The sequence below is a fragment of the Aquarana catesbeiana genome, linkage group LG08 (assembly GCF_042186555.1).
Source record: "Aquarana catesbeiana isolate 2022-GZ linkage group LG08, ASM4218655v1, whole genome shotgun sequence".
Lineage (NCBI taxonomy): Eukaryota > Metazoa > Chordata > Amphibia > Anura > Ranidae > Aquarana > Aquarana catesbeiana.
The window spans coordinates 258522226-258810583 of NC_133331.1; the positions used below are offsets into that span (position 1 = coordinate 258522226).

General features: G+C 43.5%; 4 protein-coding genes and 1 non-coding gene across 6 annotated transcripts; 4 read left to right on the top strand and 1 right to left on the bottom strand.

Moving 5' to 3' along the window:
• Nucleotides 1-544: 544 nt before the first annotated feature.
• ZDHHC5 (zDHHC palmitoyltransferase 5) lies at nt 545-77726 on the top strand. Its single transcript, XM_073597098.1, has 12 exons — nt 545-827; nt 20350-20846; nt 43428-43549; nt 45220-45377; nt 51984-52156; nt 54429-54531; nt 57241-57332; nt 59561-59690; nt 61959-62085; nt 63899-63999; nt 71118-71551; nt 77394-77726. Exons 2-12 carry the CDS (start codon nt 20743-20745, stop codon nt 77530-77532), a joined length of 1683 nt encoding a protein of 560 aa, XP_073453199.1. The 5' UTR covers nt 545-827; nt 20350-20742; the 3' UTR covers nt 77533-77726.
• Nucleotides 77727-90316: 12590 nt separating this feature from the next.
• TMX2 (thioredoxin related transmembrane protein 2) lies at nt 90317-118931 on the bottom strand. The gene is made up of 8 exons (XM_073597099.1): nt 118681-118931; nt 103437-103497; nt 98249-98362; nt 97482-97558; nt 97059-97165; nt 94369-94434; nt 92941-93070; nt 90317-90986 (listed from the first exon to the last, which is right to left on the bottom strand). The coding sequence occupies exons 1-8, from the start codon at nt 118867-118869 to the stop codon at nt 90846-90848; spliced, it is 885 nt and encodes a 294-aa protein (XP_073453200.1). The 5' UTR covers nt 118870-118931; the 3' UTR covers nt 90317-90845.
• A 418-nt stretch (nt 118932-119349) lies between these two features.
• On the top strand, nt 119350-133869 carry MED19 (mediator complex subunit 19). The gene is made up of 6 exons (XM_073597100.1): nt 119350-119660; nt 122910-123032; nt 125957-126090; nt 128094-128187; nt 128270-128367; nt 133724-133869. Exons 1-6 carry the CDS (start codon nt 119414-119416, stop codon nt 133778-133780), a joined length of 753 nt encoding a protein of 250 aa, XP_073453201.1. The 5' UTR covers nt 119350-119413; the 3' UTR covers nt 133781-133869.
• A 5009-nt stretch (nt 133870-138878) lies between these two features.
• Nucleotides 138879-213825, top strand: FTSJ3 (FtsJ RNA 2'-O-methyltransferase 3). Of its 2 annotated transcripts, none has more exons than XM_073597101.1 (22): nt 138879-138984; nt 145658-145770; nt 150273-150378; nt 152155-152201; nt 154190-154269; nt 156753-156852; nt 160085-160279; nt 164606-164721; nt 167166-167264; nt 170722-170822; nt 170908-170994; nt 171482-171619; nt 175002-175137; nt 177197-177399; nt 179679-179799; nt 182026-182110; nt 185943-186123; nt 186215-186300; nt 187304-187406; nt 198305-198488; nt 200257-200351; nt 213420-213825. In XM_073597101.1, the coding sequence occupies exons 2-22, from the start codon at nt 145704-145706 to the stop codon at nt 213598-213600; spliced, it is 2511 nt and encodes an 836-aa protein (XP_073453202.1). In that variant the 5' UTR covers nt 138879-138984; nt 145658-145703; the 3' UTR covers nt 213601-213825. The 2 variants fall into 2 exon arrangements, with proteins under 2 accessions (XP_073453202.1, XP_073453203.1); XM_073597102.1 differs by having other exon boundaries at nt 138910-138980.
• Nucleotides 213826-238608: 24783 nt separating this feature from the next.
• Nucleotides 238609-238793, top strand: LOC141107035 (U2 spliceosomal RNA). The gene has a single exon (XR_012235783.1). It is a non-coding gene; the product is annotated as a U2 spliceosomal RNA (small nuclear RNA).
• Nucleotides 238794-288358: the final 49565 nt, after the last annotated feature.

Here is a 288358-nt window from a genome sequence, read left to right on the forward strand (position 1 = left end):
TTAAGGGGGTGTGGCAGGGGGCGTGTCCTATGCCTGCATACTTTTGCTGATAGGTGTCCCTCATTCCCATCTCTAAAAGTTGGGAGGTATGCCCACAAGTGTTTTTTTTTACCACTACTATTACTTCATATTGGCTTTTGGAATTTACAAATGCAGCAATTTAGAAATCAGATGAAAGGTTTAGCTCTGGAAAACACTTTTTGATAGATAAAAAGTGCATTTTATATACATCTATATAGATCAGACCAAAATGAGGGACACATGAGGAGGAATAAGGGACAGAGGGACATTGCTCCAAATCAGGGACAGTTGGGAGCTATGCGTTTAAAAATATACATAACAAAGGACAACTACTGCCAATAAAAACACATTATAGCCGCTTTGCATTCGCTCCTAATAAAAGAGACAGCAGCCGCCATTTTATCGGAGACCAAGCTAAGGCACACGCGCAGACAAGCTTCATAACCTCCAAATAAGGACATGCCCCATAGAGGAAATCCCTTCGCTCGTACTCCGCCAATCAGCTGCCGACTTGGGACGAGGAAATGATGGTACCGCACACACCTAGACTGCTTAGTACGCAAGCGGGTTAGAAGGCTCTCCGCCAATCGCAGGGCGCGAATGGCGAGCCCGGGGATGACGTCTTTGGGCGCAGCAGCCAATCAGGGCTCACTAGGCCCGAGAGCAGAGCGGAGTGAAGTGTCGGGGAGACGCGAGCAGACGGAAGAATATTCGGGGGGTCCCCGGATTTTCCTGTCCCCGCCGAGGTGGTCGGTGTGAGTGGGAGGAGGCCGGAGAGCGGGGGGGTCCGTCTGCCAGCGGTTCAGGTGAGGTGGGGGGGAAAATGGACCATGGTGGCTTCTTCCAGCGGTGTGTGTCCTCCTCCTCTACAGGTGACCCGGACAGGGGCTCTCCCCGCCATACACAGGCTTCTCCTCCTCACCCATTGGACACACATCACCCAGAGCTGCTGACCTCTTCCTGGGGACACCTTCCATCCTCCCTGCAGGTCATCTCTGTGCTCCTATCCCATAGTATTGGCTGATCATTATACAGGATAATAATCAGGATTTATATGGTGCCAACAGTCTGCAACAACATAAGGGCAGAGCAGTGGCGGCTGGTGCTCAAAAATTTTGGGGGAAAAAAATAAAAAAACATCAATTGCTGCCACTGTGCCCATTAAATGCTGCCAGTGTGCCCATTAAATGCTGCCAGTGTGCCCCCTGCCCGCTCGCCATCTGACTGGCACTTACCCTATATCTGTGGGGCAGCTGGTGATGGCGATGAGCGGGGTCCTCCATGCGTCTCTTGCCTCCTGATAGGCGTCCATGTCGTTTCAGCCAATCAGGTGACAGGTAGCAGACCTGAGCACCCGATTGGCGGAGAGGCAGTTCAGTGTTAGGAAAGCGAATAGGCATTCGCTTTCCTAACACAGCTGAGTGGACTGCGAGCGCCAAGGATGGCGCTCGGAGTTCACCTATTTTGCAAGCCTTGGAGCCATACTTACCAGCTCCGCTCGGCCTGTGCGTTCCACGGAGCTTCTGACGTCACTTCCGGTTTCCCTCTGGCACAGGGAAACCCGGAAGTAACGTCTTAACTCAAAGAACGAAGCACCCGCCCGTAGTGATGCTGTGGGCGGATGTTGCTTAGCGCTTTGGAATGTGTCACAAAGCAGGTAAAAATCCTGCAAATGAAGCGTCTGGTCTGCAATCTACGATTTGGATTGACGTGGCGCTTCCCATAGTGCACTGTGTCTGGTGCCCGAACACAGTGCATTTAAAGGAATTTTTTTTTTCTATTTTTTTTTTTTTTTTGGAAGGGCCTTTTTAAAAATGATTTATTTTACTGGGGGGGGGGCGCCCGTGTGCCCCCGCGCCCCCTATGGACGGGCCACCACTGGCAGACAGTTCAATTATAATACAGTTCCTTACAGGAGGAATCGGAGGGCCCTGATCCTCAGAGCTTACAATCTAATAGGGAAAGTCAAGCGATACAAAAGGTAATACCTGTGTGGGGGATGGGCTGATGGAACCAGTATAAGTACAGTTGCTGGGTGGAGGTGGGATCGTCTTCTCTGAAGGAAAGAGGTTTCAGAGATCACACAAGTGTGGACAGATTGTGGTAGGGATCACATGTAATAGAATGGGATGGACACCGCTCTCCCCTGCCAGCCCATGTCAGATAACGATCAGGAACAGCTTCGGGCTACGCTTTTCTGCAAACCACCCTGCTGACGCGTTTCACTCCTCCCTCCTTTATGACTAAGGCTGGGTTCACACTAGTGCGAATTGGATGTGGGTTTCCCCGCATCCAATTAGAACGTCAGGAGATTGTGCGCTGCTCTCTATGGAGCCGGTTCACAGATCTCCACAGCGGCTCCAGTGCTTTTTGTACAGGGGCCCTGTGCGTCTTTTGGTCTGTGTTAGGTCCGAAATCGGCTCAAAATTCAGGCTGAATCCGGGCCTGAAACGGTGAAGACGCACCGGACTCCTGTGAGCTGGAGCATGTTGCAATGGGAACCCAGCCTAAGCCCTGTTGGATGGGGACGACACACGTGAGGGGGGATGTGATTTGCACGAATAGGGTGAGGCTGTTCCTGATCTTTATCTCACATGGGCTGGTTGGGAGAGCGGTGTCCATTCTATTCTCATTCTTGTGTTTTTTTTTTTTTTTTTCTTGAATATAGCAAGATGCCAGTTTTCTGTCAAAGTGCATCCTGTCGGCTAATACCTCAGACGATCTGTGCATGCGCAGTACGCAATGTCACTCCAGGTGATATGTTGATCACCTGGCGTGACGTCAACCCTGTGCATGCGCAGATCGTTGGAGGCATTATCTGACGGGATGCAAAGGGAGAATGTAATTGTGCAACACACTGAAATCCGCCTGTCAGGTGATCGTTCGATTCTCCCGCATGAGCAGAGAGGCAGGCAGGATCTGACGATTACATTCTCCCTTTGCAGATCGTCAGATAACGCCTCCGATGATCTGCGCACGCGCAGTGTTGACATCACACCAGCTGATCAACATATCAGCTGGAGTGCCATTGCAGCCTGCACATGCGCAGATCGTCGGAGGCGTTATCTGACGAGGATGCACTTTTTCGATAGAACACCGGCACCCCTTTTCTGAAGATCAAAGGAAAGGATTTCCTCATTAGCTTGAGCGGCGCTTCAAGCTTTACACTTCAGTCGCAGATTGTGGTAAGGAGTTCCAGGGGATGGAGAAGGCTTGGGAGGAGGTGATGAGGAATCTAGAGAGCAGGAGATTTTGGGAGGAAGATGGAGAACGATTTCACCTCCTCTCGTGCTCTCCTCCAGGACTTCTCCAGAGCCTCTCCCATCCTCTGGAACTCCCTACCCCAATCTATCCAACTATCTCCTACTCTGCCCACTTTCAGACGATCCCTGAAAATTCATCTCTTCAGAGAAGTCTATCTATCCCCCAACCCATGTGTTTTTTTTTTTTTTCTCCTTCAGCCCATCCCCCAGAGTTATCACCACTTGTATCTTTTGACCCTCCCTCTTAGATTGTAAGTTCTAACAAGCAGGGCTCTCTGATTCCTACAGTATTGAATTGTATTGTAACTGTACTGCCTGCTCTTATGTTGTAAAGCGCTGTATAATAATAATAATGATTGCTCTGTATGGTCTCCTTTAGCTACGTTCACACTAACCTGCGTGGAAAAAGGCAGCATGTTATGGAGGAGACTGGCGGCTCTGTTGGGGAGCATTGCTGTTTTTGTTTTGTTTTTTTTCAACTTTTCTAAAGGATAAGTTCACCTTTATGAAGAAAATAATCAATGTACATATTTGTGCAGAAAAAAATGTGCATTTATTATTCTTCTCACTGGAACCTGGAAAGCATCAGCAGATCACTGATACAATGTGGACTCCTTCAGACGTGTCCTCCTGGCTTTCAGCCTGTACCTCCTGTATGGGCTTTCTGTTTGAAAGCTGGAGGACATGTCAGAGGACTATGAAAGTGCTCATCAGCGCCCCCTGTAGCTCACTGAAATTACAAGTCTGTGTGCCGCTGTGGCAGATGGTACTTGCAATTTATTCATTCACAGGAAACTGAATGATGCGGCTATGGGCGCAACCACTTTTTTTTTTTTTTTTTTTTTTTAAAGAGTTACAGTAGGTGCAGGTAGAAGAACCCCCACCCGCTGTCACGGTGGGAGAGGGGGCATGTGCTGTAAAATGTTACACCAGATACCCTCGCCTCACTGTACTTACCTTGGGGGTTGCTGAGCTGTCAGCACTCTCACAGTCGCTCCATTCCAGCGGTCAGGGATTTAAAATCTCCACTTTTTCCCCCCCTCTTCTGTTTGCAGCTCTTTCAGGATGGACCCGATTGTTTTACTGTGATGGTGCTGACTGTTTGTTAAGAATCGATCTGTTCTGTCTCAGAAGCGATTGCTGTACTTAAAGCAGAATTCCAGCCTAAACCTAACTAATCTTAAAGTGATTGTAAAGTCTTTGTTATTAAAAAAAATAAATAAAAAGTTACACTTCCCTGCTCTGTGTAGTGGATTTGCACAGAGCATCCTGGATCCTCCTCTTCTTGGGTCTCTCTTTGCTGCCCCTGGCCCCTCCCTCCTTTTGAGTGCCCCCACAGAAAGCAGTCTTCTATGGGGGCACCCGAGCCGAGCTGCAGCTCTGTGTGTTCATTCAGACATGAAACTGCGGCTCGGTCCCTCCCCTTCTCTCTCCTGTTTGGCTAACTGACTTTGACAGCAGTGGGAGCCGATGGGACGCCGGCCTTTACATGGACATGAACTTTAATGGCACCCCAGTCTTAGTCCGTAGAGTTCAATATTGAGTTGGCCCACGCTTTGCAGCTATAACACCTTCAACTCTTCTGGGAAGGCTGTCCACAAGGTTTAGGAGTGTGTCTATGAGAATGTTTGACCATTCTTCCAGAAGCACATTTGTGAGGTCAGGCACTGATGTTGGACGAGAAGGTCTGGCTCACAGTCTCCGCTCTAAATCATCTCAAAGGTGTTCTGTCGGGTTGAGGTCAGGACTCTGTGCAGGCCAGTCAAGTTCCTCCACTCCAAACTCGCTCATCCGTCTTTATGGACCTTGCGTTGTGCTCTGGTTCAAATCATTTGGCGGAGGGGGGATTATGGTGTGGCAAGGTGGATAAAAAAAAAAAAAAAAAAAAATATATATATATATATATATATATATATATATATATAGTGTGTGTGTGTATATATGTAAAAATATTTTTATTTATTTCAGGTACGTATATAGCGCCGTCAATTTACGCAGCGCTTTAAAAATATATGTAAAGATCTAAAAAGTTTTCTATTTTAAGATACATTAATAGCTTAAAAATACATTTTTGGCTCATTCAATGAATCCAAGCTCTGCAAGCTGAGATAACATGCACTGTATTGATGTATTCACACAATTTCACAGTAACCATGAGATAAACCAAAGTTCAGGAATATTCCTTTACCCCATTGTTTTGCAAATCTATGTACACTACAAACCGTACACGTGATACTCGGAAAAATTAGAATATCGTGCAAAAGTTCATTTATTTCACTAATGCAACTTAACCACTTAAGGACCAGCCTCGTTTTGGATTTTAGATGTTTGCTAGAAAATTACTTGGAACCCCCAAACATTATATATTGTTTTTTTTTTTCGAACACCCTAGAGAATAAAATGGCGGTCATTGTAATACTTTTTTTCGCACCGTGTTTGCGCAGCGGTCTTATAAGCGCACTTTTTTTTGGAAAAAATTCACTTTTGTGAATAAAAAAATAAGACAACAGTAAAGTTAGCCCAATTTTTATTTTTATAATATGAAAGATAATGTTACGCCAAGTAAATTGATACCCAACATGTCACGCTTCAAAATTGCGCCCGCTCGTGGAATGGCGTAGAACATTTACCCTTAAAAATCTCCATAGGCGACGTTTAAAAAATTCTACAGGTTGCATATTTTGCGTTACAGAGGAGGTCTAGGGCTAGAATTATTGCTCTCGCTCTACCGGTCGCGGCGATACCTCACATGTGTGGTTTGATCACCGCTTTCATATGCGGGCGCTACTCGCGTATGCGTTCACTTCTGCGCGCCAGCTTGTCGGGACAAGGCGCTTTAAAAAATTTTTTTTTTAAATTTATTTTACTTTTATTTAATTTTTTACTGTTTTAAAAAAAAAAAAAAAAAAAAAATTGGATCACTTTTATTCCTATTACAAGGAATGTAAACAGGTCCTCATGACCTCAGATCTCATATTTGGACTTGTATGCAATAATAAAAAAAAAAAATTAATAAAAAATGTCTTTTGAAAAAAGGACATTGAAAAAAATGTGCCTTTTAAGAGGCATGGGCGGAAGTGACGTTATGACGTCGCTTCCGCCCTGCAGTGTCATGGAGACGGGTTGGGGCCATCTTCCCCTCACTCGTCTCCGTGCACAGCCACTGACAGGACGCGATCGCCTCCGGTGCTACAGACTCCAGTAAGCGGTGGAGGGCACCGGATCGCGGCGGGGGCCCTCTCCCGCCACCGATAAAAGTGATCTCGAGGTGAATCCGCCGCAGGGACCGCTTTTATCTTGTAGCCGACCACCGGCCATAACGATATCCGTCCTCAAAGTTAGGACGTACATCGGCGTGCGGCAGTCGGCAAGTGGTTTAAAAAGGTGAAACTAATATATGAGATAGACTCATTACATGCAAAGCAAGATAGTTCAAGCCGTGATTTGTCATAATTGTGATGATTATGGCTTACAGCTCATGAAAACCCCAAATCCACAATCTCAGAAAATGAGAATATTGTGAAAAGGTGCAATATTCTGGGCTCAAAGTGTCCCACTTTAATCAGTTCATTAAGCCATAACACCTGTAAAGGGTTCCTGAGCCTTTAAATGGTCTCTCAGTCGGGTTCAGTAGGAATCCCAATCATGGGAAAGAATGCTGACCTGACGGTTGTGCAGAAAACCATCATTGACACCCTCCATAAGGAGGGAAAGCCTCAAAGGTAATTGCAAAAGACGTTGGATCTTCCCAAAGTGCTGTATCAAAGCACATTAATAGAAAGTTATGTGGAAGAAAAAGGTGTACAAGCAGCAGGGATGACCGCAGCCTGGAGAGGATTGTCAGGGAAAAGGCCATTCCAAAGTGTTGGGGACTTTCACAAGGAGTGGACGACTGAGGCTGGAGTCAGTGCATTAAGAGCCACCACACTCAGACGGATCCTGGACATGGGCTTCAAATGTCGTATTCCTCTTGTTGTCACTCCTGAACCACAAACAACGTCAGAAGCATCTTACCTGGGCTAAAGAAAAACAGAACTGGTCTGTTGCTCAGTGGTCCAAAGTCCTCTTTTCTGATGAGAGCAAATTTTGCATCTCATTTGGAAACCAAGGACCCAGAGTATGGAGGAAGAATGGAGAGTCTCACACTGCAAGATGCTGTGTGAAGTTTCCACAGTCTGTGTTGATTTGGGGAGCCATGTCTTCTGCTGGTGTTGGTCCACTGTGCTTCATTAAGTCCAGGGTCAACGCAGGAGATTTTGGAGCACTTCATGCTTCCCTCCGCAGACAAGCTCTATGGGGATGCTGACTTCATTTTCCAGAAGGACTTGGCACCTGCCCACACTGCCAAAAGCACCAAAACCTGGTTCAATGACCATGGGATTACTGTGCTTGATTGGCCAGCAAACTCACCTGACCTGAACCCCATAGAGAATCTATGGGGCATTGCCAAAAGAAAGAAGAGACATGAGACCGAACAATGCAGAAGAGCTGAAGGCCGCTATTGAAGCATCCTGGTCTTCCATAACACCTCCGCATGATGGCTTCCATGCCACGCTGTATTGAGGCAGTAATTGCTGCAAAAGGGGCCCAAACCAAGTACTGAGTATATATGCATGCTTGTACTTTTCAGAGGTCCGATATTGTTCTATGTACAATCCTTGTTTTATTGATTGCATGTAATATTCTAATTTTCTGAGATTGTGGATTTGGGATTTTCATGAGCTGTAAGCCATAATTATCACAAGTATGACAAATCACGGCTTGAACGATCTTGCTTTGCATGTAATGAGTCTATCTCATATTAGTTTCACCTTTTAAGTTGCTTTAGTGAAATAAATGAACTTTTGCACGATATTCTAATTTTTCGAGTATCACTTGTATGGTTGAAGAGAAATGGATCTGTAGCAGGCTCTAAGTGTGAGGCGGAAGGGCAAGCAGTAAAAATTAAACTTTCTAAGCAGATTATAAACCTTGTATATTTCTGCACATAATTTGAAGTGCTTTTTTCCTCCCTTGAAGAGCAAAATGGCAGCAGGCCGTAAAAAAGACCCAGTTTGGGAATATTTACTAACCTGACAGCTTATTAGTCTAAATAGAATCTTTAATATTTGCAAACAAAAATGAAGGTTTCCTAACTACCAGCAAGAATGAGTCCTTACATTTAAAGAGGACCTATTATTTCAGATCCATCATGGCAGCGCCTGTTAGCGGGCATCCACTCACCTGCTGCTGTCATGTCTCTCACCTTGTCACTGCTGCATTATTCTGCCGGTTCACTCTATAGTGATGTCAGAGTTTGCATGTGATTCGCACTGCCCTTCTGTCCAGATCACATGTGATGTCTGTGCAATGTGAATTCAACCACCACTGAATTTGCATCGCATTCGGACCAAAATCGCGCAGGACCCTTTTTTTTTTTTTTTTTTTTGTCACCAGAATCGGATCGCATGGGGGTATGCAATCCGAATTCTGTCCGAATTGCCAGTTCGCAATGCAATATGCAAACTGATCTGGGGGTGTCATTAACTTTCTATTTACACCTGCATGGGCAGTGTGAACTGCCTGCAAGTTCTAGGCGATGCAGGAACCGGCACTGGAATGGCGCTGGTGTAAATAGTCTGATTCCAGGCGAGGACTCGGACATCACAAAGCCCTTGCCTTTCTTATGCAGGAACAAGCTGAGTACTGCTTGGAGCCCCTTTCAACTTTATATGCCACACACACAAAAAGTTACACTGAGCCTTTAAAAGTAAAAACAAAATAAAAACGTCCTAATGTCTAACAAAGTGAGACTCGGAGATGCCTCAGCCTAGGCTCCCCCTAGTCCATGACATTTCACGCCACCCACAGGGCTTAGTCATAGAGGTTAGGTACCTCTATGACTAAGCCCTGTGGGGGGTGGTGAAACACATCAGGGGGCGTGGCCTGGAAGGAGCCTAGGCCATCTACTGATTCGGTACATAGGTGTCTCCGAGTCACACTTTTAACAGTAGGCTAGAATGGGCAGGTCAGACGCCGGCACCCTCGAGTAGTGGGTCACTGGAGCGGGTCTGGGTCACTTTCAAGAAAGTAAGGCAGCTGCTCCCTTACACACTATAACTTTTCAACAGAACATCAAAAATTAAGGCAGTACCTATAAAACCTGTAAATGTGCTTTTTTAAACATTTTTTATAAGCGATTTCTTAATTTTTGCTTTTATATAAAATGCATGTATATAACACCACCCCAAGAAAATTGTTCCAATTTTACATCATATCCTGAATATTCTCCTTTCACATTAGAGGATTTGTAAAAAAAAAAAGCTACAAACTCCCCTCTGTACTGCATGATCGATGTGATGCTGCAGCTGTCCCACTTCGGCTCTAAGAGCAGGAACTGAGCGATCGCATGACTGCTGATCGCTCAGTTCTGTCTCCTTAGAGCGGAGAACAGTTTCAGTCGCTGCTCTCGGCTCTGCTCTTTGAGTGCACACTGGAGCGCCAGGCAGGTGCAGATAGCTCAGAGTTTCAGCCGAGCAGGTGGAGGCAGCTGCCAATCACCTGAAGAGGCTCTGCCACGTTGGCTGATAGTGGGCAAGAACCTCATATTGGCTGACTGTGGGTTAGGGGGTCGACTGATTATCGATACAGCCAATAGCCTTTTTTCTTTTTTTTTTTTTTTTTAAGAATAGGTATCGATCACAAACTTACCGATATTTATTTATTTATTTATTTATTTATTTATTTATTTTTTATTGCTTCAAGGGGTTGTACTGGAGTGATGCATTCAGCTACAGACATCACCCCAGAACCGTTCTTTAGAGCGGACGGTCAGCTTTCTTGTATTAACAACCAATGTGGATGGGGGGGTTTAAGTTTCCGCCGCTCCGTTCGTGTCCCTAGTCCCACCAGGAGGCCCAAGCGACCAGCCAGAATTGGCTTATTTTAGGTCTCGGATATGGTAACCCGGGAGCAATGTCATCGCTTCCAGATTACTGGCATCCTAAAGGCGGCAGTTTTTAAAAATAGAAAGTATTCAAAAACGCTGATCTTGGTGGTTTTTGAATACTTCCAAGTGCAGAGGAGGGGTTTGGAGTCTTTTAGTCCCCCGATCCCTCTATAAAGAGTAACTGTCACTGCTTATTACTGCCACAAGGGATGTTTACATTCCTTGTGACGGCAATAAAAGTTCATTTTATTTTTAAAAATTTTTAAATTTAAAAAATTTTTTTTTTAATCAAAGGACAGTATCAAAAAACAAACAAACATTAAATCTACAGAATACCGGCACCTTATATCGGCTATCGGCCTGAAAGACAGCCGAAAAATCGGTATTGGTCGATCCCCTATTCTGGGTCCCAGGAAAGAATAAGTCAATGCACTCCTGTTAATCAAAAACAGCTTTGGCCATGCTTATCTTTTAGGGTTCTTGCATATAGACACCTGTGCCTATGTTCCCCCTCCTCAGAAGCCCAGGTACTATGTACAGCCGCCCATAGACAGCTGTACAGCTATTTTTTTTTTTCTTCTCTATATGCCCTTGCGCTATATGGGTGTTCATGTGAGTATTGGTTTATGGCCCTGCATGGTCATTAATGTCTGAGTGACTGTATGCAGCACCTGGGCTTCCTGAGTGGAGAACTGAGCAGCCTTGCCCCATGCATTCCCAACACTTATACAAGACAATTTGCCTGGAGTCTTATGATTTCAGTTCAATGCATCACACAATCTGCTGCGTTGATTATAGATTACTTGTGACATTTCAGTGAATTTGGGGGGGGGGGGGGCTGTAAACCGTCCAATGTGTCATTAACCTCTTCCCGCCAGACACGCGTATATATGCGGCCATTAGATGAGTGGGCTTTAACGGCAAGAGATTGCATATATATGTAAACACACAACTGTGTTAAGAGTGCGCACCCTGCGCTCTTCCAGCACAGTCACCGGCGGGGTGTGGAGAGCTCCTGATGCATACTTGCGATCAGGAGCTTTCTGATCATGTGACCGCCAATCACAGAGGTCTCATGACCGGAATGCCTGCCGCCTTCACCTCCCGGCATTTAGAAGTTTTTAAAAGGTCGGGAGGTGGAGGCAGGAAGGGGTTGATCCTTGCCTGGAGTTGAGCTTCAATTTCAGGTTTAGCTGTAAAGTTACATAGTTAGTTAGTCAGGTTGAAAAAAGACATCCAGCTCAACCATTAAAAAAAAAAAAAAAAAATCGTACAATCCAATATACCCAATTATATACCCACAGTTGATCCAGAGGAAGGCAAAAAACTCCAGCAGAGCATGATCCAATTTGCTACAGCAGGGGAAAAAATTCCTTTCTGATCCCCCGAGAGGCAATCGGATTTTCCCTGGATCAACTTTACCTATAAATGCTAGTACCCAGTTATATTATGTACATTTAGGAAAGTATCCAGGCCTTTCTTAAAGCAATCTACTGAGCTGGCCAGAACCACCTCTAGCGGGAGTCTATTCCACATTTTCACAGCTCTTACTGTGAAGAAACCTTTCCGTATTTGGAGATGAAATATCAATTTCCACTAGGCGTAAAGAGTGCCCCCTTGTCCTCTGTGATGACCTTAAAGTGAATAACTTAACACCAAGTTCACTATATGGACCCCTTTATATATTTGAACATGTTGATCATATCTCCCCCTTATTCTCCTCTTCTCAAGAGAGAATAAATGCAGTTCCTCTAATCTTTCCTCATAGCTGAGCTCCTCCATGCCTCTTATCAATTTGGTTGCCCTTCTCTGCACTTTCTCCAGTTCCCTGATATCCTTTTTGAGAACTGGTGCCCAAAACTGAACTGCATATTCCAGATGAGGTCTTACTAATGATTTGTACAGGGGCAAAATGATATCTCTCTCTCTGGAGTCCATACAAGAAAGGACTTTGCTTGCTTTGGAAACCGCAGCTTGGCATTGCATGTTATTATTGAGCTTATCATCTACCAAAACCCCCAGATCCTTCTCCACTATGGATTTCCCCAGTTGTACTCCCCCTAGTATGTATGATGCATGCATATTCTTGGTCCCTAAGTGCATAACTTTACATTTCTCAACATTAAACCTCATCTGCCACATAGACGCCCAATCAGACAGTGCATTGACGTTGGCTTGTAAGTTGGCTTGTAAGTTGGAGACACCCTGTAAAGAATGTTATTCCACTGCATAGCTTGGTGTCATCTGCAAAGACTGAAATGTTTCTTTTGATCCCAGACCCAATATCATTTATAAAGATAATAAAAAGTAAGGGTCCCAGCACTGAACCTTGGGGTACACCACTGATAACCTTAGACCATTCAGAGTAAGAATCATTAACCACTACTCTCTGAATTCGGTCTTTTAGCCAGTTTTCTATCCATTTACAAACTGATATTTCCAAGCCTGTAGACTTTACACATTAGCCGTGTGTGGGGAACTGTATCGAACGCTTTTGCAAAATCCAAGTATATCACATTCACAGCCACCCCTCTGTCCAAGGTTTTACTTACCTCCTCATAAAAAGAAATCAGGTTTGTCTGACAACTTCTGTCTTTCATGAATCTATATTGTCTGTTGCTTAAAATATTTTTTTTCCAGCAAGAACTCTTCTATGTGGTCTTTTATTAAACTCTCCAGTAACTTCCGACTATAGAAGTTAAACTAACAGGTCTATAGTTACTTGGTAAAGACTTTGATCCCTTTTTAAATATAGACACCACAGTCGCCCTGCGCCAATCCAGTGGTACTATTCCCGTCATTAATGAGTCCCTAAAAATTAGATACAATGGCTTTGAAATGACAGAGCTCTATTCTTTTAGGACCCGTGGATGGATGCCATCAGGTCCAGGTGCTTTATCCACCTTTATTCTGTCTAAATATTTCTGGACCCTATCACTTTTTAGCCATTGTGGATCATTCGGGGCTGTGTCACTACCACCCCCATTATGGACATGAGCTTCCCCATGTTCTTTTGTATACACAGAGCTGAAGAAAGTATTTAATAAATTAGCCTTCTCTTTGTTCCCAGTCACCCACTCTAGATTATTTTGTAAAGGGCCTACATCCTCAGACCTGACCTTTTTTACTATTAATATATTTGAAGAATTTTTTGGGGTTTGTCCTACTATCTTTTGCAATCTGTCATTCATTTTGAATTTTTGCGTCCTTGATTTCCTTTTTATATATTCTGTTAAATTCTTTGTAACATTTAAACAACACTAGTGTTCCTTCATTTTTATCAGTGTCTACATCACTTTTATTTAGAGTATAACTAAAGGCAAAACTTTTTTTTTTTTTTATAGTTTTGGATGGAGTGAAGAGGGATTAGAACACCTGTCAGTTTGTAATGCTGTCTGTGCCCCCGATGGGGAGATTCATCCTCTCTATTTGTCCTGTTTACCATTTTCATTGAAAGTAAAAATCTCAAGTTTTGTATTGTCCCCAGAAAAGTAATAGAGCCGAAATCTTCCAATGGGGACACTAGTTCTGATGGCCTGGATGTCCCCAAGATATTCTCCACAATGGGACATGATGGTGAAAAAAAAAAAAAAAAAATTGACAGCGGTTATAACTAGGGCTGCACTGATACCGATACTAGTATCGATGCCAAGGATTGGCAAATGCTCCGATGCTTGACCCGATACTTGGGCAGCCTCAGGGGTGATCGGTGGGGGGGGAGTTACAAGCACTGATCTCCCTGTATAGCTTTTCTGACAGCTGCTTCTTCTCCTCTCCCTCCCACGGATGTCAGGTAGATCTGTGCTTGTAACATCCCCAGCCCCCCCCCCCCCCCCCCACTGCCACACCGATTGCCCCTGGCTGTCCGCCTCTGTGCTCCTCGTGTCCTCCACCAGGTCCCCCTGTCTCTCCGTGTCCCAATCCGTTTTAACTTTCCGGTTCCTGGCTCTCCGTCTCCTCCTTCGGTCCCCCCCCTGTCCTCCGGGTCCCCCTGCATCCTTCCTGGCTCTCCGGCTCCTCCTTTCGCCCCACCCGTCATACTCCGGGTCCCCCTGTGTCCTCTTCGACTCCCCACCGGTCTCCCCCTGCCCCGGATCTATCAGGATGGAGAGCGGAGGAAGGAGTCACTAAATCTGTCATTTACCGGCTCCTTTCTTTTCCGAATGAACAGAGTCAGTGATTACTGACTGTCCATTCATCATAACTGAAACATCGTAACCTGTGTTTACAATGCTTCAGTTTATAAATGGAGAGGAGCCTCCTGTCTCCTGTTCATTCATTTTCAGTGCAGCTGAGGCTGCAGAGACAGGGACTGGGGAATCTCTATCCTCATGTAATAAATAATTCAAAGTTAAATTGTAAAATAAAAATGAATAAAAAAAACACTGACATCGTCCACTCCCCCACCCCAAAAAAAAAGAGAGCATTGTAAAAAAATAACAGAAAAAATATAAATTGCAAAAATATAATCTATATAAAAATAATTAAAATATAAACGTAAACTGACACATGGACACACATGCCACTGTCACATAACATTAAAAACAAGAATCATTATCGGCGAGTGCTTGAAAAAAAGTATTTGTAGTTTGGTCTTAAAGTGGTATCGATGCAACCCTATGCTCCCCAGGGCACACTGGGTGATTGAGCAACTACAATGCTTGTAGAAAGTTGTGCAATTGGGAGCCAAAATAGTGCGTGAAACAATTTAGTCTGGGGAGGTGAAATTGGGCAATCAAAAACATGGACGGTGATGAGTGTTCTATTTCTGGAATGAATAGTCATACACTGCCAGTCTGCAGCTGTGTCTTGGTCCAACTTTAGATTAAGTAGGTGGTTCAGACCGTATTGGTACCAGTTCACAAGAAAGATGTCCTGGAATTGTTAAGATTACAAGTCCATTGCAGGGGATAGAAGGCTGATCACACTTTAATACTAAATTATATCCTTATTCTCCAAAAATCATCCGTACACATCCACTGTTTAACCACTTCACACAAATCGCCCTAACTGTACGTCGGTACTTTTACACTAAATATCGTTGTTATGGCAGCAGTTAGCCCAGTATTTTCAGCAACGGTGTGCGGCTCTCTTTGATAAAAGTGGTCTCTGCGGCGGATTCCCTGTGAGATAACTTTAAACACTTACTGACCGCCGCACGCCGATTTACGTCGGCAGAATGACCCGGGCAGGCAAAAGGGTGTACCTGTACACGTCCCATTGAATTTGCCGCCTAGTGGGCGCCTATCCACTGTGGATGTGTGCCTACGGGTCCCGCAAACTCGATGTTTGCTGGCGGCCCGCGATTGCGGCGAGGAGAGGCAGAATGGGGAGATGCCCATGTAAACAAAGCATTTCCCTGCTCTGCCTAGCAACATGACGGGGATCTACTGCTTCCTGTCATCGGAAGCGGTAATCTCTGTCATGTTGTAGTGAGCCCATCTCCCCCCTACAGTTAGAACACATCCAGGGAACACACTTAACCCCTTGATCGCTCCCCTAGTGTCGTTTATACAGTAATCAGTGGCTATTTATAGCACTGATCGCTATTTAAATGTCAATGGTCCCAAAATAGTGTCAAAAGTGTCCGATCTGTCCACCATAATGTCACAGTTTCGATTTAAAAATCGCAGATCGCCACCATTACTAGCAAAAAAAAAAAATTCATATTAAAAATGCTATAAATCTATCCCCTATTTTGTAGACGCTTTAACTTTTGCGCAAACCAATCAAATCGCAAAAAATGCTCTGGTCAGGAAGGGGGTAAATCCTTCCGGGGCTGAAGTGGTTGATTTGGGGCAGGAGAGGGCCCCCTCCCGCCTTGCTGCGGTCGTCCCTGACGCTTGCCGGAGCCGTCAGTAGCGGCGGAGACTATCGCGTCTTTTACCCTCGGGCCTGGATGCTGAGTGAGCGAAAGATGGCCCCCACTTGGCTCCATAACATTAGATGGCGGAAGCGACGTCAAACATCACTTCTGCCCAATGGTCTTTTTTTTTAATTTGCATTTTAGTGTAAATATGAGATCTGAGGTCTTTTTGACCCCAGATCTCTAAGAGGTCCTGTCATGCTTTCTTTTTTTTTCTATTACAAGGGATGTTTACATTCCTTGTAATAGGCATAAAACTGACCCAATTTTTTTTTTTTTTTTTAAATAACATTGTAAAAATAAAAGTACAGTGGAACCTCGGATTGCGAGTATTGCAGTTAACGAGCGTTTCGCACTGTATTTTTAAAAATTGGAACTTGGTTTGCGAATGTTGTCTCGCAAAACGAGCACAATTAAGGCCAAAGCGGTGTGCAGTACCGCTTTTGGCCTGAGGTGAGGGGGGCGCCGGAGCCGAGCAGAGCCGAACGTCGCACTCAGAAATGCACAGAAAGGCCCGAGTACAGCACGGCTGACCTCAGCAAATATCGTGTAGGAAGTCCATTCTGAGGTTTGCCGAGGTCCGCTGAAGTGTGCTCGGGCCTTTTCGGCTGTTTCCGTGGCTCTCCGGCGCCCCCCGCCTCTGGCCGCATGCAGTATTGCATCACATTGAAGTCAACGCGGAACAAATTATTTTCCTTTCCATTGACTTCAATGGGAAAACTCGCTTTGATATGTGAGTACTTTCGATTAAGAGCATTCTCCTGGAACGGATTATGCTCGTAATCCAAGGTTCCACTGTAAAATAAATAAGAAAAAAATTATTTAAAAAATTGAAAGCGCCCCATCCCGCCGAGCTCGCGCACAGAAGCGAATGCATATGTAATTTGCTCCTGCATATGAAAACAGTGTTCATACCACACATGTGAGGTATCGCCGCAATCGTTAGACCAAGAGCAATAATTCTAGCACTAGACCTCCTCTGTAACTCAAAACTGGTAACCTTTAGAAATTTTTAAATGTCGCCCATGGAGATTTTTAAGTGCTAAAGTTAAGGGTAAAAGTTTGTCGCCATTCCATGAACTTCCAATTTTGAAGCCTGATATGTTTGGTATCAATTTACTTGGCGTAACATTTATCTTTCACAATCTAGAAGAAAATTGGGCTAAAATTACTGTTGTTTTATTTATTTATTTTAAATTGCACTTGCAAGACTGCTGCGCAAATATGGTGCAACATAAAGTATTGCAATGACCGCCATTTTATTCTCTAAGGTGTCTGGGTGGAAGAAAATATATGTTTGTGGGTTCTAAGTAATTTTTCTAGCAAAAAAAACCAAACTGATTTTAACTTGTAAACCACAAGTCTCAAAGAGGCTCGGGGCTGAAGTGGTAAAAGAAATCCAGGTATGGATATTTATACATGGTTACATTGCTCAAACTTGGACCAGTGTATCTCCACATATACCATAAACCTGACCAGTGCCCCTGGAAGCTAGAAATCGGTAAAGAAGACGCCACTTCTCCAGTGATCTCCACTTGCTTCTGGGTTCTATGCTGAGCAGATGGCCTGGCCACGGGTGTAATTTAGAGAGTGCTTTGTATTTTCTGAATGAATGCAAAGCATTCTCTGATTGGATGAGCTGGAGAAGCAGGAAGGTGATGTTACTCTCCTCCTCCTCATCCAGTCAGAAAACATTGGCATTGATTCTGAAAATGCAAAGCATTCTGGCCCCGGTGCCAAGCGGCACAATGCAGCATGGCAGCCACTTGGCGTGGGACTCGGAACAAGTAGCGATCACTGGAATGGCGGTGTCTACTTCAGTAATTTCCATCTTCCAGGGGCATCGGCCAGTTATGGTATGTGCCTACTTATATTGGACCTCCTGAAGAAGCAACTTTGCTGCGAAACTTGTAGAGGACTGTCGCCAATATGCATCATACCCGGTACCCCACTTTAACACTGGGGTTCATGATCATTTTCTCTACAATCTTTAAGCACTATATACTGCTGTAACTAATTGATTGTAAAATACAATTGTGAACTTGGCTTTCACCTTATTGGCACGGTGCAGCCTCCGAGTCCTTGTTAAAGTGATTGTAAAGGCAGAATTTTTTTTTAATCTTAATGCATTAGTAAAAAGCTTTCTGTGTGCAGCAGCCCCCCTAATACTTAGCTGAGCCCCAAGGAGGGCGGGGCTGGGTCGGGGCTCTGTGTCTGAATGGACACGGGGAGCTATGGCTGGGGTGCCCCCATAGCAAGCTGCTTTCTGTGGGGGCACTGAACAGGAGGGAGAAGCCAGGATCACAGAAGTGGGGCCCAAGAAGAGGAGGATCCAGGCTGCTCTGTGCAAATCTACTGCAACAGAGCAGGTAATTATAACTTGTAAAGTCTAAGTTTTTTTTTTTTTTTTTTTTTTTATCCCCTATAAAAATAATAAACAATCTCTTTCAAAGTGGAGTTCCAGCCGTTTTTGTGTTTTATTAAAAGTCGTATCTGCTGACTTTTAATAAACACACACTCGCCTGTCCCACGGTCCAGCGATGCGGCTTCTCTTCCACGTCTCTCCCCGGCGCTGGCATTGCAAGTGTGGGCACCCGGCTGTGACAGCTTGTGGCTTCACAGCCGGGTGCGCACTGCGCCTCCTCAATGGCTGGGCAATCTTCTGGGACCCGTGACGTGTCCCAGAAGATTGCAGGGAGAGGAGAACTTGTGCTCACGCCGCCTAAGTGGCCTGAGTAGAAGTGGTTGTCCCCCTTCCGCTCGCTGGCGTTTCTCTGGCTTACCGTTCTCACTGCCGTAGTTTTTTGTTTTTTGTTGTTGTTTTTTTTTATTTTTTATAATCTGATGCTTTTAATGGTAGAGATCTGGGGTCTTCTAGACCCCCATTTGTCTCCGCAAAGTGAACCTCATCCCTTATTTCTATCACAAGGAATGTTTACATGTCTTGTGATGGGAATAAAAGTGAGTATAAAAATTAAAGGGACAGTTTTTAAAAATGTAAAAATTTAAAATAATGCAATTTTTTTTAACCCCCCCCCCCCCCAAATCCCTCTATGCTTGCGCACAGAAGTGAACGCATACATAAGTCGCGCATGCATATGTAAACGGTAGGTGTTGGCACCACACACGTGAGGTATCGCTGCGAGCGTTATAGCGAGAACAACAATTCTAGCAAGGAACCTTTGCGCAAATACCATGTGATATAAAAAAATTGCAACACCCACCATTTTATTCTCTAGGGTCTCTGCTGTTTTTTTTTTTTTTTTACTTGTAAACTCCTGGTCCTTAAAGAAGAGCTCCTTTCATTTCTTTGTTTATTTTAAAGTCAGCAGCTACAAAAAACTGTAGCTGCTGACTTTTTTAATAAACACACATTCACCCGTCCCAGGATCCAGCGATGTGCTCACCTGAGCCATCGCTTGTCTGCCTCTTCTCTCCCTGGCACCAGCATTTCAAATGTGGGCACCTGGCTGTGACTGCTGAGTACGCACTGCGCATGCGCGAGTCACGCTGTGTGTCCTGAATGGTCCGGCGGTCATCTGGGACCTGTGACGTGTTCCAGATGACAACAGGTAGGGAGGGGGAGATCCAAGCGGAAGTTGGAATGGGTACCTGTTCCAAAAAAAAATGACATGCCAAAAGTGGAGGGGGAGGAGTACTTAAAGTGGAACTTCCTCTTTTGGGTGGAGCTCCGCTTTAAGTGGATATTCTGTAAGTGAGCACAGGACAGAATGAAACACGAGTGCAGGAACTGACTGTATGCAGTGGAGGGGAGTATAGGGATCAATATTGCTTGATATACTGGCTCTGGATGAAGCAGATTGGCAACTTTTTATACTGTTGTAGACCAAAGATTTCTAGAGTCATAATATCCCATAACAATCCCAAACAGTCAATAAATACTAGAAGTGAAAGGTTAGCCCTGAGAAATGGCTATTAGCGGGGATTTGTCAGTGCACAATAAAATGTGAATGAGCCCTTTGTCTGGTGACTGTTGTCTCCAAGTCAGCAAGTGTTGGCAAATTCAAGATTTTATTGTTGTCGCCCAAACGAAATCTTCCAATAGGGACGCCTGTTCTGATGACTACTGCTTAGGAGGGGATTTTCCCTGTTGTGTCTAAGATTTGTTTCTGTGTCTGCAAGGTCTTTTTTATGTAACCAAGCTCAGTGCTTTCTCTAATATCATGTAGTATCTCTTTTTTTTTTTTTTTGTTTTTTTTGTTTGTATGTTTTTCCACGTTGTGATTGTTCTACTGATTTGTTTTTCACAGGTTGTGAATTAATCCAGGAGTGCAGCTCCAGCCTACGGCCTGAACCCCCGCCCCCCAGTGTCATCAGCCACATGGATTACCAGGGGATTAGCGCAAGGAGGGAGACGGACTAATAAGGGGAGGGGGCAAAGGGTTGCAAGACATTGTACGCTCCCCTCACTCTGGAGATTTGGAGGAGGGGAGGCTTTTTCACCCTCATCAGCCCCCGAATTATTAGCAGCTGCCTGCAAGCCCCTTTTGATTTATCATGTCGGGGCTTATTTAATAGCTTCCGTAGAGCTGCCTGTCCCCCGCATCTCATTTCAGGCTCATTTCAAATACATTTCTCCCATCGCCTACAAGTGCTGCGTGGGGATATGCTGTACACCCTGGTTCCCTCCTCCCATCTCCACGATGCCTGCAGGAACTGTCAAGTCTTTCAAACCCAGCAAGTACATCCCTGTGACCGCAGCAACTGTGTTTCTGGTGGGCTCAACGACGCTCTTCTTCGCTTTTACGTAAGTCTCGGAAGTCACTGACACCTTTTCTTGAAGTGTGTAATTACATTTGCTTTCCTTATTTATATGATTCTTCACTTTGCACAGATATTACTAGTTGCCATGGATGATTAGGACACACTTGGTGCAGAAAAATGAATGCTGACCTTACAGATGTAATAATGGAGACGTAGAGACTGCTATTGCTGGCCGACTTTTGCAAAGCAAATTTTCTGGCTCGCTTGAAGTTCGGTTTTGGTTCACTGACCAATCGGTTATGCAGATCTGATTTAACTTGCTTCACACTTGTTTTGGGTCATTTAATGAGAGAATAATCAAGCTGGATTATTGGATGATAGCCAGTCAGCTAGTATTGTCAGGAGGAGGCTAGAAAAGGCAGCTTTCCTATTTCTTGACTAAGCGCTAACATTTGCGCGAAACGCGTCTACCTCTTTCTCCCCTGCTCCGTCTGTTAACCACCTGTCACATGAAGCTTCAATAAAAAGTATCATTGGAAGTGCAGCCGTCCAGAATCATTTGCTTTATGATATTGTCAGGTGGAGGCTAGAAAATGCAACTTTCATATTTTTTGATGGGTTTCTCTTAAAGTGACCCTGTCAGCACAGTTTCATTTTGTATGGTAAAGCACACCTGAAGTAGAAGAGGAGACATATTTACCATTCCAGGGTTCCTGTCACACTCAGTGGTTCCTCTTTCCAGCTTGTAGTGACACACAAGATCCAGTAGGAGAAACCGCTGTGTGTGACGGGGGGGAAAAGGTATTCAGTCAGTCAAATACTGCCTGCCGCTCTCCTTCCCCGATCTAAGAACTACAGTGGGAGGGGCTGAGATTTCCCTTCTGACGTCAGCTGCGAGGTCACGTGACCGGCAATGTGACATAAGGTATTTGGCTGCATGATTTAAGAAAAACAAAAAAAAAAAAACACTACACAGTATATCTTGTTGTTATTACATGGGGCTGCCATTAGCCGGAGGGGAGGAGATGGCTCACAGACTAGTACCTGACAGAGGGAAAGGGGAGAGACACTAACACAGCGTGATGACGGAGGCATGCAAACTGACCATGGTATCGTGGATCAGCAGCCATGCTTACTGTGGTTGGCACACACGGAGAATAAGGGTTAAAAAAATGCTTTAATGCTTAGCTCCAGGCAGATATAAAAGACACAAATTAATGCAGTTCTGTATTCCTTAATACATCATTTTAAAGTGGTTGTACATTTTAGACTTGAAATATGAGCAAAGCTTTTATAGTGTGTATGTGTCTCAATCCACAGCACTAAGTGTCATTTCTGTCTGCTGCCTCGTTCCTCTGTTATCAGCATGAGTCACTTAAGAGATAAAAAGGTGACGGGAAGGGAGCTCCAGCACACAGCCTGTGATTGACGGCCTCAGCCCTGTTCCTGTGTGAAGGTGGGGGGGGGGGGGGGGGGCTCCAATCGGCTATCATTGAGCTCTGTGGAGTAGAGAAGAGATTGCGGCAGATAAACAGATTCAGAAGATTTGTTTCAACTCCGTGTATCATCTGAGGCCAGTCATTTCACTGGGTATATGGAAGGGTTTACAACCACTTTTAGGCTGGGTTCACACCATCCCCGCATCCGTCTCACAGCAGGGGTCTGGTGCATCCTGGTTCACTCGTCTGATTTCAGCCCAAATTTTGGGCTGAAACAGACCAAAAGATCTGTAAAACGCACTGGACCTGCTGCTGAGATGTGTGAACCGGCTCCATAGAGATCCGGTCAGAATCTCCTGCTATTGCGAACCCAGCCTAAATGTATTTCTCCCTCATCCTTCATGACCACTAACTGAGAGCTTGTTCTTCCCACGTGATTGAGACCAGAAACGGGGAAGATTAAAAGCTCCACCTCACTCTTGCCACCTCAGTGTTTTTCCTCTTCCTGTCAGTATAGGATGTGAGAAGATTATTTTCGTCGGCCCATGGTTTTTTTTTATTTTTATTTTCAGATTCCCTGTAAAGTCACAGTTTCCCTTTCAGGGCCCATAACAATAAAGTGTTCTGTTGTGGTACGCTAATGTGCATTATGACTGCAATTGATTAAAATATATGCATTACTCTTTGGTGTATGTGTTCCTTGTGTCTGACCAGCACTGCTGGTCAGACACAAGGAACAAGGATTTGGATGGCCATGTGGGCACAACTTCCGGTGCTTGGAATGCACAGCAGCTGTCAGTGACATCATTTTTGTCACTCCTGCCGGGTAATAACGATATAGGCTGAAGTTACATCATGGATTATGCACTTTTAGTAATTCTGCGACTCAAACCTGATAGGGAGCTGGGCACTTTTTTCCTCCCAGGTCAATACTGTTAAATAGAAGTTTTCTCAGAGGACCTCTCTGCTCAAGGTCCTAAACCGCTTGGGTGGTGCAATAGCTGCTGATATCCAGATCAGTGTTGGGAAGCCATTATTTACTTGACTTTTTATAAGGAAATATTGCTAATGGATGGAAGTTTTCTGGACGTGTGTGTGTGTGGCCTTAGTCTGATGTGCTAGGACGGGTCACCTAGGATCAAGGAAACAGATTCCAATTGTAACTCCTTGGAAGCCAATATTTGAATTGAATAGTGAAAATTGTGATCAAGCTTCTCCTTCAAAAAGTTTTGACTTTTTGTTCTTGAACAATTTTGCAATGTACAGGTTTTGGTTATGTATGTCATTCTAGTCCTTTGTTTCTACCTTACTACTTGGTTGCGTCTAATACAGGTGTACTGTATTCAGGGCTGCTGTTAGAAATCACGGGGCCCCGTACAGATCTGGTCCCCTCAAACAGCTGTGCAGGGAAGTTGCTGTTACAGATCCCACTTATTCTGGCAGGCTGTCACTGGGCTAAATCTACATGGGAATGACAACTCCCCCCTCTACCTTCCCCTTCAGGCTCTCTTCCGGCACTTTGCAGAGGTTAAAGAAGAACCCTGAGGCAGAGCATCTTATTACTGCTGCTGCTTTTGTGGGCGTCATGAGTACTGCGCCAATCACATGGGATGAATAGAAGAGGGTCAACAGGGATTGGCGCAGTACACATCCCACCCACACAAGCAGCAGCAATAGTAAGATGCTTCATCTCTGGGTTCTTCCTTGGCCCCAGAAAAAAATGAGGTGGGGGGGAATGGGGATGGGAATCATGGGGTAGGGGGGAAGGAGGAAGTGGGAATAAAGTGGGGATGGGGGCTGGGTGGAGAAGAACTGGAGTGAAACTGGGGGATCCTGGTCTGTATAGGGATAAAAAAGGGGCAAATAGATGGGCATCAAGGGGACTGGAGAGGTACGGTCAGGAATGGGCATTGGGATGGAAATTTGGTTGGCTGGCGAGGAATAGCCACAGTATAATAAAAGCAAATGGGCTCTCTGGCAGGGAGAGGGATTAATCACCATTAACTAATAAAAAGACAGTGTGGGGGGGGGTGCCGTGCAAGGTGGGGGATTCCAGTCACCTGTAGTGATTGTGTATGGGGGGGGTGGGATGACACACCTGCATGAAGGTGAAGTGTCTGTAGAGAAGACTGGCTGGGGGGGTTTGGGGAGTGAACTGGAGGGACTAATTGTTGGGAAAGTGTCAGGAAAAAAATTCCGGAAGGCCGGGGAAGAGGCTGTAAGTTATCAGAGCTTCTAGATGTCAGCAAACCATCTGGGAGAAGGCAGGAAGGGATACCAACAACCGGAGAGAGAGGCAGTGTGACAGGCAGAGATAGACCTGTGTGAGGATAGAAGGGAGCAGGTCAGCAGGATGGGATAGTGGCGGCCCCTTTCACACTGGGGTGGTTTGCAGGCGCTATTGCGCTAAAAATAGCGCCAGCAAACCGACCTGAAACTGCTGCTGCTGTTTCTCCAGTGTGAAAGCCCAAGGGCTTTCACACTGGAGCGGTGCGCTGGCAGGAGAGAAAAAACCTCCTGCAAACAGCATCTTTGGAGCGGTGAAGGAGCGGTTTATTCACCGCTCCTGCCCATTGAAATCAATGGGGCAGCGCGGCCATAGCGCCGCTGCAGCGGCGCTTTGCAGGTGGTTTTAACCCTTTTTCGGCTGCTAGCAGGGGTTAAAACCACCCCGCTAGCGGCCGAATACCGCCGCTATAACGACGGTAAAGCGGCGCTAAAAATAGCGCCGTTTTACCGCCGACGCCCTCACTGCCTCAGTTTGAAAGGGGCGGGGAGGAAGATGCCGGGGAGGGAGAGAGCCATGAAGACAGCTGGACACGAGACAGATAACAGAACTGACCTGTAGCAAAACAGCTGGCTAAAGCGAGGGGAACTGTTGCCAGAAAACTGCTGGGGGGAACTTCAAGGGCCCCCCATGCACCTAGGACCCCTGGGCAGTTCCCAAAGGTGCCTGTGCGTTAAGACAGCCCTAGGAAGGAACCTCTGTTCTGGGGGCGTGGAGGTCCTGAACAGGGAGGTGGATCAGTGTGGCTATTACAGAAATGATGCCCTGTGTGTCTCCATCCAGCAGCTGAAAGCCGACAGGAGAGAGAAACCAGCTTTCAGCTGCTGGATGGAGAGGGCATAGTTTCTGTAATTGATGCACCGATCCACCTCCCTATCCAGGCCCCCATGTGTGCTCGGAGGGCCCCCCCCTCAGTGGCCCTGACTGTATACACTTTCTAACTGCGCTGGTTAGCTGCTACAGGCACAGCTTTTGTTTGTGGCAAGTTGGGTTGCACTATTTGATCTTTTTTTTGGGTCTCAGCCTTAATATGCAACCAGTGTTTGTACTTAAGTGGCTTGGGTTTAGAGCTCCTTGGCCCATAAAATAAGCTCCATAATGCTGTTTTTTGTTTTGTTCCCCCCCCCCCCCCCCCCAAAATTCATTGCACTAGAATTGATGGTCGCTATTATGATGTCATAATACACCAAGGCTGTAACTTTTTTTGCATTTTATACTTCATTTGAAGCAGCGCTTTTTGTATTATTGTGGAGGTCAGTGTATACTGTATATGTTGGCTACATGTATAGTATTTATTTGAATCTGTACTCTTCATTATTCATCTAAAACACTTTTATATGTTCAGATCACACATTTTTAAGGCTTAGATCACCTTTCTGACTATGTTTCATCTTACACATATACAGCATTTAGGGTGCAACATGAAAGATGGTCTCATTCCCTGACCCCCCCCCCCCCCCCCTCTAACTGTCCCTTTTTCCCCAACTAACCTGCATCGTCTTGTGGATAATTGAATTTAGCGATACCGTGCATGGCTCCACGCCAGAGAGACTCCGATCGCACTGGTAAAAGTGAGGTGATATCGCTGCATATCTATAAATACATAAGTGGTCCATATAGTGAACTTGGTGCGGAGTTATTCACTTTAAGGTGATTACAAAGGAAAAGGAAGCCCCTCACTTAGGTAGCGCATAGATGAGTGTGTTTGTTTTTATTTTTTTTTTTATTTTTCCATTCAACCAGTGGGTTGAATGAAAAAAAAACTGACTCAATTCCCCCAATCCACACATTCCAGCAGACAGGGAAGTTGTACAGAAGTCAATGGGTAGACAACCTTCCTGCCCACACATGGATGGAAATTTGGATGGTGCCTGCTGGCTGAATTTCAATCCACATATGGCCACCTTTTAGTAAAGGGCTCTTTTCATGTGTCTCTAGGAATGGGACGTTAGGGGAAATCTTCCTGCCGGAATACAGCAAATAACTTGACAGGGGGATTTAAGCCTTCCATACTCTATTCAAAGCAAAAAGTTAGCATTCACTTGAAGTGGTTGTAAACTTCAGTCTTTTACTTTGTACCTATAATAAGGCTTACTTATAGGTACTGTAAATATCTCCTAAACATGTACCGTTTAGGAGATCTTTACTTTATATGCAGCTGATGACGTCATCTGTGCATGCGCCCTGAAGGAACAGCCACCCGGGTCGCTCCTTCAGAATCCTGTGTCGTAAACTACAGCTCCCTCGAGCATGCGTGGCTGTAACGTCATCGCGGCTTCTGGCCAGTCACACAGTCAAGAGTCCGTGGACCCAGAAGTAAGATGGGTGAAGGTGGTAGTGGCCTCCAGTGATGACATCACATCGTTGGAATGCTTTGTTTTCAGGGAAGTTTCACATAATACGAGCACATTATGACTTTATCTTACAGGTTAGGGGAAAAAAAAGGCACCCAGCAGTTTACAAACGCTTTAAGACAGAAAGTTTTTTGCCTTCATGCATTCTCTGCTCTGTAGGTTTTAACATCCAAAAAAATAAAAATAAATAAATCGTTTGCAATCACTTTGAAGGCCCATTCTGCCAGCACTTCTGGTACAGTTATGGTTATAGACTGGTGGGCTGAATTGGCAGCCGACTACTTGTGTGTTTTACGCGGCCCGCTGGCAGTGTGACTTGAGTTTCAGGATACTTTGCACTTCATTGAATTCTGTGTTTTGCCCCATACAGTAGTGGATTCTTACTCTGACCATTTTAGTTTTATAATGTCTAATAATTAAAACGTCAAGAAGAATGAGAGTCCCTTGTAATGGTATGAAAAGCAGAATTATGTGGAGTTCTCAGAGTCTCCAAAGATAAAGCCAATAGGTGATTCTGTAAAAGTGATCTATATTTTTGGTGAGCTGTCTAAAGGTAATCTTTGAGAATAGAAATAAGGTAGTTGCCATTGTTCTCTTCTGTTCCTGAGCTGTCAACTGTCTTCTTTCTTTGCTATAAGCGGAGAGTCATTGGCAATAAACAAGAATGTATATAATTGGGTGTTGTGACTCCTTATTTGCTTTAGTTTATCTCAGGTCAGTGCTGTAGAAAACCCCTTCAAAAAAGGGATAACCATTCACTTCTGTCCTGAAATATTCCTTTTTAAAAGAAGTGTGGCCAAAGCTTTTTTTTGGCCATACTTCTCTTGTGGGTCACATGGGGTGCACTCACTTTTGCTCTCTTGTGACCTGGAGTCAGCTTACAGCAGGCTGTGGCCTCTGCCGCCCCATCTGAAACATCTGATTTTATTGATTTGCAAATTCAATTAAACAAACGGATTAATAGTATAGCACCCTAATACTTTATTTTTGTAGGGAACTCATCCAGAGAGCGTATAACACCCTCAGCAATGAAAACTTAATAGTAATGGTTCACCTGGTCTTCCTGGAAGTTTTGCTTCTTCGAGAGTAAGGTTGAGATGTACAGTCTAAAATAAGACAAAAAAAAAATACATATTACAGTAGATCAATTGTAAATGCACAAATCCCGGTTCTCTCAAGGGAGAGGAAAGGGATCATGTGTTCATACTAAGTATGAACATCAATTGGTCTCCTCTTAGTCCCATCCCTACAGTTAGAACAAACCCAGGGAACACAGTTAACCCCTTGATTGCCCCCTAGTGTTAACCCCTTCCCTGCCAATGAGATTTATACAGTAATCAATTACTATTTTTAGCTCTGATCGCTGTATAAATGTCAATGGTGTCTGATCTGACTGCCGCAATAGCGCAGTCCCAATAAAAATCGCAGATTGCCGCCATTACTAGTAAAAAAATTTAAAAAATAAATCTTACCCCTATTTTGTAGACACTAACTTTTGCGCAAACCAATCAATATACGCTTATTACCATTTTTTTTTTTTTCACCAAAAATATGTAGAAGAATACATATCGGCCTAAACTGAGGAAAAAATTAGTTTAAAAAAAAAAAAAAAATTGGATATTTATCATAGCAAAAACTACAAAATATTTTTTTTTTTTTTTTTTTTTTTTTTTTTTGTGTGTGGTTGTAGCGCACTATAACTGCAGAGGTGATCAAATACCACCAAAAGAAAGCTCTATTTGTGGGGGGAAAAAAGGACATGCATCTTGTTTGGGTTCAATGTCGCACGACCGTGCAATTATCAGTTAAAGCGATGCAGTGCCGAATTGCAAAAAAAATGGCCTGGTCAGGTAGGGGGCAAATCTTTCCAGGGCTGAAGTGGTTAATTTGAAATAAAATCAAATTTTTTTTTTTTTTTTATCTATTCTATCCACCCTGCTAGCCTTGCTATCTAAAGTGCTGCAAAATTCATAGAAGTGTCTAGTTAAATAACCCTCAGGAATTGGCACAAATTGTGTGGATAACAATTATGTAGAGCTGGTTATCACACTGTGCATTCACAACAATGCTCTAATATACTGTACTGTTTATATTGGAAAAACACATCAGACTGGGATGATATAATTCTAGGTCTTTAGAATCAACAGCAAAAAGGTGAACAACAAGAGGCCTTGGATGTGGATGCAGTATGTTGAGGACAAGAATAGTATCACAGGTAGAAGATAAGACAAGGGCAATCTAAAAAGCATAACACCAGGACACATTAACTACCATAATGAGCTGATAAAACAGGTCAAGTATGTGTCACAAAGTCCATAAATGACCTCCAAACATCCCAAAATGCAAGTCGCAGCCTAAAGGGTAAAGCACCCTGTACATAACAGACAATAAACGGAGCGCCATGTATAACTTGTGTGGTTTTGCTTATCTGTAACCTGTGCCGAGAAAATGCATAGGACACCATTGCCAAGTTCTCTCTTTAAAAATACCGTACTTGATAAATGAAAGGTTTCAGTTTTCATTGGAAAAGTTTGTGATTAAATTCCAGTATCTTTATAAAAAAAGATTAAAATGAAGGTTTTATGATTAAAGTGGAACCCTATTATTTAAGGGCCCTGTGTAGTTAGATTTCCCCACCATTCCTTTAGGCCCTCCAGCAAACAACCATCAGATTTGTTGTCCAGATATTATTTAGTTCATGTACCGTCAGTTTTTAGATAAGTAAGACCCCTTTCACACTGAGCTGTTTTTCAGGTGCTAAAAAAAAAAAGGGCATGAAAAAACGCCTCCCCTGCAGCCCGAGTGCTTCACACTGGAGCGGTGTGCTTGCAGGTTGTTAGAAAAAGTCCTGCAAGCAGTGTCTTTGGAGCAGTTTGGGAGCGGTGTATACAAACCGCCCCTGCCCATTGAAATGAATGGGCACTGCTGCCAAAGCGCCTCGGCAGCGGCGCTTTTCAGGCAAATTTAACCCTTCGGCCGCTAGCGGGGGTTAAAACTAGCGGCGCTTTACCGCTAACGCAGCCCACTGCCAATGTGAAAAGGGGTCTAAGGTAGGTATTGCTAGATGTTTGTAATAAGCTGATTTCTGTGGCTGCTTAACTCAGATTGTTCTTGGGTCTGCTGGTTCCTTCAAAATGTGAAAAGTGTCACCAGCACACCAAGGATCTTCAGAACGGGTTCAAAGCTTAGTTCAGCCATCACATTATAGACACAGGTAAAGTTTTAGAGCCAATCAGGACCCCATGTGACGAAACGTGCCTGATGAAGGGGTCCTGCGTTGTCTGTGTCTCTGTGGGGGAGATTCACCCTCTCCTAATTGTCCTGTTTACCATTATCATTGGAAGTGAAAGGAAAATCCCACATTTTGGGTTGTCCCCAAAAAAGTCATAGATGGGAAATGTTCCAATGGGGACACTAGTTCTGGTGATCTGGGGGTCCCCAAGGTATTCCCCCCTCAAGTGTTTTGTAACCATAAAAAAAAAAAAAAAAAAAAAATCCTGTTCCTTTTTAAAGCATGTTATATAGCACAGCGCCTGTGCTGTGTAATTTGGCCCCTTGTAACACCTGAAATTCGTGGCTATGCCCCCCCCCCCCCCCCCCGTAAACTGACTATGGTTTATCATGGCTGCTGAGCCCTGACACTGTGGTTAGTTCACGTGCCTCCATCATCCACTGCTCTCCTCTGTCCTTTTCTCCCCCATCCTCTCCCCCCACCCCTCCCTGCCTGTCAGCTTCTGTGTCTGTAAGATGCTCCGCCCCCCATAAATCTTCTGCCACTATTTGTTATAAAGTAAATATTTAAAAACTGTCACTGCCAGCCCCGCTTTTATGTAGCCATGACACACACTGTAAATATTTTATGCAAAACGAAGCTTCTAAATATTGTTTCTCAGAGCTCTTCAGGCCGGTCACGTGACTCCAGGCTTCGCCTCCACCCCTATCTAAGGGCTACAGCGGGAGGGGCTGAGTGGCCAGCACAGAGGTCACGTGACCTCGGCAGATGTGAGAGGAAGAGCTCAGCCCCTCCCGCTCTAGCCTGTACATCGGAGTAGGAGAGCGGTCGGGGGTCACGTGACCGGCCTGAAGACATCTGAAAAACGGTATTTAGAGGCCTCGATTTACAATGGCTGTTATGGCTACATAAGAGGGGCTGACAGTGAAAGTTTTTATTAGAGTTACAAACCCTTTAATTTGCAGAGATTACCTATCACTTCCTATTTTGCCTTGGGACAGGAAGTAAAGAGAAATCTCCCCAATGGGACAAACATGGCAAACCCTCCCTAATATATATGTATATTTTGCCTGTAGTTCTACTTTAAGCTTTTAGATAACTAAAATAAAATCTGTGGTTTACGATCAACAGCAGGTATACACCTGGACCCCTTTAAAGCGGTATTAAACCAAAAACCAACATTTTATTGTTATTGCACCTTTACCAATCCTTGGATGTGATGTTATTAGTTTTCCTTAGGCCTCTTTCACACGGATGATCCGTATGTCCGTTTTTCATCCATCCGTTTTCGGATGAAAAACGGACATACAGTCATCCCTATGGAGCGTCGGATGTCAGCGGTGACATGTCCGCTGACATCCGACCCGCTCCGATCCGAAAAGTGTAACGGAGGAAAAACCTACTTTTTCCTCCGTTTTCGGATCGGATCGGATGACGACGGACACTACGGACCGTCATCATCCGATCCCCCCATAGGGGAGAGCGGCGCTCTGACAGGTCCGTCGCTGCACAGTGTGCAGCGATGCACCTGTCATCTTCCTGCTCAGCGGGGATCGGCGGAGCTATCCCCGCTGAGCAAGCGGATGTTCACGGGGCGGATCATGACTGATCTGCCCCGTGTGAAAGAGGCCTTAGGCTTTCTTTTTTTCCTTTTACTTTCATGTAGTGATCCAGCCAGTAAGCCTGTTTTTCAAAACAACCTCTCCTGCAAATGTAGTGGTTAGAGGATTGAGACAAGCCATTTACCACTGACGGGGGCTTACAATGATCAGTTTTTATTTATTCATGTAAAAACTTTATCCAATAGAAAAAAACTGTTGCTGTAACTGCAGTTTCAGCTGGAGTTTGGCCTAATTTAGTTGGTGTATCTAAATCTAGTAGTACCTCTAATACTCCCCTCCACACAGACTGACAATGCTGCTGCCCCTGTGCTCCTTCATCCAGAGTGGGGGTGCTCTAATACAGGAGGTGTGTTGCTGGCCAGATCGCCAGGTAAAAACAGAGGGGGTAAAAAAAAGCCTAAAGAAAATTAACGCAGCCACCACATTCAAGCATTGTTAAAAGGTATAAGTCAGGAAAAGGGTACAAAAGAATTTCAAGACAATAGATATACCATGGAACACAGTGAAGACAGTTATCATCAAGTGGAGAAAATATGGCACAACAGTGACATTATCAAGAACTGGGCATCCCTCCAAAATTGATGAAAAGACAAGAAGGAAACTGGTCAGTGAGGCTGCCAAGAGGCCTACAGCAACATTAAAGGAGCTGCAGGAATATCTGGCAAATATTTGGCTGTGTGGTACATATGACAACAATCTCCCATTATTCTTCATATGTCTGGGTTATGGAGTAGAGTGGCAAGAAGGAAGCCTTTTCTTACGGAGAAAAACATCCAAGCCCGGCTAAATTTTGCAAAAACACATCTGAAGTCTCCCAAAACGTGGGAAAATGTGTTGTGGTCTGAAGAAACCAAGGTTGGACTTTTTGCCCATAAGATATGTTTAGCGCAAAAACACTGCACATAACCAAAACACCATACCCACCGTGAAGCATGGTGGTGGCAGCATCATGCTTTGGGGCTGTTTTTCTTCAGGGAATTATGAACAGTTCCAAATACCAGTCAATATTGGCACAAAACCTGAACATGAAGAGGAACTCCATCTTTCAGCACGACAATGACCCAAAGCATACAACCATATCAACAAAGGAATGGCTTCACCCGAAGAAGATTAAAGTTTTGGAATCACCCAGACCTGAATCCCATTGAAAATCTGTGGGGTGATCTGAAGAGGGCTGTGCCCTCGCAATCTGACAGATTTCGTTTGTTCATTTATGTGTGGCTTCATTGGATCCATCCTTTGCTCAACAGTTGTTTGGAGCCGAGATGAACTCCTTCCCTGGCCTGCTCTCAGTGGTGGCCACAGAATTTCTTACCCTTGTAGCCTGAGCGGCACACATTTTCATCAGTTCATGGCGGCATTAGTATTCCCTTGACTATATTTTATTGTTCTTGCCTTTGATTGAAAATCTCTGTCCTAAATAAACATGAGGTCTGCAGGAATATAGGACCTCGGTCTTGCTAACAAACGAACAAAAGAATGTCTTGTTTTCCTAGAAATCCCCCTTAATGGATTGTTTTATTATATTTTTAAAACAATCTTTTTATTGTATTTTTTTGTTTTGTTCTGGGTTCTCCTACCTGTTTCATTCCATGCCTCTTTCTCTTTCTGCCTTCCATTCTGTGTCTGTCTGGCACCCCATCTGTCCTTTTAATTCTGTCCCAGTTTGCGGGATTACTTGGTATATACAAACCATCTAAAGAGATTACAGCAGTCTGAACCTCATGATATATCCTGCTAGTGCTTGACTATTTAGATAAAAAAAAAAAAAAAAAAAAAAGCTTCCCGTACATACTAAGCCTTGTGCCCGTAGCCATGATGACCACTTTTTCAAAGGGGGGGGGAACCTCAGACATCATATGGCTGTTGCGTTAACATTTAAAAGAACTATTCTAATGAAAAATATTTTATTCTCATTACTGTGTTAGCCTAATGCTTGTTATTGTCATATTTAGTACATGACTTCCAATTTTTCATCTCCCAGACTTTTATTTGTTTTCATTGTTTACCTGCAGAGAAAACTGTCCGGCAAAAGTGGCAATTACAGGGACTAACTATATGACAAGAGAGCTTACAACAATCAGCTTTTATTCTTATGGTACAAAGCCTGAATCTGGGCTCCGCTCCTCGCACCTTTACACAGTGAATGCTGTTATCCACGGTACCATGTTATCCATGGAAATGCTTCTTCTTAAGCTGGCCATACATGGATCAAAATTTAGCTGGTTCAGCAGAGACCGGCCCAATTTCAATCCATATATGGGCAATTATGTTGTACAGAAATCAATCTACCGATCGCCTTTTGTACAAACGCCCTATTGGATTTTACCCACTCAATCAGTGCTGCCGGTTATAGCTGCTTAGTGTATTCTGATGGCGGGGAAGCCTCCCTGCTATACAATAGCCCAGCGGGGAGGATTCCCTCATCTGCCCCGAATGTGTGGCTGGGGTAATCAGGTCAGGGTTGTTTTGTGTTTTTTTTTTTTTATAGTGTTTTTTTTTTTTTTTTTTTTTTTTTTTTTTTTTTTTTTTTTTTTTTTTGTGCAACCTTCTGGCTTAATGGGGTAAAAAAACTGATCTATCTATGGGCTGCCTTAGGGAGTGGTCCAATGAGGCACAACATGTAATTTATTCCTGGTTGAGTGATACTGGGTGGCATTCATCCCAGAGGACATGTTTTGGGCAGAGGAGATATTGCCGGGGACAGATGCAGATTGAAAGTGGTGATTATTGCAGCCACTGTTCCTCCCAGTGACACAAACAACGGGACACCTTTCCTCCCACTAACTCCTACAGTGGAGCATCATTCCTTCCACTGAGGCCAACAATGGGTAACCATTCCCACCAATGAGTCAATTGATGGGACATCATTCCTCCCACTCCCATCAATGATAGGGCACCATTCCTTCCACTACTACCACCATCAATGTTGGGGCACAACTCCTTCCACTACCACCACCAATGTTGGGGCACCACTCCTTCCACTACCACCACCACCAATGTTGGGGCACCACTTCTTCCACTACCACCAATGTTGGGGCACCACTCCTTCCACTACTACCACCACCACCAATGTTGGGGCACCACTCCTTCCACTACCACCACCAATGTTGGGGCACCACTACCACCAACAACGATGGGGCACTGTTCCTTCCTTCCACTGACCCCAAAACTCGGTCATTATAACTTCCACTGAGGCCAAAGTTTGAGAACAAGGAGATGGGGTTCTTCTCTCTGACCCCACATATGCCATTCCTCCCACCGGCACCAGTGGTGGGGCACCACCATTCCTCCCACCGGCACCAGTGGTGGGATACCATCATTCCTCTTGCAGAGGAACACGGACGGACACACACACACATGTGCTCCACAGTCTAGCCCCTCAACAGTCTGACAGCCAGTGAACTTAGGGAATTCTGATGTATAAAGTACATTATTTTGAGTACAGTATTTTAGGTCTTGTTGGTAGAGTTGTACTGAAGGTGGGAAATAGGGTAGTTTGGCACAACCTTTTGTACAGCCAGTGCTACTAACCAGGAACCGCAGTGTATGTATGTAATGAGCTAACATAGGTGTACATCCTGTACAAACATAATTACAAGGTGTATGCAGAAACAATGTTTTTAAAACATTGAATCACATTTCTAAGAGTATTTACAAGCTGATCACTTTCAGTTTTGTCTACAAAAAACACACAAAGCTGTTTTTAACCTTTTTAGAGAAAGGTTAATGCTCTAAATTAATACTTTCTCACCTGAAGAATAGTTGCATTCAAATAAGAGATGTAACAAAGAGTGCAACTGCAAAGGCTAAAAGAAAACTAGACTTTGCTCTCCGATATTGGAGCATTGGTCAGTCTGCCAAAGAGATGATTGGTTAGCTCTGCTTAAACCTCACATCACCAAGCCTCTGTGAAGGTCACATTGATGGGTACAATGGCATTTGGCCATATGACCTGCACCAGATGGGAAGGAGATTCTAATTTCGGGAGACAGAACAATGTCAAACTTTTCTCTTTGCTTACCATCACATAGGCCAGGATTATGCGAACAAACTTTTTTTTTTTTTTAAATTTTGGTCTTCTTTGAAGACAACTTGTACAGTAGTAAGAAAATGATTAAGCCACCATTGGCCTTCACGCCTGGGGAAAAATTTTGTGAATTATCATGTCTTTATATATCCATGGTAATGTGCATTATTTATAGAATAGAAACACCTAACCGCATCCCGACCGCCTCACGCAGATATACTGCGGCAGAACGGCACGTACAAGCAGAATCGCGTACCTGTACGTTGCCCTTTAAAAGGCAGCTTGCAGGCATGCGCGCCTGCCGGGAGCTTTGTGAGTGCGATTGCGGGGATACCCGCGATCGTGTCACGGAGAGGAAGAACGGGGAAATGCTGATGTAAACGAGCATTTCCCCGTTCTGCCTAGTGACAGGACACTGATCACAGCTCCCTGTAATCGGGAGCGGTGATCAGTGTCGTGTCACACATAGCCCCCCCCCCACAGTTAGAATCACTCACTAGGACGCACTTAACCCCTACAGCGCCCCCTAGTGGTTAACCCCTTCACTGCCAGTCACATTTACACAGTAATCAATGCATTTTTAATTGCATTGATCGCTGTATAAATGTGAATGGTCCCAAAATCGCGCCAAAGGTGTCCGATCTGTACGCCATAATGACGCAGTCACGATAAAAATAGCTGATCGCTGCCATTACTAATAAAAAAAAAAAAAAAAATAATTAATAAAAATGCCATAAAACTATTCCCTATTTTGTAAACGCTATAACTTTTGCGCAAACCAATCGGTAAACGCTTATTTCAAAATTTTTGGTAAAAAAAAATGTAGAATACATAAAAAAAAAGTTTTTTTTATAGATTTTTTGGGGATGTTTATTATAGCAAAAAGTTTTTTTTCAAAATTGTCGCTATTTTTTTGTTTATAACGCAAAAAATAAAAACCGCAGAGGTGATCAAATACCACCAAAAGAAAGCTCTTTTTGTGGGAAAAAAGGACATCAATTTTGTTTGGGAGACACGTCGCACGACCGCGCAATTGTCAGTTAAAGTGACGCAGTGCCGAATCGCAAAAAGTGCTCTGGTCTTTAGCCAACCATATGGTCTGGTGCTTTAGTGGTTAAAGTGGCAGTAAGACCAAGTTTCATCTTATGTAATAGTCTAATGCCCATTTTGGCATTTCCAAATATATATTTTAATTATTTTGAATAATACTCTTAGGCCAGAGCTAAACGGTTGTGGGGGGGAGAAAGTCAGCCCTCAGTCTGGTAGCAAGTAGGTTATAGCAGAAGAGACTGTATGTCTTCTACTTTAAAAGCCCCTTTCCTGCTTAATGTGTTTTTTTTTTTTTTTTTTTTTTTTTTTTGTTTTTTTCTCTAATTATATACTGCTGCTCAGTATGCAACTGTAATATTCCAGGAGTAAGTGGGACAAAACTCCCATGTTAATTCTTCTGTGACCAGCCAGTGTAGAAGGCTTTCTAAAGACTGAAGGCTCCAGACCCATAAGACTGGGGGAAGATGGAAGCAGTAGTGTAGAGGGAAGGGGGCATGGGTGCCACATCACTGGAGGATACTGGCCCATTATGACAAGGATTTTGGAGACCCACGTCTGAACTAGATGAGTGTCTACTACCAGCCCATAACGTAAATGTAAACCCGAACAATGAACTTCTCCTGTTTGCTTTGTTTTTGCCTGTTTAAATAGACCATTGAATGTCTTTATCTGATAAATGCAAAAACTATTTGTGGATCCTTCCAGAAATGTCAGCTCCCGATGCATACTTGCGATCATGAGCTTTCCTTTCATGCGACCACTGTGGCAGCCAATTACATAGTTCACACGACCCGAATGCCCGCATTCGCCTCACTGGCTTTTAGAACTCCTAAAGGGCTGTGTGGCAGGAAGCGATTAAAAGCGGGCATCGCAAGGTGTCTGAATAGGCCGCAATGGCAGGTAAATCCACTACAAGGAATTCTGAGCATTTTGCAGGCTGGTAAACTGCTTTGAAATGAACAGGTGAGCTGTGAATGATCAGCCAAGGGCAATTTTATTTTTCATGTAAAAGAAATCCACTTGATTTCGTTTTATCTGTGTGTGTGTTGTGTGTTTTTTTTTTTTTTTATGTATAATTTTTATATTAAATAAAAACCCACATGGGCTAACAATTTTCATTTCACGTACATGTCTTCCCTCCTTTTTCATAGCTGCACAACAGTTGTGCGTTACTGCTTCTTCCCACAATGTATGAATCAGCGCACTCACTGAACATAATGCACATCCTGTCCCATTATCTCTAGAGTTGTTGAGAGAGTTTGAATAAATGAGCTGAGCCACTAAGAGCCAATTCTAGTGGCAATTCTACAAATCCTAATGTTTCAAAAAAAAAAAAAAAAGAAAACGTGAGTTACGTAAATGCATTAAAATCCAAAAACGTGCCAGCAAGAAATATGTTATTCCACTAAATAACAACAAAGAAAATGGCGCCCGGCTGCACACAGGATCAGCAGACTGTAAAGCTAAAATAGTAAAAAATTATGAAAGTTAAAGATTAAATCCAGCCTTGCCTTCAGTCTCGCACAGTAGTACAAGCTCCTCTCCTGTAAAAAAAACTTACCTTGATTTCACTGCACAGCTACAAGGACACCCAGCATCATCTGGCCATCCTTTCATAATCTGGGTTCTGAGGAACTCAAGGGTTCCTCCAGAAGTTGCCAAGGGTTTTTTGTGCAATGAGCAATTTCTAACTCTCAGATAAGTAGCCACTATTGGCACTTATGTTGCCTGTCTGTAAAGGAACTTTCTTTCCACTTGCCGCTAAAGTATTGGGGCCTTTTCCTCACCGACCACCAATAAAAGGTGGCCCACTGTTGTGACAACCAATGGGGTACTTCTCCACTGACCACTAATGTAATAGGCCCTACACTTATCTGTATATGAGGTCATTTCTCCACAAAGCACAAATGTGTTGGAACACTGCAGTTTCCTCTCTCTGAGTTTCTTTGCTGGTCATAGTTGTCAATTTTGTTATAATTATTGAAAATCTGACCGAAAAAGGTGTGCCAACCGTCTCCCGCTCAGTCCTCTCAGCTGAGTGCGCTGGCCCGAGTGTTCTGGCGGACGGGCCATCCCTCTGTCAGAACACAATAGCTCAGCAGGGAAGATCGCTGTGCTAACATCAGGTTGAACGAAAAAAAAACGAGTTTGTATGAGGCTTTAGTTGTTGGTTCAGACAGTGGTTAATTGGGTAACTGAGTGTATAATTTCATCAAGTGTGATGACCTATTGTACACTATGTCTAATGGGATTGGTTAGCCAGAGCCAATACCTTTTAAGCAAGATAATGCTCGACGTACCAATTTTAGAATTCTATGTGGAATAGGGGGATGTGGGGGAATCAGGAAGTATTAGGGGGGTTATAGTTAAGCAATCTGGTAAAACCTGATTGGGGGGAGGAGTGGGGGGAAAAAAAGAGGGGGTGAGGGTAGGGGGTTGCTGGCAGGATGGGCTGGACCAGTGGAGTATATTAAAGCGGGAGTCCCACAAATTTTTTTTTAAAGTCAGCAGCTACAAATACTGCAGCTGCTGACTTTTAAAATAAGGACACTTACCTGTCCCAGGGTCCAGCGATGTCGGCACCCGAGGCCGAACCGTCCCTTGGTCCTCAGATGCTGCCGCCGCCATTTTCGGTTAGGGAATTGGGAAATGAAGCCTTGCGGCTTCACTTCCCGGTTCCCTACTGCACATGCGTGATTCGCGCTGCGCAATCCGAATGGTCCCTGCTTTCTCTGGGACCCGTGTGTGTCCCAGCAGACAGCGAGGGGGACAGGAAGTGGGGTAGACTACCGTGGGAGTCTATGCCCGGAAGTGGGTGCAAATACCTGTCTTAGACAGGTATCTGCACCCCCCTCCCCCCTGAAAGGTGCCAAATGTGACACTGGAGGGGGGGGGGGGGGGTTCCGAAAAGCGGAGGTTCAATTTTTGTGTGAACCTCCGCTTTAAGCACCGGGTTCCAGGAGAGCCGTGCCCTCATCAGAATACAGGAACATATTCCAATGAATCCACATGTTGGAATGAGGTTCACGCTGGTCACGTGAAGAGAGGACCAGGTCCTCCATCTGATTTTAGTTCCTCTACCTTCATCAAACACATGGTGACAGAAGGAGGTTTGCAGGTCTTTCCGCCTCAAGGAGATGCATGGATTTTTTGTAGGTTTTGGCTGGCATATCTAAAACATGTAGGAGAAAGAAGGTCAGGTCATTTGGGAAGGTATAGAAAACCAGTAAGGTGAAAAAAAAAAAACTACCCTTACAACCACTTTAATTTGATTTAATTTGATTTTTTTAACTGTACTAGCACAGCTGGGATTACCAAGAGGAACATATATAGTTTGCTTGTTTTTAAACACTTTTTCCTTAGATGCACCCCTACCCATCAAGTTTTATGCTGGGAAGATGATTGCAGCAAACAAAACACAGAGATAAATTTAAGGACTAGCAAATAAATTCTAATTATGCAATAACCATGCTCACAAAAGCTGGTATTGGCTGCTCAAAAACACACATTTCTTTGATGTCCTCTTTCTGTTTAGATATGTGTCACGGCCTTGATGAGCCATCATAAGGTGTTATTTTTCCTTTTAAGATTCATTAAGCCAAAGTACATGTTGAACTGTTTTATAGCAGCTTTCTACTGCATTTATCACAAATCCCCAAAAATGTTTTAAGTAATTTCATAGAAAGAAGACAAGGTCTGAACATGTACAAATTAGAAATTCGGGTTGTTCAAGCAAACCTATTAAATATCTATTTACCTTAGTTTACACAGAGGCCCCACGTTGTACAATATGAAGACTATGTAAACTAATTATCCTAATCCTACAGTACAGAACACAGATTGAGTATTCTAGATCCTAAATTATAGGCTGTTACTTTCAGATGATTACACACTGGCAAACTTTTGAGGATATTGCTGCCCCTTTGCGTCCCTCTTACAGCCCTACTCCACTTTGGAAGTCCTCAGTTTTGGTGTGTTTTTAAGGTGATGGACCTCTTCTCCCTTTACAGAGAAATTACTCATAGCATAACTACTTTATTATTTTCTTTTCGCTATCTTCTAATACAACAAAAGCGGTGCATCCAAAACGGTGCAACCTTGGGACTCATACGCGCACCCCACGCTGTGGGGATGTCCTGCAAAGTTGCTTCAGGCACTGGATCCTGCATGGACACTCACCGTGGCACTTTGTACAGCACATGTAGATAACCACACGGTGCTATAGAGGTTTAGTGTCATGGTACATCTCTGGAACCCAGACCCTCAAAACACTTCCTGGGGGTATGCCCACCATGATGGCTGAAGCCTGGACCCTTTAGAGACCAACAGTGTGAACAAGTAAGGCAAGATCACCCTGTAGCTCTAAAAATGGGATTTGAGTTTGCAATTTACATTACAATGTAAAATTTTAAAACTTGGCACAAAAACTCCACCACTCAGAGGTTAGTCTCAGGTGGATGACCAGATGTACACAGTTTGTGAATTTTACAGCCACTTCTACCTAGAGCCGGTTTAAGCTACTGAGGTGCTTCCTCCTGCCCTTTTGCCATAAAGATTTTGTTACAGGACCATCTTCACCTGGGTTGCTGAGTACTTTTTCTTGGACATGCTTACCTTATTTCAACATCCTACTTCACGAGTACGCCACAGGGGAATACTCTCACTTGTAGCAACAGCAGTAACCAGGCAAAAAAGAGCCACTACAAAAGCTCAGGCAAGCAAAGAGACCTGCTAAATCTAAAAAGTAATTGCCATTTGTGAGCAAATAGAATGGACAATTTAAGACCATTCGATTTTAACCCAGAAAAGATTTTCACCCTTCCGAAAATCATTGCTGAGCTCTATCCAGTGAAAATGAAGTTCACTAAAAAGTGGTCTGTTCTAGTAGCAGACCATGCCATCTCATTCCTAAACGTCTCACTGTACCAAATGAGGATGTTCCTTCGCTCAGGTTTTGCGGATAGACTCTTTATACAGGCAGGCCAAGCTCTGCAACCAGCTATTGCTGCAATTACTGTTTGTCAAACTGCAGATAAATGAGCTAGGGATCTCCAAATTACAGCCCTCCAGCTGTTGCAGAACTACACGTTCCATGAGGCATTGTAAAACTCTGACATTTACAGACATGAGGCTTGATGGGAATTGTAGTTCCTGAACAACTGGAGGGCCATAGTTTGGAGACCCCTGAGGGCAATGAACAACCAACATGATCTCTGCATTCCAAGACCATGCCTTAACTGAGCCATTACAACAATTAGCTTCTGCCAGGCTCTTTTGTATGGATGTCCTAGAACAAGTGATTTCCGCATTTTCAGAATGGCTCTAACTTTCAGTCACAGAATCTTGTGGCTTAAAACCTGGTCAGCTGCAGCTACCTGTAAAAGATGCCGAACACACATGCCCTTTGGAGAAAAAAGTATCTTTTAGTAAGGCACTTGAGAAATTAATGAAAAATGTAATAGCAGTAAAGGTTCTTCTGAAAAAAGCAGAGCACTCAACACTCTACCCCAGCTTCAAATTCAAAACCTTTCCATTCAATGTAAAACTTGGCCCACAAATCCCACTAAGTCTTCCCCCAAAGCTCTCTTCCCACTGAAGGGGTGCCCTTATTCCTAAAGGGGGGGGGGGGGGCATCTCAGACCTGTAGATTCAGTTGGTGGTTTCAAAGGGGTACAAAATAGAGTTCAAAACTCTAACCCCCCTCACCTTCTTTTTTTTTTTTTTTTTTTTTTTTTTTTTTTTTTTTTCTTCTTTCAAATTAGCCTTTCTACCTGGTGGGCGTTCTGTGAATGTAACTTTCGGCTGCAAGCTTCCTACTTCGGCATTCTGAAGTTGGGTTGGTTAACCCCTATAGTTGTTGGACCTGTTTGTCTAGTTATTGCCAACCCTTCTTATTCATTGCTTGGGGATATCCAAGGGTCTGTGAATGAAGGCTGTATCCTGTACTGTACGATTAGGATAAGAGTAATTTTGACCTAAAAAGTCCATATCTTGGACATAAGACGCAGGCCACCCTCTCCTACTCGTGGGGTACTCTACTTTGCTTGTTACAAAACTGAGGACTTAGAGTAGGGTAGGGTTATATAGGGGGGTGCCCAGGGGCAACCTGAGGGTACCAGCCTATAATCCCAGGGTCTATGAATACTTGTACAGTATAACCAAAAGAATTGTGCACCACCACCCAGTGCTCAACAATTTTATCCCTGCGCCCTAGATTCTATCAAACACAGTGCTAATTTCTCTTTTTATCTAGACGGCTGCCACTTTTTAAAGTAATGCCATATAATCCAAATACATGATTTCCTATGTAATGGACAAAATGGCGATGCTAACTTGCATAGATCTGTGTGTGTGTGTGTGTATATATATATATATATATATATATATATATATATATATATATATATATATATATATATATATATATATAATATAGTATGTGTGCATACATACATACGCCAATAAGTCCGCTGTTTGATAGACCTGACAAAATGGATTTAGTAAAATGTTAACACAGTTGCAGGGTTTCCTGGATAGCCTTGTATATGAGTTCACTGATTGGTGGTGCTTTTTAACTGTAGTTCATTTATGTCTACTTTTGTCCCCACAGATGCCCATGGCTCAGTATAGAGGTGTCTCCAGCTCTTCCTGCTTATAACGCTGTCATGTTTCTATTCGTGTTGGCCAATTTTAGCATGGCCACTTTTATGGATCCCGGAATCTTCCCTAGAGGTATGATCCTTTATTCCTGCCTACAAACTGTGATGAAACCTCATGACTGAAAACGTCTGAAGGTTGATCTTTATTTAAAGGCAGAAAGTTTTTTATCTTAATGCATTCTATGCATTAAAGTGGTTGTTAACCCACCAATGTAACTTTACACTATCCTCTCTGGTTATGAATGTAATGTTTCCCTGTGATTGTGCTTAATAAAAATAATAAAAATAATGCAGTACATACCTTGTTTATAGAGCGCTGATCTGACCCGCCTCCTCTCTCGGCCCGACAGCTGCAGCGGGCGTGGCCGTGGATTCCCCGCTGACGTCAGGAGGGGAGAGAGGAGGCTTCGCCCGCTGCATCTGTCATGCAAGAGGGGAGAGAGGCGGTGGGTCAAATCAGCGCTCTGTAAACCAGGTATATACTGCATTATTTTTATAAAACACAATCACAGGGGGACATTACATACATAACCAGAGAGGATAGTGTGAGAAATTAATAGTAATTAGAGCAGCCGGAGGGGGCGGGCACAGACATAAAGGTGACAGGCAGGGAGCACAGAGGACACAGCAGATGATGGAGGCACGTAATCTGACCACAGTGTCAGGGCTCAGCAGCCATATTACACCGTAGTCAGTTTACAGGGGGGAGGGCATAGCCAGGCAGGATCAGCCAGGTATTTCGGGTTTTACAGGGGGGCCAAATTACACAGCACAAGCACTGTGCTGTAGAACATGCTTTTAAGGAACAGGATCTTTATTTTATTTATTTATTTTTAGATAAAAAGCCTTCTGTGTGCAGCAGCCGCCCTAACACTTACCTCAGGTCCCTCTCTGTCCATGAGTGTCTGTCATCCAGATTCTCCTTCCTGATTGGCTGAAACACAGCAGAGGCGCCATTGGCTCCTGCTGCTGTCAGTCAAAGTCAGCTAGCCAATCAGGGGAGAGAGGGGGCGGGTCCAGGTCAGGGCTTAGTGTCTTAATGTTACGCAGGGAGCTGTGACTCATCTTGGGTGCTCCCATAGCAAGCTGCTTGCTATGGGGGCACAACAGGAGGGAGGGGCCAGGATCACAGAAGAGGGACCCGAGAAGAGGAGGATCTAGGCTGCTCTGTGCAAATCCACTGCAACAGAGCAGGTAAGTGTAACATGTTTGTAAGTGATGTATAAAAACAACAATCCCTTTAAGCCCTTAGTACCTTATCAGTTCTTGGGAAAAGTATAACATGTAAGGGAGTAGTTTTATTGTGAATGTGTCGTCACCTCGAAGCAGTTCCTTGCAAAAGAAGTCGTGTTATTCTCACCCCTCTGATGACCTCTGGTGTCTCGGACCTTTACTGTATTGCAATGTTGCAGCTTCCTTAGGTAATCGCCAGTATTTGACATTTCTGGGAATGTTGGATGCCAGTCTAGTGGAGGCTAAAGGATGGATCCAAAGCACGTCACGGAACAAAAGCATCCAACGTTAGGTGAAGTGTTGAATTCTGAAGTTTATGTCGCAAGCCACAGGGCTGCTGGAAAGCTTAAATACTGTATCTTTGCAAGGATCTGCTTCAGGCAAATGTTTAGGGAGATGACAGGGCTGATTTAACCAAAATTAGGGAAAGACGCTCAATTTAAATTATGAGGCTGTCTGTTCTTGAAATTGATCCTTATGAGAATTTTCATCAACTCTGTTCTGCCCCAGCTGAAGAGGATGAAGATAAAGAGGATGACTTCCGGGCTCCCTTATATAAGACGGTGGAAGTGAGGGGCGTCCAGGTTCGCATGAAGTGGTGCTCAACTTGTCGCTTTTACAGACCTCCTCGCTGTTCTCACTGCAGTGTTTGTGACAACTGTGTGGAGGTGAGTTGTAGAGTATAAGTATCGCACTGTGTTTGGATATAAAAAGCTTTGGCTCTTCATTACGTTCGTGACAAATTAAGTCATGATTGCCAGACAAAAGTAGTGTATAGAAGTGTTCTATCTGTTTATAAAGTGACCCTGTCACTACAGAAAAAAAAAAAAAAATAAAGGACACTTCTCCAGCAGGCAGTTGCTTTTGTCTTTGCTCTCGGATTCCATTAGCTGGCCTCTAAATGTCTAAAGGACAGGTAGTGATGTTTGGGCCAGCGAATGGAACCAGACCCTGCAAGAGGGAAAATGGACAACTTTTTTTTTTTTTTTGGCTGTTTGTCCTAATTCTTGCTGTAAACCTAAGGGACAACCCCGTTAGTATATACAGTGCCTTGAAAAAGTATTCATACCCCTTGAAATTTTGTCATGTTACAACCAAAAACATAATTGTATTTTATTGGGATTTTATGTGATGGACCAACAAAGTGGCACATAATTGTGAAGTGCAAGGAAAATGATAAATGGTTTTCAATTTTTTTTTTTAATATGAATAAATACCTGAAAAGTGTGACGTTTATAGGGGAAATGTTAGCATAAGTGCCTTAATGAAATGACACTAGAAAAAAAATGTGTTGACGTGCAAACAAAGTATTTTTTTTTTTTTTTAAACCATAGAGCGTGTGATCACAGCATCACAAAACTTATAATCCACATATGTGTTTGAAATGTATAAAGTGCCTCCGTGCTGATAAAATAAATTTTATATAAAGTGTTTTCGTGCAAACGCCTAAAAATTCATGTATCAAATATAGTGATCCAAATGCATGCAAAAAAATATATATTTAAAGTGATCAAAAGTGCCAAGTGCACACACAATAAGTGTCAACATTTCATATAAATAGTAACATCATTAAATATTTAAAGTCCATTCCAAAAATAGTCACAGCTTGTACTGGTGATAAAGTACCCTGTCAGTGGGGTTATGGTTTATGAATAAAATTATTTTATAAAACGGTATCGCACCATCAAGTCCCTTTTATGTTTTACACAAGTGTGGAAGCAGCAGGACTGAGCAGCCCAGGACTCCATTACTGACACTGAAGCCAGAGGTGGTTCACAAGCGGGTTTTGACTGAACTTAATTGTGAGGTCACACGCTCCAAGTACACACACAAGCGGGGAGCACTTGCGTGAACACGAGTATTATCACCAGTACAAGCTGTGACTATTTTTGGAATGGACTTCAATATTTAATGATGTTACTATTTATATGAAATGTTGACACTTATTGTGTGTGCACTTAGCACCTTTGTTCACTTAATCACTTTAAATATATCTTTTTTTTTCATGTATTTGGATCACTATATTTGATACATGAAGTTTTTGATTTTATTTTGTATGAATTTTTTGGAGTTTGCATGAAAACACTTTACATATTTTACCAGCACGGAGGCACTTTATACATTTCAACACATTTGTGGATTATAAGGTTTGTGATGCTGTGATCACATGCTCTATGGTTAAAAACAATAACAAACCATTGTTTGCACGTCAATGCATTTTTTAAATAGTGTCATTGCATCAAGGTACTTATGCTAACATCCTGATAGCGCAGCATTTCTCCTATAAATTATTGCATTTGCACGGTCGTATGGGATGTGATCAGTGCTAGCAGCTGTCCTGATAGGAGGTGTTGCATATTTACAGATTTTGGGTAGCTCGAAAGATTTCTTGGTTTTAGATCAGAAAAGTGTGGTGTGGATTTTAGCCTAGGTTCGCACTGAATGCAGGTTAAAAAATCAGCTGAACTAACCTGCAATGCAGTCCGACTTCGGGAGTGATTTGACAGACATCTGTGCGGGTTCATGCACAGATGTCTATTCAAATGGCCTCCGAAGTCGCCAAACGTAGTACAGGAACTACTTTTGGGAATTGGTGTGGTGCCGCACTGATTCGGATGATGCTATTGCTGGCAATAATTGCCGATTTGACAAGTCAAATCGCATGCCAAATCAGCCCAATGTGGGCTTACTCTGATACCCCTAATTAAAATCTAGCGGAACCAATTGCCTTCAGAAGTCACCTAATTGGTAAATAGAGTCCACCTGTATGTAATTTTAATCTGAATATAAATGCAGCTGTTCTGTGAAGCCCTCAGAGGTTTGTTGGAGAACCTTAGTGAACAAACGGCATCATGAAGGCCAAGGAACACACCAGACGGGTCAGAAATAAAGTTTTGGAGAAGTTTAAAGCAGGGTTAGGTTATAAAAAAAAAAGCAAACATGTGGAAGAAGGTGCTCTGGTCAGATGAGACCAAAATTGAACTCTTTGGCCTAAAAGCAAAATGCTATGTGTGAGGGAAAAATAACACTGCACATCACCCTGAACACGCCATCCTCACCGTGAAACTTGATAGTGGCAGCATCATGTTGTGGGGATGCTTTTTTTCAGCAGGGACAGGGAAACTGGTCAGAGTTGATGGGAAGATGGATGAAGCCAAATACAGGACAATCTTAGAAGAATACCTGTTAGAGTTTGCAAAAGACATGAGACTGGGGCGGAAGTTCACCTTCCAGCAAGACAACGACCCTAAACATACAGCCAGAGCTACAATGGAATGGTTTAGATCAGGGGTCTCGAAGTACCTGTTACAAACGGCCCGCAACACTTGCCACCTTTAGCAGGCAGGCGCCCTCAAAAGAGAATCGCAGAAGCCGCCACCTGATTCCTCCTACCCTGCTGAGACGGAGCCTGCTGCTGCTAGGTTACTGGTTAGTAATGAGATTGGGCAGGACTCGGGGAGGGGGTGTGGTCAGCCCCCATCAGTGGTGGGAGTGGACCCAGCCCTCTCGGGTGCATGCAAAAGCGAGAGAGCAGCATGGAGAGTAAGTCACCAAGTTAGTGTGTGTGCAGCTGCTGTGCTGTAGATTGCACTCGCTATTGAATCTCCTCAGACGGGACATCTGACAGGCTGACATGATGGAGTTGCATCGCGATTCTGAGAGCTGTTATACAAGTGAAAGTGGGGGGGGGGGGGTTATTTGTATGTATGTGTATATATGTGTGTATGTATGTAATATATATTATAATATAATGCATGCATACATGCCTGTGTGTGTACTTTTCCAGTGGCCCTTAAGCAATTTGAGTTTGAGACCCCCTGGTTTAGATCAAAAAATATTCATGTGTTTAGAATGGCCCAGTCAAAGTCCAGACCTAAATCCAATTGAGAATCTGTGGCAAGACTTGAAAATTGCTGTTCACAGAAGCTCTCCATTCAATCTGACAGAGCTTGAGCTATTTTGCAAAGAAGGATGGGCAAAAATTTCACTCTCTAGATGTGCAAAGCTGGTAGAGACATCCCCAAAAAGACTTGCAGCTGTAATTGCAGTGAAAGGTGGTTCTACAAAGTATTGATTCAGAGGCTGATTACAAATGCACGCCACACTTTTTTCACATATTTATTTGTAAAATATTTTGAAAACATTTATCATTTTTCTTCTACTTCACAATTATGTGCCACTTTGTGTTGGTCTATCACATACAATCCCAATAAAATACATTTACGATTTTGGGTGTAACATGACAAACTGTGGAAAATTTCAAGGGTTGTGAATACGTATTCAAGGTACTGTAAATATGCTTTTCCAACAAGAATGATGCATATACAAACAGGAATTCAATACAAGACACACAGTGCTACAATCATGCATGCATACACACGTGATCTATCAATTTTTTAAGCAAATTAACATTTGCATTTGTTTATATCTAGTGGGCATACACTTGTTCCCTTGGCTCCCGTTACAGCTGGTCCACGTTTTCCTTAGTGAACAGGATTCTCTGAATTAGCGATTGGGGTCTTGATCTTGGCAGTCTCTCTCTTGTAGTGAAGCTAAAATGTTGTCCCATGGTAGTTTCCTTCTTTAGGTGCAAATCTTGTATTTGGAAGTTGGTAGCCTTTCCCACTTGGGTTCCATTTTTAGTTACTATAAATGCCATAGGCTAGCTTTATCAAAAGGTCAGACAATCATTGCTGCTTTTCGACAAAGCTGCTATAAAGCTTGGGTCCAGTATTTGACCAGATCTACCTTTTTTATCCACAAGTGGTTTACAGCAGATAAATTGAACCAATACTATATTATTTTCCTGCTGTTTTAAAGGGCAGCACAATTGGTCTTAACACTTGCTTAATTGAACAATAGCATTTTCCCATAATCAGTTTTATTTTTTGGGCCTGAAATCACAAATCTATGCAGATCACAGAAATATATAGAAATCTTTGCTGATGGCACATCTGACACCTGTTTTTTTTTTTTTTGTTTTGCAGAGAACCTTAAGAGCCCTTGCACACTGGGGCGGGGGGCGGCGTCGGCGGTAAAACGCCGCTATTATTAGCGGCGTTTTACCGTCGGTATGCGGCCGAGAAAGGGTTAAATACCACCGCAAAGCGCCTCTGCAGAGGCGCTTTGCCGGCGGTATAGCCGCGCCGTCCCATTGATTTCAATGGGCAGGAGCGGTAAAGGAGCGGTATACACACCGCTCCTTCACCGCTCCGAAGATGCTGCTGGCAGGACTTTTTTTACCGTCCTGCCAGCGCATCGCTCCAGTGTGCAAGCCCTCGGGGCTTTCACACTGGAATGAAAGCAGCGGCACTTTCGGGGCGGTTTGCAGGCACTATTATTAGCGCAATAGCGCCTACAAACCGCCCCAGTGTGCAAGGGCTCTTACTGAACATTTTCCTTTTGGCGACTGAGTTTCTTTAAAAGTGACTTCCTGTCCTAGGGTGGCAATGTTGCTCCTCCATAGTTATGGTGCAGCGAGTGAGCGTTGTCATCCTAGGACAGTGTCCTAGCAGAGTCGCCAGGTGAAAATAGGTGTGTTTTATGAACTTGTATTTTTAAAAATTTTTTTTTTTATATACACTATATTGATGTAAAAATGTTTACACACGCAAACATTTATTACAAGGTAAATTCATGACACTGGTGTCCCAAAACAGTATGGGGTTGATTCGCTACAGGCAAATCTACTGTAAATTTGCTTCAGAGCTTGATAAATGAGGTAAAGCTTCACTTTTTGCAAAGAATACCCAATCACATGCGAGAAAAATAAAACACATTTTTGCTTATACATGATTGGGTGATAGAAATCAGCAGAGCTTCCCCTCAGATCTAGAGCAACTGCACTTGCAGTGCATAGTATATTTGTCTTTAGTAAACCAACCTCCCCAGGTCTTCTGGAGAAGTGACCAAAGCAAAAACCGCTTGCCTTCATGCTTGGATTATCTCTAATTCAATCGCCCACTGTATTTTTGGATGTTGTTCTCTGCTGCGACGCTCCCATCCTGGCTCACCTGTTGCAGCCTATATAAAATATTAGTCTGGATTCTGCATTTACTTTACATAAAGCGGTAGTAAAGCCTGCTTTGAGATATAGATATAATATCTATCTATCTATCTATCTATCTATCTATCTATCTATCTATCTATCTATCTATCTATCTATCTATCTCTATATTTTTACCTACAGGTAAGCTTATAATAAGGCTTACCTGTAGGTAAAATATCTCCTAAACATTCATCGTTGAGTAGATATTCACCCTGGATGCAGCCAGTTACTTCACTGGCACATGTGCTCTGAAGGTCCGGCATACTTTGCCGAACCTTCAGAGCTTCGTGCCAGAACTGAGGGCTCCCGCGCATATGTGCAGGAGTGACCTCATCGTGGCTCCCGCCAATCACGCAGCTGGAGAGCATGAATCTGGAAGAATTACCTGGGGAAGTTGTCAGCCCTCTAAGCGGTGACGGCACATCGCTGGAGCGCTTCGCTCCAAGGTAAATATTTCATAATGTGCTAGTATGCAATGCATACTAGCACATTATGCAATTGCCTTACAGATGTTGTTTTGTTTTTGTTTTTTGTTTTTTTTTAACAACGGAGGTTTACTACCACTTTCATGGTGAATGCAGAAGATAGAATGAGATATATTTTGTTTTTGTGCTGTAGAGTCCCTCGGAACTCTCCTCTCAGGCTTTCACCCAAGCATTTTTTTATGTTTTTTTTTTTTTTTTTCCCCTCAAAGTCTTCTAGACAGATGACACACTGGAGGGGGATTTACTAATACTGGAGAGCGCAAAATCTGGTGCAGCTGTGCATAGAAACCAATCGGCTTCCAGGTTTTATTGTCAAAGCTTAATTGAACAAGCTGAAGTTAGAAGCGGGTTGGCTACCATGCACAGCTACATTGGATTTTGAGTGCTTGAGTTTTAGTAAATCTCCCCCTCTGGGTCTTCTTTTGTTTTTTGTTTTTTCTTAGTAGTAAATGGTCTATTGTGCGACTAATGTGATGAAATCAGCACCATGTTCTCCATCATTACACTATGAGCGCTGAGTGCTGTGAAAAGGGGGCAGGGCTATAATGCCCTGAACTCAGTTTTTCTTTTGTGTTCCAGATTGAGAGCTGCTTTGTGACCTAGAAAGGGATATAAGAAGTCAATGAATGATTCAGTCTTAAAGCAAAAATATTTTTTGGTAGCCAGACCTTATTATTTTTATTGCTATTTCACTGTGCCTGTTCTTTTCTAATTACCTTCTTTATTGTTTATCCTTATAGGAGTTTGATCACCACTGTCCATGGGTCAATAACTGCATTGGACGCAGGAACTATCGCTACTTCTTCCTATTCCTTGTGTCCCTCACGCTGCACATAATGAGCGTCTTCATCTGTGGCCTTTTCTACACATTGGGGCATTCAGACCATCTCAGAGACATCCCAGCAATTGTGACGTATCCTTTATAATGGTCTGCTCAGTATCTGTGTTGTTGTAGAAAATCCCCATACACTCTATGGGGTTAATTTACTACAACTGGAGAGTGCAAAATCTGGTGCAGCTGTACATGGTAGCCAATGAGCTTCTAACATCAGCTTGTTCTAATTAAGCTTTGACAAAAAAAATAAAGTAGCAGAAAACATATTGGCCTAAATTGATGAAGTTTAGATTAAAAAAAAAAAATCATTGGATATGTTTTATAAAAAAAAAAAAATAGTGCAAATCGCAGTGGTGATCAAATACCACCAAAAGAAAGCTCTGTGTGGGGAAAAAAATAACTTTTATTTGGGCACAGTGTCACTCGCCCGCGCAATTGTCAGTTAAAGTAACACACTGCTGTAAATCTTCTGGTGGTCAAGTTGTTAAAGAGATAATAATCTAGTTAGATTTAACCCCTAGTAATCTAGAACAAAGTGGCTGAATCTCTGGAGTTAAGCTTTAAAGCCAGCAAGATATCTCTCAGTCAAAGAGGTCCTTGATGGCATTGTAATAAAATTTTAGGTAGCTGTAAGCCTTTGACCTTACTGGTTACCTATCCCTGGGAATTATGCAATCCCATATTAGTTTTAAAGAGGAAGTAAACTCTCCCACTCTGATGCTTCTTTTCATTCAGTCCATTATAATAAGTAATTATCTATAGCCACTGTAATCCAGCCCAAATCGCATATTACTTACAGTATAACTTTAAAAAACTTGTTTCCAGGGGTAAGGCAGCGCCTTCTTAAGTGTTGTGCTTGGAGTGCACAGTAGAGTGTATTTCCGTCCTTACATTGAGCACTTCCTGTACTGTTAACCAAGCCTCCTTCTCAATCCAACGTTTCTATGGCAGCCCTGCTCATAGCTGACTTGTTTTATTTCATAGTATTTACTTGTGCCGATTATCTAGTGTTTGCCTATGTCAGTCTTATCAGCTTCAGCTGATAAGACTGCAGTAATGCTGTCTGATGCCCAGGTTTTTCACTCCATGTGATGTCACATGGGGTGTAGTAGGAAGCTCTGAGTGATTATGCAGTCTCGTGGGATTTCAGTGTTGTGCTGTAGGAAGTCCTGATAATAGACAGACAACCACACAGAGTGTGCCGTAAATCATGGGAGATATGGGCATGCTCAGTGACGTCATTCTAAAGAACAAAAAGGATTACAACAATACTAAGCAAGTAAGGAGATATCTACAAGCAGTGTTCATTAGGGTTTTTTCTGCTGATTTACATGGGACAAAGTTGTGGGGGAGAGTTTACAACCGCTTTAAAGAAAGCATCTTATTGGTTGCAACTTGACTCCTGTTTTAGGCAAGAGGTAAATTGTTTGTCAGGTCACTTAGCCAAACTTATATCTATCCCCGCTAGCTGAATTCCAAGCACGCAACCACCCTGGGGTGGTTCAAGGTCTTGTGCTGTCCATAAACTTCTTTTTTTTTGTGGGGGGGGGAATTGAGGTGGATGGAGGAATTCCCCTCCAAGGAGACATTGTGTTGGAACACTGGGACTCGTCGGTGACCACCAAAAAATATTCCAACATGTCACAGGTACGGCCACACACTGAGCCTACTGAATTGTTTAAATTTCAGTCAGTGTATGGCCAGCTTTAGACTACGTGCACATGGCCCCAAAAGGCTGTATAGAATACAATACGGCCATATTTTCTATGTGACAGATGCAATATATAGATGAGTGGCTGCATGTGTACAGAGCTGTTTTTCGCCTCCCCAAATTCAGAGTCTTCATCTGCTATTGATCTGTACTGGCTGCTGCTGTGCACTGCATCTGTCACTCTGGGCACAGAAAATACTGCTGTTTTGTACACTATACAGCAATTTTCAGCCATGTGCATAAAGGCTTAAGCTCACGATACAGTTGACAGTCTCGCTGCTCAGTCTTTGTACAGTTTATGTAATATGAGGACCTAAACTGTCTAAGCAATCTATATGCAGGCAAGCTGGCACCTGCACCATATAGCTGTTTGGAAGACCTAAAGGAGATTGTACTGTCAGCTGTTTATCAAGCAGCTGCAGCTTTGAGTTGAAAAGCCTGTTTCCTGTCTGCATGCTGCAGAGAAGGACCCTTGCTCTGTGTGGAAGCAGTGGGCTCTAAGCCCCCCGCTGAGTCAAGATCTAAAGCCGTCCAATCAACAAAGCTCATGCTCCCTGCTGATTGAAGGGTTGGGCTTTAAACTCTAGTATGATGGCATTTCTTCTATTCATCAGTTTATGTACCTTAACTAGAGCACAGTATTTCAGTGATGTGTGTGGCTGGCTTGTTTTTCTTCCCGGTTGCAGGACTTACAGGATTTCACATTGTCCTGGTGTCCCGAGGTCGCACTACTAACGAGCAGGTGCAGTGCTTTCTAATTTATATTGCTGTACTTTCCAGCACTACATTCCTCTTATTCATGCAGTGCCAACATTCACTATAATACTTTTATAATGGAGAACATAGGCCACAAGTACATAGCATATACAGAATATAAAAATATATGGACCACCTAGGAGGCACACAAATACGTATATATATATGTGTGTGTGTGTATATACTCTTGCAGTGTAACATCTTTCACATTCTACAAAAAAATTGGCCTAACTTTACTGTTTAGTTTTTTTTTTTTTTTTTTTTAATTCATTGAAGTACCGTATTTTTCGCTCCATAAGACGCACCTAGGTTTTAGAGGAGGAAAACAAGAAAAAAAATATTCTGAACCAAGTGCTGATTTGGAGCACAGGAGAGGATGCCCACATCCCCAATTTAATATACTATTATTTGTAACTTGCACAACCATTTAAAGCTGATGCCTAAAAATAGGCATCTATCAAGTGTGCCAGATAGCTTCCAGGCAGCAAACAAATATTGCCCTGTCACCAAGTTGTCTATATATAATTCATAGGAAATATCACCATCTTATAACAAATTCACCATACAGGGTGTGAGCACGGCACTGCATAAAGAAAGACCTGAGAATGACTAGGTTACCTGTCGCCATGTACACACATCGCATGGTCACTCCAGCAGATAAAACACTGGAGATGCTGGGCTCTTCTATCCCCCGCTCGATCGGCATCTGACGTCACTGATCGAGCAGGGCCATAAAATTGTCACTGCGCATGTGCCAGTGACATGGACCCTAGCCAGCCTACAGGACCCAGAAGGCATAGTGGGGAAAGGAGAGGGGTGGTGCCTGATATTGTTACATGGTGGCGGCTGGTCAGTATTCGCTCCATAAGACGCACAGGCATTTCACCTCCTTTTTTTGGGGGGAAAAAAGTGCGTCTTATGGAGCGAAAAATACAGTATATTTTTTCTTTTAAAAAAAATTTATTTTGAAAGACCGCTGTGCAAATAACATGTGACATAAAATATTGCAACGATCTCCATTTTATTCTCTAGGTTCTCTAATTTTATTTATATATATATATATATATATATATATATTAATATTATATATCATGCACTACTCTGCACTTGTTTATCATGAATCGGGGAAATGCTGTATTAAGATTGTGAGGGGGGTTGAATCGTGATAACGATTTTTTAATGATCGTATATATATATATATATATATATATATATATATATATATATATATATATATATATATATATATATATATATATATATATATATATATATATATATATAATTTTCTATTTGAGGGTTCCAAGTAATTTTCTAGCAAAAAATACAGATTTGAACTTGTAAGCCACAAGTGTCAGAAAAAGGTCCAGTCCTTAAGTGGTTAAACTGACTCATGAAGGGAACGTTCACACTGGGGCGGGGGGGCGTTGGCGGTAAATTGCCGCTATTTTTAGCGGCGCTTTTCGGCTGCTAGCGGGGGGTTTTAACCCCCCTGCTATCGGCCGAAAAAGGGTTAAAAACGTCCGCGAAGTGCTTTGCGGGCGCTTCGCCAGTGCTAGCCATTGATTTTGATGGCAGGAGAGTTTAGGGAGCAGTGTGTTCACCACTCCTGCAACGCTCCAAAGATGCTGCTTGCAGGACTTTTTTTTTCCCGTCCTGCAAGCGCACCGCTTCAGCGTGAAAGCACTCGGGATTTCACACTGGGGTGGCAGGGGAGGCATTTTTCAGGCGCTTTACAGGCGCAATTTTTAGCCCTTTAGTGCCTGAAGATCGCCTCGTGTGAAAATAGCCTTACAGACCGAAGTTCATTCCTTTGATCTAAAAGAACCGAGAGATACAGTGGGGTTGATTTACTAAAGGCAAATCCACTCTGCACTGCAAGTGCACTCGAAAGCGCACTTGGAAGTGCAGTCGCTGTAAATCTGAGGGGAAGATTTGAAATCAGGGGAAGCTCTGCTGATTTTATCACCAATCATGTAGAAGCAAAAATGCTATTTTTTATTTTCCTTGCATGTTCCCATCGGATCTACAGCGACTGCACTTCCAAGTTCACTTGTAGTGCAAAGTGGATTTACCTTTAGTAAATAAACCCCATTGTTTCTCTTTTCGATGTTGATTAACATTTGCTAGCTGAGTTTTTTTTTTTTTTTTTTCCAACAGCTCTGAGCAGAGAAGGCTCTGCACTTGTTTATCATGAATCGGGGAAATGCTGTATTAAGATCGTGAGGGGGGTTGAATCGTGATCAACGATTTTTTAATGATTAATCATGCATATATATATTCTAGAACACACGTGCTGAATGTTGGGAGGCATCGGCCGGTTCAATAAAAACAGCCTACTTTTGGTCTGTGTGTATGTCAGCCAGTCCGATGGAAGCTGGCCTTTTGGCCAGCTTCTGTCGGACAAGCATGCTGGAAAACCAGCAGCCAACCGGATCCCGATCATTGTTCTCAGTCAATAGCTGAGAGCGCTGACCCGAGTGCCAGCAGGGGAGATCACTGTACTAACGTCGGATTGTTAGTACAGTGGCTCCGACTGGAGCTGTCAGTCAACTATTAGTCCAGTAAACTTTGGACTCAGTGATTCCATGTCCATCCATTCGCTATTGTCTGTTTTTTGGATAGGATTATTTTACACATGATAAGTTTCTTTTTGTTGTCACTTTATTATTTTTTTTTTTTCCTCTCTTATAAGGTCACTGGGAAGTTCCGTGGTGGAGTGAATCCATTTAGTAATGGGTGCTGTCAAAATGTTGGCCATGTTTTGTGTAGCTCGTCCCCACCCAGGTATGTTGTTGTTTATTTATGTGTACCAGTACAGGCAGTCGGTATATACTGTATGGATTATTAAAGGTTGAGAATTGTACCAATACAGGTGCTTACAGCCTAATGTAGGGTTTACCCCATTGTTGTATACTGTACTGTTTACCCCTGTGTGTGACTTATACCTGTACTGGTGGTTGCAGTATACTGTAGGATTTACCTTTCTGTGGAACATGGACCAATACATGTGATTGCAGCATGTTATGGCGTTTACCACATTTGTTGTAGGAGGCCATTTTCACTCTAATTGACCAGCAGGGCACCTTAGTGGGCTGGAGGGATAATTACCTTGGAATCTATTTATATGCTGGAAAAGAGGTACTGCAGGTGACAGGCCTCGATTTAAAGGTGAGTATTAAGTTTTTTTTTTTTTTTTTTTTCTTTTTTAGAACAAAAATTCTGACTGGGGGATGTTTCAAATCTCTGATTAAATACAGTTCAGAATATTATGAAAATGTTAGTGGTAGTCAACTCTGTTTTACCACTTCTACCTAAAGGTAAGCCTATAATAGGGCTTAGCTGTAGGTACTGTGGATAGCTACTAAACTTGCCCAGTTTAGGAGATATTCAGAGTGCATGCAGTCGGTGACGTCACCGGCGCATGCGCTCTGAAGGTCTGGTGCTTCGTCAGATTAGGCGACCCGTTAAATTTTGTAATGGAAGTGATGTTCTGGCATGGCCATCTTGGTACACCCGCACTCGTCCACAGCCTACAGTCAGAAGGCTGCAGCGGACATCTTTTTACACCCACCGAAGTCTTGCATTTCACACTTATTTTTACCAGTAAACTCAGCTTATATAGTGAAATACAGTATTAAGAAATCCATCAGACTGTTTTGATGTTGAATTGTAAAAGCAGAGGTGTTTTGTCAGATCAGTAAACCTGTGAGATCAGCAGGCTTACCACTGCTTTTAAAATTCAACATGAAAACAGTCTGACGGATTTCTAAACACTGTATTCCACTATATAAGCTCAGTTTACTGGTAAAAATAAGTGCGAAATGTAAGGCCCCCGGTGGGTGTAAAAAAAAAATGTCTGCTGCAGCTTTCTGACTGTTGGCTTACTGTGGACGAGTGCGGGTGTACCAAGATGGCCGTGACAGAATGTCACTGCCGTTAAAAAATCCAACAGGTCACCTAATCTGACGAAACACCGGCCTTCAGAGCCCGTGCCATAAACAGCGGCTCCCGTGTGCTCGCACGGGAGTGACGTCATCGCGTCCCTCGGCCACTCATATAGCCGGAACAGAAGCTCGGGTGAAGATGGGAGCCCTCTCAGCGGTGACAGCATGCCACTGGAGGCTTAATTTTTAAGGCAAGTCACTCATAATGTATGTGGTGATTTTTTTTTTTTTCTTTTCACTAATGTACTTTCGCTACAGTATAAGTAGTTCCAGTCCTTGTCACGCAGTCTCCAATCCAAGTACTAACCAGGTCCAATCCTGCCTTGATTCCAAGATCAGGTGGGACTGGGCACTTTCAGGGTATTGGTGGATAATATACAGCAGCTGTAGGTTGGATAGCACACCTGAGTGCAGGAAAGTACTATGCATTTATTACTACAGCATCCACCACATAAAGAAAATCTGTTTTTGGTGCGATTACCTATTAGGGCCCATTCACATAGGCATTCAGCCCTATACAGTGTGAAAAACCATTTGTTACTTTTCTGTCCGAACGCTGAGCTGTATGCAGGCAGCCTATATTGGTGAATTGATAGTCATCAACAGTACAGACTCATCCACACAACCAAGTTTGATAGGATCACCAATGGGTGGATGTGCAGGCACTGCATCAGCGTCCATGCACCCATCCCTGTGTATCTGTTGAACTGCGCGTCCATTCACTGTTATGGGCTGCCTGCATGCCGCTCTGTGCTAAAACAGTAACGTAAACATTGGGCTCTTCAATCTGTATGGGGATGTGCGCCTGTGTGAATGAGCCCATAAATGTAATCTGGCTGACAATGACCACTTGGCCTCATTACATGTAGGCGTTGTTTTAATATGGTAGAATAAATAGTAAATTCCTGTAAATTCTGATGAACCAACCATATTAAAAAAAAATAAATATGGAAGATCTTTTCTGTTTATGTGCTATAATTTTATTACTCTGTGCTTGATGAAATAAGCTTTATTCTGTGATTGATATGGTCATGAATATTAACCCTTATTTTTTGTAAATTTTTTCAGATACCTAAAACGTCATAATCCATCAGTTCTCTCGATAACTCCCCCATTTTTACGCCCTGAGATTTCAGAAAGTCAGATTGGCCTTAAAATACTAGACAATGGTATACAGAGTCCTCTTCAACACTACCAGGTACATTGTTTTAAAGGGCACATTACACAAACATCTCAGCTGGAGGCTGTGTGTGGGAGTATTTTGGCTGGTCACTGGGCTTAATGATATGTATAAATGTAATATATAGTTATGTATTGCTTAGTTTGCTTTCATCCCCCCCAAAAAAAGAGACATTTATGAAAGCAAAGCAGTAGAAAATAGGGAGCCCAGTTGTTTTATATTACACAGAACCTATCACACCCCACAAAGGCTTCATCAAAATGGTTGTATACCTACCCCAGATTGTACAGGATGTGGGCACTTCCCAGAGGATCTTCTGCATATGATGTGAAGATGACAAAACATTTTCATTATTGGACAGATATATTAACCATAAGTAAAAGCTTTCCATACTACAGTTACCTTAGACCAGCCTTTCTCAACCTTGTTATTCCAGAGGAACCCTTGAAATTATTTTTGGGTCTCAGGGAACCCCTGGTAAGATTAGTTCATTGGTGGTTATTGGGGAAAATGCCGCTTACAGTGGTGGTGTTAGGTGGGAAGAATTGCCCCTCTTACCGGTTGGCCAGAATGATATCCTTGCAGATATGCTCCTGGCTCTGTCAAGTAGTGTTGGACCTGGAACTATGCAGGCACCATCAGATGGGAGGTCAGTTAGCCGGAACTCAAGGCACAGTTAGCCACGTGTTTACCTGTTCGAACAGCGAACAATATACAGCGTTCGCGGCAAATTCGAAATCCGCGGAACGCCGTTAAAGTCTATGGGACACTAGCATGAAAAACCAAAAGTGCTAATTTTAAAGGCTTATATGCAAGTTATTGTCATAAAAAGTGTTTGGGGTCCCAGGTCCTGCCCCAGGGGACATGTATCAATGCAAAAATAAGTTTTAAAAACCTACTATTTTTTCGGGAGCAGTGATTTTAATAATGCTTAAAGTGAAACAATAAAAAAGAAATATTCCTTTAAATATCGTGCCGTGGGGGTGTCCTTAGTATGCCTGTAAAGTAGCGCATTTTACTCGTCATTTAAAACTACTCGTGGCTGTAATGTATTGTTGGGTCCTGGCAATATAGATAAAAATCATGGAAAAAATGGCACGGGTTCCCCCTCCCAGTCCATTACCAGGCCCTTTGGGTCTGGTATAGATATTAAGGGGAACCCTACGCCAAAATAAAAAAAATGGCGTAGGGGTCTCCCCCAAAATCCATACCAGACCCTTATCCAAACATGCAACCTGGCAGGCCGCAGGAAAGGGGGGGGGGGAGATAGCGACCCCCCCCCCCCCGAACCGTACCAGGCCACATTCCCTCAACATGGGGAGGATGCTTTGGGGTCCCCCCAAAACACCTTGTCCCTGTGTTGATGGGGACAAGGGCCTCATAACAACAACCCTTACCCGGTGGTTGTGTGGGTCTTCGGGTGGGGGGCTTATTGGAATCTGGAAGCCCCCTTTAACAAGGGAATCCCCAGATCCTGCCCCCCCCCCCCCCCCCCCATGTGAATGGGTATCGAGTACATTGTACCCCTACACGTTCACCAAAAAAGTGTCAACATTTTCAAAATGACAGACAGTTTGGGACAAGTCCCAAAAAAATAAACTGTCCCGTGATGTCCATTCAGCTTCGATCACAGCGTCCGACGACCCCTCCTTCTTGGGGCATGACGAAGGGGTCCTGCGTGGCTCCGAAACGTTGCACTTATCCTGTTGTGATGTGATCTTCCTGCAATAAAAGTTTTGGACTGCAATTCAAGATCCATGGTGTGCTGGCGAACATGTGTATTTATCTGTGCTATATCCAGTGTCCAGCTGGTGATCACTGCAGCACCCACTACAGAGGAGCCTTTAATCCAGGAACATGTGCGCTGGTAATATATAAACAAGCCTTTAAAAAAAAAAATGGCGTGGGGGGCCCCCCCAAAATCCATACCAGACTCTAATCCGATCATGCAGCCTGGCAGGCCAGGAAAGGGGATGGGTCGGATGAGTGGTTTAGCCCCACCTCCTCTCTCTTTTCATTGGCTCAGTGGATGTGATTGACGGCAGCTATCTCAGCTAATGAAGAGGGAGAGTCTCTGAAGAGCCGAGGCCCTCGTGCACATCGCTGGATCGCGATGGGGCTCTGGTAAGTATTAGGGGGGGCTGCTGCACACAGAAGGTTTTTACCTTCATGCATAGATTGCATAAAGGTAAAAAACATTAGAACCACTTTAACTTGGACCAGTTTACTAGACTATAAAAATTTTCTGTAATATCTTACATCCTGTGGGCTTTTTTTCTTTTGCAGTCTCGAAGCAGTTTAGAACTCACAGAGTCTCAATCAGCAGATGCAGAACCACCACCACCACCAAAGCCTGACCTGAGCCGCTACCCAGGGTTGAGAGGTCATCCGATAAGCCTCGGGGAGAGGGAAGGTATGAAACACAGACACGCATGTCAAACATTAAATTGCTTATTCATGGAAAACTTTTATTACTGTTTTAATAAAATGGTGGCTGTGATTTTTTTTTTTTTTTTTGATTTTTTTTTTTTTATTGGTAGCTCTAGGCCAAATTACAAGCCCATTTTATATATTCATCACCAGGTGGAATACATAATAAAATCTTCTAGTAAAGGTAGTTTGTGCTGGACTCTCTAGCTCAGTCATTAGTCCTGGTTGGGTAATAATGTGGGCGGGTAGAGAGAGTTCTTCCGGTAGGTTATGCTCAATGTTGGATAATTTCAGTGGAACTTTTTGGGGTGTGGCCTGCTGTTGGTCTCGCCTTTTATGGTCATTCCCATATATAGACTAGGAAAAATAGGAAGGAAGGAGCGCCCGCCCGGTGTCCAAAGGAATAAAAGTTTGATGGTGGATTAATAGGTATTTATTGACAGTAATGAAAGTGTATAAAGACATTGCGTTTTCGGGGTAAAGGATACCTGTTCTTCAGGGTTATCAAACAAAACATATTAAATAAAGTAAAAAATAAAAATTGCAAAATGATCATATGAAAATTGTAAATTTTATGATACTATAAAAAAAAAACAACTCTAAAAATAATTTACTCTTCTTTCTTCTGTCTTTTCTCACTTTTTCTGCTCTCTTGACCCTCCCTTCTCCCTCCTAGAAAATTGGGTGTCCAATTTGAGCTTGTAATATAATCGGTAACAGACAGTACTGGAACTTGGAGACGTCCTTCTCTCCTACGACCAGTGTGGCTTATAGCCGTTTCTATGGTTACTCTCCTCACCGTTGGGTTAGTTCTTTTCATTAGCTGGTCCTTTTCATATTCAAAAAACGTTTCCCTTACTAGTATACATTAATTGACACTCATTTAGTATTTTCCATTATTACTTTTTGCATTTTTGCAGTTTTCCCTTTTATGCCTTGTTCTTCTTCTGTGTCTGTTCTTTGCATATTTTTCATGTTTGTTTGATAGCCCTGAAGAAGGGGGAGTCCTTCCCCTGAAAAGTATTGGCTTGATGTACTGTACTTGTTGTTACTGTCAAACAACTTTTAATCTACAATCAAACTTGTATTCCTTTGGGCACCAGGCGCTCCTTCTTTCCTATTATAGCAAATCTAGGGATGGCTACAGAGTCTTGGCTGTTGTAAAAGCAAATAGGGACTCTGCGTATTATGATTTAGGGGTGTGTTATGTAACTGGAGGCAGTTGTATTCAAAGAAGGATATAGTAAAGGTATAAAGGTCGTCCAAATCATCAGATTCTGTTCCAAGAGTTGGCTTGACTGGTTGAAGTCTAGTGAAATAGCAGTGACCACCAGCCTGAAAGTAAGTACATGTGGTTTCCAAATGCTTTAGGGCCAATTCACACTGACGTGCTAAAATGCATGTACATTTCCATCCATTTTATTTGCATTTTAACGTGCACTGGCGTCCATTGACGTACATTTCGACATCCGTTGACATGCATGCGCAGCGTTATAGTGTGAGAAGGACACATTGGAAACTATTGTTTTTCAGATGTCCTTCCATTGCTCTGTGTTTTTACAGCTGCGCTTAAATTCCAATCAATGGACTGGTATGAAATGGCCCTTACTGTGACCATTGCTCTTTGTACCAATCCAGCCAGGACAGGAATGAAGTGTATGTAAACTCTGCACAAATGTACTTGATGACATTATACTATTTTGAGTGAATATATTTTACCTTTTGGTTTGAGTTGTAATGGGCTTGTCTTTCTCTACTTTGGTTTTGTTGACGTCTGACATAATGTTTATTCCCAGACAATTCCCTGTTGAATACAGAGAGTCCTCCCACTCCAACGATGTACAGATATCGGCCCGGGTTCAGCAGTGGAAGTGGTGGGCCTCCACCCTGTTCCAAGGTAAGTTGGTTATCTACTTTAAGCTCAACTTGGGCAAATGTATTTTTGCAAATTAAAACAGTCCCCTGGCAACAGCTTATTATAAAAAATTGCACAGGCTCCAATAACCGCCTTCAATCTGCAACTGTCCCATACTGTACTTCTATGTTGAATGAGGCTCAACTCATTCATTCTGGAAGAGTCATGACATACTGTGAATGCAGAGATTCATGGGGCCATTTTCAGAGGGGATGTCACCATCATGCCCTTCATTCACAGTGTATTGATGCAAAGAGCAGCTCCGATGTTTTCTGGTCAGAGCTGCTGTCTGCATCATCAGGGCTCACTGCCAATAAAAGACCAAAGAGGACCCTGTGTGTCATGTGACCAGTCTGAAGACTTCTAAAAAATAAATAAAAGCAAAACATATAGCTGGCACAGTAAGTATTAACTGGGTTTGAAAGGCATTTGGGTGAACACCATGTGGATTTCTATCCTTTGTGGGTATTAATTAAAGTGGATGTACACCCTCACATATACTCAGTGAACAGCCTCAGATGATACACAGAGATGTAACAAATCTCCCTACATAAGTTTTACATGTATATCTGCTGTCTTCAGCTTTATAATTTCTTTAGAAAGTTCAGATCGTGTTAGAGATTTTCTCTTCCTGGTTAGCACTGCAATGAAGCCTGGGCAGACAGCCGAGATAGCTGATTGGAGGAAAGGCACACACTCCCTCTCCTCATAGGTAGAGACTTTAAGATCTGTTCATTAAATAGTTCAGGGCTCTGCTAATCTATTTATAGCATCCTCCACAACACAAAACTCTGGCTGCTTTTATCTCCTGTGTCGGAGAGCTTGTCAGAAGTTCTCATGCTGATAACAGAAGAACAGAGCAGGAGAAAGCTACGGGACATATTGCTGTTGAGAGATAAGAGATAACACTAGACTTGCACTGAAGTTTTGGTGGCCGACAATTATCAGCTGAAAACTTTTCATTTGGCAGAAAGAAAAAAAAACAGCCGACACTAAAAGGGGGCGGTGTCTGCCTTGGTTGCCACTCATTGCGGGAGTGTCACCCTGACGCGCCCAGTCCTCCCCTTCCTCCTCCTCCCCTTCCTCCTCCTCTCCTTGCTGCGATCTCCGTGTGTGACGGAGCTAAATTGTCCGGGTCGTAGTAACAATGTCCTGCCTCCTGTGATAGACGGCACACTAATCCAATGCTGGGACATTGAATCAGTGTGACGTGATCACAGGAGGCGGGACATGGTTACTGCGGCCCGGGAAATTCAAATCCAGCTCCGTGACACGCGGAGATCGCCGCTCTGATCCGGGCACAGGCAGGCTGCATATGACGGCACTAGTTGGGCTGCTGGGCACAGGTCGGCTGCATATGACGGGCACTGATTAGGCTTTTGGGCATTCGTGAGACTGCTGGGCACAGGCAGGCTGCATATGACGGGCACTGGTTAGGCTGCTGGGCACTGGTAGGCTACATATGATGGGCACTGGTGAGGCTGCATATGACTGGCACTGGTGAGGCTGCTGGGCATTGGTTGGCTGCATATGATAGGCACTGGTGAGGCTGCTGGGCACTGGTTGGCTGCATATGATAGGCACTGGTGAGGCTGCTGGGCACTGGTAGGCTGCATTTGATGGACACTGGTGAGGCTGCATTGATCTCTTGTATCATGTCTGCAGTCTCTGACCATCTCTTGTATCATGTCTGCAGTCTCTGACCATCTCTTGTATCATGTCTGCAGTCTCTGACCATCTCTTGTATCATGTCTGCAGTCTCTGACCATCTCTTGTATCATGTCTGCAGTCTCTGACCATCTCTTGTATAAATGTCTGCAGTCTCTGACCATCTCTTGTATCATGTCTGCAGTCTCTGACCATCTCTTGTATCATGTCTGCAGTCTCTGATCATCTCCTGTTTCATATCTGCTAGAGGTGCACCAAATGGATATTTTGCTAATACTATTAGCAGTGTGTTTAAGTAAGAGATTGCAGACATGATACAAGAGATGGTCAGAGACTGCAGACTGCATTTTTCTTGACCTTTCTTGCACTAAAGATGCCAATAATGGCCAACAATAAATTCATATTAATTTAAATTGATGATATTGATAAGTTGAATATAATACAATTTTATATATAAAAATATAAATATTTAAAAGAAAAACTGTCGCTTTCGGTATCCGTTTCGGTTTTCGGCCTAGTGCATCCTTCATTTTCGGTTTCGGCACCAAAATTTTCATTCGGTGCACCCCTAGAAAACGCTGCAGATATATGTGCCCTGCTCAAATTTCATGAATCAGGTTTACATCCACTTTTAATATATTTAAATGAACATCTGGTTAAGATCTCAGAATCTCAAATTTAAAGCTCCACATTAGTGCCCTGTCCTATTTTACATTGGCATGCATCACCCATTTACCTGTATTTTCTCAAATTGTAGCAGTAGTATGGGTTCATGGCAAAAAAATTTGACAGACTTTTTTTTTTTTTTTTCTTTCGTTAATGTAAAACCAATAAATAGTGATTAAATACTGAAAGTAAGAATAAAAGCAAACAAGAAAAACATAGAAGTACAGCCGTTACAGGTACCCAAAGTATTAATAAAAGCACTATATTTGGATGAGAAACCCTCATAGCCACAAGGAAGACACTGAAAAAACGAGTTCCATGCTGGATAGAGACCCCAAACTGCTGGTCACTCATAAAAATGAGTGACGCCCCACTCAAAATTGAGTCTATCGGGAATGCAGGTCTGGAGATGGAAATCCAATAGACCTCCCTCCTGCATGGAAGACAAAAAACCTCCCCACCCCTCTTGGGAGTACACAATAACTTGGGCACTGCAAGAATGTCGCCCGCATGGCAGTCATTAAAATGTCGGGGCACATTTGTGGAGCGTCGCTTCTCAATATTGTCTTGTATTGTAAGTGAGTACAGATTTATCTCTTAATCATCTGATAGTTCTTCCCATGTACTGAATCTGGCACAATCTTCAAGTCATGTTATAAATGAAGGCTGAAATATGTTTTTATTATATGATTTATAAGCGTAACAGAAGGAAGGTTCACGGTACAACTAAAACAAGCTTGTAACACAATTCCAAGGGAGATGGGTTCATATATCCAGATCCTGAATCATTCGGAGCAGAGAGTGAATATAATAACATAACCAGCTAATAAAAAGATGGTGTAACTTGTAAACTGTATGATATGACATATTGGGAAATGCTGAATTGGACCCTCTTCATAAAGAAGACCAAAAACAATTAAGAAGGAAAAGCAAGAACAATTGCCCCTGGTATGGACATATGAAGAAAATGTGAACCATGCAAGGAAGAAAAAGTGATCACATAAATTTACATAGCGAGCATTGCAATCAAAAGATTAGCCAATCTTAAAATGTTTTCCGTTTGTGGTAGATTGTTTAATATTGCCCCCCAATATATGGTAACAACCAGAGCTGCCACAACAATAATTGCCTTCCCTGCCAGATAGGGCTATGCTGTGTGGCAAAACTATGTACATTTCTAAAGTGGATGGCCAGAAATACAAAACAGCTCTTCTATGTAATTTATCTGCATATTTGCTGTTTGCCTTGAGTTTGCTTTAATACTCTCCCGCCCTGACCTATTTTAATATGACTGCTGAGTGGGAGCCCTGTTATCCTGGGAGGACATCATATTATGTCCTCCCGGGATCGCGCCTGATTAAATCACTGTACTGTCTCCCTGCCGGTACCATGCGGTTACTGTGGCAGATCACATGACAATTGTACACAATGAAAGGCTTTGATTCATGCCTTTTTTATTGTGTACTATTGTGATGAGCTCTGTGATTGGTCACAGTGATCACATAGTACAGACGAGGCCAATCACAACCCATTTTTATCATATGATTAGCTGTGGCCAGTCGCAGCTAATCACAATAGTAAAACCTTGAATGAATAGTCTTCATTCAGAACAAAATTGGTTGCTAACTGTAAAATTCACAGGTATAAGCAATTCTGGCGTGGAAAAAAAAATCCCGATCACCTCCCCAGAGTAGTACAGTGTTTACTATGGTAACACAGTATGTAGAATAAAAAAATAAAATGTAATTGAAAAAAAGGTTTTTTTTTTGTTTTGTTTTTTTCATACTGTCCGTGTCCCTGATCACTGCTGCACCATTCACATGATGGTGCTGTACTGCACTGGTGACTATGTAAAAAACTTTTATGAATTGTGAAAAAAAAAACTTTTTATTTCCTCACTTTTCAAAAAATTGTGACAAAAAATTACAACTTCAAAAAACTTGCCATGCCTCTTCCTAAATGACTTAAACTGTGTACTTTCCAAAAAGGGGTAATTTGGGGGATTTTGTCCTGGCATTTTCAGGCCTAAAGAAATTAGATGAGGTCGTCAGTACATCAGGATTGATCAATTTTCAGATATACAGTATCTCATAAAAGTGAGTACACCTCTCACATTTTTGTAAATATTTTATTCTATCTTTTCATGTGCAACACTGAAGAAATGACACTTTGCTACAATATAAAGTAGTGAGTGTACAGCTTGTATAACAGTGTAAATTTGCTGTCCCCTCAAAATAACTCAACACACAGCCATTAATGTCTAAACTGCTGGCAACAAAAGAGTACAGTAAAAATGTCCAAATTGGGCCCAAAATGTCAATATTTTGTGTGACCACCATTATTTTTCAACACTGCCTTAACCCTCTTGGGCATGAAGTTCACCAGAGCTTCACAGGTTTTCACTGGAGTCCTCTTCCACTCCTCCATGACGACATCACGGAGCTGGTTTATGTTGGGGACCTTGCGCTCCTCCACCTTCTGTTTTAAGGATGCCCCAAAGATGCTCAATAGGGTTTAGGTCTGGAAACATGCTTGGCCAGTCCATCACCTTTACCTTCAGCAAGGCAGTGGTTGTCTTGGAGGTGTGTTTAGTGTCGTCATAATGTTGGAATACTGCCCCAGTCTCTGAAGAGAGGGGATCATGCACTGCTTCAGTATGTCACAGTACATGTTGGCATTCAGGGTTCCCTCAATGGACTGTAGCTCCCCAGTGCCGGCAGCACTCATGCAGCCCCAGACCATGACACCCCCACCACCATGCTTGACTGTGGGCAAGACACACTTGTCTTTGTACTCCTCACCTGGTTGCCACCACACACGCTTGACACCATCTGAACCAAATAAGTTTATCTTGGTCTCATCAGACCACAGGACATGGTTCCAGTAATTCTTGCCCTTAGTCAGCTTGTCTTCAGCAAACTGTTTGCGGGCTTTCTTGTGCATCATCTTTAGAAGAGGCTTCCTTCGGGGGAAAACAGCCATGCAGACCAATTTGATGCAGCGTATGCTCTGAGCACTGACATGCTGACCCCCCCCCCCCCCCCTTCAACCTCTGCAGCAATGTCGGCAGCACTCATACGTCTATTTCCCAAAGACAACCTCTGGATATGACGCTGAGCGCATGCACTCAACTTCTTTGGTCGACCATGGCGAGGCCTGTTCTGAGTGGAACCTGTCCTGTTCAACCGCTGTATGGTCTTGGCCACCATGCTACAGCTCAGTTTCAGGGTCTTGGCAATCTTCTTATACATCTTTATGTAGAGCAAGAATTCTTTTTTTCAGATCCTCAGAGCTCTTTGCCATGAGGTTCCACATTGAACTTCCAGTGACCAGTATGTGAGAGTGATAACACCAAATTTAACACACCTGCTCCCCATTCACACCTGAGACCTTGTAACACTAACGAGTCACATGACACCGGGGAGGAAAAATGGCTAATTGGACCCAATTTGGACATTTTCACTTAGGGGTGTACTCTTGCTGCCAACGGTTTAAACATGAATGGCTGTGTGTTGAATTATTTTGAGGGGACAGCAAATTTACACTGTTATACAAGCTGTACACTCACTACTTTACATTGTAGCAAAGTGTCATTTCTTCAGTGTTGTCACATGAAAAGATATAATAAAATATTTACAAAAATGTGAGAGGTGTACTCACTTTTGTGAGATACTGTGTGTGTATATGTATTTGTGTGTGTGTGTGTGTATGTATATATATATATATATAATTTATTATAAAAATTTGCAGACTCCCTACAGACTAAATAATATACACGGATTTGGTTTATTTTCACCAAGGAAATTTAGCAGAATACGAAGATGGACGTGGTGTGTGTGGTCTTTTTTTTTTTTTTTTTTTTTTTTTTGTTTTTTTTGTTTTTAAGATTTTCAGACTTTTTTGTTTAGCAAAAAATAGAAAACCCAGTGGTGACTACCACCAAAGGAAATGTCTATTTGTGTGAAAAAAAAATGATAAAAATTTCATATGGGTACAGTGTTGCATGACCACGCAATTGTCATTTAAAGTGTGACAGCACTGAAAATTGGCCTGGGCAGGAAGGGGGTGAAAGTGTCCAGTATTGAAGTGGTTAAAGTGTGTATCTTAAATTCAATTAGTATGCATGAAAAGGTTAAAATCTTTCTTGACCACCCAAGGTAAAACATTGAGCAGGGCTACGACAGTGAAATAGTTATGACAGATGCACTTAAAAATGCTCTTAAACCCACAACAGAAAAATCAGTCCGTATATGTAGTAAAGCATGCTTGTTATACTCACTGTGGAACCTAAGGGGTTAATTCTCTGCATTGTGTGTAAAGGTGTTTTGATCCTGTCTTCTCTGATCCTCCCCTTCCCCAATCCATCTCCTGATGGAACAGAGCATTGGGGGCACTCTACACATGCTCAGTCTATGGTGTGTATTGCTAGAGTTTTTTTTTTTTTCCTTGGGAAGGTGCATGTGATCAGCACGGGGCTAATCAGCACTGTCTAGACAAGAGGGTCAGGGGTCCTGCAGCCTCAAAGGACAGTCCGAGAAGAATGAAAACTCCTTCTACAAGCTTTTACCAGACTCCTAAGACTGCTATATACTGCTGATGAGAATTTACAAAAAAATTGCATTTCCATGTACTCCGGGAGACCAGATATAGTGAATGCTGCAGGCTCCTGGGTTTAGTAACACTGTGAAAAAAAGTTGCTGTATTTCTGTGCTTCATTTGCTGTGTAACATTCCCTCATTGATTTTCCTTTGTCCTTTGTCACACAGCTTTCTCGTGTGGACAGTCTCCAGGATTCACCAATGCCCACCTCTGACTTATCTCGTCCTCCCAGTTCTCGCTCAGAGCCCAGCCTAGAGCCGGATTCCTGTCACGCACCACCAGCTCGGTCCTCCAGTTTGCGCTCTGCCACTGGTACCACCGCACAACTTCCCTCTCTTCCATCAGAAGGAACAACATCCACCTCATACAAAAGTTTAAATCAGACACAGAATGGAAGTCTTTCTTACCAGAGCCTACTGAGCCCTTCGGATGAGACAGAACCAGAAACCGCTGGGTACTCTTCTCCATACCTGTCGGCTCGAGAGCGCCTCCGACCAGCCTGTCCTCCTCCAATCGCTCCTCGTTACGGAAAGCCGCGAATTTCACATCACCGGGTAGGAGGTGATTCAGATGCAGCAGCTTTACCCTTGTTGACATTAAAGTAAGTTTAACTTCTTAAAGGCTATGAGGACGCAGACTTTGCCTGACTAGGATATAGTTAGGAGCTCAGCTTAACTCCATGACTACTATGACTTAATATAGTTTGTTTGGACCAAGCTTGTCCAAACAAACTATTTCTTTTCCTAATCGATGTAGTGGCTGTGAGTGCTGTATAAACCTATGTAACATGAGCTACATATTGTATATAGAGCTGTGTTCCAGCAGCAGTGCAGGGACATCCCATTCCGTTCCTGGAACAAAATAATCAGGCTGAGCGCTGCGCAGCCATTGACCAGGAACTCTTGTATTTTCATGATTGCATACAAGGTTTCCACTGATTGGCAGAGGTAGAGAGATCGTTACATCATCTGCCTTCCTGTCCACCTCAGCCGATCAGAGGAAGTCTTATATTCACGTATAAAAATACAAGGCTTCCTATGAATGGTTGAGAAGTGCTCAACCTGACTCGATTTTGTTCCGGTAACAGGATGGAATATCCCCCTACTGCTGCTAGAACACAGCACTGTATACTGTATGAAGCTGATGCTACATATAGTTTATCCAGCTCTTACAGCTGCTGCATTGATTAGTAAAAGAAATCGTTTAGGCCAGCTTGGTCAAAGCTAACAATTGAAAGTCAAAGTATTCCTGAAGTTAGGCTTTTATAGAGGACATGTCAAATGTCATGGCAATCAATGAGTTTAAACCGTATGGAAAGCAAAGAGGAATTTTTGTGGAATAAACATCGAAGCGCTTGGCTCTGAGTACTTCTGGGGGTCCTTTTTTTTTTTTTTTTAACACAGACCTATGAATCTGGAAGTCAGTGTTCCTCAGTAGCTAGTTGTAGCAGCCTAACTTTGTTTCTACCAAAAAAAAGGTGGGGTGCTTGCCTTGGCAGTTGGTGCAATGCTTTGTTCACTGTAGGGTGCTAAAGAGTTCCAGGGCTGTAGTCCATCACAATGGAACCCAGTCCCTGAAGAGCCCTTCAAAGGTATGCCCACAGTGACAGGCAAAACCTGGACCCTATAAATAGTCCAGCATCGTGAACGGGTAAGACAGGGTCACTCTGTATATTTGACTGTTACAGTGTAATATGGGGCTATGTTTTTAATTCATGCACCTTAAAGTGTACATTTTTCAAACTTGGCACTACAGTTCATATTCTCAGAGCCCAGTCTCAGGTTGATGACCGGGTATTAAGTCACACCACTGGTCACATACTTTAAGGCCACTTACATCTATAGCCCTTGTAAAGTACTCAGATGCTCCCTCCCACCCTTTCACCATGAGGATTTGTTACAGGACTGTCTACATCTGGGTCATTGCATACCCCTACTGGACACGCTTAACCTATCTCCCACACACTACTCTACACATTACACAACAGGGGAATACCCTTAGTTGTATCTATGGTGGAGACCAGATTAAAGGGAGACAACTTTAAATGGCAGGTGGGGCATTTACTCTGCCTGCACAACGCGCAGCCTCAGTGTGACCAGCTTTATTTCTAACTTTATTTCAGGCACAAATCAAGTGGCCAGTTTGACAAAAGCAGAATTTTTTGCATCTTTTTCACGGGCAAATTACAACCCTAATTCCTCCCTCTTTGACCAGAGCTCAGATGCACCCTGCTTCTTCTACTCCCGTTTCTCAACCCCAGTTGGACTCTGATATGTTGATTTAGAGGGAAATAAAAAGGACGGGGAAGCTGAAGAAAATCTCTCTTCCCCACATTGTCGCTAGGAAGGAGGCTTCACGCAGTATGCTTGCTGATGTTTGAAAAGCTCATTGCCTCTGTCTGAAAAAGCCTTGGCATTGTACAGATGGACTCCTTCTCGCCACACCCTTTTAGGCACAAAGAGACCCACTAAAGCCCTGCAAAACATTCCTAGTTCATGAACAAATAGAATGTGCAGTCTATGATTGGGCCACTCCTGAAATGATTTTTACTCCCCCAAAGATCTTTTCTAAACTCTATCCATTTTTAAAGGCTCTCTTTACCCTGAAAGCCCTGCAACCAGCTTAGGTTGCTATTTGAGTATGTGAAACCTCAATTACCTGAATCAAGACAATGACCAACCAACATGACCCTGATTTTCAGTATCGGACATTTTGAAGAATAATTACAACTACTTCATTTTTTTCGTCCTCCATCCTATTACAACAACTACTTCCTTCTTCTTTTTTTCTGTGTTGATGCCCCCGGAACATGTCATGAAACAAATATCGAGAATTGCTCTTTTCTCTATTCATATGCACATGATTCTCTGGTTAACACCTTGGACAGCAGAACTGACTTATAAGGGACGCCTCACATATATACCCTTTCAAGGAAGACACCTATTCGGTGAGGCACTTGATCAATTCATTAAAGAAATCACAGGTGGTAAAAGTTTTTCTTCCTCCGAGAAAGGTAATGCAACCCTCCTTCAGGTTATCTTAGCTCCTCCAACTGCAGAGCACCTCCTTGCTCTGTCTAGGCTTCAGCCCTTCCTTTTGACACATGGCTTGGCTCATGAAAATGAATAGGCACCCTCACTCCTAAGAGTGGGGGGGGCGTCTATTAGAGTTTGCAACCCAGATGTTCCAGACTTGTGGGTTCAATTGGTGGTTTCCAGAGGTTAGAGCTTAAAACTCTTACCTCCTTGTCACTTTCTTCTGTCAAATCAACCGGAAACTGTCCAAGGGCAGTCAGATTTCCAAAAGCCTCTGAACCACCTGTTGTACCAGTACTGCCACAGGGCAGGTTCAGGGAATTTTACATAAATCTGTTCACGTGACCAAAATCCAACAGAAATATCCATCCTATCCTGGACTTAAAATCTCCTGAAGGATACAGGCCCTTCACAACTTCAGTAAATGTCCAAAACACGATTCAACTGCTTCAGGCCTTTGGCTATGTGGCCAACTTAAATAAAATCTGCTCTCCATGTCTAATTCAAGACATTTTTCAGGCAAGGGTCTTTCTGTAAGAGCTCATTCTGGACAACGGCGATTGAAAAGAAATCCCACAGTGAGATTTGTGAGCCTAATGGTTGCCTCCTTTTGAGACAGTAACCTTCACCCAATTCCATTCAAGAGCTGTCCAACTAAACATTCTACTAGCATTGAAAAAGCAGTTTCCTGGATCTACCCATGCTTCTGTTTCCCAAACAACAAATACCTGGTCTTGGTAGACCACCACTTCAACTCAGACAGGGGAAAAATCCTTCCTTCTCCAACTGCAAATTTCTTACAGCAGATAGAAGTTTGTCAGGGTGGGGAGGAGTCGTGCAATCCTTGACAGTTCAGGGAATATGGTCAAGGTAGGGAGCCAAAAGCATTGGACCCCCCTTGTAAAAGCACACCCAATTTGGGTGTAGACAGAAAATGGAACCAGAGTAGCTTATATCATCCATCAAGGGGTCAGAAGCCTGGCTGCCTTGAAGGAAGTAAACCAGAATCTCTCATGGACAAAAACTCGCTGTACAGCGATTCATGCAATCCACATCCCAGGAGTGGACAATTGGCAGGTGGATTATCTCAGCTAACACTACCTGGACAAAGGGGAACAGTCACTTTAATCCAGATGTATTCAGTCTGATATGCCAAAAATGGAGGACTCCTAAAGTGTACATCCTAGCCTTCAGATGCAACAAGAAGTTGCCTGTGTACGCAGAACCAGGGATCCTCTGGCATCAGATTCTCTAGTTATCCCCTGGTCTCAGTTTAGGCTAATGTATGCCTTGCCTCCACTGAACATTCTACCTCACCTGCTCCACAAAATTAAGTGGGAGAGGAAGACAGTTCAGTGATTATTCTGAAACCAAACTAGCCCAGAAGAACCTGGTACACAGCTCAGAGTTCTTGACGACCCCTGGCTTTTTCCCAACAGACTGTATCTGCTATCTCAAGGCCCTCTATTCCACCCTGCTTTACAGTCATTGGCTATAACGGCATGACTCAGGATAGCAGGGTTTTTGAGTTTCAGTCCTACCTTGCTGAAGGCAAAAAATGACACATCCAGGAATATTTATTATCGTACCTGGAAGTCTCACTTCATCTGATGTGAGCACAGTCAATTCAGTCCCAGGGATTTCTCTATACCCTGCATTCTGGCCCTCGTACAATCGGGTCTTGTCCAAAATCTAGCTCAACATCCTTAAAGGGCAAGTTTTGGCCTTCGCCATCCATTTCCGGAGGCCTCTAGCTTAATGTTTCCTCATAAAAATCTTTATTCAAGTTGCTTCTCATATTAGGCCCTCCAATTACAGCACCCAGGGGCCTTAGCTCTTTCTACCTTGCAAAAAAAAAAAACAAAACACACAATTAGAACCCATCAGGTCCTGATGGGGTCTTTACTAGCAAACCAGCCTTTCTGGTGGCTATCCTGTCTGTTAGACATATCTCAGAACTAGTGACTCTTTCCTGCAAAGAACCCTCCCCTCATACTTGACATCCTTCTAAAGGTGGTCTCAGCATTCCATCTCAGTGAGGACATTATTCTGACAACCTTATGAATCCTGCTCCTAAGCATCCAAAGGTAGTCTCTCTACACTGCCTGGATGTTGTCAGAGCCATTAGAGTGTATGCATCTAAAAGCAACTTCTTCCATTCAACAGATTCCCTGTTTGTCCTCTCCTTGGTTCCTCACAAGGGACACCCCACCTTTTTTTAAATCCACAATTTTCTAGGTGAATAAGGAATTTGATCACTAGAGCTTATGCTCTAAAACAAACACTTCCTCTGCTTTTATATCTTGGAGTACAGTAGAGGACACAGACCAACCTCTCTAAACTCACCTTGTTACTCTGCATTGCCTGCTACAAAACTGAAGACTCACGGAGTCGGATAGGGTTATAGTGGAAGTAGTTATAAACCAGGCCAAGGATAAAGACAAGGAAAAAAAACAAGCTTAACTTACCGACCAACCCGCAGACAACCAGATAAACCTGTCCAACAGTATGCATTAAAAGCAGGGTTTAGTCTGTACACATTTGCAAATGCATGCGTAAGCCACAGAGCCTCATCAAGGCCCCCTGTTATCTGTGGTACCTAACACTAACTTATAAGTGTCCCCACAATGGAGGCACATGCATTCTGATGGGTAGGTGGGAGCAGGTGGACTGAAGGGGAGCCACCCCTTCTTAAAGGTACAGGGGCACACCTGACACCCAGCATATAGCACAATGGCTACAAAGGTGTCAATGTATTGCCTGACCATAAAACACAACAGTGATACAAAAAAGGGTACGTCACTTGGCCCCAGCTATAGCTGGCTATCACAGTAAGAAGCATTGGAAGGCTAACGGTTATAAACAAGGCCAAGGATAAATCCAAGGAAATAGTGGAAGTACCCGGGGGGGACGTGTCCTCAAAAAAGCTTGCCCCTTTCCAATCGCCTAAGTACAGAGCTATAACCCATGGTGTATGACTAGGTTACTGGCATCCGGTACTGTACTTCAAGGTATGGAATTTACAGACAAGTCAATACTTGCTTTCACAGGGATGTTCAATTCCTATATTCTGACGCCCAGGACAGTCAGTTTCAGGCGCTGGGAGGGAAGTTTTTTTGCTTTGTTTTCTTAACATTTAGCCCTGCTGCCTGCAAGCGGCAGTGTTTAGAGCCATTGGTCAGCTCTCTTGTTTAAGCAATCCGAGTGGCTAACTAGCCACTGGATCACTTTTACAAGCAGCTGGAAGAGACGTTGCTGCATAAAAACCACCCCCCCCCCCGTGCCAGCCACCTTACATGGGCTATTTTTTCCTACTTGGATTTGTTTGTTTCATTTTAGTAAACATGTCAGCTTGTTATCTTACAGAGTTTTCCTCATGAATTTTTTTTTTTTTTTGTGTCCTCCTAGGGATGAGTCTCCTGCAAAGTCGGTGCACTCCCGCAGCAACGGCCAAGCTTCTGTCTCCCCACCAGTCAGCCCTTCACGCCCAGGAGGTGTAAAAACTGTGTCAGGTGTGGGCGGAACCACATATGAGATCTCTGTATGAAAAAAAAAATAAAAATACGAGAACATTTCAGACACAAGGACGGTCCAAGCGACCCATCATCGTGTCAGAATCTCCGACTGCCAATCCAGGAGCCCTCCTGTGTCCTCCAGTCCCCCGCCCTTTGGGGTTTTGTTTCACTATAAATATATATAAATATTATATTTTATTTTAATTTTTTAATTTTTTTTTTTTTTTTTTTAAAAACCACACCCGCTCATCTTTTTAAAGTGTCACATACGGTTTTATGAGAAAGGACTCAAAAACATTCAATTAGTGTTTATACTGAGCGCCATCCAACTTTTATCACGGTTGCTCCGAATGCCATTTTTTGACTATTCTTTTGCCACCAGACAGCCAATGATGTTCTATATTCTCTATAAAGGTTCCAGGGAATATTACCTACCCTTTTATTTACAGCTGGTGATTGGTTTTCAATCCGAAATGATTTTTCGTTTTCTTATGCGTGGAAGTTGGGGTGCAGCTTTTTTTTTTTTTTTTTTTTTTTTTAATGTTTTGTATAATTTTTTTTTTATTTTCTGTTCTTGGAGAAGAAAAGTGATCTGCACAAGTTTATAAATACAGATAAAATATATATGATATTATTTTACAGCTGGGGAGCAGGCAATAAGTACCCCTCCACCTTCCACACAGGGAAGATACGGGGAAGGGTGCCTTCATTTTTATTATTTCATTAAAAAAGAAAAGAAAAAAAATGAAATAAAAGAAAAAAAAAATTGTCAGTTGTGAAGTGGTTGTGTGAAAGATGCTTGAAATGTTTTCTGTACTATGTTTATTTTGGTATGTCTGCTCATCTGTTTATCCATATAGCATCTAATTTCTGCGTGTGCCATCTTTTTATGCCATTTTATTATTTTGAACTAGTGTGTTTCCATTTGCGAGCAGGATTTGTGGATGATGTGCATAACTTAAGAAAGAGAAGAAAATTATAGATATAAATGCAGGATGTTAGGAGGGATGCAGGTAGTGAATGCAGTGCAAAAAAATAAAAAATTACAAATGTGCAGCGCTTCTAGCTGTGAACATAAATGATCCCATATAATGTGATTAGATACAGTGCCTTGAAAGAAAAGAAAGAAGGGCGCCAAGCTGACCATAGTGTAGTACGCAAAAGTAAGTTTCACTCCTCGAGAAATGCATTTCCTGAGGGCTCTTGTGACTACACCTGACCTAGCAGTGTGAGTACATCATGCAGTTGTGTCTTCTGGTCTTCTATCTCTACAGATGTCTGGACTGCACACTGATTAGGAGACACGGTTTTATCTATTATTTGTGAGTGCAACTTACTTTTTTTTTTTTTTTTTTTTTAATCACTAAAATAAATTTGCTTACTACACTATGGTCTGCTTGGCGCCCCTGTTTTCTGTTCACAGCTTTGGGGTGACAGAGGAGGCAGCCTAGCTCAGCCTCTAGTCAGTTTATCACTGAGGCTCCTTTCACATTTGTACGACTTCAAAATCGTGCAATTTCCATTGCGATTCAACAGTACAAAGTTGCTCACAGCCTCCAGATTTAATCCTTTTACAACCTGTCATTTGTATAGCTATCTATTGTATTTTGTTTCTTTATTTTGTATTTGTTATGTATCTACGAATAGATGCTCTGCTTCCAGCCACAGCAACTCTCGGGAGCAGCTTTTCTGCTCTGGTTGTTTTATTTCAGTTTGTCTGCTGTTTTTATTTTTTTTATTTCCCTGTGTGATGAGCACCTGACATTCATTCCTTTTTTTTCTTGTATATATTACTGGAAATGCCACTTTTAGCATTATTTTTTTTTTTAACCGCTTCAGCCCCGGAAGATATTACACCCTTCCTGACCGGAGCACTTTTTGCGATTCGGCACTGCGTCACTTTAACTGACAATTGCGCGGTCGTGCGCCGTTGCACCCAAACAAAATTGAAGTCCTTTTTTCCCCCCACAAATAGAGCTTTGTTTTGGTGGTATTTGATCACCTGTGTGATTTTTTTTTTTTTTTTTTTTTTTTTTTTTTTTTTTTTTTTTTTTTGCGCTATAAACCAAAAAAGCGACAATTTTGAAAAAAAAAAAAAAAACACTTTTTTTACTTTTTGCTATAATAAATATCCCCTAAAAAATATTTTTTTTTCCTCAGTTTAGGCCGATATGTATTCTTCTACATATTTTTGGTAAAAAAAAAAATCGCAATAAGCGTATATTGATTGGTTTGCGCAAAAGTTGCGTCTACAAAATAGGCACTATAGTTTTATGGCTTGCTTTTTTTTTTTTATAATCACTAATGGCGGCGATCTGCGCTTTTTATATAATATAAAAAAAAATACACACACACACACACACACACACACACACACACACACACACACACACACACACACACACACACACACACACACACACACACACACACACAACCATTGTCATTAAATGGTCACTGTAAATGGCAGTGAAGGGGTTAACCGCTAGGGGGCGATGAAGGGGTTAAGTGTGTCCTAGGGAGTCATTCTAACGCGGGGGGGGCAATGGGCTACTAGTTACATGACAGCGATCACTGCTCCCAATGACAGGGAGCAGTGGTCTCTGTCATGTCAGTAGGCAGAACGGGGAAGTGCCTTGTTTACATGGGCACTTCCCCGTTCTGAGGCTCCGTGACATGAGCACCGGGAGACTGGCGGACATTGAGTCCGCTGGTCTTGCGGGCAGGCGCGCCTGCTATCCCTGGCTCTTAAAGGGGACATACTGGTACGCCCATTTGCCCACCGCTGCCATTGTGCTGACGTATATCGGCGTGCGGTGGTTGGCAAGTGGTTAAACCGCTTCATGTATCTGGCTGAACCAGGTGCCAGTCCAGGCATCCGGGTGGATCTTTCCTAAGCCTGGACTGGCTAAGTGACGTCAATTGACAGCTGGGCTTTAGTCCGCTGTTGGCTGAAAATGGGTCCCAGGAGTGCAGAACAACCTGCACTCTGGTAATTCATAGGATAAGTATGGCCATACTACTTTTATATATGAATGCTTTAGAAACCTAAATTCATCCCTTTTTCCCTTTTGCACTAGGTCTTTATCCATGCATTCAGTTCTCTTAAGCTCCTGCTGCCTTTCCTGTATTGTGCCATGAAACAGGTAATATTCCAGATAAAATAAGCGTGGCGGTCTTTCAACATGCAGCCTAGTTCTTGAAATTGATTTTATGAACAGCCTCTCCCAATAATTTGTCTACACCTAACCACCACATGTGGAACCCTGGCGCTAGGAACATAGCAAACCATTTGGTAGAGAGGATCTTTGTGACAAATGTTTCAGTGCTTATGATAGAATCCCCAATTACCACCAACTGTCTAGGCCATCCAGAATTGCCCTCACCACCCCTACTATTTCCTGGCCATTAGAGGTAGCGGAGACATCTAGGGATGTCACCTGAGTTTGCCACCCACACACCATCAAACTTGGCACATTTGGACTGGCCTTCCTTTTCTGTGAACCCTCTACCCCAACTAACCCATCTTCCTGACTTGATCATCCTAACTAACCAGTGTAGTGAGGACTTTTGACATGCAGAGTGATGTGCTGTGCAGACTTTTTAAATCCAGTGCGGATGTTAAAAATCCACACTGGATTTGAAACATTTAGTAATAAATTATTACCTATAAATGTTCATATCCAGTTATATTTTGTGCATGTAGGAATGCATCCATGACCTTCTTTGAAACAATGCATGGAGCCGGACAAAAACAAGTTCTTTAGGAAATGTATAAACACTAGTGCCAATATTTAACCACTTCAGCCCCGGAGGATTTAACCCCCTTCCTGACCAGAGCACTTTTTGTGATTCGGCACTGCGTCGCTTTAAATGATAATTGCGCGGTCGTGCGATGTTGTACCCAAACAAAATTGACGTCCTTTTTTTCCCACAAATAGTGCTTTCTTTTGGTGGTATTTGATCGCCTCTGCGGTTTTTATTTTTTGCGCTATAAACAAAAAAATAGCGACAATTTTGAAAAAAAGGCAATATTTTTTACTTTTTGCTATAATAAATATCCCCCAAAAATATATAAATATATTAAAAAAAAAACAATTTTTTTTTCCCTCAGTTTAGGCTGATATATATTCTTCTTCACATTTCTGGTAAAAAAAAAAATCGCAATAAACGTATATTGATTGGTTTGCGCAAAATATATAGCATCTACAAAATGGGGAATAGTTTTATGGCATTTTAATTTTTTTATTAGTAATGGCGATCTGCAATTTTTTTTTTTTTTTTTATTGATTTATTTTTTTTTCTCCCCCCGGGACTGTGACATGGTGGTCACATCGGACATTTTTGACACAATTTTGGGACCATTATCATTTATACAGCGATCGATGCTATAAAAATGCATTGATTACTGTGTAAATGGCAGTGAAGGGGTTAAGTGTGTCCTAGGGAGTGATTCTAACTGTTAGAGGGCTGGGCTTCAACACACAGGACAGTGATCACCGCTCTCCATGAGAGAGAGAGCTGTGATCACTGTCCTGTCACTAGGCAGAACGGGAAAATGTTTTGTTTACAAAAGCATCTCCCCGTTCTTCCTCTCCGTGACACAATCGCGGGACCCCCGAGGTCTTGCGCCCACGACACCGCTTCTTAAAGGGGATGTACCTGTACGCCCTTTTGCCTACCAGCGCCATTCTGCCGACGTACATTGGCGTGCGCTGGTCGGCAAGCGGTTAAGTACTATATAGTGAGGGGGAAAATGTATTTGATCCCCTGCTGATTTTGTACGTTTGCCCACTGACAAAATAAAATAAACCTACCATTAAAATTATAGACTGATCATTTAATAGGGAGAGACAGAATAACAACAAAAATATCCAGAAAAACGCATTTCAAGAAAGTTATAAAGATGATTTGCATTTTAATGAGTGAAGTAAGTATTTGATCCCTTATTATGCTGCAAGATTTCTGGCTCCCAGGTGTCTTCTATACAAGTAACGAGCTAAGATTAGGAGCACTCCCTTTAAGAATGCTCCTAATCTCGGCTTGTTACCTGTATAAAAGACACCAGTCCACCGAATTAATCAGATTCCAATCTCTCCACCATGACCAAAGAGCTGTCCAAGGATGTCGGGGTCAAGATTGTAGACCAAGAGGAGACTGGACATTGGTCCTGTGTGTAAGACAGCCGCTCTGACAGAATCTAATGTCTAGGAGCGCTGACGAGAGTGTTTTCGGCGGGGGGCCGTCCCCCTGTCAGAATACAAAAGAACAGGTGAGAAAAGAACTGACAGCTCCGGTTGGATCCACTTTACTAACGATCTGACATTAGTACAGCAGCTCTGACCAGAGCCGTCTGTTTTTTGTTTTTTTTCCTTCAACCTATCACAAATAATATCACATGGGGGACTTTTTGTCCTCAAGGACAGGGTTGAGAACCACTGACAAAGTACCCCCAACAGACCATGTTTGCAGGTTCTCCTTTTATCTAGCACAGATGCTTTAGATCCAAATCAATGGCTTGATATTTTGGACAGCTCTTTTATCTAAGAGAAGTTCCCAAAACATGGCCTGTTGGGGGTACTTGAGGGCAGGGCTGAGAAGCACTGCTCTATGTGATATTAATACATTTTCAGTAAAAAATAAAGCGTGGATTTTTTTTAAACCCAGTGTGCTCTGCACAGGTCCAGAAGCTGGGTCTGTTGTCACAGTTCTGTCTGCCTAGTTATTGCCCATCCTTCTCATTCATGGCTTGGAGATATCCCAGTGTCTATGAATACTCAGCCTGTGTACTGTACAGTTGAAGTGGATGTAAACCCAATGTCATCCTTTCTAAACTACTGCCAATAGGGGTTATCTATAAGGATATACATGCCTCCTGTATGTATCTTTACCTGTCAAATGTCTCCCCTCTGTCTGTTATGAGGCCTGAAAAACTGCACATTCTGTGGGCGGGTCTGTTGTCTGGAGCTCGGTGGGTGGAGTTGTGATGTCAGTAGACTCCCCGCCCACCTCTACACTCCCCTTGTCAATATGCATTTTCTCCTGTGTATTTCTTACACTGAACTTCTGCTATGATCTCTAACATCCAGTGAAAAGACAGGAAAGTAACCACATGACTTCAGCATGCCAAATCATGCTGAGGTGTGGAACAGCCAATCCTTGCAAAGCTGCTGAAGAAAGGAGTGGGGGTGGGAATAATGCATGTCTCTTAGGCTGGTGACCGAGATATATAAATCACCTGTCACTCACAGCAAGGGGGAGGATTTGACAAAGTTTTTCTGTTTGTCAAGATTTATCTCACTGAACAATAAGAGGATTGCTCGGAGCTGGATTAAGTCTTTGTGGCAAGACTGGGCTCAAATGATAGGAAATCTTATACTCTACATTATGACATAAAAAAAAAAAAAAAAAAATTGAGGGTACATCCACTTTAAGATAAGAGGAATTTGAATGTAAATTCCATATCTTGGAGCACAGTACAGGACCCCCCCCCCATTCCTGGGTTACTCTGCATTGCTTGCTATAAAACTGAGACTGGAGTGGGGTAGGCTAATAGGGAGGTGCCCGGGGGGGCATGTCCTCAAAAATGTCAATGATCCATGAGCAGGCAGTCCCATTCATGTATACGCCCACACAGCTGTCAAACTGGGACCTGAAGCAGTGTCTGTGCAGCTGCTGCATCCCACCATCCACGAATGGGACTTCCTGGCCATAGGTGCAGCAGTCACAAGTATATAGCTTTTCACTTAAGATTTTATTAATTTAGGTGTGGTGTTCTCCCTTAAAGCAGACCTTGCGAGGCAAGGTCTGCTCAATTAAGGCTTCCTGATATAAAATTTCCAAAAGATTACACTAAAAATAAAAACCTTGGGGAGGGGGGGAAAGGAAATTATACTTATTTCCAGCCTATGGCTCCTAGGGGAGGGTGACATCACAATCCTTCCCGTGAGATAATAAAAACAATGGGAATCCCAAATCTCACCAGAAGACACTGCACTATGTTCCTTCAATGAAGTCACTTGGACAGAACGCGTAGGGTAGTGCGCTGGGAGGCATTCAAGTCTTCAGAGTAGAGCCTGATGTACACTTTGTTTCTGGAGCTGTTTGATGCAGTGAGCCATCCCGCTCTGACAATTCATGCCTTTTATTATGTTTAGAATATAAGTGCAGTTTTAACACTAAAGGTTTTATTTTTAGCGCATCATATTGCAAGATTTGGCATGCTTGAAGTTCCCAGGATCTCACCCGACTCACACACTGTTGCGCAGGATTTAGGCAAGAATATTTTCTATCTTTCCCATCAGGTAACAATGTCAAAGGAGTGGACCTGGCCTTGTAGTGCAGGGTCTATCTTAAGTAGAACCAAACACATTTTAAATTCAGATTTATTATTTACTAGATTAACTAAAAACACAAATAGCAGAATTGTTTTTTTTTCTGTTGTACAATAAATTGACAAAATTACAAATCGGATTATCCTAAACAAGTAAATGATTAATTAGAAACAAAAAAACTGTACCTTACAGAAGTGTTGGTTTAATATAAGCAAGATGAAAGAACATTCTTTGTTTTAAAGATGTTAAGTAGATATGAACCCAAACGTGAAATCCCATATAAGCTTTAACATGCTAACTTTTGAAATGACATTATCTGCACCTTTTGTTAAAAGACTCCTTGGTGATCCTGCCCTAAAGGTTATTGTTCAGGCAATTCCTGTTATGGGGTAACCACTGTCTCCCAATTGTCATCCCTGTCACATTTCTCATAGGGACTACAAGCAGCCATTCTGACACATTGTACAGTCATGGTAAACCATTGGCACCATCAGGAATCTGCTACAGATCAGTGATGTCCAGCTGACACTTGAAGGAGTGCATGGAAAATGTTTAGCTTACACAATGCTTTATCAAAGTATAGTTAATCCTTTTTCGGTATACTACTCTACTTTAACCACTTCAGCTCCAGAAGGTTCTACCCCCTTCCTGATCAGACCATTTTTTGCAATACTGCACTGCGAAGCATTAACTGACAATTGCGCGGTCGTGCAATGCTGTACCCAAATAAAATTGATGCCTTTTTTTCCCCCCCACAAATAGAACTTTCTTGTGGTGGTATTTGATCACCTCTGCATTTTTTATTTTTTGGGTTAAAACAACAACAAAAAAACCCCCAAATTATTTTTTACTTTCCGCTAGAATACATATCCCCAAAAAAAGTAAAAAAAAAAAAAAAAAATTTCTACCAGTTTAGTCCAATATGTATTCTTCTACATATTTTTGGTAAATATAAAAATCCCAAGAAGTGTATATTGATTGGTTTGCACAAAAGATATAGCGTCTACAAACTACGGGATAGATTTAGGGACTTTTATTTATTTTTACTGGTAATGGCGGCGATCTGCGATTTTTAGCGGGATTGTGGCGGACAAATCTGACACTTTTTGGGGACCAGTGACACAAATACAGTGATCAGTGCTAAAAATTAGATATACTACTGTATAAATGGCACTTGCAGGGAAGGTGTTAACACCAGGGACTATCAAAGGGTTAAAAGGTTCCCTGGGGGGGGGTGCTTACTAACTGTGGGGCTCTGTCACACTAAAGGAAAAGAGAGAGCTGTAATTCAGCTTAGCTGAATTACAAGATCTTTCCCTTCCTGACAGATCCACAGTTTGCCTTGTTTACACAGGCAGACGGCTGATCCGTCTCTCCTGTGACCGATCGGCGGGTCGCAGCAGCCATTGCCCCCGTTATGTCCAATCACAGCGGGAATGGCGCACCCCCCTAAACCGCGTGCACGAAATCATGTATAGGTACATTATTTTGCACAGCCGGGCCACCCTGCCGCAGTATATGTACGTGGGCTGGTCCAGAAGCGGTTAATGTATCCACAGTCCTAAAACAGAGCTTGGAAGATCTGAGTGCCACACATTTAGTGCCAGTGTTCTATCGGATAGTGCCCACTATCGAGAAGTGCCCAGGATGTACCGCGCATGGAATAGCACAACAGCTGATTTTACGATCCTGCGCATTTTAACATTTTTAAATAGATGGGCAATGCTACAATGATGGGGGTGGATTTTGCAAAGATGGCCAGTGCAGCAAAACAAATTTTATTCTGCTATTTTTCCTGGACGCCTGTGAGGCGTGCCCATCTTTTAATAATCCGCATCCAACATGTACAAATCCGCCCCTCACCGACATAAGCACGCCATGGCAGCACGAGGCACGATCTGACAAACATTTCTTCCATCGGCTATTATGCACAGGTGCCGTCTCAACAGCTGATCGTAAAATCAGCTGTTGTGCTGTTCCGTACGGCTTATGCACAGTACATCCCGAGCACTTCTCGATAGTGGGCACTATGTGTCAGAACACATCGCATAGGACTCGCCGGCAGTTCAGACTGCCCTATGCGAACTGCTGCGGATGTCAATAGAAAGTTAATGACACCCCCAGCTCCGTTCACAGATAGCAATGCGAACTGTCAAATGGTGCAGGAAAATGAGATCGCATTGGTGTGAATACCCATGCGATCCGATTCCAGTGCGGACCAAAAAAGGGTCCTGCACCATTTTGGTGCAAATGCAATGCAAATTCAGCCATACAATACGTATGGCTGAACTTGCATTAAACAGACATTGCATGTGATGTGCACAGCAGTGCGGTGTGAATTATGTCTAACATCGCAGCAGTGTGAACCCAGCCTTATTCTGTAGAATGATTGCACCTTGTACGTTCACAAAAGCCATCAACCAAGTGTAGGTACAATATTTTAGACGTGAGATTGAATTTCGATTTATAATGAAATTCGACTAAATTTTTTGTTATCTGGATGTATCCGAATCACAACGGTCATGAATTTCAACTGATCCAAAATAAATAACAAAACAAAATGATCCCCAATTTGAAATGGAAACATATCGCAATAAATAAAGTAAGGTATAAAAAGTGAAATAGGAGGATTACTACTTCAGCTGCTTTATAGAATAAAACAAAATAGAAAATAAAGGAATAGAAAAGAATAAAATAGAACAAATATAGCCGTCTTTCAAATCAATTTTAAAATAACGAATATATGAAACACAACCAATTTCAAAAACAAATCATTCTAACATAAAAAATATGACTAAACAAATGTATTAACTTAAACTAATCTGAAAATGCATTTTCCCCATCTTTACAGTATTTGTGCTGTCCATTTACTGCCTTTAAATAAAACCTGCTGGAAGAAAAATACAAAGACCTAACTTCTGTCATGCTCATCCTCAGTTTCAGTGTTTAGCCATTGACCTAAATCAAGATCGGAGACTGGAAATTCTGATGTCAATTGTTGCAAATTTGCACCAGGTTTGTGACTCAGGAAAACCAGAGACTGCTAGAAATTTGTAATTTTCAGTGACGGCAGACTCACATTTTTCATGATAGGTGTTCCTCATCTCCTAATAGTAGTAATTGAGAAGGAAATTGAACCAGTGTTAAGAATTCTTCCCTGGGATTGGATAGTACAAGAGTGATTGGATGTTAGAGGCAAACCATAGTCAATACATCTGTTATTGGCTGGATTGGAAGACATTTATATGGATATCAATTTTCTACATGCAGGGTATACCCATGAATTTTAGTGTTGTGTGAGATGCCAGTTTCTCTACTCAGACTGACTTACCAGTCACTGCACCTCTAAAAAAAAAAAAGAAAATTTGGGGGGGTTTCAGGTGTGATATGATTAGATCATGCCGGCTCTTTTGCTTAAAGCCCAACTTCAGCATATTTCTTGTTAACATCCCCTAGGGCAGTGATGGCGAACCTTGGCACCCCAGATGTTTTGAAACTACATTTCCCATGATGCTCAACTACACTGCAGAGTGCCAGAGCATCATGGGAAATTTAGTTCCAAAACATCTGGGGTGCCAAGGTTTGCCATCACTGCCCTAGGAGGTTTTAACAAGTCAAAACATCTGTCAAGCTGGAGCTTTCCTGCAGAGGAGAACCAGTACATCATGTGAACCACCAGAAGACATAAAATGACTGCTGAGGAGCATAAGGGGGAAGGGAGTCATCTGGGGTGAAGCTGAGGGTTATGTTTTATGTGGAACTTTAGCGAATAGGTGCCCCCAGAGCTCTTGCACATTACAGCGGACTTACAGTACTACCTAGAGTGCACTTCTCCAGCAATACAACGTCCTTGATCCCCTTCATCTACCATCTTCTCCTGGTCTTTCCTTCTGGGTCTGGTGTCCTGTCTTTAGCCAGTCTTCTCTACTGGTCAGCCCATGATGACATAAAACTTAGAGTTAACACTGGCCAGGTACCCAGACATTTCTTATGCTGGGAATGTACACTGAGCCATATAAATTAGGAAAAAGGTTAGCAGGTGCGGAAAAAGCTTTTATAGAAGAAAAGACAAAAAGTCTGTTCCACCACAAAAATCTAGGCGCTTTAACTTTTGCCTGAAAAAGTGGAGCAGGTACAAGAGCATTATCCATGCAACACAAGCACATTTACTATGTTTCGTTCATTTAAAGACCATGCACGGACAAAAAAAAAAAAAAAAAATAGATGTTGATCTGCAAGGAAATGGCAGTCAGCTCCCAAGTCCTGTTGTGAGCTGACAACACAGATTTTCTGTGGATGGAGTGGTGTCAGCTCTGCCCAAGAGACAGATGAATAGACCAGAAACTGTGCACACAAGATCAGCAGGCATGGTCCATTAAAGTGAAACTCCAGCTAAATTCATTTACTTTATACCTGTCAAAGGATTTCTGATTTTGGTCAGTCATTCTTTCTTGTGTTAATCAAATCTCAATCCTATACTCCCATTTTAAACAGTAAAGTGGAGCTAAAATGTCGTTTACCAAAAAATTGTTAGGTTAGCTATTTATTGCAGAAGACACAGTCTCTTCAGCCATTAAAAATAATTGCCGTCATGTACACGGAGCTGCACATGCGCAGCTTAGTGAATTTACAGCCCCAATCTATGACGCTGCGATGTGACATCATAATGACCCGGCCAATCAAGTGGCTGAAGGCCCGCAAAGGAAGACTGGGTGAAGATGGAAGTGCCTGTGACCCACAAGTCGTTTGAAGCGCAGAGCTCAGTTTGACAGGTCTGTTTAATGTATAGCATAACCCACCTTGGGGGGCCCCCAAAAAAGAGAAATGACAGCAGACCCTTTAAAGGATCCTTTCACACAGGCAGTCCGCTTTGCTAAGTGGGGGAATCGCTCCGCTAATACCCGCTGAGCAGGTGGATGACAGGTCCGTGTCCGCTCACTGTGCAGAGTCCTGCTCCCCCCTATGGGGAAAACAGGGTGCCTGTCTGTTCTCACCCGATCTGCCAGACCGATGTGAAATAGGGTTTCCATCCGTCTGGATTTGGCAGACAGGACTGTACCGGACAGGTCACTGCTGACATCCGCCGCTCCATAGGGGTGAATGGAGGGTCCGATCGGACCGCCCTTGTAAAAGGACCCTAAAGCTTCTGCCTGGTTTGCTAGCAACTTTCTTCTGTTTGAAAAATCAACTGGGAAGGGATTCTACATCTACACTAAGGAATGGCAGCATGGACCCCCCCCCCCCCCCCCCCCCCCGGGGGAGCTTCCTTACCTTGCCCCTCAATCACAGTATGCAGTGATGTCAGCACCTCTCTTCATCAAGGACCACCCATTTGCCAGGAGAAGATCCTCAAAGGAAGGGGGAAATCAGTGTGTCATGTGACCAACCTTGTGGATCCCCCTCCCCTTCAATGCGGGATCATTCATTTTATTATGTATAAAATACACATGGTTTTTAAAATGATAAAAATACATCATCTAGATCTATTTTATATGCGATTTATTGATAAAACGCTAACTTGTCATGATGTATTTTCTAACAGGGATACCCCATAAGTACAATTAGCAGTGATGTTAATGCAGGACATCAAACATATTAACATGGACAATGTCCTGTAGTGCAAACTACCCACATATGTCATTCCATCTAATACAAAGGAAGGCCATTAACAAAAAGTGGGTCTTCTGTATTGAAATATCTTAATGAAAACTCATTACCCTTCACCAAATCTTTCTGTGAAAGACATAGTAATGAATGAGGCTACAGTAGAGGGGTACTCAGGACAATTTCCATATCAGGGCCTTTAAAAGGGAAGAAAAAAAAAAGAAAAAGAAGGATCATTGGAGTAGAATTGTATCCTAAGATGGGGACAGCTGCAGGCAGATGTTAATGAAGGTGTCCAGTATTTTGGATAGGATGAGACAGCTTGCAGAAGGCAATACTGATGGAGTGTCAGTTTGTATCCTATTTACATCTCCCTCTGCGAAAGCTCCATGACATTCCCAGGGAGGTTATTGGTCCTTCTTGCTTTCTTTTGGAGCATTGTCTATTTCAGCTATCTCCGACTCTTGCTGAGGCTCTTCTTGATTCTTTCCAAACTTCTTTGATTTCTGGTAAAGTTCATTTAGATTGAACTCTCGGATGACATTTTCCTAGAAGGAAAAATGCAATAGAACTAAGCTGAAGACAAGGAAAGTGGGATCTGTGCTGATCTTTTAGAAAAAAAAAAAAAAAAAAAAAACCTGAAGCAAAACCAGCAACTACTATGTAGAACAGTGGTTCTCAACCTGGGGGTCGAATGATGATTTGCCAGGGGTCACCGAATCCTGGGCTAATTGTGAAGCCCGCACCACTCTCCCACCCTTTTTGCAGCCACCCAGCAGGGCTGTCCCTGGAGCCCACAGCTGCCCACTCAGCCTCTTCGCAGCTGCCTTTTTAGTTCACGGCATGGCTGGGGGGCAGAGAATAGCAGTCAGCTGACTGGTGAGGAATGTGAAGTGGGAGGGGCTGGAGGAGACCCCATCTCCTGCTTTCGGCATAGGTGTCACTGCTACGAGACACCACAAAGTCTGAGACACAGTGAGTAACACTACCTGTGATTATAGTTGCCATTAAAAGTCCCCACTACAGTTCTCAGATCAGCAGATGACCTTGATCAAGAGCACCTAAGTTGGATGATCAGAACTGCCCCCAGCACTGCCACTGATCTCAACTCCACGCCAGCACTGCCACTCATCCCATTCCCCCCCACCAAGGAGTAAGAGAAGGAATAAAAAATAGAGAATACATGGAACGGAGAGGAAAAGAGCGGGAGGAACAAAGAAAAAAGGAGAGAAAGAATAAGATAAAGAAGAAAAACAGCTAGAGAGAGGGATGGGGGGTACAGGAGATTAGGATAGTGAGAGATAAAAGGGAAAGAAAGGAGAGCAAAGAAAGAGTGGCGCATCCTAAAATGTACCATAAGGGATTTTAATACTGTATGAGTGGAAGGGATTCAGGGAGCGCTAAATGTCCGTAGGTTAGGGGCGAAAATTACTTGTCTTGCCTTGGGTGCCGACAAGCCACGCTACGAAACTAATTTTACTGTTAGGGGTCCCCACAACTTGGGAAATTTTATCAAGGGGTCACGGCACTAGAAAGGTTGAGAACCACTGATCTAGAACATCTCTTTTTGGGCTCCATTCACACTATGAAAATGAGATAAAAAATTTTGTAATTGTATGTATGTATGTATGTATGTATGTATGTATGTATGTATGTATGTATGTATATATATATATATATATATATATATATATATATATATATATATATATATATATATATATATATATATATATATATATATTTTTTTTTTTTACACTCCCTGGCCACTTTATTAGGTACACCTTGCTAGTACTGGATTGAACCCCTTTTCCCTTCAGAACTGCCTTAACTCTTCATGGCATAGATTCCACAAGATGTTCCTCAGAGATTTTGGTCCATACTGACATGATAGCATCACGCAGTTGGTTATCAATTTGTGTTACCAAGCAATTGAACAGGTGTACCTAATAAAGTGGCTGGTGAGTGTTCATACCCACATCCCATGCAGTTTGGGGAACCTTCAGGAATGGGGAAGGTACAGAATTCCAAAATTCTGAGTTGGACATTAAAGCTCCCTCTTTAGCCGCCACCCTCCTTCCCCAGGATGGTAATGTTCCGATGCTACTTTAAAACTAGAGGGCAAAAAGTTAAGGAAAATGATTTCTCTTACTCCTTGCCCCCCAAAGGCTTCCTTCCCATCACATAACCGGCCCCATGGCTGTCACATTGTGAATGTCATCTCATACAATGCAGGAGCAGCGACCCTACACTGTATAAGGGCCTGTGAAATAAAGCATGTATTCTTTGCGACCATGTTCCCCTAACCCAGTGATGGTGAACCTTGGCACCCCAGATGTTTTGGAACTATATTTCCCATGATCCTTATGCACTCTGCAGTGTAGTTGAGCATCATGGGAAACAAAGTTCCAAAACATCTGGGGTGCCAAGGTTCGCCATCACTGCCCTAAGCTAAACAAGTTCAGTTTTAAGGATAAAGTTTACAAAAATTTGTCTGGTTACCTGAGTGAAACTCCAAGATACGGCACGCCCCTTTTTATCAACCTGTGGTCGACGCAATACCTCCTTCCCACCTTGAAAGAGGATGAGTGTAGGGAGCTGCTTGGAAAGCGGTGAGGTACTAACACCATACCTAAAACATAAAAAAAAAAAAAAAAAAAAAAAAACTAAGATGCACAATTTATACAGCTATAAAAAAAAAAAAATTCAATGTATAGTTAAATAAATGTGGGAAACAAAAAAAAAAAAACAAACAAAAAACAAACAAACAATCACTCACTCATCTAGGTGGATGCTGCATTTGATCCCTGCCGTCCCTAAGCCTGAGAACTGATCGATCAAAGACCGCTGGTCACTCAGCTCTCGATTTTCAGCTCTCTGCTCTGCCTCTCCAGCACTAACTGGAGGATTGGGCTGTGCAGGGGGCGAGAGTGGCACGCTCAGTCTCCCATAGGTTCGCAGAGAGGCCAAGCCAGCTGCCAGTCAGGCATCAGGGTGGATCCTGACAATAATAACGGCTTGCCATTGTATGAACGTCTGTGTTACTGTTATTTGATCTATGGAAATCTTTGTAACCGTCATTGTTGGGGAGAAGATAGACAGAAGCGGAAGCCAAGATATTTACTTGCAGGCTCAACAGGTAATAAAAACAGTCAATAGAATTAGCAGCAGTTGGAGTCCCATTCTAAACACACTGCATTATATAAGCAATATTTTTTATTTTATTAATTATCTATTAAACTTAGAGTGGAACTTTATTTAGAAAATTAGGTCCCGCTAGATCACTTCAGGCTGGCAGCTTTTGCAGGTATAGCTATGTAAAAAATTAAAAATAAGAGCCTATTTTGTTTAAAATCCAGTAATACACTGTCGCACCCTGCTCTGCACATGCTCAGTTGCTCTCCATTTTTCGGGACTGTGCCGAAACTTTAGAAGCAGATCTGCTGACAGCCTTAAAGCAGAATTAAACCCTCTTATCCTTAAGACCCCTTTCACACTGCCGGCGCCAGGGCGTCAGCGGTAAAGCGGTGCTATTTTTAGAGCCGCTATTCGGCCGCTAGCACGGGGGGCTTAACGGGGGGGCTAGCAGCCGTAAAGGGGTTAAATCCGCCCGCAAAACGCTGCCGGAGTGGCGTTTTGCCGGCGGTATCACAGCGCAGCAGTGGAGGAGCGGTGAGTTCATGATAGACACCGGTGATAGCTTCCTGAAGGCCACATCAGAAACACACCCGATCTCAGCCCTATTTACCACTGTAGTAATGCATTTTCATTCCATTGTGTATGAATGCACCTAGATATGTGCCTATGACTTAAATATATCCTCAAAGTCCTACAATATCTTTTAAGAAGAGTTTAGTGCTCATTGTACATTACACACATATATCCACCAAAACATGTACACTGCAAGAAACCTTGTGGAATGATCCTTACTTTGTGCTGACATCAGGATACCGGCCTACGTCAACCTTCCCAAATTTCAGACCAGCACAGTTGTACCTATGAAACACGGCAAGATACAAGAATTAATAAATGAAACTCAACCATACATCCCCCACCGCCCCCCCAAAGATGGATCTGTCATAGCAATAACATATACTGACCCCTATGCAGTGTGATGACCTACCTGCTAAAATGCACAGACTCCTGGCACAGGACAAGCCATGCATGCAGCACAATGGGGGGTAGCGTTGGGGTTAGATTCCGGGGATAGGTTCCTGTTAGGCTAACTTTAGGAGATACATTAAATCTGGACTCCAGCCTCATCTTCAGTCTTGGCACAGCTGTACAGGTTCCCATCTTGTACTGAAAATTCTCACTGCACACTTAGCTTCTCACAGCGTGCATTAGAAGCTATGGCAAGTCAGATAAAGCCCGCCTCATTTCTTGCATGGAGGACATCCAGCTTCATCTAGCCATTTCCTACCCCTAGCCCCGACTGTCCCTGGCCCGCCCCTTTTTCATTGGATTTCAGTTTTTTTTAAATCATCGAGGGTTAATATCACATGTAGGCGTTACCTAAGGGGGTCTGCATGCAAATACACTACTTCGGAACGGCCACTCCTCAAGATCGACATCCACTCATCAATATAAAAGTTTATATAACTCCTCCCAAGAGTCTGCCGACTGTTTGCATCAAGGCTGAGAGCTCTTGAGAGGAGCACGAAGGTTAACGTCACACTTGTGCGAGTGATTGCTGCTGTGGGATCGCACCTGTTCCTGCAGCCGCCGGAAAAAAGATAAGTGGCGGTGCCATTAATCCTAAGGCCACCCTCATGCACTGGAAATCGCACTGCTCTTGCAGTTTCTGTGATAGCTAAATTTTCAGAAAAGGTGCAGGGACCTTTGTCCAGCACTTTCAGGGGGCACAGCAGCTTGTTCAAACGAATGGGCTGCTGTGCACACACAAAACACGGCTGGCAGAGCCGCACAAGTGTGTACCTAGCCGTAGGCAGGGTGCTGTGATGTTGTCAGGAAGCCATGTACAAAACCCTGCCCGCTCCTCCCGCTATCCATAAACCTGCTACCCAGGCCAATTCTGGCACTTCGCTCCTACGTGTAAAAATCTTTTTTTTTTTGCTAGAAAATTACTCAGAACCCCCAAACATTATATATGTATTTTTTGTTGTTTTTTTAGCAGAGACCCTAGGGCAGTAATGGCGAACCTTGGCACCCCAGATGTTTTGGAACTACATTTCCCATGAGGCTCAGCTACACTGCAGAGTGCATGAGGATCATGGGAAATGTAGTTCCAAAACATCTGGGGTGCCAAGGTTCGCCATCACTGCCCTAAGGAATAAAATGGTGGTCATTGCAACTTTTTGCGCATTAATTTTTCAAAGTTTAAGTTTCATGCAAAAAAACAAAAAGAAAAAAAAGTAACATTAGACCAATTTTTTTAGATACCCAACATGTCATGCTTTAAATTAAAATTGCGCACACTCGTGGAATGGCACCAAACTTCAGTACTTAAAAATATACCCATAGGTGACGCTTTAAATTTTTTTTTACAGGTTACACGTTTATAGTTACAGAGGACGTTTAGCGCTAGAATTATTGGTCTCACTCCAATGTTCACAGCGATGCCTCGCATGTGTGGTTTAAAAGTAGTTCACACATGTGGGCGTGACCTATGTTTGCATTAGCTTCTGCGCACGAGTACGTGGAGACGGGGGTGCTTTAAATATTTTTTGTTATTGTTTGTTTTACTTTTATTTTTCTATTTTCACATTTCTTTCCTTTTTTTTTTTTTTTAAATACTTTTATTACTATAACAAGTAATAAACAGATCTGTCTGCATACACACAGTCACGGATTTGATTTCTCACTCCTCCTTTCTGCCTTCTCTCCCTCATCTCAGCCTGAATTGCTGGTATTCGTACTGCTTGCTTGAACTGAAAATCTGCACATTCATTACAGGTCTGTTCCCTGCAGTACCATTTATTGGCCACAAGATGTCCTCCATCTTCTCAGCTGAATGACACCCAGCATCTTTTAACTTGGAAGATGGAGGGCCTAATGTGAGTACAGGACACCATGAACTTACCTCCCCTCCCCCCCCGGGACATCACCATGGTGCCCTGAATTTACTGCGCACTAAATGTAGAGAGCTATGCGGAGGTCATCCCTGCTCTCACAAATCAGTAAGGGCTGCCCAGCCAGGCAAAGTAGTAGAGGATCGTGCAGAGTCATGTGATCGGCCTGGAGACCTCAAAAAAGGTAAGTGTTAAACATAAAAAGTATTAAATACGGCCAGTGAGGGGAACAAGTTGGAGTTTAAACCTGCCATTTCCAATCAATATAGGAAAACTTCAAACTGCAGGGATCATATAAAGCCAGGATATGCAATTAGCAGACCTCCAGCTGTTGTAGAACTACAAGTCCCATGAGGCATAGCAAGACTCTGACAGCCACAAGCATGACACCCAGAGGCAGAGGCATGATGGGACTTGTAGTTTTGCAACAGCTGGAGGTCCGCTAATTGCATATCCCTGATATAATGGATTGGACCGCTGGTGTTTTGCAGTGCTTTTTTTGAAAAGCCAATCAGTAAATTACAGGACTGAACAAACCGATATGAAATTAAGATATAAAAAAAAAAACCAAAAAAAAAAAACACATACTTCAAAGACAGCTCGGCATAGATGGGTGCAAAGGACTGGCACTCGGATGACCAGTTAGCAAAGAACTCCACCAGCCACGTGACCCGACGATCGGATTGTATCTCCTCCTGAGGATATGAAAGGCAGTAAAGGATAAGTGAAGTGATGTAAAGACTCTGTTTTGTACACATCTCCAATGTCTCTTAAGACAGGGGTAGGCAACCTCGGCACTCCAGCTGTGGTGAAACTACAAATCCCATGATGCCTCAGCATCTAGGAGTCATGCCTGTGATTGTCAGGGTCTTGCAATGTCTCATGGGACTTGTAGTTTCAAAACAGCTGGAGGGCCGAGGTTGCCTAGACCCGTCTTAAGTAATATTTTCACTTTTGCAGCTAAATTGGAATAACATCTACTTTAAATATAACAATTTAAATCAAGTTTACCTCTATTGTTTTGTCATTAAAATACTTGATATGTTCAGGACCCATATACAGCGGAGGCTTACATGTCATGAGAAAAACTACAAAAAGGAAGAGAGAAAAAAAACGAATAAGGAACATTCATACTGTATGGTTTCATTTATGTATTGTAGAGGTTAAAGTGTTACTAAACCCTCAACAGTAAAATCAGTCTGTATATGCAGTAAAGCATGCTTGTTCTACTCACTGTGGAACCTAAGGGGTTAATCCTCCCCTTCTACTGTCCTCAATCCATCTCCTGATAGTACAGAGCCGTTGGAGGCACTCTGCACATGCTCAGTATTGCTAGAGTTTTTTTTTTTTGGGAGGGTGCATGTGATCCGCACAGGGCCAATCAGCATTGTCCAGACAGAAGGTCAGGGGTCCTGCAGCCTCATAGGACAGTCAGAGGAGAATGAAAACTCCTCCTACAAGCTTTAACCAGACACTGAAAGTCATAAGACTACTCCAACTGCTGATAAAAAGGTATTTAGCCGATTATATATACTAAAATAATTGTGTTCTGTGGGAGACCAGATCTAGTGAATGCAGGGTCCTGCGTTTAATAACACTTTAATAATAACAGTAGACTGCTAGATTCTGCGCTTATTTCACATTACATTGTACTGAGCAAGAAACGTGTAAGATGGAGAGAAAGCTGCAATTTCAGAGGGCCAACCCCAGAGGTGCCGGATTTCACATCCAGCTTACATAAATGGAATCCCCTCCACCCCAAAGTACAAAGCACTCACCTAGGCACAGTGTGACGTACAGCAAGCCCATACGCAGGTCCAAGCGGAAGAACAAAATCGTATTGGCAACCTTACTGAACATGAAGATGTTCCCAACATGCTGTTCAATTGTAACTGAAATCAGAACGGCGGAGAAATAAAGTCATTAGAGCAATATCTGCAAACAACAAGAGGCTGCAGTACCTAAAAAGTCTACCTAACCCCGAGAACAAAACCTGCAGCTTATCGCTCCTTAGATGTGGTGGCCTCGTTATTTTTCAGACTTTCTTCTCGATTAGAACTTAAAAACTCTGCCAGTAACACACTTGGGCTTAGTTTACACCTGCACTGCTCTCTGAAAAGCAAGGGGTGTAGGGCCGAAACTACTAATTGATTAAATCGACAACTAATGGACTATGAAATTAATCGATTACCATTTTCATGATCGATTAATCGGCCAATAACATAATGGGGTTATAAAAAAAAAAAAAAAAACTAAAAAATTAGCCCGTTCTAGTACAAAAGAACAAATAAATCGCTACTGTAAATATTACTTTCACTGTTCCACAGTATAAAAAATTAACCCCTTACAGTAGTGATTTGCTCTTTTTGTACTATAAAAGGGTTAATTTGAGTTTTTTTTAACCCCATTATGTTACTAAACGTCTTAGGCCTGGGTTCACATCTATGTGTTTTTTTGGTGCTTTTTGTAGAAACGCACTACAGTTCATTTACATGGTTTCCTATGGGACACGTTCGCATCCTATGCTTTTTTTCAGCCGCTGTGTATTTGGAAAGGGTCAGGGACTTTTTTCCAACGCAAACCAGTGCTTTTTTGGTTCAATATATTTTAATGGAGAAGCTGCAGAAAAAGCATGTAGTGCGTTTTTGCAGCAATTTGTCTTTTTTTTAATCTGCCCAACAACAATTTGGCCAAAAAAAAGATTAAATAAAAATGCAAATCGCAGCAAAATCACGTTTGCTAAAATCAAAACGCACAGCAAAAAGCACTGCAGAAACAGATGAAAAGCAAACTGAATAGGTGTGTACCGAGCCTTATGCTGGCCACACCGATCAATTTTCAGATGAGAATATTCAGACGAAAAATCTTTGTACATTCGCTGAATGAAAGAATGTTGTTTGAAAATTTCACTTGTTTTTAGCATTCTGTAATAAAATGAATGTCATTTTTGAACGAAAAACCACATCCACTGTCTGACCAAAAAGTTTTCTATTAGTTCTAAATTTTCCCATCACTGTGGTTGAAAACGTCGATTTGACCCCACTAACGATTAGAAAATCAAGCCAATGTTTTTAAAATTACATTTTTTTTTGAAGGAAGACATTGTTCTTGTATGGCCAGCATATAATATATTACAGTTCTGTTTGAAAATCTGCAAAACAGTCTTTACATTTTTTTTTTTTTTTGATCCGAGTCTGATGACATTTCCCAGATTCAACCTCTAATAGTATATACAGTATATATCTCCTCTAATATTATATACCTCCTCTAACAGTATATACAGTACATCTCCTCTAATAGAAAATACAGTATATATCTCCTCTAATATTATATACCTCCTCTAACAGTATATACAGTACATCTCCTCTAATAGTATATACACAGTATATCTCTTCTAATAGTATATACAGTATATCTCTTCTGTCTGTTATTCTCAGAGTAGATTAGAGATTTTGCTCCCTAACCATATACCGTATATACTCGAGTATAAGCCGACCCGAATATAAGCCGAGGCACCTAATTTTACCACAAAAAACTAGGAAAACTTATTGACTCGAGTATAAGACGAGGGTGAGAAATGTGCAGCTACTGTAAGTGCAAAAGAGGGTCAACAATTCCCATTTGCAGCCTCACTGTGCCCATTTGCAGCCATAGGTCCCCCGAACTTCAAACTCAGTAGTTAAGGGTTCCTAGATGCCCCCTATCTGCAGCCAAAATTTGGGGTCTCTGAACCCAAAGGGTCCCGAAATGACATTGCTGCAGATGGTCACAGTTGACCGACTTAAGGGCCCCGTATCTCAGGCCCACTTGGTGCTAGGAACCCCAAATTTGGTGTGCAAACCCAGTGGAACTAGCACTACAACATATCCAAGCACCAAGTGGCCCCAAGATACGGGGCCCCAAAGTCGGTTCGGAAAAATGTCAAGCACTTTTCTGCAGCAGAGAATGACATTTTCCGAACCGACTTTGGGGCCCCATATATTGGGGGTGCTAGGAACCCCAGCTTTAGATATGTTGTAGTGTTAAAATCGGTTCGGAAAATGTCATTCTCTGCTGCAGAAAAGCGCTTGACTTGAGTATAAGCTGAGGAGGGCATTTTCAGCACAAAAAAAAAAAAAAAAAAATGTGCTGAAAAACTCGGCTTATACTCGAGTATATACGGTTATATAGTTGGTCATTTATATTTTACCACTGCATAGAGATATTTAAGAATATTTAAGAATAAATTGCCTTTTTTTAACTTTACATATTAATTAAATTATACACCACACTTTTTGTAAGGTTATTAACCGATTATTCGAAACAATAATCGGCCAACTAATTGATTATGAAAATAATCGTTGGTTGCAGCCCTAGAGGGGTGCAGGTGCAGCTGACAGGCAGTCAGGAGGTGATACTGAATTCCTTTTTTTCGGGGTTTTTTTTGAGAGCCGAACTGAGTTTTTCAACAGGAATATCATGGCACAACCTCGGGACTAGCATTTGTCTCTCAGTTGTGGCACAGCCCCGTTCACTTGAATAGGTTGTGTCTGTTGACAGTGCTGCCCACTGATTGTGTCGGGGGGCATCATTTTTGCCTCTGGTTGTCTTGGAACCCAAAAGACTGGGGACATCTTGTGGAGAAAAAGATGTACTGTGGGGGACAACGGTCCGTGCCCCATCAGAGACATTCACCTTCTCTAAATGTCCATCAAAAGTCATCAGGAATGAAAGGTTGGGTAAACCCAAAAATGTTAAGTTGCCACCAGAGGTGAAAAATAAAAAATTATGCGTTTTTTTCAAAATTGTCGCCATTTTTTTGTTTATAGCGCAAGAAATAAAAATCCGCAGAGGCGATCAAATACCACCAAAAGAAAGCTCTATTTGTGGGAAAAAAAGGACGTCAATTTTGTTTGGGAGCAACGTCGCACGACACCGCAATTGTCGGTTAAAGCGACGCAGTGCCGAATTGCAAGTCGTGCTCTGGTCTTTGGCCAGCCAAATGGTCCGGGGCTTAAGTGGTTAAGTGGACCTTCACCCTCCTGAGGACAACCCAGCCTCTCCAACCCTCCTCTGCAGGAATAGTCCTCCCTATGGCCTTAGGCAAATGATGTGCACACTCTGCCCGCTGTGCCTCCCAGGATATGTACGTCACATATCCCAGGAGGCAAAGCCTTTCATTTAAAGGGGTTGTAAACCCTCGTGTTTTTTCACCTTAATGCATCCTATGCATTAAGGTAAAAAAACTTCTGGCAGTGACCGGCCCCCCCCTTTTTACTTACCTGAGCCATTCATTCCCTCGGCGGAGATGCGCTCACCCTCTCTGCACGGGGTTCCAGCTCCCGCTGCTGTCAATCAAATTCAATGGTGCGGGCACTGAGGGGCGGGGCTGGGTTCGGCATTCGTGTCTATGGACGCAAATACTGGACTCGGGAGTGCGACCGCACGGTAACCCCCTGGGAGAACGCTTCTCCTAGGGGGTCATCGTATTCGAGGAGCCGCCGAGGGACCCCAGAAGAGGAGGATCGGGGCCACTCTGTGCAAAATGAGCTGCACAGTGGAGGCAAGTATGACATGTTTGTTATTTAAAAAAAATAAAACACAAAGGTTTACAATCACTTTAAAGGAAAGGAGGAGGGGGCGGGACTATCGTGCATCATCGAAAGGCCTGCCCACTGAACACGGAAGAGCCAGCGGGCCTCTTGAGGATGTCTGAGAGAACATGGTGGCACAGGATGGAGCTGCGGCCGGGATGAGAGGATCTCAGCGGGACAAAGCTGGATCCACTGGATGGGCAAGTAGCTGAAATGTGCAGACACCACCTTCAGGTAAGCGGGGCCAAAAAAAAAAAAAAAAAAAAAAAGGGGGGCAGGTTGGCTGGAGTTTGGCTTTGAGGGTCCCAGGGGGTATAAAAGAAATAAATTATAAATTCAAGATTAATCACTGCGCTAACATTAATAAAGCAGCTGGCATAAATTGTATGGTAACAATAAAAAGCATAAAAGATGAATATATGCAGCGCTAAAAACATACAATTATAAAGTAAGAGTCCATAGTTTTAAAACAGTCCTTGTTCAAGGAAACAGCTGGAACCACCCACGGTGTAGACAGAGAAACAATAAGGTGAGCATGAAATTATCCTCCACCGAACATCAACACACCGGCCTCTTACCAAAGAAAAATGGACCACTGAGTTACAGGTGGTCAAACAAGTGTGATATATCCACAGCGCCACTTCAATTGGATCATAGATGGCTGGATCTTGTAGTATTTCATTAGATAAAAGCAGGCATGTCAGAAGCTACAATCTGTCATGGATATCAAATTGTTTCCAACCACAAAGATGGTTGTGGTTGGCACGTTACAGCGTCATGACGTCAGAGCTCCACCCTCGCCCCCGCCGACGAGGGTGTTCCTCGCCCCCGCTGACGTTCCTATTGGACGAAACGTTGCGTAGGGTGGAGCTCTGACATCATGACGCTGTAACGTGCCAACCGCGGCCATCTTTCTGGTTGGAAATAATTGATATCCATGACAGATTGTAGCTTCTGACATGCCTGCTTTTATCTAACAAAATACTACAAGATCCAGCCATCTGTGATCCAATTGAAGTTGCGCTGTGGACATATCACGCTTGTTTGACCGCCTGTAACTCAGTAATCCATTTTCTTTGATAAAAGGCCCGGTGTGTTGATATTCGGTGGAGGATAATTTCATGCTCACCTTATTGTGTGTCTGTCTACACCGTGGGTGGTTCCAGCTGTTTCCCTGAGCAAGGACTCCGTTTTAACACTATGGACTCTTACTTTATAATTTAATGTTTTTAGCGCTGCATACATTCATCCTTTATAAAAGAAAAGTTCTTAACAGTAGAGACAGGGCCATAAGACCATAATATGTAATGGGTGGTGCTGGGGGTTGCAGAATGAGCTCCAGCAAGGCATTCTGTGATAAGGACATACTACCTTACATATGACACATACTTACTGCTTCGTCTGTTCTTCATCATAACAATGGCGCTGAGGAACATCAATATCTCTACTTCTCTCTGGCAAAAAAAATAAAGTCAGAACATGAGAGATCCTTCTTTAAATGTGTACAGCAAAATGTATAATGAATAAAAAAAAAAAAAAAAAAAAAAGGCCGTTTATGCTCTTGTGCAAGGGTGTTCAACCTGTGGCCCTCAATCTCAAACCAGGGAAGCAAATGCTCATGCTCTGGGATGATGGATTGGCCAGCCCAAATTGCAATTAACGGGTTGCCACTGCCATCCCAAAGCATCAGTGTATTGACCCGGCGCTGGCAGTGGAGGAAGCAGGCAGCCATGGTGGGAGCAGGAGCCGTGTAAGCTGATGCTTCCAGATGGAGTGATACCAACTGCACTTCACCTGGGATCTTTCTAGCAGCCTGGAGAGCGATATCAAGAGGAGGAGATATCAGGAGGAGATGAAAGAGTAAAAGGTCATTGTATTAAACATCACATACACTGCACTTTTATAATGAGCAAATTAGACCGCTTACACTCTGATCCCTGGGTGCAGTACGGTGTACCCACTGCTTTCCTGCAGGTTAGCTGCACTGAGCCATAGACTTCTATTAAAACTTGCAGGTTTGGTGCTCTTTCTGAAATGGCACTAAACCTCCTGAACGCAGGAGTTTCGGTGGCCTTTCAGAAAGCATACCAAACCTGCAGCATAAGATAGAAAGCAAAGTGCAGCTTACCCACAAGTGCACTCAGCTGCACCCGTGGTTTGGTTAAACGGACGTGCATCGGTGCAAAAGCAGTCTTAGGCTGAGTTCACACTGGCAATAAGAGCAGGCGTTTGACACGCGTTTCGTCATATCCTGACTTCAACAGACGCCCTCTGTTGAAGTCAGGATATGACGAAACGCGTCAGAACGTGACCTACACGACGCGTGCGCTCCACCACAGTTGGATCCGGAACAAGGAAGTGATTGCCATCGCTCCTTGGGATACAGACGGAACCAGCTGATCTCCATACGGTGAAGTGCACAGTGTATACACTTCTATTGCTCTTTTGACTGCTGTGTTTTGTACGTATATATGGAGGGTGGTTTTGTGATGTGATGGGTAGTTATTTAATAAACAAGATTATGCTATGTGCACTTCTCTTCTGTCTATGATCCTTTTTTGGAGCCCGTATCATCTGTCAAATCTCCTGGAACGTGTTGATAGCAGTCTTGGCTCAGAGGTTTTCTTCCCTTGGAGGCTTATCTTTTAGCTCTGGCGAGTTTAACCCCCTGAGGGGAGTGTGTTCTCACATGATGGAATTGGACTGAACGGTGGAAGGTGCACACTGAGACTTTCTGTAGGATCACCTATTAATACTCTCTGAACCACTGCTTTATTATTAATATTCTTCACTGCTCCTAAGGACTTTCTTGTGAAGTTGGCCACATGTTCGTTTATTTTATTTTGCTCAACACCAGCGCTGTTTTTAGTATATTATTATCACAGTTCAGCAATTGACTGTTTATATGTTTTTATACTACTTCTTCAGTTTACTTATCTATTTTTTAAATGGCTGCTTAGTTAGATCTCCACTTTTTTTGTGTAAACAAATTGGGTGTTTGTTGAATTTTTATGCAAGTTGTGCTGTTGTCAATTGTGGTCACTCTTGAACAGTAATTTTTTCTTTGGTGCTGAGCGGTGTATTATAGGCCTGCAATATACACCTGTATATATATATATAACCACACACACAGTGAGGACGGAGAGTTTTCAGACCCCCTTAAATTTTTCACTCTTTGTTATATTGCAGCCATTTGATAAAATCATTTATTTTCCTCATTAATGTACACACAGCACCCCATATTGACAGAAAAACACAGAATTGTTGACATTTTTGCAGATTTATTAAAAAAGAAAAACTGAAATATCACATGGTCCTAAGTATTCAGACCCTTTGCTGTGACACTCATATATTTAACTCAGGTGCTGTCCATTTCTTCTGATCATCCTTGAGATGGTTCTACACCTTCATTTGAGTCCAGCTGTGTTTGATTATACTGATTGGACTTGATTAGGAAAGCCACACACCTGTCTATATAAGACCTTACAGCTCACAGTGCATGTCAGAGCAAATGAGAATCATGAGGTCAAAGGAACTGCCTGAAGAGCTCAGAGACAGAATTGTGGCAAGGCACAGATCTGGCCAAGGTTACAAAAAATTTCTGCTGCACTTAAGGTTCCTAAGAGCATAGTGGCCTCCATAATCCTTAAATGGAAGACGTTTGGGACGTCCAGAACCCTTCCTAGAGCTGGCCGTCCGGCCAAACTGAGCTATCGGAGGAGAAGAGCCTTGGTCAGAGAGGTAAAGAAGAACCCAAAGATCACTGTGGCTGAGCTCCAGAGATGCAGTTGGGAGAAAGTTGTAGAAAGTCAACCATTACTGCAGCCCTCCACCAGTCGGGGCTTTATGGCAAAGTGGCCCGACGGAAGCCTCTCCTCAGTGCAAGACACATGAAAGCCTGCATGGAGTTTGCTAAAAAAACACCTGAAGGACTCCAAGATGGTGAGAAATAAGATTCTCTGGTCTGATGAACATTTTGGCCGTAATTCTAAGCGGTATGTGTGGAGAAAACCAGGCACTGCTCATCACCTGTCCAATACGGTCCCAACAGTGAAGCATGGTGGTGGCAGCATCATGCTATGGGGGTGTTTTTCAGCTGCAGGGACAGGACGACTGGTTGCAATCGAGGGAAAGATGAATGCGGCCAAGTACAGGGATATCCTGGATGAAAACCTTTTCCAGAGTGCTCAGGACCTCAGACTGGGCCGAAGGTTTATCTCCCAACAAGACAATGACCCTAAGCACACAGCTAAAATAACAAAGGAGTGGCTTCACAACAACTCCGTGACTGTTCTTGAATGGCCCAGCCAGAGCCCTGACTTAAACCCAATTGAGCATCTCTGGAGAGACCTAAAAACGGCTGTCCACCAACGTTTACCATCCAACCTGACAGAACTGGAGAGGATCTGCAAGGAGGAATGGCAGAGGATCCCCAAATCCAGGTGTGAAAAACTTGTTGCATCTTTCCCAAAAAGACTCATGGCTGTATTAGATCAAAAGGGTGCTTCTACTAAATACTGAGCAAAGGGTCTGAATACTTAGGACCATGTGATATTTAAGTGTTTCTTTTTTAATAAATGTCAACAATTCTGTGTTTTTCTGTCAATATGGGGTGCTGTGTATACATTAATGAGGAAAAAAAAATGAACTTAAATGATTTTAGCAAATGGCTGCAATATAACAAAGAGTGAAAAATTTAAGGGGGTCTGAATACTTTCCGTCCCCACTGTGTGTGTGTATATTATATTATATATATTATCTCAAGTTTAGCTTTTTATAAATTAACTTGATATAAATTTTTCTTATGTTAAAAAAAAAAAAAAAAAAAAAAAATAATAAAAAAGCAAAACTTGATACTATCTTGATAAAATAAAGGTGCCTTTTAAATGCATATCTAAGAAGCATTGGTGCAGTGTAGGGGGATGGAGGCTTCACTTTCTCCCCCTTACAGCTGCCAGCAGACGAGTCTTTATATAGAGTAAACCTGGCCATACATTGCTCAGATTTCGGCTGACTCAGACAAAACTCAAGCAGTGTATGGCTCTGCCGCCTTTGAAGAGTCCATTGTATATTTTATCCCTCCCGACCATGCATTGTAGTTTTACTGCTACAGTGCATGCCGAATAATATAATTGTGGAATCTATGCCATGAAGAATTAAGGCAGTTCTGAAGGGAAAAGGGGTTCAACCCAGTACTAGCAAGGTGTACCTAATAAAGTGGCCGGTGAGTGTAATTAATATATTTTTCTAAAAGATCAGCACAGATCCCGCTTTCCTTGTCTTCAGCTTAGTTCTACACCTGCCTCTAAATGACAGGAGCTAATAAATTATATATATCACCACCGGTCCCCAGTAGGGATCGGCCGATATCTTTTTATTTTTTTTTCAGGGCCGATTCGATACCGATATTTCGGCCACCTCTCAGGCCGATATTGTCTGCCGATATTTAGTACATTTAAAATAAATAAAAATGTTTTACACTTTTTTTTCACGGGTTATTGCTGTCACAAGGAATGTGTAAACATCCCTTGTGACAGTAATAGGCAGTGACAGGTACTCTGGGGGGGGGTCTATAAGACTCCAAACCCCTCCTCTGCACTTAAAAGTATTCAAAGCGTCAAGATCGGCGTTTAATACTTTATATTTTTTAAAACTGCCGTGATATCATGATATGGCTTCCAGGTTACTAGATCCAAGACCTGAATGAAGCATCGACTTTGTTGGGGTCTTCGGCCAGCCGGCGGGCGTGGCGGCTGGTAGCTCGAGCCTCAGGTTGGGACGGGTGAGGGGTGGCGGGAGGGGGGAATGTCCAATCCCACTGCTTGTAATAACAGCCGAGCTGCTGCAGAGCCACATCAGTTGTTATTACAATAAAGCCGCCTGTCTGCTCTAAGACCCCCTTTCACACTGGGGCGCTTTGCAGGCGCTACAGCGCTAAAAATAGCGCCTGCAAAGTGCCCTGAAAGTGCCGCTGCTGTGTCTCCAGTGTGAAAGCCCCGAGGGCCTTCACACTGGAGCGGTGCGCTGGCAGGACGGGAAAAAAAAAAAAGTCCTGCTAGCAGCATCTTTGGAGCGGTGTGTATACCGCTCCTTCACATTGAAAACAATGGGGCAGCGCAGCTATACTGCAGAGGCGCTTTGCAGTGGTTTTTAACCCTTTAAACTGCCCCACTGGTAAAACTGCCCCAGTAGCGGCTGAATACCGCCGCTAAAACCACTGTAAAGCGCCACTAAAAATAGCGGCGCTTTACCGCCGACGCACCTCCTGCCCCGGTGTGAAAAGGGCCTAAAGAACAGTACCGGGGTGATAAGCCTGCAGCTCCCCCGGTAAAACTCCTTGAAGCAATATCAGTAATATCAGGCACGTTTGTGCCCGATACGATAAGTCAAAAAAAGTGAATATCGCCCGCTGATAATCGGTCGATCCCTACTTCCCAGCCAGTGATTAATGGCCGGGACCCGCCAAGCGTTGGAGCAAGTGACAGGAGAGACTTTTGTCCATGTAAACACAAAGCTCTCTTCTAAAAGCTGCGACATGCTGGTTTTTATTTCCATGCAAAGCAGGGAATAAAAACCAGCACTGGTTAGTAAAATCAGCACACAAACACATTGTAAACATAGTTAGGCACACATTTAACCCTTTAATTTCCCCAGATGTTAACCCCTTCCCAGCCAGTGTATATTATTAGCACTGATCATTGTATTAGTGTCACTGGTAATGTCAGTTCCCACAAAGTGTCAGATTGGCCGCAGTCCCTCCATAAGTCGCTGAGCACCACCATTACTAGTATTATATATAAATTTAAAAAAAAAAAAAAAAAAAAAAAAGTTGATAGAGATATAAAAACTCACGCAAATCAATATACAAATTTTTGGGGATTTTTTTTTTTCTTACATCGTGCAGAATCCATCCCATACATAACACTTCTTCCATTGATATTGGAAGGACTTTCTATACCTATAACTACAAAGTTGTGAACACTATAAGAGACACGCGTGGCTGACTCTACCGGTTCAATCAGGAATTAAACCAGAAACCCGGATCCTGATGGCAGTGTGGAACACGTGAGATGAAGGCGGCCGCAGTCTGGGAACTCTACAGCCGCGCTCTCAGTCATTCTTCATAAATAGAATGTGTTTTGTGTATTTGTAATGCTTTAAGTGTAAGTTCTCCTTTACAGAAAAAAAAATGTTAAAGGTGAACAAACACAGACATCTGGCATTTAGGGGGTTAAAGAAAACGTAAACCCAACACTTCAGATTCCTGATATATACCTGCTGTACCATGTATGAGAAAGTTTCCTGTTCTGTGTATTGCTTCCTTTATGTGAAATCCCCGGTGTTCCTGCCAGTCCCTCTACATTCATTTTAAAAACTGACCCCTCTAGGCATGGAAGTAAAAAGCATCGTCAGTTCTCCACCTGGGCTGGGAACACAGCCTGCTCTCCTCCAATGATCACACTTGTCCTGACATGCCCCCTCTGCACAGCCATTCACTGGGAAGATCAGTGTCCTGCTGTTCTCCTTCCCCCAGCTCTATGAGCTCCTTATGCAGCTGAGAACAAAGGGTATGTGATCACTTATAAAAAACAAAACAAAAAAAAACATAAATAAAGTTTTTATAGGATACACAAATGTTTTAATCTTTCTTTTATATTTTAAACTGATTGGGATGTTTTACAAGGTGAGGGGTTACATATACCTTAATGCAGGCAGTAAGGAGGAGATACAATGCCTCCTCACCACCTGGCCAATACTCTCTGAAGAGCGATCAGAATGCGGATTGTTTAAATGAGACCATAATCACTGAGTATGTAGCTTCTTCAATTTTTTTTAATCTTTGCCTGTGTTCCTGTTTAATCACTTGCTTACTGGGCACTTAAACCCCCCCTCCTGTCCAGACCAATTTTGAGCTTTCAGCGCTGTCGCATTTTGAATGACAATTGCGCGGTCATACAACGCTGTACACAAATGAAATTTTTATCATTTTTTTTCCCACAAATAGAGCTTTCTTTTGGTGGTATTTAATCACAGCTGGGGTTTTTATTTTTTGCTAAACAAACAAAAAAATTTGGAAATTTTTGAAAAAAAAAAAAAAAAATCATGTTTAATAGTTTGTTATAAAATTTTGCAAACAGGTAATTTTTCTCCTTCATTGATATGCACTGATGAAGCGGCACTGGTGGGCACTGATAGGCGGCACAGTTAAGGCGGCACTGATGGGCAGTTAAGGCGGCACTGATGGGCACAGATAAGGCGGCACTGATGGGCACAGATAAGGCGGCACTGATGGGCACAGATAAGGCGGCACTGATGGGCACAGATAAGGCGGCACTGATGGGGACAGATAAGGCGGCACTGATGGGCGCCGATGGGTGGCACGGATGGGGGGCACGGATGGGCACTGGTAGGTGGCACTTATGTGCAGCACTGTTGCACTGATGTGGGCACTGATGGGTGACACTGTGGGCACTGATGGGTACTGATGGGCGGTACTGCTGCCTATGCTGTGTCACTGGCAGGGGGCAGATGATTGTCGTGATCGGGACTGATGTCCTGATCACGGCCGCCGGTGATCGGGTTTTTTTTTCCTCCTTACGCTGTCAGCGCGAGGAGGAAAAATAGCCAATTACCGGCTCTGTTTACATCACATGATCAGCTGTCATTTGGCTGACATCTGATCATGTGGTAAGGGGTCGGGACCGACCCCTTACTCTGATCTGTGATCAAGCGAGTCTCATAGACTCGCTGATCACCGAGCGCGCCGCGCGCGCCCTGCAGGGGGCACGCAGGCCGCTTGTGCACAGGATGCCGTCAATAGACGTAGTCCCGGTGTTCCGCCGAGAAAATTCCGCTCGGCGGATAAGGACCCCCCTCTACTGGCGGAAATAGCCGAAGATGAATAGGGGAAAATCAGCTGTACACGGCGCCCGTAAGAGGGCCCCTTGCGGGCTTACTTCGCTGGGCACGGCCTCGCTTCGCTCGGCACTTTTTTATTCCCCCTCTAGGTCCACTTGGATGGTGGGGAAGGAACCTGGACCCAGGGCGCAGGCGCCGTGTACAGCTGATTGTAGATTTTGTGCTTTGGCTATCTCCGGCGGCTGATAGTAGTTCGTACTGCACAGGTGCTGCGCCTGCGCAGTACAGAGGGGGGGGACGACTTATCCGCCGAGGGAACTTTCTCGGCAAGACACCGGCAATGTAGATCCGCGCTGTTGCCGTCATTTGGCAATGGCCGGATCTGAAGTGGTTAAAGAGGAACTGCAGTCTGCTCACATAATTTGTAATAAAAACATATTTGCCATTCTGAAGCTTCCCTCCAACCACTTTGCATATTATTTTATATATATTGTGATTCTGTACTTGCCAAATATGCTGCAGAAATCTCCCTCCACTAAGTCTGGCCGGAAACATTTTAACTGTGGGTAGCTGAAGCTGCTGCCTGCAGCTCCCCTCCCTGGAAAACTCTCTCTCTATCTATCTATATGTGCATGATGTCATAAGCCTAGGATAATGACCAGACAAGAAACAGAAAGTGGGCTGTATAAAGGTATTTACTGGCAGAAAAAAAAAAAGTTTTACTATCCAAACTTAAGACAAGGGCAGAAGTTACGCTTTAAAGAGTATCTGCACCATTGTACCTTGGTAAAAAAAAAAAGTAGGACACTTCACGAGAAAGGAGACACTGTGATACAGGAGACCAGTGGCGTCGTTAAGGGGTGGCTATTAAGGCTGGAGCCCCGAGTCCAGGGCCAGCCCTACCATGAGAGTGTCCTGGGATGCCTGACACAGTGCTGTTTGCTGTTTGCACTCCGTGCTTCACTGACATCCAGAGAAGGGAGACGAGTGTGAGAACGAGTCTCCTCCTTGCTCCGCCCATATCATAGAGTCGGGAGGAAGTTTCTCACACAGAGCTCCTGAGCAGGTGAGTGCAGACCATGGGGGGAGAACTCTGTATACACCCAGCCTCTCTTCTATATACCCTAGCCTCTCTGTATGTAACAATCCACATCTGGTGGCAGGTGACGTGATAAGCTCTCTGGGGGCCCTGATCTAAGGGGGGGGGGGGCTCTCTGGGGGCCCTGATCTAAGGGAGGGGGGGGGAGGGACTCTCTGGGGGCCCTGATCTAAGGGAGGGGGGAAGGCTCTCTGGGGGCCCTGATCTAAGGGAGGGGGGGGGGCTCTCTGGGGGCCCTGATCTAAGGGAGGGGGGGGGGAGGGACTCTCTGGGGGCCCTGATCTAAGGGAGGGGGGAAGGCTCTCTGGGGGCCCTGATCTAAGGGAGGGGGGGAGGCTCTCTGGGGGCCCTGATCTAAGGGAGGGGGGGGAGGCTCTCTGGGGGCCCTGATCTAAGGGGGGGGGGGGCTCTCTGGGGGCCCTGATCTAAGGGAGGGGAGGCTTTCTGGGGGCCCTGATCTAAGGGAGGGGAGACTTTCTGGGGACCCTGATCTAAGGGGGGGGGGCTTTCTGGGGACCCTGATCTAAGGGGGGGAGGCTCTCTGGGGAACCTGATCTAAGGGGGGGGAGGCTCTCTGGGGACCCTGATGTAATTAGATAGATAGATAGATAGATAGATAGATAGATAGATCTTTTGTAGACCTAGCAACGCCCCTGCAGGAGACCCAGGCCAGTGGTTATGGCAGCAGCCTAAAAAGGCATCTCCATCTTTGTAATACTTCTTTCTTAAAGTGGAACTACACCAAAAACACTATTTAATTCATTTTTAATATTCAAAGCAAACGCCCCCACCCATCCATGTCCATGCTTTATTTTATTAAGAAATCACTTTGAAAAACACCCCCCTAGCATTACTGGCTGTGGTCATCTCGAGTAAGGGCAAATGATTCCTGTAGCATTTACTTCATGGAATCCATCTGCCCTTAGCTCAGGCATGCAAGCAAGAGAGGGCGTGCTTAGCTGAGAAAACCCCCTTGTTTCCTGAAAACTCCTGGGATATATGACATTGTTTAACTAGGCCTGGAAACCAGGAAATAACTGAAGAAATGTTTAACCTCTCTGCGCCAAGCGTATACAAACATGCGGCCCCTCGGCACCAAGCGGTCCCATATTTGCATGCATTAGCACCTACAGTGCTGTGCGAAGAGCTCCTAGCACAGCAACCAGCGGCTCACGGAAAGTTTTCTGATCATATGACCGCCGTGACAGGCAATCACGTGGTCATAAGCCCCACCTCCCGGCATAGCAAACCCCTTAAAGGGCTGACGGCGACCAGCGCCAAGGGGATAACAAACAAATATAATATATGTTCCTATCCATTTACTAATGCTAAGGATTAAAAAAAAAAATCAATGTCGAGTGAGTGAGTGAAGTTCCCCTTTAACAACTTCCTGCTCCTCCTTTCCCCTCCGCACTTATTCTGTTTGTTTTCAATCCTCCGCCGCCCACAATGGCCGCTGTCCTGATCCGAACACTGGAGAACTCCATAGGAGGCCCTGGAAGTATAATCTGCACCACAGCTCTTGGTTATTCCTTAGCACAGTCATGTGACTACACTGGCCAATGAGAGACTCTTCTTACTTCCGGGACAAAAGAAGACCACCCTATTGGCCAGTGCCGTCACATGACCGCACAGAACAATAACAGAGCCGTGGCACAGATTATCCTTCTGCACAGCTTCCGAGGCCGCCTATGGAGCTTCCAAGTGTACAGATCTGTACAGAGACAACCATGGGGGCAGCGGGGGAAAGGAAACAAATACAGAGAATTGTGGAGGGGAGGCTGTCAGGAGGCCCCAGAAGTTTTACCCCCCCTTCATGATCAGGCCATTTTTTGCATTATGGCACTGCGTTATTTTAACCTCTTAATATGATGTCCTTGACTTTGTGGGGATATCTGAATGATGGGTGCAGCTACAAGCATCAATCAGATATTGCGTTTTTAAGCCGGCGATTCCTTTCATGGCTGTTCCGCCGCTTGATCGTTCTTACGGGCGGCGAGAGGGGACCGGCCTCTGCATTCAAATGAATGGCGCCGCCTCGGCTGGGAAGCCAAGATCGTTTCATTATTTTTTTTTCTTTTTTATTTCAGGCTTCCCAGCCTAGAGGTTAGATGTGGGGACCAATCATGCCATATTCCTATTACAAGGGATGTTTAGGAATAAAAGTGATTAAAAAAAAAAAGTTTTGAAGTGTCCAACTGAAAAAAGCAAAGTAAAATTAACAATAAAAAAAAAAAAAAAAATATTTTGAAGCGTTGCCTATGGAGATTTTTAAGTGCCGAACTTCGGTGCCATTCCACGGGCATGTGCAATTTTGAAGCGTGACGTGTTAGATATCTATTTACTCGACGTAACTTCATCTTTGACAATATGCAAAAAAAATTGTGCTAACCTTACTGTGTTGTTTTTTTTTTCCCCTTTTTAAAGCATCAAAAAAAAAAAAAAAAAAAAGAAGAAGAAGTGTTCAAAAAATTGCTGCGCAAATACCGTGCGAGATAAAAAGTTGCAACTACCGCCATTGTATTCTCTAGGGTCTCTGCTAAAAAAAACAAATAATGTTTGGGGTTTCTATGTAATATTCTAGCAAAAAAAATTATGAATTTTACATGTAGGAGAGAAATGTCAGAATTGGCCTGCATGGGAGTGGTTAACTGACAATTGCGCAGTTGTGCGACGTACCCAAATAAAATTGATGTCCTTTTTTTCCCCCACAAATAGAGCTTTCTTTTGGTGGTATTTGATCACCTCTCTGGTTTTTATTTTTTGTGCTAAAAAAACAAAAAAAGGGGAACGATTTTGAAAAAAAAAAAAAAAAAAAAAAAAAAAAAAAAATTACACACACACACACACACACACACACACACACACACAGAATTGTGGCAAGGCACAGATCTGGCCAAGGTTACAAAAACATTTCTGCTGCAATTAAGGTTCCTAAGAGCACAGTGGCCTCCATAATCCTTAAATGGAAGACGTTTGGGATGACCAGAACCCTTCCTAGAGCTGGCCGTCCGGTCAAACTGAGCTATCCGGGGAGAAGAGCCTTGGTGAGAGAGGTAAAGAAGAACCCAAAGATCACTGTGGCTGAGCTCCAGAGATGCAGTTGGGAGATGGGAGAAAGTGGTAGAAAGTCAACCATCACTGCAGCCCTCCACCAGTCGGGGCTTTATGGCAGAGTGGAACGACGGAAGCCTCTCCTCAGTGCAAGACACATGAAAGCACGCATGGAGTTTACTAAAAAACACCTGAAGGACTCCAAGATGGTGAGAAATAAGATTCTCTGGTCTGATGAGACCAAGATAGAACTTTTTGGCCTTAATTCTAAGCGGTATGTGTGGAGAAAACCAGGCACTGCTCATCACCTGTCCAATACAGTCCCAACAGTGAAGCATGGTGGTGGCAGCATCATGCTGTGGGGATGTTTTTCAGCTGCAGGGACAGGATGACTGGTTGCAATCGATGGAAAGATGAATGCGGCCAAGTACAGGGATATCCTGGATGAAAACCTTCTCCAGAGTGCTCAGGACCTCAGACTGGGCCGAAGGTTTTACCTTCCAACAAGACAATGACCCTAAGCACACAGCTAAAATAATTAAGGAGTGGCTTCACAACAACTCCGTGACTGTTCTTGAATGGTCCAGCCAGAGCCCTGACTTAAACCCAATTGAGCATCTCTGGAGAGACCTAAAAATGGCTGTTCACCAACGTTTACCAACCAACCTGACAGAACTGGAGAGGATCTGCAAGGAGGAATGGCAGAGGATCCCCAAATCCAGGTGTGAAAAACTTGTTGCATCTTTCCCAAAAAGACTTATGGCTGTATTAGATCAAAAGGGTACTTCTACTAAATACTGAGCAAAGGGTCTGAATACTTAGGACCATGTGATATTTCAGTTTTTCTTTTTTAATAAATCTGCAAAAATGTCAACAATTCTGTGTTTTTCTGTCAATATGGGGTGCTGTGTGTACATTAATGAGGACAAAAATGAACTTAAATGATTTTAGCAAATGGCTGCAATATAACAAAGAGTGAAAAATTTAAGGGGGTCTGAATACTTTCCATCCCCAGTGTGTGTGTGTATATATAGTCAGATTGGCCGCAGTCCCGCCATAAGTCGCTGATCCCCACTATATATATATATATATATATATATATATATATATATATATATATATATATATATATATATGTGGCGCTAATGGGTAGTGGGACTCCTGTCGCTAAAACAGGTAGAAAAAGTGGTTAGGAGAGAGTGAAAACTCCTTTAGTGTAAAAGTGTTTGTAAGGTATACATAAAAATATATATTGGGTAATAAACACAGTACAAGTGAAAACCCAGTATGTGTTAAAGAATATAAAAAACTCAGTAAAAAAGAAAATTTAAAAGAAACTAGTTAAGAAACAATCAAAAATATATGGTACAGCAAATACATATCAATGCAAGGTGAGCTGAGTGTGTTAATCCACAGAATTGGAGTTCAATGGAGGTGGTAGATCAGAAAAAGAGCACCGGTATCCCTAAGGGGAAAAAATACAAAAAATATATATACAGAGGAACTCAAAAGTCTTTTAAATGGCAAGATGGGATAGTCTCATTCAATCCCACAGGTAATTAGATGTGAACTGTCTTCTCAAGAGGTAACCTGAGGGTTATTGGGAAAGGACCCGACCAATGTGTTGGATCTTGGCTCAAATGGATAATTCCCACCAGGAGACAGGAAGAAGCAAAAAGCAAAAGAATGCCCTTACCAGATCCGGTGGACTCACGGGCCGTAGCGGTGAGTCAAACGAGCCTGTACCGTTAAACGGTGTGGGGTAAAGGTGTGTGGGAGAACTTGTAAACCATCTTGTCAGCAGTCCTCATACGAAGCACCGATTTGGAGTCCGGGATCCCCAGGGTATGGTTCCGATCAGCAGATCACCGTTTCCTCGTCTGCTGCCTCTTCCAGCAACTTCTCCTCTCTACTTCCCGGGAAGTTGCTTCTTCCTGTCTCCTGGTGGGAATTATCCATTTGAGCCAAGATCCAACACATTGGTCGGGTCCTTTCCCAATAACCCTCAGGTTACCTCTTGAGAAGACAGTTCACATCTAATTACCTGTGGGATTGAATGAGACTATCCCATCTTGCCATTTAAAAGACTTTTGAGTTCCTCTGTATATATATTTTTTGTATTTTTTCCCCTTAGGGATACCGGTGCTCTTTTTCTGATCTACCACCTCCATTGAACTCCAATTCTGTGGATTAACACACTCAGCTCACCTTGCATTGATATGTATTTGCTGTACCATATATTTTTGATTGTTTCTTAACTAGTTTCTTTTAAATTTTCTTTTTTACTGAGTTTTTTATATTCTTTAACACATACTGGGTTTTCACTTGTACTGTGTTTATTACCCAATATATATTTTTATGTATACCTTACAAACACTTTTACACTAAAGGAGTTTTCACTCTCTCCTAACCACTTTTTCTACCTGTTTTAGCGACAGGAGTCCCACTACCCATTAGCGCCACACTTCTTCACTCCAACTTTCACTTTGCAACGGTCATATTGCTGTGTTGGCTGCTTCACTTCCATCCAAGAGCTGGCGCAACTTTTACATTTTTTCCTTACACATATATATATATATATATATATATATATATATATATATACATATATACATACATACATACATACACTTTTCTTCTTTCTTGCTCTAAAATCTTCCCCCCAAAAAATGTATTCATCAATTGAAGCCAATATATATTCTGCTACATGTTTTTGGTAAAAAAAAATAAATAAGAAAAAAATAAAATAAAAAATCAATAAGCGCATTTTGATTGGTTTGCGCAGAAGTGATCACATCTACAAAACAGGGGATAGATTTATGGACTTTTAATTTGTTTCCTAGTAATGGCGGCAAACAGCGATTTTTAGTGGGATTGCGGTGAACAAATCACACACCTAACTGACACTTTTGAGGGACCAGTGACACCAATAAAGTGGTCAGTGCTAAAAACATGCACTATCACTGTATAAATGACACTGGTTACAAAGGGGTTAACATCGAAGGCAACCAAAGGGTTAAGTGTGTCCCTAGGGGGTGCTTTCTAAGTGTGGGGGATGGTCTGACTGGGGAAAATACAGAGATCCATGTTCCTGCTTAGCAGAAACACAAGATCTCCATTTTCCTCTCTGGCAGAACGGTGATCTTCCTTGTTTACATAGTTCTGCCTCTGTTGGGAACGATGGGTGGGTCCTGCTGCGGTCCAATCACAGAGGGTCATTGGCGGAACGTGCGTCCCAGACCCCGTGTACGAAATCACATGATACAGGTACGTGATTTGGCACAGGAGGGGCGCTCTGCCACGGTATATATATATATATATATATATGTGTGTGTGTGTGGGGGGGACGGTCTTCCAGTGGTTAATACGACTTTAAATAGGGCAAAGGCCTGCAGAGCTCCATATTCCCTGGACTGCTCACATTTTGGGCCGTCTGATCAACAAACTTTATTGACAACCTTCTGAGGGTGTACAATGTGACCTTGTATGGTGAGAGGTGGAGGTGTGAGATGATGTCAGAGGGGGCGGAGCCGCTTTTCTCGCTCGCACGCTGTAAGTGCGGAACAGCCCCACCTACTCCCCAAAGGACCGCCCCCGCGCTCCCTCCCCTCGTATCCCCTCTCACCCAATCAAAGTCACAGGGGTTGCCGTCCTCCCTCTGGCTGGGCAGCGCCGTGCACACCGGAGGGATCTTCCTGACCATGACGAAGGAGGCGGAGAGCAGCGCCGACAGGAGGTAGTACGGCTGGGACACCCATCGCCACAGGCCGGGCGCCCCATAGATGAGAGCCAGGAGAGGAGCGATCACCGCCATGGTCAGTTCTTCACTGAATGAGAGACCGTACAACCCCCTCCCCGACCAATCATTGATGCCGTACTCCACCCAATCAGAGCGAGTAGACCACACAGCCACGCCCCTTGTCATCCACACTGTCCAATATAGATCATGGCTGGCAAATTCGTCACCGCCAACCAGGGTCATCAGAGGGCAACACTTAGATCCGCCCCTTTCTCCGGCATCGAGACGTCCAATCCCTCAGACCAAACAGGGTTCAGGGGACAACCAATAACTGGGCTGAAGCTGCAGACTTCTGCTGTGATTGGGCAGCTTTTTTAGACGTCCCGCCTCCATAGCACTGTAAACAAATCAGTGACGGATGCTATGTTAGGAGGTGTGTCTTCAGCCTCACGTTCCTATTGGTGGGTAGTAGGAACCACGTGAGGTGCCCCATATTATCTTCCCGATGAGCCAATCATTGGCAGCTACTCTGGAAGAGGGCTGGTTTTAGCCATGCGTTCCCATTGGGTGGTGAGAGGAAGGAGGAGATATGTGATTGGTTGGTTAGTCGGGCGAGATCATGGAGCCGTTCTCGTCGCTCTTCGTCCCCTCAGAGCCGCCGCCTTCCCTCCCCTCCGGTCCTCCGGGGGCCCCGCCGGTGGTTCCGGGCGGCTTCGGACCGGGGAAGCCTCTGTCAGTGTCCGGACCTCCCAACTCATCCGTCCCTCCCCTACCTCCTCCACCCACCCTCTCCTCCGCTGTGCCCGGGGGGGAAGAGGCGGCCAGGAGGAGCTCCGGACCCTTCTATCTCATCAAAGAGCCGCCCGGTGAGTGCTGAGAGAGAGAGAGACCTCCAATGTATGGACTATAGAGAGAGAGAGACCTCCAATGTACGGACTATGGGGGGGAGAGACCTCCAATGTACGGACTATGGGGGGGAGAGACCTCCAATGTACGGACTATGGGGGGGAGAGACCTCCAATGTACGGACTATGGGGGGGAGAGACCTCCAATGTACGGACTATGGGGGGGAGAGACCTCCAATGTACGGAGTATAGAGAGAGAGAGACCTCCAATGTACGGAGTATAGAGAGAGAGAGACCTCCAATGTACGGAGTATAGAGAGAGAGAGAGACCTCCAATGTACGGAGTATAGAGAGAGAGAGACCTCCAATGTACGGAGTATAGAGAGAGAGAGACCTCCAATGTACGGAGTATAGAGAGAGAGAGACCTCCAATGTACGGAGTATAGAGAGAGAGAGAGACCTCCAATGTACGGAGTATAGAGAGAGAGAGACCTCCAATGTACGGACTATAGAGAGAGAGAGACCTCCAATGTACGGACTATAGAGAGAGAGAGACCTCCAATGTACGGACTATAGAGAGAGAGAGACCTCCAATGTACGGACTATGGGGGGGAGAGACCTCCAATGTACGGAGTATAGAGAGAGAGAGACCTCCAATGTACGGAGTATAGAGAGAGAGAGACCTCCAGTGTCCGGAGTATAGAGAGAGAGAGACCTCCAATGTACGGAGTATAGAGAGAGAGAGACCTCCAATGTACGGAGTATAGAGAGAGAGAGACCTCCAATGTACGGAGTATAGAGAGAGAGAGACCTCCAATGTACGGAGTATAGAGAGAGAGAGAGACCTCCAATGTACGGAGTATAGAGAGAGAGAGACCTCCAATGTACGGAGTATAGAGAGAGAGAGACCTCCAATGTACGGACTATAGAGAGAGAGAGACCTCCAATGTACGGACTATAGAGAGAGAGAGACCTCCAATGTACGGACTATGGGGGGGAGAGACCTCCAATGTACGGAGTATAGAGAGAGAGAGACCTCCAATGTACGGAGTATAGAGAGAGAGAGAGACCTCCAATGTACGGAGTATAGAGAGAGAGAGACCTCCAATGTACGGAGTATAGAGAGAGAGAGACCTCCAATGTACGGAGTATAGAGAGAGAGAGACCTCCAATGTACGGAGTATAGAGAGAGAGAGAGACCTCCAATGTACGGAGTATAGAGAGAGAGAGACCTCCAATGTACGGACTATAGAGAGAGAGAGACCTCCAATGTACGGACTATAGAGAGAGAGAGACCTCCAATGTACGGACTATAGAGAGAGAGAGACCTCCAATGTACGGACTATGGGGGGGAGAGACCTCCAATGTACGGAGTATAGAGAGAGAGAGACCTCCAATGTACGGAGTATAGAGAGAGAGAGACCTCCAATGTACGGACTATAGAGAGAGAGAGACCTCCAATGTACGGAGTATAGAGAGAGAGAGACCTCCAATGTACGGAGTATAGAGAGAGAGAGACCTCCAATGTACGGAGTATTGAGAGAGAGAGACCTCCAATGTACGGAGTATAGAGAGAGAGAGACCTCCAATGTACGGAGTATAGAGAGAGAGAGACCTCCAATGTACGGAGTATAGAGAGAGAGAGACCTCCAATGTACGGACTATGGGGGGCAGAGACCTCCAATGTACGGAGTATAGAGCGAGAGAGACCTCCAGTGTACGGACTATAGAGAGAGAGAGACCTCCAATGTACGGAGTATAGAGAGAGAGAGACCTCCAATGTACGGAGTATAGAGAGAGAGAGACCTCCAATGTACGGAGTATAGAGAGAGAGAGACCTCCAATGTACGGAGTATTGAGAGAGAGAGACCTCCAATGTACGGAGTATAGAGAGAGAGAGACCTCCAATGTACGGAGTATAGAGAGAGAGAGAGACCTCCAATGTACGGAGTATAGAGAGAGAGAGAGACCTCCAATGTACGGAGTATAGAGAGAGAGAGAGACCTCCAATGTACGGAGTATAGAGAGAGAGAGAGACCTCCAATGTACGGAGTATAGAGAGAGAGAGACCTCCAATGTACGGAGTATAGAGAGAGAGAGACCTCCAATGTACGGAGTATAGAGAGAGAGAGACCTCCAATGTACGGAGTATGGGGGGGGGGAGACCTCCAATGTACGGACTATAGAGAGAGAGAGACCTCCAATGTACGGAGTATGGGGGGGAGAGACCTCCAATGTACGGACTATAGAGAGAGAGACCTCCAATGTACGGACTATAGAGAGAGAGACCTCCAGTGTACGGACTATAGAGAGAGAGACCTCCAGTGTACGGACTATAGAGAGAGAGACCTCCAGTGTACGGACTATGGGGGGGGGGAGACCTCCAATGTCCGGACTATGGGGGGGGGGGGAGACCTCCAATGTCCGGACTATGGGGGGGGGGGGAGACCTCCAATGTCCGGACTATGGGGGGGGGGGGAGACCTCCAATGTCCGGACTATGGGGGGGGGGGGAGACCTCCAATGTCCGGACTATGGGGGGGGGGGGAGACCTCCAATGTCCGGACTATGGGGGGGGGGAGACCTCCAATGTCCGGACTATGGGGGGGGGGGGGGGGGGAGACCTCCAATGTCCGGACTATGGGGGGGGGGGAGACCTCCAATGTCCGGACTATGGGGGGGGGGAGGGGGGGGATACTGCAGTAAAAAAAATCCAGTCAGATATTTGTCCGTAGCCAGCGGTTATCAGCAGGCCATAGTCTGAGGGTCGCTCTGTGATGTACTCTGTGAAGTATGATGTGCTCTGTGAAGTATGATGTGCTCTGTGAAGTATGATGTGCTCTGTGAAGTATGATGTGCTCTGTGAAGTATGATGTGCTCTGTGAAGTATGATGTGCTCTGTGAAGTATGATGTGCTCTGTGAAGTATGATGTGCTCTGTGAAGTATGATGTGCTCTGTGAAGTATGATGTGCTCTGTGAAGTATGATGTGCTCTGTGAAGTATGATGTGCTCTGTGAAGTATGATGTGCTCTGTGAAGTATGATGTGCTCTGTGAAGTATGATGTGCTCTGTGAAGTATGATGTGCTCTGTGAAGTATGATGTACTCTGTGAAGTATGATGTGCTCTGTGAAGTATGATGTGCTCTGTGAAGTATGATGTGCTCTGTGAAGTATGATGTGCTCTGTGAAGTATGATGTGCTCTGTGACGCTCGTGTTGTATTTGGTTTCTTTACACGTCTATTTACTTTTTTTTTCTCTTCCTCCTCCAGGGCTCTCTGACCTCACAGGCAGTGTCAATCTTATATTACATTACAATTTAGAACATGCGTTCAGTAAATTCTGCGGTAAAAAAGTAAAAGAAAAGCTCAGTAATTTCCTTCCAGATCTTCCAGGTAATAAAATGAATGTGTTCTCAGAATAATAAAGTTTTGTGATTTTGTACAATAAGATAAAGAACACAAGACGTCTCCTGCAGCACAAAGTGAGTGAGGCCAATAAATGATTACATGAAGAGTGATTTTCTATTGGTTACAAATGATCTGTGGGAGGGTCCCTGAGGTGTCAGAATCAGGAGCTACATTACAATCTGTGCAATCTAACAAAACGTTTGTAGTGCAATGGCCTGCCTGATTATGTAGGTCATTATATTATAAAGATTTGATTGATGGAATGTTTATTGTACAGCTACATTGTAATAGAAGTGCTGAGCCTTATGCCGCGTACACACGGTCGGACTTTTCAGCTACAAAAGTCCAACGGACGCGGACGGACTAAAGCTGGCTGGTAATCCGATCGTGTGTGGGCTTCTCCGGACTTTCAACGTACTTTTTTAGCCTCAAATCCGACGTACTTTAGATTTGAAGCATGCTTCAAATCTTTACGTCGTAACTACGACGGACCCCGAAGTCCGCTCGTCTGTATGCTAGTCCTACGGACAAAAACCCACGCTAGGGCAGCTACTGGCTATGAACTTCCTTATTTTAGTCCGGTGTACGTCATCACGTACAAATCCGTCGGACTTTTGTGTGGTCGTGTGTAGGCAAGTCTGTTCGTTAGAAAGTCCGCCGCAAGTCCGCCGAAAGTCTGTCGGACAGGCTGTCGGACTTTTGTAGATGAAAAGTCCGACCGTGTGTACGCGGCATTAGAATGACTATTACAGTGAAACTCAACCAGGAATAGCAAATGACAGCTTCAGTTCAGATCAGGGATCTTCATGATTGTTGGCATGTCACAGCCAATCATATCTGAATCTGTGGTAAGGCCTCCATACACATGATTAGATTTTCTGCAGATTTTTGTCTTCAGATTTACCAAAACCATGTAGTGTAAGGGCCTGCCTGATTGTATACAGATTGAAACTCTTAAGGTTTGACCTCCTATTATATGGTTTTGGTAAATCTGAAGACAAAAATCTGCAGAAAATCTAATAGTGTGTATGGGGTCTAAGACAGAACTCTTAAGTCTAATCTGTGAAGAGTACTGGTTCTTCTGTGTGTCAAAGAGCTGCAGCACTATGCTGATATATGAAAAGGAAAATGCTGTAGTGCAAGATAAATTGGACATCATCCTTTATATTGGACTAATATGTCTCATTTGGGCATCAGATTACTACATGGCTGTTAAGCCTTTTAATTTAAAGGGGTTATAAAGTCTTAAAGTGGTGTTCCGGCCGAAATTATACTTTTTAAATAAAAATACCCCTATAATACACAAGCTTAATGTATTCTAGTAAGGTTAGTCTGTAAACTAAGGTCTGTTTTGTTCGTTTATAGCAGTAGTTTGTTATTTTATAAACTTACAGCAGGCCGTGGCCATCTTAAGTGTGGGCATCTGAAGCCAGACTGTATTTCTTCCAGGATCTCATCCTTGCAGATCTCGCACATGCTCAGTGCAGCACAAGCAGTGTAATAGGTTTCAGGTCAGGTTTCCGTAGCGACGGCAGTTTCAGAGGAAATTGCCGCCCCTTCCCAGAAGGCATTGCAAACAGGAAATGATGCGATGGGCCGCGGCCAGGGAGGAGGAAGTGAAAAATGAATACAGCAGATATACAGTAGGTGCTGAGAAAAAAAATAAAAAAATATCCAATTAGTTTACAGTGCACAGTTTAGTGAGAGATGCTGAAGAGTTGTAAAAGTGGGTGGAACTCCACTTTATGCCTTTTAATTTAAAGGGGGTATAAAGTATTAAGGTTTTTCACCTTAATGCATTAAGGTGAAAATCCTTCTGTGCTGCATCTCCCCTCCCCCTTTCTTACCTTGGCCCAATCCGATCCAACGATGTGCTACTGCTCCAGGCACTGTCGCTCCTTGTTGAGCAGATTGATTGCAGCAGTGGGACTCGAGAGCAAGACTGCACAGGTGCCCCCATGAAAAGCAGCTTTCTGTGGGGGCAGTCGATGAAGAAGAGGGGCTTGGATTGCTGGCAGGGGACCCTAGAAGAAGAGGATCAGGGTTTTTTTGCATAGAGCAGGTAAGTATTGGCGTTTTTTGGTTTTTTTTTTTTTTTTTTTTTTTTTTTTTAATCAAGGGTTTACAAAACCTTAAAGTGGTTGTAAATCTCAAACCTTAAATATGGATAAAGCATAGCCCTCTATATGCAATTAGCGGACCTCCAGCTGTTGTGGGACTTGTAGTTTTGCAACAGCTGGAGGTCCACTAATTGCATATCCCTGCTCTATAGTGTGCACTTGTCTCAATCCATGAGTCACTTCTGATAAGTTTTCCTGACACCAAGAGATAAATGGTGACAGGGGAGGGACCTCCAGCAGATTGACAGCCTCAGCTCTGTTCCTGTGAGCTGTGTGAAGGGGGGTGTGTCCCTTCCGTCCAATCATCTCTCAGAGCTGAGCTCTGCAGAGAGTAACTTCAGCTCTCTGACTCCTTTTGTCTGAATTCTCAGACAAGCTTATTAATTCAGCACTTTGGATGTAGAGAAGACTGCAGATAAACAGGTACAGCGTATGTAAGAGGATTTGTTTAATCTCTGTATATCACCTGAGGCCAGTCACTTCACTTGGTGTATAGAAGGGTTTACAACCTCTTAAGAAATTCCCTACGCTTGACATCTTAAAAATAGGTTAAAATATGCTGTATCTTGTAAATCTTATGAACTTGAAGCCCAATTCTAGGCTCAGCTCTGTTTCCCCAATCAACTTTGCAGATGAAATGTAAATCAGGTTTTCTCTGGGTGACTGTAAAGCATGCAGCCATGAATCTACAGTACATGACAAGTACATCCTTATGTTGGGAAGTGTATTTGGAATTCTTATAATGAGTGGGTGCAATAGACCTTCTAATGGTTTACCTGTCTTTGTTAGGTATGATCGACACTCCCGGTGCTCAGGACAATAGCAGTCTTCGCTCTCTAATTGAAAAGCCTCCAATTTGTGGAAATTCCTTCACACCTTTAACTGGAGCACTACTGACTGGATTCAGACTTCACGCTGGCCCGGTAAGACTTGTGTGTGTGTGTACTTCAAGGCTCGTTAGAAGAAGGCCTTGTACATATTGGCAGCCTTCATGACCCTGCCTGATTTCATGGTGGTGCTTGCTCCATCCCTCCTCTCCTGTACATTTCTTAGGCAAAAGTAAATTGGGTTTTGAAGGTTGGATGTGGGAAGCTCTGCAGCAATTGTGTTGTATTAAAGTATCTAAACCCAAAACCAAAAATGTAATAAATTGCGGCTTACCAGCCCTTAGATGTGGTTGCTGCATTGTTTTTAAGCTTTCTTTCTTCTTTCTTCTTTCTTCTTTCTTCTTTCTTCTTTCTTCTTTCTTCTTTCTTCTTTCTTCTTTCTTCTTTCTCTCTCCACACTCCCTGCCCTAGGGTGATAACCATGGCTTTTTAGAATAGGTGCATGAACTCCCCTTTTCCACCTCCCAGCATTGCCCCTTTTAGAGAATACAGAAACCAGTATCATTTTGTGGTGCTAGGTAATTTGACTGGAATTTGGCAATAACAATATTGCCCCGCCAGCAACTATTGATTCCCTAACAACAATGGACCGCCCACAACAATAGACTCTCGGCAGCAACAACAGATCTCCTTGCAGCCAGCATCTATAGACTCTCTGGCAGCCACCAACACTACTTTCCTCCCTCAACAGTTGATCTCTCCTGACACCCCCACAATATAAGACCCACCCCCAGCAACAGTAGGAACCCCCCCCCCCCCCACTAGCAGCAACAGACTTCTTCAGCAACAATATAACCCTTCCCTACAAAAATAAATCCCCCAGCATCCATATACCCTGCAGCGCACCCCTTGCCATTACATACAGTCAGTGCTGGAGGTCCGGTATTTTATTATTTGTAAACCTTATTTACAAGGTTTTTATTTATTTTTATTTTTTTCTGGTAAGTTGCAACATATTACATTTTTTATTCTTGTGTTTAAGGCCCGTACATACGGGCCGAATGCCAGGCCGGTTTAATAAAAAATGGCCAGCATTCGGCGCGTGTGTATGGCAGCTGGTCCAACAGAAGATGGCCGAGCATACTGGAAAACCAACAGCCGACTGGCTCCCCATCAGGGCTCTCAGCCAATGGCTGGAAACTCTGATCGGCATGTCCTGGCTGGGGGGGGGGCGTCCCCCTGTCAGAACTCAACAGCTCAGCGGGGAAGATTGCTGTACTAAAGTCAGATCGTAAGTACAGCGGCTCCGGCCAGATCTGACTTTGTTATATTTCGTTCGACCCACTGGGTTGAATAGAAAAAATTCCTATTGTGTACCAGGCTTTAGATTTACTTTTAGTGGAATATCTAAGGCTATATCAAGATGTAGAGAGATAAACAAGGATGATGGGTAAACAGTGGAGGACCAGAATAGAAAAGTATTTTGATTATTGGATGGGGACGTGAGGGGTGGGGTGAGGTATTGCTCCCAGGTTCCGGAGGGGTGCTGGGCCACTACACCATTCACAGTGGCGATCAGAATGTTAGTGTTTATCCTATGCCGCAAGGGATAGCAACAAAAAGTGTGAAAACTATTCCACATTTCTATTGGCCACTAAGGCAGTCCATCATAGTGACAGGCCAATAAGGACATTGGCTCAGGATTTGGCTGTAATAGTAGTGTCTCTGCAGATGCTGAAGTTTTGTGAGGCTTGAAAAAGAGAGAGAGAGAAATTTGCCTTTGTGTGATGTTAGTGAAAGCTTAGGTAGTTCTTATAAATTGCTATTTTGTTTAACTGCTTCCTGCCTGGCCTATTGTAAAACGACTGAGCCGGAGCTCTCCCATCCTGGGTGGACGTCATATGGTGTCCTGCACCCGTCACCACCCCTGCTTTTATGCAAGCTTAAATAGAATTGTGGGATGGGCTGGGTGCAGTGTTTTTTTTACAGGATTTCCAATATTGGGCTGCATATTACTTCAGCAAAGGAAAGAGGTGGTCAAATATGTTAAACATCCTTCCATTGTATTAGAATTTATTCTTTTGTATTTTCATTTATAGCTTCCAGAGCAGTGTCGACTAATGCACATACAACCGCCAAAAAAGAAAAACAAAAAGCACAAACAGAGCAGAACACAAGAGCCAGCTCCCCCAGGTCAGTATAGAGCATGGATTAGGGGGATCCACAGGACTGTACAAGTCATGTCACTGACAGGTTGTCTCTCTCCATGTTCTAGAAACACCGTCAGACTCTGATCACAGAAAAAAGAAGAAGAAACAGAGGGAAGACGACCCAGAAAGAAGGCGAAAGAAGAAAGACAAAAAGAAAAAGAAGGTGACTGAGCAATGCCTAAGTTGTTAACTCTGGACTCTAGGCAAATAGAAAAAGCACAATTCTATACCTCTGTACCATTAATAATTTGTCATGAATAAGTGTACCTAGGGTACAGGAAGGCCAGCCGACACAACATGGTATTGCTGCCCATTGTTCTTCATCCAAAAAAATCAGCCCGCTGGCAGAATGTCACAAGAACCCCAAGTTTCCAGTCCTGACACAGGTAATAGCTGTAAAAACTGCCACGGCTACCTCTAGTTAGGCTTGTGGCAAGTAGCTTATTGAGGTGAGGACCTTGTTGGGTGTAGAAGGGAATGAGCGCAGAATTTGCCCTGGAAAGGTATAGCCAACTGTTATATACTTGTCATAGCCTGCAATACCCCAAGCCACCACTGGTGGAAGACTTCACCCAAATCTCACTGGCTGTGCACACACTGGCAGATACACATTTTATATGAAAACTGGTGTACTGTAAGTTTGGGTGCAGTCTACCAATTGGTACACACTGCTGGGATTCCTCAAGCTATCTTTGCAAGCTAAAACCTTTGTTAATCACGTTTCCCAGTGCCCATGCACACCAGACACTACTTACAATAGCTTGCCAGCACCTAGGTGGTTTGTCTGCTATGCAACCATACACATGCGTGCACAGATCTCTGTCTGACAGATCTGCTACTTTACACTCTTATGCTTAATCTGCAAGCAATCTGTCGCACACAACAGTTGTTTACAGATTAACAATGAGCTTAGACCGAGCATACAGACCTGGTAAAACAATGCAACAATCTCTTTGTGCATACGCCTTAGCTTGGTACACAGAAGCCACTTATTAATTTTTTTTATGATTTATTAACCCAAAGGTGAGCAGTGTATAGAAATATATGTACAAAGATGACAATTGTAAAAATACAAAAGGAACAGAGACTTTGGCTATTCACTATGAAATGGGGCGAAAAGTCAGAAATAAACTTTTGGTGGTATTTTATCCGCTGGTGGGAGCATGTCGACGTCCAGCAATTTGTCTTGTTTAGAACAGGCTCTGTACAAATCACCCCATTCATATCTCATGCTTCTCATTTTATGGAGGTGTGGGTTGGATTCTAACCCCTTGACCAATCAACTCTGGAGGCGGCACCTCACATGCTGGGAGGAGAGGTTCTGTCTTCTGAAGTGGCCTTAGATTATATGAACCCGTCTGTTCTGATGACTGGGTTGGAGATCGGATTTTTGACACTAGCGCATCCGTTTGAGCGCAACAAGTCCAATCACCACATGGCTGTTGCGAGAAGATACCATACAACACTTTTCTGGATCTTTACCACCAACATATACCAAATGAGAAACTAATATTTCTCTGCAACTAATGTTTTGGAATTTTTGAGAGCGAAAATATATTCCTCTGACCTTTTTGACATGATGGCAATTGTTGGTGTATAGTGTATAGGCCTTTTACTCTGAGCTTATAGCTAATACATTTATAGATTACCTTTTGAGGCTTAGAAAGGTTATTGTTTGTCCATATCTATAGCTATAAGGACATCCAAATGTTTTTTGGCATCTTGGTGTTGCTTCTGCTGTTTTTTATTTTGACCATTTGCCTAGTAATGAATTCTGTATCCATAATACCACTGAATTAAAATAATATATTTGCGGTCATACAAATTTTTACAGGTTATGTCACATTTTAATTTTTTTTTTTTATTGCAAGCACTCAAATTTTCTTTCCTGTAAACTAAGGGGGACACAGTCCTATATTCAATTATGGTGCCATCTACAGGAGGATTGTACACTGGCAAACCAAAAAAAATTGTAGGCCAACCCAGAATATATTGGCAGTATGCCTAACAACGCTTTTTTTTTTTTTTTCCCTTCAATATAGATTTAGTGCCACATCTTTGCTTGGGCTGGTTTCTACATTGCAGCTCTCTGGGTCAGCCTTTGCTCAGTTTGACTTTTTAAAGTGCCTTACCTGGACCCTTCTGGTCGTTGTCTTCGGGCACAGTGTTCGACTTGTGGCACTTTTGCAGACATCAAGTCTAGCTTTCCAGGTCCAGAGTTGTGGCATTGCTTCAGAGTGTACCTGGTCTTTACAGACTCGCTTTTATGGAGTAGGCTGTTTGGGAAGATCATCGGGAGCCTACCGTGTTATTTTGGCCCGCTGAGTGCTGTTACGTTTCACTCTACTTTGAAACGTGAGAATCGCCTGTAGCCTCACCAAATGCTGCCCCTGGTCTATAATTCTTTAGAGCTCCTAAGACCCTTCTGGTGCACCTGCTGTTTTCCATCTTCCTTAATGGAGACTGGCAACACCCTGACAAGATGTTTGTACCTTCCAAGCGCCTATTAGTTCTGTACGCGTTTGGGGAAGACTTTGTTAAAAAAAAATAGGCTGCCCGTTCTGTGGCTATAGCAGTATCCCATCTTATAGCTTCCACCATCCCAATGTAAAATGCACCTGTTTTTAGGACCCCACCGATAAGCAACTGGAGGCCCTTTCTAGAGCTCTGTTCCCCATGGCTGTTCACCAAAAGTGGTGGCCTCCCAGTACTAGCCTTATTGCAGCTCAGGGTATTCCCATTGTGGAGCTAAGAGGTCTTGACCACTTCATAGTGGGGGAGGAAGTTCCGGACAGGATTTGGCAGGCAGTGTAGCCCTGACCTTTAGGTTTGGATGTATCCCGAACCTTCAGAAAGTTTGCACTGGAACAGACTTGCAATATTTTAGGTCTAGTCCTAAAAACAGCCAAAGATTTTCTGCCTCAGATACTTCACTTCCAGACTCATACCTGATTCTTTGCTTCTGCATGAGAGTCCTGGGGCTGATGGTAGCCCTCTCCGAGGCAATCCCAGTCTCAGTTTTACTCCAGACCTTAAAGGGGTTGTAAATGCTCTGGGTTTTTCAACGTAATGCTTTTTTGCATTAAGGTGAAAAACCATCTGTAGTGCCCCAGAGCCCCCCTTTTACTTGCCTGAACCCGATCGTATGGATTCTGTCCAGGGCAGATCTTTACATTCCAGCCTTCTTTGCCTTTTACGTCCCAGACGTGGAGAATTGGCAAGCAGACTTGGCTGGCAGTGCCTAAACCCAAAGGAGTGTCACAGGTGGGGGATGTTAGATGTGAACCTCCCAGGATCAACAGCTTTGTTTTTAGATACAGAGATCCTCAAGTAGAAGCGGTGAATGCTTTGGTGGCTCCGTTGGATCAGTAAACAATAATCTACCTTTCCTTCCCATGAAACCCCTTCCTTGTCTGCCTGGACAGGCATTCCGGTAATCCTCATAGCTTCAGATTGGTCCAGGCTGAGTCTGAGGATGAGGTTCTTTGACCTGATGTGACTCCTGTCGGGTGCTCATTGGGCTCTTCCAGATATTATGATTTGCTATCTTGCTTCACTGTCGCTGGTTTAAAGGCATTGTAGTTGATTTATTGATAAGCACAGAGCACATTTGCATTCATGGACTTTGATATATGATTTTTTTTTTTTTTTATGGGTTGTCACAGATATTGAGCACTTTTTGACAGTGTATGTACACACGCATTTTAAATGGTAGCGGCACATTTACTTGGAGCCCATAATCTGAGGGGCAGACATCCCTGAATTGGGTATTCCCATAATTTTAGAAACTAGTCTGCTTCTCACAAGATTTATTACTGTAGGTGGAAAGTATACTTTGGTGTGAGGCGAGAGGCTTACACCCTAGAATGTTCTCCATGGGACAAATACATGCCTTTTTTTTTTTTTTTTTTTTTTTTTAAAAATGGATCTGGACAAGCAATTAGCCGTAAGCACCATTTAAGGGTCAAGTATTTGCTTTTGCAATCTTGTCCAGCTTCCTTCAGAAAGATCTTCTCTGCTGGTCATTCCTGATGATCCCTGTGAATCCACTTCTCATTCGACAATTTCTCAGTAGCTCAGACTATTATTCAGTCTCAAGGATCAGGTGCCACCCTAACATGTTAAGGGACACTCCTTTTTAGAGCTAAAAGTTCCTCTTGGTCTCTTTGGCATCAAGCTACTTTTTAATAATTTGCAGTTGCTTTGCCCATGGGGGAGACATGTGTGACTATGTGAGGAGTTTGGGATGTCCTGGATACCTGAAGGCAGTGGTGGAGGGAACCCAGGGTGCCCACACGACTGTGGAAGTAAGAGTGAGGACGTAAGAACCTTTAAAAGTGCAGAGACGCAGTCTAAGGCACTGTTTTGTCTTCACTAGAGCGCTTGATGGTGGAGACGGGTTTGGTTGCAGGTGATGTCTGGGTTGTGTCCCTCCAACTTACCTGAGCAGGCAACTGCTGAAAACAGTTGGTGTGTTGGAGAGAGCCCTTAGCAATGCTGAAGCGCAGAACTTGCCCATCAGTGGGTAATGCTAACACACAGGGAATGAGTGGAGGTGTATGAAATCACAGGGGTCATTGGAAACGGAAGCAGGCAAGGGTACGTAGGTTTGCTGAAGCAGGAAACAGACCGGGGGGACACAGGAGCAGGGGTCACAGGATGTACACAAGACTAAATGCAAACTGAAATAACCAAAGACGCCCACGCTGGTCCTATAAGATTTGCTGGAAGCCGGTAGCTGCACACAGGGGTAAAGATCTGGCGCTGAATCGTGGAACAGGCCCCAGTTCTTTTTTTTTTTTTTTTTTTTTTTTTTTTTTGTATCGCTCAATGGACAAGGACAAAATATTTTCATATTTTATTGTGAAATCCTTTTTTTGGAGTCCATTGAGGGACACCGGTCCCATTCCTCCATTTTTATGATCAAGCTCTTGGTATTGCTTTACCATAAAACTGAGGCATAATGGGTTATCCTGGACTGGCCTACAATATTTTTGTCCCAGTGTCCAAATCAACCTGTAGACAGCATAATCACATGATACTATAGGACTTTGTATCCCCAATGGACTCCCAAGAATTTTACAGCGACAAAAAAAAAATCCTATGTTGACTTGATTTCAAAAGATTCTTGCAGTCCCTGTATAGCAGAGCTCAGTGGGAGAGGAAGAAGCAGCACAAGGATCTAGTTTTGTTCACTTGCTGAGCAGGAGTATACTAATAGAAGGAGAAAGTAGAATGACAAACAGATGCCAGGGCTCAGAGAAAGTGGATTGAATAATTCTGGACATCAGTCAGCCTGAAAAGCTGAAAGTGTAACTAAGGGCTTTCATTTTGGACAGAGTAAGAGCGGGTTATACCCCGTCAGTCAGTTGTGTCACATTGAGAGACCGAGAATAGGGTACTTTTTCATACAAGTACATGGTACAGCAGGTATATATCAGGAATAGGAAATGTTGGGTTTACATACAACATCTTTTATTATTGTTAATCCTTATTAATTTTTTTTTTTTGTTTTCTAGAGCCGACACAGTCCTGAGCACCCAAGTGCAGGAAGCTCACAAAGTGGATTGCGCTGAGTGTTCGCCTTTATTTGTACATATTGTCTACCGTCACTTTTATAGCGTTTAGTTCTTTTTAATAAAGCTCCTTCCTTTCCCAACTTAAAGATCTGTGTATTTTACTTCAATTATTAATCATGTTTGAGCTGTTGAGGCATAAAAATGTTTTGTTCAAAAAAATGTTTTTAAGTAGAACTTTGGTCAAACTATAAAATCACAAATGGTATATGATGAGTGCCAGTAAGACTAGACCCTCTCCTTCACCTTTTACCATCTGGAACATTTTGGAAATTCCCGTTACAGCCAGTAGTACCATTGGATACAACCTTCCTATGATAGGGTGTGTGACGAACTAGGAGCACAGAGAGAGCGCACACGGAGGCGAATCACAAGGATCCATATGTGTGGGCCATAATTGGGGAAATTGACTGTACAGGGAGGGTGGCAGTAGGACACAACACAGAGAAATGACCCCCCCGAGCAACAATGTATCACAGCACTGAAAAAGAGCCTACAGAACGGCAATAGGGCACAGCGACAGGGAAATGGTTCACAGGAGGACCAAAAGGTACAGCAAGGGAGAACAATCCTCAGGATGGCAATATGGAACAGCCAAGGGGAAATAGTCCACGGTCAATCCAGCCCTTGACAGAGTGTTGTCTTTCGTGGCTTGGTGGCTTAGGAATGTAGCTTTGGAGTCAAGTCCTTTCCTCCTGACTTCTGGAAGATCCTCGCAATAGATGCCAGCTTGTTTGGTTGGGAAGGAGTCTTGGGCCCCCTGTGGGTACAGGGGACTTGGACATCAGAAGAATCTCATCTCCCAAACAAACATTTTGGAACAAGGGGTGATGTGGTTATATTAGCAATGCTGGATCTCCAAGCTGGAGGGTCATCTACCCTCCAGTGGTCATCAACCCTGTCCTCAGGGCCCACTAACAGGCCAGGTTTGCAAGATAACTGAAATACATCACAGGTGATATCATTTGCTGCTCAGTGATTTGCAGTATTCTAGTCTGCATCTCCCCAAGGTAATACATAAAACCTGGCCTGTTAGTGGGTCCTGAGGACAGGGTTGATGACCACTGCTCTAATCTAAATTCAGTTGACCAGAACAGTGGCATACATTTGCTATCAAGGAGGAGCCAGATCCTCATGATCCTTAAGATGCCAATATGGGACAGCAAAGGGGAAATTGGTCCACAAGATGACCAGAATGCACAGCAAGGGTTAGATCCAGCAGACCATGCAGAGATCTGAGCAGGGTTTGGCACAGCAAAGAATAATTGTCCATGGAGAGGAAGTATAACACAGCAAGAGGGAAACTGTTCACAGGGCAACAATAGGCATGGCGTGGGACAGGAGATGAGACAGCACAAGGGAAACTGGTAGCAATATGAGCACTTGGCATAGGGTGGACTGTAACAGTCACAGCAAGGGTTAAGGGACTCGCCAGCCAACAGTGGCTGCAGCTGAGGAAGTCCAGGCCGTGTGGGAGGGAAAAGGAGGTACGGCGGGCAGAGGTCATTCATGGGTGCAGTGTCCAGACCACATATACAGTAGTTGCGGGAAGAGCAGAGTCCCAATGTCCAGGAAGCTGCACAGCCCATCCAGGACCATCTGTCTCAGCAGTTCTAAGCGTCTTCTAACCGTCTCGTACTGAGACATGCAGCCATCAGCTCCTCTGTGTTCATCACGGGAGTAAACTTTTAAGGTCTGACCCTTTATTGGCAGCATAGGGCTATTATATAGTTCTTTGAATTCAGCCAAGACCTAAGCATCCAAGGGTGGGCCTTGAAGTATCTAGCTTTATCCAGGTACAGGAGACAATGCTGTCTGCACTACCTACTGAGATCTGCCTCATCTACTACTCCCTGCGGGGGTTACAGGAACTCCCATATTAATTATGCAGATACACTGACTACACACTTTTCGGGGTAGTTGATTTCGCAAAAAAAAATGTTTCTGCCTTCTGTTACAGGGTGACAATGCTCTTCCATCTACAGTGAAATCCCTGCAGCGTTGTCACCCTTGCTGCTATAGTAGTTGCTCAGATGTTTGCACCAGGGATGCTTCTATCAGTAAAAAAACTAAGTCTGGCTCTACTCGCACCACTTTAGAGTGTCGGCACATTGGCAATCAGCACAGAAGCTTAGACAAATGATAAGGAAAAGCCTTGCTCAATCCCTTCTACCGACTGCAGTACTGCCTAGCAGGGTACAGGAAAAATATGGCTTCCCAGCTGTATTTACCATAAAAAGAGGTAAATACATTTTATTAATCATTTGTTGCAAGACACATTGACTTTCTATCCATAACTACTGGGTTATGCTGCCACCTTCATGTGAATTGGCTTTATCCAGATTGGTAGCAGTACCCAGAATGAATATGCAAGACTGAGGACAGCCTGGAATGCTGCCAGTCAGTGCGGGATGCTGTGGGCAGCGATCTCCAGGGTACAGTGTACTAAGTGAACTTGCTGGCAGGGTGCTCTACAGGTCCAGGGCAGTAATTCCCCAGAGGGAAAGTCAATCCCTAAAGGCCCAGTGGGGCGCACCCTCTGTTATGGGTTACAATTGGGCCTACTATAATTACGTTAGTAATTCTGCTTCAAAAATGAGTGTGCGCTCTAAATTGCCTCCAGCATTGCTCCTGATTCTTCTTGTCGGAGGTTGCCATTTTGCTGAAGCCCAAAGCAACAGCAGTAAATCATAAAGCGGAACTAAACCCTTCGATTTACCCATTTCAAAAAACATACATTCCTGGAATGCTGGAAATGCAAACTGTCACATTTGATTGTGTCCTCAACCAAACTATCAAACGTCTGGTGTCATAACTGATCACATGTGTGGCAGTTGCAGATCAAACAGAAGCAGTTTCCTTGGCTGTAAAGGATAGGAGGGTTTCATTCTGCTTTAAGGCTTTCAGCAGTGCCTAAAAATAGAGAGCAACTGGGCATGTGCAGAGCGGGGTGAGACAGTATTACTGTATTTTACACAGTATAGGGACTTATTTTTAATGTTACCCATAGCTATACATGCAAAAGGGGACAGCCTGAAGTGATCTAGCAGGACTTAATTTTTTTACTAAAGTTCCACTTTAGGAGGGAATATAATTTAAATAACTATCATTGGGAGAAATCTATTTAATCTTGGATCTCTAAAGAAGACACATGTCCACACAATGAAGCTGAATACTGTTCAAATTTAAACTGTGTAAGGAGTTATTTACTGTCAGAGTGATAATGACGTGGAACTCCCTTTCACAGTTGGTGGTGTCAGTGGAGAATGTAATTACATGCTAAAACACCTTTTAGATGTGTGTGTAGTGATGTGGAAAACACACACACACATTACACACACACAGAGGTTGAACTGGATGGACAGGGGTCATTATTCAACTCAGGCATCCCAAGTCTCCCGTGAGGTGTGGGAGTCTCCCGCATTTGACTGCGGCTCTCGGACACCCGGGAGTGCAGGGAGATATCCCGGCTGAGCCTGTCACTCATCCACAGACAGAAGACAGGGCAGGATAAATTACAGATCACTGCTCCAGGTAGGTCATATAATCCACCAGAAAGGAAGGGCTGGGTGCTAGCTCCGGCTCGCAAATGTGAACATGTAGGCCAAGTGAGAAAAATTAGCTGCACATCAACATCCGTCCAACAGGTTTATTGAAAGACTTCCACCAGGACTAAAACAGACCAAGGAGTAACAAATAGAGTACAGCCACCATGGTGGCCAGCGGATGTGATGACGTCCTCGCCAGGGAAGACCATTCTGTGTGAAGAGGAGGACTGTAACAATGTCCCGCCTCCTAGATAGACGGAACACCAATGGTGGGACATTGAATCAGTGTGACGTGTATCATAGGAGGCCGGACATTGTTACAGTGGCCATCGGGATATTCAAATCAAAGTTCCGTGACAGAGCTCTGTGTGATCAGGCTGCATTTCATTGGAACTGGTAAAGCTGAATTTCATTGGCACTGGTAAGACTGCATTTCATTGGCACTGGTAAGACTGCATTTCATTGGCACTGGTAAGGCTGCATTTCATTGGCACTGGTAAGGCTGCATTTCATTGGCATTGGAAAGGCTGCATTTCATTGGCACTGGTAAGGCTGCATTTCATTGGCACTGGTAAGGCTGCATTTCATTGGCATTGGAAAGGCTGCATTTCATTGGCACTGGTAAGACTGCATTTAATTGGCACTGGTAAGGCTGCATTTCATTGGCACTGGTAAGACTGCATTTCATTGGAACTGGTAAGGCTGAATTTTATTAGCACTGATCAGGCTGCATTTCATTGGCACTTGTAAGACTGCATTTCATTGGAACTGGTAAGGCTGCATTTCATTGGCACTGATCAGGCTGAATTTTATTGGCGCTGGTAAGGCTGCATATCATGGGCACCGATCAGGCTGCATTTCATTGGCACTGATAAGGCTGCATTGCACTGACACTGATCAGGTTGAATTTCATTGGTACTGGTAAGGCTGCATTTCATTGGCACTGGTAAAGCTGCATTTCATTGGCACTGATCAGGTTGAATTTCATTGGTATTGGTAAGGCTGCATTTCATGGGCACTGATCAGGCTGCATTTCATTGGCACTGGTAAGGCTGCATTTCACATACTGACTCCTACCAGAATGACCACTTCAAATCCCTTAAGTGGTCATGGTGGTTGGAGTGTTCCTATAATATCTCTGAGAAGTAAGCCCCTGTATACTGAGGATTCGATCGTCCTCTAGTTGTGTTGAGTTGGATGGTTGGTCTGCGCCATCTCTCTGAAATGAGTTTTTGCAGGTTGGGATGTCTGTTCAGCCTCACCAAGTATATCCATTGTTTCTCATTCAGCTTCATAGGAACATGTAATATAAATCTAGACTTGGATTGTGAATTGCACATTCATTTCTAGAAGTCTGTACATCAGATCAATGAATGGAGACAACTCAGGAACAAAAGAGAACAGTTGGGAGAGATTCCAATCCAGTTCTTAGCTGTGCAGCTTCTACATAGACTGCAATGTATGGAATCACAACACACTGCCTCTGTATATTTATCATCCACTACAATTCGCACAATTCAGCAGACAGTCACCATACTTCTCCTGTCTGAATCCACCACAACCAACACGGCCGCGGGGATTGACGTCATCACCCGGCGACTCCCGGAAGTGAGCGGTGGCGAGTTCTACACGTGAGCCGTGTGCTGTATATGGTGGGTGAGTAGATGATCGGTGGTGGAGGAGGATGTGTGTGGAATATATGTTGGGGGACACCAGGGAGTTCTCTGATGAATACAGGAGGGTTTTACTTTCGTATGGGAGTGCTGGGAGTGCTCGGCCTGTCTGTTCAGGATTTGTCCCTGAGCCCCAGCCATAGTGTCTAATTCTGAACACGATCTTCAGTAGCAGTGTGTGTGTGACTTCTATACAGGCTGCTAAGTAAAAAAATACAATCACAAGTTCGCTTTTGATTGTCTTTAACCTGTTGCTGCCCATATAACGCACATGTGCGGCCGCAGAAGGGTGGGCTTTAACCTCTTGCTTACCGGGCACCAAAACCCCCTCGTGCCCAGACCAATTTTCAGCTTTCAGCGCTCTCACACTTTGAATGACAATTACGCGGTCATACAACACTGTACACAAATGAAATTTGTGTCATTTTCCCCCACAAATAGAGATTTCTTTTGGTGGTATTTAATCACAGCTCGGGTTTTTATTTTTTGCTAAACAAACAAAAAAGATGGAAAATTTTGAAAAAAAAAAAAAAAAATCATGTTAGATAGTTTGTTATAAAATTTTGCAAACAGGTATTTTTTCTCCTTCATTGATAGGCACTGATGGCCACTGATAAGATGACACTGTAGGGCACTGATAGGTACCACTGATAGATGGCACTGATGGTCGGCACTGTGGGCACTGCTAGGTGACACTGATGGGCAGCACTGTCGTCACGAATACTGACGGTAAAGCGACGCTTTACCGCCGACGCCGCCCCCGCTCCAGTGTGAAAGGGGCCTTAGTGTCTGATTGTGCAATATTGCAGTCCTGCTACGGTATGTCACTGATCAGTACTAGTATATAGAAAAAAAAATAAAAAATTCCATAAATATATACCATAGTTTGTAGACGCTATAAAGTTTGCATAAACCAATCAATATACACTGTTTTATGGCAGAAAGTAAAAAATATTGTTTTGTTTTCTTTGAAATTATCTTTTTTTGTTTAGAGCGCAAAAAATAAAAACCCCCAGAGGGGATCAAATACCACCAAAAAAAGCTCTATTTGTGGGACAAATAAGGACATCAATTTTATCTGGGTACAGCGTCACATGACCACACAATTGTCAGTTAAATTAACGCAGTGCCTTATTGCACAAATGGCCTGGTCATGATGGGGAGTAAATCTTCCAGAGGTCAAGTGGTTAAAGGGACGCAGGGGCTTGGCCCAGAAGGGGTTAAAAAGAAGTCCAGCCTGAGCTCGTATAGCTGGGCTTCTCCTATGGGTCACAGGAATGCAATTAGTTATATGTATATAGGTGATTCTGCACCTCCGTCTACAGGGGGCGTGCACGTGCTCCACCATCGGGCTGCTTCTGCTGTGATTAATCACAGCAGAAGCCGATCTGCGGATGCCGGCCACTGGATGTCCGCCAGTGCCCGCCGATCGGGCAGAGATTCAGAATGGAGCTCTGCCTATGTAAACAAAGCAAATCTCCATTCTGACAGGGGGGAAGGGATGGATTTTGTGTCTCTGAAAAGCAGGTAATAAAATCCATCGCTTCCTCCAGGAAAAGCAGCACACATAGTACACAAAAACACTGGCTAGGCACACAGTAAGGCTGGGTGGACACCATTGTGAATTGGATGTGGGTTCTCTGCATCCAATTCGCAATAGCAGGAGATTTTGACCGGTTCTCTATGGAGCCGGTTCACTTATCTCCGATGCGAATCTGCACAGGGGGTCCTGCACTCCTATTCTGAACGTGATTCTTTCATGTTCAGGAGAGGGAGGTTGAAGCTCATTGAACCGCAGCAGCTCATAGACTCTGGGAAAGCCTATGTGTACATGGGCACACAGGCTTTTATGGAGTTGAGTTTAGGAACTTTGGCAAAAAAATGCCAAAAGCTCCTAAACACAAGTTTAAGCTGCTAGTGTACATGAAGCCTTACCCTTTGATCACCCTAGATGTTTAACCCCTTCCCAGCCAGTATCAGAACAGTGACAGTGTATATTTTTAGCACTGATCATGGTATTCGTGTCACTGATTCCCACAAACTGTCAAAAGCGTAAGTAAGGGCCCTTTCACACTGGGGCGGTTTGCAGGTGCTATTGCGGTAATAATAGCGCCTGCAAACCGACCCGAAACAGCCGCTGCAGTCTCTCCAGTGTGAAAGCCCCGAGGGATTTCACACCGGAGCGGTGCGCTAGCAGGACGGGAAAAAAAGTCCTGCTAGCAGCATCTTCGGAGCAGGGTATACACCACTCCTTCACCGCTCCTGCCCATTGAAATCAATGGGACAGCGCGGCTATACCGCCGGCAGAGGCGCTTTGCGGTGTTTTTTAACCCTTTCTCGGCCGCTAGCGGGGGTAAAACCGCCCCGCTAGTGGCCGAATACTGACAGTAAAGCGCCGCTTACAATAGCGGCGCTTTACCACCGACCCCGCCCCAGTGTGAAAGGGGTCTTAGTGTCTGATTGTGCAATATTGCAGTCCCGCTATAAGTCACTGATCAGTACTAGTATATAGAAAAAAAAAAAAAAATTCCATAAATATATACCATAGTTTGCAGACGCTATAACGTTTGCGTAAACCAATCAATATACACTGTTTTATGGCAGAAAGTAAAAAATATTGTTTTGTTTTCTTTGAAATTATCTTTTTTTATTTAGAGCGCAAAAAATAAAAACCCCCAGAGGGGATCAAATACCACCAAAAAAAGCTCTATTTGTGGGACAAATAAGGACATCAATTTTATCTGGGTACAACGTCACATGACCACACAATTGTCAGTTAAATTAACGCAGTGCCTTATTGCACAAATGGCCTGGTCATGATGGGGAGTAAATCTTCCAGAGGTCAAGTGGTTAAAGGGATGCAGGGGCTTGGCCCAGAAGGGGTTAAAAAGAAGTCCAGCCTGAGCTCGTATAGCTGGGCTTCTCCTATGGGTCACAGGAATGCAATTCGTTTTACAGTCCTGTGACCCGTTTTCAGCAGAAAGTGGACTGAAGTCGGCCGCTCCGCCGCCCCTCCACAGCTCAGTGCTCCAGGGAGCATGGAGGGGGGGGGCAAAGCAAAGAGCTGTGACTGACAGTCAGCAGCTCTCTGCTCGGGCGATCTGTGAGATCTGAGCCATCAGCGATGTTCGATCGCTCGGCTCTCACTGTAGAGGTGCCGGGGGACAGATGCTGCATCCCCTAGGTAAGTATAAAACTGAAGAAAAAAAAAAAAAAACCCTTCTCTTTTAAAGCAAAACTGCAACCTAAGCATGGGTGTATTTATTTTCTGTATGAAACGCAGGGTATCATTGGCAGAAGATCCTGCGTAAAATATGTGCCCAGTATATTCACATTTAGACGTGCTAGCTGCCATAACCCCGGTATTTTAGGAACGACGTGCGTTTCTCTTTAGGATAAAAGTGGTCTCTGCGGTGGATTCGCTGCAAGATCACTTTTATTGGTGGTGGGAGAGGGCACCCCCTCTCGCCGTGCTCCGGTCCTCTCCACCGCTTACCGGAGCCATCGGTAGCAGCGCAGACGATCGTGTCCGTTCCCCTCACTGCCTGGATGCTGAGTGAGGTAAAGATGGCCCCCGCTCGGCTCCATAGCATTGGCGTGCGGAAGCGATATCAAACATCACTTCCGCCCAATGCTATTAAAGGGGAATTTTTTTTTTTTTTAATGACATTTTATTTTTTTTATTGCATTTTAGTGTAAATATGAGATCTGAGGTCTGTTTGACCCCAGATCTCACATTTAGGAGGTCCTGTCGTGCTTTTTTTCTATTACAAGGGACATTTACAGTCCTTGTATTAGAAATAAAAGTAACCCAAACATTTTTTTAAAAGGTAAAATAAATAAGAAAAAATATTTTTTTAAGCGCCCCGTCCCGCCGAGCTCACGCGCAGAAGCGAACGTTTACGTAAGTCGCGCCTGCATATGAAAAATGGTGTTCAAACCACACATGTGAGGTATCGCCACATTCGTTAGAGCGAGAGCAATAATTCCTTCTCTGTAACTCAAAACTGGTAATCTGTAGAAATGTTTAAACGTCGCCTGTGGAGATTTTTAAGGGACAAAGTTTGTCGCCATTCCACGAGCGGGCACAATTTTAAAGCGTGACATGTTGGGTATCAATTTACTCGGCGTAACATTTTCTTTCACAGTAGTTAATAGCTAGTTGGGCTAACTTTACTGTTGTCTAATTTTTTAACTCAAAAAAGTGTATTTTTTCTCAAAAAATTGCGCTTGTAAGACCGCTGCGCAAATACGGTGTGACATAAAGTATTGCAATGACCGCCATTTTATTCTCTAGGGTGTCTGAAAAATATATATATATTGTAAACAACAAATCTCAAAACGAGGCTCGGGGCTGAAGAGGTTAAAAAAAATTGACTCCTAACTTTTTTAGCTGGCTCCTAGATTGTATGAGACTGGGCCCTAAAAGTTCCTGAAGTATGAACATCTTGAATGAGCCCTTGAGCAAAAAAAAAAAGGACAACATTTTAAAGTGGACCTGTCAGGTAATTCCTGATACAGCTACAGTAGCATTTTTCAGAAAAGCTCCACTTTTTATTTTCACAAAGCCACCCTTGAGCTGCAGTCAATTCCTTATTCTAGGCAGAGATTATATCACTACGCTGCAGGCAAAAGGAAGCATTTCCTCAACCTCCAAAAAAAAAGGTAGTACAGTTTTAGCTTTTGGATAGAGATTGATTGGAGGATGACCAATCCCATCTCTGATCAGAACAGACCCACACCTCCCATTTAGGAGATATTATCAAATTATAGCACTGATTATGCAGCAAAGGGCACATCCTTGCCTTGTGCTTATTTTTCCTTTCTTCCATCTTTTTGAAACAAATTTAGTAATATATTGCTTGCATTAAGGGGGATGTCTTATTCGCACTTGACCATTTTGAAGCTTCACCAGAAGTGCTATAAGGCTTGACACCAGGATTTCTGTTATTATCAATCCAAAATAGCATAAAAAAGTAAAAGCGAACACCACTGTACAAAAATATGTATATAAATGAAATAACAAATGTCAAATATATAAATAAATCTCCTAAAAATACCTCATGCTGTCACATATATATAATCCCCATACAAATGCATAATAATTATGCCACAACATAATGAAAAAGTAATATGCTAAACACACACAGTTAAATAAAAAAGTCAGTTTAAGTAGAAATGTCATGCATCAGTAATGCATGAGTAACATATAGTATCCGACGTGCCTGTAAAGGAAATTTGTAAGTTCTGTATATAACTCTGCCCTCACTGTGCACACGGCACTAATAATGTTTTCAGTACATGTTTGCATTCTTTCGAGTCCCGATTAGAATAAGCCTGCCTATGTTACGCCCCTTGTTACCATAAATGTACAATTGTAATATTAATGTGATACCTACGTAATTATGTGTATAAAAACCTTCAATTGCGTTATGAGGCTGGATTCACACCTATGCATTTTTAGTGCTTTTTGCATTTTGCAGATTTGCACTACAGTCCATTTACCATGGTTTCCTATGCAATACGTTCTATAGTGCAAATCTGCAAAATGCAAAAAGCACTAAAATTGCATAGGTGTGAATCAAGCCTAATAAAGCAGAACAGTTATTTGGTAAGATGCTGAGCGTATCTTTTGTGTCAGTTCCCTACTGCAGTAGTTATTATTAATTTGGAACCACTAATCAATATGAGGATAGGAGTTGCCTATCTATAAATTCCTATGTCAGTGCCCAAATTCAAATCTTGTGCACAATGATATAACGTGCAACCGTGCTCCACCACTGTGTGTCCACCACCCATCTCCCTTGCCACTTACCTCAACAATCGACCTACACACAGGTATAGTCAAAACAAGCTGTCCCTGACACCTGTGTATATGTGATTGCAGCAATCCTCCAAGGAGCAGGTATCCAAAACAATGCTTTTGGCTGTGTGTCACTCAGCAATGGTAATGAAACAGAAGACTTCCCATAGTGTAATAAGTTCATATAAAATCATTTATTGAATAGAGATGAAAAGATATTCACAAATAAATGCACTGAGTACCGTGCGCAAGGTAACTAGCACAAATACACAGTAACAAACAGTTCCACCTTTAGCATGGACATCCGGAGAGGATATGTAAAAATGGCCGCTGCACAGCTGCAGGCATTATGATGTCACGTGGTGGCCCACTGACGCGTTTCTTCACTTAATCTGTGACTTTCTCACAGGTTAAACAAGACCTGATGTCTGAAAAGCCTTCATATACCCACCTATCATTTACCTCGCTGTATATAAAGGGCACTGGACTGGAGGCATGTTGAATAGGATAAACTAATGTGAAATATTGCATTTTGATCATTTTCTGCTTTATATCAAAACTACGAGAGTTGGCATTGCTGAAGTTTTAAACATGTATGTTCTGGGGATATCATCCTAATCCATTCTTCAGTACTAAGCCGATCAGTGACTCAGAGGAGACCACATCCCATACCTAGTGTCCTGCCTGATATGTACATGATCCTTCTATGTCAGGGAGTCACAGAGCAGGGAGGGAAGGAAGAAGACAGCCTGCATGGTATAGTCGGTCACATCTGCTAACATAGTCTGACGGTCTTTTACAGGAATACAAATGGACTGCAGACTTATTTTCCTTTTTGTTTTTTCTTCTCTAGACATTGACAAGATAAAGGAAATTAGAACAGACTTCCACCTCTCACAATGGGCAAAAAAGGGAAAGTAGGAAAAGGTCGAAAGGATAAATTCTATCATTTGGCTAAAGAGACAGGTAAGCAGAACTGCAGACTCTTTATGGAGTCACAGGACCTGGTTTTAAGTTGTTGCCTACATATAATATTAAGCCAGTATCAGAAGTTTAAAATGTGATTAAAGACCAGAGATGTGTGCTTCACTCTTTGGTGGTTTTCTTTTTATATTGCAGTAAAATCACAGGGAGGCCTAAAGTGTTTGTGTGGCCGAAAAATGTTGTTTTCGTTTTGGATGGAGTAGTAAAGGGTTAAACCTCTTGTGGTATATTTTTGTTGGGAAGATTTTCCTGCACTTCCTATCCTGCAGATGGAACAGGAAATGAAAGGAAATCCCCCAAAGTGAGGATAATTCTCTTCTTGGGACATTGTACCCATTTCACCTCCTTAATGGCTCCAGCAACCCCTCTCGGAATTATCACATATTCCACATATTCAGGATCACAATAATCCACATATCCCAGGAGGTTACAGCAATGGCCGGGTTTCCTAAACCTAGAAGAGGCCCGAGATGGCAGTGCAGGACAGAGGTTCTGACACCTGAGCAGTGGATTGCTGCAGGACAACGTGGGATCCACTGGGTAGGTATGTTATTTTTGGGAACCCAGCAAAAACAGGTGAGGGGGGTAGGCAGGGGGGCTTTAAAGTGGAACTAAAGGCATTTTTTTTTCCCTTGCCAACGGGCAGACTCGTTATTGCAGAAGAGACCTGCAAAGGCTTACCTGCCTGCTCACAGCAGTCCTCTGCAGAATGTTAATGAAGCTGCGCATGCGCACTTTTCCTAAATAGTGCCGGAAGTGACTCCCACGTATGTGCAGGAGTGACATCATCCTGCCCTAGCCAATCAAGAGGGCAGAAGACTGGGACACAGAAATAGCTGGGTAGAAGATGCAGATACGAGCATCAGACAATTGGAACTAAAGTAGGTTTTGCTGCCTTTAGTTCCACTTTAATTTCTGCTTGAAGAGGGTTTTTTTGATATGAAGTGGAGATGGATGCAGTCCATTTATAAGCATTCAGCATCTGCACACTGCCATCTCTCCTTCTGTTCATTTATTTTCACTTGCATTTTGTCACAGTATACTGCAAGTGCATTATTTTATAAAGAACCATTGTTCTCTACCCTGCCTGTTCTTTTATCAATTATTACATTTTTGTTTTTAAAAAGCATAATAGAGAGAGGTACCAAGCTTTCAAATGTGCCTGTTGCTGGACTCCATCCAGATACCATTTATAAAGAGTTCTATTGTATTTTGAGGTTTTGCCTTGACTATACCCCATAAGGTGGCATCTGTAGTTAGAATATGTGTTATCTGTAAAATGTGTTATTAAGAAAGACAGGTGCACTCACCTACTAAATCAACCATATGAATAAATACAAATCAAGAAAAAACATCAACATGATATAAACATGACTCAAAAAAGTAAAAAAATATATAACATGCAAAAGAGTTCTAAATATATATATATATATATATATATATAACAAAGGCCCAAACAACGCAAATAAATACCGTATTTATCGGCGTATAACACGCACTTTTTTCCCCTTTAAATCAGGGGAAAATAGTGGGTGTGTTTTATACGCCGATCCCCGCTATTTTGTGATCTATCGGAGCGATCGCCGCCGACATTCACATAGCGTGTAGTTTTAAACATGGCGCCGCGGAGTTCGGAGGGACTCGGCGGCGCTGAACAAGCGCCGCCGAGAACACAGTGACTGGGCGGAGCCGAGATACACATAGCCGAGGGTTCTCGGCTCTTCTCGGCGCCGTTCACAGTCACGCCCAGTCCCGCCATTGGACCTGTGTTATGTCCATCATAGGGACTGGGCGTGACTGTGAACGGCGCCGAGAAGAGCCGAGAACCCTCGGCTATGTGTATCTCGGCTCCGCCCAGTCACTGGGTTCTCGGTGGCGCTCGTTCAGCTCCGCCGAGTCCCTCCGAACTCCGCGGCGCCATATTTAAAACTACACACTAAACTTGTGTATGTCGGCGGCGATCATGTAATGTACACTGGGGGCAAGGCTGCACTGACCACTGGGGCAAGGCTGCACTGACAAGGCTGCACTGGACACTGGGGCAAGGCTGCACTGACAAGGCTGCAGATGGACACGATAACGCTGCATTGATAGGCATTTAAATGTAAGTTTTTTTTCCTTAAACTTCCCTCCTAAAAGTTTTTTTCCTTAAAATTCCCTCCTAAACTTGGGGTACGTGTTATACGCTGATAAATACGGTATATATAACAAAATGTTCAATAAATAAAAGTGCAGAAAGTATGTAACTCAATCATAAAAATAATCAAAAAATGAATAATCTTGTATGTAACATAGTCCCACAAAATGAAGTTAAAGTGTTACTAAACCCACAACAGTAAAATCTGTCTGTATATGCAGAATAGCATGCTTGCTATACTCACTGTGGAACTCAAGGGGTTAATCCTCTGTACAGTAAAACCTTGGTTTGAGAGTAACTTGGTTTGAGAGCGTTTTGCAAGACGAGCTAAATGTTTAAATAAATTTTGACTTGATATACAAGCGATGTCTTGATATACAAGTAGCGTCATATCACAACTGAGTATAAAAGAGAAGAGAGGCGCCTCTAAGTGTAGCAATATGGTTACATTTAATGAAGGTACAACATTTAGCAACTCACATGGTTGATGATTAAAACAGGCACATCTAAGTATGCAGGCATCCGGGGTAAAGCTGTTCACATAGACCATCCTCCACACCGCCATCGGCGTCGTCCCTTCCACACTGCGCTCCACCAGCAGTTCAATCGCTCTACTGCAGGGTAGTCTTCCCGGTCACGATTGCAGACTGACAGCGGTAAGAGCCGGCGGTGAGGAGGATGGTCTATGTGGACAGCTTTACCCCGGGTGCCTGCATACTTAGATGTGCCTATTTTAATCACCAACCATGTGAGTTGCTAAATGTTTTACCTTCATTAAATGTAACCATATTGCTACACTTAGAGGCGCCTCTCTTCTCTTTTATACTCTGTAGCTCATGCTGGATTTTGCTTCTAATCCCCTTGTGGAGGCTGCCATAAGCCATTATAGCAATGTGACCAGGTTGTGTAACCATAAAATGTCCATCATTTTATGGTTACACAACCTGGTCACATTGCTATAATCTTTAACCTAATGGACTTATGAATAAATGGTTGTGAAATGAATCATTTACGTTTCCATTATTTCTTATGGGGAAATTCGCTTTGATATACAAGTGCTTTGGATTACAAGCATGTTTCTGGAACTAATTATGCTCGCAATCCAAGGTTTTACTGTATTGTGTAAAAAGGCTCTTTAATCCTGTATGGACAGATCCTCCCCCTCCTGCAGGGTCTCTCTTGGCAAGGCCAGATAAGACACAGTCAGAGTAGTAAAGCTGCAAATGCTCAGTTTGGTCTCTGTTGCTGGAGAGAACATTTCCTTGTTGAGCTGAGCTTTCCAGGTCACATGATATTGACATCACACATGTGGGTGTGTATACAGATCCTAAATGACAGCTCAGTCCCTCCCTCCTCCTCCATGGCCAGTAGACAATAACACAGTGGGTGGGATGTCACATCTTGATTGATGGATGATCCGCCTCCCATAACAGAATGAGGACACAGGCTATAGTGTAAATCTCCTCCTACCTGAACACTCAGCACTCGGGTGGACCCTGCAGTTTATCACTTGACCATTGTATACAGATCAGCCAAAAGGGTATATAGTGGCAGTATTTTAATGTAAAAAGATTTATAAGCTGTGGATACAGGGGGGGGGGGGGAACTATTTTCATATTACTGGGTTTAGTAACACTTTAATGAAGAATAAAAAGTCCCAATTATTAATCAATAAAATCCAGTGATGAAAAATGTTCACAGTGCCAAAAGAATATTCCAATAAAGTACTCCAGTGCTTGAGTGAAACCAGACGGCTCACCAAATATAATAGATCTCAGTACTGGAGATGCACTAAATGTGCACATGAGAAAGGTAACACTCCGTCCATCCAGAATGGATCATCAGTGCAGACTGTCATGTGTAGTAAAACCACTCTGCTCAAAGGATCATCCACCCAGCATGGATCATCAAAAGACCAGATTGAATGGTATTCACAGCCACAGTATCCACATATATAAAAGAAAATGAGTAGCCTCATGGTGCAATAAGCTTTAAAACATGTTTAATAATGGGATAATGCACTTAGAATAGCAGCAGTAAAGTACACAACGTATAATCCAACTCATCCAAGCACAACCATGAATCAAGGCAGCAGGTGTGTGCAGTGACGTCACTCAATCGGCCTCCACCTGACATGTTTCACCCAAAAGGGCTTTCTCAAAGACAGGAGGCTGTAAAATGTGTTGGCTGTGGTGGGATGGGGACTGTTTTTGTGTTGCTAAATAGAGACATCTCAAATAACAAGTTCTACATTTTGTCTATATAGACATTTCTTTTAGCCTTTAGCTAACAATCCTCTCCAGCCCCGAGGGTTTCTTTTAAAGCGTTTTTTTACGTTCTTTTTTAGGGTATCGTTCCCGTTCGGCCTTTAAGCTTATTCAGCTGAACAGAAAATTTCAGTTCCTGCAGAGAGCTCGAGCGCTTGTTGATCTGTGTGCTGCCCCTGGGGGATGGTAAGTGAGAGTTTTTATGTGTCAGGATGGAAGGAAACAGAATGATTGGCTTTACATTACGTGTTGTGTAGCAGTTCTGATATTGTGTGACTACTGTGATTGGCTGTGACAGTGGTCACATGATCAGGAGCCGGTACCTATCTTTAGTCCGGGCTGAGAGCTCTCTTTGACAGCTCAGTCTCTGTGCTGGGAGCGTGCAGTGAGCATGCTCTCAGCACAGAAACATTGGCTGCCTTGTAATGCATATGTGCAGTTAAAGCCCACCCTTTTGCCGCTGCACATACCCTGTTTCCCCCAAAATAAGACCTAGCGTGAGTGTCAGTGATGGCTGTAATATAAGCCCTACCCCCCAAATAAGCCCTACCCTGTTTCCCCGAAAATAAGCCCTACCCTGAAAATAAGACCTACAAGGACTTTAACTAGGGCTTATTTGGGGGGTAGGGCTTATATTGCAGCCATCACCGACAATCACGCTAGGTCTTATTTTTGGGGAAACAGTGTATGTGTTATGCAGATGACAGCAGATTATTAAAGCCCAGTTGTACCCTCCTGAAAAAAAATGAACTGTGTAATTCAGGGTTCTGAAAGTAATTAGAATGTCTATAAACTGCTACTGTGGCCTGTCAGCTGCTTCAGAGCTGGACCACTGTACTGTGTACAAGTCTTGCTGTAGCGATCCAACATAGCACCTTGCCCCTGCTGTCAAAGCTAGAGCTTTCCAATAGGCAGGCTGTGCAAGCCTTGCCTGCCATGCTTGCTTCTTCAGATGGCCATTGAACTGCTTATCAATTCTGATCATCCCTTCTGCAGACCTGATAGGCAGCCCAACTGCAGAAGTACACACAGCAGGCTTTGACAAAGCTGTTGAGAGGCAGAGGCTTAGCATTGACAGCCTTCAACAGGAAGTACTTCTATTGGGAGGATCTCAAAGTAGGAAACTTTGTAGCAGAAAACTTTATAGTATGATGCTGAACATGCGTAAAAATAGATTTAGCTTTACATACATTTTTTATTCTTTATTTTTGCGACATCTGGGTGCGAGTGGTTCACAGAATCTTCTTTTGTGAAGGTAAACCAGGTCCAATAAAACCATGTCTTACGGAAGCTGGATTCCTGTCTTCTCAGAGAAGAGCTGAGGTCCTCCATTCGCATTATGTAATTTAAAGATTTTATCCACCATTGCACCATGGGTGGCACTGGGGATTTCCAAAGCACTGATGTGCACGCCCTGGCCGCATTGATAAGGTGTCTCATTGAGGAATTTTTGTACCACCTTTTGGACAAAGGGCTGAGATGTAGGAGGCATGCCACTGGATTCTGGTCAAAAGACAGGCCAGTAAGGTCATAGATCGGAGAACACACATCATGGCAAAAGGACTGGATCCGCAGATATGACCAGAAGATGTGGACCAGCGAGCCCCTGACCATACCACATCTTCAACAAATAGGACTGAAGGTGGGGTACAACCCTTGTAACATCACTGGAACTCTATACCATCACATTCAAACACCCACAATTTAATAGAGAATTTGTTTCTGGACATACAAAAAGGCTGTTAACTCACAATCCCTATGCTGCCCGACAGAGCGTGAGCAGTTTTGCAAATAGGAATGGGGAAACCTTGTAATGCCAAAATGCAAAAAGCTGAGAGACACCTGTCCACACAGACTCATAAGAGAATCTATAACATCTTATTAAGTAGTGTCATTTTGCTTATTTTGTTAATAGTGACTCTTCAAGAATCCAGTTTCTGTTAATTTCTCTTCATCTTTTAGGCTCCAGGTTGCTTCAAAGTTTATGCCAGTATCCAGTCTTATCATAGGTGAGTAAAACAAGTGTGTTCCTTCTATTTCTTTAAATAAGTTACAGTTAGGTGGTGCAAGGTTCTATAGATCTACCAAGAACTATGTAGTGAAAGGGCCAGCTTGACTGGATAACGATTGATTGTATATTTCTTATGTAAAGTATGTCCGGCTAGGGGTAGAAGACCCAAATAATTGGCACCTCATCCCAAATAGTTAATTAATGGAGTGAAGAGAGGGAAGAGGGATTGTTGCGGTGCTTACAAATAATAATGAAAACCATTGATTTAAAAATATATATAATAATTTTAATGAGATTATAGTTCAAACACAACAGGGCCACTTTGTTCACAAATAATCAACAATTCATAGTGAAGGTGGTCATTTGGTGGATATTCAGCTTTGACAGGAGTTGCTTTTTCATATATTAACCTGACATGTTTTGCATTAGCTTCATCAGGGGATATACGAATCAAAAAAGCGTAAAAACTGTACAAAATAGGAAAGTGAAATAAGTACAAAATATACAAAACATAAGTATCATAGAATATAAAGATATATATACACCTCCTGCCAATGCCCGCCCCTAAGGAAGGTGAACCTACCGTGCCAGACCTAGAGGCGGCCACCGCCACAGAGAACCAGTTGACCCAAATGAAAGGGGCCCTGTGCAGCCACAGAAGACACACAGTGTGACCAGGCTGCGAGTGCGTCAAAGAAAAAGAAAGAAAATTAAATGTTTGAAATATAAGTATATTTGTAGAGTTAACCATATAGAAAAATATAATGGCAACTAAATAGCAGTAAAATGCCAAGGTGATAAAGCAAAAAAAGGAAAATATAAGGAAAAGGAAAATGGATAATAAAAAAAAAGGAGTACTCACTTAAAATAAATAAATTCAGAGCATGGGGTGGAGGGAGTCTGAGATATAGAAGGAATTTAGGATCCAATGGGGATATGCTAATTAACTCTAGAAAGAAAAAAGAAGGATGAATAGTGATGGGAGAGTAGAAAAAGGGAAGAAAACAAATTATATATATATACATACATACATACATACAAGAAAGAGAGCTGAATATATAAATAAATAAAAAAAATGATATATATATATATATATATATATATATATATATATATATATATACAAGAAAGAGCTGAATAAGTGAAAACCGCAATATACAACAAGAATGAATTGGGTATCTCATAGTCGTATGAATTAGTTACTTACTTAGGTTTTAAAATCGAAATAAAAAAAATAGGAAAAAAAGGGGAGATTTTTAATTAATATGATAGGAATCAATAATAAAGAACTATCAGCAACATGATCAAAAAATCCATCCAAAAATACAAGGATGCAAGGGACAAATGTCTCAATACGATCAGAAGAGATTTAAAATGATAAAGGTATAAATGAAAAAAGTAAAACAAGATTGTATAGTTTGGGTAGGTCCTCATATTACAGTACATTGTACAAGATTGTACAGTCAGATTGCAACATGTATAGTGGGCGTTAGGCTTCATTCATATTCAGGCCAGTGCAAATTGTTGCAGTAGGAATCCAGTTCTTGCTGTGGCTGTGAGCGCCTAGGTGCTGCCGCCAGCCCCATTCACTATTTCACTATAATGAGGGGTCATCAGTGGCCACAGCTATTTGCTGCTGTCCAAACAAACAGTGGCCAACAGTGATCACCGCAGGTAATTGCTGGCTGCGCAGAGAACCGCACCAGAAATTTCTGATTCCTGCCGCTGCAATTTGAACCGACCTAAATCGCAGATGTGAACGTAGCCTTAAAGTATGTATGGAGAAGCATGAGATTCACTCCATGTGACATCACTTTGCCATAAGTCCATAGCCCTCTGTGAGACTCCAGTCACTCATAGCTTACCCATAAATAGCCCTTTACTATCGGCAGCTGAACAGATTGGCATGGTTGCTAAAGGAAGGGAAGTATAAACTACTCATATCTCTATTTAAATGGGTTATTTTTTTCTTTTTCTTTTATTAAGGAGTTGACCTTGTGCCTATTAAACCCATTCCTAATGTTGTGACTGTACAGGACGACATCACTAGCGAGTCCTGCCGACAGGTAAATGAACTGGGAGAGCATGACAAACCTTCATCCTACATTGGTGACAGATAACAAGGTCTAATTTGTTGCATTTGTCCACACTGAACCTCTGCCAGCAATGCAGTGATCAGCAGTGTGATAACCAGGGAGGCTGCAGCTATTTTTTTAAAGAACGATCTCAAACGATAACGGCCTTTCCTGGAATGTGACAGCATAGGCAAACAATAGATTTTATTTATAATTTAACATTTTAAAGAACTGGTAGGCCTAAAAAAGATTAAAGGAGAAGTCCAGCCTGAGCTCATTTGGCAGGACTTCTCCTATGGATCACAGGAATGCAATTAGTTTTGCACTCCTGTGACTCGTTTTCAGCCGAGAGCGGGCTCAAGTCCGCTCTCTGCCGACGTCATCCCGACAATGGGAGTCTGGATCCGCCAGCTGCCTGGACTGACACCTGTTTCAACCAGAGGCTGAGACGGCCGCTCCCCGACATCCACAGCTCAGTGCTCCAGTGAGCGAAGAGGAAGAAGAGCGGAGAGCTGTGACTGACAGTCTACAGCTCTCTGCTAGGGGAGATGTGAGAACTGAGCCATCGGCGGTGTTCAATCGCTCAGTTCTCAGTGTAGAGGCGCCGGGAGATAGATGCAGCATTGGACCGATGCTGCATCCACCTAGATAAATATGATTCTGGAAAAAATCTCGTACTTTCTCTTTTAAAGTCCCAGAGCACTCAAAACCTTTGTCATAAGACCAGTTTATGAAGATCTGATATGCTCCGGTTTACTCCACATTAGCCTTTAACTAGCTGGGCATACCAAAACTATTTTAAACTGTTTTTGTAGCACATATGGGGCCTTCATTTGGCTGTTTAAAAAAAAAAAAATACCCTGAATATACTTTATTTGCATTTCTGTTTATTATAAAGTTAAAGGCTAAGTTCACCTTTTTTTTTTTGTTGGCTAAATTCCAGCTCTCTTATGCACCAATATAGTATTCATGTACTTTTTTTGCAAAAATATCAAAGCTTTCCATAAAATCTACACACGCGTACCTTACTGTCCTCCATCCATGATTCCAAACGTATCTATTGCTTCTGTCTTACTTCCTTACAAACTATAGGTTATGACACAGGAAGGAGTTGACCAGCTGACCTCATTAGCACATACCCTGCATCATCTACCCACCCACTCCCAGCTGCACGTTTTTTAAATGAAATGCAATCAATTAGTGATCACCCTTCTCACTAAATATACAATCAGATTGCATAGTGTAAGTCCATCTTTATACAAGTACATAGAAGGGGGTGGACAGAAACACTTGCATCTCTGCATTAGGTGAACTCGTATTCCCACATGTGTATTTTTTTATTTATTTTTTTTAGCGAGGGGGGACACGTTTTGGAGCATTTTTACTCATCACACATAGGGAAGCCCATCCACCTGAATGGGCCGCCCTACACACAGCAATCACCCCAAAGAAGCTTCAGAACTCTTTTTTAGAGCTCAGCTTGGTGCGTTTTTTACTGCGTTTTTTGGTGCAGCGCATTTCTGAAATGCAAGGAAACGCACAGATGTGAATGGAACCTCATTGTTCTTGTGTTACCGCACCAATTTCACTTTCAGGCCCCATTCACATCTAGCATAGTGGGACTGAACATTTTGTTGCTTGTTTTCCTATGACACGCATAGGGCAGCCTGTTGATTTCAATTGTCTGTGCTATATGTGGCTTATGGGACGTGATGGCGTTTTGTGGGTTGCGTGTTTTTTTTACTGTGCGTTTTGCAGCATTTGCCACTCGTTTTTTCACATGGTAAAATGTGTGTTTGTTTCTGTGTTTGGTGTGCCGTTACCAATTAATGGTACTGAAAGCGCAACTAGTAATTTTAGGTGTATAAATGTGGCCATACACTATACAATCTGATTGTATATTTAGTGAGAAGGGTGATCACTGATTGCATTTCATTTAAAAACTGCACCTGGGAATGGGAGGGTGGAGGATTCAGGGTGTGTGCTAATGAGGTCAGCTGGTCAACTCCTTCCTGTGTCATGACCTACAGTCTGTAAGGGAATAAGACAGAAGCAGTAGATACGTTTGGAATCCTGGATGGAGGACAGTAAGGTACGTGTAGATTTTATGGAAAGCTTTGATATTTTTGCAAAAAAAAAAAGTATATGAATGCTATATTGGTGCATAGGGGAGCTGGAATTTAGAAAAAAAAAAAAGTGAACTTAGCCTTTAAGTTTGAGTTTGTCTAATGAGCAGCATATTTTATTTGATTACAACTACTACATCCCAGGTATTTCTATCCTGATTTTGACAGCGTGCATTGTCTGCTTAGCTCTCACCTTCTCTCCACCTGTGTCCTCTAGAATTCTGTCACATTTCACGGCTGCTGTAAAAAATACAAACAACGAATGTTACCGGATTTTTATCTGTTATAAAAGGTAAATTAGGCTATACTATAAATGATAATAAATATTCTCATTTCCTACCTTAAAAGGTGATAAAGAAGCAACTTCAGACATGGAAAGCTGATGTGGTATTAAATGACGGAGCACCGAACGTGGGAGCAAACTGGACCCATGATGCATTCACACAAGGTTTGTCTTGTTTTGGCTCATACAGCTTGCAGGTGGGGTGGTAAAAACACTCTGAACTGTGTTTCTAGGGCCCCCTTTCTCTTAGGCTACAGACAGGTGTTCACATGTCACAATGCCTTGCTTCATGCCAGCGTCAAAAACTTGTTGTGTTCAGTAGGTAGTACTGCTGCCGAACACCAAGCAAATGGGGACACTTTGCAAATGCATGAAATGCACCCAGTTTCAATGTGTTGGTGCTGCATTTGTGGGATAAAACGTGGTGAGGAAGCACCATATCGTCACCGCTCATGAAACGCTTCTGAAAAGTGCAGCAACTAAGCCACATGTACAAGATTAGCCTTAAAGAAGACCTTTACTTTGGAAGCTGTGCCCCAAAAAAGGCAGACAGAGAGCAAAAGTGTAGTCACCAGTATAACCCGTGGTCTCCCTGCAGCTGATCTATCCCCATTAATGACTTACTGGGTTTTCTTTACTAGAGCTGAATAGTGCAAAATCGGGCTCACTTCTGCATAGAAACCAATCCGCTTCTAACCTCCGCATCAATTATCCATATACCCCCTCCCCTTCATGACCAGGGCATTTTTTTTTTTTGCGTTACTTTAACTGACAATTGCGCAGTCATGCAACGCTGTACCCAAAAAAATGTATGTCCTCTTTTCCACAAATAGAGTTTTCTTTTGGTGGTATGTGATCACCACTGGGTTTTTTATTTTTTGCGCTATAAACAAAATAAAAAAACGACAATTTTGAAAAAAAAAAACCAATATATTTTACTTTATGCTCTAAACATATCCAATAAACAAATTAAATAAATCAAATTTCTTCATAAATTTAGGCCAATATGTAGAGGTAAGTAAAACCTTGGACAGAGGGGTGGCTGTGGACGTGGTATATTTGGATTTTGCAAAAGCGTTCGATACAGTTCCCCACACACGGCTAATGTGTAAGGTAAAGTCTACAGGCTTGGAAATATTAGTTTGTAAATGGATAGAAAATTGACTAGAAGACAGAATTCAGAGAGTAGTGGTTAATGATTCTTACTCTGAATGGTTTAAGGTTATCAGTGGTGTACCCCAAGGTTCAATGTCGGGACCCTTACTTTTTATTATCTTTATAAATGATATTGGGTCTGGAATTAAAAGTACCATTTCAGTCTTTGCAGATGACACCAAGCTATGAAGTGGAATAACGTCCTTACAGGATGTCTCCAGTTTACAAGCCGACCTCAATGCTCTGTCTGATTGGGCGACTATGTGGCAGATGAGGTTTAATGTTGATAAATGTAAAGTTATGCAGTTGAGGGCTAAGAATATGCATGCATCATACATACTGGGGGAATCCATAGTGGAGAAGGTTCTGGGGGTTTTTGTAGATCATAAGCTCAATAATAACATGCAATGCCAAGCCGCGGTTTCCAAAGCGAGCAAAGTCCTTTCTTGTATTAAGAGAGGTATGGACTCCAGAGACAGAATCATTTTGCCCCTGTACAAATTATTAGGAAGACATCATATGCAGTTCAGTTTTGGGCACCAGTTCTCAAAAAGGATATCGGGGAACTGGAGAAAGTGCAGAGAAGGGCAACCAAACTGATAAGAGGCATGGAGGAGCTCAGCTATGAGGAAAGATTAGAGGAACTGAATTTTTTCACTCTTGAGAAGAGGAGAATAAGGGGGAGATATGATCAACATGTACAAATATATAAGGGGTCCATATAGTGAACTTGGTGTTGAGTTATTTACTTCAAGCTCATCACAGAGGACAAGGGGGCACTCTTTACGCCTAGAGGAAAAGAGATTTCATCTCGAAACATAAAAAGGTTTCTTCAAAGTAAGAGCTGAGAAAATGTGGAATAGACTCCCTCCAGAGGTGGTTCTGGCCAGCTCAGTAGATTGCTTTAAGAAAGGCCTGTATTATTTCCTAAATGTACAGAAAATAATTGGGTACTGACATTTGTAGGTAAAGTTGAGCCAGGGAAAATCTGCTTCTCTCTCAGGGAATTTTTTTTTCCCTGCTGTAGCAAATTGGATCATGCTTTGCTGTTTTTTTTTTGCCTATGGGTATAGGATTTTGTATATGGGATTGTATGATATTATTTTTTTTGGTTGAACTAGATGGACTTGTGTCTTTTTTTAAACCTGACTAACTATGTATTCTGCTTCATGATTTTGGTAAAAAAAAAAAAATCGTATATTGATTGCGAACGTAATAGTGTCTACAAACTATGGGATATATTTATGCCATGTTTTTTTATGTAGCTTACATAGGCAGATCTCAGTTCTGTGTTTATTAACAACGGTCACCAAGTTGTCGGCGGACATTCAGTGCCCCGCACCCTCAGATCGGCTTATGCTGTGAATAATCACAGAAGCGGCCTGCCGGTGGCGCGCGCGCATCCCCTGCAGGCGGAATTGCAGAATTGCGTATATATATATATATATATATATATATATATATATATATATATATATATATATATATATATATATATATATATATTGGGGTGGACTTAAAATGGTTAAGCTTTGGCAATAAAACCTAGAAGCTGTTTGGTTTCTATGCAGAAGTGAGCCTGATTCTCCAGCTTTAGTAAATAAACCCCACTATGTCTTATTCTGCACTTTGTTTCTGTGTGGAGGCAGCCATCTTGGTAGAGGCAGGGCTTTGCTTCCTTATGTCGGAGCCTCCAGCAAGAAGAACAGTGAGAAGCACAGTTGTGACATCACCAAATCTCACTCCCGGTCAACTGAGACCAGCAGATCTCTATGAGGCTGTAGACACAGGAGTGCCTAGGTACACATGCCAGGAAGTACACTGCTATTTTTCAGGAGAAATTCAAAACAAAAGGTACATTTCCAGGTACTGTTTAGGCACAATAAACATTCTTAAATGTACTCTATAGCATAGCAAATCTATACTTTTTGAGTTTAGGCCCACGTTAATAAAAATCACTGTAGGCCTAATGACAGAAAATGTCTCAGAAATGCTCCCTTTTTCATGTCTAGTACATGATTTGGAAATCTCATTGTGACCGTCACCATACAGTGCTTTGATGTCGTCCTAAGACCTTCTGTTTCAGACATGTTTTAAAAAAGTTTACCTAAATAATTCTGTTTGGGATGTATCAGGATTATGGATCTTTATGAATTGGGAGCACAGACAGTTCAAAAGGTTGTCCTATAGTGAACATTCCTTCTTTTTTTTTTTTTCTTATACACTTTTGTCTGTATTTCAGTGCATCTGTCTCTTATGGCTCTTCGGTTGGCCTGTGACTGCCTCTCTAAAGGAGGCTGGTTCGTCACAAAGATTTTCCGTTCTTCCGATTATCAATCCCTTCTGTGGATCCTCAAGAACTTTTTCAAGAAGGTGACTTCCACAAAGCCCCAGGCATCTCGAAGTGAGAGTGCTGAAATCTTTGTTGTGTGTCAAGGTGAGTGAAGAACCTATAAGAAAATACAATAGATCGTTTCCCTTTTCATCTTTCCTTCAAGAGAAATTATAGTGTGTATCCTGTGAGTTCTTGTCTTTGATAATATTGTAAAATTTGAAGTGGAACTCCAGGAATGACATTAGTTTAAACCAGCCATTTTCAGCCAGGGTTCCATGGAACCTTTATAGTTTCTCCAGAGGTTGCAAGGGGTTCCTGGAGCTGTGGCTGATTGACCTCCCATCTGATGATGCTGCATAGTTCCAGGGCCAATGCTATTTGGCAGAACCAGTTGCATGACAACAGTGATCTTATTAGCTGTCTGTAAGGGTGACATTCTGACCATCACTGTAAGGGGTATTCCTACTAGCCACTAATGGAAGGGGCAATATGCCCACTGACTGCCAATTAATTGGTTATAGCTGAAATAAATTATTTCAAGGGTTTTTTCAGGGCAAAAAGGTTGAGAAAGGCTGGTTTAAACACCTACTTTGGGCCAGAATTTGTTTCAAGTCTGTGTATCACCTGAGGCCAGTCACTTAAAGTGGTTGTTAAGCAATCTGACCTGTTTATACTATCCTCACTGTCTCCTAATGACAGGTGACCCTGTGTGTGTCATTTATAAAAAAATAATGCCGTATGGTACCAGATTTCAGAGTGCCAATCGGCACTCACGTGACCGGCCGTTCTTTCCTCTCCCCATCTGACAGCTAGAGCAGGTGGGCCGAGGATCCCCTGCTGACATCAGTCGGAAGGGGAGGAGAAGAGAGCCGTCCGGTCACGTGAGCGCTGATCGGCACTCTGAAATCTAGTGTATACTGCATTTTTTTTTTATAATACTCCTTTCACACTGAGGCAGTTTTCAGGCGTTTTAGCACTAGAAATAGCGCCTGAAAACTGCCTCCCATTCATTTGCATGAGTGCTTTCACACTGGGCAGTGCGCTTGCAGGATGTTAGCAAAAGTCCTGCAAGCAGCATCTTTGGGGTGCTGTAAAAAGCGCTCCAAAAACGCCCCTGCCTATTAAAATGAATGGGTAGCACTTCCGAAGCACCTTAAAAGCGCTTTGAAAGTGCCACAAAACGAGGGTGTTTTTTTATTTATTTGTAGTCACATTAAGGGAAAAAAAAATGGAGCAAGATGGATAGATTCTTCCATGCGTTCATATATATAGTTGGAAAGGGATGGGCTTCACTGCTGCCATTATACATGTACCAAAAGCACTGTTTATCTTCTCAAATGTGAGTTTTTAACTTTAATAAATATCCAATATTTTTTATGGAATCACGCTATGTGACATTTTGTTGTACTCTCCAACTATATACAGTATATGAATGCATGGGAGAATCTATCCATCTTGCTCCATGACTACCTACCTTGGAGGTTACTACCCTTGAGAGCCATTTGAAGACTTGTGGGATTACCTGATTCATTTATCAAAGGTCACCAGATTTGAATACTTTATCTTTGGTGTACACAACTACAAGCCTGTTTGACTCACTGGGCATACGCCCTTTTGCGTTCAAACATTCTGGTAAGCCTTCATCTGACTAGTGATGGACTATCTACTTGTAAACTTTCGTCACGAGTTGTTTTCACTCTTAAAGTCAAGAGGATGTTATGAACATTTGGCTTCTATTCATTTAACTTTTGGACTTGCTACGCATTGGGCTTTTACAACCTATGGATTTCATGTTTATTTCTTTATTCTCTAGGGTGTCTGAAAAAAAAAAATAATATAATGTTTGGGGGTTCTAAGTCATTTTCTAGCAAAAAATAATCATTTTAACTTGTAAACAACAAATCTCAAAAAGAGGCTTGGTCCTTAAGTGGTTAAAGGGACAGGATCCATATTATTTATTTTGTTTTATTTTTTTTTAAAGGTTAACAAACGCTTTAACTCAGTGTATGTAAGGGTTTACAACCACTTTTTAACCGCTTCAGCCCCGGAAGGATTTACCCCCTTCCTAACCAGAGCACTTTTCACTAGGCAGAACGGGGAGATGCTGTTTACATCAGCATCTCCCCATTCGTCCTCTCCGTGAGGTGATCGCGGGTATCCCCGCGGCGATCGAGTCCGCGGGACCCGCGACCCGACTCACGGAGCTCCCGGCGCGCACGCATTGGCACGGCGGGGAATTCAAATGGACATACAGGTACGTCGATTTGCCCAGCCGTGCCATTCTGCCGACGTATATCGTCGGGAGCCGGTCGGGAAGCGTTTAAGTAGGATCATTTTATAGTGAACTATTATACATTTTTTTTCTTTTTTTTATTTCAATCATTTTTATTGCAGATTTTTAAACACTGTATAAAATACATACAGTATTGGAAAAATTGTCAACAAGAGGATGCGCTCTCTGAAGTGATCAATGGCATTATTGTATTGTAACCAGAATATATGTAGGGTAATAAGGTCAGGCCTAATATACAGGTTCTATCCAATATAACAACCTTATGACTAGGGCAATGAGGCCTGTGGTATCAGCCACCTTTTATAAAACTTCAGGAAATGGAAGGATTTATGAAGCTTTGTTAAGATAAGCTGTGAATCCACATATCTCGATAACGTGGAGATTTAGGGAAACATTACTAGTCGAGGGTTATTTCAGTGCCTTCTAACACAATGCCTCAAGCTCCTAGAGCGACTAACATTAAAGAGGCTTCATCCTCTCTCATCAGCATCCATTTGAAAATTTAAGTAACATAACAAAAACAGAAGAGAAGAAAGAAAGTTAGAAGAGACTTGAGTTGGTCCCCTCAGTCCGAGCCTCAGTCCACAAGGTGCCCCAGCGCCTAGGGAGCTTGGAGATATCTAGTCCAGGGGTTCCACACTTTATCAAACCTAGCTTGTTTATCGTTATGGATACTGGTCAATATTTCATTGATCATAATCCCAACATATTTTGTGTTTCACCCATGGGACATTAAGCACGGGGGATTTGCATGCTCTAGCAATAGTTATTTTGGCCGCTAGCAAGATAAAAAAGATAAGAGTTCGAAGGTGTCTGGGGGAACTCCTCCGACATGTCGGCAAACAATGCAGTTTTGGGGTCTAACCCATCACTGAGTGGCTAAAATTGAACATTCTAATCCAGAAAGGTCTTACCTTCAGGCAGGACCACCAGACATGAAACCTGTCACCCTCTTGCCCGCATCCCCTAAAGCAAAGGGGTGAGGTACCAGGATATATTTTTGCCAGCCTAGTCAGAACGAGATACCAGCAAGATGGCACCTTATAATTTGCCTCAACTAGGGAAGTATTGAGAATACCCTTGTGCACCATGGTCGCCCATTTTGTCCACACCTCCTCCTCAACAGTCTCCCCCAGATCCGATTCCCAGGCTGTCTTGTTGGAGGGTTTATTACCTTGGCTATTAAATATGGCGTATAGCTCAGTAATTCCCAACCGTGAGATGGGGCCTCATATACATTTATTTTCAAATAAAGTCCTGGTGGTTATGTCAGTTTGGTCCTTGTGCAGGGTCTGCAGAAAATGTGTAATTTGACACAGCTGGTAGGTCTCCATGGGAGGCATCTAGTGTTTCCCTAAAATAAGAAGACTGTCTAATCCCTTTGTGATCGATAAAGTGCACTATTCTGGAAAGGCCATTGTCAGTCCACAATGTAAACTTGAATTTGCTGCCCTGGGGGAAGTGGGTATTATTAAAGAGGGGGGGGGCACCGGGGAATGGTGGGATTTTAAAGGGTGTAGCTTGCATGCCACATCCCAGAGGCGCAAGGAGTGCGACAAGGAGGGACTCAAAATCGCCCGGCGCTCCCTTGAAGGAAGCAACATCAAAAGATCTAGGGGAAGCGTCGGACTAGCCTGGGCCTCCACCCGAACCCAGTCAGGCTGATATGTCGTAGCAAAAATTTGGTATAGCTGGACCAACTGGGCGGCTCTATAATACCGCAAGGAGTGAGGGACTCCAAGTCCTGCTCTCCCCTTGGGTAAGTATAAAGTAGAACGGGCCACTCGACATCCCCCGTTACTCCATATAAATTTATAGATCATAGACTGCAATTTCTGGAAAAAGACTGATGAGTATTGAAGGAAGAACCGTCATCTTGACGGCCTCTATTCTACCCATTCAAGAAAGTGCCTGTGCTTGCCAGTTCTTTAGGTCACGTTGGATGGAACCATAGAGGGGAGTACAGTTAACCAGATACAGGTTTGCAATGTCAGAGGTGAGTTTGATACCAAGATATGGGAGCAACTGAGTGCTCCATTTAAAGGAAAACGAAGTCTGAATCGTGCCTAGGTCCAAGTCCGAAAGGTTCACGTGTAACGCTTCCGAGCTATTATACATTTTTTTTTTTCTTTTAGGATACTTGGCTCCTGATAAAATCGACAGTCGTTTCTTTGATCCTAAGTTTGCCTTTAAGAATGTGGATACTCCTGTGCAAACTGTCTCTCAGCTGGTATCCCATAAGAAGCCCAAGGTGAGTTCCTTTTCCGGGTGTATCTGCTACTACTCTATCTTCCTTTTAACTTTTGTTGGACTATGCTTTTTGGTACTAGATGGTGGAGCCATTAAGTTTTTTTGCTTATATGATTTAGACTAGACTTACTAATTCCAGCACATAAGAAACAGTCACAGAATTGGAGTCCAGATTGGGCAATCTAATTTTTTTCCCTATGTTGGTAGAATTAACTGCAATAGAAAAACAGTGATGTTGACAAGCGGTCACCTCCCTGCCTCTCTACCTCACCTAATGAATGTTTTGCATTCATTGAGAAAATGCAAAATGTTATTGGAATGGTACCTGTGCCAAGTGAGGGACTTCCTGTGTTCACAAAGCAGCAGGGCATCAATCGGGACTGGACCCAGAAGCCAGCGGCAATCACTGCCTACTACAATGATTTCCAGCTTCTATGGGGATTGGCCAGGTATAGCACATACGTACTTGCATTTCATTGGTGCACGCTGGACCAATGTAACTATGCAAAAATACTCATACCTAAACTGCAGATTTAATGTGTAGGTAAACCCGAACAATGAATTTCTCTTATTAAAGCGGACCTTCAGTAATTTTTTCAACTTTCCATCTATTAAATCTTCTGCCCTTGTTGTTTTAACTTTGGATAGATTTTTTTTCTGCCAGTAAATACCTTATACAGTCCACTTCCTGTTTCTTGTCTGGCCATTAGTCTATGCTTATGACATCATGCACAGCTCTCTCTCTAACTCTGGTGAGAGTTTGCCAGGAAGGGAGGGGGATGAGTCATAAGAGGGCCAATGAGAGCTGCAGGGCTTGAGGTGTGCCTCTGTGTGTCTTTGGAAATCCAGGAAGTGAACAGGCAGTAGCTTCAGCTGCTCACAGTTAAAATGGTCGCAGCCAGACTTAGTGGAGGGAGAATTCAGCAATATATTTGGCAAGTACAGAATCCCAATATATATATAAAATAATATGCAAAGTGGTCGGAGGGACGCTTTAGAATGGCAAAGATGTTTTTATTACAAATTATGTGAACAGACTGCAGTTCCTCTTTAATATACAACTAAAAGCATTTTGTTATATTTGTTTGATAAGTGAAAAAATAAAAATACCCGTTGCTTCTTGCCAGATATCTTGCCGGCAACCTCCGGTGCTGCAGTTTTATCAGTTAACATTATGATCCCTTATTTTTGAGGCCCCTGGAACATTTGGTAAATACCTATTGATCCTGGTAGAGGAACCATTGGACAGACACTACCTTGATAGGGAGGCAATGCTTTTCTTTCTACAGTGAAATTGTGGCAGCGTTGTCACCCTTGCTGATGCTTAGAGGCTGGCACTGGTGAGAGAATGGCCATGCCTAGCTCTGCACACTGTACTTTAGTGATAATAAAGGGCTGGGGCTGAACAAGGTGTCACCGCTGTCAATACAGCATATTTCTCTATCTGCAGGAGCTCAGGAGGAAAAATTTAAAATCTGGTTCTGTAGAGGCCTTGGCAGAAACCAGCTGTGAGCTCATTTTAACCACTTGCCGACCGGGCCATTGCCGAAAGACGGTAACAGCGCGGTCGGCTAGTTCTGGGTGGACGTCCATGGACGTCATTCCAGAATGTTGCTCCCGCTTGCCCCCTGGGGTGCGCACCCGGGAACATCCGTGACCGCCGGGTCACAGATCATGGTAAATAGCCGCTGATCACGGCCGTTTACCACGTGATCGTTCCGTCAAATGATGTTCACGTCATGACCCCGGTTCCTCCCTCCCCTCTCTGTACCGATTGGTACAGTGCGAGGGGAGAGGGGGAGAGATGGCAACGCTGTGGGCTGGATGTTTAGTGCCCACAGCGCTGCTCAATATAAATAATGGCAATACTCTGCAACACTGCAATACTCTGCAATACTGCAATACTGTGCTATACTCTGCAACACTGTGCTATACTCTGCAACACTGTGCTATACTCTGCAACACTGTGCTATACTCTGCAACACTGTGCTATACTCTGCAACACTGTGCTATACTCTGCAACACTGTGCTATACTCTGCAACACCGTGCAATACTCTGCAACACCGTGCAATACTCTGCAACACCGTGCAATACTCTGCAACACCGTGCAATACTCTGCAACACTGCAAAACTCTGCCAATACTCTGCCAATACTCTGCAATAAATTTTAACAGAATCAAAGAATTTTTTTTTTTTTTATTCGAATTTTCAGTCTTTTTTGATCTATAGCACAAAAAATAAAAAACCCAGTGGTGATTAAATATCACCAAAAGAAAGCTCTGTTTGTGTGAAAAAAAGGACATAAATTTCATATGGGTACAGTATTGCATGACTGAGTAATTGTCATTCAAAGTGTGAGAGCACCGAAAGCTGAAAATTGGTCTGGTTAGGAAGGGGGTTTAAGTGCCCAGTTGTCAAGTGGTTAATTTTCTTTCTCCCCACAGGCAGAAGGATATGAAGAAGGAACACTTTACCAAAAAGCACCTCTCGTGGACTTCCTCAAATCTCCCAATCCTGTAGACTTTCTTGCCAGGATCGGCGAGGTATGAATTTAATCATTGTGAACTCAAATCTAGGTATTATGCATATGGGTATGTCCAATTGTTTGGATGCAATTTAATATTGTGAAAGTTATTAATGTTAAGGGGGCAGGTATGATGGCTGTGCTGTTCCACGGGGCTAAATGGACAAAGAGAGCTCCAAGGGAGTACTGGGAATCCACATAGAGGGACAGGAATAGAGCAAAGGCCTTCACTTTTTTCTGCTCCAATAAGGATGTTGAAGGGATTTAAGTTGAGACTTAGCATTTTATGTCACAGGAGATGGTGTCAGCCACTCTAAAGATTGTACAACCCCTGGCAAAAATTATGGAATCACCAGTCCCTGAGGATGTTCCTTCAGTTGTTTATTGTTGTAGAAAAAAAGCAGATCACAGACATGGCCAAAAACTAAAGGCATTTCAAATGGCAACTTTCTGGCTTTAAGAAACACTAAAAGAAATCAAGAAAAATAATTGTGGTGGTCAGTAACAGATTTATAGAACAAGCACAGGGAATAAATTATGGAATCACTCAATTCTGAGGAAAAAATTATGGAATCGCCCTGTAAATTTTCATTACAAACACTAACACCTGCATCAGATTAAATCTGCTTGTTAGTATGTAGGTAAAAAGGAGGGATCACACCTTGGAGAGCTGTTGCAACAAGTGGACTGACATGAAGCATGGCTCCAACACCAGAGATGTCAATTGAAAAAAAGGAGAGGATTATCAAACTCCTTAAAGAGGGTAAATCATCACGCAGTGTTGCACAAGATGTTGGTTGTTCACAGTCGGCTGTGTCTAAAACATGGACCAAATACAAACAACACGGGAAGGTGGTTAAAGGCAAGCATACTGGTAGACCAAGGAAGACATCAAAGCGTCAAGACAGAAATCCAATCATCCACAGTCCACGATTGCCTTTCCTTAGCCCATTGTAACCTTGTTTTTTTGTGTTTAGGTGTTAGAGATGGCTTTCTTTTAGCTTTTCTGTATGTAAATCCCATTTCCTTTAGGCGGTTTCTTACAGTTCGGTCACAGATGTTGACTCCAGTTTCCTCCCATTTGTTCCTCATTTGTTTTGTTGTACATTTTCTGTTTTCAAGGCTTATTGCTTTAAGTTTTCTGTCTTGACGCTTTGATGTCTTCCTTGGTCTACCAGTATGCTTGCCTTTAACCACCTTCCCATGTTGTTTGTATTTGGTCCATGTTTTAGACACAGCCGACTGTGAACAACCAACATCTTGTGCAACACTGCGTGATGATTTACCCTCTTTAAGGAGTTTGATAATCCTCTCCTTTTTTTCAATTGACATCTCTGGCGTTGGAGCCATGCTTCATGTCAGTCCACTTGTTGCAACAGCTCTCCAAGGTGTGATCACTCCTTTTTACCTACATACTAACAAGCAGATTTAATCTGATGCAGGTGTTAGTGTTTGTAATGAAATTTTACAGGGTAATTCCATAATTTTTTCCTCAGAGTTGAGTGATTCCATAATTTATTACCTGTGCCTGTGCTTTAAATCTAACTGTTACTGGCCACCACAATTATTTTTCTTGATTTCTTTTAGTGTTTCTTAAAGCCAGAAAGTTGCCATTTGAAATGCCTTTAGTTTTGGCCATGTCTGTGATCTGCTTTTTTTCTACAACAATAAACAACTGAAGGAACATCCTCAGGGACTGGTGATTCCATAATTTTTGCCCGGGGTTGTAAAACCAACTAGCAGGAGTGAATGGTGAGATATAGCAGGGATCAAGCCAAGTTTTCTTGGAGATACGAGATACTGCATGTGATTTGTAAGTAGCTAGATGGCATGAACATACTGTATGTAGAACAGTAAAAATGAGTCATTCTGGGCCCAAACTGCTTTTATGCCCTTTACATTGCTTGACCATTCGCTCACCGCGGCTGCAGACAATATATGCTAGCTAAGATCCTTACTCCTTGCTAGTTAAGACTTACCTACCCATACGCCAGAGACAAGCTGTTGCCAAGATTCCCAGGTGGACAATATGATTCTAATGTGTGATCTTGATCCAAGGACATATCTGCATCAATTACATTGTGAGCCTCTCAAGGGCCACCACTATATTAGAGATGGCCTTCCTTTATTGTGTGTAGTAACTTTGTTATGTTGTAGGATCTTATGTGTCTGTGAGAATTTTAGACCTGTGTCCTTAGGAGCCTTGTGTTACTACTATTTACAACTTCAAATATACAGCAGATGAAAACGTAATTCCAGCTCAGGAGATAGGAGCTGGATGCATTCCTAAATGCAAAAAAATATATAACTGGATACTAACAGGGAATATACGATTGCCTTCCAGAGATCCAGAAGGATTGTTTTCTTTCTTTTTTTTTCCCCTCACTGGAGCAGATTTGACCATGCTTTATAGGTGTTTTTTTGCCTTCCTCTGGATAAGCTGTGGGTATATAGTTCTGTATTTGGATGTTTACTTTTTTTTTGCCTACTGGTTGAACTAGATGGTATTGCATCTTTTTTTTTAACCTAACTATGTAAAGCTTTGTGCAAAATGTATTTATAAAGCTGAAACCTAAGAAGAACTGAAGAAAACTTTAATGGAACTTCCCTGGAAAAGTGTGTTGTGGGTGTTTGTAGATGAGTGCTTGGTGTTGGATGATCCTGGAGAAAGTCCTGTATGTGGTGTTCATATGGGAGAGCCTTCTAGCTGAGGAACTCATACTGATCCCTCTAGAAAAAGGCCTGAGGTGGATTTGGTGCTGGTCACTTGTACGATCTGGCCAAACTTGGCCTAAAATGACAATCTGAAATTATCTTCTAAACTCGCCATGGTCGAGTTAAACCTGAGCTCCGGGCAAAAAGTTTTTTGTTCCCATGTAGTGGGACTGAGCCCGCACTGCATGGGTTAAATGCTAGTGTTTTTTTTTCCTTTGTTCCAAAAATATTCTGTTAAGGAATAGGGATAAGGAACAAAGGTGTCCAATACACAGCCAATAATGGGAAAATGACAATCCTAAGATTCGCTACAGATCGTGTACTGCTCGTTTTTGTCTAGGAGTCCAGAGAGCCGACATATACTCACCTAATTCTCTGATACTCCCAGCGCAAGACCGGTCCCTTCGGCTCCTGCCCCCTTTACAAGCCGTTTTGTGTGGTGGACTGTTCCGGACATCAGCATGCCCATAGACTGGCTGTGGATGTGAAGACGTCTGGAAAAGTACACTGCTGGATGTAGGGGGAGTACCTTTTTCCAGGGTATCGAAGGATCAGGGGAGTATAGGCTCTGTGTATAGGCTCTCCTAGAGAAAACAATGGGAAAAACATTTATTTGTCTGAAGTTGAACTTTAAAGAATGAGAATCTGTTGTGCTGGGCATGGTTGTCAAAGTTTGGTGGACATAGAAGAGTTTTTAGGAAACAAGCAAGCAATAATCATGTGAATGAAAACCAACTGTTGTAGTCCTTTTTCTGCTTCAGATCGTAATAGATGACAAAGATCTTGAGAACCATGCATTAACCACCGCTGATATCAAAGAATGCTGTAAGGATATCAAAGTCCTTGGGCGCAAGGAGCTCAGGTATTATTTGGCCTGATTTACTTCTCTTCCCTTTTTTGTCCCTTTGCTTGAATCTACTTGTGAACTATACCCTTTGTCCATGCAGGTCACTCCTGAGTTGGAGGTCTAAGTTGCGTAGACATCTTGCCAAGAAGCTAAAAGAACAATCTAAAGATTCTATGGAGGAGGTGAAGTGAGTACTTGACTTCTATCGATTTAATGTTTGCGTTGCTTTTATCCACATTAAGTTAAAACTTATTCTCGCTTCTGAATTATTCTTCTTACATGGTGGGCAAGAAGTTGGAGAGCGTGATGACACCTCCCCACCTAGTCCAGTCTGAGAACTCTTTGCATTCATTGAGAAGATCAGAATGGTGACCTCCTGTGTTCACAATGCAGCAGGGCAGCCGCTCAGCAATGGGACCCACACGCTAGTGGAGATCACTGGAGTAGTTGTGTTTTGTAGAGTGATTTCCAGCTTTTAGAGGGATACCACATAGATGCAATGGTCCAAGCTGGATCTATGCAACTATGGAAAATAATATTCATACCTGGAATCCTTTTAAAGAAAAAGAATTTAGCCTGGAGTTGGGCTTTAATTTGCTTGTAGGGCAATGCAGACAGGTCTCCTTTCAGATAATAAATAAAGCAGATTGTCTAACCATACTTCTTGTTTTCAGTCTCAGCTCTGGTGAAGAGGAAGAAGGCGGCTTAGAAGCTGAGGACAAAGAAGAGGACAAAGAAGAGGAGGATGAGAATCAGCAGCTGGACAGGAAGTTGGCTGAACTAAAAGCTGAAGAGCTGGCAACACTCAAAAGGTTAAAAGAAAGTTTAATTGTTGACTGGGGAACAATGCTTGAAAAATAATTTTAGGTCTGAAGATGACATAACCCCCCAAAACATTATATATTTTCTGAAAGCAGAAACCCTAGAGAATAAAATTGTGGTTGTTACAATTTTTCATATAACATGATATGACCGCAAAGGCTTAGGGAACTTTTACTAAGAACATGTAACGTGTATTGCAATCGGCGTCTTCACGCATAGGCGCCCTGATGTGTGTGCTTATGTTCATAAGTGTGTATATGGGTGGTGCACCGCAAACGTTTTTTGGGAGAGTGGATTTTATGTGGTTGGGTGAAACTTACATTTTTTTACAATTTGAATTTTTTTTTTTTTTACTTTATTTTTTTTTCATTACATAGGGGACAAGAAGTCCCTTGCGTGATGATTTTCTGGTGACAGGTTCTCTTTAATGAGACATCCAGGGTCTAAAAGATCACAGATGACGTCCCTGTGCTCCACTGCATATAATGCAATGCAGATTGCATTACATTAAATTATTTCCCGGCAATGCTGGACAGGGACACCGAGAGGCGGACCTGGAAGTGAGGTCATAGACGTTGCTTTCCAGGTTAGCAACAAGGAGGGAAGAAGAGCGGACGTGTGTCTGCTCTGCTCCCTCCCCTCTACCTGGCGGCACCCGATATGTCAGTAACAGGCCTTTAGAGGGGCAAGCGGAGCCTTGATACATAGCGGGGGGCACACAGGGGCACCATTACCAGGGGTGTGTGGAAGCAGTTGGGGGTAGCACAGCTGCTTGAATGCTTTCATTTATGGTTATAGCCACCAGGAATGTGTGTAAACACCCCCCCCCCCCCCCCCCCCCCCGTCAGGTCCTTACGGCGCATGGAGCTGGCAGCGAAAGGGTTAATGCTTTGTCCATTCTGGCCATCCTTAGCCTGGCTTTGCTATTTTGTCTTCCATTGATCCGAAACAAGTATTCAGCCATGGACATCAAAGTTCCTATCCTGCATATTTGTTCCACATCAGAACTTGGTAATGAAGCCAGTCAATGGAAGATGGCTCCGGGCTGCCATCTTTAATTCCCTTGAATTTTCCATCTCTTTAACCACTTCAGCTCCGGAAGGATTTACCCCCTTCATGACCAGGCCATTTTTTGCAATGCGACACTGACAATTGTGCGGTTCGTGTGACGCTGTACCAAAATAAAAATGATGTCCCCCCCCCCAAAAAAATAGAGCTTTCTTTTGGTGGTATTCGGTCACCTCTGCGGATTTTATTTTTTGCGCTATAAACAAAAAAAGACCATCAATTTTGAAAAAAAAAAACAATATTTTTTATTTTCTGCTATAAAACATATCCAATACATTTTTTTTGTAAATCGAATTTCTTCATCAGTTTAGGCCAATATGTATTCTGCTACATATTTTTGGGTAAAAAAAAACCCATTAAGCGTATATTGATTGATTTGCGCAAAACTTATAGTGTCTACAAAATAGGGGATAGGTTTATGGCATTTTTATTATTATATTTTTTATTTTTTTTTACTAGTAATGGAGGTGATCAGCGGGACTGCGACATTGCAGCGGACAGATCGGACACCTAACTGACTTTTTTGACACTTATTTTGAGAAACGGTGACATTATTACAGTAATCGGTGCTAAAAATATGCACCAAGATTGTACTAATGACACTGGCAGGGAAGGGGTTAAATCAGGGGCGATCAAGAGGTTAACTGTGTTCCCTGGGAGTGTTTACTAACTGTATGGGGGATGGGCTGCCTGGGATAACACAGAGATCCGTCTTCCTGCATAGCAGGACGGAACGGAGATCTGCCTTGTTTACTTTTGCAGATCCCCGATCTGTCTCTGCGGGGAGCGATCGTGAGCGGCCGGCGGACATTGAGTCCGCCGGACCCACTGATTGGCTCCCCCGTCGGCCAATCGGCACGCATGTGTGCCCACAGAAGCTACTGCATGAAGCACCGCACTACTAGTACGGCGATTCGCGCAGCCGAGCCACTCTGCTGCAGTATAACTGTGGCGTGTGATCGGCAATCTTATCAGGTTTTCACCCTCTCTCTTTTTTTCATGTTTACTATTATTGGCTTTCTACAGAACAGTAATAGAAGGGAAATCTTTCAAATGACACTAGTTCTGGTGACAACCAAGGATTTCTTCACTTTGGAAGGATTTCCTTTCACTTCCTGCTTTGGCTTAGGACAGGAAGTCAAGGGAAATCTCCCCAATATAACCCTTCCCCTATATTTAACCCTCCTACACCCTATCCAAAATGAAATAAAAAAGTTTTGACTTTAGTTTTAAATATACCTTTGAATGTCATTTGTTATCACTTTAATAAGAGCTAATGAATACCTGTTGATCCTGCCAAAAATCTTGTGAGCTGTTCAATGCTTGTGCTCTCTGTTTCTGCTAACTTTTTACCTGTAACATTGCTCATCGTTATCTCTGAGGACAACACCACCCTCTACTCTGTTATTGAGAGGGGAAAATGTTTTGAACTCCTGTCCTGGGGTGACAGTTATGCTTTTCCTTAGAATACAGAAGGTAAGCGTTGTCACCCTAGGACAGGAAGTGCGTAACTGGCAGGATTACCAGGTGAAAATAAATGGAAACTTTTTTTTCTTGGGTTTAAAGTGATTGTAAACGATCACCTTGTAAAACAAGGTTAAAAACATTATAAACATAAAAAAGGTATTTATAATAAGTGACCACATTCCCTCTGTTCTCAGGTGCATAAGAGCTAGGGGGAGGAGAAGCAGCAGCAGCACACTGAGCTTCCCAGTGAATGGCTGGGCAGCGGAGGCGTGTAAGGACAAGTCTGATCATTGGAGGAGAGCAGGCTGAGTTCCCAGCATAGCTAGAGAACTGACCACACTGTGCTCTCCTGCTTAGTGTGGTCAGTTTTTAATAGAAAAGCAAGGGGACTCACAGGGATTTCCCACAAAGGAAGCAATACAAAGAGAACAGGATACTTTCTCATACAAGTACATGGTACAGCAGACACATATCGGGAATATGAAATGTTGGTAACAAACACTTTGAAGAAAAGCAGTTGTATGAAATATTAAAGCTGAATTTCTCCAAGTATTGGTTTGCTTTAGTGCTGTGAAGGTGGAGGCAGAGACGGCAGACATTGACTGATATCACCTACTTTTAGCACCTCTTTCTTTCTTTTTGTTTCCCCCTCTCTGTGATTTCTTCTTTTCTTCTGTTTCAGTTCCCCAGATCTTCAGCACTATTGATATCTGCTATAACTATACCTCTTATGTATTCCACAGCAAGCTGGGTACAGGGAGGATGAAGGGGGGTGTTTTCCTAATGTAACGTATATTGTCAAAGTTTTTTTTTTCTTACTTTTTTTTTTCTTTTTAGGAAGAAGAAGCAGTTACTGAAAGTGCAGCGCAAGCAAAGAGTTCGAATGGAACTCAAAATGGATCTTCCAGGTGTTTCCATAGCCGATGATGGGGATACTGGGATGTTCTCCCTTAAAACAATTGGGAAAAGAGAGGTGAGCACAAATCAAATGCTCGAAGCTCAACTCCGAAGCTAATTTATTCAATCCAGAGCTGCCACCCCCTGTGCCCAGTGATCTCCTATTGTCACGAGATGTCCCCAGTCTTCTGGGTTGAATGACACCAGCATTGGGCATGAGTTCCGGCATGTTTGGATACTAGTCTGGACCCGCCTGAGTTATCCTGCTGGGAAGCTGTCAGTGTGGACCGCCAATCATAAACAGCTGAGGCATTCCCCTCCCTAAGTCCATGCATTTGTACGGCTGCAGGGTGTGGAATGCCTTGGCTGATTATAAATGGTGGGATAGTACTGGCAAACATTGGACCCAGTATCCGAACACTCCTGAGCTCATCCATAGCCAGCATGCTCTTTATAGCTCTGGAATCATGAAACCATCTTTGTCTGTATAACTGAAAAGTCTTTGCATATAAATCAGATCATATGGGCTACTATTTAGTTTTATCATCTGACACTAAAGGCAAAGGTTACTCAAAAGGACATCAACATTCAGTTGCATTTAAAATCGGCCCTGGCTGGTGATGGTGAAATGGTGTGATGCTTTGGAGGCTGAATGGATCAAAATCCTCCCAAAAAAAAATGTCATGACTTTTTGTTGAGCCTTTGGATTTGATTTACTAAAGGTATATAGACTGTGCAATAATTTTGCAAGTGCAGATGCACCCAGTTTCCCCAGAGCTTCACGAATGTTGTAAAGCTCTGTTGATTTCCATCATCCAATCATATGCAAGCAAAAATGCAATTTTTTTTATTTTCCTTGCACCTGATTGGGTATTCTTTACAAAGTGAAGCTTTACCCCATTTACTAAGCTCTGTTGAAAATGAGTGCAACTGCACTTGCAAGAGTGCACAGTCTATTTCAATTTTGTAAATCAACCCCAATATGTAGAACGCAAGTTGTCCTGAAGGTAAAATGGATTTTCCCCAGCACTAGATAGGCTTACCTAAAAACAACAAAAAAAAACAGCCATTCTGTGTACAGTGGAACCTTGGTTTATGAGTAACGCGGGTAACGAGCGTTTTGAAAAACGAGCAACTTTTTTTTTTTTAATTCTGACTTATTTTGCAAGTGTTGTCTCGCAAAACGAGCAGAATTCAAGCTAATGGGCGGTGCAGTACCGCATTTGGCCAGAGGTGCGGGGGCGCCGGGGACACGCAGAACTCCGTTTCTGAGCTGTCCCCGAGTATTTCCGAGGCTCTGCGGCGCCCCCTTCCCCCACCTCTGGCCACATGCGGTGTTGCATGTAATAGAAGTCAATGCAGAACCAATTACGGTATCTTTGTTTCCATTGACTTCTATGGGGAAACTCGCTTTGATATGTGAGTGCTTTAGATTACAAGCAGTCTCCTGGAATGGATTATGCTCGTAATTCAAGGTTCCACTGTATAGGGTTCATGCATTGTGGTCATTTTTTGCATATCATTTTTGAATATAGGAGCCACAAGGGATATAGTGTGCTGTAAAGGAAAAAAAAAAGACAAATGAGCAGCTTACTGCACATAGTAAATGTATTGTACACTGCAAGCAGTGTGAGAACCTGAATTTGACTTGGTAATAGCCTTTTGCAGTCTACTGAAACAACAGAGCTTATAGTTAGGGAGAAAGAAGCAGCACAGGGAGCCAGTCAATTGTATTGCTGGGCAAGGAGCATGCTCCTAAGAGGAGTGATCAGAATGTGGAGGGATGAACTTGTCAGTCTGCTCCTTCTTTCACTGCCCAGTCACATAGTGTAAGTGAAAGGGAAACTGCCGCAGAGAAAAATCAGATCCCTTCCGCAGCTAAACAGCTCTAATGCTGTATGGCAGAGATGTGAATAGAAATAGAATATAAAAACATCCTTTTGGCATGTACCACTGCTCCCATATATATGTATTTTATCTGTATATTAAGCTGTTTGCCTGGCCTTCAGCTTTCATTTTTGTTATATTGTTGCAGTCATTTGGGAATGCTAATTGGTATGTATTAATGCACTTTGAATACACCTTTGCTTATTGGATAAGAGTCCTAGCATATATGCCCTCTCCTTTTTTTTTAGCTTTTGCAGACGTTGTCACACGGAGACATGTCTGCTGCAGACGCCCTTGTGTCAGACTCCGCCTATGACGACGGAGATGTTGTTTTGTCAGACGATGAGAACCTGGAGGATGATGAGATATCCCTTGCCAGCGATCTGGATGAGGATGATGTGGAGGAAGTGAGAAAGCATGAGAAAAATCTGCAGAATAAACAGGGGAAAAGGTAAGATGTGCCTCCTTCATTTTTATATACATAATATTTCTCCTAATTAAAACACATAAATGTAGTATATTTGACCAAAGTTAGTTTAGCATATCTGCATATTTATTTATTTTTAGCGATATTAAGTTATTTGGCATGTTTATGATATAGCGCTAAACAAATTGCTTGCTTACATTTCAATCTTCCCTTTAGTGCAAGTTAGGCTCCATTCACATATCTCTGTATAGCGGGAACTGGCATTCCTGCATGCATTTTTTGGTGCATGTTTCACGCGTTATTGCGCATAGGGCGGCCCATTCACTTGAATGAACTGCCCTACGGATGACAAACGCACCAAAGAAGCTCCTGTACTTTTTTTTGGAGCGGAGTATGGCATGTTTTTTTTTTTTTTTTACCCCGCTTTTTGGGACATTTGCAGCGCGTTTGCCACATGACAAGATACACACCTGCTACCGACGCTTGGGGTGCCACTAACATTCAATGGCAACTCAAGCACGATGTGCGTTTGCTGTGTGATTTGCTGCACAATTGGAAACGCAAAGATGAAATAGGGGCCTTAAAGAGAGTACTCCCTCTCTTTTTTTTTTTTTTTCCCATTGTATTGTTAAGCTCTCTTCAAAACACATACCTGCCCAGTGAATCCAGCGTTTTTGCACCTGCTTGTACACGGGATTCTAACACTGCGACGGAGGCAGGACTGGCAGGGAGGAAGGTGCGTGCCGTTAGACCAACTAATCGATAATGAAAATCGTTGACAACGATTTTCATTATCGATTATTATCGATTAATCATTTCAGCCCTACTGTGCGTTGCCCCCTTTAGCATCAATGACAGCGTGCAGTCTTTTGTAATAGTTGTCTATGAGGCTCCAAATTCTTGCAGGTGGTAGAGCTGCCCATTCGTCTTGGCAAAATGTCTCCAGGTCATGCAAAGTCTTAGGTCTTCTTGCATAAACTGCACGTTTGAGAATTTCCCAGAATGTCTTGATGATTTTAATGTCAGGAGACTGTGATGGCCACTCCAGAATCTTCACCTTCTTTTGCTGTAACCACTGGAGGGTCAACTTGGCCTTCTGCTTAGGGTCATTGTTGTGCTGGAAAGTCCAAGAGCATCCCATAAGCAGCTTTTTGGGCCAAATTGTCTACCAGTATTTTCTGATAACATGCTGCATTCATCTTGCCATCAATTTTTAACAAGATTCCCTGTGCCTTTAGAGCTCAACTCCCCCCTCCCCAAAACATCAGTGAGCCACCACCATGCTTCACAGTTGGGGGTGGCATTCTTGTCGCTGTTGACTCCTGTCCACACATAGCGCTTATGGCTGTGACCATAAAGCTCTATTTTGCTCTCGTCAGATTACAGTATGCCAGAAGCTGTGAGGCGTGTCAAGGTGTTGTTGGACATATTGTAACCTGTATTTTTTACATTGGCTCAGTAAAAGTTTCTTTTTGCTAACTCGACAATACAGCTCATTTTTGTTCCAGTATTTTTGTATTGTGCTCTCTTGAAACAACCAAATTCTTTTTCCATGGCAGCCTGTATTTCTCCTGAGGTTTTTTTTTTTTTTTTTTATCCCGAACAGTTCTTCTAGCAGTTGTGGCTGCAATCTTTTTTGGTCTACCTGACCTTGACTTGGTATCAAGAGATCCCTGAATTTTCCACTTCTTAATTAGTGATTGAACAGTACTGACTGGCATATTCAAGACTTTGGATATCTTTTTATATCCTTTGCTCTCTTTATAAAGATCCATTACCTTGTTACGCAGATCTTATGACAGTTCTTTTTTGCTCCCAATGGCTCAGTTTCTAGCCTGCTTAGTGCATCTACGTGAGCGCTAACAAACTATTTATACACGGACACTACTTGCAATTTAAAAAGCCACAGATGTGGGAAGATCATTTTTAATTGCCATTTTAACCTGTGTGCGTGTCTGTACCAAAGGCCAAACATTCCAGGGGATGGAAACTTTTGATCAGGGCCATTTGGGCGATTTCTGTGAGTGATGATAATGTGATAATAAATGGCTTTATGTGATCACTATCCTTAAATATGAGTTTTTGGCATGATCAGTCATATTTTCAATATCATTGCCAAAATGCCACCATTTCTGCCAGGGTGTGCATGGATCAAATTTGGCTGGTCCCTGCTGAACAGGCTGAATTTCAATCCATGGCCAGCAGGTTTATTTAGGCTTTAAAGGTTTTATTTTACTGATATTTGCACTGATACATGCTGGTAGATAGAATTACAGGATCAACAATCCTTTCTCTGTTCTCAGGGTTCCAAGAGCAGATCAGCAAACACACGAGGAGGATGAAGAAACAACAAATCCTCTGCTGCTGTCCCTAGAGGATAAATCTGAGCGTGAACAAAGAGATACAAATTTGTGGTTTGGAAAGGTGAGTCAGAAGTCTTCCATAAAACTCTATGTTTGGCTACTTGAAAGATTCCTTAAATGGAACTCTATAGAAACTAAACGGATTATTGCCTCCCCAAACCCCGAGGATAAAAAGAAGTCTATAAGTACCAGTTTTCCTATGTATCATGCAGTGGTATGACGTTCTCTTGTTTCCCTTGCTGTCATCTGCCAGGGTACAGTGGCGCTCAGCATGCGCATGTTGGTGAGCCAGACTATCAAACAGGGAATACATGTCCCAAACTAACCCTCCTTGTGTACAGAGAGCACAGGAAGTCACAAAATCTCTAAATCCTTTTCAATGGTATATTTACCAGACCAAAAGGCAGCGAATCAGAGAAGTCTGTCGTTAGTGTTTGCCTAAAATTTAAGGCAGGGGTCTCTAAACGTTTCAGTTCAAGCGCCACACCGAATATGTTACAAATATTTGGCGCCCCCCCCCCCCCCCAAAAAGAAAAACAGATTTATAATCAAATTTGTAAATATGTTTTAGTTGGGGCTCTTTTGTAATCAGCATGATATGACTCAGAACAAAGAGAATTTCAGTAAAATAAAGCAAAAAACTTAAAAAACTTGAGCCCATCAGATTCCCCCTTACATCAGGGTCCCCATCAGAGCAACCCACCTTACAGTCCACATCGGAGTCCCCCCTTATATCAGAGTCCCTTTTACATCAAGGTCCCCATGAAAGCCCCCCTTCCCCCACATCATAAAAAAACAAAAGATTTCCCAGCACACTTACCAGCCAGCATGCAAAACAACTGAATTGATCCTGTCCAACGGTTTACATAAAAAACAGAGGGTTTTGTTTGCCCACTTTTGCAAATATATGTGTAAGCTGCAGTGTCCACTACAAGGGACCTGTGTATATTCTGTGGTCCTAACTCTAAAATTTCCAGAGTCTCCATAGTAGGAGCACATATAAGAATGGATAGATTAAAGTGTTACTAAACCTACAACAGTGAAATCAGTCTGTATATGCAGTAAAGCATGCTTGTTATACTCACTGTGGAACCCAAGGGGTTAATGTTCTGCATTGTGTAAAAAGTCTACTTGATCCTGTATGCACAGATCCTCCTCTTCCACTGACTCCAGAACATGTCCGGATAAGACAGATTCTATGGTGTCAGGCTGCACATGCTCAGTTTCATGTGTACTGCAAGAGAGTTTATTTTCTTGGGACTGGTCCTGTGCTGATCACATGTACTATCAACACTGTCCAGACAGAGGGTCAAGGGCCCTTGATCCTGATAGGACAGCTCAGTGCAGTATGGAAACTCCTCCTACAAGCTTTAAACAGACACTGATGGAAGTCACAAGACTGCTATATACTGCTGATGAGAAAAGGTATTTAGCAGTTTATATTTACAAAAACTATTGCATTTCCATGTTCTGTGTACTGTGGGAGACCAGATATAGTGAATGCAGGGTCCTGGGTTTATTAACACTTTCAGGGCAGGTACTCCTGAAGGGAGCCCACTCCTCCTTAACGGCACAGAGACCAACATGAAACCCAGCAAAAGAACAATGGCAGCGAAGGCATCCATTGCCTCCCTGCACCCAATTCAACCAACTGTATTGAAAAAATGGCAACCACCCCAACCTATAACTGGCCTTTGCAGCAAGGTGCACATGGAAGGGCAACGCACATGGCAAACCAACAAAAGATTTCCCCCTTACATCTGGGCCCCAATCAGAGACTCCCCCCCTACATTAGGGTCCCAATTGGAGCCCTCTCTTACATCAAAGTTCCCATCAGAGTCCTCCCTTGCATCATGGAGTCGCCCCTTTCATCAGGGTCCTTATCGGAGCCCCCACCCCCCCACATCAGGGTCCTTATCGGAGTGGTCCCCCCCCTTTACATCAGGGTCCTTATCAGAGTCATTGCCCCCCCCCCCCCCTACATCAGGGTCCTTATCGGAGTGGTCCCCCCTTTACATCAGGGTCCTTATCGGAGTGGTCCCCCCTTTACATCAGGGTCCTTATTGGAGTCGCCTTCTTTAAATCAGGCTCCTTATCCTTATTGGAAACCCCCCTTACATCAGAGTTATTGAAATCCATTCTTAAATCGGGGTCCCCATCAGAGTCCCTCCTGACATCAAGGTCGTTGTTTACCTTCAGGAATAATTGACTCCACAGATTTACCAGCTGTTCATATTTTGTTTTGATCATGTTATGTTTAGTGGCTTTTTTTTTTTTTTTTTTTCAGGGAATTTTCTCATCTGTACTACAATCTGATGCTGATGAGGAGATGGAACTTAAGCAGGCAAAAATTTTACAGGATACCAAAAAAGGTAGAGTACTGGAAACTAGGCTCATAACAGCATTGTATTTTATCAAAGAGATCCTACAGACCAACTCAACCAATAATAGTCGGGGACTTGGTGATTATGTACAGACATCACATCTGCTAGTCTTCCTACAGAGACATTTTCTGCTTTTCTCTGTGAGAATAACCCAACGGACAACACAACCACAAAATTAAGAACAGTTAATTGGCTGCAACTGTTAAATGGCAATTGGTCATTCTTCATTCACAGTTTGTTCTTTATTGGCCACTAGAAATGTCCTATACATACTTAAAGGAGAACTGCTGTCAAAAATATTAAAAAGTAATGAATGGCTCATCAAAAGATCAAAAAGAAAAACTTGCTGGAAAAACAAGTCCTATTCATGGAGGCCCCACCTCACAAGTTACAGGACTTAAAGGATCTTCTACTGAGGACTTGGTGTCAGATACCACAGCATGGCTTCAGAGGTCTAGTGGTGTCCATGCCTCGATGGATCAGAACTGTTATGGAGGAAAAGGGGGACCTACTTAATATTAGGTGGGTTATGGCTCATCAGTGTACATTGTTTGCTATAAAATATACATGTAATAATAAATACAGACCTGCATTAACCACTTGTCCGCCCGTCCACAGTACATTTACTGCAGGTTGGCAGTAGCTACAGGCTAAGAGATGTACCCCTGCCTTGCCTAGCACATGTGCACTAGCGTGCCCCTTGGGGAGCACATTGGTGCGAGTTCACGGTGCTTGGTACCTGGCCACTGTGAGTGCCAGGGGTATCATGTGTTTGATATGATTAACCATAGCGATCACATGGTATTATGTAAACAATTTAAGAAGGTGCTCCTAATGACAGCTCATTATGTGTATAAAAGACACCTGTCCACAGAATCTTTCTTCCATTAAAACCCGCCATCATGGGCAAGACCAAAGAGCTGTCAAAGGATGTCATGGACAAGATTATAGACCTGCACAAGGCTGGAATGGGCTACAAGACCATCAGCAAGAAGCTTGGTGAGGAAGAGACAACTGTTGCAGCAATTATTTGCAAATGGAAGAAATACAAAATAACTATCAATCGCCCTCGGTCTGGAACTCAATGCAAGATTTCACCTCATGGGGTAAGGAGGTGTTAGAGCTGGGCTCAGCCCTCCCTTTCTCAGAGCTCAGGCTGCTCAGCTGTCGGTTAAGTGCCAGTACTCATCATTCCACAGTGACTCACCTGTTGATCATATCCTGCTCGTTATAAAGCCCTGCTGGATATTTAAGCTGCCTGGATTAGACTTCTGTGTCTTCGCCTTGGTCAACATATCTAGAGACTCTGCTGTGTTCCTGTTGAAGACTTGCCTGGCTGACGTCCCTTGTGGTCCTGATCCTATCTGCTGCTTTGACTACTCTGATCTCTAGCTCCCTGATTTCCTGGCTTGTTCTGACTACCCGATTTGGTTACCGAACCCTGGCTATGTTTCAACTACGTTTACTATATGTAACATTTTTACCACTATATTAAATGGTGTGATTTTTACTGCATTTTTTGTCTCTGTCTGATTCATGGTTCCTGACTTGAGGATCGTGATAAAAGTGAGGGATCAGCCCAGAACTACACAGGAGGAGCTTGTGAATGATCTCAAAGCATTTGGGACCACAGTCGCCAAACAAACCATTGTTAACACAATACCCCCAATGGATTCAAATCCTACAGCGCCCGGAAGATCCCCCTCCTCAAGAAGGCACATGTACAGGCCCGTCTGACGTTTGTCAATGAACATCTAAATTATTCAAAGAAGGATTGAGAGAAAGTGGTGTGTTCAGATGAGACCAGAATTGAGCTCTTTGACATTAACTTGACTCGCCGTGTTTAGAAGAAGAAAAATGCTGACTATGACCCTAAGAACACAATCCCTACAGTCAAGCACAGAGGTGGAAACATTATGCTTTCGGGCTGTTTCTCTGCTAAAGGTACAGGGTCGACTTTGCCGCACAGAGGGGCCAATGAAATGGGCCATGTATTGGAAAAATGGTGGATGAATACCTCTTCCCTCAGCCAGAACACTGAAGATGGTCATGGATGGGTCTTTCAACATGACAATGACCCAAAACATACTGCTATGGCAACAAAGGAGTGGCTGAAGAAGAACATTAAGGTCATGGAGTGGCCTAGTCAGTCTCCAGACCTTAATCCTATAGAAAATGTATAGAGGGAGCAGAAACTTTGAGTTGCCAAGCGACAGCCAAGAAACCTTAGGCCACTTTCACACTGGGGTGGTGAGAGTAATGGCGGTAAAGCGCCGCTAGTGTTAGCGGTGCTTTACCGTTGTTTTAGCTGCGCTTTTCGCTGCTAGTGGGGCGCTTTTAACCCCTGCTAGCGCCCGAAAACGGGGTTAATTACTCCCGTGTAGCGCCGCTGACGAATCGCTTTGCAGGTGCTTTGGCACCGCTGCCCATTCATTTCAATGGGCAGGGCGGTTTAGGAGCGTTGTATACAGCGCTCCAAAACGGTCCCAAAGACGCTGCTTGCAGGACTTTTTCTAGCGTCCTGCAAGCGCACTGCTCCAGTGTGAAAGCACTCGGCTTTTACACTGAAGTGACAGGAGAAGGCGCTGTTTTTAGCGCTAAAACGCCTGCAAAGCGCCTTAGTGTGAAAGTGGCCTTAAAGATATAGAGAAGATCTGTAAAGAAGAGTGGACCAAAATCCCTCCTGAGATGTGTGCAAATCTGGTCACCAACTACAAGTCATGTTTTGCTTGGGGATCAAATACTTTTTTACTCACTGAACTGCAACTCAATTTGTATCATGTGTTTCTTCTGGTTTTCTGGTTGATATTCTGTCTCTATCATTTAAAATACACCTATGATTAAAAATTATAGACCCTTCATTTCTTTGTAAGCGGGCAAACTTACAAAATCTGCAGGGGATCAAATACCGTATTTATCGGCGTATAACACACCCTTTCCCCCCCTGAAAATAGGGGGGAAATCGCGGGTGCGTGTTATACGCCGACAGCGTACCTCGGAGGGGGACGAGTGCCACCGGAATTCACTGAGCCATCATCTCATCTCCAATCGGCTCCAACGCGACTCTCACATGACACACACAGTCCCGCCTCCACCTCCGGCATTGGACCAGTGTTCTGTCTATCACAGGAGCTGGTCCAATGCAGATGGTGGAGGCGGGACTGTGTATGTGACTGCCGACTGAGAGTCGAGTAAACGGGAGATGACGGCTCAGCGGTTTCCTATGAGAGATGGTGAGCTGCATTGATGGGGGAGGTGGGTGCAGATCAGGCTGCACTGAAGCTGCAGATGGGCACAGATTAGGCTGCATTGAGGCTGTAGATGGGCACTAATCAGGCTGCATTGATGCTCACTGACCATTATTTTGCATCAAAGTGGTTTAATTAAAAAAATAGTTTTTTTTTCCTGAAACTTCCCTAGGGTGCGTGTTATACGCCGATAAATATGGTAATTATTTTCCCCACTGTAGTTTATGTAGAAAAAAATAAAAAGCCTAGTGGTGATTAAGCACTTCCTGCCCATATGACGTCATATGATGTCCTCAGGTTGAAGTGGTTATTTCAGGATGGTGCCTCTGCACCTGCAGGCATCATCTTGGTATGAAAATTTTCAACTGTCAATTCCTTCTTTACCAGTAGTGATTTGAGTGGCTGAAGGGCACAAGGCAGTGGACAGAAATGACACTTAGTGCTCTTAATTGAGACAAGTACACACTATAGAGGGATATGCTTTGTTCATATTTCATGTCTGAGGTTAAAAATCACATTAAGACCTCATGAATTAGTCATTACTTTAGTAACACCCAATTGTCAATGTATAGAAACAAAGTCACAAGAAAAGAAGAAAGACAGAAAGAAAAAACGCCAATCTGAGGAAACCACAACAGAGGTCAACACAGAAACACAGTCCAGAGGTCCTGAAACATCTGCGGAGGTGTCTAATCAGACTGCAGCTACTGAGGACTCCAGTGACTCTGATAGCGATAGTAGTGATGACGAAGGGTAAGATGGTGCGATAGGTCCGCTTCGAGTTATGTTTGTTACACAAGACAGTTTGTACCTATAATGTCTTCTCCATGTGTATGTCATGTAGGCATATAAAGACTTTAAAGAAGAATCTTGGAAAAAGAACAAACGAGGAGACAGATGACTTTGAAGTGGTTCCAGTAGAACGTCCAGGTCCGTATCTTAAAATTGGGTTCTAGTTTATATCATACTAAACACACAAGCTAGGAGAGGTTTGGGACTTTAGATGAGACGCATGAGAACATGCGCCTCCATCTCTAGTTTTGTGTTGGGACTTTTAAAGAGGCATATATATCAAGGCTAATAGTAGGTGTGTTTGAAAAACGTATATTTATTTCTCCTGTAACTGTCCGTATCCAGGTGTATTACAGGAAGTACATACATAAAATATCAAACATGAAAATAACATGCTGCAAACCATCAATGTAGCACAAATAACATGATATGGGAGGCTATCCTCCATGTCAAAAAATCCCTTTAAAGAACAAGATGGTCTGATAAAAGGTCTAGAATATAACATATTAAAATGTATGTAGAACCATCTGTAGGACGTGGTGCATCTGTGTAAGCCCAACGTGTTTCGTGGGATAATACCGACTCTTCAGGGGCGGATGCAACAGCACTATAAAAATGTAAATATAAATGACCAAATCTATTAGTATACCCAAATAATGGGGAGAGGTTGTAAAGTAAAAGGGACCAAAATGACAACGCTGGAAATACTCACGTCAACTGTATATGAGACCAGAGGACAAGGACTGTAAGGAATGTCTGCCACGGGAGCTGTGGAGGAGGCATGTGGAAGAAGCCGGGGAGCACATGTGAAATCTCCAAAAGGAATTGTAGCTAAATAGTGATCAATGGGCTCAACTTTTGCAAATATAAGTACATTTTGTAGTAGATATATGCTAGTGTCAAAAGTGAAAAAAGTCAGAGGAGCCCATAACCAGATGAGACAAGGATAAAGGCGTGAATGTGTCGAAAGGTGACATATAGACCAAAAACCGTGAGTAGAATAGGGAAAGTGAAACCATTATTAGTTTCACTTTCTCCTTTCCCTATTCTAGCCATGGGAATCTTTTGGAGAACGTACATTTTTACACAAAGCTTTTTTCTGAAGATAGTTGTTGCTCACCTCAGGTTTTTTTTTTTGCAGTAAAACGATCTCGTGTCCTGGATCCAGAAGGTCTGGCCATTGGAACTATTATTGCCACATCTAAGAAAGCCTCCAGAGACCTGATAGACCACTCATTTAACAAGTCAGTACTTCTTTGTGTTTGACCCGTCTGGTATATATTCCTATATGGTCAATAGCAACTCACTGTAAAACACTCTGCATAATAGCTAAACCACGGTCCATTGTTGTCGCCAACCTAAAAATTGCAGATAAAAGCACAGACAAATCAAATATTTTATATACTTTCTGGCAGGATTTTTCCTTTCCGTAAATTATTTTTATTCATTTACAATGTGCCTTTGAATTGCCTTGCACAGCCCCCCTGCTCCACGCTCCTGCTGCACATCATAGTCCTCTCCTCTTCTGGGAGTTTCTAATTATCGTCCATGCTTCTCCAGCTGCTGTGCCTATCCCCACATCTCCCTAGATAACCTTGATTTTAGCTGCCAGGGGAGCAGGGATAGGCAACCTTGGCACTCTAGCTGTGGTACGCCTACCCCTATAATGTAATACTTGGGTGACAGTCCTGAGTCTACTGGTGCAGGAATGCCTACGACTGCAATTTACAGGAAATCACTAAAACACGAGGAATATTCACCTCTTTTATAGTTGTTACTGCAGCAGATATCCCCATAGAGAACTTTCACCTCTCGCTCCTGTGACAAGAGTACATTTTTACATTTCCTATGAATTGCTGTCTGCTGATAAAAGTCATCTGGGCAAACAGAGGAATAAAGCAATTCCTAAATCTCATACATGCTTTCATGTAAAGTCGTTTTCAATGTTTTTAAATCATACCTGTTGTTTCTGCCAAGCTGTTGTTCAGACACTTCCTATTAGAGGATGACAATTCTATGTCTCCAAATTGTGCTCCTGTATTGTCACCATGTCACACAGGCTTCCAGTGGAGACTACATGTGGCTGTTTCAACACTCATTGTGCAGGCACTGTTCACTCTTGTCCCTATAAGGATGATTGCCCTGAAAAAAGGCATGCAGTCATCACTGGAGTGCATGTAGGCAGAAAGGGGCTTCAAAGATGCTGGAGATCTGCAACACTGTGATGCAGTAAAGCAGTGGTCTCCAAACTGCAGCCCTCTGCTTGCTTTTATACAGCCCTTGGGGCACTATTTCATCCACTGATACCAACAATGGGGCATAATTTCCCCCTCCACTAACGGCAGTGAAGGGGCACAATTCCTCCCACTGACACCAACATTGGGGTACAATTCCTCCCACTGACACCAGCAATGGGGCACAATTCCTCCCACTGGAACCAACGGTGGGGCACAATTTCTCCCACTGGTACCAATGATGGGGCACAATTTCTCCCACTGACACCAGCGATGGGGCACAGTTCCTCCCACTGACACCAGCGATGGGGCACAATTCCTCCCACTGACACCAGCGATGGGGCACAATTCCTCCCACTGACACCAGCGATGGGGCACAGTTCCTCCCACTGACACCAGCGATGGGGCACAGTTCCTCCCACTGACACCAGCGATGGGGCACAGTTCCTCCCACTGACACCAGCGATGGGGCACAGTTCCTCCCACTGACACCAGCGATGGGGCACAGTTCCTCCCACTGACACCAGCGATGGGGCACAGTTCCTCCCACTGACACCAGCGATGGGGCACAGTTCCTCCCACTGACACCAGCGATGGGGCACAGTTCCTCCCACTGACACCAGCGATGGGGCACAGTTCCTCCCACTGACACCAGCGATGGGGCACAGTTCCTCCCACTGACACCAGCGATGGGGCACAGTTCCTCCCACTGACACCAGCGATGGGGCACAGTTCCTCCCACTGACACCAGCGATGGGGCACAGTTCCTCCCACTGACACCAGCGATGGGGCACAGTTCCTCCCACTGACACCAGCGATGGGGCACAGTTCCTCCCACTGACACCAGCGATGGGGCACAGTTCCTCCCACTGACACCAGCGATGGGGCACAGTTCCTCCCACTGACACCAGCGATGGGGCACAGTTCCTCCCACTGACACCAGCGATGGGGCACAGTTCCTCCCACTGACACCAGCGATGGGGCACAGTTCCTCCCACTGACACCAGCGATGGGGCACAGTTCCTCCCACTGACACCAGCGATGGGGCACAGTTCCTCCCACTGACACCAGCGATGGGGCACAGTTCCTCCCACTGACACCAGCGATGGGGCACAGTTCCTCCCACTGACACCAGCGATGGGGCACAGTTCCTCCCACTGACACCAGCGATGGGGCACAGTTCCTCCCACTGACACCAGCGATGGGGCACATTTCCTCCCACTGACACCAGCGATGGGGCACAATTCCTCCCACTGGCACCAGCGATGGGGCACAATTCCTCCCACTGGCACCAGCGATGGGGCACAATTCCTCCCACTGACACCAGCGATGGGGCACAATTCCTCCCACTGACACCAGCGATGGGGCACAATTCCTCCCACTGACACCAGCGATGGGGCACAATTCCTCCCACTGACACCAGCGATGGGGCACAATTCCTCCCACTGACACCAGCGATGGGGCACAATTCCTCCCACTGACACCAGCGATGGGGCACAATTCCTCCCACTGACACCAGCGATGGGGCACAATTCCTCCCACTGACACCAGCGATGGGGCACAGTTCCTCCCACTGACACCAGCGATGGGGCACAGTTCCTCCCACTGACACCAGCGATGGGGCACAGTTCCTCCCACTGACACAAAAGATGGGGCATTGTTTTTTCCCCGCTGACGTCTGGACTTTTTCTACTCCCAATGGCCACAGTTTGGCCCCCCTAAAGTCTGAAGAACAGTAAACTGGCCCCTTGTTTATAAAGTTTTGGGACCCCTGCAATAAAGGATGAAAAATAGGTTAACACAAGTATTGTGCAGTTAAACCCAACAGCTATACAAAAAAGATAGCAACCATCCCAATTTATAACTAGCCTTTGCAGTAAGGTGCACATCACAAACAAACAAACAAACGATTTCCTAGCACACTTGCCAGCTAACCTGCAAACTAATCAAATTGACTAACAATTCACACTAAAACAGAGGGTTTTGTTGCACACATTTGCAAATATATTTGGAAGCTGTAATGCCCACGCCACTGCCCCACACTAGTAAAGTGTGCTGGGAATTTTTCATTTGTGATGTGCGTTGTCCTTCCATGTGCACCTTGCTGCAAAGACTAGTTATAAAATGGGACGGTTGCCATCTTTTTTTATAGCTTGTTAGCAGATTTGGCATGGGGACACATTGGATGACTTCAGCTGCCATAGTGCTCTTGCTGAGCAGTGTGTCCCTGTGCCTTTAAGAAGGGGCGGGCTCCCTCCAGGCAAACCTGCCCTTAATTTATCCATTCTTATATTTGTGCTCCAACTTGGAGACTCAGAAATATAGAGTTAGGACTCCAGTGTACAGAAGAGCCTTGGTGTGGGCACTGCAGCTTCCACATGTATTTGCAAATGTGTGCAATGAAACCCTCTGTTTTTAATGCGAATTGTTAGACAGGGGCCAATTTGGTTTGTTTGCAGGCTGCTTGGTAAGTGTGCTGAGAAATGTGTTTGTGATGCAGTTACACTTTTCTTATATCTTGGTCTAAACCCCCCTGCACGTTTTATACTAACCTGTCCCTAATCACATGAAGCTTCAGAGTCGCATAGAATATCGCATTTCATAGACCACAAGGGCTTTAGACTGCCCTCCTATTTTCTTCAGACCCTGGTGATGCCCCCCTTGGAAACATTCCATTTTTGCCAAATCGCCCAATACTTGCAGGCGCTTAGTTGGGACACGGCGAACATAGCTTAGAGAAGCCTTTATAAGAACAAATGCTTGAGGGGTCCATGAATAGTGGGGGGCATCTCATAACTGTATTCCCTATTTTCCCATTCCGTTAGTAAGTTCTATCAGATAACCTTGGAGACAGACCTGGGGAGGAGGAGTGGACCCGCTGATTGACTATGGTGCACAAGGGGATTCTTAATACTACATTGATGGAGGCGAACTATAAAGTGTTGTCCCGGTGGTACCTTGTCCTGGCAAGGCTAGTCAGAATCTACCCCGATGCCTCCCCCCTCTGTTTCGCGGGCAGGAAGGAAATATGTTTCATATCTGGTGGTCCTATCCGAAGGTCCAAAGATTTTGGACCAAGATATTTAATCTTCTTTACTCGTTTACTGGGGCTAATATACCTGGACAAGTTAAGACAGCGCTATTTACCGACCTCTCGGAAGAGATTTCCAGACATTTGAGAGTCCTTGCCTTTTATATTGTACCCAAAAAGCACTATAGCGAAAATCCCCAACGGTTAACCTTGTGTTGGCCGAACACAAAATATCTTGGATTATGCTTCATGAAAATTTGTCAGGTATGTTGCGGGATAAACAACTAGTTTTGAAAAAGTTTGGAACCCCTGGATTAAATATCTTCAATGTCCCGGGTTACTTGTGGTGCCCTAGGGGACGGCTGGCTGGGTCTGGGGGGATCTGCTCTCCTTTTTTCTCTTTGTTTCCCTGCTTCTTTCCTCTTTCTTCTTTTCGCCATCTTTTCTCATGCTGATCAGGTGCAGGCCTTTGAACCTGGTCCCCAACTCTCTGGAACTCAGAGCACAGCATTGCATTATCATACTTGACTTTCTCCAACCCTTTTGGAATAGAAAACACAGTGTAGACTTAATGTCCAGTACTGTGATAACCTGACATCATATTGTTTTATGTGTTTGGGTTACTTTTGTGATGTTTTGTTTTACTGTGGATCTATATACATATACTGTCTACGCTTTGCATGACCAAGACTTGCTCAGTTTATGGCATTATTTGCCACTGCACCGTTCTAATAATACTCATTTCTTTCTCGAACATCACGGGACACAGAGCAACAGTAATTACTGATGGGTTATATAGGTATCACTGGTGATTGGACACTGGCACACCCTATCAGGAAGTTCAACCCCCTATATAATCCCTCCCCCTTGCAGGGATACCTCAGTTTTTACGCCAGTGTCTTAGGTGATGGACGTGTAAAGATGTCCTGTGCTGAGCTTCAAAGGGAATATCCTAAGATCCTATACTGGGGAAAGCCAGGCGAACCGGATCCATTCAAAGTGTCTTTTCATGGCCGAATTGAATGGTACCCGGGCCTCGTGTCCGAAGAAACAAGGTTTTACCCGTAATGCTTCTCTTTTTAGAGAGCTGGACCCCGCAGATCAGAAAATGGCTTTAAACTTCCTAATTTCTGGCGAGGTGCTTTACGGTCCCAGAACTGTTGGATCCCCCTACTGATGGGGGCTCCAGTCTCTGATGGTTTTTTCAAACGGAGCCCACCGTGAGAGGTGAAGATTGGGTCTGTGTAAACAGCACCCTGCGGCTGGATAAGGTAAGAGGAGATTCCACAGAATTTTTGAATTCTAGTGGCTTTTCTCCTTTAAGGTAAATGCATGCTATGCCTATTGTGACCACCGGGGGCTGCCAAGAGCACAAACCTACACATGCTGACTCTGTCTCAGGTGTTGTAATCGCTGTTTATGTCCCAGCGTCAAGCAGGCTGCAAACAGGTAAGGTGGAAAGGGGGATTTCTCATGTTTGAATGTTCCCCCCCGGCTAGAGAGGGGCCACAGGGGTCTAGAAAGTGGTTATACCACCCGGGCTCTGCGGCCTAATGGCCACCATCTCTCAAGATAGCCGTTCAGGCAGATCTTGTTACCAGCCTCCCTCCCTCCCCCCCCCCATCCCCAGCCTTTCTCCGGAAGCATGACAGGAGAGTCGGCAGCGCGGGAAGCGCTCGTTTTTTTCAAAACTCGAGGGGGGGGGGCGGTAGAGGAGGGGGCGGGACGTCAGCACAGGTGCTTAGACTCCCACTCAGGCCAGCTGCAGGCTATTAAAGGCACTCTGTACAGGTGCACTCAGCCTTCTGAGAGACACAGAGCTGACGGTCGCATGTAAGGTGGGACACAGGCATTCTCCTAGGCAGCATTTACTGAAGTAACACCAGACTGAGCATTGGGTAGCAAGGCTTTTAGCCAGACTACATCGCTCAGCGGGCAGTGTTCATTTGTATACCTCACACCTTGTTGCTTTGCACTATGGGTAGAAGAGGTTCAAGCACCCCAGGAACCAGAGACACTAGGGGATCTCGTTCAGGTTCTGAGGGCCCCCTGTCGGCAGCATCCTCCCCCCCTAAAGATGGGCCAGGGACGGCTAGCCAGGGAGAGCCATCGGGGTCAGGGGCTACACCTGCTTCTGGCACTTCAGCCCCTGTATATATTACACAAGAGGTTTTTTCCTCAACCATTAATGGTCTAGAGGAAAGATTAATGGCCGTGATTACGTCTTCACTCAGTGGAAGAAAACGCACTAGGCTTTCCTCTGTTCCCCAAGACCCTCAGACAGAGGAGCTCTGGGATAAAGGAGATGAATCCCTTTCAGAGGATCGGGATGGGACGGATGATTCCTCTTCCGAGGATTCAGGTGGAGAGGGACCCTCTGCGACTTCCCAAGAGGAGAAAGTCTTAGTGCAGATCCTCACTGGATTGGTCCGCTCCACATTTAAGTTGCCCATACCTGAAACTGCTAAAGAATCCTCTTCTGCTTTGGGGTCACTGAAACCTTTCCAAGCAGCACATGCTTTTCCTGTTCATACTTTACTTGAAAAGCTTATTTATTCTGAGTGGGATCACCCAGACAAACGTTTTTTTCCGCCGAGAAAGTTTTCAACACTTTATCTGATGGAAGAAAAGTTTATTAAAATGTGGGGAGTACCGGCTATTGATGCCGCCATTTCCTCCGTAAATAATAGCCTGACTTGTCCTGTAGACAATGCTCAGATGCTCAGGGATCCTGTAGATAAAAGGATGGAATCCCTATTGAAGGATGTTTTCTCCTTAGCAGGATCAGTGGCCCAACCTGCAGTAGCAGCGATTGGAGTCTGTCAATACTTAAGAGACCATGTTAAGCAGGTCATCAAAGTATTACCTGAACAGCAGGCCCAGGGGTTTGCTAACCTTCCAGGGGCCTTATGCTTTGTGGTTGACGCCATTAGAGATTCTATCGTGCAAACCTCCCGTCTTTCACTGGGGTTGGTGCATATATGTAGAATCCTATGGTTGAAAAATTGGTCAGCCGAAGCACCATGTAAGAAGCTACTGGCTGGGTTTCCATTTCGTGGTGCAAGGTTGTTTGGAGAGGACTTGGATAACTATATCAAGAGAATCTCTTGTGGGAAAAGCACTCTCTTACCTGTCAAGAAGAAGAGTAAGCGTCCCTCTTTCAAACGGACTCTTTCCCCAGCGCCGGGGGCTTCAGCCTCCAGGCAGTCTCGACGGCCGCCTCCATCGGGGTCCAGAGACAAGAGTCAACCCCAGGGACAAAAGAAGTCCTGGGGAAAGAAGCCTACTAGGCAAAACACTAAGACCTCTGCATGAGGGGGCGCCCCCGCTCACTCGAGTGGGGGGAAGACTGCGACAGTTCTCAGAGCTCTGGCAGGAGGACTTCCAGGACAGATGGGTAATCTCCACGGTAACCTTAGGGTAAAAGCTGGAGTTTCAGGAATTCCCCTCTCCTCGGTTCCTCAGATCAAATGTTCCCAGAGACCCAGAGAAGAAGCAGTCGCTCCTTCTAGCGTTAGAGCGACTTTTGTCGCAGGAGGTCATTATGATAGTTCCCGCAAAGGACCAGGGATTGGGCTTCTATTCCAACCTTTTTACGGTCCAAAAGCCAAATGGGGATGTCAGGCCCATTCTGGACTTAAGGGATCTGAACCGATTCCTAAGGATTCAATCCTTCCGCATGGAATCAATTCGAACAGTAGTTCCCACCCTGCAGGGAGGAGAATTTCTGGCATCAATAGACATCAGAGATGCATATCTGCATGTGCCCATTTTTCCTGCTCATCAGAAGTTTCTGCGCTTCGAGGTAGGAGGGCGCCATTTCCAGTTTGTGGCTCTGCCTTTCGGGATAGCCACTGCACCTCGAGTGTTCACAAAGATCTTGGCTCCTCCTCTGGCCAGATTAAGGGCTCAGGGTATAGCTGTCATAGCATACCTAGACGACCTGCTCTTGATAGACCGGTCGGTAGCCTCTTTGAAGGGAAACTTGAGGACCACGGTCAGGTATCTAGAACACCTGGGTTGGATCCTCAACTTAGAAAAGTCTTTCCTAAAACCAGTAAGAAGACTGGAGTATTTAGGTCTGATTATAGATACAAGCCAGGAGAAGATATTTCTACCCCAGGCAAAGATCACTGCTTTGAGAGAGCTGATTCTGACAGTAAGGACCAAGAAGGGTCCCTCAGTCCGCCTTTGTATGAGGCTACTAGGGAAGATGGTGTCTTCATTCGAAGCAGTTCCCTATGCTCAGTTTCACTCAAGAATGCTGCAACACAGTATTCTGTCGACCTGGAACAAGAAGGTTCAGGCATTAGACTTTCCGATGCACCTGTCGCATGCGGTGCGTCAGAGCCTCAATTGGTGGCTCATACCCGAAAACCTGCAGAAGGGGAAATCCTTTCTACCGGTTACCTGGACGGTGGTAACAACAGATGCCAGTCTGTCAGGTTGGGGAGCAGTTCTGGAACAGGCTGCGGTCCAAGAGGTATGGTCCAAGACAGAGAGGACCTTACCCATCAACATTCTGGAGATCCGGGCGATACATCTAGCTCTAAAAGCCTGGACTATCAGGCTACAGGGTTGTCCGGTCAGGATCCAGTCCGACAATGCCACAGCAGTGGCTTATGTCAATCATCAGGGAGGCACCCGGAGCCGAGCTGCTCAAAAAGAGGTGAACCAGATCTTAGTCTGGGCAGAGATGCATGTGCCATGCATATCGGCAGTTTTCATCCCGGGAATAGAAAATTGGCAGGCGGACTATCTAAGTCGCCAGCAGTTACTTCCAGGGGAATGGTCTCTGCATCCCGACGTCTTTTGGGCCATATGCCAAAGATGGGGGGTTCCAGATGTAGATCTCTTTGCATCCCGATTCAACAAAAAGATAGATTTGTGGCAAGGACAAAAGATCCTCTTGCATGCGGGACAGATGCGTTGGTGATTCCGTGGCATCGGTTCTCACTGATTTACGCATTCCCGCCTATTCTGCTACTGCCACGACTCCTTCGCAGGATCATGCAGGAAAGCAAGACGGTACTTCTGGTTGCCCCCGCTTGGCCCAGAAGGACTTGGTATGCAGAAATAGTAAGGATGACGGTGGGTTCCCCGTGGACCCTACCGGTACGCCCAGACCTGTTATCTCAAGGTCCAGTGTTCCATCCTGCCTTACAAACGCTAAATTTGACGGTTTGGCTATTGAGACCCACGTTCTGAAGAGTCGTGGGCTCTCAGGTCCTGTGATATCTACCTTGATTAATGCAAGGAAGCCAGCTTCCAGGATGATTTATCATAGAGTCTGGAAAGGCTTATATAACCTGGTGTGAATCCAGAGGTTGGCATCCCAGGAAATATGTCATAGGTAGAATCCTTGATTTTCTACAGATGGGATTAGAGATGAAGTTGGCCTTGAGTACCATCAAGGGCCAGGTCTCTGCTTTATTAGTATTATTTCAGCGGCCACTTGCTTCGCATTCTTTGGTCCGAAACTTTATGCAGGGGGTGATGCGTCTTAATCCTCCGGTTAAAGCGCCCCTAAACCCCTGGGACTTGAATTTGGTTCTGGCTGTGTTACAGAAACAGCCTTTTGAACCAATAAGTCAGATTCCTTTGGTCTTGTTGACAAGGAAATTAATTTTTCTGGTGGCCATCTCTTCTGCTAGAAGAGTATCAGAATTAGCAGCTCTTTCCTGTAAGGAGCCTTATTTGATTATACACAAGGATAGAGTGGTACTACGCCCTCATCCTAGTTTTTTACCGAAGGTGGTTTCTGATTTTCATTTAAACCAAGACATTGTTCTACCTTCCTTTTTTCCAGATCCCTGTTCTCCGGAAGAGAGATCTCTACATTCGTTGGATGTAGTAAGAGCAGTTAAGGCCTATCTAGGGGCAACTACTCAGATCCGCAAGACGGATGTTTTGTTTGTGCTGCCAGAGGGTCCCAATAGAGGACAGGCAGCGTCAAAAGCTACCATTTCTAAATGGATTTGACAGTTGATCATTTAAGCTTACGGTTTGAAACAGAAGATTCCTCCGTTTCAGATCAGGGCACATTCCACAAGGGCTATTGGTGCTTCTTGGGCAGTGCATCACCAGGCCTCTATGGCTCAAATCTGCAAGGCCGCAACCTGGTCTTCAGTTCATACATTCACCAGATTCTATCAGGTGGATGTGAGAAGGCATGACGATATCGCCTTTGGGCGTAGTGTGCTGCAGGCAGCGGTACAGGGTCCTCAGGTCTGATTGCACCCTACTTGGTCGTGGTTCCCCCCCCTCAGGTAGCATTGCTCTGGGACATTTCTTATCAGTAATTACTGTGGCTCTGTGTCCCGTGATGTTCGATAAAGAAAATAGGACTTTTTAAAACAGCTTACCTGTAAAATCCTTTTCTTTCGATGGACATCACAGGACACAGAGGTCCCGCCCCTCTTCTAATACACTATATTGCTTGGCTACAAAACTGAGGTATCCCTGCAAGGGGGAGGGATTATATAGGGGGTTGAACTTCCTGATAGGGTGTGCCAGTGTCCAATCACCAGTGATACCTATATAACCCATCAGTAATTACTGTGGCTCTGTGTCCCGTGATGTCCTTCGAAAGAAAAGGATTTTACAGGTAAGCTGTTTTAAAAAATCCTATTTTTTGCCTTTTTGTACTCTGAAATACTTTCAATAAAAACTATTGGAAAAGAAACTTGAGTCACTTGTCAAAATCTCTGAATGTTCAATCCTATAGAGAGTTTTCCAGATTACGGAGTATGAATTGAATGGAGAGTTTAACCCCTTTCCCACTTTATCGCGTAATAAAAAGATAGAAATTGTGACTTTGTATTTTATCCTCATTTTAGTTACATTCTCCTCATCTTCGTTTTCCACCTCTCCACAGGCGTGCTTTTAATGATGATGAAGACGAACTCCCAGACTGGTTTATTTCTGAGGAACGCAAGCATCGCAATGTCCAGGTTCCTGTGGACCGTCAGACAATGGAGGAATACCGCCAAAGGCAACGAGAGCTGAACGCTCGACCAATCAAGAAAGTGGCTGAAGCAAAAGCCAGGAAGCGAAGAAGGGTGAGATGTCTTGTAATTATGATTGGAATGACAGGTGGCCTCGGGCCAAGCTGACAGTGAAACAACAATTCACCCAGTCCAGTTAGCTGGCATTAAATATACATTTGAAATACTACATTAAAGAAAAATAATCTGTAAGGTGCACTTACACAGGACCCCCTCCTAACCCCCATCAACCTTCTTCTCCCCCCCTCGGTCCTGCTAACCTGGGCTGCGGGCGATCTCCCGTTCTTAGCCCCGATATGTCCATGTCAGGAGTCCAGGGCTTAGAAATCCCCTCAGCTGAATGTCCAAAATGTACCTCGTCAGATGGGACATTTCGGAACATTCTAATTGGTCAGCACCGTCACATGGGCGGAGACGACCAATCAGAAGCTGCATAGCCCATCCTGTCAACTGGGAAGAAACCATGTGGATGCCAAGGGGATTTCTAAGCCCCAGATTTCTGACGTGGATATACCGGGGATCAGAACGGTAGTTTCCTGCGGTCTAGGTCAGTGGGACCTGGGGGGGTTGGGTGAGGAGGGGTCCTGTTAAAGTTCACCTTACAGATTTTTCTGTGAAGGTGAACTTACCCTTTAATAACTTGAAATCTGTACAGCAAAGATATGGCTTGGAATGATAGTGCTAGCACTGTTATCCACCCAGGCTCTATTGCATTGTACAGTGCTATCCATCTAGCATGTTTTTGGGGTCTGGAGGGGATGGTCTTGGAAGAAAGATTCCGGGCAGGATCTCAGTAGTGTGACGATCAATAAAGTGTCAGCAGAAAAGGATTATGGAGCGCTACACTGTGTATAAGCCTAAAATAGAATATATATCTCCTTATATCATATACACCATGTTTCAAGGGCTTTTACATACCTCTTCATCAAAAAGTTTACATTTTTTTAAAAGAATAAATATAAAAATGTGCATCTAGTATAAAATATACACATCTATTTTAAAAATGTATTTTTTTTATTAGCCATGTTGAAGGGGAGCATGTGAAAGCCTCTGAAACACATTGGCATATACAGTGCTGTGAAAAAGTATTTGCCCCCTTCCTGATTTTGTTTTTATTTTTTTTGCAGATTTGTTGCACTGAAATGATTCAGATCATTAAAACACATTTTAATATTACACAAAGATAACTTGAGTAAATACAGAATCCTTGTTTGATGATCTGAATCATTTAAGTGTGACAAATATGAAAATAAATAAAAAAAAACAAAAACAGGAAGGGTGCAAATACTTTTTTCACAGCACTGTATAAGGACATATACTATTGGGGACTCATAACCGTGTGGTCCATTCTTCTTCTCTTCTGTGGATTTGTTCCCAGGCACCCGTTGTGACTTTTTCCTGTATTTAGAGCAACCTTTTTGGGGATAATTTACCCCCCCCCAGACATAGATTCTCCAAGACTGATCACACTGGCTGAACAGAATCTTTTGATGTTTATGTGTAGTAAGACTTTACATTTAGTGGATTACCTGGAATTTATCTGCAGCGCTGCCACCTCTTATTATGTCTTACTGTTGCAGCAAGTTCCAACCCTTCAGATTGTGTCCAGATTTGACAACATATATTACTGGGATGCAGATTCTGATTCTCTGTGCTGTTTTCCCAGTGATTATACTAACACAATGCCACTGATGCATAGTGAATACCTTATCACCGTGCTCATTGGCAGGATCAGCTCTGCCTGTGGCCTTGAGTTGCTGGGAAATAAAAGGATTACGTGCATAAGTAACATTTTTATTTTTTTTTAATGTTTATTCTGTAGATGCTAAAAAAGATGGAGCAAGCCAAGAAAAAAGCAGAAGCAGTGGTTAACACCGTAGACATTTCAGAGAGAGAAAAAGCATCTCATCTTCGCAGGTGGGTGACTTTCTTGGGGAATTGTTTAAAGGAGAAGTATGGGAATTGAAAACAAACCTTTATACTCATCGCAGCTGTCCCACATCAGCTCTGAGATGGAGTACTGTGCATGAAAGAGCTGCTAGTCACAGCTCTCCACTCTGCCCCTCCAGTGCTCACTGGCGTGCTGGGCTGGAGAAGGGATGGACACAGCTGGCTTCGGGTCTCAGCTGCACACTGAGAACCAGCTGTCAATCAGGCAGCTTGGTGGACCTCGACAATATAAAAGGGGAACACATGGACGACCCTCTGTGTTCCCCTTTGATATTGCAGAGTCTTTGCTTTACTCTAAGGGTGCTGCCACTGGTGCTTGACATAGCGAATCCACAACTATGGACTTTTGAAATATGGACATTATTTGCGTATTGTTTTACTGTGTTCATTATCATATGGTTTGATCATTTAATACCCCTTTAGCGCCGCCGTTGTCTTGTTGACCTCGACAATATGGTTGGGCTCCTTTCAGAACCTGAACAGCGAGCTATAGCCCACTAAAAGCTGACTCTAGGTTACAGAAGCACAACATTAAGTTTACTCATAACCAACAAAAGAATATACCACAAGAAGATTTGCGTTGCGCTTGATTAAATATCATACGGGGAAATATCCAAAATCACTTGTGAAAGTAATGTCACTGCTCACATATAATGTGCATAATTGTGCAAAAAATATATATATAAAAAAGGTTTGCGTTGTGCTTGATTATATATCATACGGGTTAATATCAAATTCTATTGTAAAATTAAAATAATTTATATCACTCACATGCAATATGCATACAATATATATATAAACCTGTGAACAGTTAAAATATGAAGTGCACACATGCACCTTGAATGGTGTTAAAATATAATTGTGCGTAAATTATATATCAAATGTAGTGACAAAACTTGAAAAAACATGCAATGCTCTTATAACGTGCAACATGCAAATATCTATTGAAATATTAAACATAAAACGCACACTGCGTTTGTAGAGATGCAATCAACAATTCTCATATTAGTGTCCCAAAATAAAAAGTGCTTCCATATCCATAAGAATCAAAAAACTTCCAAATCCTCCAATGTGCTGAATTCCAGTGCCATAAACAACCGTGATGTGCCTCTGTGCCCCCCCACAGTGGTTGCGCTCACCTTGGAGCGTGTGACACAGTGTTTAAATTGTGTCAAAACACGCTGTGTAGCCACCCCCTGGGCTATGTATGGTTAGCTAGATCGATCTCCACTCTGGGTCAGTTTGGCTCCATAGACATCATTCATAAAAACGAAAAGAGACTATATAGTGTAATCCAATTTAAAGTATTTATTCGAACGACAATTTTCCCACAAAAGGGTTACTCACATTTCCTTGGTGCTATTGCGCACCAAACAATCCAAAGCTCTGAAGGGTATATCGAATGGTCTGCCGCGGGGTATGCGCTTCTCCCGGCTCAGCTGCTCACTGCTCAGCTGTTCGCTGCTCACTCCGTCCTGGCCCCTCCCCTACGCGTGTTCGACGCGGGATCCCCCTGATGAAGACACGTGACTCCCTGTGTCGAACACGCGTAGGGGAGGGGCCAGGACGGAGTGAGCAGCGAACAGCTGAGCAGTGAGCAGCTGAGCCGGGAGAAGCGCATACCCCGCGGCAGACCATTCGGTATACCCTTCAGAGCTTTGGATTGTTTGGTGCGCAATAGCACCAAGGAAATGTGAGTAACCCTTTTGTGGGAAAATTGTCGTTCGAATAAATACTTTAAATTGGATTACACTATATAGTCTCTTTTCGTTTTTATGAATGATGTCTATGGAGCCAAACTGACCCAGAGTGGAGATCGATCTAGCTAACCATACATAGCCCAGGGGGTGGCTACACAGCGTGTTTTGACACAATTTAAACACTGTGTCACACGCTCCAAGGTGAGCGCAACCACTGTGGGGGGGCACAGAGGCACATCACGGTTGTTTATGGCACTGGAATTCAGCACATTGGAGGATTTGGAAGTTTTTTGATTCTTATGGATATGGAAGCACTTTTTATTTTGGGACACTAATATGAGAATTGTTGATTGCATCTCTACAAACGCAGTGTGCGTTTTATGTTTAATATTTCAATAGATATTTGCATGTTGCACGTTATAAGAGCATTGCATGTTTTTTCAAGTTTTGTCACTACATTTGATATATAATTTACGCACAATTATATTTTAGCACCATTCAAGGTGCATGTGTGCACTTCATATTTTAACTGTTCACAGGTTTATATATATATTGTATGCATATTGCATGTGAGTGATATAAATTATTTTAATTTTACAATAGAATTTGATATTAACCCGTATGATATATAATCAAGCACAACGCAAACCTTTTTTATATATATATTTTTTGCACAATTATGCACATTATATGTGAGCAGTGACATTATTTTCACAAGTGATTTTGGATATTTCCCCGTATGATATTTAATCAAGCGCAACGCAAATCTTCTTATGGTATATTCTCTGCACGGTTATAAGTACGTGGACTGCGTCTGCTGCTAGATATTTATCTTTGATATATTCTCGGTATATAACAACTTGTTACTGCTTGTATACTGAGCATAGGATTATTGTGGCTCGCAAGACTTTTATCTTTTGTAACCAACAAAGGAAGTTTGGCCAAAAAAAAAATTGGCCACACTTCTCATTTAAAGAGAAACTGCAGTCTGCTCACATAATTTGTAATAAAAACATATTTGCCATTCTGAAGCTTCCCTCCGACTACATTGCATATTATTTTATATACTGTATTCATTGGCGTATAACACACACTTTTTGACCCTGAAAATCGGGTGCAAATAGTGTGTGCGTGTTATACGCCGATGCTGCAATTTGGGCTGCCTAGGAGGGAACGGGGAGGGGGGCGAGACAAGCGCCATCAGATTACATACAGTGAGAATCTCCTGTTTACTCAGTGGCCTCTGTAAAAGGAAGTCCCGTCTCCTGGGCCGGCATTGGACCAGTGTTCTATCTATCATAGAAGCCGGTCCAGAAGGCGGGACTTTGTATTAAAGAGGCCGCCGAGTAAACAGGTCGCTGTATGTATTCTGACAGCGCTTGTCCCGCCCCCCTCCCTGTCCGCTCTAAGGCAGCAGGAATCTGAATTGAGGCTGCAGATGGGCACTGATCAGGCTGCATTCATGGCAATGGTGAGGCTGCAGATGGGCATTGATCAAGCTGCATTGATGGGCAATTGTGAGGCTGCATTGATGGGCAATGGTGAGGCTGCAGATGGGCAGTGATCAAGCTGCATTGATGGGCAATTGTGAGGCTGCAGATGGCATTGATCAGGCTGCAAATGGGCAATGGTGAGGCTGCATTGATGGGCACTGACCCTTTTTTTGCTTCAAAGTTCGTTATTTAAAATGTAAGTTTTTTTTCTGAAACTTCCCTCCTAAAATGAAGGTATGTGTTATACGCCTCTACGTGTTATATGCCGATAAATACGGGTTTTGCTGCATCCTTTTTAACTGTGGGCAGCTGAAGCTGCTGCCTGTTCACTTCCTGGTTTTACACAGAGGCACACCTCCAGCTCTGCAGCTCTTATTGGCCCTCTTATGACTCATCCCCCTCCCTTCCTGGCAAACTCTCAGGAGAGTGAGAGAGAGAGCTGTGCATGATGTCATAAGCCTAGGCTAATGACCAGATAAGAAACAGGAAGTGGGCTGTATAAGGTATTTAGTGGCAGAAAAAAAATGTTTTACTATCCAAAGGTAAAACAACAAGGGCAGAAGATTTAATAGATGGAAAGATTAAAAAAAATTTGTTAGTTCCGCTTTAATATAAAAAAATATACTATACTAATGCCCCGTACACACGGTCGGATTTTCCGATGGAAAATGTCCGATCGGAGCGTGTTGTCGGAAATTCCGACCGTGTGTGGGCTTCATCGGACATTTTCCATCGGATTTTCCGACACACAAAGTTTGAGAGCATGCTATAAAATTTTCTGACAACAAAATCCGTTGTCGGAAATTCCGATCGTGTGTACACAAATCCGACGGACAAAGTGCCACGCATGCTCAGAATAAATAAAGAGATGAAAGCTATTGGCCACTGCCCCGTTTATAGTCCCGACGTACGTGTTTTACGTCACCGCGTTCAGAACGATCGGATTTTCCCACAACTTTGTGTGACCGTGTGTATGCAAGACAAGTTTGAGCCAACATCCGTCAGAAAAAATCCTAGGATTTTGTTGTCGGAATGTCCGAACAAAGTCCGACCGTGTGTATGCCCTATAAGACTGGGCAGGGCTTCCCTTTACTCTGAAATCTTCGTGGCATGGATCACACATTTCATAAACATTTCTTGAAGATTCTGGTCCTTGATGACATGATTTCATTTCATTGCTGAAGATTTGTCAGCTGTACATTCATGCGAAGAATCTCCTACTTATCACATCCCAAAGATTTTCTATTGAATTCAGATCTGGTGATTGGCCTACCATCAATATTCCTCAGCAGGAACTGAGATCCATCAGACCAAGGCTACATTTTTCTAGTTTGGGTGACCCTGCGTCCTTCAGCCTCATCTTTCTGCTCTTGGGTGTTGTAGCTCATCCTCCCCGTGGTTCCATGTGTTGTCCATTCTGAGATGCTTTTCTATTCACCACGGTCATAAAGAGTGGTTAGCTGAATTACTGTAGCTTTTCCATCATCTCCTGCCAATCCGGCCATTTACCTCCGACCTCTTCAGAATGGCCTTTCCGTCCGCAGAACTGCTGCTTGCTGAATGATTTGTTCTCTGTACCATTCTCCATAAACTCTAGAGGATGTTTTGTGTGAATATCCCAGGAGATCAGCAGCTAAAGAAATACACCAGCCTGTCTGGCACCAGCAATCATGTCACATTCAAAATGAAAGAGATCACATTCTTCCCCATTAGGGTGTTTGATGTGAACATTAGTCGAAGCTCCTGGCCTGTATCTGAACGATTTTATATATTGCGCTGCTGCCTTGATTGGCTGATTAGAGAATTGTGTGAATAAGCAGGTATACAGGTGTTCCCAATAAATCACATGGGTGAGAGTGTATTTATATATGTTAATAATTAAAAAATTGGGGGAGATTTACTAAAACTGGAGAGTGCAGAATCTGGTGCAGATGTGCATGGCAACCAATCGGCATCAAGGTTTTATTGTTAAAGCTTAAGGTGGTTGTAAAACTACTTTGTGTTCTTTCTAAAATCCCATGTGTATGTGCTTTATAAAAAATATGTGACTTTATACCTTATTTCAGAGCACCGCTCGGCGCTCACGTGACCACCCACTGCTTTCCTCCCCCCGATCTGAGAACTACAGTGGGAGGGGCTGAGAATCCCCCCGCTGACGTCAGCTGGGAGGAGGGGAGGAGAGCAGCGTGCGGTCCCGTGAGCGCCACTCTGAAATAAGGTATAAAGCGGCATATTTTTTTATAAAGAACATACACTGGGGGCAAATAACTTAATCTAACACTGGGAATTCTAGTAAGAAAACAAAGTTTTTTTATCAGCAAGAGGGGAGGGGTGGGGAGCAAATCTACAGAGACTAGCTGACCGGCAGGAAGGGAGGGGGAAAGAGGAGAGACAGCGGGATGACGAAGGCACGTAAACTGACCATGGTATCATTGATCCGCAACATGATAAACGTGGTCAGTTTACAGAGGGGTGGGCAGGATCAGCCAGGTATTTTAGATGATAGAAAGGGACAAGTTACATATGTACAAATTACACTGTAGATATACAGTGGCAAAGTGGCTCTTCTGCATACGTGGTATGTGATCCTGCACCTCCGGGTTTGGGGCACACGCCGGTCGGCGGCCCGCTCCTGCTGTAATTATACACAGCGGGAGCTGATTGGCGGGTAGGCTTGAATGGAGGAGAAGATTTGGATGCCGCACACTGGATGTAGTCAAAAAACTTCACTTTATTGAAAAAATGGGATCATCAAAACAACAAGACTGTCATGCAGAAAGTACAGGTAAGCTGACGCGTTTCGCACTCAGGACTGAGTGCTTACTCATAGCTCATTGGCGGGTACAGCGGACTTTATGTCCACCGGCACCCACCCATGCTTCAGTATACAGGCAGAACAGCGGTCTGCCTACGTAAACAAGGCAGATCGCCATTCTGTCACTACAGAAGACATGGATCCTGTGTTTCTGCTAAGCAGGGGCACTGATCTATGCCTTCTTCTAGTAGAAGCACCTCCCCCACAGTAGTAACACACATGTCTGGCACGCATTTAACCCTTTGATCGTCCCTGATGTTAACCCCTTGCCTGCCAGTGTCATTGGTACAGTGACAGTCAAACTAGAGTAAGCAGGGTCATTTATCTGTTGCTTCAATCTATATGAGCGTTAATTACTCGTAATAAAAAGTTGGTATAACTAGCAGTCACTATATTATTACAATACATCATAAGCCATAAAGTTCATTCTAAAAAGTCTAAAAAGGCAAAGCATGTGCTTTAAAACGATATGTTAGATGACAATAGTGAAAAAACACCAAGTGAGACAAATCCGGTCTAAGTGCTTGGAGGACAGTTCATGGGAAATCGTCAGGGGTATGGAGAATCCACCTTCACCGCACCACGTGATTCCACTCCCCTAGGGATTGCACTTACCAGAATTATGTCAAATCACGCTTTGGATATGTTATGCCCAGACAATAATATCAAGGGTTTATCTTCCAGGATATCTCAAATAATTCACCAAGACAATGGATGGGTGCTCTCCAATTCATATTATTCCCACTCCTATGGTCATGAGCAGTTCCATGGGCTTTTGCTGCTGTAGGTCTGCTGGCACCTGTGGTTCCACAAGCTTGCACTCTGCTCTTGCTGCACTGACTTGCTGCTATGGGTCTTGGGTATTGATCCATAGCTGCAAGTCAGTGCAGCAAGAGTAAAAAAATAAATAAATAAAAATACCTCATAGTTTGTAGACACGATAAGTTTTGCGCAAACCAATCAATATACACTTATTGGCATTTTACTTTACCAAAAATATGTAGCAGACTAGATATTGGCCTAAATTGATGAAGCAATTAGATTTAAAAAAAAAAAAAATATATATATATATATATATATATATATATATATATATATATATATATATATATATATATATATATATATATATATATATATATATTGGATGTGTTTTATAGCAGAAAGTAAAAAATATTGTTTTTTTTTTTTTTTTAAAAAAAGTTTGTTTATAGCACAAAAAATAAAAACCGCAGAGGTGGTCAAATACCACCAAAAAAGGGACATAAATTTTGTTTAGGTACAGTGTTACACGACCGCGCAAATGTCAGTTAAAGTAACGCAGTGCCATGTCACAAAAAATGGCCTGGTCAGGAAGGGGGGTAAACCTTCCGGAGCTGAAGTGATTAAAGGAACAGGATAATTTTTTTTTTTTTTAGGGTTACAGCCGCTTTAATTCAACAAGCTGAAGTTAGAAACTGGCAACAATGCACAGCTGCTTGTGATTCTGAGTGCCCCAGTTTTAGTAAATCTCCCCACTTGTGACCATACAGTTGTAATAGTAATGCATTGTTGCTGGGTTCCTTCTGAGTTAATACCTTGACCACTTAGTAGCTGTGCTTTCTTCATTTTCAGAGATGCCATCTATTCTTATTTTTCTTCTCTTTGCTCTAAGTCCTGAAACCTTCTACTTCTTTAGTTGCTGATGGTTTGGAGTTCATTACAGAATGCATAATGGTTTTATTGTACCCCCAATAATGGGTGATTTAAAATCTACATAATAAACCCAAATCTTTTTTTTTTTTTTTAATTTTATTGATTAACCACTTGACAACTGGGCACTTAAACCCCCTTCCTAACCAGACCAATTTTCAGCTTTCGATGCTCTCACACTTTGAATGACAATTACTCAGTCATACAACACTTTACCCATATGAAATTTTTGTCCTTTTTTCACACAAATAGAGCTTTCTTTTGGCAGTATTTAATCACCGTTGGGTTTTTTATTTTTTGCGCTATAAAAGAAAAAAGACTGAAAATTTGGTAAAAAAATGCATTTTTCTTCGTTTCTATTATAAAATTTAGCAAATTAGTAATTTTTCTTCGTAAATTTTGGCCAAAATTTATACTGCTACATACCTTTGGTAAAAATAAGTACAAATCGGTGGATATTATTTGGTCTTTGTGAAAGTTATAGAGTCCAAATGCTATGGTGCCAATATCTGAAAATTGATCACACCTGAAGTACTTGATGGCCTATCTCATTTCTTGAGACCCTAACATGCCAGAAAAGTACAAATACCCCCCAAATGACCCCTTTTTGGAAAGAAGACATTCCAAAGTATTTAGAAAGATGCATGGTGAGTTTTTTTGAAATTGTCATCTTTTCCCACAATTCTTTGCAAAATCAAGATTTTTTTTTTTCACAAAATTGTCATATTAGAAGGTTATTTCTCACACACCGCATATGCATACCACAAATTACACCCCAAAACACATTCTGCTATTACTCCCGAGTACGACGATACCACATGTGTGAGACTTTTACACAGCGTGGCCACATACAGAGGCCCAACATGCAGGGAGCACCTTCAGGCGTTCTGGAGCACCCAGGCCAATTCTTATATTTCTCTCCTACATGTAAAAATAATAATTGATTTGCTAGAAAATTACATAGAACCCCAAAACATTATATATATATATATATATATTTTTTTTTTTTTTGGCAAAGACCCTAGAGAATACAATGGCGGTTGTTGCAACTTTTTATCTTGCACGGTATTTGCGCAGCAATTTTTCGAAGGCGTTTTTTTGGGAAAAAAAACAGTTTTGTGCTTTAAAAAAAACAAAACAGTAAAGTTAGCCCAATGTTTTTGCATAATGTGAAAGATGAAGTTACGCCGAGTAAATAGATACCCAACATGTCACCTTTCAAAATTGCACACTCTCGTGGAATGGTGCCAAACGTCGCTACTTAAAAATCTCCATAGGTGACGCTTTAAAATATTTTACTGGTTACATGTTTTGAGTTACAGAGGAGGTCTAGGGCCAAAATTATTGCTCTCGCTCCAACGTTCGCAGTGATACCTCACATGTGGTTTGAACACCGTTTTCATATGTGGGCGGGACTTACGTATGCGTTCGCTTCTGCATGCGAGCTCACAGACATGGGCGCTTTAAACATTTTTTTTTTTAATTGTTTATTTTACTTTATTTATTTTAGTTTGACACTTTTTCCCCCCAAAAAAAATTTTTGATCACTTTTATTTCTATTACAAGGAATGTAAACATCCTTGTAATAGGAATATGGCATGACAGGTCCTCTTTACAGTGAGATATGGGGTCAATAAGACCCCACATCTCACCTCTAGGCTGGGAAGCCTGAAATAATATAAAAAAAAAACGATCTTGGCTTCGATCGTAGCGGTGAGTCGGTAGAAGCACCGGAGGGTGGCGGGAAGGGGGGGGGGCGTCCCCTCTCGCCTCCCATAAGAACGATCAAGCAGTGGAACAGCCGCTATGATCATTCTTATGGTGTAGGAAATGTCCGGCTGAAAAAGCTGATATCTGAATGATGCCTGTAGCTGCACCCATCATTCAGATATCCCCGCTCAAAGTCAAGGACGTCATATGACTGTGGGCGGGAGCTGGTTAAAAATTGCGGAGTATTGCAGAGTAGTGCAGGGTATATTGCAGAGTATTGCTGGGCATATTGCAGAGTAGTGCCGGGTATATTGCAGAGTAGTGCCGGGTATAATGCAGAGTAGTGCCGGGTATAATGCAGAGTATTGCGGGGTATTATGCAGAGTATTGCGGGGTATAATGCAGAGTATTGCGGGGTATTATGCAGAGTATTGCAGGGTATAATGCAGAGTATTGCGGGGTATTATGCAGAATATTGCAGGGTATAATGCAGAGTATTGCGGGGTATTATGCAGAGTATTGCAGGGTATAATGCAGAGTATTGCAGGGTATAATGCAGAGTATTGCGGGGTATTATGCAGAATATTGCAGGGTATAATGCAGAGTATTATGCAGGGTATTATGCAGAGTATTGCAGGGTATAATGCAGAGTATTGCAGGGTATAATGCCGAGTATTGCAGGGTATAATGCAGAGTATTGCAGGGTATAATGCCGAGTATTGCAGGGTATTATGCAGAGTATTGCAGGGTATTATGCAGGGTATTATGCAGGGTGTAATGCAGAGCATTGCAGCGTATAATGCAGAGTATTGCAGGGTATTATGCAGGGTATTATGCAGGGTGTAATGCAGAGCATTGCAGGGTATAATGCAGAGTATTGCAGGGTATTATGCAGAGTATTGCAGGGTATTATGCAGAGTATTGCAGGGTATTATGCAGAGTATTGCAGGGTATATTGCAGGGATGGCTGAGCATGGAGGGATGGATGGATGTGACTGCAATTGTCACTGAGCACCGCTGTGGGCACTACACATGCAGCCCACAGCGGTGCTGCCATCCGATCCCTCCCCCTCTCCCCTCGCACTGTACTGATCGGTACAGAGAGGGGAGGGAGGAACCGGCGTCATGACATGACGCCGGTCTGTTGACATGTGATCGCTCCGTCATTTGACGGAGCGATCACATGGTAAACGCCCGCGATCAGCGGCCGTTTACCGTGATCCGTGATGCGCCGGGTCCTCTGGACCCGGCGGTCACGGAAGTTCTCGGGGGCGCGCCCCAGGGGGCACGCGAGAGCAGTATTCTGGGAGGACGTCCATGGACGTCCACCCGGAACTAGCTGACCGCGCTGCAGCCGTCTTTCGGCTATGGCCCGGTCGGCAAGTGGTTAATTTAGATAAGATAGGGAAGGTTTTGCATTTACAAGTCCCACTCACAATATTTGTGAACACAAATAGTGGGGGGGAATCACCCCAGCAGGGACACAACAATAAAAAACTGCCAATGGTGCTAACCCTTCACCATTAAACAGATATGCAGTAATACCTCGGATTGCGAGTAATGCAGTTAACAAGCATTTTGAAATACGAGCTATTATTTTTAAAAAATCCTGACTCGGTTTGCGAGTGTTGTTTTGCAAAAAGAGCAAGATTCAAACCTTTGCAGTGTGCAGTACCGCATTTTGCCAGAGGTGTGGGGGCGCCGGTGACACTCGGAGCCCCTTGGAAATACTCAGGAGTGTTTCCGAGGCTTTTCGAGTGCATCTGAGCGGCTCCGAATGGTCTCCGTGCATTTCCGAATCTCTCCGGCCCCCCCACCTCTGGCCACATGCGGTATTGCATACAATAGAAGTCACTGTGGAACAAATTATCTTCGTTTCCATTGACTTTTATGGGGAAACTCGCTTTAATATGCGAGTGCTTTGGATTACAAGCATTTTCCTGGAACGGATTATGCTCGTAATCCAAGGTTCCATTGTTTTTTTTTTTTTTTTTTATATATACACCTAAATTATCCTACCCCAATTTAATTTACTATATATTGATAGTGCAGCACAAATCGGCTTCAAGAGAGAAACTGCATGTAGGGAATGCCAAAGAACTTTCCTTCTTTTAACTTATATTGTTGCCGTGGCGGGCAGAAAATGCACATTTTAATGCACGTGCTGCATGTCATTTCCTCCGACCCCAACACTCCACCAATGCACCTGCGTTACAGCGCACCACAACACACAATACATTGCTACAAAATAGGGAGATCTGATTATCAGTTTGTTGGCAACCATTTTCAAATCATTGAGCAGTTTTCATGCAACATGTTAATGCACCACAGTGCTGTGGATATAGTCTCTGTGAGCTAAATCTGGAAATACTTACCCAGGAAGGGTCTGGGGTTCGTGAGGTCCCTTGCCAGTGCGAGTATCTTCTCCCCAGCTTCTTTGGTTGTCCTGATTGGCCAGCGCAGGATCACGTAACGCTAATTACGTAAGTGCAGGAGTTCAGACATCCCAGCACACGGGCACCATGCTGGAAATGTAAACTGAGCTGCACATGAACTAGGAGGGGTTATGCCTGGGTGGGGAATTCCTGCCTTCTTTTGGCCAACTGATCTGTGGTGACATAATCCAAGTAGTCATGTATATGAAGAGCCCTGTAGTGAGCACCAAGAAAAATGTTTTACAGGTAAAATAAAAATCCTAATTTTGTTTTAGGAGATTCAATTTTTATGATTTGTGAAAAATTAGAAAAACAAATCTGGTGGTAAAAAGGTTAAAGCGGTAGTAAAGTCTGCTGTGGGTTATGCAATAATGTACTAGTATGCACGGCATATTATGCCACTTACCTATTAAACCGAGCCCCCCAGTGCTGTGATCCATCCGGCGGGTCCCGGGCGCTTACATCTTCGCCTGGTCTTCCTTTTGGGTTTTGTGCCTTCGGCCTTTTGAATGGCCGGGCCAAGATGGCGTCTCATCGCAGCAGCACAGATCGGGGCCGTAAATGTTCGCTGAGCTGTGCATCACGGCTGACAGGTAGGAGGAAGCATTTGAGACCGATAGGGTCTCTTCTGTCATACGTACCCTGCCTGTCAGCAACTTTTTACAATGCTGACATTACTACTACTTTAATGTTAATTTGGACAATTCCAAACATGTTCTCTGTGGACATTAAGACCCCTTTCACACCGAGGGCGTTTTGCAGGCGCTATAGCGTTAAAAATAGCGCCTGCAATCCGCCCTCAAACAGCTGCAGCATTGTCTCCAGTGTGAAAGCCCGAGGGTTTTCACACCGGATCGCTGCGCTGGCAGGACGGGAAAAAAAGTCCTGCCAGCAGCTTCTTTGGAGCGGTGTGTTTACCGCTCCTTCACCGCTGCTCCCCATTGAAATCAATGGGGCAGCGCTGGGATACCGCCGGCAAAACGCCTCTATTGCGGCGCATTGCAGGCGGTTTTAACCCTTTCTGCGCCGCTAATACGACGGTAAAACGCCGCTAAGAATAACGGCGTTTTACCGCTGACGCTATGGGCGGCCCGGTGTGAAAGGGCTCTAAGACTACAGTGCACCTGTCTTTTATCAGTTGATATTTCTGTAATGGTTTACTTATTACTTCTTGCTGTTTACATTTGCAGTATATACAAGAAAGCAGGCCTTGGGAAGGAGAAGCGCCAAGTGACATATGTGGTATCCAAGAAAGGTGTTGGAAAGAAGGTGCGCCGCCCTCCCGGAATCAAGGGGCAGTTTAAGGTTGTGGATGGGAGAATGAAGAAGGACATGAGGGGAGAGCAGAGACAACAGAGGAAGAGGAAGTAGTCATCACATGGGGAATTTTAAGTGCCTGCATGGGTCATGTGACTACTCTATAGATATTATATATCTTGTATGAACAGATCTCTGTAGTCTACTACCAGTTACTGGTTTACCGTATGCCACAATGAAGGGCATCTGTACCCCTTTGTTTGAAACTGAAGCTCATTTCTGTTGGTGACAATTTGTGGGCTCCATGTTGGTGCCAGTAAATAAATGAAACACAAAGTTTGTATGTGCGCTTGGTATCTTGCATTGTAAGGGCAACTGTACCACGATTATAAGCTATCCTTTAGTAAATCCTCCACTCCCACCCCCCCCCCTTAATGCGCATGCAAGCTGCTGCCCCATTCATTCCTATGGGAAAGACTGACTCATGGCGGCCTCCAGCGGAATACAGATCTCCCATAGGAATGAGTGGGACTGCGGCACTTAGAGGAAATGTGTTACGCCGTTAGGGATGCCCAGTGAGAAATGTTGGAATCGAGAGGAAGACAAGTATTATATGAGGTGGGCTATACTTATGGGGGAGAGAGAATTCTTTATAGGATACATTGTTCCAAAGGCACAGGCGTTCTTCAACATCAACCTCAGAAGTCTCTTGTGGATCACTAGCTATTTACAATCTACGCCATGTGCAGGGGTTCCTTACTGGGTCAAATTCCAGTTATTAAGCACACTGTCTAGATTCATTTTTGGAAGAAGTTGGGGTCATTGAGAGCTTTTTTAAAAGCTACTGCAGTGCATTATATTGGCAAATAAAGCATTCGCACCAGAATTAGCAAAAAAGCTGAATGGATGTACAAGATGATATTACAATGGATATCTTGAGATGATACACAGAGATCTACTTTCAGTCTTCAGGCCCTCTAAGCCTCATATTTCCTTCTAGCTGCCAAACATGTTTAGAACTGCTGTGAACAAATACGTTGGAATACAGACCTTTATAGCAAACTGGATGCTGAAAGTATGCATCAACAGTTCCTTGTACTAAAACTATATGTAAAAAATGAAATAAAGTTGTTATCCTATTTGAACAGGCAAAAGCCGTAAACCCTTTTTTAAAAAACCGTGCCTACAGATAAAGATGTTATACATGGGTAATAACGAGAACATTTTCCTTTTTCAAATATTCAACAAAATATCAATGCTGTAATGATGTACTGTATATGTACGTAAGTACATCCTTGGCGTCAAAAGGTGGTATTACCCCCTATGGCAGAATTGACTTTTTGTAGACATTTTGCAAAACTGCCCTCCCGTCGCTGCCGTAGACTTGTGAAAGTTTTGACCACTTCTTAATAAAAAATTCCTTCAGTTACAAGACGTTTGTGAGTTTCCTTGCACAAAGTGCTCATTTCAAAATACCCTACAAAATGTAAATGGGAATCAAATCAGGGCCTTGATTAGGACAGGCCACAGCTCTCTATTCATCGTTGAGACAAATAGTCTCAGGTTCTCATCAAACACACTTTGATATGATACAGAATGTATAGTTAATTCAATATAAAGATTATCCATGTTTTTGCGTTTTCTTCCACCTGTGTTACAATGAAAATTTTAGCTCTGAAAATTAAATAAAGCCTCCCAATATTATGAATTTTTTGAGGCCTTTGAGAATAAAACATTGGTAGTTGCAATTTTTTATGTAACAAGATATTAGGACAACTCTTGAAAAGAGTAAAAAAATAACCCATATAATACACAATTACACCACTTGTAGATTATTTTATTTACAGTGCAATAATTGATTTCAAATAATATGGTGACCTTTTAAAAATGATTTGCCAGACTCCTAGGTAGCCGCCTCTGAGAGCTCTATCTTTATCTATGATAGCTCTATCTCGATGTATCTCTATCTATGATCTTGGCATGACACCGCACATCTCATTAGCAAAAGAGAACAAGTGTATAACCACTTGCTGGCCAGCCACAGAACATATACTGCAGCAGGTCGGTACTTTCAGGATAAATCACATGTATATGTAAATAATTTTTCCTGCTTGGGCTGCGTGCGTCCCCCCCCCCCCCCAGGACCGCTGTGCCTGCTGAGCACAGCAGATTGCAAATCCTGGTAATCGGGGCCCAGTAATCATGTAATCACTATGTCAACACAGCTGGTATGAATGAATGAATTCATAACAGCTGTGTTGACTATGCTGTGATTGGCCCACAGTTATCACATGGTACCTGGGTCAATCAGGGCACCCTGTACCTTGTGATTAGCTGTAGCCAATCACAGATAACTAGAGATCACAACAAGCATGAATGTAACCCATTCATGACAGTTGAAAACTTGTTAAAATGATCTTCATTGTAACACCAAAGTGTAAAAAAAAAAAAAAAACCCTGATCACCCCCCAGAGTAGTACAGTGGTACTATGGTGACACCAAACTACTAGTGACTACTACTAATACTACTACTATGAAAGTATGTAAAAAAAAATTGTGTCAAATGAAACAAAGTTAAAAAAATTGAGTACAAAATTATTTAGAATTTTTTTTTTTCTTATAACTTTTTTTTTTTTATAAATGCTGTCACCAGTCAGTGTCCCTGATCACTGCCACACTAGTCATATGATGATGCTGTACTGCACTGGTGACATTATGTAAAAAAACAAATTTTATTCAATTTCTTTATTTTTTAAAAAAAATTGTGACAAAAAATTACAACTTCAAAAAAATTGCCATGCCTCTTACTAAATGCCTCAGACTGTCTACTTTCCAAAAAGGGGCCATTCGGGGGGGGGAATTTGTACTGTTCTGGCATTTTGGGGCCTCGAGATATGACAGGCCGTCAGTATATCAAAATTGATACATTTTCATGTATATATCCCACAGTTTGTAAACACTAACTTTCACACCAATTAATATACACTTATTGGGATTTTTTTTTAGCAAAGACATAAAGCAGAATACATTTTGTCCTACATTTATGATAAAATTTGATTTTATTGGATATGTTTTATGACAGAAAATAGAAAATATTTTTTCATTTATATATCACAAAAAAAACCCAGTGATGATCAAATACCAGCAAAATAAAGGTCTATTTGTGTGAAAAAAAAATGATAAAAATGTTATTTGTGTACAGTGTTGCATAATTGCGCAATTGCCAGTTAAAATAGAACAGTGCTGAATAGCAAAAAATGGCCTGGTTATGAGGGTGGTAAAACCTTTTGGAGCTGAAATGGTTAAATAAGATAAGTTCCACCTACGTGCTTCCTAAGGAGGTTCTAATCAAACAGCTTTTCATTTCACATATTTGTAGTAGTAGTAGATGTAGGGGGTATGTACTTTTCCAACATGACAACTCTGCATATTTCTTTTAATTTAGATCATGAAAAGGATGCACTTTGTCATTTGTTCAAGTATGTCACATTTACTTGTAGCACTATTTGACTTGAGATCTGTTTGCCTGTTGAGATATGTTTAAAAATGCAACAATTTTCATGCAGTGCACTTACTTTTTCACATAACTGTATATACAAGGTCCTTAGTGATGCATTTGGAGTTCTGTTTTAATCATGTAAAATCTTGGACTTACAAAAGGTATGTAAAAATATGTATTTTCTATTTTAGATTTGTTGTATGTCATACACGGACATAGCTTCAATTTGTGAATAAATTACAGCTATTCTGGGACCTTTATCAATGCTGCATTTCTTTCTCATTTGTTGATATTGGACCTTGTGAAACTCCACTTTTGTTGAGAAAAATATACTCTGTAGGTCACATAAGCATCAAAAGATTTTTATTAAAGTGGTTGTAAACCCTCCCATATACCCAGTGAAATGAATAGCCTCAGATTGTATTTAACAAATCCTCCTACATACGTTTTACTTGTTAATCTGCAGTCTTCTCTTTTGTACATCCCTTCAAAAGGGCTGGTTTTAGATAAAATCCTAGATAAAAGCACAGAGGAGGGGGCATTGAGCTGCAGTTACAGTGTGTATAAGATGATTAGAGGAAAGGGACACACCCCCCTCCACACACAGCATAGAAACTGTATTGTGAATAGACAAACTGTGTGCTGAGCTCTCCTCCCCGACACAAATTTTATCTCATGTGTTTGGAAAACTTGCCAGAAGTGACTCATGCTGATAACAGAGGCAGGAAGCACCAGAGAGAAACAACACTTTGCTTTGGCTTAGCTTTGGAGATAGAATAGTAAACGCTACAGATATACAGGTGCATCTCAAAAAATTAGAATATCTTTATCGTACATCACGGGACACAGAGCAGCCATAAAAACTAACTGGGTTATACGCCACCTATAGGTGAATGGACACTGGCAAACCAAAAGGACAGGAAGTCCTCCCCTATATAACCTCTTCTACACAGGAAGTACCTCAGTTTTTTCGCCAGTGTCTTGTAAGGTGATGGTCATGGTTGGTGAAGCTCTCCATGGTCTAGCAAAAAGAATGATCCTGGAACAGATCTTGAAGGATTTAAAGGGCTATATAATCGGATCCATCCGGACTGTGATACACTAAAATGGATGGTACCCAAACCTCGTTTACACAAGAAGATTACGAGGTATTGCCTGTAATGTGACCCTTCGGGTGCTGGACCCTGGTATCCGGACCCTCGGTAAGAAAAAGGATCCCAAAGTTGTTTCGGCAGGGTGCTTTACAGGTCCAAGGGAGTGGCCCCATATTCAGGGGGTCGAAGTGCATAAAGTGGGGTTTTTTATTACCTCAAGTTTTTGTCTCAGGCATGATTTCTGGAAGAAGAATGGGTGCAAAAGCACCACCATCAGTATTGGAGGATGCTAGCCTTACATCTGCTATGTTTAACTCGCCTGAAAGACCTAAGGCAACTGGCCAGTCTGAGCCATTATGGTTGTCAGGCATTGTAGCAACAGCTAATGCTTCTGCCTCAACCTACATCACAAAGGAAGATTTAGAATCAGCTTTAGCTGGGCTGGAGGGAAAAATAGCAGGTATAATTGCTTCAGTTTCCCAAGGTGGAAGGAAATGGGATAGAACCCCTTCACCTGAGCCCCCACCTGCATTGGAACAGGATTGGGCAGAAGAGGTGGAAGAAGTGGTAGTAAATGACCGGGAAGAAGGTCAGGCCACAGACTCCACTTCCGAGGAGTCAGGTTCTGAAGAACTGTTATCAGCCTCTCAATCCCAGAGATGGCTAATCCAGCCCCTCACGGGGATGGTCCGATCAGGATTTAAATTGCCGCCTGTAGAGGTCCCTGAGGTTTCCTTTTCTTTAGGATCTCTGCGGCCTCCACAGACTTCACAGTCGTTTCAATTGCATCCCTTGCTAGAGCAGATTGTGTATGCTGACTGGGATCACCCTGATAAACTTTTTATCCCTCCTAAAAGGTTTGCACTTTTGTACCCTATGGAGGAAAAGTTTATAAGAAAATGGAGTATGCCATCTGTGGACGCTGCCATTTCCTCTGTGAATATGAGTCTTACCTGTCCTGTAGATAATGCCCAGGTGTTTAAAGATCCATCAGATAAGAAATGGGAGTCTTTATTAAAGACTTAATTTGCTATTGCCGGGTCTGCTGCACAACTGGCAGTGGCAGCTATTGGTATCTGTCAGTCTTTTAAGGACCAGGTGAAGCGGGTAGCTAAGATTGTTCACGATCAAAGAGTATCAGCGGAGGATTTGGCAGAATTGCCTTGGGCCTTATGTTTCGCAGTAGATGCCCTTAAGGATTCCATGCAACAGGTGTCCCGGTTGGTCCTGCTGTCAGTACACATGCGCAGGATTCTTTGGTTAAAAAACTGGTTTGCGGAACTACCCTGCAAAAGACTATTAGCTGGCTTCCCCTTTCAGGGGGAGTGGCTATTTGGAGAGGACCTGGATAAGTATATTATATAGACCTTCCTTTAAGGTGTCTAGTGCTTCAGTACCCAGCACTTCTAATTTCAGGCAGTATCGACATCCTCAGCCGTCCAGGTCTAGGGGAAAGCCCCAAGGCCAGGGGCAGAAAAAGCCCTGGGCCGAGAGACCCCCTAAAGTCAGTGCCAAGCCCTCCTTATGAAGAGGCGCCCCCACTCACGTGGGTGGGGCTGGGGCCATTAGAGTTCTCAAACGCCTGGAAAGAAGTGATCCGAGACAGGTGGGTTGTTTCTACCGTCTCTCAGGGGTACAAAATAGAATTCCAGGAGCTATCCCCCCCTCGGTTCTTTAAGTCCAACGTCCCCACAGACCCGGTAAAAAAGAGGTCTTTTCTTCAAGCAATAGATTAGCTAAGGTTGCAAGGAGTGATTTCAGAGGTTGTGTTTTTACTCAAATTCATCATCAAGCATCGATGGCTCAGATTTGCAAGGCTGCTACCTGGTCTTTTGTGCATATATTCACTAGGTTTTATCAAGTGAATGTTAGGACTCAGGAGGATGTTGCATTTGGACGCAGTGTACTGCAGGCAGCAATATACAGTAGATCCTGTTGTTCTGATGGTGTTTCTTTAGTCATAATGGGTTCCCTCCCCTCAAAAAGCATTGCTAGGGGACGTCCCAGTTAGTTATTATGGCTGTTCTGTGTCCAGTGATGTACGATAAATTAATTAGGATTTTTTCTACAGCTTACCTGTAAAATCCCTTTCTTGGAGTACATCACAGGACACAGAGATCCCTCCCTTCTTGTCTGGGAAGTTTATTGCTTGCTACAAAACTGAGGTACTTCCTGTGTAGGAGGGGTTATATAGGGGAGGACTTCCTGTCTTTTTGGTTTGCCAGTGTCAATTCACCTGGCGTATAACCCAGTTAGTTATTATGGCTGCTCTCTGTCCCAGTAAGTACTCCAAGAAAAGGATTTTACAGGTAAGCTGTAGAAAAAATCCTAATATCATCAAAAAGTTAATTTATTTCAGTAATTCAATTCAAAAAATGAAACGTGTATATAATATAAATTCATTACACATAGCATGATATATTTCAAGAATTTTTTTCTTTTTATTTTGATGATAATGGCTTACAGCTAGTGAAAACCAAAAATTCTGTATCTCAGAAAATTAGAATATTGTGAAAAGTTCAATATTGTAGAATCATGGCGTCACACTCTAATCAGCTAATCAACTCAAAACACCTGTAAATGTTTCCTGAGCTTTTAAGTGGTCTCTTAATCTGGTTCAGTAGGTTACACATGCATGGGGAAGACTGCTGACTTGACAGTTGTCCAGAAGATAGTCATTGACACCCTCCACAAAAGGTCATTGTTAACCACCTCAATACAGTGCACTTACACCGCCTTCCTGCCCAGACCAATCTTCAGCTTTCAGCGCTCTCACACTTTAAATGACAATTGCTCAGTCAGGCAACACTGTACTCATATGAAATTTGCGTCCTTTTTTTCACACAAATAGAGCTTTCTTTTGATGGTATTTATTCACTAGTGGATTTTTTATTTTTTGTTCTATAAATAAAAAAACGTAAATTTTGTGCCTTTTTCTTTGTTGCTGTCATAAAATTTTGCAAATTAGTAATTTTTCTTCATACATTTTGGTCAAAATTTACACTGCTATATAGCTTTGGTAAAAATAACCCAAATTAGTGGATATTATTTGGTCTTTGTGAAAGTTATAGAGTCTACAATCTATTGTGCCAATCACTGAAAATGAATCACATCTGATCAGGCCTTCACTACATCAGGTGTATCTCATTTCTTGAGACACTAACAAGTACAAATACCCCCCAAATTACCCCTTTTTAGAAAGTAGACATTCTAAGGTACAGTATTAAGTAGCATGGTGAGTTTTTTTTTAGTTGTAATTTTTTCCCACAATTCTTTGCAAAATGAAGATTTTTTTTTCTTACAAAATTGTCATATTATCAGGTTATTTCTCACACACAACATATGCATACAACAAATTACACCCCAAAATACATTCTGCTACTTATCCCGAGCATGGTGATACCACATGTGAGACTTTTACACAGCCTGACAAACAAGATATTTGGGGGGCACACCCTAAAAAATGCATTAAAGATGGATGCATTAAAGATGGTGCAGCCATAAGACCATACAACAGAACAAAATATTACAGCGTATACATGCAAAAAAGACATTTACCTCCAGCAAGGCTAATTTGAAACACCTAGACATTTTCAAAAAAACATTATCAAAAAATATGGGGATTTGGTCACACCATATTGCTATATGGTGCTTAAGCCCACTTACTGCAACAAAGTACCCCATGATTAGTGGGTCCTACACTATCCATACTATCCATATGGGAGAAATACACTCCTCTATATGGGAGAACTTGAGGTCTCCACCCATGACACAGGTGGACACTAATGAGAGGTACACAATAAGGGAGTGGGGTGCTCCGCACCCAAAAGGATTTCTGACCAAATCTTTTTGGGTGCAGAGCACCCCACTCCCTCACTGTGTACCTCTCATTAGTGTCAACCTGTGTCATGGGTGGAGACTTCAAGTTCTCCCATATAGAGGAGTGTATTTCTCCCATGGTTCAGAGAAGCAGGATCTCCCAATCTATGGATAGTGTAGGACCCTCTAATCATGGGGTACTTTGTCGCAGTAAGTGGGCTTAAGCACCATATAGCAATATGGTGTGACCAAATCCCCATATTTTTTGATAATGTTTTTTGAAAATGTCTAGGTGTTTTAAATTAGCCTTGCTGGAGGTAAATGTCTTTTTTGCATGTGTGCGCTGTAATATTTTGTTCTTTTACACAGCCTACCCACATACAAAGGCCCAAACATTGAAGTAGCACCTTCAGGCGTTCTACGAAGATAAATTACACATCTTATTTCTCAGCCACCTGTTACACTTTTGAAGTCCCTGGAGCACCAGGACAATGGAATTGCCCACAAAATGATCCCATTTTGGAAAGCAAACACCCCAACGTATAATCTATGAGGCATAATGAGTCTTTTGAACGGTTCATTTTTTCCAGAAGTTTTTGAAAAATGTGTAAACAAAAATAAAACCGCAATTTTTTTTTTTACACAAAGTTGCCAATTTATAAGATATTTCTAACACATAGCATGTATATAGCAAAATTACACCCCAAAATACATTCTGCTACTCTTCCCGAGTATGGCGATACCACATGTATGAGACTTTTACACAGCCTGGCCACATACAGAGGCCCAACATTGAAGTAGTACCTTCAGGCGTTCTAGGAGCATAAATTATCTCATTTCATTCCTACCTATCACACTTTTGAAGGTTCTTGAGCACCAGGACAGTGGAATTAGCCACAAAATGACCCCATTTTGGAAAGCAAACACCCCAATGTATATTCTATGAGGCATGGGCTGCAGATAGGTACTCGGGTACTCTGATGGGCTGCAGATGGGTACTCAGGTACTCGGATGGACTATGACAGCAAAAATCAAGATTGTATTCGTCAAATCCAATCCAGTGAAGTGCTTCTAATCTTATACAGTGCCCTCCATGCTGTGTGTTACAAATTCATATATATCCACATATACAGTGCCTCAAGGTTAACAAAGCTATTTAATGTGGCACTTTGCTTTTATTTAGCTGACTATCTTAATGAGAGTAAATATAGCTAGATAATAGTGGATCCGTTTCACAGAAATAATATTGTGTATATCTTCTCAAAACCAAAAAATGGGATAGATACTATTCAACTCAAATCATATAAGGTACTTCCAATTTTTAAAGTGCTCATAGTGCTATCTAATATCAATTCATATACATTCTTATTATAATTTTATAAATTCATATATAAATAGAAGGGTATAGTGCATCTATACATTAATAGTGCTTTAAAGTGGTTGTAAACCCTGTACAACCACTTTTCCCTACAGGTAAGCCTATAATAAGGCTTAACTGTAGGTACTGGAAATCTCTCTTAAATCTGTATGGTTTAGGAGATATTTGCCATATACGCTTGCGCCGACATCATCGGCGCATATGCACTGAAGAAAGGACCGTTTCTGTAGTGTCTGTGCTGTGACCGTCAGCTCCCGCGAGTATGTGTGGCAGTGACGTCACGCGACTCCGGCCAGTAACAGAGCTGGAGTCCACGGCCCCGGAAAGAAGAGGGGTTGAAGATGGACGCGTGGGACAGCAGTGACATTGTGACATACTAACCCATTATGCTTTTACTTTGCAGGGAACAAAGAGGAAGTAAAACCCACCAGGGTTTACTTCCTCTTTAAGTGTTTGATTGCCAAGCAAACTCCATGCAACTATTAAATTAACTTCATATACATAACATATATAAAGGTGTAAAAAATCCAAGAAATAAAATGTCCAAAATGGCGCTTCTGTTGTAGAAATTCAATAGTGACTATAGAATTCCAAAAACAAAATCCTCAGACCAAAAAAATAATTTAGCATGGTGTTTCCTTTGCCTCTTTAGATTACTGTATCTGACACTAGTGATATCCACCACATGCAGTGATTTAATTGTGAAGGTGGCCGCCTTCACAATTGGTCCACTGTGCTTTATCAAGTCCAAAGTCAGTGCAGCCCTGTACCAGAAAATTCTAAAGCACTTCATGCTTCCCTCTGCTGACCAGCTTTATGGAGATGTTGATTTTATTTTCCAGCAGGACTTGGCACCTCCCCACACTACCAAAAGTACCAATATCTGGTTTAATGATCAGGGTATCAAAGTGCTTGATTGGTCAGAAAACTCACCTGACCTAAACCCCCATAGAGAATCTGTGGGGCATTGTCAAGAGGAAGATGACAGACACCAGACCCAACAATGCAGACAAGCTGAAGGTCGCTATCAAAGCAACCTAGGCTTCCATAACACCTCAGCAGGCTGATCGCCTCCATGCCACGCCGCATTGATGCAGTAATTCATGCAAAAGGAGCTCCGACCAAGTATTGAGTGCATACTATACTGTACATGGACATACTTTTCAGTAAGTCATCATTTCTGTAGCTGTAAGTCATAATCATCAAAATTAAATGAAAGAAAAGCTTGTAATTTATCACTCTGTGTGTAACACCTCTGTATAAAATATATGAGTTTCACTTTTTTGAATTGAATTACTGAAATAAATTAACTTTTTGATATTCACATTTTCTGAGATGCACCTGTATGTGTGCTTTGTTTAGGTTCCATTTGTGAGGTTTACAACCAATTTAACTTTATTGCAGATTGTTACCTCTCTTCTGTATTGTAGCTACTGAGACAGCTCATGATACATTAGTGTGATGGTTATTGGGAAGAGTTCTCCCCTTACAGATAGCTAAAAAGATCGATGGTGTCAGTGGGAACTTATCTGAGAGGCAGAAATTGCTCATCGCTCAAGCAACTCCTAGCAACCTCTGGAGGAACCCTAGTTGAGAAGTTCTTGACGTGTCATAAAATGCATGTCAGGGCAAACAGCATATTTACTACATCTCTGCACAATTCCCTATGTTTTCTCTCTTAAAAAACGATGGCAAATACAGAAATTTACCTGTTGATCCTTCCACAGTACCTACCTAACCAGTACAATAAGGAATAATAATGGTAAACACTGCTTTCACAGATACAGAGCAACACAACAACTTGCTGCAGAGAAGTTTGTGAGTCTGGCAGTTGCACAGGAAGGAGGTCCGTCATCCAAATGAAACAAGATATTTTTACATGTGCTTGTAGTTCAGATCACACTTGAAGAGATGATGCTTTTAGGGCTTTTTCATTTCGGCAGCTACATGCTGCACCCAAACCAATTTTAATTTGGGGTACAGAGTTTGACAGACGGCACCAGACTCGCCCGTTAAGATCAATGTGACTGCACTGCAACTGCGAGCCAAACTCAGTTGCAGCATGGTTCCACAATGTAAAATCGCCTTTCAGCAATTTAACCACTTCAGCCCTGGAAGATTTTCCCCCTTAATGACCAGCCCATTTTTTGCAATACGGAACTGTCGCTTTAGCTGACATTTGCGTGGTTGTGCGACGCTGTACCCAAACAAAATTGACGTCCTTTTATTCCCACAAAAAGAGATTTCTTTTGGTGGTATTTGATCGCTGCCTCTGTCTGAACCCCCCCCACCACTGCTGCCTCTGTCTGAACCCCCCCACCACCGCTGCCTCTGTCTGAACCTCCCCACCACCGCTGCCTCTGTCTGAACCCCCCCACCACCACCGCTGCCTCTGTCTGAACCCCACCACCACCGCTGCCTCTGTCTGAACCCCCTCCACCACCGCTGCCTCTGTCTGAACCCCCTCCACCACCGCTGCCTCTGTCTGAACCCCACCACCATTGCTGCCTCTGTCTGAACCCCCTCCACCACCGCTGCCTCTGTCTGAACCCCACCACCACTGCTGCCTCTGTCTGAACCCCACCACCACCGCTGCCTCTGACTGAACCTCCCCACCACTGCTGCCTCTGTCTGAACCCCCCCACCACCGCTGCCTCTGTCTGAACCCCCCACCACCGCTGCCTCTGACTGAACCCCCCCACCACCGCAGCCTCTGTCTGAACCCCACCACCACCGCTGCCTCTGTCTGAACCCCACCACCACCGCTGCCTCTGTCTGAACCCCACCACCACCGCTGCCTCTGTCTGAACCCCACCACCACTGCTGCCTCTGACTGAACCTCCCCACCACTGCTGCCTCTGTCTGAACCCCCACCACCACCGCTGCCTCTGACTGAACCCCCCCACCACCGCTGCCTCTGTCTGAACCCCACCACCACTGCTGCCTCTGACTGAACCCCCACCACCACTGCCTCTGACTGAACCCCCCACCACCACCGCTGCCTCTGACTGAACCCCCCCACCACCGTTGCCTCTGTCTGAACCCCACCACCACTGCTGCCTCTGACTGAACCCCCCACCACCACCGCTGCCTCTGACTAAACCACCATTGCCTCTGACTGAACCCCCCCCTCCCCATCACCACTGCTTCTGACTGAACCCCCCACCACCACCATCATCACCACTGCCTCTGTATGAACCCCCCCACCTACCACCACCATCACTGCTACCTCTGACTAAACCCCCCCACCACCACCATCACCACTGCCACTGACTGAACCCCCCCACCACCACATCTGCCTCTGACTGAACCCCCTCTCCCCATCACCACTGCCTCTGACTGAACCCCCTCCTTCCCATCACCACTGCCTCTGACTGAACACCATTGCCCCTGTCTGAACCCCCCCACCTACCACCACCATCACTGCTACTTCTGACTGAACCCCCCCACCACCACATCTGCCTCTGACTGAACCCTCCTCCCCATCACCACTGCCTCTGACTGAACCCCAATGCCTCTGTCTGAACCCCCCCACCTACCACCACCATCACTGCTGCCTCTGACCGAACCCCCCCACCACCACATCTGCCTCTGGCTGAACCCCACCACCACCACATCTGCCTCTGACTGAACCCTCCTCCCCATCACCACTGCCTCTGACTGAACCCCCCTCCCCATCACCACTGCCTCTGACTGAACCCCACCACCATCACCACTGCCTCTGTCTGGAACTGTCGCTTTAGCTGACATTTGCGTGGTTGTGCGACGCTGTACCCAAACAAAATTGACGTCCTTTTTTTCCCACAAAAAGAGATTTCTTTTGGTGGTATTTGATCGCTGCCTCTGTCTGAACCCCCCCACCACTGCTGCCTCTGTCTGAACCCCCACCACCACCGCTGCCTCTGACTGAACCCCCCCACCACCGCTGCCTCTGTCTGAACCCCCCCCCCACCACCGCTGCCTCTGTCTGAACCCCCCCCCCACCACCGCTGCCTCTGTCTGAACCCCACCACCACCGCTGCCTCTGTCTGAACCCCCTCCACCACCGCTGCCTCTGACTGAACCTCCCCACCACTGCTGCCTCTGTCTGAACCCCACCACCACCGCTGCCTCTGTCTGAACCCCACCACCACCGCTGCCTCTGTCTGAACCCCACCACCACTGCTGCCTCTGTCTGAACCCCACCGCCACTGCTGCCTCTGACTGAACCTCCCCACCACCGCTGCCTCTGTCTGAACCCCACCACCACCGCTGCCTCTGTCTGAACCCCACCGCCACTGCTGCCTCTGTCTGAACTCCACCACCACCGCTGCCTCTGTCTGAACCCCCCACCACTGCTGCCTCTGTCTGAACCCCACCACCACTGCTGCCTCTGACTGAACCCCACCACCACTGCTGCCTCTGACTGAACCCCCCACCACCACCGCTGCCTCTGACTGAACCCCCCACCACCACCGCTGCCTCTGACTGAACCCCCCCACCACCGCTGCCTCTGTCTGAACCCCCCACCACTGCTGCCTCTGACTAAACCCCCCACCACCACCGCTGCCTCTGACTAAACCACCATTGCCTCTGACTGAACCCCCCCCTCCCCATCACCACTGCTTCTGACTGAACCCCCCACCACCACCATCATCACCACTGCCTCTGTATGAACCCCCCCACCTACCACCACCATCACTGCTACCTCTGACTAAACCCCCCCCCACCACCATCACCACTGCCACTGACTGAACCCCCCCACCACCACATCTGCCTCTGACTGAACCCCCTCTCCCCATCACCACTGCCTCTGACTGAACCCCCTCCTTCCCATCACCACTGCCTCTGACTGAACGCCATTGCCCCTATCTGAACCCCCCCACCTACCACCACCATCACTGCTGCCTCTGACTGAACCCCCCCCACCACCACATCTGCCTCTGACTGAACCCTCCTCCCCATCACCACTGCCTCTGACTGAACCCCAATGCCTCTGTCTGAACCCCCCCACCTACCACCACCATCACTGCTGCCTCTGACCGAACCCCCCCACCACCACATCTGCCTCTGGCTGAACCCCACCACCACCACATCTGCCTCTGACTGAACCCTCCTTCCCATCACCACTGCCTCTGACTGAACCCCCCCTCCCCATCACCACTGCCTCTGACTGAACCCCACCACCATCACCACTGCCTCTGTCTGGAACTGTCGCTTTAGCTGACATTTGCGTGGTTGTGCGACGCTGTACCCAAACAAAATTGACGTCCTTTTTTTCCCACAAAAAGAGATTTCTTTTGGTGGTATTTGATCGCTGCCTCTGTCTGAACCCCACCACCACCGCTGCCTCTGACTGAACCCCCCCACCACCGCTGCCTCTGTCTGAACCCCCCCCACCACCGCTGCCTCTGTCTGAACCCCACCACCACCGCTGCCTCTGTCTGAACCCCCTCCACCACCGCTGCCCCTGACTGAACCTCCCCACAACTGCTGCCTCTGACTGAACCCCACCACCACCGCTGCCTCTGACTGAACCTCCCCACCACTGCTGCCTCTGACTAAACCCCACCACCACCGCTGCCTCTGACTGATCCTCCCCACCACCGCTGCCTCTGTCTGAACCCCACCACCACCGCTGCCTCTGTCTGAACCCCACCACCACTGCTGCCTCTGTCTGAACCCCACCACCACCGCTGCCTCTGACTGAACCTCCCCAGCACTGCTGCCTCTGACTGAACCCCACCACCACCGCTGCCTCTGACTGATCCTCCCCACCACCGCTGCCTCTGTCTGAACCCCACCACCACCGCTGCCTCTGTCTGAACCCCACCACCACTGCTGCCTCTGTCTGAACCCCACCACCACCGCTGCCTCTGTCTGAACCCCCTCCACCACCGCTGCCTCTGACTGAACCCCCCCACCACCGCGGCCTCTGTCTGAACCCCACCACCACCGCTGCCTCTGTCTGAACCCCACCACCACCGCTGCCTCTGTCTGAACCCCCTCCACCACCGCTGCCTCTGACTGAACCCCCCACCACCGCTGCCTCTGTCTGAACCCCCCCCACCACCACTGCCTCTGTCTGAACCCCACCACCACTGCTGCCTCTGTCTGAACCCCACCACCACCGCTGCCTCTGTCTGAACCCCCTCCACCACCGCTGCCTCTGACTGAACCTCCCCACCACTGCTGCCTCTGTCTGAACCCCACCACCACCGCTGCCTCTGACTGAACCCCCCACCACCGCTGCCTCTGTCTGAACCCCACCACCACCGCTGCCTCTGACCGAACCCCCACCACCACCGCTGCCTCTGACTGAACCCCACCACCACCGCTGCCTCTGACTGAACCCCGCACCACCACTGCTGCCTCTGACTGAACCCCCCCACCCATCACCACTGCTTCTGACTGAACCCCCCACCACCACCATCATCACCACTGCCTCTGTATGAACCCCCACACCTACCACCACCATCACTGCTACCTCTGACTAAACCCCCCCCACCACCACCATCACCACTGCCACTGACTGAACCCCCCCACCACCACCACATCTGCCTCTGACTGAACCCCCTCTCCCCATCACCACTGCCTCTGACTGAACCCCCTCCTTCCCATCACCACTGCCTCTGACTGAACGCCATTGCCCCTGTCTGAACCCCCCCACCTACCACCACTATCACTGCTGCCTCTGACCGAACACCCCACCACCACATCTGCCTCTGGCTGAACCCCCCCACCACCACATCTGCCTCTGACTGAACCCTCCTCCCCATCACCACTGCCTCTGACTGAACCCCACCACCATCACCACTGCCTCTGTCTGGACCCCCCCCGACCATCACCACCACCATTACTGCTGCCTCTGACTGAACCCCCCCACCATCACCATTGCCTCTGACTGAACCCCCCACCACCACCGCTTCCCCAGACTGAACCCTCCACCACCACCACCGCTGCATTGGAGACAGAACCCCCCCACCACCACCACCACAGTTACATGTAAATCTAACTCCCTGATACATTTAATTTTAGTTTTAATTGTCATGATATAAAATAATGGATGTGGGGGCCTTTTGGTGGGTGTGATTGTTTTTTGGGGGGGGCAGAAATTAATTCTTGGGCTCAGGCAGCACAATGTCTTTGGCCAGCCCTGCTACCAGGCACACTAAAATACCAGGAAGGACAGACTGCAGCTGGACTGCTCTTGTGCAAAAGCCCTTAGACCCCTTTCAACACTGGGGCGGTTGGCAGGCGTTATTGCGCTAAAAATACCGCCTGCAAACCGCCCCAAAACAGCCTCCGCCGTTTGTTCAGTGTGAAAGCCCGAGGGCTTTCACACTGAAGCGGTGCGCTGGCAGGAGAAGAAAAAATCTCCTGCCAGCCGCATCTTTGGAGCGGTGAAGGAGCGGTGTATTCACCGCTCCTAAACTGCTCCTGCCCATTGAAATCAATGGGACAGCGCGGCGCTATACGAGTGGTTTTAACCCTTTTTCGGCCGCCAGCGGGGGGTTAAAACCGCACTGCTAGCAGCCGAATACCGCGGTAAAACTGCACTAAAAATAGCGCTGTTTTACCGCCGATGCCCCCTACCTCCCCAGTGTGAAAGCAGCCTAACAGTCCTCCAGCTGCCATGCTAGTCCAATAAACTCACTCTATTGTTAGTAACTGGCCTGAAACAAGTATGTGTATTAGGTGAGTCTTGAATTCACTTTACCATATCTACAGTGTATATGCTTTTTCCAACCAAGCTTTTCTTTAAGCCATGAACAAGCAGCTAGAATTTTCAGAAAGAAGCCTGCAACACCAGCACTTTCTCTAAGCAGAGGTCTCCATTAATACAAAGTCTCATATCTTCATTTTCTGTTTAAATATGAAACCTTTATTGTCAATACCATTACTGTCACCTTTCATAAAGCAACCTATATTTTAAACCGAAGGTCTCTAATTGCAGTTAGTTATGATCTTGTTGAAGAAAACAAAGTTATGATCAATGTTTCAAGATGAAGCCAGCTTTGTCTCTTTTGCTGGAAGCTATAACTTAATCAGGCCTGTCAATGGAAGATTAATGGAACTTATTACAAAGTGTGACTGCAAGTGGCAGCCCAAAGATAGATGAGACATCGCCAAGTGCAGGATAGTAAAGCACCTGCCCTGAGTGTACGTTCCATGCCGCTTTTGGGACTCCTGGGGACGGTCCCATCAGCAGTACCTCGATCTTCTACTCTCACATATGTGCAGGTGCTGAGTGTGGCTTTGTCACCAGGACAATAATCTCATTATGAGCTATTGATTGAGTCCAGGACATCTTCCTGCTGAACCTTTCTGGCATTCCTAAAAGGCCTGCTCAGACCTTGTCATGTAGACATCAGTTGTCACAGCAGGGGAGCCCATGTAGTGAGAGAAAAAGGTGGGGGAGACTTAGAGCACTTTGGGAAGGGATAGTGGAGAGATCTGGATCAGAGAGACCATAAGAAACTGCAATAGAAAGCGGATAAAGTCCAGGGCACTGGTGGTATTCTTAAAGATACAGAGCAAGAGCGAGGATGCATCGCTCTCATTCAACGGGTAAGAACTAATTTTTTTTTTCTTTATGTGCAGAAAATCTATTATACTTTAAAAAGTTTTACAAAGATTCAGAACACTTAGGTAACCATATCGTTATCTTCCGTTGAAAGAGTTGACATTCTACAGCACTGCAAACATGGCGATGTTTCTGTAATACTGTTTTTTTTTTAATCTGTGTACCACTAATGTCCCACTAGAGCACTACGCTAAAAAAAAAAAACACTTATTTTTGACTAGTATATTTTTTTGCATACTGGGCATTGGGAGGCTTTATATGCAAAAATAAATAAATAAAGATATATATATCTTTATTTTTTATTTTTTTATACAATGCTTGCCAATATTCTGTATACAGCTAATCAAAAATAAGTGGCTCTCTATGACCCTATTGGGACTTTAGTGGGACTGAATTAAATATGCATTACTAGAGGCATCCCCAGTCGGAAGAAGAAGGTCCGGATTCCTTTTTATAGTTCTTTAATTAGATCTAATTTAAAATACTGTATCCAGTTCTGGAGATCTCTTTAACAAAAATATATTGATAAGAGTGAAGAGACGGGAAACAAAAATGGAAAAACTTCAGGAACTTCATATGTATAGTTTGGAGGAAAGAAGGGAAAGGGGAGACATGAGTGAAACCTCTAAATACATCAAGGGGATGCATAAGGTTCAGGAGGGCAGTATTTTCAATATGAAGCCAAGATCAAGAACACGGGGACATGACCTCAAAACAGCAGGTGGAAAGTTTAAAATTAATCTTAGTCTTATTATTTTGCCAAAAGAGTAATTGATGCTTGGAATAGACTTCCAGTATAGGTAGTGAGTCAATCAACAGTAAGTGGATTCAAACATGCTTGGGACAAACATTAATCTATACTCAGACAAAAAAAATGTGGCATACTTATTGGATCACTTGGTCCATTGCCATCACTCTTCTATGTTTCTCCATATGTGTAATTAAAATGAATTAATTCTCTTATAGTAGTAAAAAAATATATAATTTTTTTTTTATTTCTATACAAAATTAGAGGTAGTAAATAGAATATATAAAACACATTATACATGTGAATTATAAAAAAAAAAAAAAGAAGTAATTCCAAGCACAGAATTTGCATTGTTATAGATTTTTATTTCTTGCCCCTAAACCTGCTGGACCCACCAACAGACATAAAAGTTTTTGTTATTACACCGGTATTCTGCTCCATACATTATATTCAGCTTTTGCCATAGATATACAGGGCAATACTTTGGGTATCTCTGCATTATTTGCAGATCAACAGTGTGCTTCTTCAAGAGAGTTAAAGGAAATGTAATATATTTTATAATAGTCTATAAACTGATAGCGGTATGGGGTTTATCAGAACAAAAGTATTTTAAAACTAGAATAATATTTTTCAACAGGGAGCTGACTATCCAGAAACCGCATAGAGACATTCTGATGCTTTTTTTTGTGTCTAATATGGCAGCACACATAAGGTGGAATGTTTAATTCTGTAATGGTATGAGGACTTAGTCCATACTAATGATTGTTTTTAGTATCTATGTTACATAAATGTTGGTAGCTTGTTTGTCATATTTGTAGTAACCCTTTAATGTATATGTAAAGCCAAAGTCTTTTTTTCTAGTTTTGGATAGAGCGATGAAGGGTTAGAACCCTTATTTATGTTTTCACTGCTATTTGTGTCCTTATTAGGAACATCTATTCACTTTATTTGTCCTGATGACTGTTGTTAGTGGGACTAAAATTGATGGAGAATCCATTATTTTAAATTTATCACTTGAACAGAAATTTCCCAATGTGGACACTTGTCCTGGTGAGAAATCTTCCAATGTGAACACTTGTTCCAGTGAGAAATCTCTCACTGAGGCACTTTTGGTGGGAAATCTCCCAATGTAGACACTTGTTCCGATGAGAAATCTCCCACTGTGGGCACTTTTGGTGGGAAGTCTTCCAATGTGGACATTTGTTTAGATGGGAAATCTCTCAATGTGGGCATTTGTTCCAGTGAGGAATCTTCCACTGTAGGCACTATTAGTGGGAAATCTCCAAATGTGGACACTTCTTCCAGTGAGAAATCTCCCACTGTGGGCACTTTTGGTGGGAAATCTCCCACTGTGGGCATTTGTTCCGGTGAGGAATTTCCCACCGTGGACACTTGTTCCTGTGAGGAATCTCCCACTGTGGGCACTTTTGGTGGGAAATGTCCCATTGTGGACAATTGTTCCGGTTAGAAACCTCCCACCGTGGACACTATTGGTGGGTAATCTTCCAATGTGAACACTTGTTCAGATGGGGTATCTCCCAATGTGGGCACTCGTTCCAGTGAAAAATTTACCAAAGTGGATATTTGTTGCAGTGAGAAATCTCTCACTGTAGACACGTTCCAATGAACAATCTCCCAAGTGGGCAGTTGATCCATTGCTAAATATCCTTATGTGGACACTTGTTCCAGTGGAAAATCAACCAATGTGGAAATTCTCTGTAGGAAATCTTGTGGACACTTGTGCTGTTGGGAAATCTCCCAATGTGTACGCTTATTACAGTGGGAAATGCCCCAATGTGGACACTTGTTCATATGGGAAATTTCTCAAAGTGGGCACTTGTTCCGGTAGGAAATCTACCAATGTGGACACTTGTTCAGATTAAAAATCTCACATAGCGGGCACTTGTTCAGATGGAAAATCTCCCAATTTGGGCACTTGTTCTGGTGAGGAATCTCCCACTGTGGGCACTTTTAGTGGGAAATCTCCCAATGTGAACACTTGTTCAGATGGGATATCTCCCAAAATGTGGGTACTTGCTCCAGTGAAAAATCAACCAATGTGGACATTGGGAACAATTAGGACTGTAGGAAATCTTTCTTTGTGGACACTTGTTCTGATGGGAAATCTCCCAATGTGGACACTTATTACGGTGGGAAATCCCCCAATGTGAATGTTCAATGTGGTGAATAATCTTCCAATATGAATGCTTTTTTCTTCTAACAACTGTCTAAAAGGGGGGTTTCCTTTACTGGGAGATATTTCCTCTTAGCTACTGTTGTGTCAACAGGACAGGAAGTGAGGGGGTAATCTACGCCAATGGAAAACAGACAGCAAAAACAGACTAGCATATAACTTAAACCATACTTCACCTTTATTTTAATCACACATAGGATTCTATTGACTCGTCGTCCTTTATTGGTGACTAAAGGCTTTCAAAACCATCCACTGCCCTTATTTATATCCCACTTCCGGTCTACTGTCACAGCACCCTCTACCTGTGGCACAACCAATTACCTACAATCTGGCTCATTACCATTTATTGGTTTATGGACTCAGAATCCTACTTGTTAAATAGATCAAGAGCCAAACTGGAGAATTATCACAGCTAAAGCATCTCACCAGTCTGAGGCTGGGTTCACACTTTTGATTCGCCCCTGAAATGGAGAAGAGGGATGCACCTGACCCCTGTTCCGAGCCGCTGCCGCAGCTAGTGTGAACCCGGCCTAACACACCATCTACTTCAATAAAACAATGATATATATTATTTTAAAGTGGATTTGCACTCATAAAACCACTTACAAAATAATATATATCACCTACATCCTAGTCCTAACATCATAATTGGTAGGGGCATGACCGGATGTGATCTGGGCAAGACGTGTCTCTTCTAAGCTCCGTCTTTCCTTCTAAAAATTACCCCTTTGGAGCCCTTCAAACCGACCCTTGCCCGGATAACTGCACAGATTCAGGTAGTGGGGACTGCGGAGCGCATAAAATGCCATCCTCAACCTCAAAAAAACACAAGGAGACCCGTCCGCCGCCGCCATGGGATCAAAGGCAGCTTCGCTCCCAGTGTGATGGAGACGTTGGCCCCGCCCTCGTGTCATCCTCACAGCACGCCAGGCAGCAGAGCGTGAGCATGGAGCAGGGATCAAGCGCGGGTATTGCATACTGTGCACCGGAGCTATCACCGGGTTCAAAACAAAGGCTCGGTCAAATTCTTTGACACTCCGCAAGATGCATGTGATTGGCTGGATGGTAACCCCTAACGCCACCTGGGTGCCCAATTCTCCTCGGATGAGGCCTGTTCTATCTCCATGTTTTTCTGCTACACATGGGAGGTTTTTCACTATCACGTTTGCATCACCACCATTTGCGGTGCTGGCTGGCACTGTATGTTGCTGATAAGCGCTCTTTTCTCAGTGATGACACTCTAACCTACAGTTTGAAGGATGTACCGCTCTTATAATTGGTTAGCAGGTAGTTCTGCGTGGAGATGCAAGATTTTATATAGCAATGCCGAACTTTTGACACCAGCGGTTGAACCTTTTCAGTTTTTTTGGTTTTCGGGAGCAAGCTGCATACTGGACAATTTTTGTTCTCTATTTTTTGTTTGCAAGTTTCTGATATAACAGCAGGGGTGTTTTTTATCATTCAGCATGTTCCTTTTTTATTTTTTTTTATGTTTCGCACCAATTATTGCTTTAGTTCAGAAATTACACAGGATCTGGATAGCAACAAGTATATGTGTGATTTCCTTTCCCTTGAATTCTAGTGGTGGACAGCAGACTCAAGGTAGTGTTTTGGAATGTAAGGGGTTTGAACAGTAAATTTAAAAGAGAGCTGCTTTTCAGTATCTTAACCACTTACCGACCGGCTCCTGTACATATACGTCGGCACTTTGAAGATGGATATCTCGGTAAAGGCAGCAGCTGCTGCCACAACCGAGGTATTCATCTTTACAGGAGCCGGTTCTGTGTATGATAATGGTGGTCTCTGCAGCAGGTTCGCCGCAAGATCACCGTTATCAGCGGCGGGAGAGGTGCCACCCCCCTCCCGCCGCTCTCCCGCGCCCAACGATCGGGACCTTTCAGTGCCTGGGTATGGAGATGAGTGAGGCTAAGATGGCCGCCACCCGTCTCCATACCATTGGACGGCTGAAGCGACGTCATTACGTCAGCTCCGCCCACTTTTCTTAAAGGCATCTTAGTCCAAATATGAGATCTGATGACTTTTTGACCCCAGATCTCATATTTAAGAGGACCTGTCATGCTTTTTTCTATTACAAGGGATGTTTACATTCCTTGTAATAGGAATAAAAGTGACACCATTTTTTTTTTTTAACTGTGTAAAAATAAATAAAATATTGTAAAATAAATAATAAAAATAAAAAATGTTTTTTTTAAAACCCCCTCGTCCCGACGAGCTCGCACGCAGAAGCGAACGCATACGCGAGTAGCGCCCGCATATGAAAACGGTGGTCAAACCACACATGTAAGGTACCGGTAGAGCGATAGCAATAATTCTAGCCCTAGACCTCCTCTGTAGCACAAAACATGCAACCTGTAGAATTTTTTAAACGTCGCCTATGGAGATTTTGAAGGGTAAAAGTTTGACGCCATTCCACGAGCGGGCGCAATTTTGAAGCGTGACATGTTGGGTATGAATTTACTTGGTGTAACATTATATTTCACAATATAAAAAAAATTAGGCTAACTTTACTGTTGTCTTATTTTTTTATTCAAAAAAGTGATTTTTTTCTAACACCCTAGATACTTTTTTTTGCACCGTATTTGCGCAGCGGTCTTATAAGCGTTCTTTTTTTGGAAAAAAAACAATATATAATGTTTGGGGGTTCTAAGTAATTTTCTAGCAAAAAAACCTGTTTTAAACATGTAAACACCTAAAATCCAAAACGAGGCTGGTCCTTAAGTGGTTAAACAAATAAAGCCACATGTCGTCCTCCTGCAGGAGACCCACCTGGAGGGAAGTAAAATCCTATCCCTGCGCAAATCCTGGATTCAAAGGCATTACACTCTACATACTCCACTTACGCAAGAGGGGTTTCCATCTTAATTAGCAAGGCTGTCCCTTGCACTATTCAGCAGGTTTTCTCTGACCCAGGGGTCAATATGTGGCTGTGGTGCTGGATATATACCACCAGAAAATGTTGATTGTGAATATATACTTGCCCCCTCCTATTCAGATGCAAGTGCTTTATGATCTTTTTTTTTTTTGTCCCTTCTCAATTTCACATCATTGTGGCATCTTTATAAAAAGGAAGAATTTATTTATGTTTATGCAAAGAACTACAATTTTTTTTCCGTTCTACCCCACCCACCCCCTTTCTCACCATTAAATTATTTCTTTCTTTCCCAATATTTTCCTGTCTTAAAGCCCTATACCTTCCAACATCTTCTGCCAATTATTGTCCGAGGTTTTATATTTTCCCCACCCGCCCCAGATAGTATTGAATTTATCTAATTGCCCTTTGTCCTTACAACCTAATAGTTCCATTTTGCTATAGTAATCCACTTGTTTGAACCATTCTGTTAAGTCTGGTCTTTCACTATTTAACCAATTTTTTGGGATCAATTCCTTTGTAGCATTTAATAGTTTTGGCGTTACTTTTTTCATATATTGCTTTTTAGGAGTGTTAGAGTCGTGAAACAAACAAGTCAATATGTTATTATCTATCTTCTCGCTCGTTATTTCCTTTATACAACTGATTATTTCCTGCCAGAATACTCTTATTTTCAGGCAGTCCCATCATATGTGTAGCATTGTGGCTTTTTGTCCACAGTTTCTCCAACACAATGGTGATCCATCTTGGTTAATTTTATGGAGTCTCTCCGAGGTCATGTACCACTTGACCAGGAATTTATAATTCATCTCGATGGTGTTCATGTCCCATGCTTGATTGTATCCTGCTTCAATCATTCTATCGACTTGTTGATCTTCTAAGTTTATTTCCAACTCTTTTTCCACTTTTCTATAAAGGAGGGCCTATTTTGTCCATCGCTTCTCGGCCTTTTGGCTAAGATCAAGTGTAGTATCTGTTCTTCTCAGTTTAATATCTGATACGTCTCCTATCTGGGGACCATATATTAAATGGATTTTTAGAACAGGGAGATGGAAGAAGAGCAAGTGCTTTATGATCTAATGGTAAAACTAGCTCCCTTTATTAGCCTGCCTACCCTATTCATGGGGGATTTCAATGCCATTATAGACCCAACACTGGACTCTTCCAATACCAATAGGCCTGCCTCTGCTGACTTATGCTCTTGGATGTCTGTGACTTGTCTCGCTGAGTTATGGCGCTGGTAACACCTCAATGTCAAATCCTATTCACACTTACTGTATCTACTAATCATAGATCCTCTGCCAGAATTGATTTGGCGTTTGGCAATCAATCCTCTACTGCTAATGTATGTTCATGACCCTGAATACTTGGCTGGGGGAACGTCAGACCACTGCCCACTTTCGGTCACCCTGACTCTCCTGGTTGGGGGAAGGCTGGAGGTTGTCACCAGACTGGTTGCAGGAGGATCAAGTGGCTTCCCAGATACAGGGCTCCATTGCAGCTTACTGGTCAACCAATGTTGATACGGCTGAACCGACCTTGGTATGGGATGCATTTAAAGCTGTGGCGAGGGGGGAATGAATGTATCTCTGCGATAAAAGATCACAATGCACAGGGAGAGCTTCTCCTAGCTAATGAACGAGAATGTGTGAGTGCTCACGCCGACTCTCCATCAGAGACCAATTATACATCTCTGCTAGAGACACAGCGACTTTTGTCAGTGCACTTCTCTGAACTGGGCTGCACTAAAATAGGGAAGAGGGCAGAATCAATATTTGCTCAAAGGGACAAAAATGGCAAGCTTTTGGCCCTCTTGGCGGAAGATCAAACAATACCTGTCAGTATCCCTGTTATTAAAACCGCTGGGGGGAAACATGGTCACTGACCCTTCCGGTATCGTGGAAGAATTTGTGCGGTATTATACTACGCTTTACTCCCCTATACCAGCATTTGACACCGGTGAGCTAGATGGGTTAGAGCTAGAACTCTCTCTCCCAATATTGTCAGACTCAGACGTTACCCTTCTGGATGCTGATATTTCAGCTGTGGAAACAGAAGCGGCAATACTAGCTTTTCCGCCTCATAAATCCCCGGGTCCAGATGGCTTCTATAAACAATATATGGCACAACTAGCCCCAAGACTCAGTGTCCTTTTTGGCCACTGCCTTAAAAGTGGAGTCCTTCCACCTTCAATGATGGAAGCATACATGGTTCTCCTATTGAAACCGGGTAAGGACCCACAGGAGTGTTCGCCCCACTGCCCAATAGCATTACTGAATGCGGATCTAAAGATCCTAACCAAGGCGTTGGCATCACGACTGGCCAAGGTCATTCCTTCACTGGTAGACATTGACCAGACGGGATTTATGCCCAGGAAATCCGTGGACACTAACCTACGGAGATTATTCACTCAATTACAATTAGACACTACAGAAGTCCCAGAAAAAGTTATAGTATCTATCGACATTGAAAAAGCCTTTGATTCAGTTGACTGGCTTTATATGCATAGAATATTGGAGAGTATGGGATTTGGGGCTAATTTCCAGCGATGGGTCACTTTACTACACAGCGACCCTCGGACAGCAATTCGGTTGGGGATTTCAACCTCTGATACTTTTGTTATTGGAAGTGGCACTAGACAGGGATGCCCTCTTTCCCCTTTCCTCTTTGCCCCTAATGATGGAGCCTATGGCGAGAGCGTTACGTCAATCCAATGAGGTGGGTGCAATCCAGGTAGGATGCTGATGAGCTGCTCCTGTTCCTCAGAGACCTGGAACCATCCCTTCAGGTGGCATACTAAATAAGTTTGCCTCTTTTTTGGGTCTTCGGGTGAATTGGGGCAAGTCATCGATATTGCCGTTAGGTCCAGGGGTATAGAGAGCAGAGGATGACAATCTTCTGCTGCAATTACTTTCCGCTATAACTTACTTATGGGTAAAAGTTACAGCTAACATTCGGGATTATATATCACTGAACTTTTTGCCATTAGTCTCCCAACTTAACCAAAAAACACAGGTGTGGAAACGGTTGTCCCTGTCCCTACTAGGACGTATAAATCTCCTAAAAATGAAGTCGTTGCCAGTAATTTTGTATTTATTAAGGCACTCTCCAATGTGGGTTCCCAAGTAATTTTTCCACAAAATGAACAGTATTATCGGATGCTTTCTGTGGTCTCCCCAATCACACCACATAGACATCATGGTACTCCAAGAACCATGGGGGCAGGGGGGGTTAGCACTACCAGATTGGCAGAAGTACTATCTGGTTGGCAAAATGGTTTTTGCATGACGCTGGCTGTTGGCTGATGATGGAGACTCTGCCACAGTCCTTGAGGCAGCTCAGTTAGGCTCCTATGAGAGTTTAGGACTACCGCTGTATAGAGGCCCAAAATCCAATCTACCTTTGACTGTGTCAATGAAAGCAACCATAAAAGCCTGGGAAGTCGCTACAAATCTAACGTCCCCCAGTTACATCGGAACTACGCCCTCTGCTCCCCTATGGTGAATCCTAACCTGCCTAATTTCTACTCCCTACCAGACCCCATGGTGTGGGCTTGTAGGGGTGTTAAGGTACTAGGAGACATTACAAGGGAGGGAGAACTCATAACGTTTGACCAATTGAAAACACAACATAACCTACCTAATCCATACTTTTTCCGGTATTTACAACTGCGCCAATGCGTTTCAGACACCATTCTCCACCCGGAGGGTAGAGGTGCTACCCTCTGTCCTTGAGAATCTTTTAACGGATGAAGAATTGTCCAAACCTCTATCAGCTACGTACAAATCCTTCTTCAAAAAAACCCCACTGGCAGTAACTAGATGTCGGGAGCGGTGGGTGGCGGAAATCCCTGAAATCCAAGGAGAGGACTGGGAAGATATGTGGAACCACCCTTTTAAACAAGGGACCGCCTTATACAGTTTACGTTTTTACATAGGATTTATTACACTCTGGCCAGACACACATTTATCCCTCTGCTACGGATGAATGCTGGAGGTGTTCCTCCTCGCCTGCAAATGCAGAACATATTTTCTGGAGCTGTTCGCAGATCCGGAACTTCTGGTCTGCAATCACTTCCTGCTTGTCAGAGGTTCTTAGTATTCCAATCCCCACGACACAAAGAGTATGTCCCATAGGTTTGGTGGAAGAGGTTGTTTCTTCTCTAGCTCATCGCACCTTACTCAATATAGGGTTGTTCTATGGTAGGAAGGTCATCTTAATGCATTGGAAAAAGCCAAATGCTCCTACAATATTATACTGGAAGGGTCTGATAAACTCTGTAATCCATTTCTACAAAGCCACATATACCTCCAGGGGCTGAAAAAAAAAGTCTGGCAGCCATGGCTGGACTCTTCTGCAACAGTGGGCTGATTTACCCCTTTTCACACACTGGACTGTATAGTCTTATGGGATAGGAGATAAGCACTATGAATTTTTGCCACTGATGTAAATAGATTACTCTACATGTATACACAATCATCCTGAAAATTCTACCCCGAATCCAGACGGACAAGTGACATAACCAAATTTTGATTGTAAGTTACTGGTGCTGTATATCTCCTGGACTGGTGTTGATGGTTGAGTTTACGGGGGGTTGGGGGGGGGGACATTGAGTTTTTTGATTAGTTGAACTATGTTAGTTTTAATTTTTGGCCCTGCGAGACCAAGGGGAGAGTGGGTATGTTGCCTTCTCTGTCCCTTGTGTTTTGAATGTATAATGTGTGAAAAAAATGAATAAAAATAATTTTTAATAATAATAATAAAAAAAAAAACATAATTGGTACCTCATCAGACCAGAGATTACCAACCCTTAAATCAAATAGAAAATTGTGTCAGCCATGCACAATGGCAAAAAGGTGAAACCCTCATTTATAACCTTTGGCTGCTTTTGATCCTAACTGGAATATCCATTTGGCTTCTGCTCTCTTTCAGGCATCCAGGTTTGCCTCCATGCTTTGCCCACACATGTCTAGCAACTGGTCTATCTTTCTTGAGGGTCACATCATTGACATGATCCAACCATTGTATGAATTGTTGAATAGTCTTTCCAACATATAATTGGGGGCATGGGCAGCATGACCCATACAGTAGATTACTCTGGTAATGCAGTTGTAGAACAACCTCATTTCTATGTTTTCTCCTGTCTTGGGATTTCTGAATTCCTTCACTGTTGGCACAAATGAACAGGCTTTGCAGTGCTCACAATGGTGGGAACCTTTTGGTTTTTCTGGTAGCCAGGTTCATTCATGTTCCCTTACTTGGAAAATATCGAAATGGCTATGCACTAAAATATCTTGTAGATTTATTCCCCGTCGGAATGTAGTCAATGGGCTAATGGCCAATATTGTCTTATTAAGTTGTAGATGTCACATGATTGATGTGAATGTGTGCCAATTATGCATGTTTGACCCCCCACTTTCAACTTTTATTTACCTACTCAATACCAAGTCATGTGATTTTTTTTTCCCTTTACCTTAATAACCACTTCACATCCGTAGGCTGTTTATAAAGAGCCTCAGATTGAAGTGGTTGTACCAGGACTATGACTACAGCTGCAGTCATGATCCTGGTAAGAATCTTTGCAGCCAGCAATTCTCTACAATGTAAAAGTAATCCTAGCTGCTATAAAGTTAACAGGATTACTTTTACAGGGGGCAGAACGGGGTCCCCCCTTCCCGCCACCAACTTTACCAGGCTCTCCTGCCCATGAAGAAGCCCAGCAAGGATGCGACCAGCGGGCATCTGCTTCTTGGGACACAGTGCGAGGAACTGATGTTGTTACCCCCACTATGCAATATCAGAAACCAGAAGCGACAAGCATTTCATCACTTCCAGCTTCGGTCTAATTAATGGCTTGTAAAAGCATCTGATCAAACGGACCTCAGTGTGATCAGATTCTGTGGAGACCAGAAAAGAGATCTGGGGTCTCATAGACATCATCATAAAGAGGACCTGTCACAGCCCATGTTATCACAATGGATGTTGTTCATCCCTTGTAATAGCAATAAAACTGATGAAAAAAAAAAATTAAAGGTACAGTGTACAAAAAAAATGTAAATAAAATAAATAGTAACTTTTTTTTTTAAAGCCCCCGTGTTCCCCTGTGCCAGACATCCCGAGTCTCCTGCATTTCAGCTGAAGCTCCCTGACACCCGCAAGTGCTGCGTGATATCCCGGCTGCAGGGCCGATCTTGGGCCGGTGATCCAAAGAGGGAGGGCGCTGAAGTGCCTGTTATGTCAGCTGGGTAGAGGCTGGAGCAAGGTGCGGGCATCTACCCCCACATGGTAAGTGGGCAGCCCTGCAGAAGGAGGCTGTACCCGCGTGAAAGGTGAACACCAATGGCAACTGGGAGCCCAGGAGAGAGAAGAGCTTCACAGGCTCCTTGACCCCTGAAGTGGCGTGTAGAAGCATCCCTGGAGTCTCAAAGCCTGGACTCTGTTTCCTCCAACCTCCTCTCTGCTCCAGCATTAGCAGTGAGGCCTGGAAGACAAGGACGAGCGGGAGGCGCAAGCTGCCAGGGAGCTGCTGTAAGCAGTAGAGCACCTCCCAGATCAAGAAGATACTGGGCATCATACACTGACACAGATCTACCTGCAGATACAGACTGGGATGGGGGGCAGAGTAGGGACTGCGGATAGGGACAGGAGTCCCTCTCTCATCTCCCCCCTCTCTCTGTCAGCCCCCCTCTCTCTCATCTCCCCCTGTCTGTCAGCCCCCCCTTTCTTTGTCAGTCCCCCCTCTCTCTCAGCCCCTCTCTCTGAGCCTCTCTCTTTCAACCACCCTCTCCCAGCCTCCCGCTCTCCCAGCCCCCTCCTTCTCTCTCTCTCTCAGCCACCCTCTCTGTCAGCCCTCCTCTCTCTCAACCCACCCTCTTTCTCTCAGTCCCCCTCTCTCTGAGCCCCACACTCTCTCAGCCTCCCATCTCTCTCTCAGCTCCCCTCTCAACCCCTCGTTCTTTCCCAGCACCACTTTTCTCTCTCTGCCCCCTCTCTTTGAGCCTGCTCTCTCTCTCAGCCTCCCTTTCTCTGTCAGTCCCCCCTTTCTCTCTCTTAACCACCCTCTCTCAGCCCCCCTCCCTCTTTCTCTCAGCCACCCTCTCTGTCAGCCCCTCTCTCTCTCACCCCCCTTCTCTGTTCACCACCCTCTCTCTGAGCCCCTCTTTCCCTCAGCCCCCCATCTCTCTGTCAGTTGCCCCCCTCTCTCTCAGCCCCCCCCTACCTGTTTCAAGCAGAAACACAGCACATACTGACTCCTACCACCATGTCCACTTAAAATCACTGAAGTGGTCATGGTGGTTAGTGTTCCTTTAATATCAGAAAAAGTAAACCTTTGTATAATGATTCCATTTCAATTGATCGTCCTCTAGTTGTGTTAAATTGGTGGGGTGGGGGCACGGAGCGCCACCTCCCTGAAATGAGTTTTCCACTGCCCTAAAATGAGTTTTTGCAGGTTGGGTTGTCTGCCCTGTGCTCACGTGCAAAGGCGAATGTGCATATGTGTATGGCGATCGTATTACACTTGTGAGGTATTGCTGTGAACGTCAAAGTCAAATAATTCTGGTGACAGACCTGTGGAACTCTAATCTGTAACGGTTTTAAAGGGTTCCCTGTGGAGATTTTTAGGTACCGTAGTTTGACTTTGTTCCACGGGCGTATGTATTTTTAAAGTGTGACATGTTAGGTATCTATTTACGCAGCATAACATCATCTTTTATGTTTTACCAAAAAATTGTGTATTATATTGTGTTTGTGTTCACTAAAGCTTCATGTACATGGGACGTTGTTTAACCTCTCCTGAACTATTTAGGTACACTGCAGTTGGTAACGTTTAGGAGCAGTTGGGAGTTTTTTTTAACTGCCCCTGAACTCTCCTCTATGTTATTTTATCTGTCCATCTACACAGGGTCGTTTAGGCTTCATGTACACGGGACATTTTTACATCCTCTCCTCTACGCTTTAACTTGACAGATAGTAACTGATGTTTAAAGCGTCTGTTTTGCTGCGTTTACATGCCACGTTTAGCGGCATTTTGCCATTTTGCGTTTAGAAACGCTTAAAAAAAAAAGAAAAACGCCTGTAAACGAAACGCGGCTAAGCGCGAGTTACCGTATTTAGCCGTGTTTGGAGCTTGAAATGCTTGTAAACTCAGCTTCTGAACGCATTTTTTGCATTGCAAAAAATGCCTCTAGACTCAACTGCCTAGAGACGAATGTAAGGCCCCATGTACACTGCTGCTTGTGAACGGACGTTTAGGAGCAGTTGGGCATTTTTTTCAGCTGCCCCTGAACTCTCCTCTGTTATCTTATCAGTACATGTACACAGGGTCGTTTATAGTCGTTTCTAGGCAGGTGTGTTTAGAAGCCTTTTTTTGGAAAAAATGGGTTCAGACGGATGTTCAGAGGCATTTGAAACTCCAAATGCCTGTAACAGCTTGTAAACACTGCTAAACGCGTTAACTTGCGTTTAACAGCGTTTCATTTACAGTAGTTTTTCATTTTAACAGCTTGCTGACCAGCCGCCGCAGTTTTACTGCAGCAGAATGGCACGGCTGGGCAAAACGACGTTACCTTACGCTGCTTTGCCTTTTGGCCACTAGGGGCACGCGCCCGCAGCATGTTCCCGGAGCCGATGCGAGTGCCCGGCGGGCTCAATGACCGCCGGGCTCCCGCGATTGCTTGTGACAGATAGAGAACCGGGATCTGTAAACACACAAATCCCGGTTCTTTCAGGGGAGTATATATATACATACATATATATATATATATATATATATATACACATATATAATTTTTGTATGTAGTTTTCTGAGTGCATATCCACTTCAAAATATTATATATATATATATATATATATATATATATATATATATATATATATATATATAAATTATATATATATATATATATATATATATATATATATATATATATATATATATATATATATATATATATATATAATATATTATATATAATATATATTATATACATATATATATTTATAATATATTATATATAATATACATATATATATTTATATTATGTTTATTTGTTTTCTTGAAGTGGATTGTGTGTTATGCCCCGTACACACGGTCGGACATTGATCGGACATTCCGACAACAAAATCCTAGGATTTTTTCCGACGGATGTTGGCTCAAACTTGTCTTGCATACACACGGTCACGCAAAGTTGTCGAAAAATCTGATCGTTCTGAACGCGGTGACATAAAACACGTACGTCGGGACTATAAACGGGGCAGTAGCCAAAAGCTTTAGTCTCTTAATTTATTCTGAGCATGCGTGGCACTTTGTGCGTTGGATTTGTATACACACGATCGGAATTTCCGACAACGGATTTTGTTGTCGGAAAAATTTATAGCCTGCTCTCAAACTTTGTGTGTCGGAAATTCCGATGGAAAATGTGTGATGGAGCCCACACACAGTCGGAATTTTCGACAACAAGGTCCTATCACACATTTTCCATCGGAAAATCCGACCGTTTGTACGGGGCATAAGAGTGGTGAGATGCTTTAGTTGTGATCATTCCTCAGTTTGGGTCTTGATCTATTTAGCAATTTAGATTTGGGGCCATACACCTATAAATGTAAATTGGGTAGACCAGATTGCATGTAATTTGTCAGGCCATAGATAGAGGGTGCTGTGGCAGTAGAGGCCTAAGTGGGATAGAAAAAAGGGCAGTTTATGGTTTAGACAGCCTTCAGTCACCAATCGAGGATTATGAATCAGTAGTATTCCTATGTGTGAATACAGTAAAGGGTGAGGCATGGTTTAATTTATATGCTAGTGGCTGACTCACCAGCAGAGGGTGCTGTATTAATGATGTCATCATGCACATAGGAAACTCTATAAATATGGGGAAAAACACAGCAAGCACCATTTTGCTATCTCATTGCTTTATCCTAAATGTGCTTTTCACAAATATTATTCCCCTGGCAAAGCCATCATTTAAGAGGATGAAATATGTTGGGGTTTTTTACTTTGTTTTTGTTCTTGTCACTTTTGGGCACTTTAAAAAAAATTTTTTTTTGAGAATGGGAGCATATGATTTGAGACTTAAATCCCTTTTATTTGGAGACATATAACAGTACTTATGAGAGCAATCTATCTGTGGGATTTGCAGAGACAGCAGCTTAATGGGAAAATATATGTTTATACACAGAGGAGTGCTGGGGAGGCTGTGTTGGTAATGTTTTCTATAGTATACAATGCATCCGGAAAGTATTCACAACGCTTGACTTTTTCCACATTCTGTTATGTTACAGACTTATTCCAAAATGGACTCAATTCATTATTTTCCTCAAAATTCTACAAACAATACCCCATAATGACAATGTGAAAGAAGTTAGTTTGAAAACTGCCAATTTATTAAAATGGAAAAAAAATCACATGTACATAAATACGGTATTTACAGCCTTTGCTCAATACTTTGTTGAAGCACCTTTGGCACCAATTACACCCTCAAGTCTTTTTGAGTATGATGCTACAAGCTTGGCACACCTATTTTTGGGCAGCTTCTTTCATTCTTCTTTGCAGGATCTCTCAAGCTCCATCAGGTTGGATGGGGAGCGTCGGTGTACAGCCATTTTCAGATCTCTCCAGAGATGTTCAATCAAGTTCAAGTCTGGGCTCTGGCTGGGCCACTCAGGGACATTCACAGAGTTGTCCTGTAGCAACTCCTTTGTTATCTTGGCTATGTGCTTAGGGTCGTTGTCCTATTGGAAGATGAACCTTCATTCAGTCTGAGGTCCAGAGCGCTCTGGAGCAGGTTTTCATCAATGATGTCCCTGTACATTGCCGCATTGATCTTTCCCTCGATCCTGACTAGTCTCCTGGTTTCTGCAGCTGAAAAACATTCTCACAGCATTATGCTGCCACCACCATGCATCACTGTAGGGATGGTGTTGGCCAGATCATGAGCACTCCCTGGTTTCCTCCAGACATGACGTTTACCATTCAGGCCAAAGCGTTCAATCTTTGTTTCATCAGACCAGAGAATTTTGTTTCTCATGGTCTGAGAGTCCCTCAGGTGCCTTTTGGCAAACTCCAGGCGGGCTTTAATGTGCTTTTACTGAGAAGGGGCTTCCGTCTAGCCACTCTATCATACAGGCCTGATTGGTGAAGTGCTGCAGAGATGGTAATTCTTCTGCAAGGTTCCCCTCTCTGCAGAGGAACGTTGGAGCTCTGTCAGATTGACAATCAGGTTCTTGGTGACCTCCTGGACTAAAGCCCTTCTCCCCCATTCGCTCAGTTTGTCCTGGGCCGCCTGCTCTAGGAAGAGTCCTGGTCGTTCCAAACGTCTTCCATTTACGGATGATGGAGACCACTGTGATCATGGGGAAATTCAATGCAGCAGAAATTTTTCTGTACCCTTCACCAGATCTGTGCCTCGATACAATCCTGTCTCTGACAATACCAGATCATACGATTTTCGTTTAACTACTGAAGGACCAGCCTCCGTCGTTATACGACGCTAATTTGAAGTTAAATACCGTTGTTATGGGAGCAGCTAGCTGCCATAACCCTTGTATTTTTAAAAATGGCGAACTGTCCTCTTTTCAGATAAAAGTGGTCTCAGCAGCGCAATCACTGCAAGATCACTTTTATCGGTGGCGGGAGAGGGGCCCCGCCACACTTCGGAGCTGATTGGTTTCTCTCCCCTCACTGCCTGGATGGCGAGTGAGGGAAAGATGGCCCCACTTGGCTCCATAGCATTGGAGGGCGGAAGCAAAGTCAAATGTCACTTCCGCCCAATGATCTTAAAGGGGACTTTTTTTTTTTTTCAAATTACATTTAATTTTTTTTTTTTTTTTTTTATTGGATTTAAGTGTAAATATGAGATCTGAGGTCTTTTTGACCCCAGATCTCATATTTAAGAGGTCCTGCCATGCTTTTTTTCTATTACAAGGGATGTTTACATTCCTTGTAATAGGAATAAAAGTGACCAAACAATTTTTTTTTTTTTAAAAGGACAGTGTCAAAAAAAAAAAAAAGTTAAATTAAAAAGAAAAAAAAAACTTAAAATGCACCGCCCCGCCGAGCTCACACGCAGAAGCGAACACATATGTAAGTCGCATCTGCATATGAAAATGGTGTTCAAACCACACATGTGAGGTATTGCCACGATCGTTAGAGTGAGAACAATAATTCTAGCCTGAGACTTCCTCTGTAACTTAAAACTGGTAACCTGTACAAATTAAACATCGCCTATGAAGATTTTTATGCGTAAAAGTTTGTCGCCATTCCACGAGTGGGCGCAATTTTGAAGCGTGACATGTTGGGTATCAATTTACTCAGCGTAACATTATCTCTCACACTATAAAAAAAATTGGGCTAACTTTACTGCTGTCTTAATTTTTAAATAAAAAAAAGTGTATTTTTTCCAAAAAAAGTGCACTTGTAAGACAGCTGCGCAAATACGGTGTGACATAAAGTATTGCAACGACCACCATTTTACTCTCTAGGGTGTCTGAAAAGAAAAAATGTTTGGGGGTTCTAAGTAATTTTCTAGCAAAAATTTTCTCGCTATAAACAAAAAAAAGAGCTACAATTTAAAAAAAACAAACATATTTTTTACTTTTTGCTGTAATAAATATCCAAAAAAACCCCACAAATTTCTTCATCAGTTTAGGCCAATATACATTCTTCTACATATTTTTGGTAAAAAAAACATAAGCGTATTTTGATTGGATTGCGCAAAAGTTAAAGCGTCTACAAAATAGGGAATAGATTTATGGCATTTTTATTTTATTTTTTTATGTTTACTAGTAATGGCAGTGATCAGCGATTTTTAGCAGGACTGTGACATTGCGGCCGACAGATCGGAAACATTTGACACGAAAAAAAAACACTAGGGGCGATCAAGGGGTTAAATGTGTTCCCTCATGTGTGTTCTAACTGTGGGGGGGATGGGACTGCCTGGAGGAGGAGACCGATCGCTTGTAGTGATATGATGTATAGTGGGTAGATAATTAATTAGTAGTTATTATAATGATGATGTAAGTACTCTTCCGCAGCAACCTAATTCTTCCAGAGAGATGCACTTTATTGACTTCCAACACAGAACAAAGTCCAAAGTCCACAGATGACAAAAATCCAACAGAGTATATAATTCAGAGTCCCATTTTTCCTAGATCTGCGCCTTCATAGTCATACACAGAAAAGACTGACTGCTAGCTTGAATAGTCCCCCCTGAAATATTAGTACACTAGGAGGGAGTTTCTGCTAGGTCAACCCAAAATACTCTTTGATCTTATTGTTACCCCCTCAAGTCTAATTACCATCAATAAATACTTCTTCTGTGGTCCTTTAAACAATGTACCCTTTGAAATGTTCAATTAGGTAAACAGGCCATACCTCACACACCTAGGTAGACTTGCATAAGATCAACATATCAAAGGGTCATCAGCTGTCCCTTTGATATGTTAAAATTGAGTTTGCTCGGACAACTCAACCATTGTCAACTGAATTTTGGCCTGGTCAATGTTGTACTGTATGTGTACATATATATAATAATAATATAAAATCCCACATAAATCTACCAACATATTACAACATCGCTGAGGGCACGTGCGCCCCCTATAGCTCTTTGAGCGGCCATCTTACCATGACGGCGATTCGCCCAGGGGAGCCAATTCGCCGCAGTGTAACTGCGGCTGCTGGTCCTTAAGTGGTTAAAAGATAAGTTCACCTTTGGGAACATGTTATACGTTCCACCTGTTTTTACGGTAGAACATGTAAAATGTTCCCAATGCTGCAGCCGCTGCCCGATTCCCCCGCTCCCTGTGACAGCAGTATGGGAAGAAGTTCCCCGTAGCTAGCTGTCAATTTTTTAAATCAGCACGGCCCTGGTAATCGCTGTTGCGGTGCTTTACAGGCTCAAAAAAAAAAAAAAATAGAAATGAATGCACACTTTTATTTTAGACTGCAAAAAAATGTGTGTTTATTATTTTTTTTTATAAAACGTGAACTTATCCTTTAAAGAGGAAGCTTCCCTCCAACCACTTTGCATATTATTTTATATATACTGTGATTTTGTACTTGCCAAATATGCTGCAGAAATCTCCCTTCACTGAGTCTGGCTGCAACCATCTTAACTGTGGGCAGCTGAAGCTGCTGCCTTTTCACTTCCAGAATTTACACAGACAAAAAGAGGCACACCTCCAGCTCCGCAGCTCTCATTGACCCTCTTATGACTCATCCCCCTTCCCTTCCTGGCAAACTCTCAGGAGAGTGAGAGAGAGAGCTGTGCATGATGTCATACGCCTAGGCTTTTTACCAGACAAGAAATAGAAAGTGGGCTGTATGAGGTATTTACTGGCAGAAAAAAAAATGTTTAACTATCCAAATTAAAACAACAAGGGCAGAAGATTTAATGGAGGGAAAGTTGAAAAAATGACTGAAGGTTTATGGGGGCAGCACAGTGGCTAAGTGGTTCTGTCCTTTCATCTAGCAGCACTAGGGTTGTTGGTTCAAATCCCAATTATGGCACTACCTGCCTGGAGTGTCCATGTTCTCCCTGTGCCCGCATGGGTTTCCTCTGGACTGATGTGAATGTATAATATATTTGTAAATTGACAGCACTATATATAGTAAGTACCTATAATAAATAAATTATATTTTCTGCAGGTATAGATGCTGATTCTGATAGACATCTTATATCCTTGTAACTTCTCGTGTACTGTACTGGTAAACAATGTTTATCTTCTTTAAACTACACCCCCCTCCTAACTATGTAATAGAGAAGAGAGGGGGAGGTGTTTGTAGTTCTAGGATCCTAAGACACTTCTTGTTCTAGGGTGACAACACTGCTTATCTATAGATACAGTGCAGTTAGTGAATGTTGTCAGCCTAGGACAGGAAGGTCAACAGATACCCAATATTGCAAAGCGTGGAGGCATGGATCCTTTCAAAAGGTAAATATAGATCCATAAATCACACAGAAAAACGATGTACTGTATATGTATCAATAAGTTGGGTCCATGATCTTCTTCATGCTAGCTTGTCGAAACAGTATAGAGGAAATTTCTTCAAAGTAAATAAGTAACTCTCCATCTTAGAATAGAGTTGAACAGGTGTCCCCATTGGAGGATTTAGCCTCCACTCTTTTGGATTTCCCTCCACTTTTTGTCTCAGTGATAATGGTCACCAGGACTAATTCAGAAGATGAATCTTTCCAGTGAGAACACAGACAAAAAGGGTCCAATGCCGTGCACACACGACCGAACTTTTCGTCGGACTCAACCTTGAAGGACTTTTGGACGGAGTTCCAATGGAGTTCCAACGAAACGGACTTGCCTACACACGATCACACTAAAGTCCGACGGATTCGAACGTGATGACGTACAACCGGACTAGAATAAGGAAGTTTATAGCCAGTAGCCAATAGCTGCCCTAGCGTAGTTTTTGGTCCGTCGGACTAGCATACAGACGAACGTATTTTCCGAAAGGACTTGAGTCCGTCTGAAAGATTTGAAACATGTTCTAAATCTAAAGTCCGTCAAATTTTTTGACAGAAAAGGTCCGATGGAGCCCACACACGATCGGAATGTCTGGCGGATTCGTTCCGTCGGACCTTTGATGCCGAAAAGTCCAGTCGTGTGTACGCGGAATAACTCTTCCCTACTTTATCCAAAACGAGAATAAATGACATACAGTTTATTTAGATTTTTCTTAGCCACTAGTCTCTCCATCTCACAATAATAGTTCAGGTCTGCAATTGTAGCGGGATTCTGATGGTATTCCAAAGTTTGGTGATTTTAAATTTTGCTGCAAGTAAAAGGATGTGTTGCCACAACTCGTGAGCTAGGAGGGAATCTCTCTATGCCTAAGTGGAGTAATGCTAATGACGGGTTAGGTGTAGAGGGGGAAAAAAGGAGAATGGTCTGGTGATACCCGTGACACACCTCCATCCCTAAGTTATATACAACAACACAGAATTATGCCCATAGGACTTTGAGTGAGGTGAGCACGTAGGCCAATAATTGTAAACGTAAAAGATAAACACAACATCACAGTTTATCGGAGATGTAGAACCATCATCATATATCAAAAACATAGACATGAATGCCAACCGACTTGAGAACTGCATCTGTGTTGTTGTAGGTGTAGTGGGGGTATGTGATATTACAGAAACCAAAGAAAATATTTGTCTCCAGAAGGAGCTTATAGATCTACAGAACCATAGGATGTGCGCAATGGTGCCAGTACTTCCACAGGACCTGCAGTAGGTAGTAGGATGTCCCGGGTAGATGTTTGGAAGACGGTAGGGTGTCAGGTAGCATCTATGTAGGGTTTTCTGATACGATTCCCAGTGATTAGAGCAGTGGGAAGCTGAGTGAGTGAGTTACATACAGTTTGATGATGTGATTAGAAATAAGCATTAATGAAATGGGGTGTATTTGTAAAAAGTTTGTATAACTATTCATCTGGTGAAACTGGCATGCACATTCGTTCTGTGTGAATGGAGCAAAATCAAAATAGGCGAATTTTAATGGCGGGAAGACATATTATTTTTAATGTAATTTTTTCAGCTATAAGCTCCCTTGGACTACCAAGAACTGGGGTTATTTATTCAGTCTTTATCTTTCAGATGCGCACAACGTCCATTCTGGGTGTTTTGCGTCTTCCGACATCGGCTCCTGGAGCTCATCTCTCTCAGACGTTCCTCGGCCTCCACAAGACGATGTCTCACGTAAGAATGCTGCTTTGCGGAGTATTATGGTCAGCCTGGAGACCTCAGCACTTTGGGAGACATTTAATAGTCTCGGCACTGAAATGATTGTGACAAAAGCTGGGAGGTGAGAAGCTTTTAAATGGCATGGACTGATATTTAAAGCTGAACTCCGGACACAAAAACTTTCATTGAAATACCTGTATATTCTGCAATAACCACAAAGCATATAAATCCACTTTGCCTGAACCAATTACACTTGCAAACTCAGATAATACCTTTTTAAAAGAGCAGTGACACCATCACTGTGTGGAGAACAGAGCTGTAGGAGGGACCCAACAGACCCCACCCACTACAGTCTGTATAAAGCTACAGGAGGGGGGCGGAGACGAGACCAGGCACCCTGCACAAAGAGAGAGATCAGCAGTGACCGGTCTTTATTACAGGGAGTTCATGCACAGAGGCAAAGTTTCACATTGGATTACTGCACAAATCTGGAAGAGATACACACAGAACTCTGAGAGTAAAGTAAGAATACACATGACTCTTGTATTGAAACAATAACTATGATCCCCGAGTTCAGCTTTAAAAAAAGCCAGAGGTCACTGATGTCATGGAGAGGAAGAAAGGTTTAATGTCAGCGCTTCGGGCACAAAAGGGGCAGAATGGGTGTGTCTTATCTAAATAAAGCTGGCCATACACGATTAGAAAATCCTTAAAAAAATGGTCAGGTTTCTAAAGATCTGTCAAACATACATGCGATAACGCCATCATTGTATTAATAGATGTCGCCCAATTATCGACATGTTATTGATCGATAACAACATAAATGGTAGATTTTTGTCAATCAATTACATGGTCCGGGGTTACATTTCATTTGAAAATCTTTCGTTTTGGTGCAAAAAAAAAAATCAAAATTAGCCTACTAACATGAAAGTTGAACGATTGAGCGTATCAATCATTTTTTCAAATGATTTTCTAACCATGTATGACCAGCATTAGGCATGGGTCAATACACATGTGAGCAGTACCAGCTTTCCATTGAAACCTAACTCCAGGCAAGATGTTTTAAACATAAAATAAATAATTAATATATAATAAAAGTAGGAAGAAGAAAAAAAACAGCTCATCCTGCAATACTCACCTTCAATCTGAAACTGTCCCCTGCAGTACCACAAGATGTCCATACCCAGGGTGTATATTAGCATTTTCAGCTTGGTTTTTACAAAGGGCTGGGTTTATATTCTTCTTGGGATTAGAGCTCAGAGCTCCCACTTGAAGACAGCTCCACCCAGGCAGACAGGAAGTCTGGCCCAGGAGTCAGGACTCCGCCCTACAGACACGATGCCTGTATAAGAGTGTCAGGAGAACACCCATGTTCCCTAGGAGAAGGAGGCTGTAGCTGGCAGCATGAGCATACGCTCTGAGGATCAACCCAAAGGCCTAGGCGTGAGGTCTGAAGCAGCAGTGCTGCAAGAGAGTAAGCCAGGAGGCTGAAGGTTTGAACTATACAGTAATGGTGGAACCCCCTGCGAGTCCACTTTGTTTCCTTTAAATAAAAGTGGGCTGCCAAGCCTTTAAAATACAGTCTGGACTGACACGTGTTCCAGAAACTGCATGCACCACTTGAGTATAATGACCCCAATATCTTACACCAGGAACTGGCCATAAATGACCGGGCAATGCCAGAATCCTGATGCAGTTGCTGGTTCCCTACCGGAATTAATGAAATCTCTGGAATGGCCTGGAATGTTTATAAACATGCTGCAGTGAAGGCTTATTCACCTCAGATGCAGTGACCTGCATTTTTCCATACTGGATCAACATAGGTCACTGCAAGGACACATAGAAAACAATGGCTTTCTGTGTGTCTTGTTCACACCACAAGGTTGAGTATATGTGCATTGCAGTAGAGAGCTCTCACGGAGGTCAGCTGGAGAAGGATCGTCAATCTCCTGGATCTCCCATATGACCAGAACAAGAAAATTCTGCAGGATGAGCGACTCAGATTCCAGAAGAGCTCCCAACTTGTTATGGACCAGAGGCCCTTGATTATCTGCACCCAGAGGGGGAAGAGGAGTGCTCTATACTTTGCCCCTATGAAGAAGCGACCATAGTGTAAACTCTGTTACATTCTTGTCTAGATGTGGCAGGGAATGATACAGTTTCTTTAAAGGCCAGAATTGCAACAGTCGAGCCTGTGAATGGTGTGTAGTGGTGGAGCTGGGGTGAGGGATATGCTGAAGAGGTGATCTGCCATGCAGGTGTGGAACCTGCTGGAGAACTGATTTAAAATGGAGGCGAGTGAATTGCTGGTCATCTGCCACAAAGATGAGAGACCTACTGGGTAGGTCACCTCCTGAGAAGGTGAGGGGTCTGTTTGTTAGGTTATCTGTCATGGAAGTAATGCTCCATACACACAATCTGATTTTCCGACTGGAAATGTTGGATGTGAGCTTGTTGGCGGTAAGTCCGACCGTGTGTATGCTCCATCAGACTTTTATTGTCGGACTTTCCGCCAACAAATGTGTGTTGTCGGACTTTCAGAGCGTGTGTACACAAGTCCGTTGGACAAAAGTCCAAAGTACAAACACGCATGCTCGGAAGCAGAAGTGGTCGGTCTTGTAAACTAGCGTTTGTAATGGAGAATTAACATTCGTGATGTGGCAAATTATGAAATCTCCAAATGCAGCGCACAATTCTCTTCTTCTTTAATGGGATAATAATGAAGCTGCTTTGCTGGTGATACTGATGGAGTTATTGCACACAAATTTTCAAAGGCTTTTCTTTTCTAGTGATATCAAGAATAACATTATTATGCTTTTTTTTTATTTGTGCAAGTTACCACAGCACCATTATCCCATAGTTTTTAAGAACAAAGATACAACTATGTTGGTCAATTTTACATTGTATTTTGTAAATGTAACTGCCTACTCCCAAACTGTCATTTGAAGTAAAACACATAGCCAAGTATTGTTCTCCACAATTTTTTTATTGTGCATTGAAAAAATAAAATTAGACATGCTATCTTCCAATAGAACTTAACTAAAAAGTACATTCTATGCACCCAAAAATATAGAAAATATACCAAATCAAATTATTATTCAGCCAAAAAAATAATTTCAAAGCAATAACTCCAAGGCCAATAATAAGTAACACGTTATCTCCTCTGATTCCGCAACATGGCTGGTTGACGAACGGCTGCTCAGAAATGAACTGAAAAGCACGAATCAACACTCACCAAACTTCTACTAACACAAAATTAGCAGAAGGAGCCCAAAGTGTGGCGCTAAAGAGCTGAAAAACCACATCGTACGTCACTAAGTTCATAATTGTTGGTCAACATTTGTGTGACTGTGTGTATGCAAGACAAGTTTGAGCCAACACCCTTCGAACAAAATTCCATGGTTTTGTTGTCAGAGGAATTAGAGATCTGCTTGGGAGGTAATCTGGCTGGGAGATAAGGGATCTGCTTGGGACATGATGTGCCATGGATGTGAGGAATTTGCTGGAGAGGGGATCTATGATAGATCAGCCAGGAAAGATGATTGGCAGGAAAAGAGGGATCTGATTAGCTGGGGAGGTACGAAAGTAATAATCAGAAACACAGTGCCTTAATTTCTTTCCTCTGGATTATTTTTATAGTACTAGTCAGGGCTTTTTTTCTCAAACAATAGGTGCTGGAACTCAACCACGACCCCCCAAAACTGCTCCCCTACACACACCCTCCAAATCACATCATATAGTGGGTGTGGTCAATCAAATTTCGCGAACAGTAGGAGGGTCTTAAAGGTCATTAAATACCAGGATTGCATTACACACAGAGTGCAGAGCTGTCCCAGAAACCAGACTTTTGTGTTTACAAGTGATAGTGGTGGGCAGGGAGCAGAGGGTCTGAGCCAGAGGTGGTGGAACTGAGTTCCACCAAGTTCCCCCTGAAAAAAAGCCCTGGTACTAGTATAGAACTGAATAATTTGAGGACTCCTTAGCTTTCTTGCTGAAAGAAAAGGAAATGTCCCACAGAATCTCTATGCTGAAGGTAACTATGACTTCTCCCAGGGATTAAAAGCTATACACAGTCACTGACTCTCCAGTAGCGGGGTCAATACTCACACAGCCACAGGATTATCGTCTCCCTCCTTCTGACATCCGCCAGGCTCTTCTCAGTGAGGGAGTTACAGACTCACACCACCACAGGACATCTGGACTCTTTCCCACTAATTTCCTCCTGGCACTCTCCAGTGAGCTTCTGCAGATCCAACTTGATTCCAGGATTTAAGCTTGCAAACCCCCCCCAGCAAAGCCTAACTTGGACCTTGACACAGGGGTCTCCTCCAGCAGGACTGCATCCAGGAACTCTGCAGCTCCTGCCTCAGGCCTCAGACTATTGGCTCTCAAACCACCTACTGGGCACACCTCTTCAGGGATTGGCTGAGTTCCAGAAATATGCAGGCTGGCTGTTGTTCCTCCCACTATATTTCTAGAATCCTCTAAAAAATACATTGGGAAGTAAACAGAGCAGCAGCCTGTGAGACACTGAGCAGCCCTAACCAATCAACCCCTGCTCCACTGATTACAGAAGAGCTAGCTAAACTTACCTAGCAGCCTACACCACAATAAGAGGGTGATACATTTCCTTGGATGCCTAAGCCAGTAGAGGATTCAGCCGTGACCTAGGGGTCAGAGGAATGAAATGCAATGTGTAAATGGGAATCCTAAGACTTCTGGAAGTGTTGAATGCCAAATGCACCTACAGTCACTGCAGCACCGAAACCGAGGGGCTGTGCGAGAAACGGGCTGCTGGAGAAGCAAGTCTAATACTTCTTCTCTTACAGGGAACTGGTGGGGGACACAGGCATCCTGAACAGAAGTGTTGAATGCCTAACTTATCTACAGAGGTATGACAGGGTTTATTTCATTGATATACAGTAACAGAGTTCTGGAGGGGGACCCAGTTTTCTAACCAGGTTACCCTTTACTGCAGATAAAAGGCAGGATAAAGAAAACAATGTGAATTTTTTTGTAATGCAGACTACTATTCCATCCTTACAATGTTGTTGACGTTCACTGTAATTTTAAGATGTATTCATAAATTTCAAAACTAATCTGCCTTTTCTGTTTCTTTTTTTAAATTTCTCTGATATGTCAAGGCGGATGTTCCCGCTTTTCCAGATCCGCATTTGGGGGATGGATCCTACCTCTGAATATTCCCTTGTTCTGGATTTCTTGCCAGTAGGTGACAAAAGATACAGGTAAATAGATCAATGAATAGACCACAGAAATTAATTTAGTTAATAGACATAAATAATCCTTACATGCAAACTTCTCTCATCTGCGATACCCTGGCAAAGTCATGGCCTGCACAGTGTTACTATGGCCAACAGCTATATTTGAAAGCCTATCCCTTGCCATCATGTAGCAGAGCTGGACTGCTGTGTTCTGTGTGCTTGTAGGCAGGTGCAGTCTACTTTCTGCACTGCAGGTAGGGCTTACCACAGTGGCCTTGCAGCAGGAGAGGAAGTCAAGAGGAACCACTTTTGTTTCCTGGGGAAGCTCTCCGGTTGGCTGCTGCTGCTGATGTGACTGTGGCAGCCATCTTGGGTCAGGCAGAGCCAATTCAAGGCTCCGGCTTCCAGGTTTGGCATGCTTTATGCAAGTGAGTAGCATTAGAAAAAGTATTCCATTTGTTAAGGACAGTGCTAGCAGTAGGGAAAGGTTCCTGATGAGGAGGGAAAGCATAGGGTTGCAACTCCTCTGGAAATCCTCCCGCTTGGGCACGAGACAGCCTCCCGCTTGAGCAGGAGATAGCCAGGCCGCATTCTGCCCTCTTAACAGTCACTGTCAGTTCATCTTAGACCTGCTCTCTCACTGTTGTTCAAAACTGTAAGTGTACCCAGTTGGGCAGTTATCCCACTGGGTTTGTTGTGAACTGTTGCTGCATTACTTCAATACAAGTTTTCTTTCAACCTGACTGTGTGAATTATTGCCACTGCACCCCACCTACTGTATATGCTGAGGAGAGGACTCTGGCTCTAATGCCCCATACACACGATCAAAAATTCCGTCAGAAAAAACTTGGATGGTTTTTCTGACGGAATTCCGCTCAAGCTTGCCTTGCATACACACGGTCACACAAAAGTTGTCTGAACTTTCGACTGTCAAGAACGCGGTGACGTACAACACTACGACGAGCCGAGAAAATAAAGTTCAATACTTCCGAGCATGCGTAGGAATTTTGTGCGTTGGAATTGGTACAGATGATCGGAATTTCCGATCGGAACTTTTTGCGACCGAAAAATAGAGAACATGCTCTCAATCTTTTGCTGGCTGGAATTCTGCCAGCAAAAGTCCAATGGAGCATACACACAGTCGGAATTTCTGACCAAGAGCTCACATCCGACTTTTGTTGGCAGAATTTTTAATCGTGTGTATGGGGTATAATACAAAGGGGGTGTGTTGGACTGCAGCAGACATTATTTCACATGCAGTTTTCTGCGGTGTAGATTTTTTACTATACTTGTGGGCTAACTTAACACACAAATTAAAGGTGTAAGGAAACTATTATCAGAGTTTTATGCTAGGGTTTAACTAGGTTTTAAATTGAACTTCTGGTTTGCCCACACAGTGCAAGGAAAGGAGGCCATACTGTAAATTTTGCCAGCTAGTCTTTTTAAAGCAACATCCTACATTTTCATTTCTGCATTCTTTTGTAAATCGTGTGTGCCTTTCACCTTATCATTTTTAATTTCCCAGGTATGCTTTTCACTCCTCCTCTTGGCTTGTCTCGGGAACTGCAGATCCTGCACCGCCTGGCCGCCTCCACTTTCACCCAGATTCACCAGCGAGAGGCTCTCACTGGATGAGGCAGACTGTCTCCTTTGATCGACTCAAACTTACCAATAATGTACAGGACATGAGAGGACATGTGAGGCCCCTAATTTTATCTGTGACCAGCAGTCCATCGTGGTCTCTCTTTCATCAGAATCAGTTTCATAAGAACCTGTCAGGATGAAAATTAGGGAGCTACTGAACTGTATTTTGAGTGTCCATGCTCTATAATTGTCAGACTGATCCTTGCTTTATTAATAAGAAAGCTATTTGCCCAGAACAAGAATGTAAGCTGGGACTTTACTGGCTTCATACTTGTTGACCAATCAGTGACTGCTTTTAAAAAAAACAACCCTGCTTTCAGTCTCTAAAAAGAATCTTAATTTAAGTCTCCTGCAATCTTATATTCTCCTCTCTGGTGGCCCATGTCTCCCGCCATCCATCTTTTCCAGCACTGCAACCTACATAAGATTCTGTAGCATTCAGTTTCTAGTAGTGCCAGATGCCCATGCCCTCCACAGACCCCCATCTCACTAAAGGACTTAGCAGTGATGGGGTCAGAGGATGGAACCATGCACCAGGAAGAGTTGAATGCTAACTGCGTCAAAGAATAGAACCACACTCCCTGAAGAGTCAAATGCTGATGGAATCAGAGGATGGAACCACATTCCATGAACAGTCAAATGCCGATGAGTTCAGAGGGTGGAAGTGCACTCCAGGAAGAGTTGAATTTTGATGGAGTAGATGAAGGAACCACCCTCCATGAAGAGTTAAATGCTGACTCTGTCAAAGGATGAAACCACACTCCAGGAAGAGTTGAATGCTGATGGGGCCAGAGGATGGAACCACACTCCAGGAAGAGTCGAGTGCTGATGGAGCCAGAGGATCTAACCACACTCTAGGAAGAGTCAAATGCTGACTGGATCAGACGATGGAACCACACTCCAGGAAGAGTTGCATGTTCATGGGGTCAGAGAATGGAACCACACTTCGGAAATAGGCGAATACTGATAGGGCCAGAGCATGGAACCACACTTCAGGAAGAATGGAATGCTGGCTGGGTCAGAGAATGGAAACACACTCCTGGAAGAGTTAAACTCTGATAAGGCTAGAGGATGGAACTACACTCCAAGAAGTGTTGAACGCTGATGGGGTCAGAGAATTGAACCACACTTCAGGAAGAGTCAAATACTGCCTGGGTCAAGGGATGGAACCGCATTCCAGGATTCAGGAAGAGTCGAATGCTGATGGGGTCAGAGAATGAAACCACACTTCAGGAAGAGTCACATGTTAACGGGGTCAGAGAATGCAACTACACTCCAGGAAGAGTCAAATGCTGGCTGGGTCAGAGGATGGAATAGCATTCCAGGATCCAGGAAGAGCCGAAAGCTGATGGGGTCAGAGAATGAAACTGCACTTCAGGATAAGTCACATGCTGACTGGGTCAGAGGATGGATCCACACTCCAGGAAGAGTTGAATTTTGATGGGCTCAGGGGATGGAACCACACTCCAGAAAGAGTCGAATGCTGCTGGGGTAAGAGGATGGAACCACACATCAGGAAGAGTTGAATGCTGAAGAGTCTTACAAAGACTGCAATTCTGAAACAGAGAAAAAGTAGGAGACAGAAGCCACCAGAGAGGCAATTATAATACCTCTTCAACTGCAGAAAACTTGCATTACATTTCTTTCCGAGACTGAAGCAGTCTATTTAATAATGTTAATTGGAAACAGGAAGTGGTTATACTGCAAATCTTTTTTAAATGTGTGGAGGCATGCAGATTTATTGACTGATAAGTTCACTTTTGATCAGTGCAGCAGCCTTTTATAATTGCTTATTCTACACTTACAGTCAGGTCCAATAAAAAATTGGGACATCGACACAATTCTAATCTTTTTGGCTCTATACACCACCACAATGGATTTGAAATGAGACGAACAAGATGTGCTTTAACTGCAGACTTTCAGCTTTAATTTGAGGGTATTTACATCCAAATCAGGTGAACGGTGTAGGAATTACAACAGTTTGTATATGTGCTTCCCACTTTTTAAGGGACCAAAAGTAATGGGACAGATTAACAATCATCCATCAAACTTTCACTTTTTAATACTTGGTTGCAAATCCTTTGCAGTCAATTACAGCCTGAAGTCTGGAACGCATAGACATCACCAGATGCTGGGTTTCATCCCTGGTGATGCTCTGCCAGGCCTCTACTGCAACTGTCTTCAGTTCCTGCTTGTTCTTGGGGCATTTTCCCTTCAGTTTTGTCTTCAGCAAGTGAAATGCATGCTCAATCGGATTCAGGTCAGGTGATTGACTTGGCCATTGCATAACATTCCACTTCTTTCCCTTAAAAAACTCTTTGGTTGCTTTCGCAGTATGCTTCGGGTCATTGACCATCTGCACTGTGAAGCACCGTCCAATGAGTTCTGAAGCATTTTGCTGAATATGAGCAGATAATATTGCCTGAAACACTTCAGAATTCATCCTGCTGCTTTTGTCAGCAGTCTCATCCATCAATAAATACAAGAGAACCAGCTTCCATTCCATATATGCCCACCCCATGACACTATCACCACCATGCTTCACTGATGAGGTGGTATGCTTTGGATCATGAGCAGTTCCTTTCCTTCTCCATACTCTTCTTTTCCCATCACTCTGGTACAAGTTGATCTTGGTCTCATCTGTCCATAGGATGTTGTTCCAAAACTGTGAAGGCTTTTTTAGATGTTTTTTGGCAAACTCCTCCCGGAGAGTGTTCTTGATCTGGCCAACTGTTGTGAAGGGTGTTTTCTTCACCAGGGAAAGAATTCTTCGGTCATCCACCACAGTTGTTTTCCGTGGTCTTCTGGGTCTTTTGGTGTTTATAATAAGGAAAATACAGCGCTGTGTGAATAATAAGTGTAAACAGCAGCCAACACAGCTATAGACCTAAGCGATAAGTAATGAATAAAAAAGTGTAGCGCTGTAAACCCTAAATACAACCTTTTAGGTTAATATGGTGATAAAACCAGTATTAGAATCCCAATATCAAGGGATGTAAAACTATATAAACCCTGGAACTCTAAGGTATAGAGTAATAAAACAATAAAAAAGTGCCAAACAAATAGATATATGCAATGTGATATGATCAGTAAATATAAATCATAATTATACAGTACATAAATATATAGGTGTGATAATCAATAAAAATATAATGCAGTACATATGTGTTTACATAAACAAAGTGACATAAATAAATAGAGGTGAAGAAAGAAATAATAAAAATTATATGAAAAATAGCCAGTGTGAATTAAAGCACCAATGTGCAAACGAAAATTAAGGGCAGCAGTCCAAACATACATTAGGAAAAATGTATGAAAAAGTCCAAAAATATGAAGGGTAGTCTCAACACCGAGACCAATAACTTTTGGACATCAACAATAGAAACTGAAATAGTAAGAGAGCCACCACCGAAGATCTCAAGGAGGCTTACCAGATGTTGGTGACTTGGAGAGGCATATACCACCCAAGTCGCAAAGGCTTTTACACCAGCTAACTGGAGAGGTACATCTCTTTAGGCCACACTCATGGATCCTAGATCAGGACAGCAGCTTGGCACCAACGATCTCAAACAGCAGCATAAGGGTAACACTCCAATAGGGGGCTCCAAACCGGTATTTACATCCCATGCATTGCCGCTGCAGTCATCTTCTTCACCAATTCTTTTTTTTGTCCACTTGGTGACCAGTGGTGATGTAACTTCAGTTCATGAACTTTGGAGTTGCATTGTCCCAGCACCCAGTTCCACTCATGGCATGTTACAGATGGCTGAAAATGGACCCAAAGTGTACATTGTCCTCATCCAAACTATTCAGTCTCTGTGTAACCTTTGGCTAAGCCTGTTTCAGGGTCTTTTGGTGTTGCTGAGCTCACCTGTGCGTTCTTTCTTTTTAAGGATGTTCCAAACAGTTGATTTGGCCACACCTAATGTTTTTGCTATCTCTCTGATGGGTTTGTTTTGTTTTATCAGTCTAATGATGGCTTGCTTCACTGATAGTGACAGATCTTTGGATCTCATATTGAGAGTTGACAGCAACAGATTCCAAATGCAAATAGCACACTTGAAATGAACTCTGTACCTTTTAACTGCTCCTTGTAAATGGGATAATGAGGAAATAACACACACCTGGCCATAGAACAGCTGAGCAGCCAATTGTCCCATTACTTTTGGTCCCTTAAAAAGTTGGAGGCACATATACAAACTGTTGTAATTCCTACACCGTTCACCTGATTTGGATGTAAATACCCTCAGATTAAAGCTGAAAATCTGCAGTTAAAGCACATCTTGCTCATTTCATTTCAAATCCATTGTGGTGGTGTATAGAGCCAAAAAGATTAGAATTGTGTCGATGTCCCAATATTTATGGACCTGACTGTACATAGGTTTAAAAGAGACACAAGTCCATCAGGTTCAATCAATAGAAAAATTAATAAATCAAAACCGGCAAATACAGGACTCTAATCCCACTGTTTATCCAAAAGATATATATTCCCCCCTCCATGAACACCCTTACTTTATGATATGGAAAAAATGTTTGTATTTATACATAGCAGTCAAATCCCTCCTTAAATGTCTCTTATAAAGGGTATAGTCAACAGGAAGAATTTAAAGTAGATCTTTGTAGAGCTATTCTGAAAAATGATTCCTTTTCTTTGTACAGATCATACTAAACTCCATGCACCGCTACCAACCAAGACTTCACATCTTGCTCTCCGATCGCCTACAAGGGGGAGAAGCACGCGCTGAACAGAATTTTATTTCTTTTGTCTTTCCTGAAACCCAGTTCACAGCTGTGACTGCCTATCAGAACCACAGAGTAAGTTGAATAGTAAAAACTCAGATAACATTTAAAAGATGCCAGATTATTGTACATTTGCCAAAATTTAGGAATGTTGGGCATCATAAAAGCCCTGAGACTGCTTTTGGACACCACCATCTTGAATGTGACGGGAGGGCCTGTGGAACTCAGAATCCCTTGAAAAGTAGGGGATGCCCTTGTTTCAGCTCCCCATACATCTCTTATGTCTAAGTCACCCTGTGCTATCCTGGCACAGGGTGAGTGAGAAAATATATCTTGGACTACTTAAAATGGGACAGTAATATTTGTCCACAATATCTCCCAGGATGTATGTAGAGACTATTATTGGTTTGTTTGATTCTGAACTCAACCTGTTAATTGAGTGAGCTGATCACAGCCTCCAGGACTGGCTAGGAGACGAACAGTCTAGTCTGGCTTACCACAGGTTCTAAGGGTATTCCACACATTGTTGTTTGTTATAATTAACCCTGCACCAACAGAGCTGTCACTCAAATTACAGTCTAAAGTTTTTTCACCTTTTGCTCCTCTTCTGCCGGCAGTTGGGGCCCTTGAATATGTTGGCGCACTAAATAAACTGTACACAGTTTGAAAATTTAAGCAGTGGGTTCCTTAGAACTCAAGACTGGGAGTGAGCCAGGCAACAAGTTATGGCTTGATGATGACAGAACCAGCCAGGCAGGACAGATTGCACTTATTAGGATTTCTGTTGAACTGGGCTAGGAGGCATAAATATAATATCAAACTTCTCAAAGAGCTCTTAAATGTTAAAGTGATACGAAAGACTATTTTTTCTAGTTAAAAATAACAAACATGTTATACTTGCCTGCTCTGTGCAGTGGTTTTGCACAGATCAGCCCAGATCCTCTTTTCTCAGGTCCCTCTTTGGCACTCCTTGCCCCTCTCTCCTGTTGAGTGCACCTACAGCAAGCAGCTTGCTATAGGGGCCCCCAAGCTGAGCCACAGCTCCCTGTGTCCATTCAGACACAGAGCCACAGCCCAGCCCTGCCCCCTTTCTCTCCTCATTGGCTGACTGACTTTAATTGACAGCAGCGGGAGCCAATGGTGCCGCGCTGCTGTCTCAGCCAATGAGGAGGGGAGTCCCGGGCAGCCGAGACACTCCTGCAACATTGCTAGATCTAAATTGGGCTCAGGCAAGTATTAGGGGGCTGAGGTGGGGTGCTACACACAGATGTTTTTTTTTAAGTTAAAATACCTTCTGCCTTTACAACCACTTTAATATCAGGACACTGGTGGGTTTAAGACTCGCTCACAAGTTCCCCTTTTCTTGTTTTCTTATTCTCGTCACAGATCACGCAGCTAAAGATTGCAAGCAACCCATTCGCTAAGGGTTTCCGGGATGTGGAAGGAGATGAATGGTAAGAACAACCATTTCACAAAATATCCTGGCTGTGCAGATGTCTGGCTAAATATGCAACTCATATGCCTGGTGCTCCAGGGTATATCAGGGGAGAGTTGGGCTATCCAAAATTAAAACTGTTATTCCAGACCTGGTCAAGCACGGGTTTTAGAGGAGCGTACAATTGTTTTCAATCATTCAATATTGGAAGCTTACAGATCAATAAACTGATGTTTTATATCTTTTTTTATATATTGACTGTATTATTGTGCTCCAGCTAGGGATAATATACCTTGTGCTGGCAGCACACTGGACATACGGACTGCTACTCAAAACAGAGCCCAACGGTCTAGGTTTCCAGAAGTCTGACACGTCCCCTGCACAGTGCTCCAATCAACAGCACAGCTCCGGGAATGTGAATGATGGAATACCATGCAGTGGGCATCTTACTATATGTGTTGACTACTGGTCCAGATTTCTAATGTGCTTCCAGCACAGAACATTTTTATCTGCCTCAAAATACTACTTTAAATAACTAAAAAAAGACTCACACATCTATTATGTGAAGGTGGAAAGTGGATAACTTACTCCAGTAACAAACAGATGGCCCCTGCCCCCACCTATAACTGGCCTTCACAGCAAGGAGCACATGGAAGGGCAACTCGTGAAAGACAAAACCAGAGAAAATTCCAAGCTCAACTCACCAACCAGTCTGCTTACCAACCGAATTAACCTGTCTAACAGTATGCGTTAAAAACAGGGGTTTAGTTAGCACGCATTAGCAAATGCATGCATAAGCTGCAAGGCCCCTTCACAGCATCCTGTATTACCTGCAGTCCTAACCCTTGCAAATTTATGAGAGTCTCCACGGTGGAAGCAGGGCCATCTTTAATATTGATTGGACCCTGGGCAAACCTTTTCTTTGGAACGCCTGAGTTCACTTATCAACTATTTGCGGGCTCAAGGGGCAGCTGCTTTGGGCCCCACAAAAGATAGCTCTGGGTGGGAGCACATGCATTCTAATGGATAGATAAGAGGCAGGTGGGCCTGGAGGTAGCCCAATCCTTCTTAAAGGCACAGGGACATATTGGACACCCAGCACAATGGCAGCAAAGGTGCCCAGTGTGTCCCATCACCAATATTACATCAGTAATAAACAAATGACCACTGCCCCCACCTATAACTGGCCTACACAGCAAGGTGCACATGGAAGGGCAACGCATGAAAGAATTACTCCAACCTTTGGCTATAAGCAGAAAATGTGAAATACTCCTCAAGAGCAATCATTAATATTTATGCAACTTCGTTAAAAAAAGTATTTAAAAAAATGTTATACGTTCTTAACATAGTAAATGATACTTTACAAAAACACTATTGTTATATTTTGTCTTTCCTAGGTTGCTATCCCATATTCCTACACCAGTCAAAATGCAGGGAAGAGACTCAACCAAGAGGTAAATATATTGCAAATAAGGACCCATCAAAATGAAGAAGTGCTTGTGGTTATATTACACTGTGTGCTTTGGCTGATTTGTGTCTGTTTCAATCTTTTTTATTCAAAATTCAAAAAAGTACAAGTTTAGTTCACAATTTACACGCATCAAGATTATGTATATCTAAAGTGAAATGTTTTTGGTTTTGTTAACCATAGAGTGGTGAGAGGTAAGAACCCCTTTACAGGTTTTTATTGTAGAGACTTCAGACTTACTACAGGAGAGGGTTAGAGGCTGCTAACTAACTATAGTTAGCTTTGGGCCAAATCCAAAGTGGCAGAGAAAACCGCAATGTCTAGTTGCTGGAGCCTGAGGTCTGCACAGTATCCTCCAGTAACTCCATAGACTGGAAGTTTTATTATGTGTATATGCATGCCCTCTGATACTGGAAAAAAATAATTCTCAAAAACAGAAATGGAACCCAATAATAGCATGTAAAAAAAAAAGTAAAAAACAAATGTAGCCATGGTGTTAGCACTACTGACTGTCTAGCATTCCATTCCTCACTTCACCCAGCCAACTACTCCTCCACAGCAGCATGTGACCTCAGCTCATATAGCAGGCCTGCCCCCTGCCAACACCAGTTAGGGATTGGTCAGGGCTCCCACATGTGCTGCCTGCCACTCCAGCTCTAGGCCCAGCCTCTCCTCCAGAACATTCTTCCTGGAAGCAGGGGAGGTGCCTCAGAACTGGAGCACAGGTGATCACACCCACCGCTACTCTGACCACTCCCAGCCCCCAGATCAAAACAGACAGGCCTAGCTTGCAGCATAGGCCTGCCTAAATTTGTCTGTGCTGAACAACCTAGTAAAATAACCCTTACTAGCACCTACCTTTCTCGTAGAGGATGCTACATAAAAAACATAGAAAAATACAAAGTGGAAAAAAAGAAAGTAGTTTACATTATTATATATACAGGTAAAGGCTAGAGCCGTATTTTCTGCTGTCCCAGCTTTAGTTCCCATTGTAGTCTGGGAATAGGGATTGGCACTGGTAGAAATGTGCCACCAGCATAGGAGTAAACAGGACCAAGCATTGGAAAGCCTCGGGTACACAGGTGGGTTGTGTTTTAATTATTTTTGGTATGCTGCCCATTTTTTTGCTTACAGATTTACAGTAGGTAGGGTTTTTTTGTCTTCTTTTTTATGGAACTCCATGGTACTTAGTCAATCCACTGTAAACTTTTGCAGTGGATTCAGTGCACAGAGGTACAGCAAATGGTCCATCCTCCAAAGAGGAAAGGCCCAATCCCTGAACCCCCTAGGGCCCCAGGCCTCCGATGGGCAAGGTATACTTTGGTCTACCTAGGCCAAAGCCAGGTGGACCCCGCTCTTTAGAGACTGGCAAAATCCGGTCCTTCAAGTACTCGGTGGAGGGCTCTCCAAGACAGACCTCTGGGTTACATAGTTAGTAAGGTTGAATAAAGACGCCAGTCCATCCAGTTCAACCTGAGTGAGTGTGTGTCTACAATTGTCCCTATCCCTGTACATTGTGTCTCATTAAGATGCTAATCTATTATATTATTATTTTGTTATTTAAGGTACCCATATAGCACCATTAATTTACGCAGCGCTCCAGCACTCCTCTTCCTCTTGGGAAGAGGAAAAAGACCTGAAGGCCACAGAACCTCTTCCTGACATCAGGGCAGGCCCCGATATCCTGTACCATCCATCTCTGTGTGAAAAGAAACAACAAACCACACACGCAGTGCTAGTGCCTGTAAAATAAGTGTAAAATAAAAAAAAAGTGCCAAGTGCAGATACACAAGGCAAGACCCTATGACCTGTTATAAAAATAATATTGGTCTCCCCTCAGGGCCTGCCCAAAAGGTGTGTGCAAGAAAAGCAGTTAGTGTTGTGTCCTAGTGCCAGTACAAATCTAGTGGGATTCCATACTCTTAGTGATTTTCTGGCACTCCTGGACACCACTCTTAGGAGGCACATCATCAGGAGCTCCTTGTACCTTCCAGCCCCTGGCCAGACAAATGCAACCTCATTCCTACCAGAAAAGCTTTTGCACTTAAGGAGAGTCCTGCCTTCAACCAGGGACAAGCCTGGTTCACCAGGCCAGATTCAATCTGGTAGCAAAAGGATCCCCCCCATCATACTCCCCTTATTACTTAGGAAAAATAGTAACCAGAGCCCCCATTCAACAAGAGCCACCTGCTGTCTTCCTCCCAAAAATGAATAAGAACAGATACTAAACTTGATCACTTGATCTTAACCAAAAGGCCAAGAAGCGATTTATTTGGTACTTCAGGTTAAGGTGCACCCAAGATCAGGCAAGAAAGGTAAAGGTGTGGGATGGATGATTTCACAGGTTTTTATTCCTGTCTGTGTCCCCATTAGGGAGATTTACCCTCTCTATTTGTCCGGGTAATTCTTATTACGGAAAGTAAAAGAAAATTTTGAGTGGTCTCCAGAACAGAAAGAGAAGGAAAATCTTCCAATGCTCTGGTGACCAGGGATTTCCCTTACTTTGGATGAATCTCCTCTCACTTCCTGCTGTGGCTGTGGGACAGGAAGTGAAGGAAAATCTTTCCCAATGATATACGGATATCCTGAAAGTGGTTCTAACCCTCCCCTACTCTATCCAAGAGTGTTTCCTTATGTGTAGCACCCTCCTAGCATTGGATGCTAGGCAAATTTAGTTTTTTCTGTGGTCAAGGGAGCAGTGCTTGTTTGCTGTGGTCTGTTCAGAGGTTCACAGGCTTAGAGGTTGACTGTTTCTCCCAGCTTCTGGAAGAATCTTCCAGAATATGGGGCTGGGAGGGTCAATATGAATATTTATTATGCCCTAGCTAATCCCTGGAAAGGAGTGCTAAGAAGGTGACTGGGGAGCTATAGAGAGATTGTTTTTTTTTTTTCTGCTCAGGGAGGGTTCCGAAGCGGATAGTGTAGCTGATGTCGAGGCCTCAGCAGTAGCAGAGCTGAGGGCCTGGAGCGATCTCTTGTAAGGAGCTGGCTGTGGGACTTCACCATTGGGTTTGGGTCTGTTGAAGGATTTTCTCCCTCACTGGGCCCTGCCCAGAGGAAGTTGGAAGGAGACTTGTGAGTAATAACCCTAAATTGTGATCCCTGGTGACTGCGTGCTCTTGGGATGTAAGTGCTAGAGATAGCTGTGGGCCGAGTCAGCTCTCATAGGGTCTTAGTATACTGGCCATTTTCATGTGTCCTCAGCAGAATCCATATATAGGAGCAGTATGATCCTGTGCAGCATTTTGGAGTATCCCATGCCCTAACCCCTCTCCTGTTAAAGTTCTTTAAGCAGTAAATATCAAAAAGACATCCCCTAGGCCAGGAGTTCTCATCTTGGGTTCCTCCAGAGGTTGCTAGGGGTTCCTTGAGCAATGAGCAAATTCTGCCTCTCAGATAAGTGCCCACCTACACCATTGATCTTTTTAGCTATTTGTAAGGACCACAAGTGTGAGGAGCATTCTTCCCACTGTCCATCACACTAATGAATCATGAGTCGTACATATAGTCATTTTTAGCAGGGGTTCCTTAAGGCCAGAAAGTTATTTCAAGGGTTCCTCTGTGTTGAAAAAGTTGGGGAAGACTGCCCTAGACAGAGTCATTGGAGCTAGTGTGCATGAACTTGTGCTTGTGAGTGACAGGCAGCCTCTGTACTGTTTGGGTAACAGTTGTTATCAGTAGCCCCTGCGGGGGTGGCGCTACATGCATATACATTTTTCTGTGCTTTCCTCATCTCTCTTTCTTCACAGGTTTGTTTGGTATGCTCATGTCTAATTTCCATGTTTCCCTATTACAGTTGGCATAATGCAGAATCCCACCACTCCTTCTGTTCGGAAGCACATCACATGCAGCCAACTGCACAATGAGCCCCTTTTGTGTGTTCACCATGGCTGTGCCTCTTCAATGGGACTCAGAAATCACCAAGAAAAGGGAAAAGCTACTAATCTGCAATTATGTAAAAATGACATTAACTGTACATGTCTGATAGGAACACCGACTGATTATATAATTTCCCACCCAGAGTGTAGCATGTTTGATCTACCCTAGGCCTGTACAGTCTGTTCATCTAAAATGTTTCTCTTAGTTTTGGACAGAGTGAGAACGGGAGAGAACCTCGGTCAGGTTTTTACTGCTATCTGGAGCTCCTTTATAGAGATTTATCCTCACTTCCTGTCCTGCCGACAAAGTTTCACAAGACAGGAAGTGAGGGGTTCTCTCCAACAGCAACATAGACATAAGTAAAATCCATATTACAGAAAGAAAAAGTTGGATCCCAGTAAGATTTTTATTTTTGTCTGTGTTCCTGTTGCATATTACTATCACTTCCTGACCAATAAATGTTGTTAGCAGGACAGGAAGTGAGGGGTCATCTCTGTAACGGAACCCTTGATAGCATGAAAAACCAGACAGGGGTTCTAATCCTATCTCTTTCTTTTGAAAAGCCAGGGAAAAAAATGGCTTGACAGTCACTTTAAGGTGCATTTCCACTTTTGCGGCCAAATTGAGATAGCACCTACTTTATATTTGTTACATGTTTTATTCACATAGCATAACTTAAGGTAATATTAAAGACAAAATGTTTTTTTTTTAATTAAAATAAAAAAGATGTTCTACTTACCTGCTATGTGCAACGATATTGTACAGAGCGGTCCCATTACCTCCTCTTTAGCAGTTCTCCCACTGGCACCAGGTGCCCCTTAGCAAGCTGTGTGCTATGGGGGCACCTGTGGGGGTGTGCTCCGGATCCAGGCTGTATACATTCATAGACATGCTGGATTGGTGAGAGGAGTCAGATGTTTAGGGATTGGGCTGACCAGTTAGTAGGGTGTTTGGCCCCCCAACCCCCATTTAGTGCTAATTAGTTTAGTCCTAACTAGACCCTCGCCACTCCTTCCATGTTCCCTCATTCAGTGTTAGGTTTTCACAGAGACAGGACTTAGAAGGGTTAGGCTGTATTTTAGCTCAGTAAAAAAATAAGCTGTACTGAGCTTTTTCAAGCTGCAGTGTGCAAGAGGACTGTCTGGACAGACTGGGTCTAAGGAGGTATGTCAATGCATAAAGTTGCATTTGAAACAGAGCAGTTAGACTTTAGAACCACTTTAAAAATACTTAAAAATGCTGCTTTAGATGGTCTATAATACTAACTCCAGCATAAATACATACTTTTTTCTCTTTAGGTTTTTTAAAGGGGTTGCATATGCCATAACTAACCCAGTCTGTACTGTGCTGGCAGATCTCATTATCAGTTGTAAACGAGACTTGCCCATTGCCCTAAAGCCTGGTACACACCACTAGTTCTGATGTTAGTACAGCGATCTCCCCTGCTGTTCTATTGTCTTCTGACAGGAGACCCCCTTCCCCCCCTCCCCCCCACCGACCAGAACACTCCGGTCAGCACTCTCAGCCATTGACTGACCAGGAACCGGTCGGCTACTGGTTCTCCAACATGCCCGTCCAACAGAAGCCGACCAAACGGCCAGCTTCTGTCGGACCGTCTGCCATCCACACAGTCACCCGACATTCAATCCGCGTGTAATAGGCTTTAGAAAGGGCTAAAGATTTTAAAGCTTGCCTTCTGCATTCAAAGTCAAAGTAAGTATAAGCTGTGGCATTCTATACATTAAGGCAAAACTTTCAGTAGCTGTTCCTCCATTCCCTCTCCCTCAATACATATCCAAGTCTTGTATTGATCCAGTGCTGTGCCCATCTGCAAGTCTTCTCTCCCTCTCTCTTCTTTTGGCTGTGAGTCAAGTCCTATTGGAGGGGGCAGTACTGAGCAATGCTGTATGTGTCTTTGGACGTACACAGCCTGACTTTTGGGAGCATGCCCGGGCATGTGCCACTATAGGAAAAGGTGGAGCTGAAAGCAACCAGCAGGAGACCCCAGAAGAGGAAATTTGGGGCTACTCTGTGCACTACCCTTGCACAGAGCAGATAAGTACAACTTTTTATTTATATAAAATAAAAAATGACACTCTACATCCACTTTACCTTACCCAGTCCTAAGCCTTTCTATTGGGATGTTTGCAGTCTGCCATGATACAAATCTAGAAGATAATTAATATATACTGTGTGTGTGTGTATATATATATTTATATATACTGTATATGTATATATACAGTATCTCACAAAAGTGAGTACACCCCTCACATTTTTGTAAATATTTTATTATATCTTTTCATGTGACAACACTGAAGAAATGACACTTTGCTACAATATAAAGTAGTGAGTGTACAGCTTGTATAACAGTGTAAATTTGCTAAATGTATATTCTATTTTGTGACGCTATAAACCTATGTGAGGATAACGTTGTGAGTTTTTTGGATTTTTACTTTTAATTAAAACCTGAAAGCCCTGAAAATGTACTTGGCTGAACTAGAGTTGATGAAAAGCCCTATATCTGAGCGAAAGCCTCACAATAGAAAGCTTTTCTGGAATAGCATATGTTAATATGTGAGCTTTTTTACTACTGTTTAGAACAGCGGTCTCCAAACTGTGGCCCCCTGGGCCAGATGCGGCCCTTTTGCTTATCCTTATCTGGCTCTTCAGGCACTATTCCTCCCACTGCTATGAGACATTAATTTTATCACTGGACAGCAAGAGCGGCGCATAATTCTTGTCACAGACACAAATGATGGTACACTTTCCCTCTCATTGATACCAATGTTGGGCACTATTCCTCCAAATAATACCAATAACAGGGTAGTATACGTCCCACTGATGCCAATGATGGGACACTATTCCTCCCGCTGACTGCCAATACAGTATATCAGCATAGTCAGGGCAACCATCAGAAATTTCGGGGGGCCCCTTACACAGCTGACCACCAAAATTCCCCAGGGCTCGGCCACTGGAAGTCCCACCAAATCCACCAACTTGCTATACCACTGAGTCCTTCAGTACACCCACTTTTATTTTAACACTCTTACAAATTAATATATAGAAATGAAGAGTGTATTCTAAGTCATCATGGCTTTCAAGATTTAACAGTTAAAGTGGTTATTGAAAGGATAGATTACTGGACAGCCGACCATCCTTTTGTTCCTTGGTAGCCCACAGCGACCCGTCAGAATTCTGGAGACCCCAATGACACACACACACAACAGGCATCTTTCGTGTGCAAAGTGAGTCTGAATCCTTTAAGAAGGATTCTTTTATATGTGAGTTCCAACACAAGAGGGGAGTGGTAAGCTTGCTCCTAAGTTTCTAAGGGTTAACCAGGCTTCTACAGGGAGATTTTTTCATCATGAGTTTAGGCAGCTGAAAGGAATTTACAAAGATAAATTATCTGCAAGGACATAGGATGCCTGTTCTGGGATTTGGCCACAATGACTCATACAGTGGGGGTTTTTTTAATTAAACCTTAGCTCAAGCAAAAAGTCTAATAAACCTTAACGAGAAAGAAGTGTAAGATAAGGCAAGTATATTCCTTAAAAACAAGAACTATAAAATGGAGGGGAAATTACAAAATTGAGCTACAGTTGATCATATGCTCTATATAGTCACATGTATAAATTACTTTAATCCCCTCTGTTTTAGGTCCCTGTTCAGCACAGTGTATGCGTTTTCCTAAAATGATAATGCTAAATACCTTCTTTGCAGAGCCCTGCTGTGCTGTCATGTGACGTCCCTCTGGTTCCCTTCCTGATCCAAGAGAGCACAGTGGGAGGGGCTGAAATTCCCCTATGATAAATGCAAGCTGGCAGAGGGAGGTCAGGTGTCTGCACAGCAGTGCTCTGGAAAGAAGGTATTTACCATTATAATTTTAGGAAAACACGCACACTGTACTGAACAGGGACCTCTAACAGAGAGGATGAAAGTTGCCTGCTGATTAATGAAATAAACAGTACGCAGCTGCAGGAAAAAGAATTACACATGCATGAGAGGAAATGAGAGGGGCGGGGAGGAGATCGGCTCTCACACAGACTGCGGAACTGACAGGTAGAGAGAGGGGAGGATGCAGAGATACTGAGGAGAGAGCTGGATGATGGAAGCACGTAAACTGACCAGGCTATCAGAGATCAGCAGCCATGATAAAAGTGTTCAGTTTATAGAGGGGAAGGCAGGATCAGCCAGGTATTGTACAACATTGAAAGGGACATTTGACATGACAAAAACACTGTGCTGTATCTCATGGCTTAAATGCTCAGGAGCATGTTTTGGTTTAGTGTTACAAACATTTTAAGGCCCGTCTGTCCATTTTTCAGGTGGACCGGATGGGACACCTCATTGCTCTCTATGGAGCTGCGGATATCAATGGATATGTGTCCATTAACACCCGCCGGCATCCAATCTAATCATGTCTGCTAAAAACAGAAGGATGGGGATTCGGTCCCCATCCCTCTATCAGATTGGGTGATAATTGGATGGAAACAGACAAGCGGTCCGTTGTCATCCAACGGCCCATAGAGATCAGTGGGCCATGTCCGTATCTACTCTGCATGGACACTGACCTGTCATCCGCTTGCTAAACGGGGATCAGTGGTGAGATCCCCTGCTGAGGGGTCTGTCCGCAAAGAGGCAGCCCAATCCAACAAAGAGACAATCCCAATATAGCAAAGAGACAGCCCAATCCAGCAAAGCGACATCTTCTCCAGCAAAGAGACATCCCCTCCAGCAAAGACAGTCCCAAAAAGATCAGCTCAGCTCACAGGTATAGGAATTGTGCAGCAGCAATGTAGCACCTACACATTCAATGGGCAGGCTGGTCCAGGAAAGCTCCTCACTTCCTCTTCGCCACCACCATTTAACCAAGCTCCTATTCCGATACAAGATACAGCCCTTTCCTCAGTTTGACTGAACCATGCTCCACCACCAGTCACGTGACCCCCAACGCCCTGCCCACCTGCTGCCCCTCAGGCAAACAAAGGAAGCTGTAGCGGAGCGGGCAGCTTGGGATGCCCGGCGGTCAGGACGCCACCGGGCCACCTACATTTGTATCGGCTGTCCCCCCCCCTGATTGCAGCCCTGAGCATAGTCAGATAAGATCTAAATTCTGAATAAATATTGGAGAATTTTTACATAAAATAAGAATCTCAAGATGGTGTTAAATGATCACTTAAGTGTAACATATCAGAGAAAAAGAAATTTTAGAGATATTGTAGCCATTTTAATCGAATAAAAGAAGTGAAGAGAAGACTATCAAGAACTGGTTACCAAGACCACCAAAAGGGTCATACCACATTGCAACGCATGTGCATATATGCCCACAGTAAAACAGTTTTTTTTTAAATATTTACTTTTACTTACTTTCAACAATTTGGTAAATTCCAAACAATATCTTGAAACACATATGTACAGTAATTTTATCATGTTAACATGAAAAATCCCATCCTCTCCTCTCCACTTACAAACTAAAGGGGGTAGGGTGGGAACAGCAGAAAAGGAAGCACAAAGGAAAAAACAAAAACATAATAGAGAGAAAAAAAAGAAAAAAGGGAGAGATATAGGAGGCAACCTATGACAGATATACATATAAAGCTGTAGAGAGGGTGCAGAAACACTGAAATTAATTAGTGTTATTCAATAAGTGGTAGTCTAACCTTGTATTAAAGTCTGAAGTTATTTCATAATATAGCTTATTATTCTTGAATTCAAACCATTTTGCCCATGTTTCAAGATATTTCCTGGTCAGCCCTTTATTTCTGCAAGTTATTTCTTCCATTAAACGAAGCTCGTCAACCCTTCGTTGCCACTGTGGGATAGTAGGTATTAAACGTTTTCCCCAATAAAATGGGATCAGAGATTTACAAGCAGTTAACAAATATGGAGTTATAGACATCCCATTTTGGTCTGTTGTTTCGTTTGTGCAATGAAATAGAAAATTCAATGGTTCGGGTCTAATTGCTCGCCCCAATATATCAGAGAGATCACCTTCGCCACTTCCTCTCAAAATGGATAGATCTTAGGGCAAAACCACCATATGTGTCCATGTGTCGCTCGATCTCCACATTCCCTCACATGTGTGCACAGGGGCGAAGTTGAACTAAACATTATGTTTAATTCTACTGGTGTATAATGCCATCGAGTAAGAAGTTTACAGTTGACCTCCGTCATTCTGCTCGAGGTGGCTGGCTTATAGGAAAGTTGTATAATTCTGTCTTTTTGCTTATCTGTAAATGTAATTTGTAAGTCTTTTTCCCAACAACCTATATACCTTGGGTGCCCAGGGTTTTGCAAAGACATCGTAGCTCTATAGAAAAGAAAGATACAATGCTGTGGTGGATCTTTATGTTGCATAATTATTTCAATGGGGTTCAATTTTAATGAACGTATGGGTTGCCGGAGACTCCGAATAAATTGAGACAGCTATAGGTATCTCCACTGGTCCATAAATGTTGGCTGATCTACTCCGCATAAGGACATTAATGATTTTATTTTTTAATCTTTTAGTACCTGATGTAATAGCGGTGTTGACTCTGGAAACCATGATTCAAAGCCCTTATCTAAGACTCCAGGTACAGTGCCCTACAAAAGTATTCACCCCCCCTGGCATTTTTTTGTGTTTTGTTGCCTCACGACCTGGAATTAAAATGGATTTAATTTACAGAACATGCCTACAACTTTGAAGATGATTTTTTTTATTTTATTGTGAAGCAAATAGAACAAAATAACAGAAAAAGTCAATGTGCATAACTATTCACCCTCCTAAAGTCAATACTTTGTAGAGCCACCTACCTAGAGCCACCTACCCACATAGCCAGCTACCTACATGTGTGGCTATCACAGCTCCAAGTCCCTTTGGATAAGTCTCTATGAGATTGCCACATCTTACCACTGGGATTTTTGCCCATTCCTCCTTGCAAAACTGCTCCAGCTCCTTCAAATTGGATGGTTTGCGCTTGTGAACAGCAATCTTTAAGTCTGACCACAGATTTTCTATTGGATTGAGGTCTGGGCTTTGACTAGGCCATTCCAACACATTTACATGTTTCCCGTTAACCCACTCAAGTGTTGCTTTAGCAGTGTGTTTGGGGTCATTGTCCTGCTGGAAGGTGAACCTCCGTCCTAGCCTCAAATCACACACAGAGTGGCACAGGTTTTGCTCAAGAATATCCCTGTATTTAGCACCATCCATCTTTCCCTCAACTCTGACCAGTTTCCCAGTCCCGACTGCTGAAAAACATCCCCACAGCATGATGCTGCCACCACCATGTTTCACTGTGGGGATGGTGTTCTTTTGGGTGATGTGATGTGTTGGGTTTGCGCCAGACATAGCGTTTTCTTTGATGGCCAAAAAGTTCAATTTTAGTCTCATCAGACCAGAGGACCTTCCTCCATACATTTTGGGAGTCTCGCACTTGTACTTCTCAACAAAATTCCAGTTTCTTGGTCTTCATGGCAGTGTTTGGTTAGTGGTGCCTCTTGCTTAGGTGTTGCAGCCTCTGGGGCCTTTCAAAAAAGGTGTGTATATGTAAGGACAGATCATGTGACACTTAGATTGCACACAGGTGGACATCATTTCACTAATTATGTGACTTCTGAAGGTAATTGGTTACACCAGAGCTTTTTATGGGCTTCATAACAAAGGGGGTGAATACATAGGCACATGCCAGTTTTTTATTTCTGAAAAAAGTTTTATGTTTATATTTTTCTAATTTTACTTCACCAACTTAGACTATTGTGTTCTGATCCATCGCATATAATGCAGATTAAATTAAATTGAACTAAAGGCTGTAATGTAACAACATAGGTAAACAGCCAAGGGAGGTGAATACTTTTGCAAGGCACTGTATAAAATATTCATGTCTCAGAAAGGGCATTGGTGGGGAATTATACAAAAACTGTTAAAAAAAACAAAGAATTTATACATTTTAGCAATTGAATCCTTCACAAATTGCAGCACTGCAGGAATAGTGTATGTAGCAAAATACCCTGCCCCTTTTTCTATGTGGGCAAAACTTTAAGACAGTTGAAAAGGTGAGCTTTTGAACAAATAAATGATATGCTTGAAACAGGACAAACCAGTCCCATGATATACACTATGTGGGAAAAACAGGAGGAAGGATAGAAGGTTTAACCACTTTAAGACCAGCCTCGTTTTGGATTTTAGGTGTTTACATGTTTAAAACAGGTTTTTCTGCTAGAAAATTACTTAGAACCCCCAAACATTATATATGGTTTTTCTTCTAACACCCTAGAGAATACAATGGCGTTTCATTCCAATACTTTTTTTTGCACCGTATTTGCGCAGCGGTCTTATAAGCGCACTTTTTTTGGAAAAAATTCACTTTTTTGAATAAAAAAATAAAACAACAGTAAAGTTATCCCAATTTTTTTTTATATTGTGAAATATAATGTTACGCCAAGTAAATTGATACCCAACATGTCATGCTTGAAAATTGCGCCCGCTCGTGGAATGGCGTCAAACTTTTACCCTCAAAAATCTCCATAGGCGACATTTAAAAAATTCTACAGATTGCATATTTTGCGCTACAGAGGAGGTCTAGGGCTAGAATTATTGCTCTCACTCTACCGGTCACGGCGATACCTCACATGTGTGGTTTGACCACCGTTTTCATATGCGGGCGCTACTCGCGTATGCGTTCGCTTCTGCGCGTGAGCTCGTCGGGACAGGGGGGTTTTAAAAATTTTTTTTTTTATTTTTATTATTTATTTTACAATATTTTATTTATTTTTACACTGTTTAAAAAAAAAAAAAAAAAATTGTGTCACTTTTATTTCTATTACAAGGAATGTAAACATCCCTTGTAATAGAAAAAAGCATGGCAGGACCTCTTAAATATGAGATCTGGGGTCAAAAAGACCTCAGATCTCATATTTACACTAAAATGCAATAAAAAAAAAAAAAAAAAAAAAAAGTCATTTAGAAAAATGACATTTGAAAAAATATGCCTTTAAGAGGCGTGGACGGAAGTGCGTTTTGATGTCGCTTCCGCCCAGCAGTGTCATGGAGACGAGTGAGCGCCATCTTGGCCTCACTCGTCTCCAGACACACCACGGCACAGGACGCGATCGCCTCCGCCGCTACCGACGGCTCCGGTAAGCGGCGGAGGGCACCGGATCGCGGCGGGAGGGGGGGGCCCTCTCCCGTCACCGATAAAAGTGATCTCGCGGCGAATCCGCCGCAGGGACCACTTTTATCTGAAAGCCGGCCGCCGCACGAAAACGGGGATACCGGGGTTATGGCAGCTAGCTGCTGCCATAACAACGATATACCCCTTCAAACTTAGGACGTACATCGTCTTGCGGCGGTCGGGAAGTGGTTAAAATTCTACAGGCCTTCAAGTGGAAAAAAAATGGCCTCTCTGAAGGTCAGATTGACCTCTTCAAAAAATTGGTCCCTCACTCTGAAGCTAGATAGATCTTAAATATATATATATGGGAAGTTTTGAACTGACTTTTTTGGTGGTGGTTAGATCATGATTAGTACCAGGAATCAATTAAAATGTAACACATTTTATTTATACAAATAAAAAAAAATGGAAAATTGTATCATACTTACCGTAATTTACCTTTCCTGCTGCCTATCCATGGCAGCATACCTGTGATAAGCTCCACCCCGGACTCCTCCCCTCAGGATAGTTAATGCATTATAAAAAAGACAACTCTACACCCCAATAGCATTCTCCTATTACATCGAATACCATGGGAGGGTATGTATGCTGCCATGGATAGGCACCAGGAAAGGAAAATAACGGTAAGTATGATACAATTTTCCGTTTTCCTGGTGCCTCCATGGCAGCATACCTGTGATAAAATTAATAGATAACAACAGGGTGGGTAATGCTCATAAGAAAATTTTAATAAGGCAACACAAGAGCTGACTCAATCATCCTTCTTCCAAATTCCACTGAAGTGAGTGCCCCTGGGTCAATCCTGTAATGACGCATGAATGTGTTTGGGGAGGACCACATGGCCGCTTTGCAAATGGTCTCCAGAGAAACATTGGCCCTTGCCGCCCATGATGCAGAAACTGCCCTAGTTGAGTGGGCCTTCACCGCCGGAGGATCCATCCCTCTAGCCCTATACGCCTTTTGCATTAACTTGCAAATCCAGGAGGCGATCGTTCTTGGAGCGGCTTCCTTCCCCCATCTCTGCCCCAAGGAAGAACGAACAATCTGTTTGATGCTCTAAAAGGACTTGTGGCTTGTAGGTAGCATTTTAAAACTTTGGAAATGTCCAATTCTTGCAGAGCACCTGAGAGCGGATCCGTAAAGGTAGGTAGCGCCCAAGTTTCTGATAGAGAGGACCGAGAAGAAACTTTTGGGACAAAACCTTGTACTGTCCGTAGTTCCACTCTATCTGGGAAGAAAGAAATGTGTTCATCTTCTGCCCCTAACACTTGCAACTCTGAAGCCCTTTTTCCTGAAGTTACCGCAATTAAAAAGGCTGTCTTGAGCGTTAAGATCCATATTGAAGCAGTTTCTAGAGGGACAAAAGGTTGAGACATCAGACAGTCCAGGATAAAGGGCAGGTCCCAAGCCAGAAAAGATCGCCTTACTGGAGGAAGAATCTTTTTAACTGCTCTGAAAAATTGAACGATGAGCGACTCCTCTGCCCATCTTTTTTGGGTAGCTGCCGAAATAGCCGCCACTTGAACCTTGAGTGAACTTAGACTGAGACCAAGGTCCAGGCCAGATTGTAGAAAATCCAAGAGGAGAGCAGTGGACGGATCTGTGGGGGCTGAACCCCTGCCTTCCATAAATAACTTGAATTTATTCCAGATCTTTGAATACACATAATTTGTGGAAGGTTTTCTGGCCTTCAAAAGAGTTAAAATGACCCTAGAAGAGCATCCTAAAGACTGGAATCTTTCCCTTTCAACATCCAGACATGCAGATTCAGTTTGTGAGGGGCTGGATGCACAAATCTCCCTTGTGAGAGAAGTTGAGGTAGAATTGGAATTTTGAGAGGCCGACACGTACTGAGGGATATTGCCCAGGGAAACCATGGCCTCTTCGGCCAGTATGGTAGAATTGTCACCACCTTGACTGGTTCTTTCGACAATCTGAGCAGAAACCTTGAGATCAAGGGCCTGGGAGGAATGCATATGCCGTCTTGCAATTCCATGGACTCGAGAGGGCATCCACTGCTTCTGCCTGAGGATGAGGTAGGTGAGAAAGAAATCGTGGTAGCTTGGCATTTATTGCCGAGGCAAACAGGTCTATCTCTGGAGAATTCTGTAGATTCAAGATCCAGTCGAAGACTGCCGGTTGAAGAGACCATTCGTTGTCATCTTGGAAGTAACGAGACAGATAATTTGCCTCTTCGTTCAGATGGCCCGGCAGGTAGACCGCCTTCAGATCCAGCAGATTCTTCTCTGCCCACAACATAATGGACTCTACTTCTCTCAGCAAAGGGATGCTGTGGGTTCCCCCTGCCTTTGAATATACGCCACTGCTGCCCTGTTGTCTAGGCGTATTAAGACCGACTTCTGTCGAAGATGATCTTTAAGATTCACCAGGGCTAGATAGGCTGCTCTTAACTCTAAGATGTTGGAGACTATTCCCTTTGTGGCGAAGTCCTATTTCCCCTGTATTGCCAGGTGATCGCAACCCAACGAGCTCGCATCGGTGGTTAGGATGGTCGAAGATGGACATTGAAGAAGACGGGGTTTTGAGATTAGATCCTTCTTCGACCACCATAGGAGACCTCTCCTCATGGATACTAAGATCGAGATCCGCTGGCACAGTGATTTCCTCTTCCACTGAGCCAGAAAGCCCACCTGAAAAAATCCTCAGATGCCAATGAGCCCAGGGTAGCATCGGGATACAGGATGTCATAGTCCCGATTAGACTCATTCAGTTTGACGCTAACAGATGAGAAAGTGTTCTTACATGGGACATCTTCTGGACAATAGCCACCACTTTCAGGGGAGGAAGGCACACTGTTACGGCTGAGGTGTCGAAAAGGGCGCCAAGATAGATCATTACCTGGGTTGGAGTCAGGAGACTCTTTTCTGCATTCACCAACCATCCAAATTTCTTCAAGGTAGACAGGAGAACCTCTCTGTGCTCCAGAAATGGTGCTGGACTGGGGGCTAACAACAGGATATCATCCAGGAAATGGAACACTCGCAACCCCCCTTTCCCTGAGGGGTGCCAGAATTGCGATCAGTACTTTCGAGAATATCCTTGGGGATGTGCACAGGCCAAAAGGAAGGCACTGGAACTGGAGGTGCATGGGACCCACCGCCACTCTTAGATATTTCTGGAAGGCAGCCAGAATGGGAACATGAAAGTAGACGTCCTGAAGGTCCACCGAGACCATCCAGTCCCCCGGTTGTACCATCTGGATTATGGTGTGCAAGGACTCCATTTTGAAGGATTGTAAGTGAACGTAAAGATTTAACCCGCTTTAAATCCAGATTTAAATCCACTACCGGTCTCCATTCTCCACTCTTTTTGGGGACAAGAAAGAGAGGAGAATATAAACCTGTGAATTTTTCGGAAGGTGGGACATTAATTACCGCTTGCTGAGTCTGTAGTAGGTGAAGATATCTTTGCAGAGCCTCTGCTTTCTGTGGAGAAGTAGGTAGTTTTGTTGGGACAAAAAGGTCTCACGGAGGGTGATCTAGAAACGTCCAAAAATGTCCGAAACAGACAGGGGATACCACCCAGGGATCCTTGCATTGGCTGGACCAGACTTCGACAAATTTCTTTAGCCTGGCCCCGACTGGGGGCGGCTGGAGTGGCTCTCTGTCAAAAGGAATTCGTTCCCTCCAGGGGATTGGGAAGACTTTGTTTGTTTGACTTTAAAAAGGTCGCCTGGGTACTTCTCCAATTTTTCTTGGTATGCCTTGAAGGAAGTGAAAAAGTTTCTGTTTCTTGAGGACTGGAATTTAGAGGCGAAAACTCAAACGCCTAACCCTCCTGTCCTGGGGAAGCAATCCCGATCTTCCACCAGTCACCAGAGAATTTGCCTTCTCTAGCCTATCTCCAAACAGAGCTTTCCCATCAAAGGGGATCTTGCACCAACTCTGTTTGGAGGCTGCGTCAGCTGCCAAGGTTTCAACCATAGAGCCCGCTTGGCCATAATCGTGTGCAACATTGTTCTTGCTGAATACCTCACTGAATCAATTGCTGCTTCTCCCATGAAGTCTGCAGATAACTTGAGTTCCTCCAGTGCTTTAATGATATCCTCTTTCGGAACATCTTGACGTATGGCCACTTCAATGTTCTCGGACCAGACCCTGATGGCATTAGATACTGAAGCTAACGCTATGGCTGGTCTGCAGGCTCCTGTCGCCAACTGGTAGGCCTTCTTCAGATCTGAGTCGATGCGCCTATCCAATGGATCTTTAAAGGAGGCTGAGTCCTCCATAGGAAGGGTGACATTTTTAGCTAGGCGCACCGCTGCAGCATTGACCACCGGAGGAGTGTCTAAGAGAACCGAGTCGGACTCTGCTAACGGATACAATTTCTGAAGACGGTTTAGGGAAAAGCGTTTGTCTGTCTTTTTCCATTCCCCTTCTATCAAATCCTTTATGTCTTCCATAAAGGGAAAAAAAGAAAGTTTTTTTCTTTAAAAATGGAAAGAAAGACTTGGCCTTCTTAGGTGGCTCTTCGGCCTCCTCCCAACCGATGGCCTGTTTGACCGCAGAGACAAATGGCTGTACTAGAGAGAAGCTGAATCCCGAAGGCTCTGATTCCTCCGCTGAATCCTATGTTGTCAGGGGAGGTGGCACTGATGCAGCCACTGCTGATGATGGGCCAGGCAGGGATGACTCCGAAGGGTGTACTTGATCACTCGCTATGACCTGCGAGGAAGATGAGTCCATTAGCTCAGCTAATGAGTCTTTTACCACTTTTTTTATTAAGTCTGTGACCTGCTGGACTTCAGCTCTTTCCTGATCAGCATAACCTCGAAGACAATCATTGCAGATCAGTTTATCTGGCATTGGTGTTGCACCACATGCTCTGCATTTTTTTGAACTTTCCCGTCTGGAAGCACTAGGTGACCGACATCTTTTAGATGCCGACCTTCCATCAGAACGGTGTCGGGAACTAGTCGACCGACTGTGACTGGAGCTTGGCCGGGACTGTCCACTGTGATGGCCAGAAGTCTTATTAGACATGTCTTGGCGTAAATGGCTGAAAGAGTAACAGCATAAAGGCACTCTTTTGCTCAAAAAACAAAAATAAAAACTAAAAGTTCTTTCTTTTTCCTTTTTTTTTTTTTTTTTTAATTAGGTGTGAGCCCTTACCTAAGAAAACGAGGGTCTTGATCTGACGGCGGCTGACTCATGACCGTGGGGGCAGGCTAGGGGCGACAAGCAGCAGAACAAACACTAGAGAAAGGAAAAGGGAAAGCTAATAATGAATGGGGAGAAGACAGCCCTTCCCCCCAATCACAAAAAAAAACCTTCCTCATTATAAAATCCCCCCTCTTGTCTTCCCTTTTTTTTTTTTTTTTTTCCTTAAATTTTTCTTTTTTTTTTTTTAATATAAGCAAAAAACATTACTACCATCAGAAAAAACAACCTCCCCCTTTTATTATATTATTATAATTCACAGCATCCGAAAAACGAGTACTCACCATACACAAGATTATACTGGAGGAGCACCCAAGAGGCTGGACCTGCTGGGGAAGCCTAAGGTTATAATGAAACTCCTGAGACTTTAAAGCAAGTAAGGAGGGGCGAGAACACCCATCCCCCTTTCTCTAAGCCGCCTCCTACACTTTTAACCTAACTAAGGGCAAACCTTCGTAGTTTTGCCTATAATCAAGATGGCGCCACGAGCGTTAGACGCCCGTGCATGTGCCGAGCGTCCGGGAACGTTGCCTGGCCAATCGACAGCTACGCCGGCAGAGACTACAGTGGCGCGTTCATCCTGACAGGACAGTTACAGAATACGAAGGGACAGGACCGGAGCACAGATAGCATACAAGCAAACATAAAGGCAAAAAGGAAGCCCTTACCTGCCCCCTCTGAGACTACCAGCTTAGCCATAAAAAGCAGGACTGTATGTTCCAAGTTAGGAAACGCTGCTGCCCCAAAAGACCCTCAGAAGGGGCTCCCCTCTTTTCAGTGCTGTTAGCAGCCCAAGACAGGGGACTGCGTCTGGGAGAGGCCTGAACTCAGACACTGCCTGAGGCAGAGGTAAAGGACCCGCACTGACTATCCATCAGGTATTAGGAAAAAAAGGAGAATGCTATTGGGGGTTAGAGTTGTCTTTTTTATAATGTATTAACTATCCTGAGGGGAGGAGTCCGGGGCGGAGCTTATCACAAGTATGCTGCCATGGAGGCACCAGGAAATATATATAAATAAAATTTGTATTTGTATTCATGATCTAAGCCAGGCAACCTTTTGAGCACAGTGTGCCGAAAAATGTTTTCAAAGAAATTGAGCGTGCCGATTTTATAACAAAAAAATTCACACTCTCAATCACGGAAAGGATTTTTAATAAAGTAAATGCTGTAAATTACTTTAGTAGTGAGAAATTAACCACTCTCACGTCTCAGATCAGCCCCAATTCATGCACCTACACACCTCAGATCACTGTCCCTCCTGC

Coding starts and splice junctions, on each gene's coding strand:
- ZDHHC5 (XM_073597098.1), top strand. CDS start 20,743: ATGCCTGCAGGAACTGTCAAGTCTTTCAAACCCAGCAAGTACATCCCT. Junction 45,378..51,983: donor TTTGTGACAACTGTGTGGAG/GTGAGTTGTAGA, acceptor TTATCCTTATAG/GAGTTTGATCACCACTGTCC. Junction 62,086..63,898: donor AAGCCTCGGGGAGAGGGAAG/GTATGAAACACA, acceptor GTTTATTCCCAG/ACAATTCCCTGTTGAATACA.
- TMX2 (XM_073597099.1), bottom strand. CDS start 118,869: ATGGCGGTGATCGCTCCTCTCCTGGCTCTCATCTATGGGGCGCCCGGC. Junction 98,363..103,436: donor GATGAAGAACAGACGAAGCA/GTAAGTATGTGT, acceptor TTCTGATTTCAG/TTACAATTGAACAGCATGTT. Junction 93,071..94,368: donor TATCCTGATGTCAGCACAAA/GTAAGGATCATT, acceptor TTTATGTTTTAG/GTATGGTGTTAGTACCTCAC.
- MED19 (XM_073597100.1), top strand. CDS start 119,414: ATGGAGCCGTTCTCGTCGCTCTTCGTCCCCTCAGAGCCGCCGCCTTCC. Junction 119,661..122,909: donor TCTCATCAAAGAGCCGCCCG/GTGAGTGCTGAG, acceptor TTCCTCCTCCAG/GGCTCTCTGACCTCACAGGC. Junction 128,188..128,269: donor ACAAGAGCCAGCTCCCCCAG/GTCAGTATAGAG, acceptor TCCATGTTCTAG/AAACACCGTCAGACTCTGAT.
- FTSJ3 (XM_073597101.1), top strand. CDS start 145,704: ATGGGCAAAAAAGGGAAAGTAGGAAAAGGTCGAAAGGATAAATTCTAT. Junction 164,722..167,165: donor TATCCCATAAGAAGCCCAAG/GTGAGTTCCTTT, acceptor TTCTCCCCACAG/GCAGAAGGATATGAAGAAGG. Junction 175,138..177,196: donor AAACAATTGGGAAAAGAGAG/GTGAGCACAAAT, acceptor CTTTTTTTTTAG/CTTTTGCAGACGTTGTCACA.